At 41.6% G+C, this 208,009-nt stretch overlaps 11 protein-coding genes across 14 annotated transcripts in view; 4 read left to right on the top strand and 7 right to left on the bottom strand.

The window, feature by feature from the left end:
• Positions 1-5,221: 5,221 nt before the first annotated feature.
• On the bottom strand, positions 5,222-11,051 carry LOC140998113 (heme transporter hrg1-A-like). The gene is made up of 3 exons (XM_073468266.1): positions 10,626-11,051; positions 7,831-7,998; positions 5,222-6,393 (listed from the first exon to the last, which is right to left on the bottom strand). The coding sequence occupies exons 1-3, from the start codon at positions 10,753-10,755 to the stop codon at positions 6,257-6,259; spliced, it is 435 nt and encodes a 144-aa protein (XP_073324367.1). The 5' UTR covers positions 10,756-11,051; the 3' UTR covers positions 5,222-6,256.
• A 1,438-nt stretch (positions 11,052-12,489) lies between these two features.
• Positions 12,490-15,365, bottom strand: LOC140997955 (uncharacterized). The gene is made up of 4 exons (XM_073468053.1): positions 15,188-15,365; positions 14,347-14,747; positions 13,536-13,606; positions 12,490-13,453 (listed from the first exon to the last, which is right to left on the bottom strand). The coding sequence occupies exons 1-4, from the start codon at positions 15,363-15,365 to the stop codon at positions 12,490-12,492; spliced, it is 1,614 nt and encodes a 537-aa protein (XP_073324154.1).
• A 763-nt stretch (positions 15,366-16,128) lies between these two features.
• On the bottom strand, positions 16,129-19,441 carry LOC140998265 (uncharacterized). Its single transcript, XM_073468486.1, has 3 exons — positions 19,210-19,441; positions 18,528-18,946; positions 16,129-17,640 (listed from the first exon to the last, which is right to left on the bottom strand). The coding sequence occupies exons 1-3, from the start codon at positions 19,385-19,387 to the stop codon at positions 17,056-17,058; spliced, it is 1,182 nt and encodes a 393-aa protein (XP_073324587.1). The 5' UTR covers positions 19,388-19,441; the 3' UTR covers positions 16,129-17,055.
• Positions 19,442-19,572: 131 nt separating this feature from the next.
• On the top strand, positions 19,573-25,837 carry phf13 (PHD finger protein 13). The gene is made up of 5 exons (XM_073468693.1): positions 19,573-20,020; positions 20,902-21,003; positions 22,671-22,850; positions 22,940-23,360; positions 23,449-25,837. Exons 1-5 carry the CDS (start codon positions 19,976-19,978, stop codon positions 23,679-23,681), a joined length of 981 nt encoding a protein of 326 aa, XP_073324794.1. The 5' UTR covers positions 19,573-19,975; the 3' UTR covers positions 23,682-25,837.
• Positions 25,838-27,021: 1,184 nt separating this feature from the next.
• LOC140998409 (dnaJ homolog subfamily C member 11-like) lies at positions 27,022-35,891 on the bottom strand. Its single transcript, XM_073468692.1, has 16 exons — positions 35,817-35,891; positions 34,915-35,044; positions 34,663-34,736; positions 34,441-34,542; positions 34,085-34,213; positions 33,866-33,988; positions 33,586-33,659; positions 32,963-33,152; positions 32,777-32,862; positions 31,357-31,473; positions 31,099-31,254; positions 30,795-30,864; positions 30,533-30,590; positions 29,544-29,686; positions 28,571-28,700; positions 27,022-28,476 (listed from the first exon to the last, which is right to left on the bottom strand). The coding sequence occupies exons 1-16, from the start codon at positions 35,889-35,891 to the stop codon at positions 28,451-28,453; spliced, it is 1,683 nt and encodes a 560-aa protein (XP_073324793.1). The 3' UTR covers positions 27,022-28,450.
• Positions 35,892-39,559: 3,668 nt separating this feature from the next.
• LOC140998439 (calmodulin-binding transcription activator 1-like) lies at positions 39,560-93,247 on the top strand. The gene is made up of 21 exons (XM_073468730.1): positions 39,560-39,584; positions 41,730-41,825; positions 47,895-47,998; positions 65,528-65,595; positions 68,463-68,598; positions 71,406-71,477; positions 74,577-74,730; positions 76,223-78,105; positions 79,680-79,806; positions 80,786-80,920; positions 85,982-86,130; positions 87,110-87,294; positions 87,374-87,452; positions 87,545-87,812; positions 88,586-89,118; positions 90,295-90,443; positions 90,547-90,793; positions 90,933-91,001; positions 91,867-92,012; positions 92,309-92,380; positions 93,172-93,247. The coding sequence occupies exons 1-21, from the start codon at positions 39,560-39,562 to the stop codon at positions 93,245-93,247; spliced, it is 4,773 nt and encodes a 1,590-aa protein (XP_073324831.1).
• Positions 93,248-99,450: 6,203 nt separating this feature from the next.
• On the top strand, positions 99,451-114,775 carry hipk1b (homeodomain interacting protein kinase 1b). 4 transcript variants are annotated; one of them, XM_073467992.1, is made up of 18 exons: positions 99,451-99,751; positions 101,519-102,249; positions 103,303-103,494; positions 103,606-103,787; positions 105,508-105,631; positions 105,932-106,051; positions 106,251-106,337; positions 106,524-106,708; positions 106,801-106,951; positions 107,268-107,454; positions 107,682-107,800; positions 109,106-109,240; positions 110,239-110,390; positions 110,541-110,612; positions 111,291-111,461; positions 111,722-111,936; positions 112,044-112,156; positions 112,735-114,775. In XM_073467992.1, exons 2-18 carry the CDS (start codon positions 101,521-101,523, stop codon positions 113,194-113,196), a joined length of 3,396 nt encoding a protein of 1,131 aa, XP_073324093.1. In that variant the 5' UTR covers positions 99,451-99,751; positions 101,519-101,520; the 3' UTR covers positions 113,197-114,775. The 4 variants fall into 4 exon arrangements, with proteins under 4 accessions (XP_073324093.1, XP_073324091.1, XP_073324095.1 ...); XM_073467990.1 differs by having other exon boundaries at positions 110,236-110,390; XM_073467994.1 differs by lacking the exon at positions 109,106-109,240.
• Positions 114,776-115,943: 1,168 nt separating this feature from the next.
• Positions 115,944-125,032, bottom strand: ube2j2 (ubiquitin-conjugating enzyme E2, J2 (UBC6 homolog, yeast)). Its single transcript, XM_073468614.1, has 9 exons — positions 124,902-125,032; positions 122,776-122,906; positions 120,530-120,570; positions 120,273-120,375; positions 120,029-120,167; positions 119,854-119,934; positions 117,287-119,763; positions 116,789-117,160; positions 115,944-116,669 (listed from the first exon to the last, which is right to left on the bottom strand). Exons 2-7 carry the CDS (start codon positions 122,904-122,906, stop codon positions 119,473-119,475), a joined length of 786 nt encoding a protein of 261 aa, XP_073324715.1. The 5' UTR covers positions 124,902-125,032; the 3' UTR covers positions 115,944-116,669; positions 116,789-117,160; positions 117,287-119,472.
• A 4,160-nt stretch (positions 125,033-129,192) lies between these two features.
• Positions 129,193-190,777, bottom strand: LOC140997832 (arf-GAP with coiled-coil, ANK repeat and PH domain-containing protein 3-like). The gene is made up of 24 exons (XM_073467870.1): positions 190,648-190,777; positions 161,077-161,134; positions 155,908-156,027; positions 155,295-155,348; positions 150,346-150,404; positions 149,800-149,983; positions 149,569-149,613; positions 149,348-149,443; positions 148,491-148,565; positions 147,046-147,057; positions 139,570-139,682; positions 139,065-139,116; positions 138,727-138,827; positions 138,404-138,515; positions 138,092-138,324; positions 136,616-136,685; positions 136,350-136,444; positions 136,007-136,227; positions 135,773-135,865; positions 135,508-135,600; positions 133,703-133,926; positions 133,327-133,436; positions 132,735-132,845; positions 129,193-131,943 (listed from the first exon to the last, which is right to left on the bottom strand). Exons 1-24 carry the CDS (start codon positions 190,692-190,694, stop codon positions 131,796-131,798), a joined length of 2,526 nt encoding a protein of 841 aa, XP_073323971.1. The 5' UTR covers positions 190,695-190,777; the 3' UTR covers positions 129,193-131,795.
• Positions 190,778-191,733: 956 nt separating this feature from the next.
• On the top strand, positions 191,734-207,315 carry pusl1 (pseudouridine synthase like 1). Its single transcript, XM_073468093.1, has 8 exons — positions 191,734-192,425; positions 192,509-192,569; positions 194,179-194,366; positions 199,937-200,086; positions 202,694-202,864; positions 205,810-205,864; positions 206,035-206,197; positions 207,073-207,315. Exons 1-8 carry the CDS (start codon positions 192,370-192,372, stop codon positions 207,129-207,131), a joined length of 903 nt encoding a protein of 300 aa, XP_073324194.1. The 5' UTR covers positions 191,734-192,369; the 3' UTR covers positions 207,132-207,315.
• Positions 207,310-208,009, bottom strand: part of LOC140997994 (ATP-dependent RNA helicase DDX19A) — an 8,254-nt gene continuing 7,554 nt past the window's right edge. Inside the window, exon 12 of the mRNA XM_073468092.1 lies at positions 207,310-208,009. This exon is cut by the window's right edge and continues 1,517 nt beyond it. The gene's annotated coding sequence lies outside the window, so the exon portion shown is untranslated.

Below are 208,009 nucleotides of genomic sequence, written 5' to 3'. Positions count from 1 at the left end.
AATCCAATAAAAGGCCTTTGATATGAGAGAAATCCAAACCATCATGAGGTGAAATGAGGATCAGATCTTCGCCTTGCGCACATTTTCCTTTGTTTTGATCCAAAAATGTTCTCTCTGCTGCCTTAAATCTAACTATCTTATTATATTAAAGGGAATGAAACACCTTTAGGACTCTCTCCAAACATGTCGCCTCGTTAGAAAAACCTAAACCAAAAATCAAGCTGAACATAATTTCCACAGATAAGGAGCCTGTCAGGGAGTCTAATGCTGCTGTCTCAAATCTCACACTTCAAATACCGGTTCCTGGAAAGAGTGTCAACCTGGGCTCTCCAGGATTAGGCACTATCACGCATCCACTCCTGTCAAACGTACAGTGAAGCACTGTCTGCGAAGGTAGAGAGGAATGCTGCGTTTCTACAACAGAGCTATTGCATTAGAAACATCAACTTCAAAGGGGTACGCCTTCACATTGAATCAATCCCCACTTCCATTAGATTAGATGAATTTTACCAAAGTAACATTGCGTTAACGTTTCTTTATGGTTTCTCAAATCCCTCGCTCTGGTTCTGGTTCCCCCTGTGAAGCCACTTCAAACAGCCTCTGCCATGGCATATCCCTTTGTGCTCTAAAACAGCAAATATGTGTCTCTCTAAAATGTTTCAGATGCGAGCTTGCAGTGGTCCCAGAGGCACAGACTGCATCGCACACAGAAACACAAGAGTCAGAGGAGGGGGGGAAACAATGGCTGAGTGTAAAGGTAGGGGCATTTACAGGCAGGTCTGGAGGGAGAGTTTGACTGACTGATGGGAGAAGATGATAAAGACGGATAAATCCAGAGAGAAAGGGGGAAAGAGTGGAAAGGAAAAGGCTAAGATAGTGTGGGAGAAATGCTGCAGCTGTAAATCAGCGTGGTAATAAGGAGAGACGGGAAGGGAGGGGGTCTGCAAAGGTCTAGAAACATATGTTTCAGTTTGTAAATAAAACAGTAAATTGCTATGGATATTGCTTAAATATCTGTGGGCTTTGTACCACACTTTGCGGAAGTTCCTCGGAAATCATTCTGGGACTGCCTTCTTAAAATGCCAAAGCGGCTTCTTAATGTCAAAGAGGCCATCTGGTTCTCGACCAATTCAAGATGTTTGCTTTTCATTTAAGGTTTTTTTTTGTTCCTCCTGATGATTCTTTTTTTAGATCAAATGTTTCACTTTTTGTATTATTGATACCGATGTTCGTATGTGACAGTGGAACTTTTAGCCGGCACGCATCACGGTCGCAGCTGTGAATCCCAGTTCACCTTTTCTTAGTAACAAAGTACTTTTACTTAAGAACCATTTTGAGGTTGAGAGTATTTCCATTTCTGTGCTGCTTCATATTTCAGACCCTGCTACACCTCAGAGGTGAAATATTAAACCTTTTACGCCACCACATCAGTGGATTAATGTAACTATGTATATTTACTCAAGTACTGTACTTGAGGTACTTGTATATTTCCATTTTCTGCTCCTTCATACTTCCACCACATTTTGGAGGAACATGTTGCACATTAACTCCACTGCATTTATTTGATAACTTCTGTAACCAGTAACTTGATTTATTTATTGGAAATCAGATTTAAAAACACTGATTCCAATAATCAGTAAAATGCTGAGTACTGGATCCAATAATCAACCAGGCCGACTCATAGTATAAAACGTGTACATGTGAATTACTTACTTACTTGTTCCTTTGATACTTAAGTACATCTATTTCCACAAAATTACTTTTGAAACTGAGTCCATTCAATTTCAGACACTTTAAAGGTGCACTTCGCAATTTTTTCTGGCCTAAAACAGCGACAGAGGCCTTGATACAGGAGTATCAGTTTGCAAGACCTGAGAACATGAGTTTTAAATCTACTTTAAAGTCTCATGTTTGTAAACAACAGAGCAAAACAGGCTTGTATTTTGATGTCAGGCGGGCTGAGAACAAAAAGGGCATATTACCGATCAGGATGCTACTAGAGCTGCTACTAAAAAAGCTACATATTGTACCTTTCAGACTTTTACTCAAGTACTTTCTGTATGGGTTATAACTTTTATCAAAGTTATGTTTTAACATTATAACTTTACTTTTACTCAAGTATGACTTTTGGGTTCTTTTCACAACGCTGCACTACATTCATTTGATGGATGAAGATCGACATTTTATATCGAAAACGTGATCAACCTACTGAATATGAGTAGTTTAAATTAGATCCACATTAACCAATATTAAAGTACATATTTCAGTAATAATAATGATAATAATCCTATCATGTAAACAATCCACTCTGCTGCCTAACAAGTGCTTTTCCTTTTGATACATTTAATACATTTTAATGCACTTTCACTGAAGTAAAATTATGAAAGCTGGACTTTTACTTTTAATCAAGATTTCTATAATGTAATCTGGCTACTTTTACTTAAAGTTGCACTATGCAACTTTTTACAGGCCTGTAAATAAACAAAGACGGAGCTCTCAACGCGTGGATTAGCAGTTTTCTGTGTACTTTAAAGACATCTGTTTACATTTATATTTGTATATATTTAAGTAAAAGCGACTTGTATTTTGAGTTATGGTGGGGTGAGAAAATAACTAAAAAATCTTTAAAAAGTTACGAGAGATCTCAGTGTTTCTTTCACCTCCGTCTTTGACAGATCAACAGAAAATCTGCAGACAACACAGAGAACATTGACAACAGGGGTCGAAGAAGTATTCAAAGTAATGACCAAAGTGAATGTAGCAATACTCGGCATATCAATCAATACACAGTTATTAGCAGTAAACGCACAGAGTCAGTGTTGGAATACTATATTATTGGACGATGATTATTTACAATATAACGGCACGCAGTACTTTAATGCCGCAGTCGGTCGAGACAGAGCTGATTTTAACTACTTATATAACAGTGCATCATATCTGGAAAACCAACAATATGTTTTGTGTGCAAAATACTTGTCAGAAAGTGCATTTCCCTCTGACAGGTAGTGGAGTAGAGGTAGAGTAAAGTATCATAAACAGAAATGCCTCAGTGAAGTAAATGTACCTTAAAACTGCACTAGAGTGAAGTACTTTCTTAAACTGGCTGACAAATTAATTTAACTTTACTAAATGATGAAAATCTGCTGCGAGAACACACAAACAGGTCTGACAGCAGATTGTGTTTGTGTCCTTGAAGGCTGACATCATCTGCTGAGAAGGTGTGCATGTGTGTCATGCAAGAAAGATTCATTTCCCCGCTGTAGGTTGTTTGTTATAGATCTTGATTCGGGCCGCTGTTGCTCTTTAGCATCTAATTGTTCAGGATGTTTAGGATGGTCGTGTTATTTGAATGTATAAACTGTTGTTTCCAGTCTCACCGCACTCTGCCAGACTGCCAGTCAACACTTGAGACAACTTCCTTCCTTGATTTGGGTAGAAAGGAGTCCCATAATTGAATAAAACCAGACCCCTCCCTCTCTTTACATACCGCACACACACACACACACACACACACACACACACACACACACACACAAACGCACACACACAGTTTTACAGGCTGGTGTATAAACTTAATAGGACGCATTTGGTTCCAAAGCCCCCAGCTTGCTCAGTGGAAAGTGAGCCGGATTGTTTTTCAGTTTCTTAATGTCGAAGTTTATAACGGCCAGATAAAAAATGTTGCCATGGTGATTTAACCACAACATCGCAATTACCTTGATGCAACGAGACTCTGGGGGCTTACAAACAAACCAGTGTAATGCAATTAAGATATAAGTACCACCAAAAAAATGTCCTTAAAACTCAGAGGACGGATGCAGGAATGCAACGAGGAGGGTGAAATAATGATAGTGGCTTCTTAAGGATCAAAGTCACTGATACGTCTAGTAAATAATCAAACGCTTTGCCACATTCACTTTCTTTTATTCTTCCCAGAGCAGGAGTTTTTCCCTTAACAGCTGCAGGACGGACACATTTTTCCACCAGATATCGTCCCATTAATGAATAACCTAATGACTTAAAATACACCAAACACTAATAGCATGGTAATAATTCAGTCACATATTTTTCACATCAACTTCAAAGTCTCTCTATCAGGCGGCTGCTTTAACAAAATCATACACCAAAAATTCTCTGAGCCCACCCCCAACCTTCCCTTTGAGGGACAAAATAAAAACGTGGATGGGAGGCATAATTGCCAGACTTCAAAGTGCTGGTTATTGACCTGCGTTTACTGTTGCGATCGTGAATGCTGTGGGGTGTTTTTTTCTTCATAAATGTGGACCGGGGTGGGTGGGAAAGGTGATTCATTCCTCTCATGGCGCAAAGCCCACTCTAATGCCCAACACTGACCCCTTCTGACCCGGGCTTACTAGCAAGGAGAACATGCAGCACCTTCAATCTGCCTCTGTGGCACTTTCTCATGTTACACGAAAGTCACAAACTTATGAAGAAAATAATAAAAAGTTGTTGTTTTTTGCTGCTGTAATGCCTTTGCAATGGATTATTTTAAAGCTTCAGAGGAACAGAAACTGTAAAAGAAACATATTCCTTCTTAAAAACAGGAACAGCCAGCCGCTGACATGTTTATTTCCAGATGTGGTTGCGAAAACAAGTGTTGTAAAAAGTACCTAAACGCCATACAAGAAAAAAAGTAAAAATATTGTGTCAAAATATGACTTTGCTAAAAGTAAAGGTCACCTATACAAATAGTACTGAAGTAAAAATACTACCATTCATTAAATGTACTTGAGTATTACAAGTCATTTTCTGGCAATAAATGTACTTAACAATCAAAAGTACAAGTAAAAGTTAATTCAACATACTATTTATTTACATGCATGTATACACTGTGTACTTGGCGTTATGGAAGCGACCAATTATTGAATCGGATATTCAGCATTTTTCTGATTATCAGAATCAGTGTTTTTTTATATACATATATATTTGATTACAGATTACAATGGATTTATTTTAAAATGTGCTGCTTTGGCTCTGATGCAGCCTGTTATCTGCGAAGTAACTAGTAACTAAAGTATTCAAGTAAATGCAGCGAGTAGAAAGTACAACATCTGCCTCCAAAATGTAGTGTAAGTATAAAGTGGCAGAAAATTGAAATACTCAAGCATATTACCTCAAAGATGTACTTAAGTACAGTACTTGAGTAAATGTACTTAGTTACATTCCATCACTGGCAAAACACACACCAATGCACAAAGGATGTCAAAAACATATTTTATTGATATGACTCTCAGACACTCCTATACAAACACACACTCCTTCATTCAGTCAAGTGACACACGTGGATACACAACACCATTCTTCACGTCTGTAATGTTCAGATTAACATTTAAAAGACAGCAAAATAATCTCAGGAAGCAACAATGTAAATGTCATAAATGGTTCCCATCAGGACGATATAACATAAAGCAACATGCATGCACATTAGTGGTGTCACTGCTATTGTGAATTAATGCCATAGCTGAGGTTTTCACACTCGCACACTTGCTTTCTTTTGTTTTTGTCACGCTGATAAAAATAATACAAAAATCATTCTTTACATTAAAAAGGCCCCTTGTGGTCCAGAGATATACTGAACCAGGACATGTGGTGCTTATCTGGAATTGCACATAAAAGCCTTCATGTTGATGCTGCAGGATTGTGAGACCCTGATGTGCATCAACTTTAAAGCACACAGGATCAGTTCCTTGCCATATACATACTTCATTACCTGACCACTGCATGTTTAACTTGTGGTGGGAAACAACTCTTCATTGTTCAATTAAGAGGAAAAAATCAAATACAATTCATTGATTAAAGTTGTCAAGGACACATGCTGTACATTGTGTTTAATTGTTGGGAGGGTGACACCCTCTAGTGGCTACAGCGTAAAACTGCAGCTACTAATTACGAAGGGGGGGGGGTGTTAAAAGGCAGCATTTCCTTCTACTGAGTCACGGTTAAAAATGAACATATTTTGGTTTTATTGTGTCAGGAGGACGCATGACTAAGCAGGATGCGAAGGAAGTGAAAATGTCATAGAAAACAGAGCTGGATTTGTGTGTAACAACAAATCCTGCACATAATAAAAAAAAGAGAGTAGGCAAGGATCAGGTTGCTCATACACAACTCAAAGTATTTCAACCTCTCCTCTGATACCTCTTAAAACGTCCTCCATCATGTTCGGACTGCGGGACACTGTGCAGTGAGTGTTCTCCAAAATCTGCGTAGTCACGGCGGGATGTTTCACGTAACCTTAGAAGTCACTGAGGATGCTGATATCGGCGAACTCTTTGCGGTAGCGGTGAGCAGACAAGGCGAGCAGGAAGGACCACTTGAGGCTCATGAAGCTCCACACACAGGATAGGTAGAGACTGCTAGGGTCACTCAGGGCTGTGGGAGGGAGGGACAGATTAGCATTCAGAGCTCTGCAGACAGGAGTCATGTTGTTCATATTCACACGTGTCTGGCCAAACACACAGTAACTGGCATCACAAAGATTTTCGCAGCATCCCTAAAGAGTATGGTCAATAGTATGTGGACACCCAAACAGTGATGTTGAGCCCATATTTATTAAGTTTTTTAGGAATGGCACTTACAAATGCTCTAAAGATGCAACTTAGAACTAAAAATGTTTTTTCAATGAAAGTGAAAAAAACCAAGACGTTTATTAAGCGACTTATTCCTACTTGCAGCAACACGAGTAACCTTTGAGTGCTGCCGTCAAGTGATCTCATGATTGATCACATGCTCTCAGCACGAGATAAGGATTTACCCTACATCCGTCAAGGGAACATACGCAGCTCGTAACTCACTAAAGAAATAAAGTTTATTATTATTAAATAAGTCTTTAAAAAACAGTGATACAGTTTAAAATCCTGCAAATACAGGCGTATGTGCCATTTAATTTCACTAAAGTCAATTCATTCACATATTATGTAGTTTTTCTATACAGTTAAGAACATTAAATCTGTCAGCATTTGCTTAGATAACTATCATTTGGCAAAAGTCTGCCAATCTACAACTTGCACGCTGCTTAACTGTTCTGTTGCTTGACCTAAATTAGTGTTGTTGTTGCTGGTTCAAGGAGATTACTTAGAGGATGTGTGGTCAGGTCTGTTTCTTACTTTGCATTATTTCACTTTACCTTGTGTGTTTTGGACTTTTTACTTAAAAAAAATATAAAAAATATTTATAGAATATATAGAAATATAAAATATATCATAATTAAAACAACAGACAGGAGTGAGACACAGTATACACAGATAGAAACATATTTGTTCAGAGGTTCCAGGCCAAAAAGCTTCATAATGTTTGACAAGCTTATTACTTTTTTGTTGTTTTTGGTGATTTAAGGGGAGAATCAGATTCTGAGTCAGTTCTTGGGTAGTGAATTAGAAATAAAAAAAACATCACATGAAAAATGAAACTAATCATATATTAAAGAGCGCTATCCTCTTGATTATCATTGTTTCTTAAAAAGGTGTCAGGCATCCCCTGGTAACCTGTGGTATGTGTTTAACATTACAACACTATTATAAGCTGTGGATCATTCCGTCAGGCAAAGTCTGCAGAAATGCAGATTTACAGAAAGCGTCCATAAAGGGTTCAAAATGTCTCAGATAAGTGCCCTCATTCGCTTGATGATTTGACAGTGGGACAGCCCTAAACCCTCGCAGACATACCTGGAACGTGCCCCAAAGTCTTAAATTACTTAGTGAAATGTAATTCTGTGTTCAGTGTGACGACAAACAGTAAGTACACACATTTGGTGAACAGTGTGCGTACACCACGTCGTGTGAAACAGGAAGGTGATGAAGAACAACTTACACTCCTTTTTGTTGATGGCAACAGACAGGAAAGTGATGAAGGCCACGACTGCCAGCAGAGAGAAGAAAACCCCGCTGAAGAAGAAGAACTTGAGTCCCTTGAGCCAAGTCCTCCAGTAGTCCTGCAGGTACATGACGTGAGTGATCAGGGTCCAAAGTGCGAGCACACCTGAGGACGAAGACAATCTACAGGTTAGCTTTCAGCAGAGTAGATCACTGGTGGTGGTTTTACAGACATTGTTTCCACATTACTTCAATACTGTTTTCTTTCTGTTAAAGCCACATTAGTGTTGCATTGTAATCTAGTTACATAAGAGCTTAAAAGTTCTGCATACTCACAATACTATATTAAAAAGCTACTCCATTATATTAAAACAAACCTTGAAGACAAATAAGGAGGTAACAACAACGTGTAGTTTTCAGCAACTGACTTTCTACGCCTTGATGTTGTAGTTTCATTGAATGCACCTTCCAAGGAAACCTTTCAAAAACACTCTCTGTTCAAGAAGGTTAAACAATAAATCTCAAGCAAACATTCAAATCAGTGGAAGTTTAGGAAACTAACTAGAAATCTGCCAAAATGGAATAAAGTATACAAGAAGAACTGCATTTACTGCGTCACAGCTGATATTAGCTGTTCATATGTAACAGTCGTCCTGAGTTTGGATAGTCATAAAGGGTGACACAGCATGTTACCAATTGCTGAGTCAGTAAATCACACTTCTTTCTTGATGTTCCCCTTTTTTTCCCGACCGCAGTGATGTGAATCAGTAACAACACTGAGTCAGAAACTCTAACAGAAGGAACTGAACTGTGGTGATCTGACAGCAGCAAAAATCTTAGGTGCACACTGTTGAATGCTGGAGACTGAACACTGCAGTGCCGGACAGTCTCATGCAGCATGTGTTGTTTTTGTTGGGGAAAAAATATCATTAGTTATTTTTATTTGAACAGGCAGCAGAAGCCTGTGAATTTTGGAAAATGAAAACGCAGACTCGGGGAGCGTGTCCATGTCTCAGATAACAGTAATATTTCATACAATTGCCTAGTTGTCAGGGAAGGAGGTAACTTCACGCATGCAGGTCACAAAACTAGCTGTGTGAAAGTACGATGACTGAATAACTTACACTGTGAATCATTTTGGACTGTTTCTACTTAAAAATGTAAGATCCACTGCTGCTTCAAATATCTGAGTTAATAAAATTTAGGTTGAATTATCACTTCAAAGTCTTAGACCAAATTTTAAATTAACTGAACAAGTTCAATAACCATAAGATATTAAGTTGAGCCAACAACTATTCAGTCACCTATTATAATATTAGAGGTAGAAAGAAAATGTTACCAGTGGATTTTTGTGTTGAGTGTTGAAGTTTGAGGGGGTGAAGTCTGAATTCAATACCAACCTTTATCGTGGTTAGCAATGTTTTCATTATTGTGAAAACAAACAAACACCCCAGACTTTACGAAGCTCTTGTTTAGGAAGTTGCCACCACATTGCCACTTTTTGTAAACTATAAAAAAGTAAGGTCTCAGGAGAGTTTTACATCTCAAACAATGCATGCTGGGACATCTGCTCATATGGTGATCTTTATGTTTCTTTAGAAACTTATTCTAATGAGTTAATTGAATTAGTTAGAGTTAGAAGAACTCGTGTTTATACGTTCTAAAGTTGTCTGAAACTAAAAACAAAAAAAAACATTTTTAAGTTTAATCAACTTGAAATAAATAAAATTTGGATATTAACATTAAGTTAGACCCACTTTAATTTAAAAAAAAAAAAAAAGTCCAGTCAGTTTGATCTGTGGTAATATGTAAGTTTAAAAGAACACTATAAGTGATGGCAACACATCCTGTGAGTGAATGACTGCAGAGGTTAGATATGGACTGGATATGAACTTATAAACTTATCAATGGCTCAAAGGTCAGATGGAAACAACACTGAACATCAGCCCATTGCATAATTGTGCTTACAGCCAATCAGTCTAGCTGATCTTTTTCGCTCGACTGAAAGGGGTCGAACTTTGCAAACCATTTTCACACTAACAGTGTTAAAATCAGAATCACACTGAAATCGTCTGTGACGCTTTATCATAGAGTGAATTATAGTTAAACAAACTTTAGTCAATAGTTATTTAAACATTAAAATGCTTTATAAGCCATTTAATAAAGCATTTTTATTGTAGGGTTGCAACTGATGTTTATTACTTACTGTGTAGTTCATCTGTACTTATCATTTGGATGGGTGGCCTTTACCCTCCACTGCTTACCTTTATTGTACCTTTGTTTAATAGATGGTTTATAAAGCATGTCATTGTTTGTTAAAAGCCAAATATCTTTTAAGAAAAGCTACTATAAATTTGCCATACCAAAAGTCTCACCATTATAATTTCTATTTTTTTAACATTTAAAGCCAAGGGAAATACAACAGAAGAATATCCCACGTTATAATAGTTATAAGTAGCTCCTATAAAAGTGAATTTATCATTATTTTTAGAGTGGACCCTTGCACACATGACAAGCTGAAAGCTGTCAGCTAAGAATGAAACATGTTGTTCAATAATAAAAACACAATAACTCGACTTGATAGTATGACAACTGTCGATCAGCTGACATGTCTGCCCTTCAACAACACTTTGAGCGTTTGTCTCTGTCGAGCTCTGGGCTCATTTTGTAACAGCTTTAGTAGCAGCTGGGGCACCTTCAGCCTGAGGGGGTGACATGACAGGTTTACTGAGGAAAACGTGTTGTAGCAGACAGATACACACACAAACAAACACACACAGTTGTTTACTTTACCTGACAGTCCTCCCATGGCTGCAGTCCACGGCTGGTTGTACGCGATGTTCCACACCAGGAAAGCAGAGAAGCCCATGAGCATACCGAAGGAGGCATAGCCGATACTGATGTATGTTTTATTAACAGCCATTATCACTAAAAACAGAGGCGGTCGAGACACACACAGCACGACAGGACGAGGACCGAGTGTGCGTGAGGGAGACGGACAGACGGTGAGACAGACAGACAGACAGACAGACAGAGAAAACAGAGCTGATGGTTTCAAAACAACATCCGGTTGGTTAATCTTTAAACGAGGACAAAAAGTGAGGAGCCGTGTGTGTCCTGCTGACTAATGGTTGTCACACACACACACACAAGGGCAGAGTGTGAAACATGACAAAGCGTTTTTAATGATTGTTACTGTGCAGCTGCTAAAAAAACACACACAACACGCTCGGCTCTACGTCACCGCGTTGACCAACGAGGTCCCGCTGAGCGCCGCACGTGAGTGACCACAGCGCCCTCTACAGGAGCAGAGGAGGAACTACACCTCAACTGTACTTTTTCTTCTTCCATGTTTGTTTGTAAAGTGATTCATTTATTGTAGTTACAGGTCTAAAGATATGTATTAGATTGTTCTTGTTGTTTCTTTTCTTTTTTCATGTCAGCTTTATTCAAACAGATGTACAGCAGTTAAACGCCATCTCCTCTATATCAGTGTACAATCACAAACACACCAGGGGGTTGACGTTAAGGAAAGAGAACAAGAAATTAAAATTTTCAAAAAAAAGGATTAAAATAATTATCTTTTAAAGCCTATAAATATCACATTAGAACAGCTTTTTTTTTGTTCAGTGGGATATAGAAAAAAATACTGTTTGACACAAGCAGCCATCTCCAAAAAGCTCAGCTTTTTGTTTATGAACTTAGATCTGTGAATATCAGAATACCTTCGGCAAAGAAAAAGATCTACAAGGGCTCGTTTATACCAAATGCAATTCATGTAGTCAACCAATTACAGTAAACTTAAATATGAGAGAGTGAGCTGAACACTATGGGCATGAATGTACTGACAGTTGTAAAGTTGAGAGATCTTTGTTTTATTGATATGAATCTTGTATTTGGACGTGTTTGTGTTTGCATTTTCCTGCTCCGGCTCTGCTTTGGTTGTCCATTGAAATTTCACATTTGTACCAATATTTGAAACTTCATGGCTTATGGTGATTAAAGACTTGACTGAACATTATAAAGATTAAAATGAACACACAAGAGCAGGTACAACTAGAAGAGGCAACATTTTCTGAAGAACGCTTATGTGCCTGCTGGTTAAATGTTTGCAGATGCAACTAAAATATTCAAAAATGTAAAATAGTCCCTTGTTCCAGCTTCTCAAATGTGCATAATTACTAGTTTTCTTATTCTTGTATGGTAGTAAAGTGAACACCTTCAGACATCAATGTGAGCTCCGGCTCTCAGAAATTGAGGGAGACATGTTTCAATATTTTCTGACATTTCCTAGACTAAATTATTAAAAGCATAAATGATGAGGAGACAAATCAATAACAAAACTCAACTTTACAGAAGGTGCATCTTCACCACAGGGCACCTTTGAGACTGCTAGACAGGTAAACGTTGCAAATAAAAAGTCAAATAAAATTTTGAATTGCCTGCAGGATCTGTCTCAACAGTCTTTTCAAAATGAAAGAAAATTGTATCAATGCAATAAAAAACAACTTTAATGAGAAAAATCACATGACAAAAAACCCAACTTCCTCTTACTCGTTTATAAGGTGTTAAAACTCAACCAACCACCTGAGGGGAGCAGCGTGAAGTGTATGTCAGCAGTGTGATCTGCCACAAGCACTCAAGGTGGGACTTCAGGTTATACCAGACTTGGCAGGTAGTAATAGAAAAAGAAATCATCCAACTTCTTCTTCATGCTCGTGATGAGAGCCTTGTCTCTGTAGATGCGTTGTACCAGCATGTCTTCACTGCATAACACCAACAGATCGCACCACAACGTGCCCGTTACCATCATCTCTGCTTGGATTTGCCAATAGTACGGGTGGGCCCTCCTTATTTGCAAGACCCCGTCCTGGCAGACCAGGAACTTGCACTCGATGAAGTTCTGGAACCTGCTGCATTTGACATGCACCAGCCCGAAAGTGAACTTCTCGTTGATGTCGTACACCAACCCGTCGGGCAACGCCCCCAGCCATGGAGCATTCGGGTGGACAACCAAACCGCACGGGTACCAGTTGACGCACAATTTCCGACAGTATTCCCAAAGTGCTTCCCTCTTCATTACCTCTTCTATCTGTTCCGTCTTGGGTCTGACACGTCCTTTCTGTATCTTGAATATCAGGTGCTCCGCATGGCTCCGTCCTGGCTTGAGTTGGCAGATCTCCTTGAAACGGCTGGTCAGGTGCAGCCTCCGCAGCTCCTCTACTGACTCCTTTTCTCTACGTGTGGACTGCTCCAGATTGTGTGCTTCCGCCCAGGTGAGCTGCATTTCGTTTACTTGTTCCTGCTCCCTGACACTGAGCTTAGGAAGATCCCTGGGTGGCTCCAGCCTGTAATTAGACATGGGAAGCGCAAGCCGAGGGGGAGCATCTTCATTAGTCTTGTAATCCTGACTTGAAGGCACAGAGTACTGGCAGGACAGGGGGCTACCTTTAGGGGCTTTACCAAAAGCAGTGTCAACTAGTTCTACATCTGCTGTGAGGCCCATTTTGGTTATCAGAGGCTTCTTGTCATCGGGGAAATCCTTGTAGGCTTCAGTGAGCCTTGCCAAAAAGGACAGGCAGTCAGCTGGGGCAGCATTGAAGGATTTGCAGGGCCTCATCCTGCATGAAACAGGTTAATATAATTTATAAGCAAACAGGCAGACCTGCATCAAAATGTAATCATTTACAGTCTCACTCATACCTCGGAAATTCTAGCATGGTTTTCTGCAGGGAGCGCTTTGGCTTTTCTTTCTCCATCCTCCTCTTCTTCACCTATTTTGGTCCATCCAAGAGAAGGAAAACAAATTATTTTGTCCTCCAAATGTTCAAAACAAACTTAATTCCACTGTATTTATTTAAGAATTGTCCAGAATATTTGTCTACATCTTTTTGTGGCACTCATATTTGATCTGAGTTTAATCCTATAATATTTATAATATTTAATATTTACTCTTTAATATTACCTGTTATTAAATAAAAAATTAAATTAAATTTCAGGTGCCGGCTGCTCCAGGAGGAACACTGGACAAAATGTAATGCAGCAACCTGGAAAACCTTTTATTGTTCATGTAGTAACCCGCTCTTAAATTTGCATGTTAAAAACTGGGGCTGCAGGATATGATTAAAAAAAAAAAAAAATCATTTTTGGTTAATCTGTCAGATATTATGACTTATGAATTTTCTTTTTCACTGAACAAAATTTTAAAATCATGACCATGTAACATTTGTTGGGGTCTGTTTGAAACGAATTGGAGGCCAGAGCATCTCTGCAGCCCTACAGTGCTTCTATATAGTGCTGTTTTGTATTGTGTTTTAACTTTATCACAAAATTGTTATTATAAACCTATATGGCACAACTAACTTTTCTGTAGAACATCTGCCCTATTATGTAGTTTTCTCCCTAATACCTCGCTTTGTGTTGCCGTGTTACTACATTACAAAGCCTCTCCAGCCCGATTTAGTCACCAAATGCTTTTGATCTATGGGATTCGAAGGCATTTAAACAAGCTTACCTTTTTCCTTGACTTTCTGATTGCGCCCTCTCTGCTCCTAGATTTTGGATCTCCATCTGATGGATGTTCTTCATTCGCTTCATCAGCGGAGACAGTGGACGAGGTGTCAGGGCTCCACTCCACCACGTCCACTTGGAATGAGTCAGCGATGCAGGAAATGTTTGTGTCTTCTTCGACTTCTTCTTCTGGGTCATTTTTCACACAATCTGGAGTCATGAAGAGATCAGTTTCACCCAGCCCTTGTTGTTCTTCACATTGTTGCTCTAATCCATTATTTATGTCATAGTCAACTTGTTCTTCTTTAAGTTTTTTAGGCAAGGGCTCTGATATTTGCAGGTCCACCTTGTTGCTCAGCTCTCTCACATTAGTGGTTGCTCCAGTTTGTCGACCAAGGGCTTCATCTGCCGTGGGGGAAAAAAGTAAAAACACAAATATTTACAGACTAAACATCTCTTGCTTCACGTTGAGCTTAAAAAGTCTACAGCCACTGTACTGAGCAGCATTTTAATGTTGTGGCAGATTAAGGCAAGGCTCACATTTTATACTGTGGGGTAGTTTCATGAATTTTGTAAGCAAAATCTTCATTGATCAGTCAATTTAAAGAAAAAGTATCTCTATTTTGATCACCAATTAATCTTTTCAGCCATTTTGCAAGGCAAAAATGTCATATTTTCTGTTCCCAGGTTATGAAATGTAATGATTTGCTGCTTTTCTTTGTTATTTATGACAGTAAATGAAGAGACTTTGGGTTTGGGACTGTTTGGGACAAAAGAAACTATTTCAAGAGGTCACTCTCAGCGTTAGTCAGGTAAGATTAGTAAGTTAGCAGGAAGTGACCAACCTATCCTGGGTATCTTTATCTCGGGGTTGAGCACCATGTGAAGTACGCTCCGCAGATGTTTGTTTTCCTCGTAATAAGTCTCCACAATATGTTCAACTTCTTCAAATATCTCCACAGCCGCGGCAGTAAACCTCTCTGTGAGGAAGCTGCGGAAGTTCTGGTGCCTGGTTTTCGACATTTTGAACACTAATGTCACTTCATCCAAAACACGTTCAAGAGTTTGTCTTCTTCTCCTCGACTGGAGCAAACTGCGCGCGCCGAATATCCTCAAAAAATTCCAAGCGGAAGATGCTAAAAAGACACTTCCGGTTTGAAAATTCTTCTTCTGTACTTTACATGTCACATTAGCGCCCCCTACATTAGCGTCGGCAATTAACATCCATGTGGATTTACACCTAATATGACTAAAATCAATTAGATATCAATCAATAGATGCCTAAAAGCATTTTTGTGACTCCTCGTTGTAGTCCTACATGACATATAACCACATCATGTATTGATGCTGCTACTTATTACGGAAGCCCTGAGGGGCAAGTGTGAAATATGTATTTTCTGGTGCTCCATTTTCTAAGTAAAAAAAATAAAATAAAAAGAGATTTCATGTGTGTGACTGAAAAAAATATTTATTTATTTTTCATGTATGAAAGTGCAAAAAAATATTATAACAGAATTACTGACAGCGTGTTATTTTATCCAGAGCACATGTTTTATGCTTAATTATTTGGTGTCACCGATTAAAGAGATAAGGTCTTTGAAAGTGACTGCAGTGTCAATATCATCTCAAAATGGGTCATTCAAAGTTTGATTTTAAAACTCTATATACTTTAATTTAGCGTTTCAAATGTCTGTACTGGTTGCAATCTTTTTACAGATACCAGCACATGTGGGAGTGAAACAGCATGAATTAGTGAACAAATAATCAAAAGAGGCCACACAAATAATTGTTGCCGTGAATGTTTATTGTAGCAAGACTGAAAAGAATGATTTTATCAGGCACGGATTGAAAGACAAGAGAACGGCCCAGTGGTACGGCTGAGTTAACCTCCAATGACCCCTACATCCCTTTCCTCTCTGTGCAGTATTGACATATTGAAATATGTCCAGAAAGGTTGCACTCTGGGTAATGTAGGCACCAGGTATGAAAATTAGTCCACAGGTCTAACATTGCACTCCTATAACACTGTTGGACTCATTATAGACAGTTTAAAAACAAATGATCAAAAGCATTATTCCACACTCTTCTTCCATTTTAAAACCTGGCGCCTACATTTCCCATGATGCAACTTAGCCACTGACTGACATCACTGGAGGCAGTGATGCCGTACATTGCGTGTCTTTAATTAGCAGTAGTGTGCACAAACAAAGCTCTCCACAATCACCAACCAACTTTCATGTATTTGTACTTTTATAGTATTCTACATCTACAACATTATCTACTGAGATTTCCTTACAAATACAGCTATTAATGTGACTCAGGCAAGTTTGATACATGTTAGATAAATGTCTGAATCTTACAATAATGTTGTTCAGGCATCACTGAATGTATGGATTTCACAAAAACATCAGTACCGATGTTCTGTTTGTTGCCCGCAGCTGGCTGCAGCATCACAAGGCAGCTGAAACTATACGTGCGTCTCCAAACTGAGAAAGAGGCTGATATGTGCCTTTACGCACGGTGCTGAGGTAGCTTCACTAACAGGATCTGCAGCATTTGATGATAATTAATGTTCTGTGTTCTACTTTACATCTATACAGGTCAGCTGTTACACACTGTTTCCAGGTTTATACAGTTCAATTATTTCTAGACAGACCTTATGGATCAATTCTGAGCCCCATCCCATCTGTTATTTTAAAATCTGAAATACATGTTAGTCCACAATCCTACTTGATCCCAAAGCCTTGGAGGTTGTGTAGATGCGCAGCATTCGTAGTTGAGTCTGCTCGTACAGCTGGCCCACTGTGACTTCAGGGGATATTGCATTGCGACTGTAATCACGGATATCAAACTCGAAGTCTTCCACCGGTCCTTTGGTTGAATGTCCATTTGGAAAAAACAAGCCTTTGCTCATCTCCAGCAGTTCACCCATAGTTACTGATTTCTGGACCGACAGGTGCCGTGTTCCACCTCCATTTCTTGTTTTGATCTGGTGATAAGTGCCGTTATCAAAGTGGAGCCATCCCATTTCAACCCGCCGGGTGACTTTGACTGCATGTTTATTGCCAACCATACTGGGACCTTCTGTGTCTCTGCTGGCAGGAGTTTTCCGTTGTTCCCCAAGCTTGTCTCTTACTTTCTGCATGAGAGCAGACTTCACTGTCTCCACTCCTCCTGACTTTTCGTTTGTCACTGTTCTTTGATGACAAAATGCTCTGAGTGCAAGTCGGTCCCCATATCTTACGATATACTGTCCTAACTCCTCATCTGTCATAACACCTATGACGTTGATGTCGATCTGTAAGAAGCAAAGCAAACGTCAGAAACGTTTGAAAAATAACATTAACATACCAGGTAGAGAAAGCTAGCAACATTAGGCTATACATGTATTGCTTACTTTATGTTACTAAAGTTAACATTTATCTTCACCGTATCATCTTTTAGTTGGTTGATGACGCTGTCAGGTATATTTCGTGTTTTCAGGAAAGAGAATAAATCCACTTCTGCTGCCATTCTTTGAGGTTAATGATCTTAATGAGCCTGGAGGCTTAAGCACAGGAAGCACAACTACTGTTAATTACCTATGGTTTCTCGTGCTCACCAGAAAGTCTCCCGTGCACACGAGAAACGTTTACGTCCCCCGCCCATGTCCCTTTACGGGCTCAGTACTAAAGGAACACTGGACAAAATGTAATGCAGCAACCTGGAAAACCTTTTATTGTTCATGTAGTAGCCCGCTATTAAATTTGCATGTTAAAAACTGGGGCTGCAGGATATGATAAAAAAAAAAAAAATCATATTGTGATTAATCTGTTAGATATTATGTTTGTTATATGACTCCCAAATGGTGGGAATGATTGTTTTTGCATCACAATTTTCTTTTTCACTGAACAAAATTTTAAAATCATGACCATGTAACATTTGTTGGGGTCTGTTTGAAACGAATTGGAGGCCAGAGCATCTCTGCAGCCCTACAGTGCTTCTATATAGTGCTGTTTTGTAACACATTTTAACTTTATCACAAAATTGTTATTAAAAACCTATATGGCACAATTAACTTTTCTGTAGAACATCTGCCCTATTATGTATTTAAAAAAAAAAAAAAAAGTTTTCAACACAAAGTACACTTACTACACTGTCTGCAAGAGGTTGATATGGGATTTGAAGGCATTTAAACAAGCTTACCTTTTTCCTTGACTTTCTGATTGTGCCCTCTCTGCTCCTAGATTTTGGATCTCCATCCGAGTCCAACAACAAACAGTTCTTACGTTCTTCATTCGCTTCATCAGTGGAGACAGTGGACGAGGTGTCAGGGCTCCACTCCACCACGTCCACTTGGAATGAGTCAGCGATGCAGGAAATGTTTGTGTCTTCTTCGACTTCTTCTTCTGGGTCATTTTTCACACAATCTGGAGTCATGAAGAGATCAGTTTCACCCAGCCCTTGTTGTTCTTCACATTGTTGCTCTGATCCATTATTTATGTCATAGTCAACTTGTTCTTCTTTAAGTTTTTTAGGCAAGGGCTCTGATATTTGCAGGTCCACCTGGTTGCTCAGCTCTCTCACATTAGTGGTTGCTCCAGTTTGTCGACCAAGGGCTTCATCTGCCGTGGGGGAAAAAAGTAAAAACACAAATATTTACAGACTAAACATCTCTTGCTTCCCAGGTTATGAAATGTAATGATTTCCTGCTTTTCTTTGTTATTTATGACAGTAAATGAAGAGACTTTGGGTTTGGGACTGTTTGGGACAAAAGAAACTATTTCAAGAGGTCACTCTGGGCTCTGGGAAACAACAACAACTTAAGTTAAGTTTAGTAATCAGTGTTAGTCAGGTAAGATTAGTAAGTTAGCAGGAAGTGACCAACCTATCCTGGGTATCTTCATCTCGGGGGTGAGCACCATGTGAAGTACGCGCCGCAGATGTTTGTTTTCCTCGTAATAAGTCTCCACAATATGTTCAACTTCTTCAAATATCTCCACAGCCGCGGCAGTAAACCTCTCTGTGAGGAAGCTGCGGAAGTTCTGGTGCCTGGTTTTCGACATTTTGAGCAGACTGCTATCCTGAATATCCTCAAAAAATCCCAACCGGGAGATGCAAAAAAGACACTTCCGGTTTGAAAATTCTTCTGCTGTAACATTGGTGGAGGTACACGCGCCTCACGCCTACAGGGGGCGGTAATGCGCCATTTCGTCCCCCGACTGTCACAGCTATGAGGGACATGAAGTAGAAGAGTGGGCAGGCAGCTGGTGACAGCCAACGTGAACCGCTCCCCCCAGCAGTCAGTAAACTGGATCAAACGAAGACATTACCGGACAGCTCGGTGGAAATACAGTAGTCACGTTTGCTAACGTTTGCTGTTCGCGGGAGGCACGTTTTACAACTTTGATCCGACCACATAGTCGGTCGGTTCCCGGCGGTAGTAGCGTTATCTTTGCTGATAATGGCAAAGTGAGTGAACACTGTTGCTTCGAGTTGTAGCATAAGTAACGTTGACGTTAGCCATAACGTTAGGCAGCTATCTAGCAAGCAAAGGCTAGGTAAGCTCCGTGTTTACGGTCGGATCGGGTAGCCCGTTGCTTCACCCTGTCAAGTTATCGACTAAACGCCAGGTTGTGTCGGACTAAGTAAGGATGGGTGACATAAACCCATCGACATCGCATGCATTTCAGTCGGAGGTAAGTTTTTCTGCAACTGTTTTACAGTGAGTAGTTTGCAGTGATGGCTAACGACGTTAGCAAACGTCAACTTGTTCGAGGCTGTCACTACACGATGTAGCAGCTGCTGATTAGTTAGCGTTAGCTTGCTGTGCTAATGTTGACATAATGTAGCTGCTGGTGCAGAAATTGAATAAGTTACACACGCCAAGCGTTCAGACGAGCTTAGTTCCACTTGTCAACTTTCCCTACTTAAAATAAACACTGTGTGCGAGAATGAGTAATTGACTTTTCACCGGGTTGTATTGATGTCGTTAAAGCTAGCTTAACGTTTCATCGAAAAGAAAACATTCCATCATCGTAGCGGAGTATGCTAACACAAATTTGGCTAACTAAACATCGTATGCATGTAATCTGCCTTTCTCGTCAGGTAACAGCTGGATAACACTGATGTTTTTATGACTCCCTGTGACTCTTTGATAGTCATTAATGCAAATTCGTGCATTGCTTCATAGTTTTGTTTGCTCGTTAAACTCCACCGACACTAGCCAACAGCTAGCTGTATTGCATTAGTTGCTCAACCGCTATTTGCTGTCTGTCGCTAGCCGATCCAGCTAGCATTAGCTGTCGTTTTTAGTTGGGCTTATCGGTGGGGGTTGGTAGGAAGCTTCACTGACGAGTTCAGAAAGTCATTTCTCATACGACTTATTAAACTTTGTCTTATGTTAGTCATCATGTCAGTGTTAGTTTCGCTCAGTTGTGTCACGTCGTATCGACTCAGCCAGCGCTGATGGCAGGTTGCACAGTTGCGTTGTGTGCCGATCAGCTCGCTCATGTCATCGCCATGTCGGGATGTGTATGTTGGATGCAGCTAATGTTTCAATGACGTGCCTGTGTTTCAGGGGTTCAGTCCGCCATACAGGAGGAGGAGGACAGTGGAGGATTTTAACAAGTTTTGCACTTTTGTCTTGGCCTATGCCGGTTACATCCCATACCCCCAAGAGGTGAGTAGATGAGGCGGTCGGTGCCTGTACACACATCTTCACCTAAGCACCTGCATTGTTTTTAAATGTTTAAAATACAGTCGAATGAAAATAGAGTTGCAGTGGATAGCACAATAACAGGATTGTAAAATTCACAAAAGAGGGAAAACACTTAAAGAGCCACTATGTGTTAATGAAAACCAAATGTTTATGGTAAATTAATGAAGACAATACAGTTGCAAAGAATCCGAATAAACTGTTGTGCAACCTGAGAAAATTGTTGGATGGATTTAAAAGAAAGCACTTGTTTTAAAGTTAAAGTTGAAGCAGATTTTTATTAACCAAGAAAACAATCCTGCACATCTGTTGTGATTGACATCAGTGATCTAGACTTGCTTTTGGTGGGAAGTCTGAAAGGTTGTGTGCAGCAGTAGCTTTTTTTGGTTTGTGTTTATTTTAGTTTCAGCACGCTCTCTGTTAATAACTAACCGCAGCCTTTTCTCACCATTCACATGGCGAGAATACTTTTTTGTATACCAGATTTCAGTTGTGTCTGTAACAAATGGCTTCTTGGCCTCCTGTTTAGTTTGCTGAATCGCTCTGACTGATTACATTTAGAGCCTCCCTCACTTTGACTATTGTTTGTATTCGCCTCAGCTGAACCCTCTGTTGTATGGCAAGTAATCCCATCCACACTGTCCAGCCTTTCCCACCCGTGTTCTTCCCCGCAACACATTTGTAAACATTTATCATGGCTGAAAGCATAGTGATAAAAAATATGCACTAGACAATCATTGCCCTGTCCCGTTATCAAGGGAGGACACTTTCTGTTGTCACACACAACCAAGATTTTCTCCTCCAAACTCCAACAGGTAAGACCTTCTCAGGGTTAAATCTGGTCAAGTTTTCATGGCCTCTGTAGCTTCATCAATAATTGGGCTGATACGCTCCTGTACTGCAAGTGTGGAACACACTGCATGGAAATTACAAGCTCCTTGGTACTGTCATTTTGTTTGAAACCAGAGGCAAAGTTTGACACCCTGTTTTCAGTATGAGCACAGTTTCTTTTGTCAGAGCTGATGTTGGACAAATTTACTTCCTCTTCCTCACCACTGGCAGCAGAGACTCAAGATTCTGACTCATTTCTTCCCAGTTGTGGTTGTTCCTTCGAAGGTTTTTCTTTCATCCGTCATTCTGCCGTTTCTCTCGCACACGTGCTAGGTTTGTTTTCATATCCCGCCCCCCTCTGCCTGTGTACATCTTGTCACGTGGTGCAAGGCTCTCTTGTCATTTGTTGATAAACAGTGACGGGTTTCACGCACCTGATCCAGGGGATGCCCTGGACACAGTATCTTTAACTCCAACTAACTAATAACCTGTTTCTGTCATTTTGACTGACTTAAAATTTTGATGAAGAGGAAGAAAAGTGATCCTACATTTTCACATTAGTTTATTAGTATTGGGAAATTGGCCTTGAATTTAATTAAACAGTGGCTTTAATGATCAATGTAGACTCCCTGTAATGCCAACTAATTATAACCACAGACAGCCAAATTGTCTGAAGCTGCACCTTACTCACACACAGACCTCTAAACTAGTGCATTACATCATGCCAGTCCTTGGCACTTGATAATATTGCATGATATTTTGAATCTTTTAATTACCAGCCTCTCTATTTATTGTTACAGGACTCTCCGCTGCGCAGTAGTTCCAGCCCTCCAAACAGTACAGGCAGCACAGCTGACAGTGATGGCTGGACCCCTGGACCCCCAACCTCCTGTGCCCAGCGGCCTCCCAAGGTCCCCCAGGACAGGAGCAGGAAACGTCCACAGCCCGGAGCCCCACTGTCAAGTCACACCAAGAAAGATGTGAGTTGAGTTGATGTCACATAAGAACCCTTTTTATGTTTAACCTTCATCTCTTCTGACACACATGCCCCTTTTTTCCTCCTCTGCAGCACACAATCGCCACCCTGCACCCGGATGACCGCAGGAAAGCCGACAAGCTGAAGAAGAAGAAAAGGAGAAAGGAGAGGGAGCATTCGGCCGGGGAGGAGAGCGAGGTTCAGCAGGCCCGCTCGACAGTCCCAGGGCTACAGTATCCCGTCTCCTTTGGTGGCCAAACGATCAAAGAGGAGCCTGAGGATGATATCAGCATTCCCCTCCACCCCCAGCATATGCCTAGCCCAGCTACCTGCAAGGAGGAGCCCAAGGAGGAGCGTCGACCCTGGGATGGCCAAGAAATTGAAGAAGGGGTGGTAAAGGTACAGAAGGTGGAGGGCTTTGCAGGGAACAGAACGGTGTTCCGCCAGGGGAAACAGGTGGTGTTCAGAGACGAGGATGGGTCAGGAGAGGATGAAGACATCATGGTAGACTCAGGTAAGGTTATTCTAAAAACTATATATATTACATTGTTACAGGTTTGACAAAGTGACCAAGCTGAACATGCTCTCTCCTGTCTTGTCAGATGACGACTCGTGGGACCTGGTGACGTGTTTCTGCAGTAAGCCTTTCGCAGGCCGAGCCATGATCGAGTGTAACCAGTGTCACACCTGGATCCACCTGTCGTGCGCCAAGATCCGCAAGAGCCACGTGCCAGAGACATATGTGTGCCAGACCTGCCGAGAGTCACATGGAACCCCGGACACCCGCCGCTCCCACCGCTCACGGGTAGCCCCCAGCAAACATCTGCTAGACTGATGACCCCCCCCCCCAACCGTGAACTCTGACCCCTTTGACTCCTGCTTCCCCTCCACCTGCTGGACTGACCCTTCCTCAGATTCAGGTCTCGCAGCCTTCATCGTATGTCCTTCACGTTCAGCTGAGAACCCACATTTTCTACAAACACTTTGATGGACCTATCCCAACCCCTTATCCCATTTGAAAACAGTCTGAGTGCTATTTTAGATTTACTAAGGTTTGTCCCTGCTTCCCTACAGACTCTGTGCGTAAGGCAATCACTGAAAGGATGTCTGTCTGTAGATGACGTTAGCATAGCAGCAAACCGCTACTGTTGAGATTTCTCGAGAACACTGGAACCGTTTGAACTGCCATATAAAGAGAAACACCCTCACAACTGCCACCCACTATGGTGCATGCTGGGATATGTGGGAAAGACAGTTTGCACTTTTCTCACTTTTTTTTGTTTTTCAAAATCCATCTGACCTTTCTGTCACATGGAAGGTTTGTCTTTCAGATTAAACTGGATTTGATTTCTCTTAGATGCCTCTGTTAATGTTACACAGTTAACTGTTAAAAATGAGAAAGCAAGCTAAGCCTTGTGTTAATTGCTTCAGATGGTGCTATAGTACTAAGGTATAATCCAGTAGAACAAAGATGTAGAATAAGAGACTACAGTCTGCATCTGCTTCATCTCTTTGTTGTTCTGTTTCGTTATTTAAGACGTTGTGAACGATCATCATTGAGGCTTTAAGCCCATACAGCTACACCAAGCTCTTGTTCCTCTTCCTTCTACTTCACAAACTGTCTTCCAGGCTCTGAATCAAGACGTTAACTCGGCCACACGTGGAGCTTTTACACACTTTGCTTTTCAGAAATGTTCAAACAGTGTTCTTATTTCACCAGAATTCTGTTCCTGAGGAGGTTTTCATAATAAATAACTTTATAAGCCAGATAACTGACAAGATTCAGATAACATGACAGTTGTATTCAGTTAAAGGTGTTTTCTGTTGCCTCTGGTCAGTGTCTTTACTGCATTTAATGACAGGCGTGAACAGTGGTATTGTTCATGAATATGTTAATTTTCCAAACGTTATTGAAATGTACATTTTTTTAGTTGTCAACTGTTTCATGCTCATGACAAAAAAGTTTTCAGAGACGAGTATATTTATAGAAGGGAACTCCTATGGCCGTCCTGTTTAAGTAAAAAAAAGCTATCTTGACTGGAATGGTGTTTAGAAAGATTCTCTCAAGAGTCCAGTTGAAATTATGCATGTGAGTGTGTGTACGTGTGTGTATGTGTTTTGAATGGTAAACTGTGTGTGTGTGTGTGTGTGTTGGCAATGCATGTGCTGCTAAGAGTTGTCTCAGCTAAGCTCCGTGGTTTTTGGTCTTTTGTATGACGGTGAAATGGATATCTTCAAAAGGGCCATGGGCAGGGTTGGGTTATTTCTGTCTCTGAAGGGTCAGATCAGAAGAGCAGATCTCAGTCTCTTATCACCTCTCACTAACGTTTTCACAGCAGTATTCAGTTGCTTCCATAAGCAAAAATGTTTTTTTTAGGGCTTTTTTTCCCTAAAACTTGCAATTTGGATGAAAGATTTTAAGCTTATTCATGTGCCATCTGCTGTTGTTTCTGATTATATAAAAGCCATACTGTAGAGTGACAGATTTTTAGATTCAGTACCTTGGATATTAGTCCAGGATGGGTTTTTTACAATGCAGAATCAATGACTCGACCAGGGAACGACTAACACACACACAAAATGAATGTTTGGTTTGTAAAGAACACAAGACTTTCCGAGAGTTTAAAGTGGTTAAGCTCATCTCTGCACTCTTGTCTTCTGGTATTTACAAATGTTGGCTAACTGGTTCGTACCCAGCAATCGCCCAGGTGGTGATGGTTTTCAAGATGCTTCGAGACCTAAATTTGCCTTTTCTCAGGACGTTTATGTCTTGAAGAGAGCCTGAAGGCACAAATCTTCATGCCCAAATTTCAGTCTTCGTCTTTAAGACATCAGTGTAATTAAAGTTAACGATGCTCATTGTGATACAGCTCGTTTTATTCTGATCCTGGGTTGTCCTATCCCCTTTGAGAAAGCGTTGTCTGTACTGTGGTGCAAACCGTTTCTGTGAAACTATTGTAAACTATTGTAAATAAAGAGTTACCATTTTAATTGGTTGCTTTTTTCCTGTTTTTTTGTTTTTTTTAGCTGGCTTGTGAAATCAAACAACAATGTGATCAGTTCATATTTATTGTAGTCTTACAGGACAGAGAACACAGGCTCCTCAACCATACAGAACATTTACATACTAATGTGAGTCAGTTCGGATGACGGACTGGAGTGGAACAGCAGGGAGCAGTCGTTTTGCTGGCATCATGGTGGCACTAGAGCAGAGGTGAACAGCTGACCTGTCAGAATACTTTACAGCACACTTCTTAAAACAAAAGAGAGAAGACGAACTACAAACAGAAACAGTGCAAAATGGCTGCTGTGATAGTGACCCAAACATGAGCATCTCGCTAAAGATACAGTCAGAGACTTGCATCCTGCCGACTAAGAACCAAAATGAATCCATCTTAGCACTTTCATCTACTTATTTTACAGATCAATCACAGCAATGGCAAATGAATCAAAGGAGGACACCATAAAAAGTCAACTAAGTGTACAGCTTCAAGTAGAGGCTTCAGCACTATGACAACTAACCTCTTGTATTTGTTTGAAATACTGTACAGTTTGTGCAAAATATTACCTTTGTATTCAATAAAATACCATTTGTATCCTACATTAGTGGTCTGAATAGTGTTTTCAGGGATTCCCTGTAGCCCATGACAGGATCCCCCAATAAAACGAGGAATAATTTAACTCTCACTCCTTCGCGTTTCCCTTTGTAGTTACAATGTCAATCCACCTTTACAAATACTGACACATAAACAGATTACAATGAGGAATAAAGACTGATTAAATTGGAGTTGACAGTCATAATGTGCATTTGATGTTAATAACACCTACCTACAGTATATCTGAACAGAAAGTGCATCACAGGATATTAGATTTCCCCATGTCAACCTCACCACTCTGATATGAAAATAGCTACAGAAGAGGTCAGTTAGTGTGTGGATTTTCGCTTAATGTCCCGCCTGACAGAAGGGCTGCAACTAATGATTCTTTTCCCAATTAATTAATTCGTTTTTTAGTTGGTAAAATGGTGATAAATGTTGATTGTTGTCTTCCAAAGTCCGAGATGTCACCCTCAAATGTCTTGTTTTTTCACAACCAAAAGTTATTTAGTTCACTGTCATTTAAAGGAGTAAAGAAACCAGAAAATATTCACATTTTATAAGCTGGAAGCAGAGAATTTAAACTTACTTCCTTCTTAAAAAGTGATTCAAACCGATGAATTAATTATCAAAATAGTCGGCGATTAATCTAATAGCTGACAACTCATCGAGTTATCGTTGCAGCCCGAGCTGACCAGTACGGTTTTAGTGTCATATACATCATTATGTTTAAGTGACATGACATTAGCAATGTTTAAATTTTCAAAAAGGGCCAGAGAACATCAGATTAAAACATATGGCACAGGATTGGTGTAAAAAATGGAAACAATGTCAAACAAATAAATGTTCCTGTGCAAATGTGCCATAATCAGTAAATAAAATGGTTTCAGTGTGGCTCAGGTCAGCTCCAGTAACAAGTTATTGCCTGTCAGCAGCAAACACAGCCTTCATGAGGGAAAGTGTTCCAACTACGCCCTCTACTGGTCGCACCCCAACCATGAACTAGGGATTGTGCTAGAAGTGAAATACAAAGGATAACCTCCACTGCATTAAAAATCATACATTAAAATCAGTTCTGGCTGCAACTGCACAGAGATAATCATTAAGCTCAGACTCAAATCTCAATGTGGAATTTCTGCCGTTGACTTGCTGTCTAGCCTGAAATATTAAAAAATCTGTATGAGGAATTCAGTTGGATCGCGACCACCAAAGGGCGTCTCCACCACTTTCCCTCCATGTACAACCCCTTCCGTATCTCAACCCCCGTCACAGATATAGGTTTAGAGCACCAGTTTACACCTTCTGACTGACGGGTACCCCCATGAGCAGCAGACATGTCACTAAAAGGCATAATAAATTAGGATGAGACGTTTCTACAAGTAAACGAAAACACGAGTTACACAATCGGTCCTCAGTCCTGATCAGCCTCAGGGTCACTGAGACATGATCCTGCATAGTGTTACTCTTACTCTTGCATGAGTTAGTGAAATAACAGTATTAGATTCAAACCTACCTGGGTGATACACATACAGGACAAAGACTACAATGATATGGGATAAAACTACAGCTCGCTTGTATATACCTGACATAACAACTGTCAAGACACATCTTTAAATATATCACTTTTAGCTCATCATTGTTGGAATTGGACAACACGTCCGCAGTGACTGTCAGTCCCTCTGTGTAGTGCATATATAAAACTATGTTCAGGGCTGATCTCCTGCAGCAGGCAGATATTTGAGCAGCCCTGTCAGGTGGAGCAGACTGGAGACACAAAGGCTTGTAGAAACTCTGAGCTGACTCCTGTATTCTGCTGAACCTCAGAGACGGCCCACAGGAAAGGGAGGAGTGGAGGAACTCGATAAACAGATTCACTAATACCATGACAGAAGAGGACCAGAGGTGAGAAACAGACTCGGCGTTTCTCCTGCTTTCTTGAGTTCTTCTGTTTACACAAAGTCTCTTTTCAGCTGCATTTGCCCTCTGGTGCTCCAACAGTGGTGGGCTCCTAGGGCTCGGACTCAATTCTGTGAGCTGAAAAGACAAAAATGTATGTGATCTTAACTTGTAGTAATGTTACAAAACATTATATTAATACTGGGTTTAGGAAAAGTGGCTGCATACTGACATTGCTTGGGTATCCGTAGCGGATCAGTGTCTGCAGAGATGACTTGGTGCATGACACCTCTGAACTGGTACAGTAATTTAAGACTCTTCTCTTCTCCGACACAAGGGTCATAGAAGCCCGGCAATCCAGCCTGCACACAGAGAAACAGTTTGTATGCATGCATATGGATGGTATGAAAAGCAGATGAGGACATTATTCACCTCCTTACACCTGTTGTTTGATCTTTTATCTAGTTAATACACACAACTGTTAATAAATTGTTAATATAGTTTTATATCTTCAGCTGGTGCCGGCAGAGTGCCTGCTAGGACCCTTGCTGCTGACAGCTGTTATTCCTTGGTGTGTGTATTTAAACAACGTCCTGTAAGGCGACTATGTCAGTGAGCATGTTTACGCACATGTGCCAAGTGTAAGAAAATAAGTTGTTTAATTGATTTTTTTAAAATTTTTAATAAACAGACACACGCCAGTGTTGTAGACCCTAACCCTATGACAAAGAAACGAGGTCCAAAAGTCCCCTTTTGTACTCACTCATAGATACCAGCCACCTAAATAAACCTGAACAAAAATGTTGAAAAATGCCCTATCTCGCAATGTTAAGTAAGTGAGAAAGATCCTTCCCTTTATTCAGATAGACATCAAAAGTTAATGGGGTCTATTCTGGGCTGAGACCATCCTATATCAAAGTTTAGTCAAAATGTGTTAAGTAGTTTTTGGGTGAAAACATAACCTCCCAGGCAGATCATTCCTCGGGCACCCTCTGCACATGTGAACGCGCGTAAAGCAGTGTTCTCAAACTCGACTTCCATTTGCAACGGCACATTTATAAACGGCTGGTGATTTAAAACTAAAAATAACAGACCTATAAAACATCAAACAGCAGGGAAAAGGAAATAGATTATAATGACCTCACTGGCTTTCCAAAGAACTTGTAGCTAATCAAATGGACGCACCGACATGTAGCGACACAAACCTTAGAGGACTCGGTGAGGATGAGTTTGGAGTCCTTGACCAGGCACTGCAGAGGCACAGTGACGTCGATGACCTTTGCTTTCTCCTGCTTCTGGCTCGTGTCTGACACGAACTTTCCATACCAGGCATTCAGGATGATCAGACCTAGACAGCAATGAGCAGTGGAAGTGTTTAGTCTTTGTGTGTAACTTAGGGTGCAAATATGCAGATGCTCAGTTTAACAGAGAGAGCAGTGAAGACAGACTGGAAAACACAGAGAAAACCAGTGGCGCGTAATGTATGACAGCCACGAGGAGTGGACAATCAGAAGCATTATTGTGTGAATACCTCCTACAGCTGTACAAACACAGAAGCTATAAACAAATCCATAGGCATCCAAAGGCAGGTGCTGGACCAATAGTAGATGAAAAAAGGAAGAGCATGAAAGAAGGTCACTGTAGCTCCCTTAAGAACATTAGCTCAAAACGGCAACATAAAAACAACACGGAAACAACGTTTCTGCTACTCTTTAAGCCATTTCTTCCTAACAGAGCATCTAGGAGGTGTTGTGAACACTTCCCATAGAGTGATTGACACATGCTGATAATCACATGCACCCTCTATACAAATATAACAGGAAATCTATTAGCACACTGAAATCATACTTTTGATTTAAGCCAGTGTACAATCTGGTGTTCTTTGCACAGACTTGCAAGCTTAACCTATGTAAACACTGCAACATGGAGACGTGCTACTTCATCATCACTTGCTTCACAGCCGTAGGTGTTGGAAGTCAGACTTATAAAAACAGGATCCTGGAGCTACAGTGCTGTATATTACCCAGTTAACAGCAACCAGGAGATATGTGTCTGAATTACACACTTGGATTTCTACCAAGTTTTGACTGCTGTCTGCAAACTAAAAAAAAGTTCTCAGTGTCTCACCCTGTTGTAGTGTCTGTGTGTGTGTGTGTATGTGTATGTGTATGTGTGTGTGTGTCTGTTCCCTCACCCATCTTGGCTTCTTCCGCTTCTATGATTCTCCTCACAGACTCCTGCATCAGCAGAACCTGCAGAGGAGCCAAGGGAGAAAGATGGAGGAGGGGGAGGAAGAGGAGGAGGAGGAGGAGGAGGAGTGGTGTAGAGCAAAATAGAATAGGATAGAAGGGAAGTTTTCAGACGAGATGAGAAGAGCTGAATCTAGAAACAATGATCAATGATCCCCCACACACAATGAATAAAATGTGTGGTTGCATGTGAGCGCGAGTACTCACGGCAGACTCTGCCTCCTGCTTCTTCTTGGCGATGTCTGCAGAGGAGCTCTTCCTCTGCAGCTCCAGCTCTCTGAGAAGCACAGAGACAAAAAAAGCAGACATCAACAATCACCCACTGGGATTCAGTGTGGAGCCTCTCAATAATGACAGTGTGAGTAAAACTGAAAAGAACCCTGATTGTATTAGCGACAACCAAAACCAAAATACTGGATTTCTGCCCAACTCATACATCAAAAAGTTAAAAATGAGTGTGAATGCTAATTGAGTGTCAAATTAAAATGAGGTAATGAGGAGGTGCACTGACTGCTCTTTCTGTGCTTGTGTATATGGGATGACGATCAGTCTGTGGATGGCCATGTAGACCAGCAGGGGTCCCACGGTGGCGTAGAAGACAGCACTGGGCAGCAGCTGATCTGTCAGGTGGACTGGAAACAGGTACGTCTGACTGGCACGTGCCAACCTGTACAGAGACACCAGCACAAAGGTACACACACATTAGAAAATGATGCAGCGAGATAAGGACCCAAAGGAGAATGAGATCTGATTTTGGGTTGGCCAGTACTTGATCTTGAGTGTGACTCCCTGAGGGACCCCGATGCTGACAGTGGCTGACAGGACACTGTGTCGGCTGATCTTCCTCTCTGCTCCATATTCCACCACAGTGCCAAACCAGCCCGTCCTGTAACGGGAGGAACACAAAATGAACGGAGAGTGTCAGACAGCTACAGTGGGACGATACATTATAAATACATTATGAAGCCAGGAGATTGAAGTGTTTTGGAACCAAATATGTGTTGCTAATGGCTTTCTGCTTCTTGTTTTGTTACATTTACTTTTACACTAATGTCTATATTTATGAATCTTTTATTGCTCTTATTATTTATGCCTTTTATATTTTCCCAGAATGCTGTATAATTGTGTACATCTTTTTATCTCCTGCAGTGATTTTAATGTCTCATTTGTCCTGTCATTGTCTTTTATTGTGCTAACTCTGGAAAGCACTTTGTGTTTCTTTCTTGAAAATGTGCTCTATAAATATACAATTATAATAATTATCATCTGAAATATGAAAAGAAATGGTAAGTTAAAATGTTTTTTGTGCAGCCCAAACTGTATGTAATATGTGATTTGCAGGTTGCATTATTAAATGGTTTATATAAGATGTCTGATTTGTAGATCTCATGTTTTGTTCAGTTTTTATCACGAAACAGTTATTTTTGTGCCTCGGCGCTGGAGACCGCCATGGCCAGAGGCATTATGTTTTCGGGTTGTCCATCCGTCCATCCCATTCTTATGAACGTGATATCTTAAGAACGCCTTGTGGGAATTTCTTCAAATTTGGTGCAAATAACCACTTGGACTAAGGGATAAACTGATTAGAATTTGGTGGCCAAAGGTCAGAGGTCAAGGTCACTGTGACCTTCGCAAAACACACTTTTCGCCATAACTCAAGTATTCATACGATAATTAACATTTTACAGAAATTTCTAGCAGGACAAAATGATGAAGTCATGACATCTGATATCCAACAGGTCAAAGGTTAAATGCACTGTGACACTATAATATTCTACTAAAAATGTTCTTCCTATTATTCATCACCATAGCTCAGGAACGGCAACTTGAATGGTGCGCGGACGCATACAACGGCGAGGTGCTAATTCTAGTTTTATCTTGACATAACAAGGACTTGAAAAAACAATCCACTTTCTTGTAATTATGAAACATTTTTCATGATGCCAGGAAAAAAACCTTATGATGTAAAAATAATGTCACAAGTTTCTTGCAATTACAATAAAATTTGATTAAAAACCACTTTAAATCCTTCCAGTCACTTAAAGAATAACTTAATACCAGGCAGAAAAGCAGTGTTTTCAGCTGGTGTTAAGTTGCTCTTAAAAGTACTTTGACAAGGAAATTCCATCAGCTAATCAACAGGACAATTCATCAGTTGATCAAAAAACAGGATGAGCAGACAGACGTACTTAACAGAGCCTTTCACTTTGGTCTGGTCCTCATCCTGGAACTTGTACTGGTAGCTCATCATCAGGTAGGAGTGAGGCACACCCAGCTGAAATGGGTGGACGACAGAAATAGAAAAGTGATAAAATAGCAATTCTAATTACGTCACCTTCAGTGGATATGCATTTGTGTTTGTGCTTTGTGTGTACCTGCAGAGCCAAAGTGAAGTGGCTGCTTTTCGTGTCTCGGACCAGGCTGGTGGTCATGGCACTGTTGGGCCCCCAGCGCCACTGCAGGTAACCCATGGTGTTCTGGTCCAGGTGGCGCGCTGTCATCAGAGAACAGCTTGGACGCAAACCTCGAGGAGAGAACTGCAAACCACACTGGGCTGTCAAGAAACTGGACAGAGAAATGACAGAGCGTTCATGTTTTAATACTAGGTTTGCAATGGTATGAGATTGGTACGATAACCATCTCAGAACATATTACAGTTTCACAGTATGCTGTATTACACAATTATCATTATGGTTATTATAATCAATTACAATGACCTTTAAGGAAATGAAGAGTTTTTTTCTGGATAAAATAATGCTTTATCTTAATTTCCCAAAACATTATGTCCCGACAGACGTGAAGCTTAATATAAGCTTGAAATATATATTTATCTTTATAACGCTAATATGGTAGAATACTGCTCGCTAGATAAGCAAATTTACACAGTATGACAACCGTCAATTTTCATACCAATGTACACCTTGAGACCAGTATACCCCTGCAACCCCAGTTAATACAGTGTGCATTGTAGTCCCCTACTTCAAACAGCTGGCCTTACCAACGTGGAGTAACATTGCGAAACACCTTTAACCCAATGAGAGGTCCAAGTATGTCTCCTGCACCAAACTCCACCTATACAGCAAACGCACAGAGACAATCGATTGCAGACGGGCAAGAAAATTACTAAGAAAAAAAATTATTTCACCCTAACATCTAACACAAAGCATACTGAAAATGCCTTTTCAACAAATGCTGCTATAGACTGTATTTAACATTTGTGCTTTTTATATGACATGAATATTGTAGTTTGTGTTCATGTGTTGTATATATTTGCATACCTCTCCCCAGCCCTTGGCTGACGTAACTCTTCGTACGGTCATGTTAATGTTGCCCCCTCCATTCCCATTGTGCGTAGAGAGTGAACCAGACAGCACTGCTGTGTCAGAGTTTGTCAAAGGAGCCTGAAGAAAGACAAGAAAGAATACTACAGTGGCTCCGGCCCAGGTAAGTCTCCATGTGGAAGATAAATGTTAAGTGAGTGTTTGTTTTGGTTGTACCTCTATGGACTGAGAAATGTGCATCTTGTTAATTTCAATATGAGGAAACCCGCCTCCTGGCATCTCTTCAAAGTCCTCATCATAGCGGTCAAACAGGTCTGTTGCATCCACACCCACGCTGATTGTGCCCTGAATAATGAGGGAGTGAAGGGGGGAGATTGACAGAATTAATTAGGAAAGAAGGAAAAGGGTGAGGCACATAATGAAATGAATGTGGGAATCATTCACAGTCAACACTGAGCTGTGTTACACAATGTATTTAATAATGTCTGCACAAATGTGGAGGCCTACACAAGAAATACAGTGAAAGTAGTAAAGTTGACGGAGGATTGTGGTGTAGCTGTGACTGAAAAAACCTTGGGGTTAGTTCTTTGCTGCAGTCTCCTCTCTTCTCTTTCTCTCTGCAGCCTTTCGTACTCTTCTCGAATTTCTGCTGGAGTTCTCTTCCGCTCCACCACCTACACAGCATCATCACCATCATATATTGAGAGTGAAGATATGTTAATACTGTATGTATAATGTTGGAGCTAAACTCCTCAACTTTAAGACATTACGGTTAAATCAGACGGAGTACATACCTCCCAGCCTTCCACCTCCAGCCCTTTCTTCCCAAAGATGTCATAGATGGCTCTGGAGTGCTCATCGCTCAGCACTGAGGGGAAAGAGGGAAACAACTGTTCAGTTTATGTAGACCTGTTGTGTTTTGTGTGGAGTTTTGTCTGTTTTCATGCCCTGGTCCTGTAGAAACAATGTTTAATTTCATCTATATTTTTTCAATGTGGACTACATGGTTTAAATTCCAGTTGGTGTACATCAGCAAGTGGCCTTACCTTCATACGCCTGGTGCACCTGGTTGAAAAGCTGTTCAGCCTGGCTTTTCAGCTCGGGGTCTCGATGTTTGTCAGGATGGTAGAGCATACACAGCCTGCGATATGACGCCTTTAGCTCCTCTAATGTAGCCTGTGAGAGAGAGGACAGGTAGGTCTCACTCATGAGGATGGCTGCAAATTGTACTTATTTTCAAGTGACAGAAAAGGTCTTCAAATTGTCCAAAAAACAGTTAAGCTCAATTTGCTATTATGTTGGATAAATTAAAGCAGGATCTGTTTACATTTTTAGAGGGAACCAGCAATTTCTTGCACTTTTGTTTGAAAACAACTCATTAAACAAACTATCGCAGACTAATTTCCACTTTAAATGGACCAATAGTCAACTGATCCTTTCAGATCCTCTCCTAAACACAATTCAACATTAAAGCCTCATGTTTTTAAAGAAACTGAAACAGCTGCCAGTCCATTGACATCAAGCACTGGATTAGAAGTGTGATACTGTACTTATGGCGTCACTAACAACCTAATGTCACCTAACTAAGCTAACGCTTACAGATGAACGACCAAGTGTACGTCTATTCAGGCCTCTCAGTCTCCCTGTTTGAATGAGAACTATTGTGAAGGTGCTCATCGATGCGGACATACATTTTTGCAGACACACTTCAAAGACAACACTGCCTGTATTCAACTAAAGCAGGTGCTGAAATGTGCTGTCTGTTCATGCCCATGCAGCATTAGCCGGTCTCAACCTCTACGGATGTTGGTGCTGATGAAGAAGACCGTCATTCAACTGAAGGATGGTGCACCGACTGCAGACCACCTCCTCAGTGGAAAACTACCAGATAGTCACAGCGAAATGTCCGTCACCATTCGGCGCCACAGCAAAACAGAACAAACCATACCTCTTTTCTGACGTTGAGTAGAGAGTAGTAGTCCTGATTATTAAACTCAAAATCATCATCTAAGGACGCCGCCATGTTTGCGTTTGGTCCGGTCCCGCCCACCCCTCCGGTTCTCTGGAAGCTCATTGGCCAGGAGGAGAGACTGATGGAGGAGCGGAAGTAGTTCTGTCGCTCTCTGCTGGCTGTGTTTGAGCTCAGCAGCGCGAAAGAGATTTGACACCTTGATACACGAAGAAAAACGATTGTGAGGGGCGTTTTTTTCTTTTCAGAAGGTAAAGTATTTGTCAGTGTATAAAATACCCGTCACTGCCTCTTTACTTTCCATTCTTTCTCACTGAAAACACCCGGTAGTCCTGTCGTCCTGCCTGACGGCTAACGCTGACTCTCAATGCTGATTGGCTGAACGACCAACGCTCAATAACAAGGCTGATGTGTTTGCATCAGGATAGCATAGCTTAGGTGGGAAAATTGCTTTGAACTACAATGGTTTAATTATTAACAATATTACATTTCTGTTGTATGTAAAGCAATTTACACAGTAATGGGGCAAAAATTAGCTGCTGGGCCTCTTTTAATGCCTGTTTCTGCCCCTCTCTGTCCATTTAGCAGATAACCTAAGGTAAATAACCAGGTTAGCTATGTGGCAGTTTGATGAAACTAATTTGAAATTAATTTAGGAATATGGAACATGTAAACCTATCAGATGAAAAAGTGACGTTCTTTAAACTAGATTTTGACACAGGGCCCCTCTTGAGGACATGTCCTCATTAAGAGGTAATAAAGCAGGCCCACCTAAGGTACCTACCATGCTGGTTGATAATGTGCTTTAATATTGTCACTGCTCAGTGACAATGTGAACCTGGGGCTTTTGGGGGCTGTTGACCTTGTTTCCTGACTTCAATCTCAAGTGCTCTGCTATCATTACATTTTCCCCTCACTTATTTCAATTGTTGCAGCAATGGAAAGCCTCTGTATCTAAAATAAAATCTTTATCTAAATAAAAATAGTAATGCCACTATGAAAAAGATACTCCATTAGCCTTAAAGTGTCAGCTAAATGAAATCTAAAATAACAGCACTCTAGCACTTTACTTTAAGGGTTTTATATATTAAAGTGCGTTTACAGGTGAAGTCTTTTGTGGCTCTTGAGAAAGGTGCATGTAGTCTGATCACTACAGCAGGACCAGAGATATCACTTATTTTAATCCACACTTTCTTCTTCCTTTTCAAAACCTGGTTCCTATATTACCCACAATGCAATTTAGCCACAGAGTGACATCACTGGAGGCAATTTATCAGATTACATGCCACTTCTTCTGGAGCATCAAAAAGCGTTATACTGATTTTCCCACATAGGTGGTAGTACTCTCAAAACCTGTAAACACACGTTAATGTGTGAAATCTTTTGAGTAACCCTTTAAGCACAGTACTCTAGTAAAATTTTGAGGTAGTTGAACTTGACTTAAGTATTTGCATACTTAATACTCCACCATATTTGTACTGATTGTACCGCTACATTTATTTGACAGCTTAAGTTATTTTGTAGATGAAGATTTTATAAACTAAACATTTCAGTTTCTAGAATAGTATGCATTGATATGTGTTGAACTACCATACATAACTTGATTGAAATTCACTTCCACACAACCAGATATAAAACACTTAAATGCTGCTTACATCTTAAAGCGTCAGTAAAAATAATGCAGACACATGGACAGGAGCAATACAGCAGATAATGATGATGTAAGTACATTTTGCTGATGATTAATTAATAAGTAACATTTTGAATGCACAATGCACTTGTAATAAAGGATGCTATATTTAGTACTTAAATATTTAGTAAACGATCTGATTAGTTCTCTCCCTCCCTTTATGTCAAACTATTGGATTATTAATGATGCATCAAGATATAAGCAACATTTTAATGTTGCTGCTTGTCATAATAGATCTTGAATAAAAAATACTGTAAGTGGCTTAATCTATAAGAATGCATTTTATTTTAGAAGTCTGAGTATAGCTGTCAGATAAATGAAGTGGAGTAAAAGGTACAGCATTTGGGTTGTTCCTGAAGACTCAGTTTTACATCAGCTTCAGAGGTATAATGACAAACAGGAGGAGTTTTGCTGTAGACATTAGTTATGAGAAGATTCTGCATTGATCATTTGCATAAGTTGGAAACACCATGCCTCAAAATTGAGTAAATGTACTTATTTCCACTGACACTACTCAAAATATAGTATAGTGTATAGAGTATTATGAATTTGTTTGTTCATACATGTTAAAGTTATAAAGTTGTACAAGTCAGTGCTGCACGTTAATTGTAGGCTACGGTTATTCGTGTGAAATGACACGTTTCTGTATGCAGCATCACTCCTTCCATCGGACAAGGGCACACGATTTCAAAGGGTTAATTTAACTCGATTTATTTTTGGCTACATATCTTATACATGTTCCTCATTGTCATTCATCCTGCTTGCACTCTGTCGATGCCAAGAACCGTGTGTGCCTCTGCACTCAGAGGCTATACGCAAAGCATACGTAGGGGAAGATAAACCAATTCAAAACCTCAGATATCCGCGAAGCGTGTCTACGGAGACGATTGTCTCTGTCAAACAAAAAGGCTTTGGTGCAAAGGCGATATTCTACCCCGAGGCACGAGGTGACAGTGTGGGTTTGAAACAGATCATAATGGTCCCAGTAAAGCTCCGCCATTTAGAAGGGATTGCCTAGTATAAAAACGGCGCCATCAGTGAAAATATTGTGCAAAAAACTCGTTGTAAACTTAACTTCCCGTAGGAATATTACAGCAAGGATTCAACGATTTCCTGCTGGAACTAAAATAGGCAACAACAAGAGGAGACGAGGGTCATGTTTTTCATTTCACCCTATAAGTTTTCGCCTGACCTATCATCACTCCAATTCAATAACACGGCTCAAAGAAAGCAGGTAGTGAGTGCGCACCGGTGCGCACAGACTGTGTGGGCGCGTGCGGAGCTGTCCTTTCAGCACCGCGAGCTTCAGCACCACAGCGAATGACAGCACCCGCGAGCCCATCTGAAAACCCCCAAAAACCGCACGTCTGAGAAGTCTCTTTCATGCGGTTCTTTTCATTTAAGATTCAAGAGGGGGGGTTCATCGTTTGTGGCGCGTCGCGACCTTACATCGCATCTTCTCAACAGTCCACTGCATGTGAAGAAATGAGCGCGCGCGTTTGTATTTGTGTGTAATGCATAGCCTACGCGTGTGTAGGCCTACGTTGTGTGTGTGTGTGTGTGTGAGAGAGAGAGAGAGAGAGAGAGAGAGAGAGAGAGAGAAGACGATGATGAGCATGATGATGATGCTGTGGGAGGCTGTCAAGGTGTCCTCGAATACAGACGTCGTTCAGTGACGTGAAAGGAGAGAGAGAGAGAGAGAGGGGGGAGCGAGGAATAGTGCGCGTGTACGTCAGGAGGCGGGGCCAGCGGGAATAAACGGAGGGATGGAGAATTCCGCGAGTCACCATCACGGATCCCCGCTGTCAATCCTCGCAGCCTGGTCCAATGGCGTCTCTGAACGCGGCAGGCTCGCCCCGCCACCCCTTCCTCTGAGCCCCGCCCCCCTCCTTGAGCTGTCCTCTCTGTGCACGCGCGTGGTCCCCCCCCTCCCCCTCCCCACCACCACCTCCACCACCACTAGGTCGAGTCGAGGAGGAGGAGGAGGAGGAAGAGGAGGAGGAGGAGGGATGAGGCGCGCGGCGGAGGGGAAATGGCTGCCGAAAACAAGCCGGAAGGTAAGAGAGAAATAACGTTTTTTATTTGAGGTGGCAGAGTCCCGCGGTTCGGGGTTCGGACGAGGCGATGAAGGGACGGAGGCATAGAGGGGGAGCGAGATAACGGCAGGGCTTTCCCTTTCTTCTAGTCCGTCCCGAAAACACGGACGCTGGTGCTGAAACAGCGACTGTGTGGAGCACGGTTAACCGACAGCAAATAAATAACGGAAGGAGAGTTGTCCTGTCGGTCGGCTCTGAGTGAGTCGGGATGGGGGCAGTTTTTCACCGTCCGATGCTTGCCAGCGTTTCCCCTGAGTAGCTGGTTTATGAGTGCTTTTGAAACGTTTAGCATAAAAGGGATGGGGATGAGAGAGGATGAGAGTGGTTCACGCTGAAGGAATTCAGATGCTCTGTGTGTATGTCTGTGTGTGTCTGTGTGTGTCTGTGCGTGCGTGCTTGTGTGTGCGCGCGTGTGTGTTTATCTGCCTCTGTATCTCTCTATAAACATAAAATAGACCCTCGAATCATAGATTGCCTTTCCGGACTGGCATGAAACCTCTCAGACCAGCTGTGCATTTATTCAGTCACAATCCAACGTTGGTGTGTGTGTGTGTGTGTGTGCGCGCGCGCGTGTATGTATGCGTGTGCGTGTTTATGTTTGTGTTCATTTAGTGTTGATGTGTGCTAATGGTTGCTAAGGCAGTGAAGGTGAGAATCGGACTGCATTTGGGAGGGGGGTGGGGGGGTGGAGGCGTGTATGTGTGTCAGTTTTAGGTCATATTATGTATAAATCCAGGATACATTTTTACTTCCTCAGCGAAACTATTAGGGTCATTACTGTCACACACACACACACAGACAGACACACACACACACACACACACACACTGTTCAGACTGTTATCCATTCATTCATGAATTATTTAAGGTATGATCAAAATCACCATGGCAATATCATCTCCATCTCAAGTCATCGGCTAATGAAATCCTTATCCCTTACTCAGTGTGTTTGACATTTGTTTATAAACACCCCCTTATTGTTAGTCCGCTCTAAGAATCACTTTCTTTTCTTGCCTGTTCAACGCACTGATATTACACATCCATAAACCGATAAACGCAGCAGCTGAATGTGTTGTTATAAATGACACGCAGTTCCTCAGCAACTTAAGAGCTAAAACGACATGCCGTAGACGACAGTTTTATTATTTCTTTAATTTACTCTTCTGATTGTTTCCATAGCACAGTGATTCTGAAAATGGCAGGAGTCTTTAATCCTCTCTCCACTAGGGTGGGCTGCTGAGCAATATTTCTGTTACGCGTAATTTTTGAAAAACTTGAACCACACAAGTAGTATCAAACATTGTGGAGCTCAGGCGTACTGAAAGTTATACACACACATAAACGAGCGTGCATGCAAGCATGCGGAGTGTAGCCAGAGGCAAAGGGAAGGCCGTGGGTTGAGAGTCCCGTTGCGTGAAAAGACTAGAACTGAAGATGAGACAGATGGCCCATTGGCTGATCAGCAGGCACTGTACCACATAAATATAAAACCATCCCCCGGCCCTGACTGAACTGTACCTACACACACACGCAAACAGACTTACGCAGTCACAGCATGAAGGGTTTTCGTCCATTGCCCCCTCAGTGTTAGGTGTAGACAGGACGCAATAATTCACGGGCCTCAACCAAACTGAATGAAAGCCAAATGAATCACAGGGGCGACGGAGGCAGGAGACAGCCATCCACTCACTCCACTCCCTGGCAGATGTGCGTGAGTACACTAGTGGGCATGAGAACAACATCCACCATATAGCATGGAAGACCATCTCCCTCTGCGCTGGTTGGTCTACTTTGTATCATAGCAACAGTGGTCAGGGAAACAGAGAAATGATGAGAGAGAAGAGAAACTAAAGCCGGGCACAAGTTAGTCACACACATGGAGGCAGTGTATCTACTGTGGCCAATCGATCAGGGGACACAATGGATGCAAGTTAGTGGATCAGAAAATGGATCAGCCAACATGCATATCAGTTGGACTTTTGTTTCTGGGCTTTAGAGGAGGAAGAATAAGGTGAGGTGTGTGACTGCCAAGGAAACCAAAGTCTGGAGTGTCTCCTAAATATGTCTTTGTCTCTTCTTTCTCGCTCTTTTTTTCCTTCGTTTGTAGGACTGAAGAAGATAAGAAATCCAGAGCGAATGGTCAGGATTGCTGTCGGTTACACAGGACACGCCCCTCCCAAGAGTGACGACACTGACGCCAACAGTAAGAGACACACAAACACTCTCTTCACACTGTTTGTGCATGCGTGCGTGTGCACGCACATTTGTCTGTAGCACAGGGTGACTCTGGGAGCAAGTATAAAAGCCTTCTGGCAGAATGATGTGATGCGGGAACTGAGGGCTCCTTCTCATCTGCTGTGTAACAGATCACACTTACATACACACACTCGCAGTCACACACTAAACAAACACACACTCTCTGCTGAGACGTCATTCCTATTCAGTTCTGTTACACATCATGTTTATTCATGCATGCCAGTACAGTATTAGTGGGCACACACACACACATACACACACATAGCCATAGAGAAGGCAGAGCTTACTTTGGCTATCAGTAGTTTATTGTCATACCTAATCTGTACACATGGCATTATGTATCTATAATCCTCAATGGGCCTGGTTAAACTAGAAGTGAGATGGAGTGTGTAATCTGGGGTCGCCGCATGGTCGTGTTTGAATGCGAGTGTGTCCCTGGCATGTGTGTGATTGCCATGGTGTGTGTCAGAGGGACTATAAAGGCAATGATTGCTTTGATTGGTTATTGATTTTAGAGGACATGACGCAGATGAATGTCTCTGCCTCTGTGTAGTATATGTGTGTCTGTGTGTGTGTTGGTTAGGGGGGACAAATCGGAGGAAAATAAACAGATGTGAGGAGGAGCAGACAGACATGCTGCTTAGTGTGGGTGGTGGTGCAGGTGGGGGTTATGGGTATAGTGGGGGAAGGTATGTCAAAAGACACACACACACACACACAAACACACCAACCCCTTTTTCATTTCAAAAGGAGCAGATGGCTTCATACCTGCACCAGACCCGTTTATTTAGTTAAGAGAGACAAGAGAAAACGAGACTGTCACAAAATAACAAATAAGGAATTAAAAGAAAATCTGAAAAAACAATAGAAAAGAATAGCATTGAATAGAATAGAATTGAATAGAACAGAGAGTTCTGTTTGGGATGGCTGTTTAATATGAGCTGAGACTTCCCGAGCCGATCCCTGTCTCCTATCTGTTCTCACGTCCCAGCTGGAGGATTACTGGAGGAAAAGTTTATCAGCAGAATGATAAAATTAGCATGCATGCCCATCTCCCTACCCCCCACCCCTCCGCCCCCCTGCTCTCTCCCTCTTTCTCTCGCCTCTCCCTCCCTCTTCCTGCACTCTCGTTCATCCCATGCTATGCTCCCCCCTTTCTTCTTCTCCCTGCCCTGGCTCTCCCTCCCTCCTGCCCTCCCTCCCTCCCATCTCTCTCTATCTAGCTGCTGTGCAATGAGCCTTTCTTTCTGTCACATTAATTTCATCCCGAAAAAGGGGGAAAATGTGAAAATTTCCCCTGACGCCTCCTAATATCAGTGGGGGGAGAGTTAAGAGTTGCATTTGGAGCATTTTTCTCTCTCTTTACTGAGGAGAGTTTTATAATTAACTGACAGCCATCTCACAAGGGCATTGGCTTGTTTCTGTGTTAAATATGGAGATGACAGTTTTATGAGGTAAAATATTCATCAGTCGGAGGCCGCTCTCTTCTGTGTGATTCCAGTCTAAATTATGGCATTTGATAGGCTACCAAAGCAATGTTTCACTTTGGTCGAACATTTTCACTTTTTAGCACGTACAGTATACCTCAATATGACTTAATGAGCCAGTACTTCCACATTAACATTCAGGCTTTGTCACTCTTTTAGACTTTTTTTTTTTTTTTTTTGCTAGATTAGCAAGTGAGTGAGTGATCTATGTTTTTGAGGCTTACTGCTGAGGGACGCGCATGAAGCAGTGCAGGTATTGAAACTGTTTTATTGTTTCAGATACAAATATAAATGTGAACAGCACTGGATTTCCATATTTAGATGTCCTTTCCCAGTGTCCCAGGATGGTTCTTTTTCCTGGGTAGATGGAAACAAAAAATAAGTTTTTGCCCCGTGTCACACCGTAGTACAGCTCCACTGAGAGCCATTTGGAACAGATGGAAAAGACGATTGCCACAGTACCCAGGTTGAATTTTTTAAAACAGGGACGCATTCTCTGGTTCGAGATTGTTAGAAATACAAGATACAACCCTTTGGGGTGTAAAAAGCTCATCAGCATTCAACAAATCTGCAAAGTTGGTCTTCCATTCCTCGTCAGCAGGGAGAGTAAATGTGAGGACGGGTTAAGATGACGGTCGTGTCCGTGAAGGTGTGCTTTGAAAGGGATTTCGGGACCAAGGTCACCGGCGAAAAAACGCCACTCTGGGACAAATACTGTGATGTGTGTTCTTTGATCGGCAGGCGCTGCGTGTGTATGTCTGTTTGCATGTATGAGCGTGTATGAGCGTGCATGTGCGTGTGTGCGGGTGTTTGTGTGTGTGCCTACGCATGTGCAATAGGCTTGTTTGATGTGGTGGTTCTGGTACATTTCAAAGGCGAGGCTCTGATGAGAATTCTTCAGAACAGCAGGGGGAGGGGAGGGGGTTATAGCCAGGAGGGGTGGGGTTTAAACGCTGATTGGCATTCATAGCAGAGAGGCTGGAGTGCTGCTAAAAAAGAAATTAGGCTTTAACTAAGCTGCACCATTCAGCTGTTTAACTAAGCCGCTGCACCGTTCAGCTGTTTGAAATTTTGTCTTCTCAGGCCTTCTATTAATAAATGCATAATTGATTAGGGGGAGCATACGTGCCTGAACACTCTTCCCACTGACACACACATGCTCAGACACCTACATACTCACATGAGCACACACACATAGACCCCACTCAGGTCCTGCTACACTACTTGTCTCTCTTTGTGTCTTTGTGTTACTTTGTTCCATCTCTTGTCCTTGTAAATTTCTTACTTTCTAAACCTTCTCTCTTTCTCTCCCCCTAAATTTTTTTTTTCTTCATTAACTGTCTCTCTCTGGCTCATTGTCTCCCTGCGTCTCTCTGTCTCCCGCGCTGACCCTCCCACCCCACCTATCTCTGTTTTTCTCTCGCTCTGTCGTCTGCCCTCAGGTAGAGTATAATTCCCATCTTCCCAGGGGAGTCATGAATGGACGCCCTCTACTCAAATGCTTATCAATAACCTTTGAGTGCTTGCTCTCTTTGACTTCTAAGCGGCACACCCGTTGGGCACACACTCACAAACAGGAACACACACACACCAGGGGCTCTATCTCTGTGTGGACGCTATGCGCTGGTGAAATGGTATTTTCCTGAGGCACAGTGGGGTTTTTCCTCACCCGCACCTGTTCGGTTTTTTGGTGGTTTGCCGCACACAGCAGCGGGAGGAGAGAAGCAGTAGGGACAGTGTCACTGGTTATCCAGCAGCACCATATAGTTTTGGTGGTGGTACACTCTTATAGCGCTCTTAAAACAACACAAACCCCTGGTAGTCATGTCTTTCTTGCCTGTTTTGTGAGACATTCTTCCACCAGTGGTGACGTCATAGTACGCTGAAAAATAATTAGGCTGGCAATATTTTCGTCATTAGAGTTAGGACCGATCAATATCTGGTGCTGATTGTTGCTGCAACTAGCCATTATTTCCATTGTTGATTAGTCTTTTCACAATTTTCCTTGATTAATCAATTAGTTGTTGGTCTATGAAATGTCAGAAAATGGGGAAAAATAAAAAATAAATGTTGATCAATGTTTCCCAAAGCCCAAGACTACATCTTCAAATGTCTTGTTTTGTCCACAACACAAAGATATTAGTTTACTTTCATAGAGGTGTAAAGAATTTAAGAAGCTTGAATCAGAGAATTTTGCCTTTTTTTCTTCGAGAATAACTAAAACCGATTTGATTATCAGAATAGTTGTCTATTAATTTAATAGTTATGGATTCATTGTTGCAGTTTCAGTGCCGATACTGATATCTTCCACTCAACTGATATCAGACTGAGGTCATTGATCCATGTACTGATTGAGATTCTATAGTCTGATTGCTTTTTTGTCAATATCTCATTGCACACACTGAAACTTTCTAATTAATTTTGAAGTCATGTATAGACATCTGGTCACCAGTAGTTTATAAGTCTTTGCTGTGCACTTCATTTGTTCAGGTATTTCAAAACATTAAAGGAGTTGCTGTAGCAATTTGCCCTCCTACACCTGTTTGTATGTGAAGCCTACTTAACCTGCAGTTCGATTGGATTACTTTGGAATACATTTAAATGTAACCTTAAACATAATACCAACAACAAAAATAATAATGATGATGATGATGATAATGATGATTTTCAACAAAAAGTAGCTCTGGAATTGATATCAGAATTGGTTTCGGCAGATACTCAATTTCAGGTAAATTGCAATGAGATCCGACCTTGAAAAAAAAGTTGACTGGTGCATCTCCGTCAGTTGGATGGATGCTTGGGTTTCCTCCGGGTACTCTAGTTTCCCCACCATAAAAAAATGTGCATTAGGTTAAGGCACTGACCAAGACACTGGCTTAGAATCTGGAGTGCTGTACGTTGGCTGCCCGCTGCTCCCACAGGATGGGTTAAATACAGAGAACCTCTTTCACTACCTTGTACATTATATGATTTATGTGATTAATAAAGATTATTCTTGTTCTTGTTCTTTTTCTTCTTCTTCTACTACTTCTTCTTCTTCTTCTTGTTCTTTTTTTTCTTCTTCTTCTTCTTCTCTGTATGTCATCGTCAGCAAATGAATGAAAAGACCAAAACCAACACTGTGTTAGTCCGTCTCTCAATGCTTCAGTTCTTCACTGTATTAAATCTTGAAACATGGGTCACAAAAATGCTAAACTTTTCCCAAAACAGCAGAGCACAGTAGTTTTTATCAAATGTTATGTAAACAGGACTAAATAGTGCATTTATTGGGGACTATTTTGAGCCATGGATTTGGTGTTCTTTACGGCAGCAGGACGGTGTATGTGGGACTCACTCAAAATAAACTCCTACTCATGTTCATGTCACGTAATAAAGGATGTGTCACCCAGTGTAACGGTGTGGCTCACTGATGTGCAAAACTAATTTGGAGGTTTTGGACAACAATAGTCCATGGCAGAGAGGAATAAGCTGTATTAGGCTGTGGATACACAGACAGCAGTTGTTAGTGGGATCAATTCATTGACGATTTGAGTCTTTTTTGTGGGATTTGTTGGGAATCAGAAAAAATAGAACATCCCCAGAAACATGGAGCTCCCAGGACTTTCACTATATCCAGAAACATAACTGAAACTTCAAACTAAACATCACCTTCCTGGAGAAACATTTGGGCTGCTGTATATTTGCACTTGCGTCTCTCCACCTCCTGTACAAGAATATTAGTTTCCTCTCAGGAGGAGCTTGTTGGAGTCTCTGCTCCATTACCAAACTGTCTGAATAACACATTGGGGAGCGCATTGCTTTTACAGGGGATAAGAGATGCCCATGTGATTGGCCATGACTGTTACCAGCCCCAAATGCACTGATAATGTATGATAATGGATTCTTCTTAATCCAAATCTGTTTCCGGGTGGGCCCCAGGTGCGCTGTGCACCTCCACCTGATGTCCAAGAATAAGTGCACTGCCACTCCCTCTGCGCACTGCACACTTAACTATTGTTTGTATCCTGGACCTTCAATGACTAGATTATCAACCTTACTTGTCTACATCACCCGTGAATCACCCGTGAGTGTATATGATTTAATGAGACACTTGCATAAAGATGACATGGAAATGGCAAACATAGTGGGTGTGCACTTTGCTGACTTTTTCCTGTTTTATTGATCAGGAACAGCATACAAAGTATCAAGCTGATGAATCAGAAATCCCAGAAAGTTGTCACAGATCTAATACAGAATTTATCACAATTTCTTTTAAGAAAATTAATTAAGCTTATGTCTGTCATAGGCCTGAGCAAATCTTTGTGCAAATTCACTTGCTTAAGGCCACATCAAGCCATTTGAAATGCAGCACAGTACGAGTTTGTTATGATTTTATTCATCCAGATCCCAGAGATGCTGCGTTTTGGTATTCTCCTCTCACAATGTGTCTGTGTCTGATGAGAAATTTCTCTCCTCTTCCTACTCATCCCTCATTTATCTTCCTTTATCTTCACCCCCCTCCTCCTCCCCCAACTCCCCTTCCGCTTCAGATGAGCCAGGCCAGTTGAAGATCTACCTTCCTAAGAAGCTGCTAGAGTGTCTGCCGAAATGTTCCTCCCTGCCCAAGGAGCGCCATCGCTGGAACACCAACGAGGTGAGAATGAGACACACGCAAGAGGGAAATATCCGTGACAGTGAGAGGAACTCAGTGTTTTTCGCTGGTGACTCATCTCTAGCTAATGTCACATTGAGAGATGAAGGGGAGGTAAACAAACACAATGGCAGCTTTTCATTATGGGACCCTAAAAACTATGACACCAAGAAATAAAAAAGGAAACAGCAACGTGAGCTCACAGCTAAGAAATCCCACGGACTGTACTTTCCATTTGGGGTGCTGCTGTCTATTTCGTTTTGTAATCCAAACAACTCTGGGTTAAAGCGTCTGAATCAGGGGCTCCTGGGTCTAAAACTATATAGGGCTTACAGGCTATGAAACAAGAAATGAGGCTACAGATTGAATGTTTCCATTGCTGATTGTTACTGGGTTCAAAAGCCCTGCGGTCAGTCGGATCAAGATTGTTATCTGAACCTAACATTGTTGCTATGCAACCATAGAAAGCTGTTAAATGCGTGGCACGTTTCTGCTCATAGGTGCTTTTCTCTGCTTTGTGGTATGTGTGAAAATTATGCTCTAGTTACGTTTTCTAATGTTGTCCTCCAAAACAAAAAAATAGAGGAAAAAATGAAAAGCTGTCTGTGAGGTATAAACAACAAAAGCAGTGATCATGCACCCAGAGGATTTGATCATAAAAGCGAGTTAAGTCAAAGTAACTTAAGGGCTTTTTGCACTTTCCTCAATGTTAACCGCATTGTAGAACTTTGTAGTAGGCTTCGACTGTTGAAGGTTTCACATGAACTCGTGGCTACCACTCATTAATATAAGGCTGAGTTTGCCCTGCTCTGGGCCAAAATTAGCATCATATTTAGCAGCATGAACAATAGATAACTTAAATAGCGCTGCTGGCCAAGTGGTACAATGTAAAATGAGGCCAAATTAGGTTGGGACAAGTCTTTACTCAGGGCCAAAGATAACCCTGAGCTAAACATGTGGGGTGTGAAAAGCTTTTCAGAGTTGCATGTTGTTCCAGACTTAAGCTGTTAGCTTAGGGAAGTGTTTGATGGGTGAAAATGGATGCAGGCATTTATCGTCAACAGCTCCTTGTTTATGCATTGCACAGCTCTCCACTGGTGGTTTGCTCCATCCATTGTGATGTGGTTGGCCTCTGCTGAGACATTTTCTCCATGTGCAGGCTGTGCACTCCATTATGGATGTGTGTTTGTGTGTTTGTGTTATTGATTACCGAGTCCAGCATTATTATGCAATGCAAAGCTGATTTGGCCTGTGGTTTTTCTCTCAGGAAAGTCATTACATTTTTCATGCAATCCATCTCAATGAAGGTCATACTGGGAGTTAAGCACGGCGCCTACTGAACAGTGCGCTCATATGAATAGGCAGTGTGTGTGTGTGTGTGTGTGTGTGTGTGTGTGTGTGTGTGTGTGTGTGTGTGTGTGTGTGTGTGTGTGTGTGTGTACGGTTTAGAACAACGTGACCACTGCTGGTTAGGGACTTCCACACATCTGTCGAACCAAGAGCAATTGTGCACCAGGCGCAGGGACCAGACCAAAGCACCTTGTTGCTGCCCCCTCTCCTGCCCTGTCTCCCTCTTTCTCTCCATCAGTCTCCCTTCCAACTCACGATCGAGTACTCTCTATCTTTATCTTTCATCCCCCCCTTCTCTCTCTCTCTTTCTCTCTCTCCATGGCTCTCTCTCTCTGATGAGGAGGTACAGGCTCAGTTCAGGGGGAGGTTGGGTGTCCCTCAGCGAATTCCTTCAAAGCTCCTCTTCCACCCAGGCATAAAGTTTCCTGCATACTTAAACACTCCATTGTGTCTGCTGTTCCTCTCGCTCACTCGCTGCTTTCATAGGGGGAGCTATGTGTATGCTGTAGCGCATGTATGTATTTCAGTCTGTGTATGTGTTTCTGCCTTCTGCCTACGTGTGCGAGTGTGCCTGTTAGGGACGTGCCCAGCTCCAGATTATTGCAGTCGATTATTTTGTAGCTGCAGCAACAAAAGAATTGATTTTTTCTGTGTTTGTTGATTTCTATCTGTCCGTATTATAGACATTGCAAGAAGTTTAGTTTCATAAGCAGCGGATTGAGAATTTAAATCATTACTGGTCATGAAATATTACATGTGGGATCTGTATGTCCAGCATATATTGTAGCGTAATATAGTTTTATACGTTGGATTTCCAGACCAATCGGCTGTCAAATTTGAAGCTTTCTGTTTATTTATTCAGTCGCATCCCCTCAGTTTGTGTGCCTGTGTGTGTTTAAATACAGTTCTGGTCTAGATGTTGCTTGCGATGTGTTATCGACAAATGGTTAAAAATGCCCAGTAATTATTCAGTGTGCGGCGCTTCTGTGTACGTGTGTGCTTTTGCGGGTATCCATAGAATTCTTCATTTCCATACGCTTACGCAGAAGGAAACCAGGAATTGGTTTTATGTTTCGTCATCCTCGCTGTTTGGGTGCTGGGTTTCTACATGCTGTTTTTACACGTCTGCATGTAGAATTAGGATTATCCTTAGTGTGTGTGTGTGTGTGTGTGTGTGTGTGTGTGTGTGTGTGTGTGTATGTGTGTGTGTGTGAATGGGAGAGAGAGAGAGAGTGATAGATAAAGAGATTACCATTCTGTGTTTGGATAAGGAAGCCTCTGATTAAGTCCGACCCAATCTTTACAAGTCTTCATCTGATATGTCCTTATTCTCACCTTTTTCTTGGCATGCGTATGTCTGTGCAAGTGTGTGTGGCTATCTGTGTGTGTGTGTGTGTGTGTGTGTTTGTTTTCATGCATGTGTGTGTGTGCGATTGCATATGATCCTCTGATCTCTGTTTTGTTACGCATGGCTCCCCCCGACACCTTGGCCTCCCACGAGCACTGAGCTGTGACCCCATACATTTTTACCCCGTGCACTCCTCGTCCTCCTTCTCCTCCTCTTCTCTGTCCTTTCCTCTCCTCCTTCCCTCTATTCCTCCCTCTCTCTCTCTCTTTTGTGTATCTACTGATGTGTGAAATTATTCTGGGATGGAGGGATGGATTCCTCCCTGAAGGGCTGAGCGGAGGCGTGAGCCTTTTGTTCAATAATAGATTGGGGGTGTATGTGTATCTGTCCATGGTAATAGACTATAGACTAGTTTTAGATAACAAACCACACTCAGGTGGACAGACTGATGGTAGAGTCTGTTTTATCCACCCATCAGGAATGACTTGTTGTTTCAACAAATTCTACAGAGCACTGAAATAAGGAGGTTATCAAACTTTTTCTTATGTAGACAAAGACAAACTTCAGAGTCTGATCCTGGGACTCCAGCTCATGAAAAGATATAATTACTCATGTGGGTACCCTTGACATATGACTCATATTTTAAAAAGCCATACTGAGATAAAAACAGTAAAATTCCCTTTCAAAAGCTCAAATTAAAACAATGAAACATGCGCTCACACACTGCGAATGTGCACATCGTTGCATGATCTAATGTGCATTTTAAAGGCTTGTACTTCAGAGCAACCCCCCCACTATGATTCAAATGATGCAACTGTCAAACGGGTCGGTGCAGACTTCAGTACATCACACAGACGACAGCTGTCTGTGCCACAATGCTTCTACATGTGAGTCGGCTCCCCATGTCGCTCAACTGTACGGCTGCAAAAAGTGTTAGAGGATTGCATTATTTTGGTATTAATGACATGAAATAATATTATACGAAACATGCAGTGTTTTATTGCAGAACTCCGCTGTCGTCATGCGGTGATATATTGGTCGCTGTATGGTGTTAAGGCAGCTAGTTGACAGTTCACACACGCTCATGTCTGGCTGTGCCGCTGCATGACACTAACATGATTGCTTGAATGAGAAGCAGATCAAAACGCAGCATATACATTTTAGACCACTGGCCCATCTGCCTCCTCTGTACGCGTGTTCGTGCATCAAGGGTAAGTGTTGCCATGGTAACAGATTGCGTGTGCGCGCATGTGCATATGCATATTCCTGCTAATGGTATGATCGATGCATGTGCGACACAAACGCTGTTCGTGATTGTTCAGTACATCAAAGGTGATAAAAGAGACGTGACATAGTCTGCTTGCGATGCCAAACATGTACGACGGACACAAAAAAAGAAAATAATCGGTGAAGGACAAAAGCTCTAAATCTCAGGTAAAAATGTCAGGAACCCACTCACACTCACCTGTGTGTGCTGTCGCTTCAGTTTCTAGTCCAAACAAAGCTCTCTGCGTGTGTGTCTCTGTCTATGAGTGTGTGCGTGTTTAATTTATTATTCATGCCATTATTGTTGTTTGTGAGCCATTAAATAGATACATTGAATTAAATATGCATGCATTGTATTCCAACATTTCTTCGTAGAGATGCTTCCCTTTTTTTTTATTATTCCTATAGGTAAAATATAAGGCAGGAGAATTGTCTGGAAAATGGGTTACACAGGAGGGATGATGTTAAATGTCAACTACCAGGCTACGTGAAAAAACACTATGGATCCATTCTGAAAACCCAGAGCAATACAGTTAGCAGACAGCCAGCAGCAGGCCTCAATGTTCCATTTATACGGTGGTGAAGGGTGCCCTTGATTTATGAATTTGATGTGTGAATTGCTAATGTCCAGCTCACACTGGCACAGGGCCAGCAGTGGCTGACACTCTCCATTTTGTCTGCTACGTTAGAACAAAGACAAAAGTAACACGCCTTTAGAAACTTACTGAAAGTTTCATTTTAAATTGAAATGGGTATGCCGTTCATGCATTTGTTCACTAACGCGTTCGTGAGAGACTTGGTGTATCATTGCCAGTGTGTGTGTGTGTGTGTCCCAGAGCCTGCCTATGGCTGTAACCTCTCCAGTTGACATTGAGCTCTGTGCTGTTGCCGTTTACCAGAGTAAAGCATAGTTTAATGAGGGGGCAAAGAAGCCAACACACACTCGAACGTGCACACACATGCTTGCACACATGCATACGCACACAGACATGCACACTCACAATACCAGAGGGGTGTTTCACAGCTCCTTATATTTGATTCCTATTCTTTTATCTTTAATCATTCCTCTGTCTTTTGGGTTGAGAGATATTTTATGTTTGGAGAGCGCCAAGTTATAATCACTAATTAGTCCTCCAGGCTCTCTCTCCCTCCTTCTCTCCTTTTCTCCTCCTCTTTGTCTATCTCTCCATCTCTCTGTGAGCCAAGCGTAGCCCAATTAACACCCGACGTCATTTTGTGACTGTTGTGACTTCCATTTCCGCTCCAGACATCCATACTGTCCTGATGACCGAACCGTCAATTTGTACCAAATGTGCAGCAATGCAAAGAATTAATTAGATTCATTCTACTCATGAATGTAATTTCCTTGTTGATACATGTAAGTACCCGGCCAGCTTTTCATTGGCAAATGAGCACGCACATGATAAATTGGACATGTGCATGCATAGATGCCTCATAGATTGTCGGTATTTCAGTGGAGATATTTCACCACACACAAGTTCACTGAAGGGCTGAGATTAACCAGCTTTTACAAGTCTAGTCAGGGAAAGCCAGGTGTCTGAGGTAGGAATTGTTTCCTAGTAGTGTTTCCTCTCCTCTCCTCTCCTCTCCTCTCTTCTCCTCTCCTCTCCTCTCCAGCCCCACATTTTCCTCCTGTTCTATTTTCTCTGTGTCGCACAGACCCACTATTTATCTTGCCCACTATAATTTGACACAAAATATTGTTAACTGGAGACACAGAAATATATTAAACAGTGGGAATGTGTGACTGTGAGTGTGGGGGTGTTGTGTACGTGCCTGAGTTCGTTTATGTGTGCCTGTGTGTGTGTATGTGTATTTGAGTGTGTCTTTGTGTTTTAACTTCCTGTTAGATTCCAAGCCCGACCAAAAAGAACTGAATGACCAGCAGTGTCTGCTGTAATAAGAATCCAGGCTGTGCAGTAGAGACAATACTTTTTGTATCCTTAAATGTCCCCACATAGAACCTCTGTAATATCGGAGTCCTGTGTAAATTAGATTTAATTCATTGGAGACAGATAAAGCATTAAAATGTGTATTTGTGTGCATGTGCACGCACACACAAATAGTCCTTGTACTTCTTCTTTGAGTGCTTGTATTGCAAGTGTAGAGCTTTGTCTAGATAACTTTATAACTTTATTTAACTTGGATAACTTTCCCCCACTCAGACTTAGGAGTCAAAGATATTTTACCGCAGCGCAAAGCAATTTTGCATGTTTACATCCCCAAATAACAGTTAGATGTCAACAAAACATCACACCATAAATCAAGCACCACAGGTGCTGGAACCCTATTGATTTTGACTGAAGTTTTTCTTTAGCGTTTTCTGACTTAATCATAACTGTTGGAGCTGAGAGACTTATGAAGGAATATGCCTAGTTCAGGATTTCTGAAGTCAATACATATTTCATGCTCTCTGCTCATGTTTTACGAAGGTAGGTTTCAGTAAAACACCTTTTTTTCGACTTGTCCTCTTGAGTTTGATGCAAATATAGATGCAGAAATACTTAACAAGAAAAATATCAAAATATCTGGGAGTCATTCTCACAAGTCTTGGTATGTATTTCTATGGTCTGCAGGTGTAAAACACACAGGCAGCACTACCCTGATGGCCACAGTTTTACTCAAGCTCATGTGCTGATGCTTGCTCAATAATTTACCAATACTTGACTGTAAATTCATAGAATCAGTATGCACTGAGCATATCTGTGGACACCTGAGACGGCATGAGTGCTGCATGAATCGTTTGAGAGGTTTTTACAGATGATTGATACAGCGTCATTGTTGTGTAAGAGTTATGGAGTTGTCCACCAGCAACAGTGGGCGGGAGCTGCTCCGACAGCTCTTCCTTTATATTACATGTTTTGTGGATATATTTAAAATCCTTCAGACCACTCAGCCAAGCCTTTCTGAAAACATATCAGCCAAACAATTTCCCTATACCATAAATCCTAACTTAATAATCAGTAAATTGTGAGCCCTCAGACTCCTTTGCTAAACATAAATTCAAAGCGCATTTCAATGGTTTCAGTTCTGCATTGACAGCATTTATCTATTTTTTGTGTTTATGTTTTTGTTTGTTTTTGCTGTTGCTGGCATAATGTTGATTCAGTCTCCAAAGAATTTTCCACACTGCTTATTTGGACAAATTATAGTTATGGCTCTCTGATTTTTATTGCAACATAATATTTATATGCTTGTTAGAAAAACCACAATTTATACAAACATTGGATGTTCTCCAATGAGTGCACACTTGTTTTTTCCATGCAGAGTTGCCCCTGTGCAGTTTACACACAGCATTATTAACTGCCTACCTCATGGCTAATCCAGACGCTTAAGACATGTAATTATTTGTACAGGGCACAAAAATGAAGAATTTGTGCAAAACAAAATATTTAGTACTAAGGCAATCAAACTTCACAGACCTGATTGCAAAGGGGCTGAAAAGTGTATCAGACCAAATGTGTTTGTGCTCTATAAAGTTGCTGTGAGGTCAGTTTTGTTGATGTGATATGGATCTGAGTGTGTTGGCCTCACAGGCTTCAACCCACTAATGGCCATTTCCAGGCTGCAGCTTTATTTTTAATTAAAATTGGTAAGATTACGTGATCCTTTAATTGCAAAATCAATGTTGTTTTATTGCTGTACAAAAATACAATATAATTATAAGAAATGTCAAAACACTTTAATTTATTTTTATTCATTAATAATTTACAGTTTGTACTTTTGATTTGTTAACGGATGTGTATTTGGGGACGCAAACATGAAAATCAACCACAGAGATAGTTAATGTTGAACATTCACTGGTGGCATTTCTCAAGGTAAATATGTTGATGTCTGTTTTTCCCTGTTAATGAGTTGAGAAGTCATATTATCACAGAGCTCTCCTGCCGTGTTTACTGCACACTGTGAGCAGTGTTCATCAACTGGATTTTGGCCTCATGGAGTTTTGTTTCACAATTAGAGGCTTTAATTTTGAGGCAGCATTGCTCCTATCCACATGTTTTTATACCTGGATGTAAGTGCATTTGATGTTTCTCAAAGATTTTATAGGACATAAACTGAAAAAATACAATGACCATATGATAAAGTAAATCTCATATGCCCTTCAAATGTAAAGAGGGATATACGTGTCATAAAATTGCCTCAGTTCATTCAGGTCAAATGTACCAGATATACATTCAGGCATTATTCTGATGTTATAATGTTACTCAATTCGATCTCCTGAGTCTTACAGATCTCAGTTTATTGCAGAAGCCGGGCCAAAGGAGTAAATTGGCCTTCTACTACATAATATCCACAACAAAATACATAGTGTGAGAACAGTGAATCTCATGGTGCTGTGACTAGCATTTTCCACTAACATTATCCTGGAAATGTACACATTCACAAGATTTACCCTGGGAGATGTATACATTTACTGGTAAATATATACCATTCCTCACATTTACCGTAATAGACACAGGGCAGGACACGGTGGGCATTCAGTATATGTGTGTGTGTGTGTTGCATTCTACTCAGGAGACCACAGTATGTATCCAGTGTTTCTCGTCTCAAACTGCAGTTCTACCCACCATCACGTACCTCTCCGTCTCCCTGTCTCTACCCTCTTCTTCCTCCTGCTCCCTCCTCCCTCCTGCTGATGTATGGAATGTCTACTCTCATATGGAGTGTGTTTGTAAAAGTCACGGTAATCAAATTTCACTGATTCCTGGGGGATTAAACAAGGTGGCATTTGTGTGTGTGTGTATGTGAGTGTGTGTTCTGTCTCAATATTAGTGGCGTACGGAGTTGTGTATTGTAATGCAGCTGTGTCATTAGTCTAAGACCAGCTCAGCTGTAATATATCATCCATCATCTTGTACTCTAAGGAGGCAACTATATAAGGGATACTGATGCCATATTTGCATACTGACAGTGCATATATTTAAGTGTTTGAATGAACAGTGTAAAGCAGTCCGTGGGGAGATGATAAACACTTAAAATGGAAGGCAGAGCGTCTCACTTGTTTTTTGGTCAAGTGATAGAGATTGAGAATGGTGTTCATTCATGTCTTTGGGCGTTTGACGGGAAAGTTTTGCTAACAATATCGCTGTCTCCTCTGTGATACTTGAAACAAAACCACTCTGTCCCAAAAATGTGATTGTTATCCAGTGAAAGTGTTCACTCATACTCCAGCAAACGGGAAAAAACATGGCAACAGCAAGATTTCCCAGCCCAAAAATAGGTATTACCCAGTGTTAAGCCTAACTGCATGATTGCCTCTTGTTGGCAGCATATACGCTCTGGCAGTATGTTTGTATAGCTTGCCAGCTCGCAAATCTTAACATTGTCCAGCACATGACATCAGCATCTGCGTCTTAGCGAGGCTTTAAGCTCCAGTCTCTGTCTGCTCAGAGGTGTCATTGCATGTTGAACGAGAAAGTCACAGTCCATTACAGTTCATATGAGGTGGAAAGTTAGCAGGACAGCCCGGCAGGCAATGACTGATGTCTGTCTCCTCCTCAATCTCTAAAAGTGCATTAAATTAGAGCAATTATTAAATGGCAATTGCTAGAACTATATGCATTTAATGGAGGAAAACAACCAGATTGAAACAAACATAATGTCTCCCAGAGGTCATGATAGCTTCCGTAGACAACAACAAAACAATTGGAAATGGCTCATGTGAAAACAGTTGGTTATATTTCTCACCCCAACTGTTATTTATTTATATACATGCATCTTCCATTATATAGAAGTTTAAAGATAGCTAACATACTTTTGCGCCCACTGCATGACTCACAGTGCTTGAAGAGAGGGTGATGACTCTGGGCTCTACCTTGAACGGTGCATCATCACTGTAAATATACTGTAGCCTCAGTGAAGAGGAGCCCCTTTGGATCTATTGATAAACTATACCGTACACTATTAACTATTAATGGCATAGCATATGTTCATCAGATATTATCACTTACACGGCTCATGTATGTTGTTAGCTATGGATGAGCACAGCCTGTCCTTCATGCAGTGAGAGTCATGGTGGTATTTCAAGATGGATCGGTCTGGATCAAGCTGAATTCAAAATGTAACAAATCCATACTTTTTAACCACAAAATGCAATAAAGAAGTTCCAGACACTGCCCAAATTCTGCTGACTCCTGATTTGTGGTTAGGACTGTTCAAGTCAACAAGAAAATGAAAAAAATGAATTCTGTGGGGAAGGGCTTACATTAGATTGTGCATATTTTTCTGTTGCATGTACTATTGTTTAATTGTCAGTAATCGATGGCAGCGGGCCAAGTAAAAGTGCACCGTTTTGTTAGCTTTTAAAAAATATTATTTTTGAGCAAGAGGTGGATTTTGCTCATTCGCTCCTTCAAGCACAAGCTGGCAATCATCAGAATTGGGAATGCATTTGGGACTCCTTTATTAAACCATGTGAAAGGTATATCACATTTTGCAATACCCTGAAAGAGTGAGTACAAGGCCAAGAGTAACAGTCTATTCAGGTCTACAGCCCAGGGCTTCGTCCTAGGCAGAGACAGATCAAACAGTGGAAGCCAGTCACCGGAGCATGGTTGATAACCTTTAATGTTTACTTTTGCTTATGATTGTTTTTAACTCCACCTGCCCGTCTCCCAGTATGAAGCCTCTAGGTCTGATGTCGACGGAAAAGATAAACCTGAGATTGCAGACAATTTGTTCATCTTTAAATTGATGCTTGTCTTTGGCAGTTTGTTTTTGAGGCTTGAGGAGAGTTAAATATGCATGACTTCAACATGGGTGGCTCCAAGTTCTTTTTCCAAAACAACAAATAAATGACATGAAATCTTTATTTGGTGGAGAGAAAACAGAATTCTGAATTGATTTTTTTAGAGAGACGACTCCACGTTAGCTCCTGCAGTTAACTAGATTTGTTTGTTTCTTCTGAAAAGGAGCTACAGTGATATTTACTGAGGCACACACACTCTGAACAGGTGCGTAACCTCGCACACAAACATACACACACACACATATGCTCCCATCTTGAGTTGGTTGAGGAGGAGACAAACCTAAAGATCGCCACAGAGACCCATCTTTCAAATTTATTCATTAAACTCCCAAATGCTCCCCTTAACGAATGTAATTAGAATATGGTAATGAGAGAGGGCTGAACCAGGGAGTGTTGTAATACGCTTAGCAGCACAGAGGGAGAGAGGAAGAGAGAGAGAGACAGAGACAGAGAGGGAAAGAGAGTACGGGAGTTAAAGGAGAGAGAAATAGAGAGACTGACTGACAGGGTGCCAATTTATGTCTTGTTGTAAACAAGTATTTATGCCAATGAGAGGTGGCACATACTATTTCTTCCTCTCTCTCTCTCTCTCTCTCTCTCTCTCTCTCTCCCACTACATCTCTCCCTTCCTTTCTGTCTCTCTCTCTTTTTAGCATACCAAACCTCCTCAATAACAATAACATCAACAATAGCAGAGCAGAGACAAGCCTCGGAGGGCAGAATGACTCACAGTCAGATGAGGCATCAGGGGTTAACACAACCACTGGAGACTCCTTCATTGAGACCCCCCTCCACCACCCCCAACACCCTCTCCCTCACCCTCTCAGTGTCTTCTTCCGCCTCCCACTGGCAAACACACATTCGTCATTAGAGATTTCAGATATTCGTGTGTGTGTGTGTGTGTGTGCGTGTGTGTGTGTGTGTCTGCACCCTCTCCCGGTTAACTTTGTGGGAGTTTTTGAGGACTCTGACAGGCTTTATCCAAGACACCCTAGCGCAACAGGGGTCCTGGCATTGTGTTTGACACCACACACCTGTTGCCGTCTTTGATGTGTTCTCCCCCCCGCTGAGAGAGAGGGGGCCGTCTCCTCAAATGCAAATACGAGGCAAGGGGAAGAGGACAGGTAAAGTGCGCAAGAGGGAGGAAGTCTTAGAAAAATATGATTGATGTTCCCTCAGTGGATTGGGGCTGACTCTTCCTAGCTCTCAGGTCTCTGCTAAAAAAGTTTGTGCTACTTTCCATACTGTGAGTGTGTATATATGTGTGTGTGTGTGTGTGTGTGTGTGTATAGCCGCTCTCACTATTTGGGCTTCTGTACATTAGCAAAAGGGAGATGAGAGGGAAATGAGACAGAAAAAAGAAGGAAGTGGGTGAGCAGGAGGGAGGAGAGAGGGGGGAGAAAGTAAAGAGGTCAAATCAAAAGGAGAGGGAACGAGGGAGTGAAGGAGAGGGGAGAGTGACTATTTCATTATAAAGCCGTCACTCACATGGGCAGCAGCCACCACACAGACTCTTCTGAGACCAAGCCTCTCTGGGTCTGCGTGTGTATGTGTCTGCATACACTCATTGTTGCCTGTGCATCCATGCATTCGTTTAGACACGGGAGGTATTTTTGTATCCATGTATGTCCGAGTGTGTGTGTATGTGTGTGTGTGTGTGTGTGTGTGTGTGTGTGTGAAGGCTGTGAGAGTTGCAGCGTGACAGAGATGGATGTAACACGCATGTCTCTCTCCCAACCAGGTGACAGGGGTGGGCCCCCTCTGAAGGTCAGACCTTGTCCTCCAATGATAGGCCAGCACTAAATGTGTGTGTGCGTGCGTGCACCATGTCCGTGCAGCGTGTGTCGCTGAGAGAGAAAGCCAGGACAAGTTTTGTTTTTATTTATTTATTTCCTCACACAAGCGACAAGCCTTGTGTATTAATAGACGGCCCATTTGTATGCATGTGTGTACAAGTCTTTTATGTCCACGGACGTGCATGTGTGTGTTGCCCAGTGTGTGATGAGGTGTTTATATGATAAACACAAGGCAAGCTTGAGAGGAATTCTGATCAGGGGCTTTGCAACAGTTGTTATGGAAACAGCATTAAGCAGTTGTATTAGCCAGTGGAAGTAATATAAAGGCTGTTGAAAGTAACACACAGTGGGGAGCGAGGCAGTTTGGGAATATAATACAAACTACACATTATTGCTCTGGTTTACAATAGGCTTGATGACATTTTATTGTGTGGCTAGAACAGAACAAAATTATCCTTGTCGTAACTCGTTGTCAGCGTCTCTTTCTGGTGTGAGCTACACATTTTAATTAGCCAACTTAGAGGAACATGGTGCAAACAAGACATTAATGGTCTGGTTTTCAGCACAGACAGTATAATAAGTGGAGGGAGATTCCGGGTCTGAAAACTGAAGCTAATGTCAAAGTGCTTTAAACCTGCCTTTGGGAGATTCCACTGGTTGCCAAAAGAAGTCTGATTGTATATAAGCGTATGACAAAATGAGCCTACTTCTTGCTTAATTTATTATTTCAGTAAACAGTTTCTAATCAGTTTATGGTCTCACTTGCTAGTTTCAAGTCTTCTTCAACGCAGCATGATGTTCATTTTGTGATTGACAAGTTGTTACCATGGTGTGTCCTCTGGTTCTCAGTCAGACCCAAACAGGATATCCTCCTCAGCTCCACCCTCCCATCCAAGTGTGGTCACTTCTGGGTCCAAAAAAACAGGATGTGGACGGCCTTAAAGGAGTATTTCACCACTGGAAAGATTGCCCTTGCGTAAAACTGGGCTAACTATAAAGTAGAGAGACACAATGTTTTTGAAATTTGTGACACATGACCAGAAAAAACAGAGAAAAGGGGCTGTGGTATTCCCTTTTGCTCAGAAGGTAGAAAACCTACAACAACCAGAATATACTGCGTCACACCAGACCAGTAAACACTGCCACTATTAGGTGACGTTCTGCATGTTGGAAGGTGCTTGGTTTTTTACATCTTTACATCTATGCAGTACACTAAAATATGAATTCCCATGAAGTCCTAGAATCTGCCAGATGACACGTTTTGAACAAAGTGGACTGCTCTGGGTGCAGGCAAAATGGAGAGAAGTCTGACATTGTTCATTTGCTTTTACTACCAAAATTGTAGTGATACAAAGCTGGCAAAGTTCTTATTAAATGTCAACTCAAGGCGTCCACACACCAATGGGTGTCACAGTCACTCTGTCCACTATTTATTATACAGTCTATATTCTACAACAAGGGTCACATTATTATGTCAGCTTTCTCATTGCAACATAATCTTAAGTTTGGAGTCTTCACAAAAACAGCATTCACTCCATGACATTGGTGATTTTAGAGGTCACTCAGGACTGTTCAAACATTACAGGCTGGATTCTAAGAGATTTGCCCCCGTCACATTTCTGTCAACAACCGTGGTTAATGACATGCCCACAGGCACCTCACAGTTCTAATGGATTATTGATTATTACTGTTCAAATCAGATTGTGTAGGTTTAGCATAAAATTGTCGTTGTTATGCTTAATCTACATGATGAGCCTTTGATGGAGGCATGTTTAAAAATAGGCCACGATCAATAAAATGTGGGTTGAACAAATGGCTGAGATAGTGCTCTAGATCAAAATAAAAATGACAGAGAAGCCTGTAGTCTGCGAGAAAAAAAAATAAAAACAGGAGGCAATTTTGGATAGAGTGTCTGTCAACGTCAGACACTGACAGGGTTGTTCTGGGGAAGAGAGAAGCCGTGGAGGTGCTCGGGAACAAATTACAGCATCAGCAGACCTCCCCTGGTAATGCTAATGCTGTTCTTTTCCTCATATATGTATACAAGACTTACTGCGCTCAAAGAAAAAGGCAGAAATGGATTCTGTAGTTGAAAAAGGACGCTTCAGTTCTCTACTATGTAACACCGCCAAAATAAACTGCTCAATGCCAAATGATTTCTGTGGTGAGAACCAGAGGCAGCCTTCATTTCAGGCTCTGCGAATGGATGTGACAGTTCCAGTTTACAGACAACTCTGTTTCCCCCAGATCTCTGTCGGGGTGATGCTCATCATTAGACTTCAAACGTGCACGCACACACGCACTCTCTCTCACACACACACACGCGCACACACACACACACACACACACACACACTAGCCTGTGGCTAGACCCTATAACGGAATCTCCCTGGGGAAAGCTCCTGGATAAGTCTGTTGCAGTGTAGGCGACCCCCCACCCTCCTCTCCTCCTCTCCCCTCCCTCCTCTGGAAATCTCCCTGAGGCCTGTGTGTGTATGTGAATGTGTGTGTGTGTGTGCATATGTATGTGTCTGTCTGTCTGCTTTTCTGTACATGCCACCAGTTTCTTGGAGGGAGATGGTCTCAGTGATGCGTGAGTGGGAGGCTGATTTCCCCAACTGCACCGCTCGCTCCAATCTAACTTCCCACTCATGCGCTCTGCTTTGTTAGATATTTCTTAAGTAACTCTCTCTTTCTCACATTCTCTCACACACAGACAGTCAGGAATAGGTGTGCGTGTGTCGGGAAAAGTGTCTGCGTGTGTGTGTGTGTGTGTGTCTGTGTGTGTGCATTCAGCCGGGCCCGTCGTAATGTATTATTACGTAGACTCACACAGACATGCAGAATGTCTGGGTTTCTAGAGTAGATCCCTGGAGAAAGATACTTGTCCCTGTCCCTGTGTCTGGCACGGCTAACACACACACACGCTCACACACACACACTCACAGTATTCCTGAAGGGTCAGTGTGTCGCCAGGCATGCTCAAAGCGCTCCATCACTGGTTTCCACTGGGACAATAACTGTGACTTCCTGAGGATCGACCTTCACCATCTCACTTCTGTCACTCTTCACATGGGTGTGTGTGTGTCTGTCTGTGAGGGAGTGAGCAGCAGTGTGTGTCTGCAGTGAGAGTGTGTGTGTATATGTGTGTGTGGGTGTGTTTTAGAGTGTGTGTCAGGCTGCCGTTTCAGCTGACTCTTCTGTTTCTGGCTTTTTAATGGCTCTTATGGGGCAGGCCTTTAATTGCAAGTCTCTCTCCCTCCTCCTTAATCCTCCCATCCTTCTGTCTCTCCCAGCCCCTCGTCTCCTCTCTTCTTCTCCTCTCTCCTCCCGCCTCCCACTGGCTGACAGTCACTAGGGGAGCCCGAGTGCCTGGCTGGGGCTATGGAGGCCGTATAGGATATTGACTTGCTGCGGAGTGGTTTGGGAGGAGGAGAGGTGGCTGCCTGTCACAGCTAATGAATAGATGCATAAGTGAATGAGGCACTCCTTGTGTGTGTGTGTGTGTGTGTGTGTGTGTGTGTGTGTGTGTGTGTGTGTGTGTGTGTGTGAGCGTGTTTGTGCCTAGCTTTGGCTAAAAAGTTTTATGTGCCTCAGACAGACATTAACGGTGGCCAGCTTGATAGTGAGAATTATTTAGGGGAATGATGACAGCTCCTTCCTCCCACACACACACACACTCTCCCTCTCTCTCTCTCACACACACACACACAATTACACATATATGTAAACACACATACAAATGCAGGATGAGGCAGTGGGGGGTTGGGACATGACGATCGAATGGAGGATACTAAAAAAACAATCCAGTTAAGTGCCAGCACCCTCCAGCTGCTCTCTCTTTTCGTCTCTCCCTGCCTTTCTTCCCCTCTCCCTCTTTTGTCCCTCTATCCCGTCTGATCGGTGCGGAGCTGGAGTGCTCTCATGCCAAACTGGGACAAATACCTAAAAACGCACACATGCGCACACAGAAAGAGATAGAGAGGGAGAGGAGGTCTGGAGAGGAGGCTGTTGATCTGAAGGGGCAGATGAAGGAGTGCCTGAGTGTTGATGTCTTCTTCACTATTGCTTTGTGCCACATTTCAAACACTGATTGCCTTAAGAGGACAATTTACATTTCATAGTCGTTCACAACAAGTGGGTGAGATGGGAGTCAGAGATGGGGAGAGGGAGAGAAAGAGAGAGAGAGAATGATGTTTCAAGGAGGAAGCCAGGGGTGAGGGAGTTCACCCAGCAAAGGGAAAAGGCGGCTTTGCATGAGCAACTAAAAAGCAGGAGGTATAAACAAAAGTTTCTTTTGGTTGCGTCTGTCTGTGTGTGTGTGTGTGTGTGTGTGTGTGTGTGTGTGTGTGTGTGTGTGTGTGTGTGTGTGTGTGTGTGTGTGGACGTTTTGTTTTCCTGTGCTCTCGGTAGAATGCACCTGTATGATTTGAACTTTCTTTTTTTTCCTTATTGGATTCATGTGAGTGTGGAAGAAGAATAGAAATAGTGTGGAGTGGAGAGCTGAGGAGATGAAAAGAGAGCCGCAGGAATTAAGAATCAAGTTAGGAGCTGGCTTTATCTGACGGGAAACTGTGAAACTGCAAAGTACAAGAAAACTTTTCCTATCAGCGCACTCTCTCAGCTAGTGTATGGGTCTGCACCCCCAGTGTGTGTGTGTGTCTGTGTGTTTATGTGGCATGTGTGTGTGTATTTAGGAGATAGCTTTTCCTCCCCAGTGGAGGGAGACATCAGTGTGTCGGTGAGTGTGATTGGTTGTTGGCCCTTAGGGTCTGTACTCTATATCTGTCTCCTGACTGGCTGCTCTGTGACCAATCAGGCGCCCAGACCTCACCGTGGCAATCAGATAGTGACACACTCTCTGTGGGCATCGGCAGGTCATCTGGAAATACCTGTTATGTTTTATCTTCCCGTGACACACACACACGCGCACACACACGCGCACACACTCATGCGCACACACTCAGATATAACCTTTCTGTCTTGTCTTTGTCTCTCTAGGAGATTGCTGCATATCTCATCACTTTTGAGAAACATGATGAGTGGCTGACGACATCGCCAAAAACCAGGTGAGGAGAGCGCAGACACACGCACACACACACACACACACACACACACAAACGTACAAGCACAGCATCACTCAATCATCCACGTTGGTTTAATCCCAATGACTGAGTGCCTGTGTTTGATTAAAACATTAGTGATGTACGTCGACTGTCTCCGAAGGGTCCTGCTGACGGCCTACTCTACATGTAGAGAACGCTCCAGAACATGGCCGGACTGTAAAGCACCTAGTCAGCTGGAAATGGAGTATTAATGAATGTAAATGTATTAGGATAAGTGATGTATAATTCAGACATAGGACGGAAGGGGGAGTATGTGTATATAAGCTGGGGTGTGAACAGGGATTCACATGCCAGAACTGAATATTCATTGATCTGAATGAACCATAGGTAGCTCTTTTCCTAGAGCAGGGAGAGGTTATAGTCAGGAAGGAAGATAGGAATGAGGGAAAGAGAAAACTGAAGAGAAAGAGCAACTTGAATTATTGATAAATTGACATTTACTTTAGTTAATACAGATGTAGGTTTGTTAAAAGAAAAAGAAAGAAGAGAGTGAAAGACAAGAAAAGAAATAATAAGTAAAGTAAGTGAAGAGGTCACCTCATGGCCCCATTTCTGATTACTGACACCGCTGAAAGCCTGAGGTGATGCCTCTGCGCTCCTATTGTGTGAGCTGAAGGACTCTTCTCAGGAGCAGCCTGAGGCCAGCAGCACAGTTTATGTTGTGGATGGATTTCTCATTGATTGGTTGTGCTGCCGTACAGCCTCAGCCTCCCAGCTTCAGCAGCAGCGGCAGCAGCAGTCATATTGGTGTTATTGAGCAGCAGTTAGATATAATCCCATTTACACATGACACGAGGCACGATTAGAACAGATTACACCTAATCCCATCAGATGGAAAGGAGCTCAGCTAACGGAGCCAGTGACATTTATGTATGTGCGTGTGTGGCTGTGCGACTATGTGTGTGTGTGTTTATCCATATGTGCGCATGCGTTTGCACACTTGTGGGGGGTAATATTAAGATAACAATCAATGACCTTCAATTCTCCTCCTCAGTGAAATACCTCATCAGTTCAAAGTAATGACTATTACCTCCTCTCTCCATCTCCTCTCACTTTTCTCATCTACTCCTCCTCCTCTCCTCCCTTTACCGGACTCACTCACTCGCCCACTCCGTCTCTTTATCTTGCCGTCTCTTTTTTTTTTTCTCCTCTCCTCCCCTTGCCTTCTCTGTTTTCGCTCTGCTACACTGTGGAACGGTGGAAAAGCTTTTTATATCCCACACATCACAGCCCAGTTACAATCAATAGCATTTATGTCTGCTTGAATCGGAGGGTTTGCGAGGAACATGGGCATCGTCCACGTGAACGCACCTCCACGCACGCCTATGAACATGCACGTATTTCCCACCCACACACACATATACACACACACACTGGCACACATCTGATCTCATCCATCTTCTCCATAACATAATTAGAATCAGCAGCTCCGAGATGACTCACACTGCTCGAGACAGAGACTAAACTCGGCTTTGATCGGAAGGTGGGGGTCTCCACTCCGCTAAGAAACTGGCAGGCTCACCCCAAAACAGAACAGATTTAAGGTGTCAAAGAAAATCAGCTCAAAGTAAATTCAATTTCACTACACACAGTGTTCTGAGTAAATTGCAATCATCTCAGTCCATATAGATGTGTCTACATCACATTCTAGTAGAGAGGAGGGGAGAGGAGACAGACAATAAAAGAAACAGAGGTTAGCAAAGAAGTGGAAACACCGAGAAGATGAGAGGATGAGAATAGGCGTAAAGGAGTGGAGAATAGAGGGACTGGAGAAGCAGTAAAGTGAAAATGAAGAGATTCTGCGATAAGAGGGATAAAGACTGGAGGTTGATCGAGAAGAGGAGGGCAGGGAAAGGAGAGAGGAGGTGTGTAAATGTGTATGTGGTTGTGTGCATGCGTGTGAGAGCGAGAGAGGGAGAGCACTTGTGAGTATGTGTTAGTTTATTGATTGTTAACGGGCCTGTTCTCTTTCTGTTGTCATGAGATAAGGCAGAGAAGCATTTTTCCTCCACCTACACACACAGAGAAACACGCGCACACACCTGTCCTTAACGTTTTAGAAGTGTAATGATTGATTGCTGAGCAGCAGGTTTGACATTGAGCCCAAAGAACACACTGCAGTAGGTCCTGCCATGTCTCATATCACCATAGCATCTCTGTCTTTCTACATGTATGGCTCCCAGCGCGCGTGCCTGTGTGTGTTTGTGTGCACGCATGTTCATCCCACCAGGTGTATATGGAATGGGAGCTTAGAGGCCAATGTACTTGCTGTGCTGATAAATCACCCTACTAAAATATTAACACTCAGGAATGCAGGTCTACGTATACGAGGGGAGGGGGTGGCCTGAGACCAGCTAACTTGACTGTGGGAGGGCAACATTGACGTCAGAGTGTAGACCAAGAGCATGTTTTTACTTGTGTCTGTCAGCAATGCAGGAGAATTTTAATACAGTTTGAAATGACTGGATGAAAATTGGAGCTGCAAGGATTAATCGATTTGTCTTAGAATATTAAATTAGTTGGCAACTATTTGGGTAATTGATTGAAAGTGTAAATTCTCTGATTGTAGCTTCTTAAATGTGAATATTTTCTGGAGTGAAAACTGAATATCTGACATTTGAGGATGTCACCTTGGGCTTTGGGAGACACTAATAGACATTTTACAGCATTTAAAATGTTATAGACCAAACAACTTAAAAATAATTGACAGATTTCCTTGGAGCTAAATTGCTGTCAGTTTTAAAGAGGTTACTGCAACATTTCTTCTGTGTAATAAACATAATGCAATTCTTTATCCTGTCCTCCATCAGGCCTCAGAATGGCTCTATGATCCTCTACAACCGCAAGAAGGTGAAGTACAGGAAAGATGGCTACTGCTGGAAGAAAAGGAAAGACGGGAAGACCACCCGAGAGGATCATATGAAGCTCAAAGTCCAGGGAGTAGAGGTGAGAGGCTGTGATGGGAAAAACAAGTCGATGATCGTACTTGGTGCCGAGCACGGTTTCACTGCCAATATGGTCCTTAACTTACTCTCCTTCACTCCGAGGAGGAGACTCGCACATGTATCACAAATGTACACACAAACACACACGCTGAAGCTACCGGCCAACGTGTTACCTGAGAGCGAGTGGTGCCCCTCGTTCTTTACCTCCCTCCCTGCTCGTGCCCCTGTCTCCCTTCCTCTCTCTGTCTCCCTCTCGCTCTCTCTCTCTCTCTCTTTCTGAAGGATAAGAGTGTGTTTGGCCCGAGGCCAGGAATGATGTCAATGCCTCCTTCAGCAGAACAGAGAGGGGTATCGATCCAGTCTCAAGGCAGCGTCTGTGCGTGAGTGAGAGTGTGTGTGCCTGTGTGTGTGTGTGTGTGTGTGTGTTCGAGTCACATCAGCCAGCTCAAAAATTGATTATTCAGCAGGAATATACCAAGAGGTGAGAGGAGTGAGCATGCATGTGTCAGAAGCAGAAAGAATGAGGTAGAAGGGAGAGCGAAGGAGGCACATGGATGTTTGCTGAGGGCTCAGTGGTTTTGCATTAAAGGTGAGCCGTAGACAGGCGAAAGAGACACAGAGGTAGAGGGAATAATTGAGATCAAGTATTCCCATCTGCACCTCTATTATTTACAACCCCACACTCACATTGACATTCATCTCAGATTCATTTTTCTGCAATCGTGCAGGAATACATACTCACACACACACACACACACACACACACACATATATATATATATATATATGTACAAAGGCAAGTGTTTCTCTCCCTGGTAGTTGCTCAGTAATTGTTTGTGTCACGTCTTCCCAGGACCCCCCAAGCAAGCAAGCAAGCAAGCAGTGTGTAGAGCAAGGGGACGGGAATGAGCAGAGCAACGAGATGAGCAGAGGGAGAGAAGGAGGATGGGGAGAGGCAGGAAGCAGGGGAGAAAAACATAACCCTGGATGGAGAGCCTCCTCATATCGAATGGAAATATATGGAAATGCACTCTGCCTTTGGCAAAGCACACTTTAGATAGAGGGCGGGCTACTTCTGAGAAGAGGCAAAATGGCGAGAAAATATAAGTGCGCGCGAGTGTGTATGAGAAAGAAAACAGGACAAGTTGTAAGTGTTGATTATATACGGGTTGATTGCGAAGTATCTGTGCGTGTGTTTGAGCAATTTTGTCTTTAACCACAACCAATTTATCACCGCGTGTTTGGTGAGTTTGTGTGTGTGAAATGTGTCTGAAAAAGTGGCAGCGATGACCTTGATAGAAAGCTTCTCTGTCATCATTTCATCCTCCCTCTGTCAAACACCACACACACACACACACACACACACACACACACACACACACACACACACACACACACACTATGGCTGGATATTGAACCTTTGTACTTTCTGAGTATTGACCAAAATGTTTCCATAGCAATATCAAAAACAGTCAAGAAACTAGAATGTGGACTTCGTCAATCAGACATTTACTTATTAACTAAGAGTTTAGTTCATTTTGGAGTTAAATTCTTAAACAGTTGCCTTGAGTTGAAATGAAGAAACGGTTTTATAGCAAAACATTTTATCGTTCTTAAAAAGAACCCCTATAGTTTTGGTATAATTGGTGTTTGGAAATTAGGTTCTTTATTTCATCATGCAGCATGAAAGATTTATCACTGCACCCAACGCTTCACAACACACAAAACATTGTCTACACTCAGAGGTCGTTGTTAATCTGTAAATCAGACCTACTTGATTTGCAGCCCGTGGGCCAGATGCGGCCCTTTAACAACCTCAGCTCGGCCTTTTGATCATTTTATTAGTAGGCTAATGAGCCCATTCATTAGTTATGTCTGTTGTTAAGCGAAGAAACACCCTTATTTCATTAAAAAGTTTTAATCCAGGCTGCATAAGCAGAGGGAATTTAGGAGAGTCAAACTGAATAAAAGAGGTTGTTAAATGGAACATTGTGTTTTAAGATTAGACTGTTTTTTCCTGTTCTTTCGTTTACATTATGAAGCTTATAAACAAGGTGGAGGAAAATAAAAAAGGTTCATTGTTTAACACCTTTCAGACATCGGAAATGTAGATTGATACTATTTTTCAAATCCGGGCCGTCTAAAGAAGTAATTGAATAGGCCTGCTGTAAATCAACCTCTGCAATAAGACATCTGGTCAGTTTTCACACTCACACTCATGTATACACTGTTTTGTATGTATGCAAGTGTCCTCTCCTTTCCTGGATTGAGTCCATACTGAACTTCCTCTTCATCTTGTCCACCTCGACACTCCACTCTCACTCTGTACTTTCCTCGCTGTCTCCTCCTCTTCTTTGTCCTCCTCACCATTACTGATCTCTCTTGCAGTGTCTGTAAGCTGACAAGATTGTTACTTTTTGTGAATTCCAAGTGGGTTATGTCTAGTCTTGCTGAGGCAGTAAATTTCACAGTCTCTTGTGCTGTAATTGTCAACATCAGATTTATGGTATTTCAGAAAAGACATTAGGGGAAAAAAACGCATACAGCATGTTTGCAATTTAGTTTTAGCACCGCAATCAATACAACCTAAGTGGGTATAACCTAAGTTCTCCTCTCCTGTTCTCTCATTTACTGTCCTCTCATCCTCTTCTCCTTTTTCACTTTTTGTCTTGCTTCCTCCCTTTTTTCTTTCCCCGTTTACCCCTGCAATCTCCTCTCCTCTCCTCTCCTCTCCTCTCCTCTCCTCTCCTCTCCTCTCCTCTCCTCTCCTCTCCTCTCCTCTCCTCTCCTCTCCTCTCCTCTCTCTAGTGTCTGTATGGCTGCTACGTCCACTCCTCAATCATCCCCACCTTCCATCGTAGATGCTATTGGCTGCTGCAGGTAAGCCCGCCCCCCTTCCCGACCTTGCCTTTTCTCACACATTTAGACACATACAAAACACTATTTTGACAACATCTACAGTGTGGCCATATTTTGTTATTAGTTGTCATTTATAGCTGCATAGATTTGTACTTACAGGTCTTTCAGCCTCACATTATGACCTTATGGTAACGTTTATTCCAGCTATGATAAGGCTTTACTTACGATTCCACACAAAACTGGACAACCAGAAAATAAAGTGTACATTATCAGTTTTACACTAAGTTTCCTCTGTAAAACTGTCCATTATACTTTCAAAACAGAAACACTAAACCATAAACCAGCAATAAACATCCTCCTCCTCTAAATTAATGAGGCAGCCTACAGTAAAAATACTATCACAATGCTGGGGTCATAATAAAACTGGATGTTGTTTGGCTGAGTGGAGTCTCCCACACACACTCACACACACTCACTCACACACACACACACTCAGAGTTTTGATCTGATTCCGATACCTGAATTTGGAATCTGCCAACTGATTTTGATTCAAGCTCTCTTTTTCTTGAATATCATTATTATTTTGATTATTTAATCATTATAATTGTTGTTGGTGGTAATATTATGTGTAAGGTTATATTAAGGATAAGTTCAGCCAAAAATGACAATTCAGTCAATATCTACTACCCCCAGGTCGATAGAAGGTCAGGTGAAGTTTTGTAAACAGAACATTTCCGGAGCTTCATTGCAAAACAGTGTTGTAGCTTTCTCCTCAACAACTGAAGTAGATGGGACCTTGTTTTAAAACTTTTTAAAGAACAACTGAAAAAAACAAAACATAAAATGGTTCAACACAGCTTGTTTGTAGTCTCTGGAAGCCCCAAGATGCCAAATTGATTTAAAAAAAAAAAGAAGACATTATTTACACCGTTTCCACACGATTGAGCTCGTACACCCACTTGACAGGGTGCATGCTAACACTTTTAGCTTAGCAGCTACGGTGAAGATTTCAGCTTTCAAAAGGGTTTAAAAAACATCTAATTTTGGGGGCATCTCTGGGTTTCCAGATGTCAGATGAGCTGTATGGAGCCATTTTCAGTTTTTTTCTGCTCAAGTCCCCATCTATTAGTTGCTTAGCAGAATGCTGCAACGCTGTTTTGCTGTGAAGCACTGGAAATGTTTTGTGGTGTATAAAACTTCAACCAACTTTTCATCAGCATGGGATTGAGTAGCTAATGACTGGAATGTGTTTGCTGGGGTGATCTTATCCTTTAAGCTGTAATTATCCATGTTGCACTTCTTATTAAAAAGCAAAAAATAAACAAAAATGCATGAAATTTAAATGTATTCCCAAGCAATGTATTTGTATTGTAGGTTAAGTAGGCTTCACATATGAACAGGTGTTGGAGAGCAAATTACTATGAGAACAAATCAAGCGCAAGTGTATACTTCTATACAAGTTCAAAAGTAATAAGAGAATTCAGAGTGCAATGGGAAATTATCAATGAATTCATCATGCTATGGAATCTGGATCAGTACATGGACGGACCAGTGGTGTCAATCCAACACTCTATAGAAGAATTATGTCAGTATCGGCAACCACTGCGATACTGGATTGGATTGATCCCAACTCTACCTGGAATATGTCTATAGGTCTTGTATAAAGCCACTGTAGAGTGTAGAGTTATAAAAACATTTTTCTTGCCAGAAGTTGACTTCCTGAGCACAGTGTGCCATCCAACCCTGACTTTCAATACTTATAGTGTTCATCAAGGACTCAGGCGCTACACTCTATGTGGTCCTCTCCAAGAAAACACCCTGGAGCTACAAACAACACACGCACAACACGCTCACACCAACACACACATGTACAGGTGTTCCTTGTGTGTAAAAGCATGTTGTTTTTCATAGAGATGTTGGACTCACTCTGTTACTCATGTGAAAGACAACAGAGAGCAGCAGTCTCTCTCTCAATCACACACACACACACACACACACACATACGTGTCTCTGACTCTATTGGCCATGCAGGAGATGGTCACCAGGACATCATCATCTTCAGACGACCGGTTACATGATGAATCTTAAACACGGCTGAATACATTTACACTGCCCCTCTCTTCATCTCTCTCTATTAATTTCAAAGAAAATATTGAATACCCAGCGATGTTCATTTAAAATATGGAAATGCATACATATTTATGTATTCTCCGCCAGTATTTCCTGCATAATTTGTCACATGAAATTTACAAGGACATTCCAGCCACCGGCCGTAAATTGAATATGCCCTAACCCAATATATTTTCTTTTTCCAGCATGCCTATAGTTAGATCCCTGCAGTCGGAAATTATGAAGGGAAATTCAACTTGCTTTATCTGTAAAGTGGCCATTTTCTGCTCTTTTGCACAGGTATCAAAACACATCAGTGAATATGATCATAAATCAGTCTGTGAATGCTGTTGCATTGCACAGTGTGGTGCTATAGCAGCCCACTGTGCCATCCTCTTTTGGAGAGAAAAGTGTTCCACCTCAGCAGGTCCTCCCCCTCACCTGAGTCTGTCTACTGAATCTTTCATCAAGAGGAGCCTCTCGCTCTCTCTCTCTCGCTTCTCACACACACACATACACACACACACACACACGCATAGATGCATGTGAACGCACCTGTTGAATCATTCATGGGGTAGAAAGAAATTCCATAGGTCTGCAGGTGGCCTACAGTATAGTGAGAACTACTCTCTCTCACAGTGTTTTCTCCCATTCTTTCTCTACACACAGTATATCTCTCTCACACACACACACAAACAAACGTGTAGACACTTCCACAGGCTCTGCAGGGTCAGAGAGAGTGATGAGTGGGCTTGAGCTGTTAAATCTTTTATGGGCAGGTGAGAGAATCTTATCTGACACGCTATGTCCGACCTCCTCCCTGACCTCCACGCACTCTCCCGCTTTCCTTCTCCATTCCCCCTCCTTTCCACTCCCTCTGTAAATACACTATCTATCATTTTATTCTCTCCCTCCCATAATTCCACTAAGAACATGACAATGAATTGATAAATAAAAGCCATGTTAAACTAACGCCACATGTGTGCATGTCTCTGTGTGTCTGCACTGTAGAACCCAGACATCGTGCTGGTGCACTACCTGAATGTACCGGCGGTGGATGATAGCGGGAAACCATGTGGTCCCGTCCTCTGCTCCATCAACACAGACAGGAAGGAGTGGGCCAAGTGGAGCAAGGAGGAGCTCATTGGACAACTCAAACCCATGTGTGAGTTTGCTTTACCATCACTTCAGCGCTCACCTCCGTCCTTCTCTCAGGCTCTCATGTTTAAGCCCTCACACTTCTCCTAAACCTTGGGCTATATGATTCACATTCGGTCGATAACAATACCGCTCGCCATGGAACGGTGATGAAGTACCCTGACAATAATATGTGGGAAACCAGTGTAGTAAATCTAAAACAAAGATAATGTGGTTCACTTGCTCACTTGTAGGTTTTGTAAACAACTTGGCAGCCAAATGGGGCACAGTCTGGAGCCGTGCCATTGCTTATCAGATGAGACAACAGGTGATTTCAGCAGTGCAGTGGAGATGATATGAAAATTTCTCTCTTGCATCAAGGAAAAATAATCTTGGCAGTGGTGATAATTCGGCACCAACATCTTATTGATGTGTTGCTGAAGGTAAAGATGAATCAATAAGCCAAAAAAGTGACAGCAGGACTCGCCAAAAGGTGTGTTCATATATTAACAGTGGATTTTTTTGTATTTAAATTTTGATGAATGAAGATTTGGAACATCGTGTCCCCTCTGTAAACAGAATAACAACACTTTACAAAGAAGTGCTATATTTAAAGACTACATTGTCCTTGGAAAAGCCATCTTATGAAGAGACATCTATACATCCTATTCAGCCAGGCTTCATACAGATTTAGATTTTGTTTTTGATGTTTTCATGGTTTCAGTTGACGCCATGCTGCCACCTAGAGGCAGATACACACCCCTGAAAGGGAGGGATACAGGGAAACAAGACAGAGGTGCCCGAAATATCCAACATGTATTATTCATAAATGAGCATCAGGGAGTAGATAACTCCAGTACACACACTAATACACATACACACACACACTTACCTCATCTCACCCAGCTTTTGATCTGGTTTGGAAGGGCAAATAGGGACAGCTGCCCAAAACTAAGTGGCTTGTTGACTTAAGTAGCACCTCACTTCTCACTCTCCCCACTGAATCATATTCCCTCTTGCTCTTCTACCTGCCCTCATTTGCTCAAGCAAAACAGATTTATGCTTCTTCCTTACCTAGTGCTTCTCTCTGATTACTGACTTGATCCCTGTGTGGTCATAGATGTTTTTATTGGCATTAGGTCTCTGACACTTAAACTGTTTCATATTTCTTATTCAGCTCTGAAAATGAATCAGCTAAATCTCTAGGGTAAGACATCTAATTTAGAAAGTGGAAATACACTCAGATTTTAGAACTGAAATGTCTTGCAAAAGAAACATAATTTTGACATATGTATTTAAAGTTTTTGAACATTCAAGCATCTCAAGCAGTGTTATCAGAGCATTCATGAGCACATATTTTGGTGTACATTCTGAACACTGGAGGGCGCCATTACACACTGTCAATTATGAGAGATAAGGTTACATGTCTACAAAGATTGACCTGAAAAAGAGAAAGGACAGAAAATGAAGACAGTTTGCGTTGTCTTAAATTTAATTTGTTTTAATGTCTCTTCTGACAGGTGCTGGAAGCAGCCTGCATCAGAAATGTTCCAGCGTCAAGCAGCGCATCATCTCATCCAAGCAGGAGTCTGGGGCAGCCGCAGGAGGTGGAGCTGCCGTGGGTACCGGCGTAGCGGCAGGCCAGAGAGCGGAGGAAGCAGATGGCACAGAGGTCCAGAACAGCGATGTGTCAGAAGGCCAGACGGAGCCTAGTGCTGGAGGAGGCCGGAGCAGAGCGGGCGGAGCAGAGAGGAGGAATGGCAGGATAACCAAACCCTCCCTGCTCCCGCAGAGCAGCATGGAAGTGTCCTCATCTACCTCCACCAACCAGGTGGAGGTCCCTGACACCACCCAGAGCTCCCCACTGTCAATCACCAGCGATATGGCTGACAGCCCCGCTCTCGCCATTGGGGCTGGCTTGTCACAGAGCACAGCTGTGTTCATGTCAGAGGTCACTACGCTGACTGGGGATTCGGTTTACTCTGCTGGCCACACCCACCTGCTGGCATCCACCCATGACAGCCCCACCGCTGGCATCCTGTTGGCTGTTGCCCCTGAAAACCAGAGGTTTGCATCGTTTCCTGGTGGCGTGGGCTTGGGAGAGGGAGGAGAGTTGGTGCTATCCAGCTCTCTGGACTCTGGTGGAGGAGTCAGCCTTCCTGAAACCACCATGACCTTTGACCCTGATTGCTTCCTCAACAACCCCAAGCAGGGCCAGACGTACGGAGGAGGTGGAGGAAAGACTGAGGGGTGTAACGGTGATGATGGAGGACTCCACTGTCCCTCTAACGGCTTTGTCTACAACCCAGCTCTTGTCAACAACATTAAGACGGAAACTACACCCCTGGAGCAGCCGCTGGCCGCTCAGAGTAGCTATGTGGGAGAAGGGACAGGCCTCAGCCCCAGCACCACCCTGGAGCAGATGGACTTCAGCGCTGTCATGTCATCAGCCTGTGTCCCGAGTCTGACACAGCCTGCACACCACCCCTCTCCCAGCCTCTTCCTCCAAACCTCTCCCCAGACAAACCAGCCCTCCCAACTGCAGACCAACGGCACTGAGGCGACCCAGGAATCAGGCGAGGCCCAGGCTTACATAGGCCTGCCCACGGTGCCAACAGACTCTCCGGTCACCAATGGAGACCCACATACACACCTCCACCAAGCCAGCCCAGACCAGCAGGGCCTATGTGGGAGGAACGGACAAGGAGCAGCAGTGGGCTCTTTTCCTTTAACACCACAGGACACGACTGGTGACCAGTCAGGTGGCAGGAGACATCGAGAGTTAGACAAGGCTTCAGAGAACAGAGGGGAGTTACTCCTCAAGCCTGGGGATCCTCATGAGGCCTACACGAGTGTTGAGGCCGAGCACTACCTACAACCCACAGATGACAATGGAGGAGGAGAGGAGGGCGGGGGAGGTGGTGGTGGTGGAGGAGGAGGAGGGGGAGGAGGAGGAGGAGGGGAAAACGAGATTCTCTGTAATGGTGTAAGCTTATCAGGGGCCAGCAATTCAGTGGTGGCTAGTCCCCAGTCTATAGCTGCTGGTGCAAGCATCGAGGGGGCGCTCTACAGCTCCCCTCTCCCTCAGCAGGGTGGAGGGGTGTCAGCTACAACAGCTGGGGCAGGAGCAGCCATCAGTCTGGAAGGCTTTGAGGCTTCATTTGGGAGCCAGTTCTCTGATCTCATCAATGATTTCATCTCAGTTGAGGGGTCTGGAGGTGGGGTGGGGGCAGCTGTCACTGGGGTTCTCATGCCCCAGGAGGGGGCAGCAGGAGAGGAGCAGGGCACAGGACCAGGCCACCTGCAGGGCTCGGAGGTGGAGCAGGGAGCTCTGGGACTGCTGCAGGAGACTGGGAGGCTGTTTGGTGTGACAGACTACTCCCCAGAGTGGTCTTATCCTGAGGTTAGTAAACTCAACATGATTATCGTTCATTATTTATTCATCATTGTTCCCTGCAGGAAAATCAGTCCCTCCACCACATGATTGACGATATACGGCTCGTACTGACGTTAAACACTGAAATCACTCTCAGCAAGATTTGTGCTAAGACCACCAGCCTGGCTGTGTGGTCATTAAGGAGTCAGAATATCTTAGACTCAGCTGATTGGATTTTGATGAAATTTCAATATTACACTGATCCCCCTGGGTGGCTTCATTAATTTACGCATGTACCGCTTATAATTTCTCAGACACCAGTGTCATTGAGTTATGATGAAACCTGTGGAAACATAGCAACTTACCACCATGGTTTTCAGAAACACAGTTACTTGCCATTGCTGCTTAATACAATTAGTGGAAAGAAATGTCAAACTGAAGTTTATTAACCATCCAAATATTCAACATGTGCACATACTTTGCTAATATTTTTCTGCAACTTTCTTCCAGCATCATCAGTGTTACACCATAGTGATTACTCCACACTTTTGTGTTTGTTGAGAGAACAACATAGTCTTCTTCCCAATGCTCCAAGGGGTGATGGTATAAGAATTAGCATTAATTAAAAGGAGCACTGCACATGCCAAAAAGAAAGTCCAACCAAATGCTGGTAAACAGCTTTAGAAATCATACATTTTTTATTGTTGTATACTCTAATTTTAGGACTCCATTTCTAGAGGACAATATGTTGTTTATGTGTTATTTTTAGCTACACTAGAGAAAACACATGGCAGTGTTGTCAGATGGTTCCAACTACTTTGTTCCAGTTGGATGTAAGGAGCAGCTCAGCCTCTAGGGGCTGCTACCAGGCCTCTCAGACTCATAGATTTGCCATTAACAAAATAATAACCACTTTGTAAATGAGGCAAGTTATAAATCAGTTTAGAGTCATACAGTAGAAAACAAAAAATTAGGCAGCTGTGACTCTGAGGCTTGTGACTGATGGAAACACCAGGGTTCCTATGGGTCCTTAAAATCATTGGAAGTTTGTAAAATTGGGGGAATCAATGCCTTGAAAGTTTTCTGAAAAGACAAAAAATGGACATGGTTCATTAAAAGTGTACATAGGCTACGTTCCACTGTCTGCATGTGTGTGTTTCCCTCACTTCACTGCAACACAACAGCACAGTTGAAAAATCAAGCCTCTCTTTTTAATTGTTGTCTGTGAGCCTCTGTAAAGCCTTCTAGGTCTCATAAAACGTTTCGGTGTTGTAGCAGTAATTAAACTTTATATGTGTCACACACTATGCCACTGGGCCCGGATAGTCCTTGAAAAGTCATTGAATTTGATGTTTAAGAGGGAAAGTTTAAGAAAGTGTGGGAACTCTGAAACACATTTACAGGACAGTTACTTAATGCTTACACATGCTAGCACACTGACACAATGAAATTGTAGCAGGACTTTGTAGCATACATGCAGTGACGTGTCTTGTTCTCACAGAGTCTCTTGTTATCTTTGGTAACTGTGTTAAAACCTACACTCAGAGGCTAAGCAGCCACACTATGTGATATAACACTGATACGTATGTTGTGTGCCTCAGGGTGGAGTGAAGGTGCTGATCACAGGTCCATGGTTGGAGTCGAGCAGTGAGTACAGCTGTCTCTTTGACCACATCAGTGTCCCTGCTGCCCTCATCCAGCCTGGGGTGCTGCGCTGCTACTGCCCAGGTAACACACCTGTGTTAACCCACACTTTCACACAACACACACTCCTTATCACTGTCTCATACATGGAAAAACACCTTCCTTATTTGGAGATTGAAACCGTACCCCAACTGCCAGCTGACTAATCCCTATAATTAGCAGTTTCCAACAAAAATGTTTCTCTTCAGCACACAAAGAAAGAGCATAATGATGGTGGCTGTAGCCCTTTATCAAGAGATGCAGTGTCTTCTATATAAGAAGATCAGATGAATTAGAAAAAAGAACAGATGAGGAGGGAAACTGTCTGGTAAAAGTAGCAGTAAAAGTGGTATATAGTACATCAAGCGAAGTCATTTTTATTCATATAGGCCAAAATGACAAATCACAATTTTTCATAGAGCTTTACAACCTCTTCAGTGTATGACATCCTCTGTCCTGAGACCCCTGATTTGAGTACTGAGCCACAGAGGAGGTATCCTCTTCCAGGATGGGCACACATGGTCAGAAGAGACCAATAAAATCTCACAATATACAGATTACTATGACAAAAGTTCTGATATAAGTAGAGTATATGTGAAGGATGAGGATCCAGGAGGACTTTTTTCAGGAACTTGAGGTGTTGCCAAGTGGCAGCTATGTCACACGACCTCCTCTCCACCATAGTGACTGAGAGAGGACAGGCCACACACAGAGTATAAACAGAATGTATACAAATTATGAGGACAGTAATACAGATATATGTCAATTCTAAAACATAAGTGAGCAATAATCCATACAGAGGCCTCAGGGGGGTGACAATCCAGATCTAACATCTGCCTAAATAAGTGATACATGACTCGCATTCTGCTACACTAAGTGTGATCAGGGGAAAACTGAAAGGCAAATCATTTCTTGCTGGCACAGAGGGGCAAAAACAATACCAGACGCTGACAGTATGTTAACATTAGATCAATCTCTGCACACAGTCCAGCTCACTCATTCCTTACCTGATGTCTGTTTCCAGCTCATGACACAGGACTGGTGATGCTGCAGGTAGCTATGGGTGGTGAGGTCATCTCTTCCTCTGTGGTGTTTGAATACAAGGCACGTGACCTTCCTGCCCTGCCATCTTCTCAGCATGACTGGCTGTCCCTGGACGGTGAGAGCAGTAACACTTTCATTGTCTGGTGTTATTTACTCAATAAAGAGCATAAACCATAGACAAATTGCGACAACATCTTTATTTTACACATTTCAGTGTGTTTGTGTGTGTGTGTGTGTGTGTGTGTGTGTGTGTGTGTGTGTGTGTGTGTGTGTGTGTGTGCACGCCTGCATTGGGTTGTCATGCCTTGTCGTGCTATGAGATGTTTTGTCTACAGCTACAGATGTACTAACCAGTATGATGTCGTGCCTGCACAATATTTTGAATTGTGTTCTTCTGAGCCTTGGTGCAGCTGTTTTCTTTTTTTAATCAACTGATGCTCTCAGCCTACATGCTGATTAATTCAAGAGGCTGTGGCTCAGGTTGTGGAGCGGTCGTCCACTAATCAAAAGGTCGCTGGTTGGATGCGGTCTACAAGGCGAAGTGTCCTTGGGCAAGATCCCAAACCCTAAATTTCTCCCTGCGGCTGTTACATTGGTGTGTGTGTGTGAATGGTTATCTCCTGGTGAGCAGGTGACTTCTGCCATCAGTGTATGAATGTATGTGTGTGAATGCATCAACTTGTGTTGTAAAGCACAACTCTGATGATGAGTGTAGCGTCGAAACGTTAGTCATTTAATGAAGTTTGCTGCCTTAATCCGTGTGCTCCAGTATACTTCGGACTGTATTCCTGAAGTTTTTCCTGATTGTGTTGTAAAGTGCTTTAGTCGGTAAGACCAGAAACGCGCTACAAAAAAGGCTGTCTATTTACCATTTAAAAATTTAAAGGATAAGTTCACCAAAAAAAAGGGTCCCCATCTATCAAAGTTGTTCAGGAGAAAACTGCAACGCTGAAACTTCACCAAAGTTTCCATCTGCATGAAGCTGGGCAGATAATGACCGAATTTTCATATTTAGGTGAACTTAGCCTTTAAGATTGGCAGAAGTGCAGTCCAGTGGGACCTGGGGATCAAAGGGGGGCTGCTTCAAGTCAAGCATGGACATGGAGCATGTACTTGTAGCTGGAGAGGTGCCAGTTCACCTCCAGGTCACTGCTGAGGAGTGCGGCGCCTCACCCCTCACTGCTTGGGGGCTGCGCTATGCGGCAGACCCATCGCTCTGACATCTCTCCCCATGAATTTTAAGTGTAGGTTTCTGTGTTTGCTCAGACCTGAGTGTTTGTGTGTGTTTAAAATTACAAGCAGAGACAAAATAGTTTCCTGAAGGGGACAGATAAAGTTATTCTAAAAAAAGTTTTGACACCTGTTCTGTGAAAGGTGAGTGTATACCTCCACTTCACCTTCAGTCACAGAGGCTTCAGTCTTTGTCTTGTTGGACTTCTTTAAGGCACAATCAGTTGTTATGGAACCGACTGTGAGTGTTTGCTTGTTGCAGAGAAATCTATTTCATCTGTAGCATTATTTTTTGCCAGAGCTGTGAATGTTAATCAGATTAAAACATACTTTAAGCTGTTAGAAGACTATTAAATGTTCTTCGAGTTAGCTCTGGGGGCTGGTTGCAGATATCCGCAAAGCACCAGGGGGGTTATCGTCTGTGTGTAAATAAATCTCCTGATGCAATTGCAGCTGGGAAACACGCGGGTCTCCTCAGCGAGGCATGTCCTGGGTTACTCTGTGTTCGCCCCCGTCTCTGCTGCGTTGCGCAATGCGGCAATGCGGCTCTCTACAGTCACAGCAGGCTGGCTGTTCGCGCTTGGAGTGAAGGGCAAGGACATCACTGGCACAATCGCGGTCCACTTGACAGTCAAAATGTTGGGCACCGCTGGCAGTGTGCTGTGCAGCCTCACAGGCGCTATATATAGGCTCTGGCTTTGACTTTCAGCGATGATACCGAGACCTGGATCTGCGCTCGGTTATTTTTCGCTCAAGTCCTTTGTTTGGCTTCAAACGCGCAGCAAAGCCTCACGGCCTGGCAGAAATAGACAGAGATAAATATGCGTCAGCACACGACTTTGTCACATGTCATTGTTCCAATTGAGCTTGTGTGCAGTCTATTATTGTACCGATGACGACCGAGCCTCCCGCAGCTCCGAGTCTGGCGGGCCGATTTGAAGCGTGTCTGCTCCGCCAGACACAACTTGGAGACGCCTCTCTCTCTCTCTCTCTCTCTCTCTCTCTCTCTCTCTCTCCCTCCCTCCCTTTCTCTCTCTCCCCCTCCCCCCTGCACTTAGTTGTGTTTTGCTCGCTCGGAGTAGCGATGTGTGAGCCGCACACTTCAAACTAACGTGGTTGAGCAGAAGCGGGAACAAAGAGAGCAGCAGATAGAGAGAGGCGCAGTTTGGGTTCGTAGCTGATTTGATTTTAAACCGATGATAACTTCACAACGCGCTCGTTTGTTGGCGTTCACGTGTGTGTGTTGTTGTTGCGTTTATGTGTCATGTTGCTGCAGATGGACATAAATGTGTCTGTTGTCTAAAATGTAAAGCTCGTAGCTGTTAAAGCCTAAACAGCATCTCCCGTCTGAATGTTTGTGGGAAGTGTGGCAGTTCAGCATCTCTTGATTTCAGACAAAGGGTTGTGAAGAAATGCCACAAGTCCTCACGTTGTTTGCACGCTAGTTGTTGATGCCGCTCGCTTCATGCTGCAGACCTGACTCTAATAAGAAGCTTGTTTAGGCTTATTGGTCGACCTGATCCGTTTTCAGCACCAGCACGAGTGGACAGCGCCACTGAACTCTACATAACAACAAATGCTAATGTGGCTCCTGTAGAGGCCCAGGTAATAACAGGCCTGTAGGCACAGACATGTGGGCTTGTTGTTGATCAAGACTTAATTAATTTATTCTCCATCTTTACATTGTTCATGTGTACTGCTGAAAGTTTCTCAATGTGGACCCTGTGCTTGTTTGTCTGATAAATCATTTTTCTATTAACTTTGACTAAACCTTGTGAGTCAAACACATTTAAAATGATTTTGAATATATGGAGAGTAATTGATGTGCATGTAACAAGTGGAATTTTTTTTAAAAGAATGTGAAAATGTAAAGTAGAAAAATCAACATTAGGAACCTAAACGCTGATTTGATTTAAAGGTTAACTCCACCTATTTTACACATTACAGCGTGTTTACAGGTCTTGGCGAGTACTGCTGCATATGTGAAAAAAGTAGTATAAAGCCTTTTGTGGCTCCCAAGAAAGCTACATGTAATCAGATAAGTTTTCTCCAGTGAGGTCATTAGGTGGATAAGTTGCATTGTGGGTAATGTAGGCACACAGTTTTGAAAAGAAGTCCACTGCTATAACATTGTTGGACTCACTGTGGACAGACAAATGTTCGATACATTAGAAGCAGAGATGTTGCCTTTTTTTATTCCACACAGTCTTGCTTTTTAACCCTGGCACCTACATTACCCACAATGCAACTCAGCTGCTGAGTGACATCACTGGAGGAAATTTGTCAGATCACTGGCAGCTTTCTCTGGAGCCAAACAAGGTTTTATACTTATATTTTCACAAATGCAGCTGTACTCCCCAAGACCTGTAAACACAGCTTAATATGTACATTTTTTACATAAATAAATGTAATGCAACTCCATTATTTATTGTAACCTTTACAAACAAAAGCTTGACATACTTTTCTGCTTTTTAAGCAGTAATGTGTATTGGTCAATGGTCGGAACATGTGCAGAGCCTAATTTATTGGATGATAATCCATTGAAACAAAGCATTATTGGGGGAAAACCCTTCTACAGAACAGAAAAAGTGTCAATACAAAGCTGGTCAGTCTGGTACCCAGCTCACAACCATAAGTAATCATGAAACAAACTTTTAAAAGCACTTAAATTTGCATTCAAGAGTAGTGATCTGTACAACAAGGAAGCCACAGAGTTTGCTGCCAGAATAATTATATATTTTATTTATATATTTATATTAAGTGTTTTCTTGGTCGATAATAATCCATTTACTTCATTAATACACTGTTTCTAAAATAATGTATCACATTTGCATTTAAATTGTTTGGGTAAAAAACTATTAGCAAAGATATAATAGCCAGTTAATGACGATGAATGCATTCATTTTTTAAAAATTAATTAAAGAAGGATTTTCCAGTGGCTTGTCTTGTATTCCTCTTCATCCTTCGTGACATGAGCCTTGCAGCATCTAGACTCATGTAGCATGTGTTGCAGGTAGATAAATGAATTTTGAAAGCCTGTTTGAAAGTCATTTTACGAACACATTTCAAATTCAATTAATTCACTTGTCAGTTAAGGAGGGTAATTACATGACCGTTTCATCCCTGTTTAATTTCCTAATTGCAATGAATGTTTGTCAGTTTATAACGATAATTAAATACATCAATTAGTTAAGTTATTATAATTAACCAGAAAAAAAATCCCCATAGCAGATGTCAATCCTCACGGTCTTCTGAGTCAGCCTTTTCTATTTTCAAAATGTTGCATGTTTGTAAGCATCACATGTTTGTTTTGTGACCACAAATCTACTGTATTTTGCAGTAAAGATGGGTGAGGACAGCTATTTCTAACGTGTTTAGCAGCTCTAACAGTGGAGTGTTTTGCTTTATATTAAAAGAAGCTGCGTTTCTGCTCTCCTTCTGATTGGCGGAGTGAAGAGGGAGGAGCCTGAACCCTTGTGTCGCTCTCATGGCTCCACCCTTTCAGCTCAGTTTGTGTGCTGCAGGCAGCAGAAAGAAAAATAGGAGTGAAATGAGAGGAGAGAAAAACAGAGAGACTGAGTGAGAGAGCAGCAGGTGGGATGACATAATGTGCACTGCAGCAGAACTGCAGCAGCAATGAAACAAAGGGTCACATTCACACACAGCCATGAAACACACAAAACCTATATTTGTTGTGAGAGATGTACTCTTTCACATTGACACAAATACACACAGTTTATTTGGTTTCCAAATACCCATTGTTGGTGGGGGGATTTATTGGATTTGAGTCCTGATTTATTCTCCAGTATTGAGCCCCACAGAGAAGAGCCTCTCTCTCTAAGCCTCTCTAAGTAGGATTTACTGAAACATAATATTGATTTTCTTAAATGCAACAAACAACTAGCAAATGCTTACAGCTCCATGTGTCCAACCTTCATTTTGGTAGATACCCAGTTTAGGATGTCCATCTTGGAGCGTCTGGAGCAGATGGAACAGAGGATGGCTGAGATAACCAATCAGAACCCCAGCTCAGAAACCATGGCAACCAAGGGCGGTGGAGTGGAAGGAGGAGGAGCCACTGATCAGCAGTCTCAAGTAAGGCAGAAAGAATTGATTGAATGTAGGTAAATCTGAAAGTGAGCAGTGCAGGTTAACAACATGAAACAAAACAGAAACAGAAACATCTTTCGTTATAACTAAATCAAAGGAAGTCTTTAAAACCGTGTTGATTCATTTAGATTAAATTTGAAGACTGCTTGATGATGGTCTAATGGTTTAAAATGGTTTAAGGCTTTTCCAGAATGTTTGGAACTCTCTAAACTTCACATCAGTTTATTCAATAATAGCAAAATATGTGCAACATAATCCAATCAGGAACAAAATAGCTACTTACTTTAGATTCAGAGAATTGTTGTATTATTCTGACACAGTCTTGGTAAAAAATGTAACCAATATATAGTAGGCCTCACATAGACTTTTGTTGCTGGGCATCACGATTCTCTTTTGAAAGATTATGTCTCGAAGACGGACAGAAAATTCTATAATCGGAAAATGGATAACCAATTCTTGACATTATGACTGCTTGTTAAATTTTTGTAAAACCTGGCTGAACATTCCTTACGGCTGAACAGATCGGATGGTGAAACGTAACAAATAAATTCATCTGTTTACTTTAAATATGGATCAGTACAGATATACTATGGTTTTACATTGTGGAAAAATAAATCATGTATAGGAATCAAATATGTTGATGCATCAAGATGCATTGATAATCATTTTATAATCGCATCGTAGCCCTCTGAATCTGAATCAAATCCTGAGATGCTTAGAAATGTCCCACCCATATATTGAAATGGATTTCATTATCTTGCAAAGGTGTTTCTTTTATTAGGTCATCCCCCCAAAAGTGTTAATTCTATAACAGCCTAAGACTCTCAAGGAGTCAGAGGCTCTGTGAAGTGTTGAACAGTACACTTCTTCTTAGTAAAACAATCTTTGTGACCTTGAAAAAAATGTTCAACCTCCTCTAACTCAAAGAGTCACTCTGCTCCTTTATGTCTCCCCAATCCTCCAGATTTCTCCCGATCAGGGTTCATTCGAGGGCCGTGTGGTGGTGGTGTGTGAGAAGATGATGTCTCAGCCATGCTGGGCTTCATCTAATCAGCTCGTCCACAGTAAGAACTCCAGAGGAATGACCTTACTGCATCTGGCTGCAGCTCAGGGCTATGCAGGCCTCATTCAGACACTCATTCGCTGGCGGTGAGTAACACACAAACGTGACACACCATTGTGCACACGCAGACTGTGTCAGTTAATTTCACTTTTGCTGTCTCTACAGCACAAAGCACGCCGACAGTATTGACCTCGAGCTTGAGGTGGATCCACTCAACGTAGACCACTTCTCCTGCACTCCACTGGTGAGTGATCAATAATTCTCAATGTTGTCTGACTGTATGTGTCTTTCTTTCCGTGCCTATGTGTGATCTGTGATTTCCTCTGGCCACCACAGATGTGGGCATGTGCTCTGGGCCATACTGAGGCAGCATTGGTGCTTTACCAGTGGGACCCAAGAGCTCTGGCTATTCCTGACTCGCTGGGACGCTTGCCACTCAACATCGCCCGATCCCGGGGACACACTCGATTGGCTGAGCTCTTAGAGCAGCTGCAACAGACTCCTCAAGCTCAGGGCCAACCTGCTGACACTTGGATGGACCGGTGGAGAGGGGAATCACAGACCAGCGGAATAAGCAACAGCCCTACCCCAAACCCTAACTCAGGTGGGAAAGCCCACTATTCCTGTGGTGTATAACCCCCAGGGAAAGATTCATCTCATGTTAAAGAATCAGTTCATATAAAATACATCTCCCACTCCCAGAGGTTTTAAAAACATCTGCAGCTGATTAGTTTAGCTCAGCATAAAGACTGGAAATAGCTGCCCTGACTCTGTCCAAAAATAACATAATCTGCCTTCCAAAGCTCACCAAATAATACATTATACTTTGTTTGTTTAAAGCAACGTTTAAAAACAACAGTTTGCAGTTTTCAGGGGTTATGTGCCGGACAATTTCTAAGCTGGGAGCAGTAACTTCCTGGAGTCTTAGGTGGTTGGTCCCAGCCAAGATATCATCTGGCACAAAACCCTAATAAAACAGCAACCCGATGTTTTAAAATTTGGGTTCTACACATATTAAGATATAAAGTGTCAAATAGTGAGCTTTAGAGGTGCTGGTAGGTGGATTGTGTCAGTTTAACGGCCTTTAACTACATTATTACAAGACATATATGAGAGTGGCATCAATCCTCTATTCTAAGTTTGGGCAAGAAAGCAAATAAGTGTATTTCCCAAAATGCGAACTTGAAAAATTATATTTGAAAAACTCCACACACACGTCTCAGTGGACAGTCTGAAATTGATCACCATTGCTAGCTATTTCTAGGTGTCAGTGGGTATTATATTATTTTTTTGCTTGGGGAAAACTCATCCTTTAATGAGTTAGCATGGTAGTAATCAAGGTTGTCAACCCATGTTCCACTGTCTTTGTTTCAACAGAGCTGAGGAGAACCAGGGCAGAGAACCAACCAGACCACCAGAACCAGAGCTGGAGTCAAACAGGACACGGAGCCCAACAGAGAACCCAGGGAGAACAGGGAGGCCCGCCCCCAGCCAAGAGACTCAAACCCAACCCAGACACCCAGCAACAGCTAGCTAACCCCACCCCTGCCACCAACACCCTCAACTCCCTCCTCAACTCGTCCCCCAGCCCTAACCCTCAACGCTCTCTCCCCCCAAACACCCTACAAACTCAACCCTCCAACCTCAGCTGTCCAAACGCACCTCCTGCCAGCTCCAGCCCCAACCGGCCTCAGCTCCCCAGCGCTCCATTCTCCCACCTGCAGGCCAGGATAGGGAGGTCTGGAGGGGGCGCTAGGTGGAGTCTGAGACAGACTCTGGGGCAGCGTAGCTTAGCCAGGAGGATTCTAGGAAAAGAACGACTGGCCATTCACCTGCGCCAAAGAGTGCTGTCTGACAGGGGAGAGGAGACAGAGCTGCTGACCTATCAGGATAACACAGAGGACTTGCAGGTAGGGTGGGCAGGTTGTTAGGGGCAGTTTTTATTTTGTTCATGAGCCAAAACTGAAGATTTTGTACTGTATGTGAATGACAGTGTACAGCTTGTTTGCATGTGTGCCATGTTTGTGATAAAATACATGAAACAAGTCATTAAAAATATACGAAAACAACTCTCCTCAAACTTTTCCCATCAGTGTGAATAAGGGAAAACTCCCATGAAAACCTATTTAGGTTAAAAATAAGGAGGACACCTGGTGCAGGGGCAGCACTGCTATCAGTTACTCCCACGTAAGCAGACACACCACAATGAATGATCGAGTGCACTTACATGGAAGAGTAAAAAGGGCACACTGTCTCACTGGCAAGAACAAGAACCTAGTACCAAGTGGTCAAACCTTACAGTGAAGTAATAAGTTCACTCTGGGACCACTGAGATTGGCCAAATGATGATTAAGATCAAATTTTTAGTTTTGATTTAGAACTAAAGTCAGTATACCAGAATTTAGAAAAACAATTCTCGGTACCTCTTTCAATACCACAGCAAAAAGATATATCTGTGCATCCTTGGGGTGAAAATCTGATTGTAGATCTGATTTTTATAGCCTTGGTACTTTGGATACAATCAAATGCAGATATTGTATCATTTGTTTTAAACGCATAGTGTTGAAAAAATATCAAAGTATCGATATTTTTGACAACCTTTAAGACGTTTAGGCGATAATTAGCCACCACGGCAAGACATGTGGCTGTATTCTCTGTGATGCAAGTAAATCGGATAAAGAGGCCCAACTTACTGTTAGAAATATGTCACATCAGGCATAACAGTTGACCACATGACGAGAGGATAAAAGATGTATTACATGATTAAAGTTTGTTGTTGTGGTCTAGACTGGCCAAACAGTCCCATGAGCTAAACAGAATAATGTGATCGTTCAGGGCAAACCACAGAACATAAACTTACAAAAACAAAGTGATAATCATAATGGACAGACTTGGGTTATGTGCAGGAATTTAAGAGAAACATTAACTTTTTCCCTTTCCCTCCTAGAAGTTACCCGTTTAGTACATAGAGTTGAGTGTCATCAGTATAAGCATGAAAACAAGTGCCAAAATAAAAGGATTATTGTTAATTTTAAGGTTAACAGGTGTTATAAATTTGTAAGTAACCTGCACTGCATGTCTTGTAGATGGACATTACGATGCTAGCTGATCACATCATGGAGGCTTCCACTGGTAGGCTCAAGCAGGAGGCTATGGAGACTGAAACAGAGCCCAGGAGGTTGGGGATCAGCAGTGATGTCAGATTACTGTCTGGTTACCTCGGCGAGGTGGAGAGGTGAGTCAAAGAATTTCCTGAATTCAACGCATTTAGTTCACTCATCAAATATTTTATACTTTTTATGCAATAAAACTACTTTTTGCTCTCTGCTTTTCTCCAGGTTTCTGAACTCCAAGCCCCAGACCTCTAGCCCCAAACCAAACTCTCTCTCAGGGCCTGAGGATCAGCAGAGTCCTCAGGCTAAGCAAGCCCTGTCCTCCCCCTTTGACTGGAGCTCCTTCCTCTGTGCAGCTATGAAGGAGGAGAGGTTGAAAACTGACTCGTCCTGTCTAGCCATGACTGAGGCAGAACAGGGAGAGCTGTATGAGACCATCAGGCATGCTCTGCACTCCCTCAGAAAACACAAGGTATGCATGGCCTCTGCTCGCACAAAAAATAATTCAAAGTTTGCCCCAGAGATTGTAAAATAATTATCTTCCTCTGTATTTCTATAATTAATCACAAAGGCTTGAAAAAAATTTAAGAAAAACTTGTCTCCATCCTCAGGGTCCCATTCAGGAACAACGCAAAGAGATTGCAGCAGTGATTCAGCGCTGCTATAAGAGATACAAGCAGGTAAGAGTTAACAACCAGCTGCATGCTATTATGTCGAGCCGACACACAGTCAATCACTGAATTAGATATTCAGAAGTAATAGCATCAATAGATTTGCTCCCTTACTTTTTCTCTGATTTGTGCCAAATTCTTCTTGTGAATTAGAAGTTAGTTGTGTTGCTTATTTCCTTTAATGATATGAACTTTTTTTTTTATCTCTCCAATAGCTCTAATGTATTAATCCATAATGGAGCCATAATGCTTAATTATGTCAATTTACTATGTGCCTCCATATTGAAGTTGTTCACTTCATTAATTTTGTTTGTGGTAGACAATTTTATTCACACTCCAGTAAGTTTTATCACATCATCTTTGTTGTTGGTGCTTCAAACAGCTTAACTTGATATAGTATGGTCATCTATTAACAAAAACAAGTACAAGTTCTTATGGTGTGATCAGTCATGATTTGAGGATGCAGAGTGAAACATTTATATTTTCGTGTCACTTTAAAATGTGCTTCTACAGGTTTCCCAAGCTGGTCTAGCAGATTCTGAGCACTTGAGAGCATGATAGTTTTGCAAACATTATGTATAAGGACACGCACATATCTGATTTGGGGTAGGATTGTATACTCCGTTGCGTACTGGAAATTCACAGGAGAAAAGCTAAAATATTTATGCTTTGCATTTATGTGTTTGGCTGCATTTTCAGTGTAATATTGAGTTTATCTCCTAAATTTATCTCACTTTGTCTTAGTAATTTGTTTTTATCTGTAGCAATCCGGTGTAGTCATGATGCAACATTACAAAACCTACAGTATATCATATGTACGGGTGTTGTTATGGTTATAGAGGGCTTTACAACATGCTGCTGTCTTCTCTCTCAGTATGCACTTTATAAGAGGATGACCCTGGCAGCCATCCTGATCCAGAGTCGTTTTCGGAGTTTCCATGAGCAGAGGAAGTTCCAACAAAGTCGTAGAGCAGCGGTCCTCATCCAGCAATACTACCGCTCCTATAGACACTCCCTCAGGTAGTTTACTCACACACACACACAAACACACACACACTGCTACACTTGTGAGGACCCTTGTTGACATTAACCTCATCCTTTCAACCAAGTCTTTCAAACAGCCAATGTCAACTTTCAAACAGCCCTTTGAAATTGTGTAGAACGGCCAAAATGTCCTCACTTCTCCACAGTGTCCTCACTCTGCTGGTTAAAAAAGTACAACTACACACACACACACACACACACACACACACACACACACACAAAGAGCATAATTATGTACATGTTTTTTCTTATTCCTGTGTCTTCGCCTACAGCAGCCTCCTAACGAAAAAACAGAACCAGGCTGCTCGCAAGATCCTTAGGTTCCTGCTCAGATGCCGCCACAGGTGAGTCATAAAAACTCTTCACACACCCCTACACACACAACCAAGGTCACACAACCATACACATTAGCCACACACACTTAGAGCCCACTGCCACACATGCCATCACAACACTGGTGCTAATAGTTGGTGTTGTTTTACTGTTCCTGTGAAGCCCCTTGATGGACCATAGGCCTCTGAAACGGGTGAGTCGTCTCTCTCTCTTCTCTCTCACCCTCTCTCCCGGTGGCTGATGCCTGTTTGCATGTCAGCGGAGGGAGGGGGAGAGGAGATCCTGGATTATCACCCTTCCCTCTCTCTCTTCTCGCTCTTCTTCCCTCCCTAGCTCCCTGTCTCTCTCGCTCTCTCTGTCTCTCTGCGAGGACTGCTGAATGATGTCGGTACTCGTGCATGATTGACAGATAGATAGAGGAGCGGTTCTTGCATATGGTCTTCATGGGGGCATGTTCTGACTGACATTAGTAGGGGACGTTAAGTGTCTTGCTTGGCCTGCCAGTCTCTTTTTTTATTTGTGACTTGATGGGTGGGGAGGATAACAGGATGGAGTGTGTGTGTGTGTGTGTGTGTGTGTGTGTGTGTGTGTGTGTGTGTGTGTGTGTGTGCGTGCGCGTGTGTGTGTGTGTGCTGGTCGGGAATTTCAAAGGGTTTGATGAATAAGTTTTGGTTTTGCTCTGAGTATGGCCTTTGGATATGAAAGTGGAAAAAGACATGCACAGCCACACACACACACACACACACACATAATAAAACCCCTCTCTGAGTGTGTCTCTAATGTGTGTGTGTTTTTTCCCCAGGGCCAGAGAGCAGAGAAAGGCCAGGGGTCCTGAGAGCCCACCGCCAGGCCCCACACACAGCCCCCTCAGCCTGTGAGCAATCGATAAACCCTCCCCTCCTCCATCTCCTCCTTTTTCCTTTCATCCATCCTCCCAAAACTCCTTGCCTTTCCCATTCCCCAACCTCTTTTCCTGCCCTTTTCTTTTCCCTTCTCCCTCCTTCTCTGTCACCCTCTCTCCCCTCTTATCCCGAGAGGGGAACAAAAAAAACTCTTCCCAGACAGACTGAGGACAGGATAGGTGTCCATCATGGCAGCTCAGACAGACAGACTGCTGGGTAGAGCCCAGGGACCTGGCTCTGCCCACAGCACTGATCCTCCTCCACAGTTTCACTGGGAGGCCATCACATTAACCTCATGGCATTCTTTGCACTCTTCATGGGTATGTTTCTTTGCAAGAGCGAGTCGACGAGTCAGACAAGAGGACGCGAGGAAGGACGCTGACATCCAGCAGCGACTGGATGTGCAGAAAGGTTCCTGAGATGAACAGCTGGCTCCAGATGAAGGCTACATTGACATACAGAAAAATATACGAAACTTTTTTTGCGTTTTGTATCCAAACAGCGATCCATGAAAGAATAAGAAAACATAAACCAAAAAACTCACTTCTATGTTGCATTTGCATGCAAGATTTTTTCGCTTATTCCTCCTCTCCATCATCCCGAAGAGCTATAGTGGCAAGTCATTCAGCTGATATCACAAAACCACCAACCACTCTGACTCACAGGCTTACAAACCTATTAATCAGTCACCCGATCAAAAGGGGAGGAACTGCACTTGAATGTAAGAGGGGCATTGTTAGATAAGGGTTGGGGTCTGAATAACGATGTCTTAATTTGTTACATGGACTTTGTATGGAGTCGTTCTCAGAGGCAGCACTTTGCTCGCCTGACGTGGTGTGTCCGTGTTTGTTCAATTCAATGCATGTGTTTGAGCTACGAGCTCCTGCATGCTTGCCAAACTGCTTTAGTGTTGTTTCTTTTGTATTTCTATGTGTAGTTGTGTCTCACTTACGTCCTCATCAACTTATCCTTGCCCTGTGTAATGTGAACTGTGTAAGGACAAATGACTTATTTTGGGTGCTTTTTTTTTTACTATTTATTTAAGGGTCTAATTATTTATTTAATTGGCTCAAGAGTGGTTCAGCTTGAGACTGGTTTTTCCCCCCTTGTGTGGTAAAATATGACATGTTCCAATGGTTAAATGTCTCTGTTAGTTTGTTCTTTGCGTGAACCTCTAAATCCTAACTGTGGTTTTGAGGAGAGAGTCACATACCATTGCCTTGACTTCTTCTTGACTCTGAGAGGTCTCTATGCTTGCTCTGTACAGGACATGGGTCCTATACCTGCCCCTATCCAGGGCACTGGTCCCCATATTAGCCCATATGGGCGATCAAATCCATATTTTGGACTATTGCATATTCCTGTATATAAACTGACGAGGTAAGGGGATACGGGGACCCTGAAACTTTTTCATAAGAGGACTGTATTTAAGATTATAAATTATTTTACTCCCATAATGAGAACTTAAGACAGAGACCTGGGTACACAGGATGGCTGTATTGCTTGTAAATAATGTAGATATTACAAACGGAGTAATGTGCATGAGATTTAAGACAAAGAAACAGCAAAAAGAACATGTTAGTGGCTATGGACTGTGAGAGGATTTTAACTGCTTCACTTTAAGAGTATCCAGTATAAGTGTTACTGAAAAGAACATTTTGTTAAAGCATGCAACTGAAAAATCTAATGTTAGAATTATAAGTGGGAAAAACAAAGTTAGCTGAAACAATGATCTTTCAGACAAAACATTTACACTTTGTGCTTTTGTTTCTTGGCTAGCAAAAATTAAACCCTTTTTGCCAGTAGTGCCAATTATTATGAATGCTATTTTTGCCTAACAATATGTTACGTTGGGGGAAACCAACACCCTAAAGATATCAGTTAGATCCACAGAGGCAACACACACAGACAATAAACAGTAGAAGAGATCTAGTTCTAGCTCAACCGTAGACCTACAAGTTCTGAGGTTTGTCTAAGGCAGACTTACGTGTAGATGATGACGATGATGGTGATGATGCAAGTATGAAAATGACACTAATGGTGATGAAGATGATGACGCTCGTTTTAATATGAATGCAATGAATGATGATCCAAAAAAAAAAAAAGGGAAGAGGGCGCTACATTCTTTACAATGTGGTTGTGCTTCAGCAACATAACTAGCTTTTATTAAGACCATTAATCACACCTACAGCGGATCCAGCCTGGCCTCCAGTCAAAGCTCTCCATCTTCAAACAGAATGTCTCCTCCCTACCTTTTTTTACATATCATTTGATTAATTTCTCTCTTGTCCTCATTGTCACTGCCATTAATTGTACGACGTGTACTTTAGACTTCTGGAAAGCTCTGTTTAGAAAGTGCCTGCTCAATAACAGAAAAGTGCAAGCTAATATCAGGAAATATCTATTGTATGTCCTCCAAAACAGTTACCTGTTTATTTTTCCTAAATTGTGTGTTAAAAATGACAGTGTTGAACATGATCCGAGTCTAAGTTAAAAGCTCTAATTTGTCAGTGGTATGAATGGATGCTCATGGCCTGATTGATGCTGCGTGTTGCTCTATGAGACATACCAGTAATTACAGTATCACTTTATGCCCCCACTTGTGTGTCAGTTTTGCAGTATTAGAAGAAGAAAAACCATAGAATTCAGCGCCTGTGTATGAAAGGCACTGTCAACGAGTCTATTCGACGTCCTGGTGCCGCTGCTGGGAGGAAGATGTGTTTTTCTCACTTTGTCTGTCTTTCCTCAAAAAATGTTCATGCAGCATTTAAACGAAGGCAAAAAATTTCCAGAGGACAAAATAGCTGTCATACACACTTTCTTTCTTTCTATCTTTCTTTCTTTCTTTCTTTCTTTCTTTCTTTCTTTCTTTCTTTCTTTGTCTTTCTCTTTCACTCACTCTCTCACACACGTAAACACATACATGCACAAATGTACACATTCAGTTAACACAAAAAAAGCCACACTCTTTCTCTCTGTGCTTATGTCTTTGGGAACAATTAAATCTCTCCCTTAGATTTTACTCAGGGTTGAAGAACAGGGAGATGGTATGTGGAGTGTGGAGTATGTGACGAGTGTAATGATGTACCACTACTGCTGACTGTGTACATTTATGTGTGCATATGTACGTGCACATATTTGTGTATGTTAGGGATACTCCAGTTGTTCATGCACTTATCCTAAAACTAAACCTTCTGATTATTCCAGTCTCATGTTGTGAAGCAACAAACGTGATCTTCATCCAAGCATCACTTTTTCTACAAGAAAAAAAAAATCTCCAGATCCCGTATTTTATAGGATTTTGTTTGAATATAAACTAAATTCAAAGCGAGTAAGAATTTCTATTTATACACTTGCTCTTGTCTTAAACGCACAAGATTCTTGATACAAATGATTCTTAAATAATGCAAAAATAGGTAGCGGCCATGTGTCGGCTCAATTTTCGTAATTAAAAAAAGCTGTAAGAGATAGTATATTATAAGATTTACAATTGGAAGATCTCTATTATGTGTGTTTCACGTCTTTTCTGAATTTTCATCACACTGAGAGACAGCCACGGTCAGGACAGCGCTGTCAGGAGCATTCATGCTACGGTATCACCTGAACCTCCTCTTAAACTGCCCCTCCTCTCACATCAGCACAACTGAAGTCACAAGGAACACTGCTCTGGACTCTCTGGACTTTATATATTGTACGCACACACAGACAAATATCCACACACTCCAACAGCCAAATGCTTGCGCTTATGAAAACACACACACAGCGTACACACACCAAACTAGACACACAGATTGCAGAAAATCCATCAATATGTTCATGTATTTTGGAGAGGATGGTGACTGTAAAAAAAAAAGTATGTAGATTAGAAGAAGAAGTAAAAAAATAAAGAAATATTGCCATAGTAGACAGCTGGTAGACATGCACAGAGATGGCCTCTGTTCTCATAAGTCCGCCTAGAAATGAATGGTATAACCTTTCAGGCCTTGTTTTGAGAGGGCGTGGCCAAACACCACATTGCATGCTAGAATGGTAGACCCTTATAGATAATCTATGGCTAGACCTCTCCTTGCCTTCCTCTTCTTTCACCCCGTCTTCCCTCTCTCTTTCTCTCTCTCTCTCTCTCTCATTTCCTGCTGTATTCCCACCCTGCCTGCTGTTGTGTTCTCCATCCTCTATCTCAGTCCTTCATTCCTCTTTTTTTTTTGTAGCCTAGTTTTTACTTTGTTTGTTTTACAAACGTGCATGCACAGGCATCACTAAATTGTTGATGTTTTTAAAAAGAATATTTTGTTGCTGAGGCCATGCAAAGTGTTTTGAATATTGCCCTTATATGTGGAAAATGTCTTCTGAATGCTTTACATAATTTCTGCTGTAAAATGAAATCAGAATAAAAAGAAAATTTGCACTTTAACTTATTTTTTTTGCCTGATATTTATTTCTGCAAGAGAAATGTTCAGTCTTGTGAAGCATGCTGACTGTGTAGGCTGCAGGGCGAAATCTCTACAATCATATGACCCAAAAACAAAAACAGAAAATAAACTGTCTGGTACAGTGACTTGCTCTTATTCTAACTTCTTATATTTCTGGATTAAAATGTTCCACTTACAGGACGACTGGCATTTTGAGATTTGAGTGCAGAAGTGAAAATGAACCTGGATGAGGTGATTAAGGTAGATAACTTTCAAAGTTGTAGCGTGACAGGATTGTTAATTTTTAATGTACTCAAACAAAAATATTAATTCAGGTAAGTTCTTGCAACCACGACAGTGTGAAGTTTGTGGACAATTGATAAAACAGACAGGCAAGAACTGAGAAGACGCGCTCAATCTAAACCCTGATCAAAAAACAGATTAAGTCATACTGTTAATGCCAACATTATGAATATGTATTTGCACCATAAGTACACTTGTGTACCTATGAGTTTAAGGGGTTGTCCATGGAAGTAGATTACAAGCTTTTAATATATTCTTATTTATGAATAATTGAGTCGGCAACAGTCATGAAAAAGATTTCCCTTTAAGCGTAAATTCACATATAAACCTCACTTTAAACCCTGATCGAAAGAGAGATTACGCCTTATTGTTTATGCCAACAGTATGAATATGTATTTGCACCATAAGTACACTTTTGTGCTTATGGGTTTGAGGGTTGTCCATGGAAGTAGATTACAAGTTTTTAATATATTCTTATTTATAAATTATTGTGTCAGCAACATTCAAGAAAAAGCCTAAATTCATCTGTAAACCTCACTTATATGAATCATTTGATAAATCTAACTGTTTTGCTCTAACCTCTATGTATTATGATATTTTACACGTTTTATGTTGCTATAATGTTTGTGGTGTACAAAACAATACAAACATGGGAACCAGGGTTTCTAGCAGAGAAATATATGTATGTTATAAACTACAGTTCATGTTGTTTTATTTTTATGAGGGAAAAATGAGTCAGTCAGTGTTGCACTTAGTGCAGGAAGTCAGTCATTTAAGGGAAACTTGGCACCCCAGTACAATTTTTCATCTTAATATACAATATAATGTTTTTTTGTAAGATAGCGTTTTCACAGTCAAGAATGTCTCTGCTTGTTTGACAATAATTTCTCCTTCTTTCTGTTTTGTCTTTGATCGGTATGATTTATTACAAAACCAAATCAGTTTATCCACACTTAGTGCTGTTAGTTTGCTCGTTGTGTCTTACTTGTCTTAGCGTTTATGCTCCTTCCTAACTATCAAACAAACTAAAACATCTGTGCAAGACAGTAGAAACAAATCGTATGACTTTATATAAAGATATACAGTATGTGTGTATATGTCTCTACGTACAGTCTGTTTTAGGTTTGTCCCAAGTTTAGTGGAACATGTTAGTCCTGCCGGAAAATTACTGGCACATTACGTCACGTCAGTTACTTTTACCGTAAAAATGCTGTTTACCCATTTCCTAGCTGTTAAAAACGATGCCAGAAGTGACTCCACCAAATCTTTCGATAATGGAGTCATCTTATAACAACTGTGAGTTACACTTGTAGCTATACGAAGTCCTCATTTTTCTTTAAATCATTCAAATATGGGCTCATGTCTTTGCGCATCGCGGTAATTACGGTAGTAACCGGAAATGCCGTCAGACTCGCAGCTGATATAAGGACGTGGTTGTTCCGGTGAAAAGAGGATAGAGCTGCTTGAAGACAGGCGGTTTTACAATAGGATTTATTATGTTTTAATCAACAAATGTACATATTTTTTAGGACTAGGTGATATAACTTAATAATACAATGAGACATTTGTGTCTTTCTTCTTGAAACTCGGCACTGTGACGCCTTCTACTGCTGCCTAGCTCTCCATCGACTGAAGAAACAATGCAGGCCTAGCTAGCATCTAACGTTAGCTAGCGGAAGCTAATCGGATAACGCTGGTCCAGCAGACTGCAGTGGGATTTAAACCTTGGAGCAAGACGCTTTTCGACGCTGTAATAACATCCAAACCGGTATGTTACAACGGTTTCTGTATTTTATGTTGCTTTACTTGCGGGCTATGTCATTTAACGTAACTTTGTTTGGAGAGATAAGCCGCTTATTATGTAACGCCATATTTTCCACAAAGTTAACGCGTTAGCTTGTTAGCATTAGCGAGTTTACTAGTGTTACCTTGTTGATTCGATCTGAAAAGTCTGCCGATGTCAGCAGGGCAGAGATGTCTTTGGCCAACAAAATGACGGCCAAACGTATAACTTCATTTTCTGTCATTTAGCTATATGTCCATTTGAAAACAGTGGCGATTGACTTCACCCAGTGGTCCATCACAGCAGTCCCCCTGTCAGCACCTAGCTACGGTTATCTTTTACACAACACACTGGCATTTGTGTTGCGGCGCAGTGTCGAAATATGTTGACTTTTCTCCTTGCTGAAAATTGTAATGCAAGAGTTCTGATTTCTGATAAACGTCCACTTTAACGTTGCATGTAGATCCAAGCCTGCCATTGCATGGATACACACTTGTTTTAGGTTTGATTTTTCTGTGACTTGCATCATTAACTTTCAAGTTGAGCATCAGTTCTATGTAGTATTTCCACAGGACTTACCCATATTTCCTGCCCCACCTCGCCCAGACAAAGGAGAGGTGTCCACCCAGATACAAAAAATCAGCTGCCTTAGCAATAAAGAGAGAGAGAAAAAAGGAACGATATAATCCTTGTAAAATAAATAATACATTACACACTTTAGGCAATACTTTCTGTCCTGTCATGCATCCTATATGACATCCTTTCTTATGCAGCAACCTTTCCTGGCACTCAATCCTGAAAACGAGGCTCTCGAGGTATCCTCCAGTTTATATTGTATTTAACTGCACAAGTCACAAATCACATGCAACAATTGAAAAGTAAAAACAATAACTCGAGAGAAATTTGCTGGAAGATAGTATATTGCAGTCTCTCTCTTTAAATATAAAGTTTCAGACAGACTACAAACTTGTGAAGTTTACACTATACTGTGAGAGTGTTTGTAGCATTTCCAGGTGTAAATTGCTCAAGGTTTTTGTTGATATCACTGTCATTGGATTTCACACTTGGGCGTACGTCTATTATGGACACCTACCTAACCTATGGCTTTTTGCTGTACATTTTCACTGAAAAGAATAAATAAAAAATAATGATAATGTTACTTTTGAGACAAATATGACAATGAAGTGTAGTTTGACCAGCTGAATCCAGATATCGGTTGATATTTTTGCTTGGAAAAACAAACAGTTGATTCTAAATATTGTTGCTGATTGTCTGTCATTGTAATAATCAGTTAATCTGTTGATCATTCAGATTTAGTCCAGTTTGTTTCCAATTTTTTGAAAGTGCTTTACAGAGGTGTTCAACTAAGCAGTCTATAGTTTGAAGTGTTGTTGAAGTGTATAGCAGCTCTCAGTGTGAGAGATGTTTGTAACATAGTCTACCGTGTGGAAGGAGAGGTTGGTTGTGTGCACAGCACGTTAGGTGCAAGGCTATCAGGCAATCGCGAGAATGAAGACAAGGTAACGCGGCAAACCTACTCCATGTCACAGAAGTTTAATAAAGACGTTTCAACCCTGCATGTAGTCTGCCCTAACAGATAGGGTGGACTGTTGCATTAGGCCTCACCAAACAAGCAGAGCATGTGTAGCAGTGTAGCACATATGTAATACAGATGTACATATGGTTTTTCATAATTATGTCATTCAGGTTCTGTATTGCACTCCCATCTAATTCTCATCAATTTCTTTTCAGCTATGAGCTCTCAGCTGCAGGTCTTCTCTCCTCCTTCCATCTCCTCCAGTGCCTTTTGTCGTGTGAAGAAGCTGAAGGTGGAGAGCAATGTTTGGGATGTGTCTACCACTGAAGCGTACAGCTCCATAGCAGGCCAATCAGCATACACCTTTGCACCAGCCATGGCTGTGCCACCCTTTGCACCATCCCTGGTCTTCCCCCCTGCAGCACCTGGCTCCAGAGGTCAAGTGGTGGTGCGGGCAGCTGATAGCACTGGTAGTCTTCCCCGGGGATCCAGCCGGCGTGTAACGGAGCAGGCAACATCTTCCTCTTATGCTCATGCTGAGGCGTCTTCTGAAACGAGGGGGCACAGGCACGGGCAGAAGAGGAAGATTGAAGAAGCCAATGAAGGCAGTGGGAGTGGATGTGGCAGTGTCCAAATATTGGAGGAGCTCTCTGCTCCTGCAGCAACTTACTCCACCCGTACAGGTGGTGGAGGAGGGGGAACAGGCCAGTCTATACCCCACTCAGCTCCAACCACCAAAAGCAGCAGCTCCAATGGTGAAGGGGATTATCAGCTAGTGCAGCATGAGATCCTCTGCTCTGTGTCCTGCAGCTATGAAGTGCTGGAGTTTTTGGGAAGAGGCACATTTGGGCAAGTGGCAAAGTGCTGGAAGAGGGGCACCAATGAGATTGTGGCCATCAAGATCCTGAAAAACCATCCGTCATATGCTCGTCAGGGCCAAATCGAGGTAATCAAACATAATTTTGTTGATAAATCATTTTTGTATTCTGCTTTGATAAGAAACCTACGTGTACAGTGGTTACTGGTTTTATTTGATAACTGTGGCTTGAGAGAGGTTCTCATCTCACAGCAGTAATACTGCAACACTATTAAAGTGTGTATTTGGCTGTGATGGAATTTTTTTTGTTTTTTTTAATTATTTTTTTTTTATGTCGGCCTGGCCAATTTATCAGCCTAGCTCAAGAAATGTACCATTGAACAGTCAGTGCTGAACATTTGGCAAATCTGTTCAGTCTGAATGTTTTGGATGATATCTCGACATAACAGATTTAATCAGATGCTCTTTAACAGTTTGCACTTTGTTAATGTGAAATAGTTTCTTTTAAAAGTTATTTATGACTACAAAATGATCCGAACATAACAGTCAATTTAAGCCAAATATATTGTGGTTGACTGACTCAAGATTTATCTTTTACAGAAAAAAATGAAGACTAACTAACAGTGCTAACAGTCAAAATCAAGTGTTTAAAAGTTTTTAGCTGTTCTGAACAGCCACAGTTGAATGCAGAGTGACAAATTGGCTGTCACAGACAAGGAGACATTTTCAGACTCTCTCTCCTGGAAGGCATTCGTTATGTTTGTCATCATTCACTCAGTTATTCACATGAAAAGTGACAGAAATAGTTGTCAAGAATGAAAAAAGAATCTACTTGTAGCTCAATATCAAATCAAATGTAACAACACTGTGTTCCCCCCTGTCATTGGCTCCTTTTGTATTAGAAAAGGTCAGTTACACAATCAAACTAGGATCGTGGTATTGTGTTTACTTGACTTTCACCTTTTCTGCAAATGCCTGGCAGATTTACGAGGTTGTTGTTGGTTAGGGCCGTTTGAAGTGCAACTGATGTGAAGTCACTCCATGACAGCTGTAGTATCAATCATTATTATCAGCAGACAACAATGCCATAAACTAAAGCATTGTTGTGTACGTCATTTTATTGTCTTGTTATAAAATATCAGCGAAGCAGCAGTTACATAGTTATTTGGTTCTCTTTAATAGGTGGGCATCCTGAACCGGCTGAGTGCAGAGAACGCGGATGAGTACAACTTTGTGCGTTCATACGAATGCTTCCAACACAAGGGTCACACCTGCCTGGTGTTTGAGATGCTCGAGCAAAACCTGTACGACTTTCTCAAGCACAGCAAGTTCAGCCCACTCCCTCTACGGCACATCAGACCCATCCTACAGCAGGTTGGTAAAAGCTTGATTCATGAAACCGTTTGAAATCTTGAACCAGAATCATAGATCTGTTTTCATTTTAGTATTACTGCTGGATAAATGTTTGTGTGTTTCTGTCTTTAGGTGGCTACAGCGCTGATGAAACTGAAAAGCCTGGGTCTGATTCATGCAGACCTGAAGCCTGAGAACATCATGCTGGTCGACCCCCTCAGACAGCCCTACAGGGTGAAGGTCATTGACTTTGGCTCAGCGAGTCATGTGTCCAAAGCTGTCTGCTCAACCTACTTACAGTCTCGTTACTACAGGTTGGTGTGTTTTGTAAAATCCAAATTCATTAGGGCCCGAGCAGTGAAACTGCGAGGACCCTATTGTAATTGTAATGATTATTATTATTATTATTATTATTATTATTATTATTATTATTATTATTATTATTTTCCTTTGTCCGTAATGATCGCATTTTTCACTGCCTGAACATACCCCAAAAGTCACCAAACTTGGAATATAGATCAGACCTGGCGAAAAATTTTATAATCTGTTGTCGTTCAGAATTTTCACCACTAGGTGGCGCTATTATTAAGGAAAGTGCGTTTTGGCTAATAACTCCCACATACTTTGTCGCACATTCAAAAACCTTAAATCCACGCGTTCAGTGAATTATGCTGAATCTCCTGATATAGGCCACGCCCATTTCTGCCTAGCGTTTTTTTTCGCTAGCTCGCGAAATGTCGAAAACGTACTTTTTCGAACTCCTCCCAGGCAATTTCACCGATTTGCACGAAACTTTGCACGCAGCATCTGTGGCCCCTTCTGACAAAAAGTTATTAAAAGAATTTTGATAAGCCAAACAATACTCAAGTTATTAAATAACAACTTCCTGCAGATTTCGTTCCAAACAGGAAGTGTTGCATATCTCCACATTGGTTTGTCCAAATGATGTCAACCTCAGGATCCTACTTCCTAATGAGGCCCTAAGGCTCTTTGCTAAATTTTGGCCGATGACCACTAGGTGGCGCTCTTTTAATTGAAGTATTTTATATCTCGACATCGGTTGGTCGGATTAACACAAAACTTCGTACACTGATTGCCAATGGCCTCTTGAGGACAGCTGACAAAGGGGTTACCGATATGACACTAGGTGGCGCTCTGGTGGCAGTTTCATTTTAGATTTGCCACTGTGCCCACACCATAACACTTATGGATATGAAATTCATAGGGGTGGTATAGACCGGCCCCTGTAACTCACACACCAAAAATGACCAGCAGGTGGCGCTATTATCAAGAAAAAATGTTTTTTGCTAATTACTCCCACATAATATGGTGCACATTGTTAAACATTATATCTACGTGTTCCCTGAATACAGCCGAACAGTGTGATGTAGGCCACGCCCACGTTCGCACTGAATTTCCATTTGCAAATTCGCCAAATGTAGCAAACCTACTTTTTCTAACTGCTCCCAGGCAATTTTTCCAATTTGCACCAAACTTTGCACGCAGCATCTCTGGACCCTCCTGACAAAAAGTTATTAAAAGAAATGTGCTAGTCCACAGAACGCCCAAAATATAAAACAACAATTTCCTGCGCATTGTGGTCAAACAGACATTCTTGTGTATCTTGATGAAATACAGTCCGATGAACACAAAACTTTTGGCAATTGTGTTCCATGGCACGATGAGCATTTCTACAAAATTTCGTGCAAATCGACCAATAGGTGGCGCTTTTATTGCTAAATGACGAAATGACAGCTTCACTGCCTTCACTTTCATTTCCTCAATGGAAGTTGTTGCAAGTACAAGCCCCGACAGCAGCATGTCACGACAGCAGCATGTAACGACGGCAGCATGTAATGACGGCAGCATGTAACGACGGCAGCATGCCGCGACGGCAGCACGCCCCGACCCGCGTGGACTGCGAGGGCCCGTTCATCGCTGCTTGCAGCTTTAATTTTCCTTAAAATTTCATTAGAATGGACCTCAGTTCTGTTTTTTCTGTACTAGTCCTTTAATCTTCTCTTTGCTGTCCAGGGCTCCAGAAATCATTTTGGGTCTGCCGTTTTGTGAAGCCATTGACATGTGGTCTTTGGGCTGTGTGATTGCTGAGCTGTTTCTGGGTTGGCCTCTCTACCCTGGAGCCTCTGAGTATGACCAGGTCAGTATTAACATTAGTGTGTTATGCCTCATCTCTCCGAATGAAAAGTTGCTTAAATGCTTGGGAAAGGCTACACTATGAGAGAGAATAGGGGCTGTTAGCAGGTCATGGAAGTACTGTAGGTGCTCTGTAGAAACACTGAATGCTGCTAGTAATGCCAAAAGCCTGAGATAACAAAGTGCTTCAGAAGAACAAACACAACTACAAGCTGTGAGGGTCATTTTAGTCAAAGCCATGGCACTTGCCAGTTTGTCTCACTGTGATTCTTAACTTAAATGTTTTTTTTTGTTTTGTTTCCAGATCCGTTACATTTCTCAGACTCAAGGCTTGCCTGCAGAGTACTTACTGAGCGCTGGCACTAAGACCGTTCGCTTCTTCAATCGAGGCCCTGATTCTAGCTATCCACTCTGGAGGCTCAAGGTTAATATAACCTCATACTAATCCTACTGAGTTTCAGCCCATTAACTAGCCTGTAAATGATAATTGAAATATAGTTAAAATATAAAGAAGACTAAATGCTCCCTCTGATTTAATTATTTGATTTGAATTGTATCACCTAATGTCTATAAGAAATAGCTTTGGCACATAATGTGAAACAGAATTGGTTTCCATTTTTCAGACCCCATCAGAGCATGAAATGGAGATGGGCATCAAGTCCAAGGAGGCCAGGAAGTATATTTTCAACTGCCTGGATGACATGATGCAGGTAGATGGCAATTTCTTGCATAACATCTAATGTAGTGCATGTTTTTCCACGTTGCACACAGATTTTACTCTGTACACACACACACACACACACACAAAAACACACACACACAAAAACAAGATATCACGTTACCTGTACCTCGTAATGTATTTTTAACCTGTTTGGTTGTTATTTTGTCTATTCCAGGTCAACTTGTCTTCTCATTTGGAGGGGACGGACATGTTGGCTGAGAAAGCTGATAGACGAGAGTTTATAGACCTCTTGAAGAGGATGCTCCGTCTGGATGCCGACAAAAGAATCACACCAACAAAAACTCTGGGTCACCCCTTTGTCACAATGAGCCACCTCGTGGATTATCCCCACAGCTCTCAGTAAGTGTATCATATGAAGATGTTCTTTTAGGCACTGTTGCACGTATATGTATAGTAAAATATTTCATGCTAAAACTGTGAACTCTCTATAGTGTGAAGTCCTGCTTCCAGAACATGGAGATCTGCAAGCGCCGGAGCTCCTACGATAGTAGCAAATCCCTGTACTCCACCAATGCAGTCCCCAGTGCTGCAGCAGGCAACCTCACTGTTACCTTCAGTAGCCAACTCAACCAGCATAACCAGGTATGACCCCGGTCCTTACCATAAAATCTTGTCTACAAGTTCACAAGGGTCTGAAAGTGCCCAGATAATGCTTTTAGATGAGTAATCCAGAGCAACAAACTGTTGGAAATAACATGATTATTTTGTTGAATTTATTAAAGTGGTCAAAATGTAAACTATACTAAACTGATATGCACAATATATGACATGTGGAATGAGTCCTCATGAAAGTAGTATAAACAGAACTACCATGTGTCCATGGTGTCTACAGCTGTCTGTGTATGCATCAGTTTGGGAGTATAATCCAGGCTTTAATCAGTCATTCGTGTTCTACCAGGTGCCTTCTGCGGGGGGAGCGGTGCCTTTGCTGAACTACCAGCCAGCTCTGTACCAGCAGGCGACTATCAACATTCCCGGGCTGGCTCAACAGAGTGTCCCGATTCCAACACGTCCCGCTGGGCTGTGTAGCCAGACAGAACCCTTCCAGCAGACTCTCATTGTCTGCCCTCCCTCCACTATTCAAGGTAAAAGGTTGCATTCAGACTGAAAAAAGGCTAAACAACACAAGGTGGATGGCCTATTAAATGCTAAGAAACCTTACTGTGATTATAAGTAAGGATGTTCTCAGCCACTGCCACTTCTGCAATATCCCATTTTGTTATTTCTGGAACAAGAGATATTTTTTTAAAAATCTAATCATCAGCATATTATTGTTACTCATTGATCTGCTTGTTGGGATTTCTTTTTCCAGGGCTTCAGCCATCCAGTAAGAGTTCCAGTTTCCCTGTGAGAATGGAGAACTCTGTACCCATAGTACCTCAGAACCAGTCTGCGCAGTCGTTGCAGATCCAGCCAAGTATGCTCACACAGGTAAGCGTTTGTAAAGTCTGTAAATGTGTCGTCATATTATTAAAAAGGGAAAAGAAAATTCCCTCTATTTTCGCGTCAGGTGATCCTGTCTCCGGCACTTTCTTTGACGATTGACAAAGGTGGACAAAGAAACCATTCAGACTATGACCAAATCAGAGGGTGTTTCCATATGGACAGATGAACGTGCAACTCATACTTAACTATTATTTGGTAATTTTGCAGTGTTCTGTGTAATTATCTGGTTCATTGTAGTATAAGGGACTATGCTTCAGACTGGAGCGTTGGCGAACAGTGAGAAGCAGAGTGACCACTGTCTTATCTGAATGAGTCCAAAGTGGGTCGAACATACATTGAGAAGACCTGCATCACATACACATCTCTTGTAGAAAAGGGGTGTTCGGTTAGGTCAGGTTAATTTGTGGAATTTGTGAATTTTTAGATTTGTAGCATTAGGTAGGCCAATTTACAGCATTATACACTTGCATATAGATATACAGCTCGTAATAATATATATATATATTAGCTCAGAGATTTACCTTAGTGAATACTGATATGACTTCAATTTAGCGCTTCACACAGATTTCCATGGCACAGAGTAAACAAGCGCATGTTTCTGTCATTCAGAAACCTAAATGTCAATGACTGATATCATGTTGTTGGCACCGAGCTGAGAGCAGTGGTTTCCAGGATTGCTTATTCGTGGGTGCACTGAGTGCATCCTAGAAGTCTCCCTATTGGGGTCCTTCTTTCAAGCCCCCCTCTCTGTTTGCTCCCAGCAGAGCAAGCCAGCGTTTAGTGGGGACCAGGTTGAGATATTTTCTTTAATAAAGAGGTTTGCCTTCAGTGGAGATGCTGCTGTATTTAAATCAGTTTATACCATTGACCTGTGAAATAACAGTCCATGCTGTTTTTATCGTTTGTGTCTGTGTTGATTGCGTCTCGACTTGGATTTCCTCCCAGGACTGATTTGGACTGCCATTCAGCGCCAGGCCTCCTTCATTCCCACTCTCCTATCTGGGATGGAGGCCAGATGTTTAATGCAGGGGACTCATCTGGCTCAAAAAAACTAGTTAATTGCTGTTTGCCAAAATTAGGAATAATTGCTGCACACAGCAGAGGTCAGGTTCCCAGATGGCCACTGGTACGTGTGTGTGTGCGTGCGTGTGTGTGTGTGCGCGCGCGTGCGTGTGTGTGTGTCTCCTGTGCAGCTGGTTTTATCCGCTCTGTCCCCTTTTTTTGTCTGAATCAGATACAGCCTTGAAGTGCCCTAACCCTTCCCTCCCCTATCCTCCCTCCCTCCTCCAGGGTTCCTGCACACCCCTGATGGTGGCCACCCTGCACCCACCCTCAGCAGGCATAGCCCCCCAGTATTCCCTGCCCCTCGGGCTGGGCGCCGGGGTGGGTCGGCCCACCCTCCTGGAGCACACAGCCACAGTGCTGGTAAAGCAATGATGACATCCCTGAAGACAGACATGCACATGCACACTCCCTCTACCACTAACAGTGCCATTTCTCTCCTGCCCCACTCTTCCTCTTCCTTTCATTGGTTTGCAACTTTCCCTCTCCCTCTGTGCCACACATTGTATGGGGCCAGTCTTTATTTTATGCATCTCCTGCATTATGCCTTTTTACATCCAGAGTTGTCATGGTTGTCAGAATCATGGTTGGTGGGCGCTTACTTTTCGGTCTGGTATCATCATTATTGTTTTGTATTTTTTTTCTTAAATTCCTTTAAAACCAAATTGACAAAATTTGCAATCTTTTTCCAAAGGACACCCCCTCCCCACAGCATTCACACACTCTCTCATTCCCTCCCCACACAGTCTCTCCCCCATAGGTGTGCTGAAGGCATGGAGCGCATGTGTTGCTGCGTTGGCCTGCGCTTTGCTTGAAGCTTCTCTTGTCCTGTCCTTCCTTGGTTTCAGCAAAGGAGATTGCAGCTACAAAGCCCACTAAAACCCCAGCTCAACAACCCGACTCTCTGACACACATTTTTTTGTTTCAGCCCCAGAACATGTGGCATGCTTTTCCCCAAGACAGCTTATCAACAGACTGTTTGGCATCAGCGAACTAAACTAATTTTCTTCCCTCGGTGTTTCTTCTTTAACAGACTCCATGGTTCTGTGTATACTTGTCTTTATACCTGATCTGACCATTTACAGTGCTTCATTGTTTGTGCTTTGCATGATTTCATCTTGTGCATTTGTTGCAGGGCAATGCTATAATAAGGGAATGGCTTGGGAAAGATTTGCTCGCTTATCTGGCTTTGTGCTTTTTGCCTGTAGAAGAGATGGCCAGTTGGTTATCTGTGTTTCTCAGCATGGCTCAGTTTGTCTGGCCCATTCCAGCACTGAAATAATTTGTGTTGATTCAGTAAAATATTATCCTTGGTATACCGTGTACTGAAGTGTGAGTGTCTTGTTTTTCTTTCTCAGCAGGCCTGGCCCACTGGCACCCAACAGATCCTCATACCATCATCATGGCAGCAGGTCCCAGGTGTAGCCATCCACAGCTCTGCACACCAGTCAAATGTGGCTGAATCACCCCTGGAAACGCACGATGCTTCCACAGCACAGGGACACAGCTGGAGGTGGGTCACCTAATGGCAAAAAACAAAAATGTAGTACGATCGTCACAGATGCAGCGGTGATGAGTTAAACAAAATGGCTTTCTTGTGTGTCATGTTCTCATTTTACCTGTTGCGTCCACCACTAACTTGTCTGATCTTTGACCCTAACAGGAGCACAACCCAAGCCAGGACGCAGCAGGAGAGGAAGAAGGTGAAAGCCCGACGTGGAGAGAACAGGAACAGGTTTGTAGAGTCCTGCAGTTTTTATCTCTGATTTTATGAATTGATTTTTGCGCTGTCATCAGGGTTTGAGCTGTCACGCCAAATGACAGATGGCTAAAAAGAACTGATATCAAACTAAAAGCACAACCAGCAACTGCTTATCACTTAATTTGTGATGAGCAGTGGTAGATTGTAGAGTTATATTTTTCAAGAGGATAATTCTAGTTCCAAATATCTATTTGTGTTGCAAATAATAATTCATTTTCAACAAGTTTAAGTTTACAAAGCGAATCCATAATTAACGAACATAATCTGAAAATGTATCCCAACCACCCCCATCCCCACTAACTTCTTATACAAGCTGTAGTACCATAAATTTACAGGTCCTCGATCGTAGTAGTAGTAGTAGTAGTAGTAGTAGTAGTAGTAGTAGTAGTAGTAGTAGTAGTAGTAGTAGTAGTAGTAGTAGTAGTAGTAGTAGTAGTGAGCTGAAAGGGTTCAATATAAAAAGAAGGAAGAGTGACACCTGTGAAAAAGAAGGGGGGTTATACACTGACTGAAATCAGCAGACACCTGTCTAGTAGCTTTAGAAAGAATTTTCCAAGCGACTTTGTACTACGGTTTTGTGTGTTATCACAGCTGAAATCACATTTGCTTTGGAGCTCAAATCTCAAAATTTGCTTTTGTTTCTCTGTCCAGGGGTATATCCACTGCATCGTTGCTCAGCAGCAGTGGCGTGACCCCACCTAGCGCCAGCGTCACATTGTCCCAGCCAATCATCATCTCAGACACACCCAGCCCAGCGGTCAGCATCATCACTATTCATAGTGACACAGACACAGAGGACGAGCGCAAGTTCCATCCGGCCAGGTGAGGATAAGATACTCCTCTGAACTTCCGTTTTTCTAGGATTGATAATGCTCCAGCTACTTTGAACATGTAATATATGCAACATAGCCACTTCAATATTGGTAGATCAAAAACTATCTGACACTACCTCAGCTAGCTGTGACATTTTTTCTGTTAGAGTACAGATCAGAAACGGACATTGTTTATTCATTTAGATTAGATTACTCTGATATACCAGCCTCATTTATTCATGAAATAATCCTGTTTCTCTGTTTGTACAGTGTTGGTCTGAGCCAGCGCACGAACGTCATCAGCTGTGTGACAGTGCACGACTCGGACTCCTCTACAGCCAGTCCTCTGACTCCTCTGCCTCGGTTACTGAACCCAGCTAGCACCGTGTCATCACGCCAGGCAAAGTCTCTGGCAGTGGTGGCACCTTCAGTCAAAACCCAGGGCTCTGAGAAAGGGGCAACTTCACGCGCACGCTTAGAGACTGGTGAGCGTGACTGATAAACCCGCCAACTGTGTGTAATATGTAATTAAATTTTATTTTAGGTGTGTAAGCAGTAATGCGTATTAATAATTACCACCTTAAATTGACAGTGAACTACATGAAGCCGAAGAGATCATCTAACCGACAGCCCTGCAGTTCAGGGGACAGCATGGAGCGTCATGGACTGGTGCCAAGTCAGTCACATCCCTTAAACCTCAGCCAGGTGAGGATTCTTTTAACGTGTGGTGGTCTAGATGACGCTTTAATTAACTTTTATGTGCCTCTTCCAGTGAACTGTTTTCATTGTACTGACATTTTAATGACAGTGATTTCGTTTACTTGCCAGACACTGCAGATAGAAAATATTATATAACCACTTGATGGGAAAGGCAGTTGAGTAACTGGTGACGAATACTGCTGTCAAACTGAGTCAGTAATTGATCGATTGGAATGTTTGTCAGCATACAAACATAAAGTCATATGACACTGACTATAAACAATGACTTTTTATTGACGCTTCAACACGCAAACACTTTCACTGAGGATTCTTTAACTCTGGTTATCAAGGAGTTTCTGAGTGTCAGATATATTTACTGTTGATTGAGTCCAAAGTGCTCTCTGCTGGACAAACAATGTAATGGCAGTTGAGTTTGTGAATGACCTAAAGCAAACTTTTAGTGTTTATGTACTATGGATCTTTTGCACAGATTTTAATAATCATCTAAACAAAACAAACTGGGCGGCATACTGTACAAGTGATTTTCTCATTGTTGTGTGTATACTAATGATGTTTAATTTCAGGTTCAGCCTGTGGTTTCTTCATCTCAGGAGCGTTCCCATAGTGACTCATCTTTGCGCCGCCAGCAGACGTTCCCTCCAGCCGTCTCAGCCTCTCACTACAGCTTCTCCGAGGTGTCCGCCCTGGCCTCTGCCTCGGCGCCCGGCCCCAGCCTGTACACATACCCAGCCTCCACCGCCCTCTCCACAGCGTCTCAGGCCATGGAGCAGCTGCTGGGCCGCGGTCACGGCAGCCACGGGCACTCCCCCTCCGCCTATGCAGCAACGTACACCTCATCCTCCTCCTCCAGGAGGGACTCGGCCAGTCGTAAGGATTCTGTCAGTAGTCTGCTGCACGGCCTCCCCGCAGCCTACCAGCATCAGTTTGCCACTGGTTCTCCCTACGTTAGTGTGACGCCCCGGGCCGAGGCTTACAGTGCCTACCAGCTAAGCCCCAGGCGCCTCACTCAGTACCCCTACCTATAGGGAGCTGCACACACTTGGAACAAAGGATCTACTTCCCCACATGCTATCACAAAGGGACATTTAAACTGTGTTTCCAGTAGAATAACTGTTGGTCTCTTATTTGTTTGCTGCTAAGGCAGCACTTCACCTCCAACTCATTCACATGCTCTTTTGGACTGTTTTTAGTGTTTTTGAAATGTCCTTTGGTATTGTTTGATATTGTATCATTTTATCTTCCCTTAAAACTATTGTTTATAGCCCTTATTTTATCCCCATTTAATCCAGATGTATAATTAAGGCAATGTGGTAAATGTATTTTACTCCTGTTTATCTTGAGGTTTTGTGTGGAGAGAGATTATCCTCCTGTCACAAACTGCGATGACACTTTAGGCGAGCTATTCGGCGCCTGACTCACAAGGCTGGTGAAGGGCTAGCCGACAAAGAGAGTTACGAGTTGTTAGCTTTTCACGAGCCTTGTTATGAAAGTTTTCACACTAATCCAATGAGGCCCTGTGTTTTAGCTAAAATGATAATGACTGTACCTTAATCATGTCTCTTTATTCACAAATATGTCATTTTAATATGTTTAAATTATGTTTTTGTCAGCGAGAGGTAGGAAGAGGAAGGTCCATGAAGATGTCGAATAAGAGGACAGTGTGGTGGAAACTGTGATGGATAAATGTTTAATTTAAGTGCACATGTGATAGTCTGTTAATGTAGTGACAGTGTTTAGGCAGAATTAATCTCATTCCTTATGCAATAGAAACTTTCTTTTTTTCCCCAAACTGCATCAACTGAGTGCTGAATGTATTTATGAAGTACAGACAAGTGGGATCACCATCCTGAGGAATGACGTGAAAAGCTTTTGTTTGAAATTGTTTTAAAAAAAATGTAACCTTCTTTCCTCCTTTCTCTCCTTATTAAATATAGAAAGAAAAAAAATTCTGTATCTGTGAATCCTGACTGTGTAGGACCTGCTCATCATGAAAACAGAGTTATGGCCAGTTTTTACTGTTTTTATATTTTTTAACGAAGCAGAATTTTTGTCCTGTTTTCACTTGCTCACTAGGAAGTTGTACCAAACCACCCACACTGCTGTACGATGACTGATGAAATTAAGAATGCAGTCTGTTATGAAATAGGCCGTCTGGTCAGTTACTTAGTCTGATGAGAAGCTACTTTAGCCAGTCAGTCAAGGTGGTGCTGTTGACTAAACGTGCATCTTTTTTCTCCCCACAAAAATGTGCAAATGTGGCCATTTTGGCTTCAATCATGTCTAAATATAATATGTATTTGTTTTTCACATATGGATTACTATGGTTATTGTCTGAATTCAGAGAGCTGTCTCCTGCCACCGTCTTTACTTTAAGGAGGTACATCTCGGGATAGTTTCTGTGAGTCATGAGAGCTTTTTTAGTAAATCCTTCCCTGTTGTGTTTGCATCGATTTTGTGTTGTAATGTCTGAATATTTAACTGTATTTCATCTTAACATAGTATAGTTAAAGAGGCTATTTGGTAGAACTAATTCAGGGAAAAAAAAGGTGTCATCCCAAATAATCCACTGTCACTGTTTTCAATAAAATAACCACAAATTCACAACGGATTGTTTTCATTATTCCTCACCACCTGGTCCAACATTTAGTGATTTTTACTTCCCCCCATATTCTACATTGAAACTGCTGATAAAGACTGATTTAGTAGTGTTGTACGATCTTTGAACCGTCCGTACAGTAGCTGGCATGAGAACACACGATAAAACCTGAGATAAGGGCCTTTCCAGATAACATTAACAGAATACAATTTTATTGTGTACGCTAACAAAAAACTTTGAAACACTCGCAACAAAAACAAATTGCCGAAAACACCGCTTGGGAGGGTTTGTCTTTATAATGTTTATATCTTTTAATTGCTTCATATTAAGGAAGTCATTCAATGCTGGTAAATGTTGAAAAGTTTTTCAACAGATTTTTCATAGATAAGACACACTGTCTTATCTATGAAAATGACGTAAAAAGCAGTTATTGGATATATGTACATGTAAAACAACATTTAAGTGGTTATTACAGCAAACCAGATTTAACTTTAAACTTTAAATGTATTTAAGTCACAAATGATCTAAAAGTGACACTGATCCAGATTAATTCAGCCGGGCATTGCTGCTTTATTGGCATAGTTTATACATAATTATAATTACAGTATACAGCAGGAGTATTTAACTACTTTTTAGAAGGGCAGGGGAAGAAGTCTGTGGGTTTGAAAAAAAAAATATTTAAGGAAACTTTAAACAGATCATTGCATGAAACTAAAATATATTTTGTAAGATTTTCTAAAATTCATACATTGCTCTGCGTTTTATTTTATTCATCACATTTACAGTAAAAAAAATGTAAATGTAATTGCTATATTATGTTTTTTTTTTTTAAAAAAAGGTAGTATAATCAAAAATATTGTATATTCAAGTTTCTTTTAATCTGTTTTGTTGAGGCAGCACTTATCAGTTGTGTGACGAAGTTAAGCCACACTACTTCTCAAAAAAAGTAGAACTTGACAAAGCAACTTCAAACAGCATGAGGGAGCCTGCATTTGGCTTGGAGGCCTTTTAGTTTGTTATTCATGTTCAACTTTTGTAAAACAAATACCATGACTGTACACGCGTACATTCATGATTTCCACCTGACCCCGCCACACTGAAGAGGGGAGGAAAAAAACATTTCAATACCAATGACTTTGAGCCACCAGGACAAAACACTGGACGCTGGACAAGAGACACTTTTGAACAACTTTTTTATTAAAACGTTGCCCGTCTTTGGTCATTGGGGTGTACAGTAACACTTCACAGATCATGTTTCTTAGCTGATTTAACATTGAAATATGCACAAATGCCTGAGTGCGAAGAACAATCTGCTATGCTGCTGTTACGCCTTTATTTATGTTAAATAAATAAAGCTGAGAGAAGGGTGTTTCAGAGTTCACAAGAACCCTTGAATGTCAACGACTCCACACGTTTTCACACATGCACCAAAACACAGATTGATGCACATAAATAAAATCAAAATAATTTACAATATTTACATAATACACAAACACTGCATCCCCTTATACCACAGAAATATGTGCTTTAAATAAAAAAAGACAGCTTCATTCTTAAATTGTAGATATTTCGCAGTTACTCCTATTGTGGTAAAAATCAAAACAGTATTTAATTCACAGCTCAAATCACGTATTAACTTCCAGTAGGTGCAGTTCTGATGTGACACAAAAACAGCTTGAAAAATTCACACGAAGCTGTTCAGGCCGTCTCTCCTTGAGAGACACAAACTATGAACCGCTGCACCTCAGACCTGCTGCCACACTCCTCAGGTCCGTTGAGGGAGAACACGGTGGAAAAAGGCCTCCTGTAAACCGTCAGCAGCGCATCTCGTGTCCCTGCAGCAGCACACAGCTGAACAGCTTTTGGAGCGTGGACATGAAGCCGGGAGATCTCGAACAAGGCCTACAGAGGGTCAGAGAGGGAGAAGCGCCTTTAGTCTTGCATCAAACTGAAATCACACGGCTGTAAGTTGCTGACAGAAATATAATCGCAGTAAAAAAAAACAGAGGTTTTATGCTCACATTGCTGACGTTATGAGTTGTTTCTTTGGGTCTTTCAAATCCTCCACTGATCCGTCCCTCCTCTGCTGCAGCTCCTCCTCTGTAATCTGGTCCCAGATGTCCGTGTTGACCCACAGGGCCCCGGGCAGGGTCAGGCTGGCCCGGGTGCAGGTAATCCAGCGACACAGAGGGCAGGAGACACTGCAGATGACGCCTTCGATTTTGCACATTTTCTCCAGGCAGGGAGCGCAGAAGGTGTGGTTGCAGTGGAGGACCCGTGGGATCCGCTCGCTGCGTGAGTACTCGTAGCAGCAGACCACACACTCGAGCGCTTCGTTTATCATCATGGTGACTGAGTGATGCAGACTGGAGTGTATCCTTTCACTGGACAACCTGTGGCAAAGATGTCAAAAACAAACACAAAAAATCAGTAAAGAACACTCAATATAAGAAAATGATATGAAATAATCCAAGAGCTCCGTGATCTGAATCCAGCAGCCTTTTGAGACGAGTACTTACTTTGAGAGTTGAAAGATTGCTCTGCTTACTGCTGAAGGTATCGCTGGATCGAGCGCGCTCTCTCGCTCTGACACATTGTGTGGCTCGTGTGGCGACTGCGCGCTTTAAGACTTCACCGCAGACATGACGGATCTTGTCACGTGTGGCTTCCGACACTTCCAAAGAAGTGCTGCCTTCAGGTAAACAATGTTCTGTGGAATTCCACTGGGACAATCAGGTGGGCGAACACTACCATGCAGGACTTCCATAACCGGTTTCACTGTCTGTAAAATGACTATAGCTTATGTAAAGCATTTTCAATTGAATAGAAATGGCGGTTTTATTCGGAAAAAGATAAAACTCATTAAATATGTATGGACATTTTAAGGTGTGATTTGTCACAGAGCAAATGAAAAGGTTTTCTAAAATGTCCTGCCAAGCAGGGTAATTTATTTGCATTTACTATGAAAACATACAATGTCACACAAGATTAACTGAAGCATGGAAATGTGGGCATTTGCTGTATAATCACACAAACCCACTCCCATCACCAGCAGTTTGTCTTTTTTAAAGATGGTGCCAAGAAAAGAGCGATAGAAAGGCGAATCTTCTGCGTTCAGACCATTTTTCTGTTGAAACATGAGATACACAGTAGAACCATCTTTACTAAATGCAATGCACAACAGTAAAATTATCAGCAATTATGTGAGCCTGGGCCACGGTCTGTCTGTGTGTTTGCCTGCCCTGCTTAGCAAACACCAGACGCTTCTTATGAACCATGATGAGACAAGCCGAGGCCGTTTCTATAAATAAAGAGAACGAAACACAAAGAAAAAAAAAAATTATCAAAAAGAAAATATACAGAAACAAAATGTCGGTTGTCTTCATGTGTCTCCTTACTTGGGCCTACATAGAGTGGTGCTATATTGGTCAGCTAAGCCAATTTGATAAAGGTACAGGTCTCTATTTACTTCTGTGCAGACACTGGGTTCACTGCGTGGCTCATGGGTTGACAGGAGAGAACATCTGGACTTTTAGGATTTTTCCTCTAGATATAAACACACTCTCTATACTCTGTTGTAGAAAGACTACTTTCTTCACCTTTTGCCCAGCCTGGGATGCATCAGGTGAAGAAAATAAACCCTACTGATGAGATAGAGAGGTGCTGACGAATCAATGAGGTTTTACTTGTATCACATTTTTTTCGTACTGTTTTTTTAAGCATGTTTTACTTTGTTTTTCTTTCTTTACAAGTGTGACATTTGTCGCTGGTGGCTAAAGTCCTCACTAGCCTTTCACAGATCACGAACTGGGTCATTTAAGCCTTCCTGCTACCCTCCCCCGTTGCACAACTTGAACCACAAAGCAAAGATCCATTTATGCAAAAAAATCCGCAGACATATTCTTGGCACATGTAACACCTCAGATGTATCCCTAGGAGAACTGAACCTGTGATGTAGTGACAATGAAGGCAGAAAAACCGGTTCTTGAACTGCAGCTGAATGTTAATGAAACCTGATGCCTTGATGCTATGAAAAAAGAAGAGTGCCAATAACTAAGTTGACCTTCTTCAAATGCACAACATTACTTAGGAGAGCAGCACACCTGATCTGTGTAGCACTCCTTTTCTCTTTAACGTTAAAAACATTTGCATTAAGTCACACCCTGAGGAGTCTCTTTGATCTGATGATGGAAACACTGCAGAGAGGAATACTTTTGTAAAAGTGATGAGCAGGCAGACACAACAAGCCTTTATCAGTAATGTTCATGATGGTGCTCATTAAAGCATATCTGTGTTGCTGTGACCAGCCTCTGGCATGGTGCAGCAAAATGTCACCTGCATGTCCTACGTTCTATCTCTTCCACAACCCATGAGCCAAGCTTGATCCTACTGCTGACATTAACCACTGAAGCACAGAGTGGATCACAACCGTTTTAATGAGCCCCTCCAATCCCCCGGCCCTACTGCCACTCCCGCCCCACTCCCCCACCTCCTCTTCCCCCTCCTCTCAATCCTTCCTGGGTGGGTCGGCTTTGAGTTTCCATCTTCCAAAGTCCATGGTGGTGGTGGTTGTGGTGGTGGTGGTTGTGGAGGGGTTTAACCCAGGACTGAACATCCCTCCCCCACGTAGTGTGTTTGTAGAATGTGGAGTCCACTAGCTGGCTCGCCTGCAGGGGGGAGCATTGCCCGGCGACACCGGCTCCTCTTACTCCTGGGCTATGCTCCTCAGCACGTATTTGACCGTGTAGGCAAACGCCGCGAAGCCTACGATCACGAACAGGTTGGCTAGCGCCCCGCCTAGAAGTCCATGGTTGCGGTTGGCCTGCTGGAGGCCGGGGGCGGGGTTGGCGGCTCCGAGTGGGACGGGACCTCCGTTGAGGGCTGGGAGGCCGTAGTGGGCATGCTGAGGGTCACCGTCGGGCACCACGTCGGGTAAGGGGAGGGGCTGGGTGCGGGCGCTTAACTCCTCCTGGGCCTTCTGTTTCTGCTTCATCTCCTGATGGACGGGAGGAGAGAAATGAGAGAACGGTCAAAAAAGCAGAAAAGAGGAAAAAATAAAAGAACTTAGAGATCTGCTCATACGTACATCGACTACATCAGGAAACAGCTCACAAAACACTTTATCCTTGAGGTTGAAGGCCAGGCTTTGGGCTGACAGCTGTCTTTTCTGGAAAATAAAAAAAAATGTGCATCAAACATCTGCGACACCACAGGTCGTTTGTCACCTTGTTCTGCATTCATGGTCATTTGTTTGGACTCACTGTGTAGTCGGAGGTCTCGATGCTGCCGAGGGTGGGGCCTTTCTCCACCATGAAGCTGAGCAGACCTGTGAGGATGGTGGAGACGGACCACGCAGGGTTCCACGTGTCTGGATGGAAGTCTGTGATGGACAAACATAACCTGTGGGGGAAACACGCACAGTTACAATAAAGGAGCTTAGTGGTTCTGAAGCTCTTATAATCCTGAATTATCATTCACTTCAAAAATAAGACACTCCATTCTCACCTTGTATTACACTTAAATCTCCCATTTGGTGTTATCATATAGATACTGGGTGGCTTAAAGGGAAATTCCCGTGGAAATATGAGTTTTCCATGATAATATCCTCCTACACAAAACACATTATAAAAAATTAGATTATGACCTTGCATGGTAGGAATGTAAAAAGACAGACTGGAAGAAGAAAATGTTACTCAGCCACAGGCAATTGAGATCAGCATGAATCAACTCGTCAAGATTAATAAACTGTCAGCAGGTTTTACCTTCATACGGAGTTTTCTCAGGACCTCTCACTACGTAGTGCCTAGAGGAGACAGAAAGAATTCTGTGAGTGACAGAAAGAAACATGACAAAGACTTAAATTTCCATCCCCGTGGTGAGTATTAATGTGTTATCAATGACATACAATCAAACACCGCTGAGTGTGTTATTTTAGATGCATGTCATACAAGTACAACTTTCAAAGGCCCTTGATATGTTTTCAGATCACAAGAAGTATATCTGCATGGAAAGAGATTACAGATACTTTCTGCTCTAGCCTCTTAAAGAAACAGAGGTTAGCACACACATCACAGGTTGGAGATGTGCAAGGCTTTTGGAAAACAGCACAATGACACCCGCACGCCACAAAATCCAATAGCTATACTTCAAATGCTTTTTCAGTTGGGATTTTTTTTTTTAAGTTTGGACCTCGGACCTCAATTTCAGCTGTTGTGTGTACTATAAGACCACCAACTGCTTATTTTTTCCCCACTAAATTGGAATTGTACCAAACATCCAAGAAACTCTCACAATAATTTGCATGTATCCCTGTAAATAGTTAGTGCAGAAAGTTTTACATTAATCTAAATAATAATAAATATTTATTTTTACCCAAATGATGGATCTTTAATTATTACAATTGTATCTCTCCACTAGTTTTCACTATCTTGCAAACAAATTTTGATTGGGTGTTGTATTAATACAGTTCTATCACATATGGAAGTTATTTGGTTCTGCTTTGGTTCTGGAGCTGAAACACTCACTTTTAAAAAGATATTATGACTGTATTTTTTCCCAAGAAAGATTTTAATCTTTTATGGTAGAGGTAATATTCATTTAGTATACATATTAAAAAAAAGTAATATGTTATTATTCTCCATTACTCAAAATACCTAATTTTTTGTAATATGTAATATTACATTCAATGGTTTTATTTAATAGGTAGACATCTGACGTCAAGGCTTCTCTGTCTTTGTTTGATATATTTTGAGACTGTCTTTCAACAGGTTCAGCAACTTTGCAAGTTACAGCTTGTAATGGCTTGAACTATTGCATACTAGATGATGTCATCTTGTTAACTGTGTCTAAATCTTGACAAAGTATTAATCAGAGTTGTTTATCGGGAAACACACATTATTTCACAATTTCAAACTTTTCCCCCATAATATTTTTTTATTGTCAACAGCTCTGTCACGAGAAAACGTGAGAAAAAATGAAATAAAACAAATGATCTAAATATATTAACATTTAATGTAATATACAGTATATAAAGAAAAACAATTCTAACTGTGTACACAGGCAATGAATAAAACAATAATGATTTGCCTTCTTATTTCTCAAGTCTGGTAAGGCCATTACACTAACTCCAAAACATCCATTCACAGTACAAGGAGTGAAAATACCTGAAAATGACTGAACACTGCTGAAATATGGATTAAGAATTAGATGCTTGAGATGTAATATTAATTTAAATATCACAACAGAAACTAGGTCACATTTTCAGCCCTGAAAAACAAATGCCATGACTTAGGAGTTATGTCATGTTGATCGGAAACACTGGCATTTTAAACTGCTGAAGTTATAAATCATGACCGTGATGTGTGATGATGCGTATAATAATAGCTGTTTCACAGGAATAAAAACAGAAAACCTGGAAGAGATCCAAACAATGAATGATGGCAGCAACACCTGAGATCTTTTACAGGTAAACATGTATAAAAGTTTTCCCTGGAAGAGGAAATATTGAAATAAGGCTGCCACTTAACTGATTATATGTTTGACCTTGTCTTACCTATATTACATCATCAGGATTTTACAAGCCACAATTTTTTTTAAACAGATTTTTATATAGTATCTAGATGATATTTTTTCCCAACAAACTCCAGAAGTATCTGGTCATGCAGTTTTGGTTTTATTCATCCAGGTTTTTAAGAAATCCATCTGTGAGATTTGTGCCTCCACCTCAAAATGTCAACACCAATGTGTGCCTTTCCTGTCCCATTCCACAGAACACCCAATCACAGCTTATCTTTGAAGTGCTAGCAAAGAAATACTCCAGATACACAATTGGGAGTGTGTTCTGTCAACACTAGACATGTCACTGTTTTTTTTTGTATGTCACTGTTCAGTGCTGTTGGCTCACAGCTCACAGTCTCACACAGACACACATCGAAATGAGCACTGAAATGCCAGATATTGCCTTGGTTATGCTTTCCAGCTGTGGGCCTTGCCAGGATGGAGACCTTACCATTCTAGGATGTTGGAGGGGAGAGGTTCTGCACAGATGTAAGGCACAGGGTCTTTCTTTATCCTGAGGTAATCCTGCTTAAGTCGCTGTGTGGCTGTGGTTGGAGCTCTCTTATTCCCGTTGTTGTTCATCTGAGGATTTAGAAGAGATGCAAAAGGGACAAACTGAAATTTATCTGGATATGATTTCAGCTTACTGATACACAATGGGACCAATATTACGATATATTTACTTGCAGTACCGGGTCAAAGTGGGCCCTAACTTTAATGTTGACATTTGTCTTTTTTTTTTGGTTCCGTATTTGACTGATGGCATAGTATTCATGATGCTGCAAGTGTCTTAAACAGGCTCAGACTTTATGAACACTGCCTAATGTAAGTTGTCAATAAAATTAAGGGAAACTTCAAAAGTCACAGAATAACAACAGCACACAGTATGACTGATTACTGATTTTTGAAAAATGATACTTTGGTTTTAGAGATAATTTCTTCTACAGTTTCACAGATATCATGATGTGTAAACAGCCCTTGTTGTGTAAAACCTATCTTGATAGTAACGAGGATTACCTAGATTGTCTTGATAATCCACTTAAAATGTAATTCTGAAGACTGGTCCCTTTTGTAGCGAGATTTCCTTTTTATTTTTATGCTAGATTGCAACAAATGACTGATTAATGATGAATTACCTTTTAACTGATCAATGAATTGTTTAGTCTGTAAATGGCCAATAAACAGTTGCAAGCTGTTGCTGACCGAAAGTCAAACGTCACAAAAGCAGTCAATTAACAATGACACAAAACAAAGACAAGCAGCAAAATCTCACAAAATCAGTAATTCAGACAATTGTTTGAGCTAGTTGTAGAATCAGGTGACAGTTACTTTAAATAGATTACCGATAGCTAATTCAAACTACAGCGATGTTTCACGTACACTAGTCAAGCCAAGACAAGGCAAGTTTCTTTCTAGAGCACATTTAAAAACAACAAATGTTGACCAAAGTGCTTTACAAGGAGATTACATAAAACACAGGAACATTATAGGAGCTTGTCTACTGTTTTGCTTGGAACTTTAGACCAATAATCTGCAAAGTTGTCAATTAAATACAACTAGTAAGAAGCCCCAAATTAATTTGTATTTGTGGCCATTTAATGATGTCTTGTCTACTTTATTCCATTTTGGTTAAATTTTTATCTCACACTTTATTATATTCTTTGTAAAAGCCCATTTAAATATGCCAATTCAAAATTTCCTCATATTGCTTTATGGTGTTGTCTGAAATTCTTCATATGTCTCATGTAAGTCACTTTGACTTGCCTTGCTGTTGAATGGTGCTGTACAAATACACTTGTCCTGCATAGTCAAGTAAAAAAGTACATTATTTTAATTTAAAACATGGTGGAGTTCAAGTTTTGACACTTAAAATGAAATACGTGGACTACTTATAATTTGGGACTGTAATTTGTTACATACAATATGTGATTTAAATGTATTTTTAACCTCTGCCCATTGAAATCAATGAAACTTCAATATCAGCTAGCTGCACCACTGCCTGCTGACATACTGTCATGTGGCTCACAGCTGACAATAAAATGCCAATGAGCTGTGCGTGAACTGTAGCAGCTAACGTTAATGTTGCAATGATGTCAGTGTCACTTCCTTATAAATAACAGGCTAATTGGCGTTAATGCAACTTCTGGTAGCGGAGGCTAATCCGCTACTTTGTACGCTACGTTACTGTTAAATCTGTAGCTAACTGAACTCATCGATAAGTTAGCTCGATATCCGACAGTTACTCAACTTCCGCCTGTAAACAAACAGTGCCGACCAACTTCAAACGGCACATTTACATTAAATGTGACCGGAGACTTTTACATTAATTAAATCGTATCAATACAGTCCTCCCACACAGGCTAACTTCCACGGCGATGTAGATAACGCTAGCAGGTACAGTTGATGAGAAGTCCTGTCGGTGTGTACTGTGTTAGCCACCAGCTGCTAACGTAAGCTAACGTAGGCCACAGCAATGTTTAGCTACCTAGCGTTAGCACGGACAGTTCTGTTGTTAACGAGGGCTGACAGCCACATCTCCCGCTTTTACTAACTGGAGAGAGTATAGTACAGACATACCTCTCCAGAGACCCCAGTGGAAATAGGTATTCGTGGCTGGACACGAAATACGGCTGTTGTTTCTGTTGCCAAACCCCAAACCGATAAGACGATGACACCGACGTAGCTTTAGCTATCGCCAGCAGGAGGAAAACAGACGCTTCCGGTTTTCTTCTTCGTTTGTTTTTTTAGCGGTTGGAAAATGACTTAGAAAATGCATAACTGACACCAGCCTGACTGGCATATCACACCTGCTTATAATCTTTGAAAAACAGTCCAACAATGTTTAATAAATACTGGCAACTTAGAATTAAATTATTTATAATGATAATATACTTACTTTTATAGTCTATTAATCACCAAGGCACATTACAAAGTCGTCTGTGTCTGTTCTGACGACCATTTCTGTAACTTCTCAGCAACCAGATTAGACGTCTTCCTGCTGATGCTTTGTGCTGTTGCGTAAAGTTTCTTGTTGCCATTAGTCAAAGTTTGAAAGAGAACATATATTGAATAATACACAGAACACACACTAAGGCCTTTATGTTAGGTTTATTTCATTTTATCTATTTTATTTCTGCCACCAGTTGCATTACAGTTTTAAAAAAACATTTCATAAGAGATTGACAAAGTAAAATGATACAAAACATTATAGAGGCACTTTACTGATAAACATCAAGTTAAGTTAACTCATCATAGAGAGTACAATTAAGTTTTTGGAAACATTTGCATGTTTTCTGTAGCTCTGGAGGAAGCTTTCACATGGCTAAAATATAATAATAAAATGACCCAGATGATGTCATCAGGGTTATTTAGCCTCGGAGGGGCATTAAACGTGAAAGACAAGGACATTTACCGTACAGGGAGGATCTAACAAAATATGCTATCATGTAACATTATAGCTAGTTAGAGTCAGTGTTTTGGGGGCTTGATCCATGCCTCAGAAAAAGACTTGTTTTATTTAATACATCTCATGATTCCACCAACTTTATTGAAGTACAAGAATTGTTGGAGTGCTTCTTCAAAAGCAACTATGGTACTTCTGCAGATCTTCTGACAATGCTACAACTCAGCTGCTAATTCATTGTCATTACCAAAGCTCGTGTCATGTCAGTTAAAAAAAACACCTGTGCAAAGGAACAGTTTCCACTATTTAACATTTTGACACAACCAAGGTCTTTTATCTTTGCCTTGTCCAACCATATTTACAAGAGCAATTGAGAACAATTACAACAATTTTATAAAATAGCTTAAACATCTGCCTGCAGGTTGTGGTCATTTGTTAACGCCTGCAGCTCTCATCAAAATGTCCATTTTAATTGCATGTGGCTGCCTCCATGTTGATCCTGAAGTGACTGAAGTGTGGTCAGTGGTCACTCTGGCTTCTTGCAGTGGCTGAACTGTATGCTCCTTCTCCTCAACTTCTCGGGCTGGAGAGACGCGATGAGAGAAAACTCGCGAAAGACATCAGCACAGGAGATATCACCTGTAACAGGGGATACTGAAGTCAGGGGGAGAGGGGGTTGTCCCGCTGCAAGGCACCGTGGAGGATGCAGTGACCAATCTGCTGGTTTTTGCTGACCTTTAACATCACTGAGTTACAGACCAAACCTTTTTAATGACATGACATAAAGGCAATAACCCAGCAAATACTGCAACCTCCAATAACCCACATTTCACCTTTAAGGAAGAAAGACAGTGCAGATAAACCTCTGCATGAAAGAGCAAAGCCCCCAAAGCATCGGGATATAGTGAAGCTGCTCAGTGTAGCTCAGTGGTATATAAAGGCTTTTTTCTCACTGTATCCTCTGCAAGAGTTGACCCTGGGATAACTTATACCTTTGTACATCCAAGGCTAACCTGAGCCCCACTTCTCTTAGCCTGAGGTAAAATGTCTCTTGGAACAATGATGATGTGTGGCTACTCTGTTTACTTTAGTCCTGTTTCACACGGGCACATCTTAGCACCGTGTATAGCAGATTCTCAATTGATAACCCTGCAAACTTGGGGCTAAGCCTGCTCCAGAGCAGGACCAGCTATAGACCAAGGCTAAAGTTGGCGTAGTCCACATTGGAGTGTGACAGGTATTGTGCCAGTGTGGAAGTTTTCTTAGTCTGGTGCTTAGAAGGTACTATGAATGATTTTAACCCTGGGCGAAGTGCAGTGTGAAAAGCCCGGATGCCTATTAATTTAGGCTATAATACAGGGATTCCTCTTATATTTCTTATTTTAGCACAGTTTCTAAAATCACCGTTCTTGTAAATGGTTAGTTTGCGGAAAAGAAAGTCAGAAACTTGCAGGGAAAGAGTGGTGAACATCCTGTCCATTTCATCATGGGATCCATTTTCCTTTCTTCTATATACCATGTGATGATAGGCTACCTGGATTAAAGAGCTTGTTATTCTATAAGTGTGTTGTATGTACTTACCCATTGTATTTGACCTAGTCCCTACTATATGAACGCTGCATTATTGCTGGGTCTGCAGACATCTTCTTCAGAGGACACAATACTCTCTTCCTGTGTACGTCTGATTGCCTCATTTCTTCCCAAGAGAAAAAAAGACTCCCAACTTTAATGGAACACCAGATATTTTCCCCAAGTGTGTGTGTGCAAGAGAGAGGGCCCCAGAGCAAGACACCTTAAAGATCACAACCACCAGAGCAGAGAGAATCACAGTATCAGATTTGATTCCCTATAAGACGGCCCAGGATGCTTCACTCACTCTATCCCGACCATCCTTTGGTCTAACTCTCCTGCTGCCCGTGGCAACCCCTGTGGTAACAGAAGCAATGATATGTCAGTCATGGTTTATTTCCTCAAGTGGACATATGTTGTTTGCCTTAAAGGTCCCATATTAAGTTAACTTAAAATGTACTTGAAATGTTGTTAATATTCAAAAACACAATATTTTTCTCATACTGTCCATTGCTGCAACACCTCAATTCACCCTCTGTCTGAACGCTCTGTTTCAGGTCCCGACTCTTTTAAGCCCCCCACCTGAAAAGCCCAGTCTGCTCTGATTGGTCAGCTCTCACAGGCCTGAGCAGGCACCAATGTTTCAGCATCAGCTCTGTGCAGAGGGTGGTGACTGTGTAGTTGTGCCAAGAGAACCAGAACCAGAAGTCCTTGTGGCTTATTTAAAGGCACAGTTTCTGAATGCAGGCTGTGAGCATTTCTTCGAGTGTTTCAGTACTTTCACAGTATTTATGTAGCACTTATGAGTAAAGAGACAAGGAAATCTGGCTTTCTATCATATGGGACCTTTAAGTATAAAGCAAGGAATTAGACATTTCTGGCATGTGAGAACATTTTCAGTGATGGTGTAACAATGCATGTGAGATCACATAACTGTTTTACAAACTGGAAACACTGAATTATTCAAGGCACAGTGTTGCTGCTGCAGGCTAGAAACTAAGGCACTATTTGAAACACACAAGGCCCTAAAGACTGAAGTTATCTTTATAAGTCCAGTGTGTTGGATTTAGTTGCATCTAGCGAGTGTGGTTGCAGATTGCAACCAAGTGAACACCCCTCGTCTCACCTTTCCCTACGGTGGCCACAATAAACATGGCAGTAAAACATGGCAGAATCTATGAAATGGACAAGCCCCGCAAGGGCCAAGAGCGCTGGTCTTTGAAGCCAGTTTTAGACAGTGGCCAAACTGTGTGATTATGTCATGTGATGCACAGAAAGGTGAACTTTTCTGGCTTCATGTGCCACTGAGTAACTTTCATAGGAATGAAGGGGGCCCCGCCTCCAACGCTCTATCCAGCTCTCATGATGCATCCATGGGAAGAGGGCCTGCTCCTTCTTTAGATATGAGATGCTAATTCTAAGGTAACAAAACAATGACGGTTCTAATTTTCAGGTGATTACACACTAATGATGATAATGACGTATAATTATGAATTTTGTATTCCAGTTTTGCCCCTAAATCCTACACACTGGACCTTTCAATGGTGAGTTGAAGTTGACCTGTAAGTCTAGAGACGTCCAAGTGTACACCTCCTTTAAAGTTGTAATCATGAAAGACCCCATTCAATTGCTTTGAATAAGCCAAGTGCTACCCAAAAGTTTGTTACAGACCAAAAGACACACCAGACCGGATTGTAAAAAAAAATAGCATTCTCCCAACATCTGACAATGTTTCAACACAGCTATATTTGTTCAAATTAGCATTTTATCAATTGATCATATACAGCAATGACATTCTGTCAATCATTTCAAATATATTGCTGCGATGTTGAGAGAATGTTATGCACCAGAGATGAGACAGGAAACAGAAATGAGAGCAACAAGCAGGAAGCAGGGTTAGTTCATCAATATTTTCTCAGTTTTATTGTATGCATTTTGTTTTCTTTTTTTTCCCCTCAGTGCTTCTAAAGACAAAGAAGAAAGTATTCCAAAGATATCCAAATGTCAGTGAACAGAAGAACGCCTCTGAGTAGCGCAGAGCCGTGTTACAGCTCCACCTGACAGGTTGTGTTTTTTTTTTGGAAGAGAATAAAAAGACAAACATAAAACAGATCAGACAGTCAGGATCCGTGATTGAATGCTGAGAGGCAGGCAGTTGGCGTCGAGTTAAAATACACAAGTGTACTATTTACAGCATGTTTGCTTTGAACAGCACCTTTAACCACTCCTATGTCAATACACACAATGGACACAACATTTAATAACTTCCGCTAGGGCGAGGGCCCCTAACAGTTTGGTCACAGTAGCATCACATCACCCCCTAGACTGGTTCTACTTGCAGTACATTGAACTATTGCAGAATATCACCTGCCATATCAAAAATCTCTCAGCTCTGTCACATTTCTGTAACCTCTTTTGAACATGTGAGTACACCAACAGTGTTTCTACCACTCTGTCACTTCACAAAGCATGGTAAGACTATGCTGTATCTACTCTGAACAGTTTCATTAAAAAAAAGAAAAAAAGAAAAGAAAAACGGTGATATCATACAACATTGTCAGACACTTTCCCTTTAAAAAGTCTTTGGCAGAGGAAAATAAACCACAACATTAAAAAAATAATAATAAAACTACTGTTTGTAAGCTTTTATGGAAACCAAAAATAGACAGGAATGAGAAAGTCACCACAGATTTGGTCCGTGCATGGATGATTGGCACAGAGGTGCAAAACGTAAGAAACACCAGAGGGGTCATCATGGTGGTACATGCTTATTCCACAGGACTGCACTGCACGATGTGATCAAACCATAGAAAGATATTTTATCATGCTCAGAATGCAAACGATGTTGAACCTCCCATAAAATAACTCTGGCAAAGCATGCAGAGAATACTGCCAGCATTGGCCAGTGAGGGAAGCCAGATATAAACGTCCTTTGACCCCAACAAGTGTGTAAACTGTCCTTAAGAAATGTGCTCCTTTATCTCACCACAGGTATTGTAACATGGATGAGTATTTACAACAAGATGGAGGTGTCATGAGTCACGGTTGTTCAGTAGTGAACAGAAGAATTATTCAAGGGTGAGATCCAGTTTCATACACTCCCTCGCTACACTGCAAGACTCACTGCTCCTGTTTGTCCTGGCTTTAGCTTCACAACTTGGCAAGTTGTCATCCTCCGAGTAAAAAAACACAGAATGACTGCAATTGATTGAGAAATGATGCACTAAAATTTCCATCGTAAAATCTCTTTCAGTGGTGTGGTTTAACACTTATAATCCGACTGAAGCAATGTAAGGCCATTAACAAAGAGAAAATGAAAGCAAAATGATGCGCTATTCCATGACGTAAATGAAGTTAACTGCCATTAATTCCATGTAGTGCTTTCAGATTAAAATGACAATCATTGAGAGAAATGCAGAAGTAAACTGCATCTGAGAATGCATTGCACTGGTCCTCTGGGGAGATAAATAAAATAGACAATAGATAGATGGACAAAAACTAGACAAGAACAATGTAAAAACTAACTGAATGAAAATAAAATTATAATACTGTAGATGGGAAAAGTGCACAGTTTCTTTTTTTTTTCCTTTACATAATATCATATGATTTAACTCTGTCTCTCAGTATTCTTTGACACATGCACTCATTTACTCACTCACGCACTCATCATGTCACAAAGTATCTTACAAAGCAGGCGAGGGCCTCTTCTCCACGAGCCCTTCAGTATTTTTGTCACAGTTTTACATTAAATTTCCCTTCCTGACTCCTCTTTATACACAGTAAACACCCCTGCCCACCTCTACTGCAGCTCGTCAAGTTACTCTTTTTCTTTTAGTAAAGGAACAAATACCATTTTTTTTTCACCTCATGCCACAGCACATAGTTTAAAGATTACCCATATAGCTTCTAAATACGTATATTTACATCTCCGATTGAGAAGAGATGGGTAAGTTGGGTGTCACACAGATGGTCTGGATAGATAGAAAGTGTAGGGGGTTAAAATGCAGCAAGATTCTTCAGAGGTAAGAGCTGTTAGGCACACCCTCGCACAAGAGGTTACAGCCGGTTATGAGAAGTTAAATGATAACCCCATTAGCAAAAAGCAGATGTTATTTTACTGTGTGTGTCATGTAGCTAGCGTAGCATGGGTGGTGCCGAGTAATGGCAAGCAGAAACATAGTGCTGATGCAGAAAAAAATGGAGTGTCAGTAGAGTTAAAAAGGTCCATCAGGGGTCTCAACGCTGCCCTATAATGAGCAAGTGGCACGCTCCTCTCTCCTCAGACAACCCCAAGAAGTTGCCCGTAAGCGTCGATCTAACAAGTAACAGACCCGACATCAACGTCTGGGGGCAACTTCGTCAACATTACTTCCCATTCAGGAGGAATATATATTTGTATATATGTATAAAGATAGATAGATAGATAGATAGATAGATAGAGAGAGAGAGAGAGAGAGAGAGAGAGAGAGAGCACAAGCTCCTGGATACAGAAGTGACCACTAGCATTCCTCTATTGTGAGACAGATGAACTCCTGGATGCACTTCCTATACTGCTGCTCAGTGGGGCTGCTGCTGTGGTATTGACCTGGTTGACCCAAGGGAGGCTCCGCTTCTCGCATCTCCTCGTTCATCCGCGCTAGACGCAATCTGGACAGGGAGAGAGAAGAGTGACAGAAGAGAGGGGACACACACGGGAGCAGAAATGAGCAGCGGGACAGTGACAGGACGAAAGGCAGGTGATTACAAATAATTGAGATGTTGAGACCGTGAGAATGGAAATGTGGTAAACCCCAGTGGAGAGAAGAGGATGAGAGGAGGTAGGAGGGGAGGGAGAGAGAGGATAAAGACAACCATGAGGGATACGATTCAGACACCAACAATTCACCTTCTGCTTTCATTATAAAAGAATAATTCAGTCTTATTAAACAACAGCACGAAGACAGTAGTTTGACAAAAAAAAAAGTCATAGAATTAAAGGCAGAACTACTGACGAGGCGTTTCAGTGTTTTGTGTGGGAGAGAGGAGCTTCTATTGGTGCAGACTTTGACATTTTTAACTTTCAAGATCTTTTACATGCGTGCACAAAACAACAAACAGAAAGAAATCATAACAGGTCTCCTTTAAACATTTATGATATTTAATTCTTAATATATAATTTATATTCAATATTTGAATATTAGAATATCAGATTTCTTATTTAAAAACATGGTATAAATCCTCCACGTGGCACTCAGCTACATTGATCATAAATCACTGAATTAAAATAATTGGTTGCATTATATTGGCTGGCGGTCTGGCAGCTCGAAACTTGTTGAAGGAAGTGAGTAACTGCTTTTGATGAGTCAGATTAACCAACAGTTCCCAAACACGAATAGTGTGTTTACGGGTAACTTGGCAGAAAAAGTATCTTCCGTTTCAGAAGAATGAGGTTCACTCACAGGGTGACGATGTCTGCGTTGGCAGCCTGGACAGCGATACTTAGGGGGTCATGACCCTGCTCATCCACCTCCGTCTGAGATGCTCCTCTCTTCAGGAACAGACACACTTGACTGCACAAAACAAGACGCAGACACAGAGACAAGAGGTGCATACAAGAGTTAGTGGCACCGTCGGGTACACAGTGAGAGTGCAGCCTGAAAGATATTGTATAGTAAGAATAAATGCATGTGGAATAAATAGCAGAAAAAGATCTGATAAATGATGCTTGTGCAATTCATTTATTTGTCTATGCAGTGACCTTTAATCCACCTCATGCTTTAGTCAGGTATGATTTAATGGTTTGCTTGGTTTGTACCAAGGCCAACATGACAAGAATGTTTAACAATGAAAATGAATGTCAAAATAAAAGAGCATTCAGAAATTGGGCAGGAACTAGTTTCAGTTAGCATTACAGAGAAACATGAACCTAAAGAAACAGCTGTGGAAATTTGGTTTTATAAGATTCATGCAGCAACATGACCCACACGTCACAAATGAAGTGGAAGCAAACGATGTGTAATGACTTCCTCTCACTAAACATGAATTTCTTACCCAGTGTGACCCAGATAGGTGGCGTGGTGCAGCGGGCCTCTGCCTCTCATGTCCCTCTGGTTCACATCGGCTCCGTTCTGCAGCAGGAACTCACAAGCTATCAGAGAACCCTGATGGAGAATGACAGAAAGCGTTATTTATATTAGTTTATTTGCGCTGAGAAATCTAATTATTGTAATTTTAACATTATTGAGGCCAATGTTTTGGTTGTTTTTTTGTTTTTTTAAACAACTTTTACGACTGCAGATGTTTACGGCTGTGTTTATGGCACCTTCAGTGGATTATCTGTTTTGAATGTCTAACCCAGACTGTCTCCATTATGATGTAACAACAGAATGACATTTAAAAACCAAATAAAAGGTTCAGTAAAACTCACCCCGATCACGGCCTGAATGAGCGGCGTTTTCCCCTCCTCCTCCTCAGTTGCAGCGTGTACGTCAGCACCGTGTGCCAACGCCTCCGCCATCAGCGGCAGGTTGTGTAGACGTGAGGATCGGTGGAGGAGCGCCCCGGGATGGAGCTCCCTCGGGTCTTCGGGGTCTGAAGGTACTTCTTGTTCAATCTCCACCTCGCCACTGGAAGACTCCTCTGACTCCTCCTCTGAGGGTAGGTAATGCATGGTTTGATTTAGGGGATGATGCTGTAGTTCTTTATATTAAGGATGGTTAGGCTGCACCTGTGCTTTACATGATCGCTGTCAATACACAGTGGCAATTTTATACAATTTCAGAGACTAATTGTTACATCTTGACAACCCATAACAACAAAAATTAAGGCTTTGCTGATTTATCCTAATTTTACTGTCCTTAAGGTGATTGTGTCAGTGGACCCGAGAATATTTCAAACTGTTTGAATGGATCGTTGACTGATTGGATAAGACATCACATCCATGTTTTCTTCTTCAAGCCAACTTTTTAGTGGTTAGTTTTAAGTTTTGACATTAAAGATGCAGTATGTAAGAATTGACCACCTGTTGAATTGATGCTCAAAACAAATATGGGGCAGCATATGACCACAGTAACTGCTAACGGCTGCTAACTATAGCAGCCAACAGCTAGTTAGCTCAGTTGACAGGACAGCTACAGCAGTCCAGACTGTGAACTCGGGACACCTGGGGAGTGTTTGCGTTTACACGGCTAGCAAGGGAGCTTTGGACCGGGATGGTCTGGGGCAAAGCTGGTTAGCATGCTAATTTCCATATATACTGTATCCTCGCAACACAGTGCATAGACATCACATATCAAAACTGTTGTTTCTTCACATCCTGTTTATAATTCTAGTTCATCTTTTAATGTTCAACTAGAACTCTTACAAATTGCACCTTTAAATGGGCACTTTGTAGTTACACTTGTAGTTTTGGAGAAGAAATTCAATCTCAGAATTTTAATATTTAAAATATTAATGAGGCAACAATACAAACTAACTGAATAAAAAAGAATTGAATAAACAAGCTGTTCTCAGAGGAAACAAACAAAGTATAAAACAGTATGAAATTGTGTTGTCCTTTAAGGTCAGTTTGTTTATTCAGTCATGAAAAGGAAGGCAGTTTGTTTATTTAGTTTGTTTAGCCATTAAAACTCATTTTTCTCTACTGATTAAAATTTCTTCCCCAAAACTACATAGTGCTCAAAACAATAGATGAAATACATAATATAGCACAGATAAATGTTATATCGATATCATATTAATGTTGTGACTATATTGTCTTACATTTTGGATATCATAATATTGTGATATCTTATTATTGTTTAGTTAGTATTAGTTTTAGTAAGCTAGTATTGTGTTTTTGTGTGTTGTCTTTTCCTGGTTTTACAGGCTGCATTACAGTAAAGTAATGTCATTTTCTGAACTTACCAGACTGTTCTACTTCCTAATACCTGCCTTTGCCCACTCAGTCATTATATCCACATTACTGATGATTATCTATTTGGTATTTGGTCAAAAAATATTGTAATAATAGATTTTCTTGCCCAGTCAAGGAATTTTTGTCCTTTTCAACATATCGAGATAGATATCGTGTACCGTGATATGGCCTAAAAATATCTAAATAAAACTTTAGGCTATATCGCCGAGCCCTAACATCCAGTTGTATATTGGTTATACTCTTATTGACACTGGTATTCTCCTTCACCTCCTCAACATGATGTTATTCTGGCCTTAACACACACCAAACACACATACCTTCCTCTGTGACACTGTCCACCACTGAACCAAAAACCAGGATGTCTGTGCTGCCGTCAGTACTTCCTCCCAGGCCGCTGTCGCTGCTAAGACCTGCGGGGCCAAGCATCGCCAAGCCACGGACACGTTAATGATTACACAGCACATACTGTAAGACTCACACAGACACCACCTCCATCACTGATACAATTAAAAGTGAGAGTTCTTATAGCTGAAAATCTACTATAATCTTTTAAGAGCACGAGGTTCTCTGTAGTGGACTTACTGCGAGGACCAGAGCCAGTGTCAAAGTAGGAAAATAGTGAATCCAGCTCATCTGGACAGAACAGGGAGTCCCGGCGAAACTTTGCTGCAGCTGCTGCCGAGGGACAAAAATAATAAAACAAGATTTCAGTCAGAGTGTATTGGTATAATCTAAATATACATATATCTTTCCACTCTTGGGTTAATAAGCCACATGCTAACGTTTATGACAGAGCAGTTAATTCTCCGCACTGACCTGCTGAGAGGTTTGCAGGTGAAGCGCTACCCGGCTCGTAGCGATGGTATTTCCGGCGAGCCCTGTTGGGGGCCCGAACAGAGCTGTTGTTTCGCTGGCACTTCTTCACAGTCCAGGGCCGTGACTTCCTTTCACCCTCCACCAATGCCTCGCTCCCACTCATCTTCTTCAGGAAGCGTTTCTCCACGTATTTAGACTTGATCCAGGCCTCTTTCTCCTGTCTGGAAGTAGATGATCACAAACCGAAAGAAAGTTGCAAATAAGTCAGAAGACAACTTTTTGAAAATGGTGCAATGATGCTCCTTTTCCTCGCCAAATACTCCTCCAGGAGTAAAGGACTGACCTCGAACTGGACGGTCCAGGTTTTTTCACCCCCAGCTCCTCGCAGGCTCCCTCATAAATTTGATTGATCACAGTGTTCCCCAGTTCACACATCAGCTAAACATGAGAGAAGGAAGGAAGGAAGACAAAGATGGGAGACAGGGACAGAGAGGGGAACCATTAAAAAAAAAAAAAAACTTCTGAAGGAATTATAAATGCAGCTCTGGTGGGGGGAAAAGCAATGCATAGAAAGGAGAAGCTGTAGGCGAATGTGTTGGGGAGACACACCTTCAGTAATTCCGGCTCCCATGAGTCTAACGTCAGTGAACGCACTTTAGAGCAGTGGACGCCTAAACTCCTGAAAAAAACAAGAAGAAAAAAAGATTATAGAAAAAAGTGTAAGAGAGTTATTTTTGCACATTTTTGCTGTTGACAATTTTACTGCCTGAGATGGCAAACTTTTTTTTTTGTTTCTCTACATTTAAAAGCTAAAAACAGCCCTGTCTCATCTTACTAACTGCATCTGTTGGTACCTTGATAAAGGTCGCTGAATCTTGTTTTCTTTGATTGATGAGCTGATGTCATGGAAAGTGGAATCAGAGCATATCAGAGGAAACACCACAATGTTTTATCTGATTGAAATGTGATGTTTGTTCACTTGAGTTGTATAAATAAAACAAGCTAAAACATGACAAATGTCACAGAGGCATATGTAATGAGCAATGGGGAAGTTTTGTAAAGGTTAGTGTGTTGTTCGGCTTATTTCAACCTAACAGAACTAGTTCATAAGTCAAAGCTACTACAAGGAACATTCATTTTTTGTTGATTCTTGCAGCCCCTTTTGGACAAAAGATGACGATGGTGAATCAAAGTAAACTTTGTTTTAGTGTCGTACTGTAACACCAGACAACAGAGCAACTTCTTTCCTCAAGCTGCGAGACGCCTGAGTTCATCCTGAGCACTCTGCCATAAAAATAGTCTTAATTTTGTATATGTAATACAGAATATAGTCAATCCTCTTGCTGAGGGTCTTGTTTGCTTATGTCGGTCATATAAGGACATGAGTATTACAATTTTTCTTCATTGCATACACATAAAAACTGGAACTATGAAAACAATTCTGAAAACTCAGAGCACATGTATCAAAAATGACTCCAGACTGCCAAACTCTCTCAGCACAATTCAACAGTTTCTGCTTAAACTGTGAACTGTGACGGATAATTCATTTACACTTAATATACAGTTTATGCATACATGTAAATATATCTATAATTGACTATTACTTGTACTTTGAATACTACTTTGGTACATTAAATATCTGGTACTTTGGGACCTTAACTCAAGTACTACTTGTATGGCTGACTTTAACATTTACCACAGTTATATTTTAACACAATATCTTTACTTTTACTCAAGTTTGGCTTTTGGGTACTTTTTAAAAACCTGGTGGTCTGTAAGAGATATTCATATGAAAGCTGTGTGTATCATTTTGGTGGAAAGAATCAGTTTTGATGAGAGAGAATGTGGTTTTGAGTGCAGTGTTTCATTTTGCAAGAGATGTGTGGAGACTTGACAAAGTGGTTAACTGTTTTCAGCTTTGGGTGTAGAGAAACTGAGCTATAGTTTCAAGTGTTTATTGGGAAAAACACTAAATGTAAATCCATTAAAAATTCCATGTAGGGTGTTTAAAAAATGTGCTAAAGCTACATCCTGCTGTTCTTTCCTCCTCTGAACAAACATCTGGTATCATTAAGCGTAGTTCACCTGTGGATCCCTGAGCACTCGATGCAGAGCAGCACTCCCAGGTTGATGGAGGCCCAGCAAGGAGCTGCTTGTCCGCAGTCACAGCACAGCTCGTTACCCGGCAGGCTCTGCACCCTCTGGAGGAGGCTCTCCCCACCTCCCCTGACTCCCCTTTCTGCCCTCTCCCCTCTCTCTCTGGGCTCGCTGGCAGAGTCGATGCTGCTGGTGGAGGGAGAGGCTGTCCGGTCCAGACGCTGCAGAGACAGTTCGACGGGTCAGGTATAGTGAAGCTGCACAGTGAAGATGTGACTATTGCTGAGTGTGTGTTCGTACCTCGATGTAATAATTGTCAGTGATGTCTTTGTAAGCAGAGGCGATGCTTGCTTGGACGGCCTGGATCCAAGCCTGCCGCAGCTTCTCAGACTCAGCCTGCAGCATACAGCTCCTAAGAGATTCGTAGATGCCAGTTTTAATACCTGCTTATCACTGTCTGATGCTGTGTTTACTAAATTCCAAACATAGATACAGTCAATAATTTGACAACTAATAAGTGAGGTGAAAATCTGAAGAAACAACATAACAGCAAACATTTTTAAAGAAGTTTAGTTTGGATGAAACTTGATCTTGCAGGGATCAACACACACATACACACTTACTTAGTAGGTGAAACCACCTCAAAGCAGAACCTCCTCTCATTATCTTCACACGGTTTGACAGAGCACAGCCTCAGGTCCTCCACCACCACCGTTAAAGAGTCCTGTCAGTAGCAGAGATCGTGATCACAACAAACAATGCCCCATTTACCGCGAGCTACACAAAGTATGTTATATTAATCATATGGAAACTGGCATGGAGGAAGGACAAGTCTGCACACGAGCTCATTCTTCTGCACCAATATGCAAATTACTAATAATAAGGGCCATCCCTCCACACTGTCAAACATTGCTTTGCAGTATGTTTTATTGAAAAAAAAAAAGAAAAGAACAATCTTTACCTTGAGTTTCTTTTGGTAGACCAGCTGGCTGTTCTGTATAGAAAACCACCGCCTTGAGCAAGAGACAAGGTATTAAGTTAGACAGATTCTGGGAGAGAGCCACATTAAATATGTGTACATTGAAATTGACCAACCTTTCCTTACAAGACACCTCTCTTTTTTAGTATCATGTTATCATATTTTTAAGTGTTTGTATGTGTCCTGGTCATTTCATGAGCTTTAATTAGTCATTTGTCTAACACATTTTTATTAAAGACAAGATGTAGGACATGAGAATGTAGTTAACATTTTCATAGCGGGCGAATACAAAAAAATGGCATCCAATAATGTATATCTAAACATATACACACAAAGAGAAAAACACTCTCAAGACACTGAATCTCCCTTGAAGTAAATTAATAAAGGTTACGATGGGAAAAAGTAAGAATGGACAGTCAATTACACGAAGAGCGTCCACTTTGGGTTTGGAACTGTATGTTGACTCCCTCCTCATTTCTCTTTTTACCTGTTCCAGGTCTTGAATGCATTGCTGGCCCTCTTGAAGAGGTAGCCCTCCATGACCACGCCATTGGGTGCATCCACGTTGAATTCCAACTTGGGGTCATCATAAGAAAAGTCCTGCAGGGAAACACGTAGATCAACATTAGGGTCGGGCTTTCTATTCCCTTTCTATTCACATGATTAAAACCGCCCAGAACATCACTGGTACCCTGTTCCTGAGCATCAGTGATATCGTTGAAGTGAGATGTTTGCACAGAGCCCAAAGGATACCAAAAGACTAAAGACTAAAAGTTCACAATGCTGCCGTCTGACAAAAGAAACAGAAGTATCTGCTGCCGTACCACTAGACTACAGAGCAGCTTCTTTCCTCAGGCTGTGAGACTCTTGAACTCACCCTCTGCTCTCCACTGGATAAAATTGTTTGTTTTGTTTCTCTTATTTAACATACAGGGACTAATGCTCATTTTGCAACCCTGGTGTTGTGAAATGACAAATAAATGAACCTTTACTCTCTATGCTTCATGAATGCCTTTCGAACGAGTGCCAAACCAACCGCCTAAAACCAATGCGCTGCCAAGTTTTCATTATTTAGCTTGTTCTTGTGGATACAGTCTTTGCTCAAGCTTTTCACAAAACAACACTAGTGACATCATCAAAAACAACATTCTTTCATGTCATTCTCTCAACGCCATGAACCATGGCACCGAAGTGCTTCCAGTGTAAGTGATGGCATTGTACTGTGCAACAATGCATTCAGGTCATTGGTCAGGACATTGTGAGGCCACAGTTGTTCACCTTAACACTTCAAAGCGAAAGTGAGATAGCACCTTATCAGCACCACATACAGTAGCTGTGTTGACACAATGCTACTGTGAATCAATTCCTCTTTTATGTCACATTTTCTTTCTGAAATCTGTCTCCACAAAAATCAGCATCTATCCTCTCCATATTGGCCGTCTGTTCATTAGTTTACCTCAGGTCAAATCTGCACCTCTCCACTTGTCAGCTAAGAATGCCTCTGTTTTCTTATCTGTTTTGCCCACACTGAGTTAGAGTTCCCAAGAAAGGCATTTAGAGCCAGATGTCACCTGCTCAGCGAGGTGAAAAAGACAAGGATACGGACATAAATGAGCCATGGCTGAGGTTAGGTTTCACTATTGTGAAAGTGGCCTTTGGTTTAGGGCAAGGTAATACCGGCCATATGGCAGGCTGTGCACACAGGCAGACACACACACATTCACACACATGATCCGTCTCACTTTCTCTTCCCTTGAAAAGATCATTGAATAATTCCTTGTCTTTTCTTAAAAAAAACATTCAGCATAATTGCACCCTGATGTCGTCATGTACTTTCTGTGCCCTGATTATCAACATGAGTATTTGCTAGAAAGTTGAACTCGAATTGATCATCTCGGCTGCTCTGTGTGGACAAGTGCGAACAGCTCGGAGTCATACAGAGAAGAGCAACATGTGACTTATAGGAGAATATAACTGCTAGTTTTTATTTTTAGCAACAGCTTGAATAAATTATGGGTTTGTGTGAAAACATTCAGGCCGCGTGGAGCGAAAAACATGGTGGGATGTGACACAGCAGTCTGTCTCCCTGCTGGCTGCGGAGGCATTCAGAGCTCAGAGGTGTTTTCTCAGAAGAAATGACACACACACACACACACACACACACACACACACACACACACACAAACAGGACATGTGCAACAGACCACAGATAGATTTAAAAGGAACACGTGCAAAAGATAAATTTCCGCATTTTTGCTTTCACGTTTGTTTATCAAGCACTTGGTTCTGTTTTTTCTTGCCCTGTCAGAATTCAGTATATAGATTTCTTAATGTTGTTTTGTTACGGTCATGCCAATAAAGCTATCTGAATTTGAATTAGCTAGAGAGAGTACTTTCCATCAGGAAATGACAGACAGGGAAGACTACATATTCCAGTGACTTCTTAAACTATGAATGGTTACTGCCATTGTCACAACACTGTTTAAATAATAGTCCTGTTTTTTGCATTGAATGTGGCCTAATGATCAATGTAAAAAAACAACAAGAAAAAACTAACTGGTTAACTTGTATGTTAATGATTAACTTCCTAACTAAATAACTGAGTGGGGTCAGTGGCCCTCATGTAAACTGAACCTGAGTGAACAGAAACAAATAGCGCCTCTCACCAGGGTAAAGTCCAGCCTGCCAAATATCTTCATCTTAACCACACTGGCATCCAACAGCGTCTCAAGCTCAGTAAAAAACAAGTAAGAAAAAATGTAATTCAAACTTAAATAAATAAATAAAAAGATAAATAAACAGATGTTCGTCAGAGAGTAACGAGCATCTCCAGATAACTGATCCCGCGGGTTATTCACGTGCAGCAGCGGACGAACCAGAGAAACACACGCGCATCCCCTCACGCGTCCAGATGAGACTGTCGGCCAACCGCAGCGCGCTCGTGGCGTTCCTTCACCCGCCACCTGCACACTGTCCCGGCCGCGTGGATCTGGCGCGAGCCCTCATTATCATACAGCTGTCACGGTGTCCTCGTGCCCCGCTGACCCCGCCGCGGCTGCCGCAGATCAAACATGTCATCTTGGAGAGAGAGAAGGGGGGGGCACGCCGCCATTTCAGATCCCCTCCAGCTATTCTGACGCCCCGGGTTTCACCCACAGTTTTGGAGGAGTCAGCTTTCCATCTGTCTGCGGCTCCCAGCACTGTTCCTGCCTAATCAAGCCGATATTATTGCTCCCCAAACACCAGCCCGGAGCCCCCTCTTCCCACCTTAAATCAGCGGGGCTGTGGAGGATCGCAGCGCGCCAGTGTCCGGAGGAACAGGCGGCTACAAAACGTCCTTTCAAAAACAAGCACCCAAAAGATGGGGGATATTTATATGGCAGAATTCATATTTTTAAAAAAAAAAGTGTATGTAGAGATTAATTGAAAATGTTTGTTAAAGGAAAAGTTCACCCAAAACTTTAAATTCTGTTGGATTACGCCAGACGAGCTGTGTGTAGCCATTCAATGCTCAGATTTTGGTTGGTTTTCTTGCATCTTAAAACAAGTCCCCATCTACTTCAGTTGTTTAGGAGAGTGCTGCAACATGTATGTACATGTAATCAGGAATATGTACTTAAAGTGTTAAAAGTCGGCTAAAAGTACAGATGTCCCCTGCAGCTGTTTTTTTAATGAAATTTCTTCATTAAATCGACTGATTGTTTGTTTTGTGCTTACATTCCACCACTGTTTGTGAACCTGTGTCAGAGATGTTTATTCATAGATATGGAAATCTTTGTAGTCCCTTAGATTTGTTTATAGCCAACACATCATAGATTTGCATATAATGCGCGCTTGCTACTTGTCTGGGTTAACCGCATACCAGACACTCCTCTTTGATCACACGACTCAACACAGCATTGGCACAATGCATTGCCTGCCAAATGACCTGAGTAACATAATTCACAGGTGGCAAGTTTCTGAATCTGTCTGGGATACCGTTTGGAAACACGTGCCATATTTTTGCTGGTCTGATTTGCATTTTTGACTTCTTTCCAGACAAAACGTGCCGAGATACTCACGAACACAGCATGCAACAATGGTTACAGCTGTTCAAACACATGCACCATAACCCATTTACTGTGAATAAACAGATTAAGCTATAGTTAGTTAAATAATTTGAACTGACACAAGCTGATAAAATGTTCTCTGCTTTGTAACACATTATAAAATGTTTCCTCTCCCCCTCACTGCAGTTTTCTTTATGTCTTTGCCGCTCTCTGTTAATGTCTCTCTGACTTAAAAAGCTGCACAGCCAAGTGTTGTAACAATAGAGGAGGAGAGAGCCGAGGCAACAATCCCCCAGGGAGCCACAATGAAGTCCTGCACACATAAAAGACTGCTGTGAGAGAAAAGAGAGAGGAGAAAGAGGGAGCATGTGATCTGTGGAGGGAGGTATGAAGAAGGGGAGGAGGGTGAGGTGAGGTGAAGATCAACACCAAAAATAAATAAATAGAGGAAATGACAGAGAAGTGACAGATTGTGAAATTACAGAGAAGGAATGACGGAAATAATTGCTTGCTGCTGATAAGATCATTGTTTTGGCTTCATGTGCATGAGAATGTCACAAAGGTCAAGTTGAGACTTGTTCTCGACTTGAGACTTGATCTGCACTGATCATTTTCTTTTATAATTTTTTACAGCTAACACTTTCTAACACTATCGAGTTTATCACGCACCTCTTCATTGCTCTGCTATCCATCTTCCTCGCACTGAAAAACAACTCGCCCTAAGTTACATCCAATTTAGCCCGAACTACATTCATAATGAAGCTATCTTATTCTCCTCTGAGGCTGACTGCTGCACTTACTTAATGGCCTATTAATAAAGGATGTATACCATCTATAATTCACAACCTCTCTCTCTGTCTTGTGGCTTTGCTTCCTGCACCACCACATTTGCATATGGCAGGGGCAGTTTCTTTTTTTTTTACAAAATCTGAAAATTAATCATGGCAACATTTTCTCCTGAAATGCTGCCTGCCTTGTTTCCCTTTGTTCAGTAAGATAAAGGGAGATGGAAAACTATCTTCCCATCTGACTGGGTGCAGCAGTCCAGTGCATTATAGACAGCGACTGTCTTTGATCAGAGAGTATAATGACTCAGTGGAAAATGCTTGTTCCCGCGTGTCCAGCGTTGAGTCAGTGTAGTGTGTAATATGAAAAGGTAAAGACTATGTTGGACCTGTGACATTATGAAGATGCAGTGAAAGAAGCTAAAGTGAATTTTGTTTTCTAAATGAAAATTTAACCGCATTTAAGTCGCAAACGTGCGATTAATCAAAAATTCCATTCTGCTCAGGTCATTTTGAGAAAATCACAAATACGAAACTGAACAGGCATAATAAAGATAATAAATGTCGGCATTTTTATCTGTCCTCTCCTAGTTGTCCGTCTCTTTCAACCTACTACTGCCATCGTAACACCATCTGTTGACTCTGGTTGAGCTGGCAGTAGACAGAGGATGAAATGGGCTGAGGCTGCAGATCTGACGCCGTCAAGCACAGTCAGATCTCTCCAGTCTCTGGTGATATAGCTGACCTCGCCAGTAGTCTAACAGTAGAGGACAATAGAGCCAGCTGTGCTCAGGCCATCTTACTGCTGCTTATGCTTATTTCACTGGGTTTAAAGATGAATTCCTTTCTTATACTGACTGAAATAAGGACTGTTAAATGAAAAAGCTATTGGAGGCATTATGGTTATTTCTCAATATTTCTAATGTCTGATATTAATATAAAGCTGGAGCTGCTTACTTATTTTATTCCTCACTCATAAGGGTACTGTTGTTTTAATTGTTGCTGCTGCTGTTTTTAATTTCTGTAAAGCACTTTGCGCTACATTACCATGTATGAAAAGCGCTCTACAAATAAAGTTTGATTGATTGATTGATTGACTTTGTCAGGAGAAAAGATGGTGATTAATTGTGGAATGTAACCCTGCAGGTAAACAGACAGAAAGAGGAGGAAAGAAAAATGTCAACAATCACAAGACAAAGTTTTAATTGTATTTGTGGTTTTTGCGTACATTAATTTGCCAACATTTATTCTGGTGATGGGCTTTAATTTAAAATACTACTGATTTATAAGTTGGCTGATATTATTGCCTGATATTGGCCTATCACAGATAACTATCAGTACATGTTGTCTGATAAGAAAACTTCTAAAAGATGTTTAGGTTAATTTATAGTTATTAAATTCTAAGTGAAGTTTCTTGTTTCAGTGCACTGATGTAATTTTAAACAATAAAGTTAATTATTAAAATGTAAAATATCCTGCCTTTGTTACATATCTTTGTCACAGGTGCTTGATAACCACATTTGAGGGATCAGTGCAAAAGATGTGTGCATATCGGTCGATATCGATTTATTCTCCTTAATATCGACATGAGCCCCAAAAATCAAACATTAGTCGGGCTCTATCATACAATTAAAGATACGCTAAAATCGAGTCAACTTCGGTAAGAAAAGAACAACATAATAATGGAAAGCACGAAACAAGACATCAAAGTGAGGAAACTATTTTAAGCTCCTACTTTGACAACTCTATCTTCTTAACTGGCTTGCTGACATGTTGACAAATCCTTTGGGTGACATTTTCAGATGAAACACACCGAGCAGAACCAAATAACAGGAGGGTGTTTGGGAGAGCTGTTTTCTTCAAAGAGAGGTGTGTGTGCATTAATGAGAAACAAGGCGTGCAGTTGCCTCCATACATGGGTGCATGTGAAGGACGGAGAAAAGCAAAGAAATAAAGGAATAGCAGAGAGATCTAGGACAAGAGACACCATCAAATGAGACAAAAATAACCTCAGGGTTTGTACAATGAAAGTCCCTTAAATGAGTATCACGTCAAAATAATCTAACCCCCACGCACACAGTGGAAGTTCAGTGGAAGACACACAATGCCACTAAACAGCATTAACGGACAATGTTTTGTCTGCTGTATCCTGTGTGATTCCAGACAAACACATTCCTCCCACATTCATTCTTTAAAAGATGGAGGGATCAGTCCGCACACACACAAACACACACACAGCCTATTGATTCCTACAACAGGAGCCAGCATGTGACGACCATAAAACTGCTCTCCGTACATCAATCACTCAATCTGCTCTAAACAACTTCCACACACACATCTGCTGGTCCGCATTTTTAGAGCTTCTATTATGAGTGCAAGTTGAAGTTGGGAGCTCGTTGTAAACACATGAGCCTTTACACCAGGAAATGTGTGGAGCAATAAATCTCAGGCGGGTTTAAGCTTTAAGACGGGCTTACGTGGAAAAAGATTTTTTGTTTATAGATACCGTGATCAAGGCTGACAACAGAACTCATTGAATTTCAAGGACAGCATCTGAAAAGCTAAGCCTCTTAAAATAAATCCAAAACACGTTGCAGCACTCCTCTCCTCTTTTCAAACCTCTAAAAATGTAAAAAAAATATGAATGTTTTACACTGCAGTACAGGTGGTGTAATTACTTCACATGGAAAAAAGCTGAACGAGAGCAAATGACTAATTATGACTAATTGATACCTAATATACAATATATTCAAGCTTCCCTTTCATTTTACAGCCCAAAGTTGTTTGTAGTTATAAGCAGTTTATCATTCTGGAGTAAATACTGATTGCTCAGTGTGGCTTTAGAAAAAATATACAAATAATGTGTAGATTCCAAATAAACATTGCTTTCACTGTGCTTTCAGTCTGCCTCCGGGCTGGGTTTTTCCATTTTTCAAAATTAAAGGTCGGACTAGGGCACAAAGGAAGCGAGTCTGCCGTTGTGCAAAAAACAAAAAACAGGAAGAAGCATTGCAAAATGTACTTAAACTAGTTAAATTATATGTAGTTCACTACTCCCCAACACTGAGTAATGTGCAGCTTGTGGATACATTTTAGGGCTTGGATGGAAATGAGAAAATGTAAACTCACCTGCATTAGAGTCTGGGGAAGAACATTGTCAGGTGAGGAGCAGATGAGGAGAGAGAAAGAAAGATACAAGTGTTAATACAAGATCAGCACTAATTGAATATCACTACATGAAGCCAAATATGTTAATGAGAGACAACATGTCCAAGAGGGTCCAGAAGGTCTTTTCACAAAGACGTTTAATAGCTTTGTCTCATTAGAAATCCCTCTGACTTTCTAGCGAGAGCACATTACATATGAGGTGTGTTCAACTAGATGTTTAAGTATCAAACTATCATATCAATAATAAAATCAAGTAGCATCGCTCAGTCAGAGCGAGGCCGTCTGATTAAGGAGGAAGGGTTGCTGAAAGGCCATTAGGTTAGACACAGAGCTGCGTGCTGTGTCTGGCAGGACGCCTGCACTTGGCAACTAAATCAATCAGAGGGAAGGGCAGAAGTCGTTCTGGCATCTCTTCAGGTAGCAGATGGATGAGTTTTGTGTATCTGTGTGTGAGCGTGACTGTTGAGCAGGGTGAGGGTTTGATAGAATTGTTTTTATTCAGCTGAGTGACCCATAAAATAAATACATCAAACTGTCTCTGTGGGGACTGCTTTTCTACTTTAAACTGTGCGTCTAAAAAGAAAAACTGCACCTTAACACTCAATAAACTCGTTCTCATTATTTCAGAAACTTTTTTTTTTTTTTTTTTTGTGCTGCGGTGAATTTACAAAACAAACGAACAGACGGAGCTCGAGTCACGAAACAGACGATGTAAAAATAATCCAAGGCTTCTGTGGAAAGCTTTTTTTCAGAGTATTTTGATGATAACTTAAGATAAGTTTTTGTGATGCAAGATCATATTTTAGATTCCAGGAAGACAGACTGACAGTCAGTCAGTCTTTTAGTGAGCTTGTTCCACTGAATTATGAGGAACCCGTCACGCTAAGTGAGAGGGAGAAATGTTGATGTGACTTTTGTGTCGGGACAAAAATCTAGTTCAGTAGCATTTCAGGAAACCTGTCTGACAGAGCCTTTAATAGAATAATGTTTGATTAAAGGCAAGCGTATGATTGTGGCCTCAGTCTCAAAAGGCTCTACACTTCACCTGATTTTGAAAAGAATAAATGCAAAAGAAAAACTGTCTTAGTGAAAAAACATAATGACTAATGACTGCTTGCACACACTTGTAATATGTTTATCAAAATTGCCAAAAATGCCAAAAATAGAATCACTTCAATGTAAAATAAAACAATTATTAGTATTTTCTACATTTTAAGTGAATTCTTCAGTATTTCTTTGCCTAGTTTCTCCCATATATTGATCCTGTTGCGCAGCAAAAGTCCCTGGAAGTGATTCAGTTGTATGTGCGCTGACATGTTGGTGACAGAGGAGGAAAGAGGAGGAGGAGAAAAATGAAGTGGTCAGACAGTGAGGGAGTGAAGTTCAGAGTTATGCTGCTGTCTCACTCTCTGCTGGATGAGGGCATGTTTGTGCTCCAGCTCCCTCTTCTCCACGGCCGAGTCGATGACCAGCTGATCCAGCTGCAGAGAGCAAAGAGACGGCAGACGTGATGAGACATGTGAACGAAAACTATGAAACACAAACACACTGACAGACAGAGGCAAAAACTAATGTTTTATACTGATTGAACTGTTCAGCAGGCCAGTATATCATCTCACAAACACTTTATTGTAGTCAACACAAGAGAAATATATCTGCTGTACGTCTGTTTGCAAAAGACGTAAATGACGTAAAAGCTATATCAAGACTATCCTAACAAATCACAACATATCACAATTTCCCAAATGTTTGACATTTTTGACTGAAAAAGGATTGAACATTTATTATATATTGCACAAGTTATGTACACACAAGGACCGTTACTGTATATAGTATGTTTATCTTTACTCTTACTAATAGTTTTTATTATATTTTTATTCAAATTGTTATTCTATTCTTTCCAATATCTCCTTATTATTGTCTCTATTTTTTGAGACTTGCTACTTATTTCCCTCTGTACTGCTGTGTTACCTGTGAATTTCTCCCAAAGGGGATCAATAAAAGAACATCTTATCTTATCTTATCTTATTTTACAACCTGATACTTTACAATCAACTATCTTTCTCTGGAATTGTTTACTTCACCTTTGAATGATGTGTTTAAAACAGCAGCTGACAAATCCTGCACAGTATGCCTTAACCTTTTGTTTTAGTTTTAAATCTCCAACAACCACAGACAAGACTCCAATATTTGGTTAAAGTTAATGAAGGTGACAGTGAAATGAGACCCTGTGTGTGACTTTGGTTTGTTAGTTTCGTCTCACCTGCGCAGCCAGCTTTTTCATGTAGGGATCAATCTCATCCAGGATGTTAAAGCCCTGCTGGAACAGAGTGTACTGGGCACGCATGAAGGACAGCATCTGCAGGAGACACAGGGACACAAGGATGGTTGAAGTACACCACAGGGACTCTACATATACATGCCAGACACAGATATAAATAAAGAAAACCATAATATTGTTGTACAAGGATCTGGGCTACTCACTGCATCCAGGATTTCAAACTTCTTCTTGGCCTGAAGCACATTAATCTGCCAAAAACAAAGAGGAAGAGCAAAATGTATGCATGTTTGAGAATAACCAGAAGATTTTAAAACAACAGGTTCAAGTGATTCCTTTCCTGCATTTAGGAGTATGGGAGTTTTTAGCAGCTGTTGGGTGTCAGCGCCACCTACTGGACGACACTGGTAATATAATCTGGAGTTTGTGTGTTTCACCTGTAGTACGTAGTCGAGGGCCAGGTGCCTGAAGGCTTTGCGGCTGAGGATGAGAGCCTGTGTTGCCTCTTCGGCCTCGTGCACCTTGTTCCTGGGCGCCTGGGCGTTCTTCACCTGGGCCAGCTCCATGTCCTCGCGCACCCGGTCAAACTGCTTCTTGGTGTCCTTGAATTTACGCACGTCCCTGAGGAAAAGATCACAAGAGCATGTAGGTTTTTCAGTTTAAAATGCATGATTTGTTTTATTACTGGACATTTTCTGCATGTGGTTATAAAAACCTATAATAACCAGACCAGAAAATTAAAAATCTAACATCTCTAAATGTGAAGATTACATATGAGCATTTACATTTACATTTTAGACATTTATGTCTCACAGCGTTGATTTAGTGGTTTAATACATTGCTTAAGTCCACTTTGACACATCAGCTGTCTCTAGTATGGATCAAAATAGTCACATGTCACCCTAAAATGTCAACTTAAACATGCAATACATCTTTCTTTGTAGCAGCAGGAGAGATATATTCAATCATGATTAGATACTCACTCTTTAATGAAGGTGTGAAGCTGCTGCTTGATGGACCTCTGAGCCTGGTCGAACAGAATCTGTGCACAGAGAAGGTGACCGAGGTAAAAAACACGAGGATTTCATCTCATAAGTGCACACACAAGTATGTTAAAGAAATAACTGTGATTAAATCTGCAACTCTGTAGTTGCTACATCTCAACACAAGATGGCAGTATGACCCCTTTCATCAGTTTATGCCACAGGCAGAGGAGGGGGAAGGAAAGAGCGATGAGGACACATGCACACATGTGTACTCACTCAGCTGCTGCCTCGACACATTTTTAGCCTTGCAGGATCCCAGATTTCTCTTCGTGTTAACTGTGGGATTCTCACTCCTCCTCCTCTTCCTCATCTCACACTCCTGTCCTTCACCTCTCCTCCACTTCCTTCACTATGTTTTTTCCCTCCATTTTTTGTGCACGGCTCACTCCATCTAGATGAGCATTTCTCATCCATTTTTGTATTTCTGACCACACTCCAAAATAAAATGAGCACAGAATGGCTGCTGTTGAACAGAACGTCCATCTTTATTAGGGAAATATGTACGTCTCACTGATTTATCCATGCGTATGGACAACAGAAGACCTCAGTGAATGCGTCAATGCACGCACAAAACATACACACACGGGCGCGTGCACACACACAGAAATGCACTTGGATTAGATTGTGATTGTTTCACCACATACACACACAAACAATGTATACAGCAATCACTGTTGACAGCCTGTGGATTAAACTTTCTATAGCAATCCCAAGTTAATAAACATACACACTGAGGATTACAGGCTTAGTCTCTGTGTGTGTGTCTGTGTGTGCCTTCATCCATATGATGTGTTGATCTGATGACTTCACATTTTGTTTTCTCTGGTTTCTTGCTGTAGATGACGGTTTACACTGATGAAGTCTGCACTCACTGGGGGAGAATAAATGACCTGCTGCTCCTCTTTGACTGCAGCGTTTATAAATGGCTGCAAAAGTGTGGAGGAGCTCCGAGTGGTCAGTCAGGCATCAGACACTCAGCTCCTTTTACGTCTGTGCACCTGCAGTCCCTTTCTACAAATCTATTCTTTGCTGTGTAATATATTTTAAATGGAAGAGGGCAAAAGTTACAATATATTCATACATTTTAGGGATGCATGATATGGATTTTTTCAGCCGATACCAGAATTACCTGCTTCTCATGGCTGATACCGATAAGATAAGCAATAACTTCACATTTTTGTATTTTATAAAGAAGTTATCAACCTGGGGTACCTGATGATAATTAAATTCCCACTAAGTTTACTGTTTCTGATGCCATTTTAGACAATAAAGTTTATTGTTAAACTATAAAATATCCTGCTTCTGTTACATATCTTTGTTTGATTACCATGATTGAAGGATCTATATGTGTATATATATGTATATATATATGATATATATGTATCTCTCTCTCTCTCTCTCCCTCTCTAAGCCAATATTTACTTGGTTTAAATCAAGCAGTACTTTCAAGAAAGTGTCACTTTTTTTTTTTTTATCTATGTTTAATTACTTTGAAAACACCCAGAGAATTTTCTTCTGTGATCACACTTATGAAAGAGGGCCTACAGTGATGGACACTCCCTGCTCTTTAACAAGCTGCTCGTTGATTATACTTAATATAACTACTCAACATGCGTCAGAAGACTGTAGTCAATGTATGCAGTACAAAGTGAAGGTTTGGTACTTTCCAGGAGTGGTATAAATATGTCTGCCAGTTGCACAGGAAACAATTAAATCCCAGAAAGAAAAGTTTAAATCAGTTCCATCAGATAGACTTTGACCCACATGTAACTAATCCAAATGTTCCACCCAAACCTGTTCTAGATTATGGTGCCCCGGGTATGACCTAACACAACCTACAGCATGTCTACACTCAATTCTCCTGCACTCTTTTCCCCAAAGATCATGCGTAGCTACTAAGGACTTCAATGTACCTTCAGTCACCTCTCCCGTATCTATTCTGCATGAGAGAGGAAAACCAACATGTGAATTTTGCAGGACTAAAACCACCAAAGCAGAGAAAGTTAATTGAGCACATTATAATCTCACAAAAAAATCTGTTAAAATCCACAGTGATATCACTCTCAATCTGATAAAATAAGGAGTAGGAATCCTGTATGTTTAAAAGTACACACATTTGCTCCTCAAGTGATTTTCTCTGAGATTCATTTTCCTGTTTGAATGGCTTCTTTTGTGTCTGCTGAGAGCTGAGAATGTGCAGGAAAAGGCATCACCGGGTGGTGGAACAAAGACTGATTTGCTTTCACTCCCCTCCCTCCATCCCTTCATTCATACTGTCTGCCAGACAAGCTATTAGTGTAATTCCTGGGTGTTAGGGTGGAGGAGCGGGCTGGCGGTGGTGAAGGGTAAGTAGAGAAGAGAGGACAAGGAGGATGGGTGGATGAGCAGAGGCAAAAGAATACAGGTGGTGACAAAGAATAAACAACAATACAGAATTGTTAACGGTGGTACATTATGTGAGAAGGCTGGAAGCTCATGTAACTGAAATCTTGCAAACATGTCGCAAACATGTGCAAAGAGAGACAAAGAGAGACATAGAGGGAAAGAGAGGAGAAGATTCTCCTGGATGGATGCAGCTGATGGATGCTATCTAGTGTGCAGCCCTTTGATTTGATTTAAAAAGGGATTTAAGGTTAAACAGGCTTGACCTTGATGGAGTGAAACAGTCAGTGAAGGAAGGAAAAAAAATATATGGGGAAAAGAACAAGACAGATTAGTGAAGAATATGGGAGGATCAAGGTTTTTTATTTTTATTATTCGATTCATTGTTGTACTTGTGACTTACTGCTCTATTGATCCATCTGGTACGTCTTGACCCAGAAAACAGTGCTTGAATGTCCTTTAGCTACTTAAATAAAGTACTGTACAATATATTGTATATTTGTTTCGGCAAAATGACAAAATAAGGCCGGGCTGTGAAGCAGGGCTGTGTAAATTATAAAAGCAGAAGGAGAACGTAAGAGGCTGTTTCTACCTGGCATTAACATCTCAGGTGATCCAAACACAGGTGGACAGCTTTAAATACAAGTGTAAACAGCCACCAAGACGCATTGTGATCAGATCACTCAAACCACTTGTCGAGACACATTTGACCACATGTGTAATGCGACCTGATGGGTCCACGACAAGGGCGTCATCAATGCAGGACGCGATGGTTGTTATAGTGACGGGACGCCCAAACTGACGTCCTCTGTGAAGCAAGAAGAAGAAGCCATGACAACAGGCAGAATAGATTACTCACTGCCTGATTTCCATTTGCTTCACTGTAAGGCAAATTAAATGTCTTGGCTCTCTTTCCTGCCACTGTCAACTGCAGATGTTTGTGAACAGACTGCCTGTTTCAGCTGATTTCATTATTTAACTAGTGATATCACCAGAGTCCCTAAAAAATCGCACAATTTTATGAAAGTTGTTGAGAGAGGAGAAACTTCTTTGTGACACAGCTACTGCAAATTCTAAATCTTTCATGCCTTCTTGTATTAAAAGCATTAAAAGCAATACATGAAGTTGCTTCCTTCCTTGTAAAAAGTGTTGGTTTGGTTTGTTGTGTTTTTCATGTGTGAAGAGTGTGCCTTACCTGCCAACATATAGCAGCTGTTTTAACCCGAAGTTGTGAACTGATTCCACCATTTACACTATATTTAAGACACCATTTTATTAATGGCAAACACGTTTGTGAGTTATTGAGTTCAGAGAAGCTTTATAAACATTGTGAAATGCTGTCTACAACAAATTCTTAAATATTTGGACCTTAGTGTAAATTCGGCATTTGTTATACATGAAATTATTTCATCATCATGTCAGTTTGTCCCAATAATGGACATTTATATTTGCGGAAATGAGATCACGTGGACACTTGAAACGAAAGTTAAGATGGGCTGAAATGCCAGGTGTGAACTTACAGAGTTAGAGCTGTCAACTTGTGATTGGATCACTCAGGACGGATGTTAATGCAAGGTATAAATATACTCTAAGAGTCTCTAACGAGGTCAAACCACAATGCAGATGTGAAAAAGGGAAAATAAGAGATGCTGATAAGCATATTTTAAACACTCACAGAGAGTAGAAGTACCGCACCAACCAACAAAAAGGTCCCAACCAGCATACCTGGTACCATACGAGTCCCATATAATCTCATCTGTCACGAGACCAGTGATGCTCTACAACTAAAAATGGTTGAAATCATGTAAAAATGTTCTTAACTTCACTTCCTTTCTGCTCGTTCCTTCCTCTCCTTTTCCTCCTGCAGCCCTCTCTTTTCTCCAGCTCACTTTCCTTCTCTCCCTCATGTTTCGCTGTTACTAATTTCAACTTTGTGTTCGACAATTTTATTCACACAATGAGTGAACACCTCAAAACACCACACACGCTTACATATTAACACGTCATTAATGTCATAAAGTGTGGTGAAACACACTTCAAAATGTCATCATGCCTCTTTTAATCTAGAATTGTCTTCAGGCTTTTCCAAAAACTTTAGCAGATTCCCAGAAAAGGGAAATTCATCACACTTAGTCATGAGGAGAGAGTCATATGAATACAACCTACGTGTACGTGTTTGTTTGTGTGTGTTTGTGCATTGTAGCTGCTGTACACATCTGGTGAAGCATGTGGTTTGAATCAGACATGTGCATGTGGACCAGCATGTGTGGACACATTTCACCGTCGCAGTGAGGTCACAGTTAAATTGTGTGTAAGTGTGTGTGTGTGTGTGTGTGTGTGTGTGTGTGTGTGTGTGTACGTGTGTGTGTGTGTGAGTTGCGCAACACTGGACTCAGGAGGGACTGGATGTCTGAAAGACGTTAACATGCCAAGAGGACCTGGGCGTGTCGGAACAACACTCTACCTAACCTCTCGCCTGTGGCTAAAGCTGATGTGTGTCTCACCATGTGGTAGTTGACGATCTCCTGGAGGCTTTCTCCACACTTCTCAAGGCATTCCTGCAATGTTGATGACACACACACACATAATGTAAGCACACAAGTTTCCATACAAATATAAACTTCTTTTTCACATAATAAATAACAAAAACATGTTTCCAAACTGTCCCTGTGTATACTGTAGTGTCCAGAGAACTTAATCAGGATAAAATACGCTCTACACTGAACGGTTACTGACTGGAAGACAATTATGTCTCCACGGTTTCACCCCAAAGCTACCAGGGCGACACTCGTACTGACAGGAAATCTAGTCCAAATGTTTTCCTAAGAGAAAACCATAAAGCAGGTTTCAGATCTCTCTGCTTCCAGCCATGTAAACTATCAAGCATAAACATCTCCTGTCTGCATGTGGCCACATCTGTCATGTTTAAAAACAGCTGGATGACTCGGTGTCTGGACAATACTGTTTATACTGCTCTGCTGTTATTATTCATGTGGGGAATCACAGGAATGTCCCCGCAAAGATAGATGAGTGGTCATTTGTTGAGAAGTTAACCCCTCAAACATCTCTCAGCGAAGAACATACAGATCTGAGGTCAGTTTTGAACTCCTTGCTCACCGATATCATCTCCTCTTTCTTGCATTGCTGGGACAGGTCCTTGATGCCATTGACAAAGAGCTTGTTGGCGCTGACGTAGGCCCTGCCGGCCTCGATCATCCCACTGCACAGCTTCACCAGCTAGCAGGGGGGAGAAAATAAAAATAATCACTTTAAATACACAACAAAAACACCGTCTATTTAAAGAGTCACGTGTTTTACACAGTGTGATGCTGGGATATTATTAGTTACAGTGGTGTCGTGAATCAAAAAGGAAAGCTTAAAAGAGTCGTTAGTCACATTTAGAAGCTCAAATTTAGAATAATCCTCACATCAGTTTCTAGGACAGTGTTGGCATAACTGAGGTGAGTGTGGATTTATAGGAGTGAGCATTTAAAAAAGGCAAATGATTAAGATGATCAGGGGAACATGGGTTTATAATCTCTGTCTGTCTTCCATCAATCTGACAGTAGACCTACAGTAGAGCTTTGACTACAGCTGAACTTTTCCTTTACTCACTCACAACTCCCAACAGAAAAAAAAAACTCTCAGTAGTTTACTCAAAGCTGAGCAGTAAATTGAGATTTAAAACACCTATCAATACTCACACCATCACTGATTGGTGCATGGTCACATAACTGTCATTGTTTGGGTCTTTGGGTTTGTTATTTTTTGTTTTATTTTGTGGTTATGTTCTCATATGTGTTGTGACTTTCCACTTCCTGTCTTTGTCTTTTTCCTGCTCCTTTTCTTTGTGATTCCTTTGTTAATCATTCTCGTGTATTTACGCCCGTGTTTTCCCCTCATTCTTCGTTGGAATCGGATGCGTTTCTCGTCTGTTCCCTGCCTCCTGTCTTCCTGTTGTGTTTTACGTTTGCTGCCCGTCTCCTCATGTTATACTGGTTTGTACTTAGTTTAGGTTTTGCTCTTGGATTTCTCCTGTTTTGTTGCCAGCCTTTTGGCCTGCCTTATGTTGCTTGGATTTTGTATCATCAGTTTTTATTCAAGCTTGCTTTCAGTTTTTTAACCTGCCAGGTTTTGTGTTCTGCATTTGGGTCCTCCTTTGACAACCTTACCAATAACTGGGATGTTTAAAAAAAGTATTAAGCATATCGTTGTTCCACTGTGAGCATTTTTGCATGACTTTGCTGTATATTGGTGGCTCTCGATGTGGATGCCAAAGCATCCTGGGTTGCTTTAACGATGAGCCAAAGATGTGTTTTATGTTAGAACAGAAGAAACAAGCAATAAATACTGAAATCAATGTGTTTAAAACCCTTTTAAATATTTGAGAATGTTCATCTACAGGCTTTCAGATCCACCACTGCCACTAAAAGCGGGAACAGACAACTTTCCCTCCTAGCGTATCCGAGTTGTACTATTGTTGGCGCCGCTTTCACAAATCAACTTGATCGCTCTTTGTATTTCTCAGAGTAGCAACAACCAACAACACAGGGCAAAACATGAATTCATTAAGTCTACAAATGAGACGTGAAAGCAGATAGAAATGGTGCCAGGGTGCCAGCCTGCCTGGTCACCAGCCAGCCTTTATTTTCCAAGAAGATTTCATTCCTGGTGGCAGACAAAATAGTATAGTAAAAGCAAGGTTTAAGCAAGGGAACCAATCCAAATGCCAGCGGTGTCATTATTCTATAACTCTATTACATTGTGCAATCAACACTTACTTAATAATGATACGTTATAAGGCAAAGAAATTGCCTGCTTAAAGAAACCAGGAGAGCTTAATGAAAAACAGAATTAATTCATGATGTCATACGTGCATGTTTCTGTGCACGTTTTGGTCTGTGAAAATCAAATATGTAAGATGATATTTAGCAAACTTATTGTTTATCCATTGGTTATTTTAAGGTCAGTATCATCTGCAAATCTGCGCACAGACTGCACATTACCTGATGATAGCTCCGGATGATTAGTTAAACAGTCAAAAAAGTTATCACATGTCGTCCTGAGGGGACCATGAATGTCTGGACAGAATTTCACCATCCAGTATTCGTAGAAACATTTAAAACCACATATGTCACCCTCATGGTGGAGCTAGAGGAAAATCAATTAGATTTTCCATGTGGGCACCAGGGATATATATCCTGAATTTCAAGGCAATCCATTTAATTATTGTTGAGAAACTGTATTGAAACCACAAAAGGTGGCGCCAGTGGGAAAGTCGGGGGATCAAGGTCAGTGTAATCCTCTGGGGGCCATGAATGTCACTTTCAAGAGAATCCATCTTAATAGTTGAAATATTTTAGTCTGGACCAAACTGTCGACAAACTGACATTGGAATCCTCAGTGCCATGACTATAAAAACACTACGAATAAAGGCAGTCAGAAAAATGGCTAAGAGTAATATAGTGCACATATTGTGTAGTTGGTAGCAAACAGAGTGTGAGTCTAGCCATATGAGAGAAGAAGCCTAATTGTAAACATGTTATATTACCAGGTGCAGACAGTTCACAGCCATGGTATGTTCTCACCACATTAACTGGCAACCGCTACACTTTCCCACTTTACGGGTTATATGATAAGCTACAGAGCGGCACACCGTCATTAGCGCTGCACTGACTCAGCTGGCAGTGTGTACTACAGAATGAGAACATATGTGTGTGTGTTGGTGAGGGGCGGGGTGGAAGAGGGTATGCAGAAGAGAGAGTTGAGTAAACCTTTAATTATCTCATTTGGTGCAGGAGTTCCCAAGGTTGTCGCTATGTGAGTGTGGTTTACTGGGTGGCTGACAGTCAGTTTACTCTGCACGGTTCAGAGATGAGAACCAACAACTGCAGAATCTATAACATGATGAGTGTGTGAGCATTGCTGAAATGAGCAGGCGACGTTGATTTGCAAAAATAAAGTGCACACTGTATGTATAGATGTTGTTATCTGATGTGCATCATACAGTATACGTGTTTATAGTCACGTGTACATGACTGACACTGTTATTGATCCACGCAAAAGACAAGGCAGCATGATTCCTGCCCTACTGCTGCTCCCAGGCCGGTCTGACAACATATCTGTCAACAAATTGGCCGATATGGGGAAAACTGATCTCATGGTGTGCTGTGCTGAGCCCCCAGGGTCTGAATACAGCCATTACAGGGACAGTATATGTGTCAGGATTTGTTGATAAATGGGCTGGAAGAACAACAGGGGGTCCACTTGGAGACAAATGCCACATCTGGTACCACATGACAGACCTCGCCCTGTTAATTGACTGTAACAGTTACAGTCTAAGGCAGACGTCCTGCTGGTCAATGAGGTGTGGGATGTGCATTATTTGGGGGCAATTTATGATCAGTGTATAGTTGGACTGGGCAATATGGCCTTAAAATAATATTACAGTATTTTTAGGCTATATTGTGATATACAACATATATCTTCATATTTTGAAATCGCCTCAAAATCACTTCATAAATGCGAGTTTGTGGATTAAAAAGCAAACAATCCCCCTAATAAGCTGCAAAGTCGAGCTAGCCAGGATTGAACCCATTACAATCTGCATCAGTGAATGTTTTCACAGTGGTCATGAGGGTCAGCATCACTGCAGGCAGGTTCACTGCGGGCAGGTTCAGCTGTCATCTATCTCATAAATGTTCTCCTTGAAGAGAGTGTCCTCAGGCAGCTTCACAGTGAGGACCCCTGCTGAACAGAACAAATCACCCTGATGGAAACCTCTCCCCCCGAACCTCGTCATCTGACAATAGTGTTCAAAAGGAGCTCAAAGTTCAATGAGAGGGTCCTGACCTGTTGGGGGCAGAAATAATCTGTGCGTGTGTGTGTGCTTTTATGTGTGACGGGACGTAACAGTAACAAGAAAAGGAAATTAATCTGTTTTATTATCTACTGGCTGCACGAGATGGACTGTACGCTTCTAAGTGAGCTCAATTTAAACATATTATTGATGTGAAGAAGCAGACTGAATCAAACGAAGAAGAAAGAAGGTGCGGCCACCATTTAACAACATTAACTCTATCTCATCCTCTAAAGTCTATTAGTTTATCTGTGAAGGCATCACATTAGCTCATAGACTCCCTTGAGATAGTTAGTCATCAATTCCTGTGGTCTTCTATCAGAGCCAGAGTTGTAAGTAATGAGATCTGACAATGATGCAACGAAGAAATTCATTCCTATTGTCTAATTTGCCATTAACTCTTATCACCTCCACCAAGCAGGTAATGTTTTCACCCATATCCGTTTGTTGGTTGATTAGTTTGTCAGGAGGATTACACAAAAACTACTGAATGTATTTCCACAATGCAGATGGTGCAGATCCGAAGGACAGATCCAGGATTTTTTTCTCCCTTTCTTTAACATTGCCAGATAGGGCATTTTCGACATTTGTCAGGGAATAATGCATGGATCTTGATGAAGATCTATGAGTGAGTACACTTTGTTGCGGTCCTAGATCTGGTGAGCTTAAATTATGGTTAAGCAGTTATGTCGCGTTTGAAGTCATACAGGTCTATTGAGTTTGGCTATTAGGCTTGATTGAATTAAAGGGGACTATTTTATATCATCTTATGAAAATAAACATGTAATATATGTATCAATAAATGAGATTCTCATCTTTTTGGTCATTGTGGTCCTTAAAAAAACACCTGCAGAGAAACCTTTTAAAATATGGTGTCCCCACAGCCGCGGATGTTAATAAACACTAATGATCAATGATGAGCTGTTGTTGTGTTGCATGTAGCATTTTCTTCGAGCAAGCAGGTCAGACAAGGCATCACATGCTCAGATAACAGAGGACTGCTCCGTGATGCTGTCACACTGCAGAATATAAAACTGCCTCTGTGACATTAATCAGTGTTTGCTCAGTGTGCACCAGCACCAATATATGAGCGTGCGTGTGTGTGTGTGTGTCTCGCAGCTATTAAATATAATAACTCACGTCTGCAGTGTTTCCTGGTTTAAATAGCCTTGACATTTAGATAAGAGAGTGGGAGACAGACAGAGGTGCAGAGGGCTTTCTGATCATTGTCACAGTATCTAAGGAAAATACTGTTTATAGAAAAGTCCCTCTTTTAGTGTTTTAATAATGTTTACATACTACACCAGCTTGTGAGTGATTTTCATGATGGAGGAAGAAACATGTAAAGGAACATATACATGCAGCATATCAGTCGAATTTGCTATTTTAATGAGAATCACAGAAAAACATATTAGCGTGGTTCATACCTTGTCAAGCTTCGCCTCAATCTCCACCACGTCTGTCTCCACATCATCAATTCCAGCCCTGTAGAGAAGATACAAAGTCACACAGTTAATCAGACAGTAATGCCCGACCCTGTACAAACCAGAAAAACTGTCTTTCTGAGAAGAGGAACCACACATTAATCCGAAAATTGTTACACAGTCAGAGCAAGAGTCAAACTCTTGGATTAGTGACAAACCATAACGTCGAGGTGACTAATACCAATGTCAGACCTTGTAACATTCAAGTTTGAAATGTGTTTGTGACATTTTAAAAAGCTGAAAAATGACGCAGAGGGAACAAAAGGCTTGGAGAGATGATGGTATGATGAAAGGATGACAGGAAAGACACCAAACTGATGCAATAAGAAGTATATTGTTCTGTGTATTCAAAGGCGAGCCTCCCACCATCTTAGCATTTACATTATCTGAATTTCCCCCCCACTGAAAATTAAGCAGCAATCAGGCTCCATGCATCACAGTCTCGTGGACTTGATCATTAATCCTGATGACCGGATCGACAAAGGCATCACTCTGGAAGATTAGTGGCCACGGCTGAGCTGCAAAATCAATGAATGACATCATGCAGAGTCGTAGACTGACACTTCAGTATCCATGAGGTGAGGAAGAGGCAGCGGCGGCACAAAAGGTTTTATAAATCGGGCACAAGCAGAAGAGAAAAGAAAGAATAAAATGCAATCCAGATTTAGGTGACATTTTAAATACACACTAAATATGAAGATAACCGGACTTGAGGGCCCTGACTAGAGTGTTTGAGTGTTTGTGTGTGTGTCAGGTGGTTTGGGTGGGCGAGAAACCTTTACCATCCTACCCCTAGGGGTCTTCTTCCATTAACGTGCAAGCACGCACACACTCATTCACATTTACAGGGTCAGTTGTTATGGCAACTCCTTGTATGTGGGCCACAGAGGCTGTACTTGAGGTCCCGCTATGTCAAATTGTTTTTCTTATTCCTCTGACACACAAACCTACATACACCGAAAAAGGTTCAAAATTAATCCCGTGAGAGAAAAGCACAGAATGACTCATTAGGTGAATACACATGAACTCCTCGGGATCAGCTGGAGCTTATTGGTCGAGATGCCAAGCATCTGCGTCACACCCCGCATGTGCTGCAACATGTTGACCATAACACAAAAAGCTCTAGCAGAGATGATGAGCTCATCAAGCAGCTTCAACTCCACCCTCTTGTACAACGCTTTAGTGGAGGAGTTGGATGAAGAAAATGAAAACACTTAAGCAACAACACCTGCTCAGCTAGTTTATTCTACAAAGGTCGTGACTCGGCCTGTTTCTGCTTCAGAGGGGATGTGCACGGCGAAGGAGCGGAGGGGGGCTGAGATGTCAGTCCGCAGCTTTAGCACCTGCTCCATAGAACAACATTCACAGAATTCCTTTCTGCTCCTGAGCTTTTTCACAATGCTCGGAGATGTTCGGCTCATTCTTCACTTGTGTCTGTCTTCTTCTTCTTCTCTCATCCAGAACACACACACTGTTTATACAGACTGCACCACAACACGACACTCACACAGCAGGGAGACATGTGTGTGTGGTCTGCACAGAAGGCTGATTTATATTGTTTCACAGAGCTGGAAAACAGAGCTGATGAGACCTTTCATTAAGCAGTCTGAGTAATTTGCTGCACTTAAGTATTGTTGTTGCAAAATGTCTGGCGTGCAGTGTAATCCATCAAACTGGCTCACAGTTTCTCACATCATGAAGGGACCACGTTCAATGTCAGACAGCTGTTCAATCTAGAGGATAAGCTCATTACAAGCGTGCCGTGTCTCGGGCAGCTCACACTGCCAATAAACAGTTAGTGACGCGTAGACAACATTTAATACAGGAGCAGCCCATACACTATTGATCCAAGTTCTCAAGTTCATCACACAGGAAAGTAGGATCACTGTGGTGCTTGTGCTTTGCAGGTTGGATGCATGTAGTGTTGACATGCAAGTTTTATCTGATATCACCATGTTGGTGTTCTTCCTCCAACAGTGTTTCTCAATCTTGGTCCTGGTGGCCTCCAGCCCTGCGTGTTTTTAATGATTCCCTGATTCAAATGAATGGGTTGTTATCAGGCTTCATCAGAGCAAAATGTGTGTGTAATGAAACAGCAACGTCCAAAAAGCAAAAGTTCACATCTTGAGCAAGCTGTTGTGGCTGAGTGGTTTAAGGCTGCATTCATGTGCTCCTCGGATGGTCCCACTTCCAGAGTTCGGAAGTCATTCTTCAAGTCATACATTTCAGTACCAATGATGCTTCTGAAGCAACATTAATCATGATGTTGTAGGAACAACACCAACACGTTTGTGCGTGTATGTCAAAGTGTGTTGGGAATTATGCAGAGCTTTGAAAATCAATACACTAAGAAGGCTGTCAACTCGGGCAAGGTTAAATATTAAAAACAACAACAACAAAAAAAACACTACAGAGGCAAATGTGTGTGTTTGAGCATGTGTGTAAGCTCATTTTTTGTCCTTATTTGTCCCCTACAGTGAAGAGTATCAGCTATTAATGCATTTCCTTAACTAAGTGCACCAGAGAGTTATGGGATTATTAGATTATGGGTAAGGCTGCAAGACACGATTGTTGCAGGCAGATAAAAAGGCAGCGAGGAAGAAGATGATACACACGTGCTTTAAGATTTGGTCTCAATGACACTTGCTTCCTTTGTGTGTTTAGTGTGTGTGTGTTTGAAAAACTGGAGGAACACCCCAGAGCTGCTCCACTCATGATGATGACGGTGATGCAGCTCAGTCCGGAGGGGGGATGGGCTCATCCTCGCCGCCAGTTGTTGCATACTGTACGCGGTCTGACATCACCAGTAAGGGGGGGAGGGGAACCTCACATGCACAAGCTCCACATGCACTTCTATCAGCCCCAACAACCATCCACATTAGTCTATTCTTGTCCCCCACGCTGCGTGTGTACTCTAGCATGAAGCTCGCGTGGCTATCCTCTCGCATCTCTTCACACGAGAGCCGACACACACACACACACACACACATGTCCAGCCCAGAGACATATCTGAGCCCCCCATGTCTTCCAGACTCGATGTGTCACATGGCATCACATCCACATCAGCATCACTTCAAGGACCAGAGGGACAATGGCAGAGAGACCAACAAGTCCTCTGATACCAGACGAGCCTGGACCAAATGGCTGAAATAGTCGCGTGCAACAAGACATTAGCAAAGATATTCAGTGGAAATGACATGATACACGTCTGTTAGACATGATGTGCCTTGAGTAAAACAAACACTGGACTATGTAGAGTCAGATGAGAGAGAGAATAAGTTAACATCATTATCTACTCACCACCAAAGTCGTTCAAGTTTTGATTATGAAAAAAACAACGTTGTAGCACTCTCCTAAACAACTGATTTAGATGGGGACTTAACATAACATAATAACATAAATGGCTCCATACAGCTCGTACATTTTTTTAATTTAAAATACTTACATATATATTTACACCCCCTTTTAAACCTAAATCTTCACTGTAGCTGATAAGCTAAAAGCTTTAGCGTACACCCTGGCTGAAGTGGGTTCATGAGCTCGATGTTGCGTTGAGGGTAAATAAATTATTTTTATATCAATTTGGGATCTCTGGGCGTCCAGAGTCCAGAGAGCACAACAAACTGAATGGAGCTATTTTATGTAATTTCTGTCGGTTGTTTTTTATGTTTTAAATAAGTCCCCATCTACTTCAGTTGTTTAGGAAAATGCTGCAACATTGGTTTGCTGTGAAGCTCCAGAAATGTTTTGTAGACTACAAACCCGATTTTCTATCGGCATGACGGCGAGTAGATAATGACTGAATTTTCATTTTTGGGTGAACTTATCATTTAACAGGGAACTGGCTTTAACTGAACAATATCTGCATTAAAACTGAAACCTAATAATGCAGCTTCTAATCAAATGTAATCATCATCATGTAAGCATCATTGCAAGGTGTGTGCATGCATATGCATCCACGCTCAACCTCCTCTGTGGTGCTTCCTAATCTGAGCCACTGACCTAAAATGCATCCTTATGAGTGTATTTGTGTGGCAGATGTGCAATGTGTTTATTGTGCACAAGCATACTGAACTTATTATTAATATATTGCAAAAACAGTTTACTGTATCATCAACAGTTATTTTGTTTAATTCCTTCATCTTTTATTCTGCATTATCTGCGAGCTGACTCAGCAAGTCTGGCAGTGAGGGGCACTGACCTCATTTTCTACTAACATCAGGTGGATGGAAAGCAAATCCGCGGTCTACACACACACACACACACACACACACACACACACACACACACACACACACACACACACACACACACACACAACTATACATACACATGGACGCACATAAAGAGACAGAGAAACAGAAATAAATAAATGAATCAGATGGAGAATATGACAGACGACCCACACCCACACACACATACACACACACGTACACACACACACACACACACACAGACATTGACCCAGAAACCTACTAAATACACGGTTTCATCAAAAAACTCTCGGCCTACTAGGACACAAGCCAAAACTACGCTCCACCCAAATGCACAGGTAGCTACATGTAACTTTCTGCTAAACAAAGAGGATGAAAAAGTCCTGAAGTCTTTGCTGCTGTGTGGTGTTTGCTGACAGCTGGATCGTTTATGTAAAACAACATGTTCATTCACATCAAACAACTATCTCTGTATTCTTTTTGGATTTTGATGATTAAAGGCAGTTAGAAATTTAAATAGGAGGCTGACTCATGACTGATGTTAGCATGCATCAGGGCTAGGCAGTATATCTATATTATATTACTGTATTATCGTGATTTGAGACTATATATGGACCTCAAATTTTGGATGTCGTTATATTATGATATGGTATAAGTGTTGTCTTGTCCTGCTTTAAAGGCTGCATTACAGTAAGGTGATGTCATTTTTCTGGTTGATTTTGTCGCTCAGTCCAAGAATTTATGAAGTACTTCTGAGGAGATTTCAAAACACTCAGATAATATATATGTTAATTTACCATATTTTATCATTCTTTTTATTTCAAAAAGACTAGAGAAGGGTCTTTGGTAACAGTCTCAATGTTGTTATTAAACTGGCTGTACTGTGCTTTACTGTACACACACACACACACACACACACACACAGATTCAAACTATACAGTCTTATTTATAATGTATATACGCTTTCATCATCCTCCACCCGCAAGTTCAGACCACACACACACACACACATGCGCGCCAAAACATCCCCTTCCCAGAATTCCAAGTAGCGAGCTCCATGGCAACCATTCATTGACCCCAATCACCATGGCAACAGGCATCAGCATTACTCACGCTTTTTTTACTGACCAATTTCCTCTTTGTGTCTGATGTGTCTGTCCCTGTATCTCCCTCTTCGACTCACCAGCTCCCTGATTTTCCACTGATACGTTCTTTTTCCTGGGATGACGTCAGCCAAAAGTCAACAACCTGCTGATACAATCTTTGTCACGGACAGGCAGGTGTGTAACAGTGGTGAGCAGGTGGCTGTAGTGCGGCCTGTGGTGCATCTGCAGTGCCCGCTGCAACAGGCAAAGTGCCCTTGAGTAGCATACTTAGCATACTGATCCCCTAAGAGCTACAAAGGCTCTGCGGTCAGTCCTGCTCACTGCAGAATCATCGTCATAACATGTCAGTCAGTCATATTGATACTACTTAGCTGCACTGATTCCCCATGTTTCTACATGCCATCACTTGTTGCAAAAACAAAGATAAAATCACTTGCTTTGTTTTTGGAGAAGTAAAACCATTAATAGATCACATGTCCTGAAAGAGTAGATCATTCTGCTCTGTCTGAGGTTGGTTTTTGGGGTGGGGACAGTAACTGCAGCCCGTCCTTCAGTTCTTTGTTCTTACATCCTAAACCACACTCACCCAGCCTCTATATTAAAATCAATTTTGGTCACTTCAAACAAACATTTGCAGCTTTTACATTGATTCCTTGCACAGTCAAATGTCAAAAAGTCCTTGTCATCATATTCTGAAATCATCTCCGTTCTTTGCTCTAATTTTTCTCCATGGCAGCCGTTTCCCCCCAGAAATCATCTATTCCCCCATCGCTCTTTGTTTCATTTGTGCACGCCTCCGTCTGTCCGTCTGACAATCTCTGTCTGCCTGCTGTCTGTCTGTAACGCTCCTTCATTAGCTGCTGGCATGAAGCTCGGGATAATGTGGTTTTGTTTTTGTGTGTGTTTAGACAGAGAGAGAGAAAGGAGGAGAGACAAAGAGAGACAACTACAGTAATAATAACTCCAAATTTCAAAAAGCTCAGTTTGTGTTGTTCCGTCACGTGTTGATGCACAAAATGCAACTTGATTCAAGTCGCCGTGCACGTGTGCAGACTCAATTAAAAGAGCCTCCAGTAAATGATCCACTCACAAAAACACACACACACTTGCCTTAACAGACCGCCTTTTCACACCAACAACAAGCCAAGTCAAACACTAGTATCTTATGTGTGGCTAACAAAGAAGCCTTCACTGCTTCCCCTTAAACCCCCCCTCCCGACACACAACAAACATCACACTCATTCCCTGAAAAAACATTTGACTGTGCCAATGGCCGACGAGACAAAGAGACCAAACATGATGCTGACAAACAGGACAACCGTCGTCTGTGTCCTCCTCGCGTCTCAGTTCGATGGTATTACACGAAACGGAGCTGACTGAGACAAAGTAATGTGCTGATCCACTGCTCGTCTGCAAAATGAGCCATTCAGGCATATCCTTTAATCTCAAATCATAAAGGAATAGTTCCACATTTTGATTTATACGCCTTTTTGCAGAGATTTAGATGAAAAAATGTATACCACTTTCATATTTGTATGCTTATTACAGTCAGTTAGCTTAGCTTAGCATAAAGACTTGAAACAGGTGGAGACAGCAAGCCTGGCTCTGTCCTAAGGTAACAAAATCCACTTACCGACACCTCTAAAGCTCTCTCATTATCCAGGAGGCCAGAGGAAACTCCAGGAAGTTACTGCACCCCACCAAGAAATAGTCCCTCACATTACCCCCATAAAACAACAAAGTCTTGTTTTCATACTATGGGTCTGTGTATAGATTAAACAAACATACTGTATGTCTTAATTAGTGAGCTTTGCATGTGCTGGTAGAGGTGTTACTGTTGGAGAGAGCCAGGCTAGTTTTCCCCCTTGTTTCCTGTCTTTATACTAAGCTAGAATAACCTGCTGCTGGCTGCAGCTTCATACTGAACAGACAGGTGTGAAATGATACTTCTCAGGGGAAAAACTTTCTTTTCTTTTACATTCTGGGCAAAGATCAGAGAGAAATCAAATGTCACAGGGGTTGCAACTAACAATTATTAGCAATTAATCTGTCAAAAACACTTTGATTATTTGTTGTTGATGAAGTTTCTATTGATTGTGGAGCAAAGACCAAAGTCCAACTATGGAAACCTTCAGGTTTAAACAGTGATCTAGTATATTACTCTTGCTAGAGCTGCAATGATTAGTCGATTAATCGGTTTGTTGATTCAAAGAAAATTAATTGCAGATTATTTTGATAATCGATTTATCATTTCAATCCATTTGCTGGTTTCAGCTATTAAATATAAGGATTTGCTGCTTTTCTTTGAAACTAATGATTGTAAATGAATGAATGAGTCTTTGAGTTTTGGACTTAGTTACGCGATTAACCGATTCATTCTGAAAATAATCATTAGTTGGAGCCTGAATTCCTGGAAATAAAAAGTCTATTTTGATGTTTAAACAGAGCATGTCTGGTGGGTTCCTGCCTCAAACTGGCTGCTGCATCGGTCAAGGATACTGGAGAACAGTGGCTACACATTTGTTTGAACAGCTACATAATTCAACACAGCATCACCACAAACACACCATTAGAGAGGAGATACAGTTTCTCTTCTTCCCATCAGCTGTCAGACCACCTGCCTGCTGGCCTCACCAAAGCAGAAACCTACGCCCGAATGCGATGTCTTTGTTATCATTACTAACAAGCAGCCGCTCTGTCCACCGCTCTCTCCATAAACACGATGCATTTATAAATATTTCTGGCCGAGGAGTCTGGGATGTGGGAACATCATTATATCATTCCAGAGTACATTCCAGCAACAGGCCAACAGGAAGTGTGCTGGAAGCTTCAGAGTGCGAGGCAGACAGAAATGATTTCTCTCTAATGTATTGTAACCGCAGCTCAAGCCAGGTGGAACTGCTTTTTCTTGGAAAGTACAACATTTTCTCTCCTGTGTTGCCAAGAGAGCGGGGCTGAGAGCGAAACAGGGAAAACTCTGACAGTTTTCCACAGGAAGCCACTCTGCTGACTTTGAGAAAATGCAACGTGAGTTACATCACCATTAAGAGACCGTAATTGTTCTGTTGCAAGTCTGTGTGAGTGACAGAAACATGACCTTACTATAGCTGTCAAAATACACACATATATAGACAAACCCACAGCTGTCTCCTTCCCTCCTGCTGTGCATTAAAGTACGAGAACATTTGAGCACATTTCTAGCTTTAATCATTCTGATTAACACAACAAAAAATCCCTCTAAAGTTCTTTATGGTGTGATGTGTCCTCACAGCAGGAGGCACCACGCTGATCTCCAATATTAGATTTGGCCATATTCTCTCCTTTAATGTTTGCAGATCATTTTTAAACACTGCAAAAGAAAGGATGGAAGATACAACCACAAGTTGATGACCTCTAACCTCTGACACGTCCTCCAGGTAAGCTACCTGTCATACGGAAACACATATCCTTGGTTGGGTGGGACCACGCAGCCTTGTGCCCTGAGTCCCAGGGGCAGAGAGCTGTGGCCTGGGTGGAGTTTTGGTGTTTTAGGACTCGAGGGCACATGTGATCATGCTCCACTCACACTCTGAGGAATGCACACTCACAGACCCACTGTAGAGCAAATGACGGGCCTCATCTTCCCAAATTAGGGGGTTAAAGAAGTAGTTGGAAGAGGCAGAGGAGAGCAGAGGAGAGAGCACAGGAATGTCAAGCTCGTTAACATGACAGCAACCCCCCTTGTGCATTAACAACAGTCTTTTTTCAAGCGAATATGCCATGACCCAACCAAAAAAAGACAGTTGCAAACTGAGTTGAGGAACTGTGATGGCACAGCTCAGCAAAACTGAGCTCCCACCACAGACTGAAAGCAGCGGGAAGCCAAAAAGGACAGCCTGAAAGTGGGACCGTGAGCTCATCCCAAACTCCAACCTCTTTAACCTCCACTGACCTCCCCGCGGGTAATAAGCAGCAGCCGACATGCACACACACGCAGCCTGCTTGAGAAATGCAGGGGAGGAAGAGGACCCCCTGTGGTTTATAAGCACTTTGTTCCCAGGACTCTTTTGCTTCTGTCCTATTTGCATCCAGCCTACCAGCAGCCAGCTGATTGTGAGGGACAACAGAGGAGTGGTGGAGTGTAGAGATGGAGTCACACTGGAAGACATTATAATTGTTCAGTGGATATTGGCTGCAAGAGTGAAAGGGAAAGACAGCATAGACCTGTATAGTATCTTGGGTCATGTACTACTACATCTAAATATTTACACCACATGTGTACATCTGTGTATTCGTCTGGGAGGGAATGAATGCAGGCAAAGTGTGATAAATATAAGGATGTCTCAGTGAGACAGAAACAAGAAGCTATATGTAGTGGATACAGTAGCTCCCCAGTGGCTATTGTACACACAGAAGAAGAGCAGTTCAGCTGGGCTGATGACCTACAAAGGATCAGTATCAGTCTGCAGTTGTACAGTATGTCTCTGGCTCAAGTTAAAGCTGAGCCATGAATTGAAGTCACTGTGTCTTTTGAATTTGTATCCAGCTGCCTCTTCACATCGGACGAAACAATTCTTCCATTTATGAGAGCTATCGTACACAGGAACACGTCCAGACAAATGCATCCGTTACAAAAATGTCATGTCACATTTTACATTTCCAGTTTTCACATGCGAAGTGAACATTTCCACAAGGGATTTCAACATTAGCTAGCAAATGTTCACGTTGCTAAAGGTAGCTAATGTTAATATTGATAATGCTAGCTAGCTAACATTAGGGCAGTATATTATGCTGGCTGCATTCTTTAGAAGTCAGTCATTTTCCCACAAACTGGCAACTACCAAGACTGTGTGCTGACGAGACACAGATACCACATGAACTGATGCGTTATACTATTGGCTTACAGACCTTTGTAGAAGATGAAACCAACCATCAGAATTCTTACACAGAGACAAACAATCATTTTGGACCTGAAAACATTGTAAAATTATGAATTCTCATAATAACGTTTTTAAGTAAAATAAATACTTTTAATCAGCACCTTTCTACAACCTCTGTAGATGTATTATTTTTTTTAAAAAGATTTGTCTGCATAAAAATGTTATTAGTCATTATTATGACCTTTGGGGCGCCCCAGTAGTATGTACAGAGGCCCCACCCTCAATGCAGCAGCTCAGGGTTCAAGTCCGACCTGCAGCCCTTTGCTGCGTGTCATCCCCCCTCCCTCTCTCATCCCACCTCCTGCCATCTCTCCCATGGATAAAGCCAAAAGGCCCAAAACATTTTTTAATAATAATAATAACCTTTAATATATGATTAGCTTTTTGCACATGAGTGCAAAGAAAATGTCACGTGAACTGGTGATTGGCTTTTTCACATGTGAATAAAACATTTCCACATAAGAGATTTACATAACCACATGTGAATAACAGATGTTTTTCACATGTGTAATCAATCCAAACAGGAAAGGGATGATTGCCACTGTCATTATTAGCGTTCTGTTGCAAATATTCAAATAATATCTCCACAGAGTAAAACACACTTGATGTTCTCACCACAAACTGATGACTCTACACTGCAAGAGCTCAAGAGATATTATGATGCTGTGATGCCCATGACTAACCCAGCTATGTATCACAACCCCCACACGCCTGCAGCCGAAAGCCAAAGAGAGAAACTAAAATCAGAATGAAAGTGCATGTTATCCTCTAGGATATTCCAGCTCTTTCCTTCCATCAAAACAGGCTTTCGATGACAAAGTACATGAAAATGGCAGCGAGAGATAGTCTTCACTGAAAACCACAGTAGTCAGCTGCAATCGTGACTAGTGACGATCAGAATATACAAACATTTTGATTCAAGCCACCGCTGCAAAACACCTGTTTAAACTTGTGTTTACAGGAAGTAGAAACCTCCTCATACACCTGCCAAAATAAACTCGAGAGTCACCCCCACTCCTTCACAACTGGTTTTGTAATATGTCGACACATGACAGAACATAATACAGATATTACCGGAGTGATAGCTTTACAGGTACGCTGAATCAGAGTTTCTCTGCATTTGCACAAGGAGACGCTGTTCTTATGAATTGACGACAGAACATGACCGCTTTCTTCAAGAATGTCTGGCACAGATAAGGCCTGCCTTTTGTTTCAGCCCTGAAACACACACACACACACACACACACACACAATATATATATATATCAGCTAATGCAAACACATTTATACTGAGTGAGAAATTTCATCCTATGTGGTGACTGCAGGACATCTCATATGTTAAGCAGAGGTCTGTTTAAATGTCCTTTTTGTAAGATAGTCGATTTTTGAGTCTCATTCCCAACTCGTCAAGTACTCACGCTGTGGGTTGGTAGGTCAGATCGATCAACAACCCTGAGCGTTTGATGAGTTCGGGATGAGACTCATAAATCAACTACCTTACAAACAGGACCTTCAACTTCAAGAATTATTTCACGGCTGGAAAGATGGCCCTGCATAACACTGGGCTGTCTATGCAGTAGAAACATTGTTGAAATTGGTGCAAAAGAATTGAGAGAAGTTTACTATTGTTCGTATGCATGTGCTACATACATTGTAGCGATACAAAGCTGGTTGAAAATCAGCAAAGTTGCTGTTTAAATGTTTAGAAGTTGTTTACAACAGAGCTGTCATGTAGGGGCAGTGCAATATCTTCAAATAATGTTTAGCATCTCTAATTTCATTCTCAATAATTCTAGTATTGAGTTAATGTGTTGGTAAGATGTGACGTACGCCAGGAACAAGATACAATCGTACAAAGATATGAGCTAATATACTCAATAACAAACAAAAAATTCGGGGGGGATATTCTTCGAGTGAAACACAAAGATGTTGGATTCAATGAGATTTTAATCATTTGAACTTTCACTATAGGATTTAAAATATGTGATGTCGAGTTTATGCTTGATTAATTGCACACGTTTATTGTTTTGACGCCCTTTTGATCTGACGTTTGTGAGCTCACAGTAAATTTATTGCAGTTAGTAGACCCTGCCTGATTTGGACGATGAGATTACTGTATGATTTTATGATTTTGCTTGATTTTTCTGTCTGTTGTTTGTTCTCTGACAGGACATTCTCATTCATCATTTGGGACACACATATCATCCAGGAAGCCTTCCAAACAAGAGGTTTATGTTGGTCACACCGAACAGGTCACGGCTGAATATAGAAGCAGGCGAAGCAGTGTGACAGTACGTGTTAATATTTGATTACATCCCTCTTCCCACACTAACCTACAGTAGCAGGACTAAAAATATATGTTCTAGGCTGAGGTGTGTATTTATGGCTCTGTGTTTGCATGTGAGAGAGGAGAGATGCCGCTTTGATCCAGCTGTGTACCAGAAGAAAGAAGCCTCCATCTTTCCTGTTATCTTTGGCAGCGATGACTGAACACCAGCGGAATAAACCTCCTGCTGACACCACAGTCATAACTGCCAAAGAGGAAACAACCAGTGATTTACACTTTTATCCATCTGAGAATGATACATCAGTGCCAAAGACTCAGGAAGGGGCACATTCTGGCTGTCTGGTTGGCATTAAATAATTACCTGATCACTGACATCTCACTCATGCTATTTGACCAGATCGTGGCCACAAAGTAACCTGAGGTCTGGTTTTGGTTTTCTGGGTTTAGCTGCAGTACTGATATGCTGTTTGGGTTATTTGATCTCTCAATGCAGTTTTAGGTTTATGTGTTGTATGGTTACTGAAAAGGGAATTCAGTTTTTTGAACCTGAGCCATGTGTTTGCATATTTTGATGTGTAAATGACTTATAGTTACCAGAAGTTAACTTTCAGCAGCTCAGATTGATATTCTAAATGTCGACAACATTACAGAAAGGATCCCTGCAGAGATAGGAAGTTTTGTTAAAGAGTAAAATCCTTTTTGTTTAACCAGAAACAGCCGCTGTGATGCTCTCGCCAAATCCACCAGTCCATTTGCAGAAACAGTCATTTTTTCATCATAAAACACACTTCAGTCAAGCTCAACAGGAACAAAATAAAACTAAAAAAATACTTAAATGCGGGATCGAGGTTTAAAAATAGTGGAATTCCCCTTTATTGAGAATAAAAAAAAACAAACTTGATACTGTTCCTTTAACTTTGGGTTTCATCATCCATCCATCTGTACGCAGCATTATAGAACAAATAGTGGAAAGCATTGCTTACTAATGTAAGCGTACATCGCTGGCTGCAATGATATCTAATCATAATAGTCAACCAGTTTGAACTGTGAAACTTGTATCAGGCTGTTCTCCTCTTTGCACACTGAGTGTTATCAATGTGACACTTCCAAATGTCAAAACATCTAAATTACTGTCAACACACACACACACACACACACACACACACACACACACAGAGAGAGAGAGAGAGAGAGAGAGACACACAGACAGATCCACGGATTTTGTCAGCAAAATAAACACAGGCCATAAACTCAAAATCCTTATTGACCTGTCAGCACATTTTTAAAGGTCGCACGGACCCGAACACTTTCAATGAATGTCTGTTCAATAAAACACTCACAAACACACACAAATGGTCCCTTATCTTCGAGTGCATGTGCGTGATGTAAGAAAGGAGAAGGAATCTGCTGAAGAGGCTGTGTAGACAAACTGGGAATCACAGGACACAGAGCTCACAGACAAAATCAGTGTGGGATAACATAAAATAAAATCTAATGAGCTCTACGACCATACAGCAAGTCCCAATACTTTTAAATGTGAAATTCCAGTTCCTCTTGAAAACTTGCTGGAAGGATATGACGGCTATTGAGGATACATGTTACGATATACAATATGACAGTGTATTAACCAATGACAACATGGATGTGTTGTATTGAGGCTGGTAGAAAGTATAGGGAAGGGTTCAGGGGTTGAGAAAGAATGAAGAGACAGGTTTACATTAACACAAGGGGTGGTCTTACGCAAGACCTCCTGCTCACTGAGACAGCTAGAGAAACAAAGCATGCAGGACAGAGAGCCGGTCTGGACCAAGAGAGGTCTGGAACATGTATGCAGTTATAGACAAAGTGCTCCTGTGTATACAAATCGTCAGATCATGCTTCAACTTAGACAGTAAAATGTCTACAATCTTAATAACTAGAAAGCTAATTCAACAAATTTTACATTTTTGAATGCTAGCAGACCTAATGTGCACTCAAAAACAAAACCTCTTTAATACATTAGACATTAATTGGAATAAATTGCTTGGACTTTCCTACAATCAGACTACAGATTATCAAATTTCACAATCCTTTCCATAAAATTTCCTTTGAATTTACAGTTGCATCAGTTTTCTTCTAGGAAACTGTTAGAAAACTAGAGTTTTAGCTAGCATTAGAGACATTTTAAATGCGCCTAGTGCCCTACAGCTTATTTGATATCAACGTGTTGGTGTTGGACCATTGCTGCAACTGAATCATGCAAAAGATGGCCATGCAGCTGTTCTACTTTTAACTACAAGGGGATGACAAACCTGCAAGAAAAAGGTGTACATGCAACGCTGGTCAAGGGTAAAACTCATTGTCTGTGTCCAAACTTAGCTTTTCAGAGACATGTTAGACTACAAACTATAATATATTGATTTTGGCATTTTGGTCACACGATGGAAATCCTTTCGAAGGAGCACTGACTCAATTCATGCGTCACAAAAAAGTACAATGCAAAAATACACTTTTTGCACTCTTGTACCATTTTTACAAGAGTTATGAAGTTTAAATTAATTCTGCCTTACAAATGATGCTCATTGTTTCACACAGTGTGTAAATGTATTTTTGTTCTGATGTTATTTCTCTCTTTACAAACAAAACCACAAGTCACTGTGAAACTTTCAGTAATGCTCGTCTCATATACAGTTGAGCCTTAATCTCCCTCCTCTCCGGCCAGAATTTCTCTTACAGAACCTCCCTGTTCAGCCAGCTACATCTGTCTGCTTCAGATATGTACACACACACACACTGTATTTCCCACCATGATTCTACACCCACATACCAGAGCAATGGTATATTGAGCATGGTCATGCTTCCTTCCTGCTGCAAGACATATTGTCCATTATAGACCGGTGACTTTTGCTTCAGCTGTTCTGATTTCTCTACTTGTACGTGATGGGCAATCCATCCAACAAATGGAAGGAAGCACTCCCCGTGTGAAAGAGTGCATGTGTGCGTGTGTGACTTTGTGGGGGCGGGAATGATGGATCCCAAGAAAGTGCGGGACTGCTGACACGGCAGATGGGAATGTTTTCATTGGGTTACAAGGAATTCCACAGAGATCTGAGGCTGAGGATGCAGGCTGAATAATGAAAGGACGGGGAACGTGAAGAGGGAATCCATCCGTTTAAGAGCACAACCAGTGTTCCTGTCTCTCTGCGTGTCTCTGTAGGAGATTGGATTGTCAATCACACTTGTGGTTCCAGCACTGCAGGAGTGTTTGGATTCAGTGAGGATCAGGGCTGGTGGGCTGCCAAACGCGCAGTGAGTCTGTAACAACAACCTGCGAGGGAACAATCGATGATAAATGTCTCAACACACTGAAGCTGAGATAGCGATGGGACAACTGAGGAGATGGAACAAATTTAAAAAAAGCTTAAACAAATGAATGTTGACTAAAGGCACCGGAAGTTAAAGTCAGTGGTCCAAAATTCTGACGCAGTCCAGTTTAGTTTCCTCCTCACAGCGTCACACACTGCCCAGGGCGACAGGGACGTGGGCGGAGGAGAAGGAGAGACTGAAAGAGTCGAAGAAGGCTCAGGAGTAAACAGGAAGTAAGAAACAACTCGGCGAAAATAATAATAGGATTGAAAGGAAAACTAAGTGAGCAGGAATAAAACAAAGGCAGAGAAAGTCGGGGGAAATCAGAACCAGCTGTTGACTGGATCCCAGATGTGAGAGTCAACACACACACACACACACACACACAGAAACACACTCACACCATCTCTCCAGCTAGTTTGCATGAGAAGGCGATAAGCCAGAGTGTACCGCATGACTATTTCATTTGTCACCTCAGGGAAGCAGAGCAGTGCTGCCACTTGACAGGACAGCTGTCCGCTTCCTCCACTGGACTCGGCCCTCTTTCTCTTTGTGGTAATTTGCTGGAAGTGTTACCAGCAACGTGTGTGTTTTTTCATTCATGCTTTGCTGCCAGGATGCGTGTCCAAAATGCAATTTGTGACGCACTCATGGTGTGAAATATCAGGCAGGATACCAGGCACTATAGCAACGATGAACTACTGTTATTCATTTTTCACTCTCTGTCTTCCATCCTCAGTCTTTGTGTCCATCCATCTGTCCCTCCATCAATTATCTTCCCTCTCCTGTCAGCCATTTATCATCACCTCCAGTCATACCAGTTCCTCCTCCTGTATCCTTCTCACTACCACTAGTTAGAAAACAGACAGACAGACCCAGGTAATCTACTGAAACCCAATCCGCCTCGCTGCTGCAGCCCTGACATTGATTCATATCCATCCCACATCCGCATTACCAATAATGGGCGGAAGGAGAAAAGAGAGGGGAGGAGGAGGAGGAGGAGGTAAAGGGTGAAAACAGGACAGCGTACCTGTAGGGTAGATGTCAAGAGAAAGAGAAAGGAAGACAAATGCGTCAACTTCCGCCGTGAAACAAAGAATAACTGAGTAAGCATAAGAGGGATGACAGATGTTGACAAAAGACCTCTCACTCTTCATCTTTTGCTGTCTGCCAGTTGGTTAAACCAGTCGGGTCATTTTGAAGGCAGGCAGGGCACGGCGACACCACTAAATTACCACATTGTTCGCAGATGACAAACATCCACTTGTGGCTAAATGTCTCTTTTTACAGGAACACAATTGTTAGTCACACCAATGTCAGAGGAAGGGATTTTCTTTGACCAACGATCGACCTGACTGGTAAACAGATACACAACTGAAGAATGCATGCGTGTGTTCGTGTGATGGATAGACAGTCTCGTGGAACTGGCTTGTCCCGATACATTTCAAGTTTTGGCGTGAGTCACAAGATGTAAACATTGAGGACTGCAGTTGATATTCAGTTTAGTTTTAAATGGTTTCCACTGACCGAGAAATGCTTCGGGATGAGGACTTATTTACCGATCCTTCAGCTGTACTGTATAAAGAACTGAGAAATTGTGTATGACAAATCCAAAACAAACAAAAAGCCACCATGAAGTTAAAAGTTCTGTTTCTGTAGACAAAGACCTCACTGGCTTTGGAGACACCATGTTCTCCTCTTGGACCTTCAGATCCTGCACTGTGAGAAACCATTTACTGGTTGACCCTTTGACCCTGCAGAATACGATTGTATAACGGTTATGTCACACTATAAAACCATAATATGTGTACTGTATGTGCAAACACATACATCCTGCTATATGTTTAACAGATTTTATGCATGTGTGCATGCATGTACACGTCTTGAGAGGGTTAATCCTTGCATGCCTAAATGTGTCGCCATCAGCACTGAAGTCTGGCCACATTCCACATATTATACGCCGGCTGGTTCTGCTTGTTTCCCCCAGTGCGACTTAACGACTTCCTGGGGAGTGAACTCTCCGCGGCAAGTTTTGGGGTTCACGGTTCAAACGTGGCTTCCATTTTGAGTGCTTGAACGCCTAAACAAAAAGTCAGTCTGCTTGTTTGCAAGTCAGTCATTATGACAGAATATTAAGCCTTGAAATCTGCAGTGGAGTGAAGACAAAAGAAGTGTTTAAACCGGGCAAGACACCCAAGGATAGGCAAACGTTTCTCACTGAGAAAATACTGTGTCATGCCAAGATGAAGAAAGCAGCCCAGGAACAAGATGCAGGCAATTTACTTAATAGTTTTGATTCTAGTTTCAACAGGCCTTGGCAGGATTTTAACAATCTCCCCAACAAATCCTGACCTCAGTGGGGATAAAAGATTGCAGTGAGAGCTGTGAGAAGGTTCAATTTGAACATTTTTCACTCCTGTAACTCACGACAGGAGTCAAAACTTGTCCGAGCCTCAGTTGTTAGTTAGGACGGCTTCATCGGCCACACACCTACCTGACCTGAGTAGAGTAGTTTTCACATTTCCCAAAATCCTTTTCACTTTGTCTGCTGTGCCTGATTTAAGCTAGAATGACTGGTCAGCAAAAAGGCACAAGTAGTGAAGTGCATGCCGCTGCTGATGGTAATGTCTTTATTGAAGAAGTTATTACTTTAATTGTGAGGTCTTAATTAATTGCCTATTATCCTTTACATCAATCATTGCTCTATAATTGGAAAAGTGATTGCAGAGTCAGAAGCTGTGATCGTTAAATGACCGCTCGCTATACCTCTTCCCTGAAACGCAACTGTTCAATCATAGCTTAGCCACCCGTGGTTCAGCACGCTAGATGCTGAAATACTGGGTAGAAAGTTTGGAGGGTGGTGTCTTTTTTTAGCCTTTACTAAACCAAAAACATAACAGCAAAGGAAAGTGTAAGAAATGAATTAAACCATGCATTTTCTGCTCAATCATAAGGTGCAAATGTTAGCATGCAGGTTAACTGGCTTAACCCAGGCTACTTCCAAAGCCAGAAAGCATCTCATTAGCAAACTATATTGTATTGTACAAAACATGTAAGTAGAATACAGAGTTTTCTCCTGCAATAAACCACAATCCAGTTCAAAAATCCCATACAGGATTTTTGTCGAGGGAACCAGTTCGATGCGGTTAGCCTACAAAAATATGTCATCCCTGCAGTAATCTATAGAGTAATGTAGCCAGCTGGACGGATATGCTGATTGGACGAATTACTTTTCCTCGTTCTTTATGTGACGTATTGAATTGATACAGCGTGAGTTATAGTTAGCAATATGGTGCATGGGGAGCTTGAGCCAAAAAAGAACTATCTTTGATCCAATGTAGTGTTTTAATGGTGGAAAAGGAAACATTCAAAGGCTATTTCAGATCCAGCTACAGTCTATCGGGCATTTCAAAATCATAATTTAGAATGTGGATCATGATTGCAATTAAATAGATTGTCGTATTATTTTTTGACCAGATCGACCACCCCTAGCTTTGAATACACATTTGTACATACACTGCGTACATATTAAATCCATGTCAAACAACCTTGTGGTCTTTGTTTTAAATCTTGAAAAAACAGAGCAAATTCTAACCTGCTTTAATGTCCATCATCCTCCTGTAAAGCCTGACATCCACCACAAGGACAGGTCTTAAAATAACCGAGACAGGTTAAAGGTCAGATTGATGTTATAGATTAAGCCGTAAAGCCATGGCGAATGGCACCTGAGTTGAGAAAATATTAATAATCCAAACAAGCACAGAAATCCTGTGCAACAAATCGAAGGCTCACAAGTCCTTTGAACTGCAATGAGACATAAACTGTGTCAAACCAATTTCTGCAATTCTACATTATCCCGCACTATACGGCTGAAAAGGAAGGGAAATTGCATTGAGGTTCTCAGGGTAAGAGGCCGCTAGTGTGTGAGCTTTAATAGGGTGTGTAGGCTATCCAGTTGATTTAATCAGAGTGTGTGGTTACTGATAATCCTATTTCATATATGGGTCCCACACTAAGTCCCCGCGCCAACACGTGCAGCAGAGCGGCAGAAAATCTGCTGCGCCGCGGATTCAGTGGAAGTGTCCACGTGCTGGACTGATGTTCTCTCGTGAACCTCATCAACCTACTGTATGCCTGACAAGCTGGCAGGCAGAGGCAGGAATATGAAAATATGATTAGCCTGCATGCTAGCCAGCAGGAACACACATGTATGCATGCACGTGTGACACAAATGCAAGACCAGAAAAAGGAAACACATATAGGCTCCCATTAGCACTCAGATTTGGTCAGCGCATTTGAATGTTAAAATGTATTTTGACAGAGAATCAGTGCTGCATTAAGTGATGTGAAACCTTTTCACTGCGTAAAGGGCTCCAAATTGTACATTTTTCATTTTCTTATACAAGCAAGGGCCAGGAAAGGTTACTTTAAAAGGTGCAATATGTGAGATTCCTAGTTCAAAACATTCAAAATTAAGAGTGTGAAGAAATAACAGTGTTGATGTTATATCAAAGACGTCAATGTACTGTGTTGAAGAGAGCCCCGAGCCTGAAAACCTCTCTCTCAGCTGTCTAACGCTCCTATGTTAGCAGTGTAAACACTAACACTCCCCTGGTAGTCTGGCTGGCTACATGGCTAACAAGCTAACAGTAGTAACACTCATGGATGTATAAAAAGAATACAGTTAGCAGCAGTTAGCAGTTATTGTGGTGATATGCTGCCCCTGTTTGTTGAGAGTAGTAGTTTAACTATTACACCTTTAATTACAAATCAATTTTTCGTTTAGTCTATAAAATCAAATGAAAAATGCTTATTACAATATTTTCAGAGTCCAAAGTCGAATCTCCAAATCACTTCTTTTGTTCAACCAACAACCCAAAACCTGAAGACTCTTCATCTACTGTCATATGTGACAAAGAAAAGCAGCAAATCCAAAAACCAGAAACACTGGTAACAAAAATAGCCTCGACTTTTTAAAAGCACAGTTGTTGAAAACCGGTAGTGGGCTCTGTTGAAACAGAAGTCCCTGTTAAGCCTCTTTGATGTGTTGTAGACCTAATTCAATCAATCATCAGTGACAGGAGGACCGCAGTGACACACCTGCTCTCGCGTGATGCTTTAGATTCAGGCAGAGCTCGAAGATTTCCGCTTAAGTCTAAATGTGGGTTATTTTTATCCTTCTGATATGTGAATTGGGCTTCTGTATGAATGATGACTCTGGTTTAAGCCATCAGATCCTGTTTACTGGTAAATACTTAATCTAATGCAGGAAACGGAGCAGGAATTCCAGATTTGTAAGCAGAGAAGCAGTTGTGATGCACTGCACACCATGAGTCCAAGCGAACAGTGACCACATAAACTGCTGTGTGGGCAGATATGCAGCTTGCGAGCTTTGGGGCTGTCGAAAAATCTCAACTACTTCCTGGAAAATATTATTAGCTCGACATCTGCAGCTACTGTGTTGAGCCTTCTTTCTGCCTTTTCTCATTTGAACCTCTTTAGGTCATTTGTGATGCCACATGGCTCTAATTTCCTGAAGCAACGTGCTCATTTTTATCTGACATCATCTACAGACATCAATCTGACGCACACATACTTGGAAAACAGCAAAGGGTGGGGCTGCCCTCTTTGTCCAACTGGTCTTCTGTCTTTCAACAGTGAATCTCCTTTGTTGAACAGAAGAGCACCACAGATTTTAGTCAACACATACATGCTGGCGTGCCAACAGGACCAAATCCAATAACCTCTATTCTCCTGCCCTCTAACACTACATCGCCGCTGTCACGACTACTTTGAAGTAACCTCAATTTTTCATGCTTCTGACATGAAAGACGTGTTTCCTGCAGTTCACAGTCGGAGCGTTCCACCAAGCCCTCCACCTTCACACACAGTGGGAACTCAAATATTTATGTGAACTGATGGGGGGATGTCAGATATCTTTATGAGCCCTGACGCTCTGCATTGTCTTCCTGTGACACATGTAGGTTACGAGAGTTTAAAAGGTCAATTGGTGGTTAAATGGTTGCTTCCTCAGGGAGGAGGAAGTAACTGGGCTCATCACCAACATCACAGGAGTTTACTAAAACCTGTCCTCTGTATCACTGTCTAACATTTCAGCACATTGGCAACAGGAGAGGGTGTTCATAGACAGCCTTGAAGCAATTTAAAAGTTAAACACAAGGGAGGATCTTTACAGCTGTTTTTAACGTATGAATATGAAGCTCTATGTTACTTTTAAGGTTACCAGAATTTTTAACATCAACACAATACTAGTCTAAAAAACAATACGCAATACTTTTTCAATACCATGGCAAAGAGAAAAAAGTCATAGGAAGACAATACAGAATAATTTCTTCCTTTGCACTGAGCTGTTAGACCTGAGAAAAGGTCACTGAACACATACCAACACATTCTAATAATGTGAAAAGAGACATATTGTGCTCATTTTCAGGTTCATTATGTTATGTCATCAGTTTTCTCATACTGTCTTCCCCCTCTGTCTGAAATGCTCTGTTTTAGCTTCTGTCCCCTTAGGGCCGCCCCCTCCTGAATACCTCAGTCTGCTCTGATTGGTCAGCTCTGACATACCTGAGCCAGCACCGCTAACAACAACAGAGCAGCTGTGCTCAATCAATTATTACATGTCAAACTAGCCACTAGGCATAAATAATACAAATGTGTGACATGGTGACGTAGTGTGATGTCACAAAGTCACAGAGTTAAAGGCGGGACTACTGAAGAGGCGTTTCAGGAGCATTGTTTTCTGTGGGAGAGAGGAGCTTCTGATATTTACATGCACAATAACACTGACGGAAAGGGAAAAAGACCAAAAAGGCATAATATTTTACTTTGAAGACCATTTGTCTGAACTTATGTGGTTTGAATTCCCCTTCAAAATTTTCAGTAGTCAATTTCAAGATTAGATCAGATTTTTCCATTCAAAATTCATATTAAAATTTCTAAAAATGTAATAGTCAGAACCACACTCTGAAATGTGTCCTGTTATGGACATTATTTTATAATATCTACACTGTGTACGTATGCATCTCAAAATGTCGGCTGATGAGAATTTTCTCTACATCATTTTGCCATTTCGTTCAGATTAAAAAAGACCTTAAACATAAACCCCTGCTGATGTATAAGACCCACCGCAGAGATGTAAAACCTGCATACGTAAATACTGGGACAAAGGCGAGCATGAATAAATTGGTTGACCTTCCTATAGCTTCAAAGGAAACCTTTTGCTCTGAGGGGAAAATCCCTCAAGATGAGGGTCAAATGCAAGAGATTTGCTCGTCGTTTTCTGGTGTAAACACTGATGGAGGTTCTGGGACTGAGCGGTTTAGCAAAAACACAGAATTCTCGAGCGGAGCAATTTGGTTAAAGTCGTTTTTAGCATAACAAAGAACAGGAGCGATAAAAGCTTTAAACTAGATGGAGGAACTCCATATATGGAGGGTAAAAGGATAGGGATTCTGGGCCAGCGCGGGTTTTTTATTTTCTGTCAGAGCACATCTCCTGCATACGTGGATGCATTAGGGAGAGTGGTTGGGAATGAGTGTCTTGACATTAGCAACTTAATGTGAGTGGTCTGGAATCTTTCTAAACGTTTTGCCAAGGACTTGACGTTTCGAGAGCGGATCTATTTCTGGTGAAGTTCAGAGGGTCACGGTGGCTCTGAAAGAGGTTTTTTCCTCCAAAATGAATTAAAGACAAGCAGACAAGGACGTTGTGTGTATCAATGACACCTGGCACGTCATTCTTTTGGTCCGTGACACTTTCCAGGCATCACTGCATTAGCAAACACGCTGTACATCAATGTCAGCCCACTTTGGCAACAGGTAATCTTATTCAGCACTTTAAAGCATTTTCTTTCCTACTGTAAAATCATCTGTCCTGTTTCAAGGTCAACATGTACCGTTCATTTTACTCTGTAACTCGACTGGGCTCTCTCGGCTGGCACACACTGAGAACAGCTGTGTGTGTGTTTCTGTGTTGAAAGTGACAAATACGAGCCTCTCCGCACATCCTTGACCGAGGCAGAGGGAAGAGGAAGAGGGAGAGGTTGTTACCATGGCCGCCAAAGCGACCGGTCACCCTTGGCAGCAGCAGCACTAATTTCCCTCCTCAGGCTAGAGGAGGCAGCGTGGTGCATATTTACATATTTCACAGGTTGCTGACCAATAGGAATTTATTATCTCAGACAGGCAAAGTGATGATGTATGTAAAAGGAGGATTATAGGCGATGATGATGCAGGTAGGGAATGCAAATCGGAGCAGGTGAGAGAAACCAGGGCACCAGATAAATATCTAGAGCATCAAAAAGTGCTTTAAAGGTGCACTGTGTAGTTTTGGTTTACTTTGTTTATATTTGGCGGACCCTGCCACCTTTCTAGCTTTTACATTTTTTTTTTATTACCTAATTAATATTGTAAATATTAACATTTTGATTTTGAATTTCTTCTCCAAAACTATATAGTGCTCCCTCAATCTGCTAATAAATAGAGACATGGTTTTAAAATAATATCACATATAAGAGGGGGAGAAAGCCTTTTTTTTTTTTTAACATTGTGCTTTGAAACATTTTACCAAATCAGTTATATACACTTACCATGTTCCTTTATCTAACAATATAGAAAAATGAGACTGTCTTTCTCTAGATTTCCAAATTTCATGGCCTGATGACTCCAATTCTTCAAGGCTACATGTACGGGCTACATCCCCAACTGGGACTGGAAAAGCAGCACAAGCGATAGGTCCATGGAGAGAAGGTCTCGAGGAAGGGAATGAAAAAATAATCACTTCAGTTCAGTCAACATAATGAGACCTAGTTTGTTTACCTTTCCCACATGATGTGGGGTTTTAAAAGCTGCTGATATCAAACAACAGGCTGTGACCTTTCATATGTTATCCATGTGAGTAGCCATAGCAACCACAGGTAGGCTCAAACCTGACAGGAGCTAAATAAGTATGGTGGATATCAGACGAAGATATGAAAAGCCACCATCAAAATTAACTTCTGAACAGCCGACAATGCTGCCAAGATGACTAAAGGATTCATATGTTTGTGATTTCCAAAGAATGAAAGGGGACTTTTCCTGGTTGCTCTGTGTGACATGCAGCAACCTGAAGCTGACAAGATTATCTGAACATGAGGTAAACTAGCTCACAGGTTTGACAACTTTGACGTGATATGAAGGCGGCGAGTGTAACACAATCCTATCCAGTCCTGTGGGAAATCATTCTCCACTGATGATTACTGATCAGTCTACATGGCCAGAACATTATCATTTAAGTTATTCCTGTGCAGTTTTGTACTATAAAACATCTCTCACGATTCAAGTTTTTCCATTTCATGATCTAATGTCACCAGTTTATTCAAAACCTGTTGTATTTTGGTAGGAGTATAAGATTGTTTTTCGTTGTGTGACACATTTGCAAATGTACTCTTTGTCCACCCTGCTGTCTCCTCTCACTTTCTGAGTGTCGTTGACTCACTCATTCAACCTGTCGGGACAGCCTGATGCTGTATATACTGTCTGAAGGTGGGATAAAGCGATGGAGACAAACGATATAAAGGCAGACAGGTGCGGCTAGTCCTACCTATCTGTGAACGATTTTCATTTTGTTATTAGTTCACATATGACACAGATGGATTTCTTGCATTGGAGACACGCCTGCAGTAAGCTGAGATATCATCCCAAGCTGAGGGTTTCAACATGAGAATCTGGCACCTTACCAACCCTGCCAAGAACCACCTTTACTCACAATAATTTACTACCAATGAAATGTATGAAAACAGAAAGTAGAAGGATGGACAGAAAACAAAACCTTGTCACGATGAAACATGCCTCTGTGTGGGAAATTAAAAGTAATGACGGTGTCTTTTCAAAGCACCCACTCTCCTCTTCCATTCTTACAATTTCTGCCCTCTTTTCTCCCAGCTCTCATTTGTCTCACTTACAGCAGCTGTTGCTAGGCAACAGCTCACACCCACATGTGCATACTTATATCATAAGAATATAGTCAATGAAAGGACTAAATATAAGTTGTAAAAGGATCATGTAATACGTTCCTACTTGGTCATACACTATAAGGTGATTTTAAAAAACATAGATACCAATCTGTTAAACAATCAGAGGAACGTGCGTGTGTATTGTGCAATGCATGACGCCCAGCACTGCTTATATATCACGTTCAAGTCAATTAGATTTAGTTTTGTAATGAGGACCTTGTTGAAAACTTGTCATGCCAGCAAAATGAACCCACAAGCCCGATAACATCTATGAACCTTCAGTGTAGACAAGCCAAAAACTGCCCGGGTTTCAAAGTGCCTCCAGGGAATCAGATTACAGCCGTTCAGTCTACCAACAACTACTGTACGGCAGGTGCACAGGCTTCATCTCAGCTTTTGTTATAGAGTGAATATAAAAGGCAGGGCAGAGAAGAATAAGATAGTTTAGAGTACGGTAAGACTGAACAAAAGGACGTGTGTTAAAGATACTCTCGGGCATACTTTACAAATTCTTTCATCCTCACCCAATCATGCATACACACATGCAGGGCTGGTACAAGTTAAGACCTGCAGTGAGAGGGTGTGTGTGAGCTGTTTTAGCACCATGTGTGGGAAGACAGACACGACCGGCTCTCTGCTGTTTCTCCAGAATGACACAACAAGGAGGAGAAAGAAAACTGCCATTTGTTTATACGTGACAGATTATGTGGCTGGTAAACTTTGAAAATTGTGCTTTGAAACTTGCTACAGTCACGTAGCCGCAATTATGATGGTACACAGTGTCCTCATAATTATTCTCACTGTCTTTACTGTCACATCATTTTCCTCTTTCTCTTATCAGTGGTTGTGTCACATGAATCTGCTCTTTGGACGACACCTTCCATATTTATTCGTAGTTCAGGTATTAAGAATAGCTCCCGGATATTTGTATCTTTATACAATGAGCTAAAACTGTGCTCTGGTTTTGAACTATCACTGTCTATTTATTTTTTCTTTAAACAATGTGTGTGTTGATATATTCCCTGGGCCTTGTCCAGCAGAGTGTCAAGGCAATCAGAAACCAAACCAAAGATGTGCATGTACAGACTAATGATCATAAACCTGGACATTATCATGTAGAGCTGCACTGGTTAATCAATCAGAAGAAAATTAGTTTGCAAATATTTTGATAATTGATTAATCGTTTTAGTCATTTTTCAACCCAAAACTTAAAAAAATAGCTGTTTCCAGCTTCTTAGATGTAAGGATTTGCAGCTTTTCTTGACCATTTATGAAATTAAATTAGATGTCACTTTAGGCTCTGGGACATTGTGGTGAGCATTTTTCACAGTTCTTTGACATTTTACAGACTCAATCCATCAATCGTGAAAAAAATCTACTGATTAATTGAAAATGAAAATAATCGTTAGGTAATACTATCATGTATACATGTATTATAATCCTAATGTGACTCCAGAGACTCCAGACTGAAAACAAGTGTGCATGTTAATGTTCTCAGTTGCAAAATATTGATGAATATTCATTGTTTCAAAGGAGCAATATGTAAGAATTTTGATTTAAAACATTGAAAAATTCACTTAATTTTGTCAACAGAATGAGAAGAAATAGCACGTTTGACATTATGATGTAAACATACTGTGTTGCAGAGCTATCTGCTGAAGTTAGCATGCTAACCAGTTAGCCCCTGGCCCATCCAAATCAAAACTACCAGTGTAAACACTAACACTCAACGGGTCCCCAAGCTCTCAGTCCCAACTGCTAGCTGCACGGCTAACGGAGCTAACTAGCTAATGGCAAATACAGTTAGCAGCAGTTAGTGGTTACTCTGGTGATCTGCTGCCCCCTATTTGTTTTGAGTATGAATTTGACAGGTGGCCAGTTCTTACATACTGTACCTTTAAGGGCAGTTTTACAAATTGAAAGCATCACAGCTATATGTCTGAAAAATAATGTCAGATAATGGTGAAAATGTCGATCTGTGTTTCCCAAAGCCAAATATAACCTCAGGTGTCACGTTTTGTCCACAACCCAAAGATATTCAGTCTACCGTCACAGAGGAATAAAGAAAACAGAAAATATTCACATTCAAGAAGCTGGGATCAGAGAATGTTGACTTTTTTTTTCTTAGATAATCCAAAATACTCAGGGATTACTGTAATAGTTGGCAACTAAGCAGTCAATCAATTAATCATTGCAGCTCTAATCACCATCATTACGATCATGGTAATGGCAACATAAGATTTTCCTCCTGCTTGTAAACTCGGAAAGGAAGGAAACATCAGCTTCCTTTGTCAGTGGTGGAATTTTCCAAATAGCAGTCTCCATAAGACCATGGGAAAGTGAACCAGGCAGAAAAAAGGGGAAGCGTCCCTGTGACCTTCCATCTCTGCCATCCATCACTGAGGTGGGATTTGAGCGCCAAATTGAATGCCTGTCTCCCTCAGTCTCCTCCTCTCTTTTACTCCGCTGCCTGCTTGCAAGCTCAAATCAGGACCTATCCGTTAGTCACAAAATGTTCCACAAACAAGATAAGTTGTGTGGCGAGAGAAGAGGAAGCAACAAAATGACAAACGCAGAGAAAGAGAGAGCAAACAGGCAACAGACGCTGACATGGAGAAACAGAAGAGGAGACACAGAAAGAAAAGCTGGCCTACAAACAGAATCACATTCTGCTCCTTCTCAATGAAACTGTGAATAAATGTCACTAGTACCAGCCCATCCCCTTAGCATAAGTAACAGGGGATCCCTGGCCTACATGCTGTTAGAAACTCCTCTGCTAGTTTCCCACCGGCCTCTACAGGAGTGCAGCCAGACTGGCACGTGGACTGAGTGTGGCTACAACCCTCCAGCGGCCGTGCAAGGGGCCGAACAGCTGGATCTGTGCCCAGGGATACGAGCTCCATCCCTGCAAAGAGAGGGTGAACTCCTCTCCCTGCTGCATCTTTGCCAGCCATGCAAGGCTGCTGCTGCTGCTGCAAGGGCATCTCCTCTCCAGTCTCCTACCACAGACCCACAGTGGGTGACTGCAGGACCGCCTCTATGAGCAAATGGAAAGGCTGCACCCAACCTGTATGCCATGCTGCAACACTCACTCACACACACAGCAGGTTGCCCTGATACACTCTCATTGGGTATAGTGCCACATTAAAGGAGCACTCCTTTCTCCATCAGAGAATATGAAAGGTTGATGAAGGCATGACACCAGGACTGAAAATTACTCAATCTTTACACTCAAGCAAAATGGACCCTCACTGTGCATGGCTATGAGTGTCCCTCCTCTCATATGCACTGAGCTAACGTCACAACCCACATTCAAAAATGAGACAATCACATCACATGTCCTCCAACAAATTTAGCACAGTGCAAATGAATGGCAAACCAGATGTGACATTTAAAAAAAAGAAAAAAACGAGGAATGTGATCAAAATGCAAGGAAATGAAAGAAAAACGCCATCCTGTTGATGAACACATGAGCGGATCAGACATCATTCACCCTGTTGATGCCAACACAAATCCTGCATGAGCGGAAACATTCAGTCCAAGTGTAGAAAAAAAAAATCATGCGTAAAAGAAGGTGTGCCATTTTTGCGCACCGCTGTGATGTGCCTGCGAGGAGCAGCCTTCTTACCTGAATCGGGGTGAATCTTTTATACATTCTTCAAAGTCCACCGTCATTTTTGCGTTTTCTCGTGTATTCCCACTTCAGTCTGCCAATGTCATTGCCCGCGGCGGGATGTCGCTACTTGAACCGTGCGGATGGTGACTGGTATCCCCTGACGCGCAGCAGTCTGTCGCCCCTCTCCCGGTGGCACCGTGACACAAAATGCGAGCTCAGTGCGCGGCAGGCTGATTACTACTACACACTGCTGCCGCTGCTGCCGAGACAGGCGAGAGGCGTAGCTGCACCGTGGAGACTCACAGAGGAGAGGAGAGGAGAGCGCCGACCAGACACAACCCGCCGCAACACCCCCGGAGAACAGGGGGATCATGGGAGGAGGAAAGTGACTCGTGAAAGTGACATCAGTAGAATAAGAAGTGTTGCTGGAGTTTTGACCTCTTTTTGACTGTTTACCTTCCCCATGCACCTCGGAAGTAGGTGAAATTGGGCCAAAAACAGATAATATACCATAAAACCAACAACATCCCCCAAATCTTACAGTAACACGATGTTTATGTCTGTTTTACTCAAGAAATAGGCCACAATTTATAGCTAATGATCACAACAATGGAAATATGAGTCATCTTTTAGAATTACGTTTTAATATTTACAGAAATTATTCGGCATAAACAGGATAAAAGCTCATTGGTTAAATTCTGTCACCTCAAAATGTGGGCTACTTCCTCAATAATGTTACTATAAAGTATAAGCCGAGTAAACACACATATTCTGCGGTTTCAGTAAAGTCAAATATCTGCCCAAAGTGTTTAAGCCTTTGGAACTTTATAAAAAATGTGGATTTTTTTATTTTAATCTTATATTTCTGATCGTATTTTAGGCAATAATTAACTGAAAAAAATGAGAAATTAATAATTATCAAGGATTTATGTCAGAAGTCTGTTTTCTTCCTCTTGTCCTAAGCCTCCTCCTGTGGTTCACTGTCTTTACCTCGCTTACAGCTGACACATCTCCTCTGCATCATACAGTCTCTGGCCTCAATGATTTCAAGGCAGACTGCTCTGCGGCTCGACGACGACACACACACACCCCCTCTGTGGATCATGACGCCATCAAAAAGCGACCGACGGGACTACAGCCTGAAACGAGTGTTTGCTCGCAGACATCACGAGGAAAACGTTGTACATGAAGCTATACGTTCATGTTTGCATGCGTAGTTAATTTGATGTCACATATATCAGTCTGGACGTACAGAAAGCATGTTGAACCGGCGGCGCGTGCTCAAACATGCTGCCAAAGATGGCTAAAGGCGGGATGTCCGTATGTGGTTTAGCTTGTGTGTCATGCTAACGTTACATTTAAGTGTGTCGGTTCTTTTATTAAGTAAATATTAAGAGCAGCATGCCGATATAAGAGTGATACGTAGTACACATTAGAGTTACACACTAACCCGCTCTCTTAATGACTCGAGGAGCTTGAACTAACTCCTCTAACCTTCTTCCGGACTACAAATCATACTGCTTCCGTGCTGTCTCTACTGTAGTCTCTCAAGTCCTTGAGCACATGAGTGCTTCACGAGGGGTTTGTGAAAGTCCTCCTTCACTGACTCCTCATCTCAAATAAAAAAACAACCGAAGCAGCGGTGTTATTGTCAGAGTTGTCTTTTGTGAATAAACGGCTCCCTCTTGCTAACACGAACACTATGATCACTGAGTGTCACAGACATCAGACATCATGCGCAACTGGGCACGTTATCTCATCTTTTTTCAATACATTGGAACAAAATACAGGTAGGTGATAGTGCTGATGACTGCTGACTGTCACTGATAACTGGTGTTATTGATTCATCCACTGATTAGCATTGTTTCTGCAGTGGTGCGGTCAAAGTGCCTCCACATCAGCTGTGTAAGAAAGGGGTCCAGGATCACTTGGAGGTAAGTTTTACTACTGAAAATGATCCTACTGTCTTATCCTCCAGTACATATGTCCTCCTGCAAAGCAGGAAACAAGCTCACAGGTATAATTTTCCTTTTAGTTTCTGGAATGTGAGCAGATCTTATTATTAGTCTGGTTTATGATGAATTCCTGATGACCATTTATCATATGGATAACAACACATCATTTAAGGTTTTACAGTAGCATCCATGTCAAATGCTATGAAAATCCACTTTATTAGATAGTCTTATACAGCAATCCTGCTATAATTTCTACCTTCATGAGTGTATTATTGTTCAGTTTCTCTGTTTTTTAGTTTGTGTCGCTGTTGAATTAAATTGTGTTTTACTGACAGGTTTCTATTAAGGATGTTACTGATTAATCACTGATTTAGTCGCTGTTGATTTAGTTACAAGTTAACTGATTTGAAATGTATTAACTGACAATCACAGTTGGGCATAAGTAGATCAGAAAAGTGTCTTGTTATTATTTTTCAGATATGTCAAAATAAAATACAACATACTGGTACGAGATATTGTATTTAATTAAAATACAAGTAACTGGTCAAAAATACAAAAAGACGAGACATTCAAACTGATTTTATGCCATTTAAGCCATTTAATAGCCTCAAAATGGATTGGATTTTGTTGGGCCAGTTGTTGAATGGTGACAAATGTGCTCCACAATTAGAATGAAGTCATTATTTGTTGTTATTGAGTTTATCATTCAAGTAACTTGGTGTTTACTTTATGTGTTCATGTAACTCCTAAAGTGGCCTACTCTGATTTTACGTTGAACATGAATCAAGCCAGTGGTTAAAATGAAAAATGTCAAACATATTTCATATATTATTAATGATTAACTGATAATCGTTTTTTAAGTCAGGTGACCATTATTTAAAGAAGTTGCAACCCTAGTTTCTATAATTGTGTTCACCCCATTAATAGCAGAAAGGGTAGACTAATAACAGAAGCACCTCTCTGTGTAATGCAATTATATTCATTATTCTACAAATATGTTTGAAAACATGTATACTTCAACAAAAACATCCATCAGCGCCACAGACGGTGTCAACGTTACAACTCAAACAAAAGCCTGAGTGTTCACATGGTTATATCAACAATGACAGGGATTTAATTACCCATCGGTGGTTACAGCAGATAATTAATCTCAGCAGTCTGAATATTAGTGATCCTGTGACATGAAGGACCGTAAAGAGGTAAACCTGCCTTGAACTGGATCCTCGTCATTCCTCATCACTTTCTCCCCTTGTTTCCTGTCAGCTCTGTTTATCTAGTACTGCGTTTCTAGTAAAAGTCATAAAATGCCCCAAAATATATTATAGATATATAGAAAAAAGTACACACACACACACACACACACACTCACACACACAGGAAAGAAGAAAAAAGATCAGACTTTCCTGTCACATTGTGCTGCAGTTCACAGCTCTATTTGATATCCCTTTATTCTGCGTGTTGATGCAACTCATCTGTCTGACTATTTGTGACTTCAAAAGTAATTCTTTGAAAAGTTTTTTTTTTGCAATACAAAAACCCACATTTTAAAAATCTGTTTGATGTCTCTGATCTCTCTGTCTGTGTGCAGGATGCTATAAGGGGGCTGAAGCCGATCAACCAGGTGTCTCTGTCAATCTCCAGCAGGACAGACACAGGCGTCCATGCCCTCTCTAACTCCGCCCACTTTGACCTCCAACGTAGGAACGATAAGCCGCCTTTCACCGAAGACGTTCTTGTTGACGCCCTGAATTTCTACCTGAAGTCGGAGCAGATCAAGTGAGTAAGGGCTCCTCAGATGAGTGTGAAATTTAAAAAGTGCTGCCATAAAATTTCAGTGTTCAGCTCTATATGTGATATCAGCTATTTGGTTGTCGTATGCATGTTTCTCATGATCAGTTTTTGAAATGTTCTTATTTCTTAAAGCTGCTACAATGGGTATAAATTAATATCACCGCCAGGGTCAAACCAACAGGTGGCTCTTAAGAATGGATCAAAGTGTGATACCAGGAGAGGAAAAGTAAAGAGATTCATCATTCATCAGAAGGGACAATGATCTTTACAACTTACTGATCTGTAGACTTGGACATGTGGTCAGAACTGAACTTTACTAATAGATAGTTGGTCACATAGGACTTAGGACACTGTTGTGTTTAAAACATCAACATCATACATATACTGTATGTAGATTTATGAAGCTCAGCACCTGGCAAATAACTTTACACTAAACAAATCCTGAGGCATCTTCTTAGGGCAACATCCACCCTATCTCCATCTGGTAATAAAATGTGATCTGTGTCCAGATGTTATCCATATACCAAATGTTCAAATCTTGCCTTTGCGTTTACACCTGGCATTTTTAAAGCATTCTTCTTATGCTCAATGAAATGAGATCTCTGTCCTCCAGTGCAAGAACCTGCACGTGGGTAACCTGAGTTGGCTGCAATTCAGCCCCAGACTCCCTTAAAAAACCATGGAGTTTTGTGAGTTGTTGAATCAGGGGGACTTTCTAAACTTTGTGAAACGCTGCCTACGATAAATTCTTAATTATTTGTCTCATCTTGTAAATTCAGCAAATGTAATACATTAAGTTATTCCTTTCTTTGTATAAAAACAATTGTTATTGTCAAACTATTGTCAGATTGTCCCAGTGTGTTGCAGTGCCAACGTGTAGGCCACTCTATGACTAGATAATATGCCTTGTTATCAGCAGGTCAGCACACGCCATCACACACAGTCATTTTTTACCATATCTCATTCACTTCCCACCCGTATTACTTTCATTATTATGCAGTTCTGTTTTGGCACTTGTATAGCACAGAAAAGACGTATGAACAGTACTAAGTGGCGTGTAACATTCAACCTTCTCACATGCACATTCCCCAAATTTGAACAAAAGCGTATATTTTATCTTAGTTAAAACAGAATATCTTTATTAATGTTATGTTGTGTACAAATGCCAGCAAGTTGTATGGATTGAGTTTACACCTGCCTAAGATCTGAACACAATGTGAGCTAGACGACTTCCAGAGTCATAAAATGACTAAATATTTGCTTTAGAGGAACCTGGGGCATGTTGTTTAAAACCTTAAAGCACACAAAAACAAAAACACCCATACATCTATTCTTATATTTATGCAACCCTGCGAGCACTGCCTGAGGACATGTCTCCTTAACAGTAGATCTTTTTGGATTTAAACACTCCAACAGTTCACATATAGATAGTTGAGTTCACCTGTTGAGCATTTAAAGGCAGAGCAGCATGAGTTGTGTGTAAGTATTCCAAATCCTTGTTGGTCGTGTCCCATCTTCTCATTCCCCCCCCTTTGCTTTTCTTCACCTAATCTTTTAATCCCTTTATTACACCTCAATGCATTATTCAATGCCATAGTCACTCTGTTATGAATACTTTGCTTTAGACTGCTGTGATCGTACTTTTGTCTGAGACACAAACCGAGAATGTCTAAGGAGACAGATAGAGGCGAGGGGTAAAGGAGAGTCGGCGAGAGAGGGTGAGGAGAGACAAAGTTAGAGCGCCAAACAGATATTGACACAGTGTGGATTCAGACGGAGGAGTGAGAGTGTGAAACAGAAACGAGCCATTTGGGAGACAGAGAGAAGAGAAAGGAGAGGAGGGAGGAAAGGGAAGCTCCCAGCATCCCGCTAATCCCTAAACCTGCAGAGAGAAGGTTAGAAAGGATTATCCCTGCTCTGCTTTTTGGTCTATAGCATCCATTAGTACACACACACACACACACACACACACACACACACACACATGGATACACTAGCTAAATGGAAATTACCGTCTTGATTAGTATGTGAAACCTGCAGAGAAATATACAGCACAAACACACTTTTTGTTCTCAGCGGCGTTATACATTATGAGGACGCTTTATAAAACAGAATTATTAATGGGCTCTGAACTTCCTTATATACACTGTGCCAAAAATACGCAACCACCAGTAATGTTCACACACACTCCCTCTGCTCAGATTGGATAGAAGATTTCATTCTTGATCTGATGATGAAAACACACTGTCAGATCTGGCGCCCCGAACCATCTTTTCACAGGAACCAAAAGGAGTTTTTTGTTGCAGCAACAATCAGACTGTGGCTCCTGGCTCGTCGCTTTGGTCTGCCGCCTCCTGAGAGAGAGTGCCACATCAAGATTTAAACGTAGACTGCACACTGTAAAAAATATCCCACCAGTCGTGGGGTTCACTTGCCGTGAAATAGGGGCCTCAGTTAGCCTAAAATGAACAGCCTGTCTCCCATAAGGGGACACTGCTGAGTAGTAAAATGGTGCCATGCCAAACAATGCCCCAGTTCCCAAATGTGTGAGGCCACGCTTTGTATGCTGCTTATGAAAATTTTATGTGTGTGTATGTGTGTGTGTGGTTTAGGGGCCAGGCAAAGGTTGTCACTTCACATTGCAGCAGGCGCTAAAGGCAGACGCAAGGGTTTCCTCTGCCACGTGTCACACTCAATCTCCTCCCCTGGAAACGTAACCTAGTTTCTCTGACTGTGCGCTGGCACACACAAACACACACACAGACTGTACATGCAGAAAATGAGACACATGTGCACATACATGGGACGTGTTGACTAGCTAATCATTGTTAAGTTCTATATGCTCGTACATGCTAACAAGCCCCTTTGTCACCTCCTGCTTTCTCTAACATACAACACACACGCTTGAATGAATGCACACTCTTTGTTTAGTTCTGTGTGTGTTGGTGCAAACACAATCACACGGGCACAGCTGGCTGCAGCTCTTTGTTCTGTCAGTTTACACATGTAAGCATTTAAGATTCCCCACTCGTCACTGTGTCGTCACTGTACTACACTGTACATCTCTGCCTTATTGAAGAGAGACTTTACTGAGAGATTTTAGTGACAGCAGGTTTGTGTTGTGTTGCTGTTACCAAAGTTATCATTTGGACTATTTGCATAGAAAATTTTGCCGCAGCGAGAACTGAAAACCCTCTCTCTGTCCTGGAAGCTCAAAGATTATGGAGCTTTTTATATTTACATTTAAGCCATAGATATGGTTGTGTTGTTAAGATTCACTCTTTACTAAACCTTGTGTTGTTGTCACAATACAGGAATTTCTAACTTCGATACATTAAGTTGAAAAATATCCATATTTGATACCATGCCAGGAAAACATTGACACACCATTGAGAACAAGTCTTGGGTACTGTGATAGTAGTTAGTAGATAGCAAATAGTTCAAATTCCCTTAAAGTGGACACAGGCAGCTCTCAAATTCCCCCTCCTAGTGTTTCCCTGTGGTATTACTTATAAGAATCTCTATTTAACTTAGAAACCCCTGATCTCAGTGCTATGGAAAAGCACTGTAAAACACCTGGTTGTATTAATAAGTAGGCAGGTACCTACTAATCTTGTAGAAGGAATGATGGCTTTAAACCTTCTCATGTCTCGTTGGTAAGAGGAAACAACAGGGAAACATGACATAACACCGGAGCGCTCTCCATCGAGTGAACGCCCGTCTGTTGTTTTACCTCGGTTTCTATCACTCTCCCTCTTCACCTTCTTTGGCTCCTCCATCAATGGGGTCCCTTTCTACTGCAGTGTAGAGTTTCCACGGTTCTTCCAGTTGTTCCTCCATTACTTGTGGTTAGCGAACCAGGGAAAAAATGCCCTCTTCTTGTTTTGCAAGCATAATGGCTCTGTGCCGTAATGGGACCTTCAGCTTTGCAGGAAGAATTGAGCCTGGTGGGCAGGCCGGATAGCGTAATGAAAGTGAGGTTTATAGGGAACCAATCTATACGTGTATGGTGTAATTTGTTTTTACAGCCGTTACACTGTGCAATCGATGATTACTTCAGTTGTTAAAGCACAAAGGTTTAATGTTTGAGTAAAAACATTGTGGATTGTTGTGTGGGGACTGAGTTACCATTTAACTTACCAAAAGTAGTAGATTTCCATCCAAGCTGCCAGTGAATGATTTAACACTTAAGTTTTACAACGTTGATGTTATTTGCTGTAGCACCAGCCATGAACACAGCTGGAATTCTCATTCAGTCACTTACAATTATCATGAAAGCTTGAACAGTTTTGAAAAGTTCGTTAACCACACAGCCCAATATATTCAAATCTTTTCTTCGTCAAATTCTTTGTAAAGCTTTGATGTTTTAATACCCAGCACTGTTTGGTTCATCATCTCAGCAGCCACACTTTTCACAAAGAAGCTTCGGTTACATGTGTCGGACTTTGATCAGATGCCAGTTTTGTCACTCTCACTCATTAATAGATCCACGCTGGTTGATTCAATCGACAGAGGAAATTGTGTCTGACTGCATTAGAGTTATTACATGATCCATCCCTGCCTGTGTGCACAGATACACAGGAAGTGTCTCGTGTTAGCCCTGATGGAGTCACATCAGAGAGCTCCAGCCTCTTGAGTGTGTTGTGATGCTGACTGTGTGAGCATGAGCGCTTGGCTCTTTCGGCTTCTTGGCAGCACTTTAAGGACTCTGACAACGGGCGTGCTTTTGTGTTAAAAGCTGCAACGTTGGCATTTTGGACAATGACTTGTGCACTGTTTTTCTTGTTGGCAGTACAGAATGAGAGTGTTAACACCATCTGTGTCTGGGGACGGCTTCAGTCTGAGGGAGAAATGATGCACTTCTCAAAACAATTGTGTCTGGTTGTCTAATGCTTGTGTAAACATTCACCAGAATTAAAATGTTTAATATTATTTTCTGTGATTTTTGAAGAGATTACTACTACAATATCAATTAAAGGTGCCATATGTAGTCATTTTAGTTTCAAGCTGTATTAATAACTCATCATAAAACGCATTTTAGAAAAAATATCAACATATTATTAACAAATAAGCATTCTGACATTATTTTAAAGACGTCCATGTATTGTGTTTCAGATATCTACTATTGAAATTAGCAGCTAGCAGCTAGCCCTGGCCCGTCCTTTTTCAAAATACCACTCCGAGCTCCCAGTTTGGACCACTAGCTGCATGGCTAACCGAGCCAACTAGCTAATGGCAGCTACAGTTAGCAGCAGTTAGTGGTACTCTGGTGATTTGCTGCCTCCTACTGGCCAATTCTTAAATATTGCACCTTTTAAGGTATTTGGTCAAAGACATTGTGATATTTGATTTTGACGGCCAGGCCCAGCATTTATGAAGTGCTTTTGAGGATATTTCAAAATATCTAAATATATATTGTGTCGCAGTATTACCTAAAAATTCGGAATATTATTTAAAGCCAGATAGCTCAGCCCTAGCAGAGCTCAAATTTCCAGCTTTTCAGGCCTGAATAGACGTCAGCTTTTAAACTAGCTGCTCTTTTGTCACTCTGCCAGAGTCAACCGTGTCCACCGTGTGCCTGATAATTTCCATGCCCGTTACCGTGCCCAGTCTCGGACATACGTCTACCGGATAGCCCTGGGCACCAGCCACCACTCTCTGCTTCCCCTCACAGAAAGCAATCTCTGCTGGACCCTCCGCAACACGTGAGTTATCCCGCTTCATACACTGTCCCTCCCTCCCTTCATTCACTCATTGTCTTTCCATCCCTGCCTTTGTGTACATGATGATTTCCCATAAGAAATGAAAATCAGGCCCAGACTCAAGCTCAATCTAACAAGTAGGTCCAGACACACAGACACACAGACACACGGACACACCCTCAGTAAGCTCCCGCCAAGCCTTGCAGAAACAATGGCACGTTAAACACATGAATAATCCACACGTGCCACGCCGGAACTGCAAATTAGGGCCAGTCAAACAAAGTGTTTTATCTGAGCTGACATCTCAAAAACAAACAAAGGAGATGTAGGGAGAGGATGGAGATGGGGATAGGGATGGACAGGGTGCAGAAAGAGAGAAAGAAACAGATGAAACGGCGAGCGCTTCACAGCTTAGACGATGTTCTTTTAGCTGTGATTGGAAGGAGGGAGCGTGAAGAAACACATTTCAGAGAGCGCACGTATGAGCGTATGTCTGCGCTTCACTTTTTTGGAGGGAAAGTAGGGCAAGATAAGCTGCGGGCTTATATACATGCAGAACAACACCCACGCACATTACTCTGACTGTGTGTTTATTTTACTCTCTCTCTTTCTCCCTCCCATCCTTCTCCTTCTCTCCACTACATTTTGTCCTCTTTTTGTCTTTCTCCATCCCTCCCTTGTTCCTCTCTCTCTGACTCTCTGCTTCGTTATCCCTTCGCTCATTTTCAGCATCCATCTCGTCCGTCCAGCCCTGAGCGTCTCTGCCTCAGCAGCCTCTCTCTCTCTCTCTCTCTCTCCTCTCTTTGATCTGCCTCTCCCTCATCATCATCCCCATCTCTCCCACTGCAAAAAATATTTGTCACCGCTCAGCTTCATTTCAGTGTTGAATTTAGTTGCGAAATCTTGCATTTGATGGAACAAGTGTAGTCCTTTTTTCATCTCTTTACTTTTTCAAGAATGGTTTGAAATCCAGTGATCATATTGCGGCAGAGTTTTTAAATCATTTATTGTATTAAAGCGTGTAAGCAAACTTTCTCTTCTTCCTCAGAATTTGTATACGTAATCTCAACTCAGCTCAACTTTATATATGTGGCGCTCGCCATACAAACAGCCAGCCCAAAGTGACTCGTAAAGCACAACTGAAAAAACAAAGACTAAAAACAAACCATCAATAGTCAGCCAGACTAAAAATTGCCAAAATAAAGCTGAATTCAATTGAATAAAACAAAATTAACTTAATTTTTAAACCCGAATGGCACTCAGTAGTGCACATACCTCTGCCGAGGCCCAACAGTCCCCTTTAATTCAATCAATCCTAATCCAATGTCAAATAAGTCATTTTAATCTTCTAGATCTGGATTTTTATTTGGATCTGCCTCAAATTGTACTCACTCATACATACCAGCCAGCTAAATACTTTTTTTAATCAAGATCCATGCATTATTCCCTGAGGAATTTACATAAATGTCCAATAACACCACGCCAACAACCACGACTTTGTCTCAACAAGGGCTGCAATGAACAATTATTTACTTACAGTATTTTCAATTAATTGTTTGGTCTAAAAAACATGAGAAAATACTAACATTTTATTGAAGCCCAAGGCAACCAGATTGCTTGTGTTGTCTGACCATCACTCGAAAAACCCCGAGATATTAAAGTGATAAAACAAAGCGTTTAAAGAAGCTTGAATCAGAGAATATTTGGCATTTTATTTTGATAATTTGCAGATTAATTTTCTGTTGAATGACTGATCAATTAATCGGTCGTTTCAGCTCTGATCCCACAACAACACTACGACCCGCACCAGCAGCTCTGTGAGACTGTTACAGTGGTGCTTTGAGCTGTGCTAACAACAACACTAACAATGCAAACACATGCTGATGTCGACCGTGTTCAGCGTGTTAGTTTAGTGTGGCAGCATGATAACATTTGCTAATTGGCACTATACTCTTGATGTGATTTCTTCCCTTTCAAATTTTCCCCTTGAACATTTTAATACCAAGTCATGAAGGTGTCGACACACTTGATCTGGGAAGGTTCAAGCATCTCTTAAAAAAAAGTTAACACTTAAGGCAAGAATCAATCAGCTGTTAAGACTGTCATTTCAGTGCTCTGTCACATCTTCATTCATGACTCTCATGCTCAAGATTTTAATTAGTGAGTCACTCAGCACACTCCTCCGTTTCCCTGCTCGCTGTATCTCTCTCGCTCTCCCTCGCTCTCTGTCAGATCATATTTAAGCAGAGACAGAGACTGTAGAGAATCTGAGCACCGGGCCCACTCCCACTCTCTGCCTCAAATGAGCCGGTCGCCGACATGCTCCGCTCTCTCACGTGGCACTGTGCATCAGAAAACTTCATATTATATAAGTCAGCCAATAAATTATTCTACTTTGAGAGCAGGAACACGGAGGCCTGAAAACCCGCCGGGCCTAATGTGTGCACCACGCCGCTGCTGCGTGACCCTGCTGTTCAGGCAGGTTAGCTCTTGGGTCATGTTGCAATATCACAATGAGTCTGCAGAAGTTAACCTCAGCTGCCTGTTATTAACACTTATATACAATGTATTGTTTTTCATTTTGCCTTTTAAAATTATGCCTGTCACCAGGGAGCTGGATGTGGGAGCCATGCGCGAGGCTGCCGCCCTGCTGGTCGGGGTTCACGACTTCAGCAGCTTCAGGGCAGTCAACTCTGACATGCCTTTTAAAAGCCCTGTGAAGACGCTGGATGTGGCCAGCATACGGCCAGGAGGCTCTTTCGCACAGTCACACTTCCACAGGTAGGCTAGTTGCACTAATCACATTGGCTCCCAGCATTCATTCTGGTGCCACTTGGGTGTGGTTGACAGTGCAACAAGCTGTCAACCAACCATTAGCACCTGATAATGATCCCATTGTGAACAGTTGGCAAACGGATGCTTGCAGACAATGTTAGCATTCAATTAGCATTCTAGCCATCTGATATCCACTCGTCTTTTAGTTTTATTTTGGTCTCCACCAACGACTGAGGAAAACATCTGATGTATCACATGGACATTTTGGGTATGCCACCCTTCTTCAACTTGTATTGTAGCCATTTCAAGACTTGGATGAGAGAAACAACATCACTAATGTCTGTACTCTGAATATGGAACTGGTGCCAGGAGCCAGCTAGCGTAGCTTTACATACTGAATGAAAACAGGGTGCAAACAGCTAGCCTGGTTCTGTCGATGCTAACAAAATCCACCTACAAGTCCCTCTTAAGCTCACTCATTAATATGTTTCATAGCTGTTTCTTAACTCCCAGTCTTAATGTTTAACTAACCTTACTGTCTGCTTGATTTTTTTAGCTTCATATCTATTCCTTCTATAAAGGTCAAACTAGTCCTTCAAAATAAGGTGATACGGAGGCAGCAATACTTCCAGCTTGTTTGTGTGTTTTAACGTACACATTTGTCTGAGTCTGCAGGGAAGAAACCTTGAAGGATTGACCTTTTTGAACTGCTTCTGCCACTTCTTTTCATCTGCCAACAATGAGCTTTACTGGTTGGACTTGGTGCCAACAGGGACAGAAACCTAGGATGCTAGCATGAACCTCTGAACCCACTGTGCCCTCCAGCAAAGCTTATCGTTGGCAGGTGAAAAGAAGTGGCAGGCTGTCACAGAGATAGCACATGGCTCTCTGCAGCGTCCCCAGGCCAACAGTGGAGTTAGCAGTAAGACAGTGAGCAGGAAATTGACTATTCAAAATTGGAGAAATAAGCCATGAAAATAAAGAAATTATGCATGTGCTTCTCCACTCCCATAAAGATCAATCTTGTGTTTCTCAATCTTGCGTCAACTGATGCTCAAGAAGTTGGGCAAAGTTTTGAATCATTTACAGTCGCTCCACTCAGGGAACTGGGCATGTACAGCCCTTTCAAGCTTCAGTCAGACTCAGCGGTGTGTCCCATGTGATCAAACTCACAGGTCAACTAGACACAAAATGTATCTTTTCCAAATGAAAAGGCTAAAAAAAACTTCTATGTGAGAACAGCCTGTCCAAGGTTCACTAAAATGATAAATATCACTCAAAATATGTTTTTTATAATCACAGTAATTAAAGAGAGAGAGAGAAAGAGAGAGAGGGCCATGTGGGCTTTGGGAGATTACACATCCAGGGGGGTCACTCTGCATGCCAAATACCACTTTCATTGGCATGAATTATATTCCCTGAAAATATGGCGCACAATATGGACATGAGCAGCCTGTTAGCAGTTCAATGTCACATAGTCCCTTTAACCCCCAACACACGCGGTGCATTAACAAGCTGTGAGCATCAGGGTTACAGATCTGGATTTGAAGTGTCATGGTTTAATCTTTGTGTTGTGAATGGTACCAAAAGAATCACTCTAGTCCTGTTTTAGTTTAGTGTAGCTGTTAGCATAGCTCAAAGCACCGCTGAAGAGCAGCCTCACATAGTCAATCACATATTTTGCTTTTTTTTAATTGACTACCTGTATATCAAAATTTTGATCTCATAATTATTCATTTTTCTATGTATTTGTCAGCATTGTCACTGTGAGCATGTTAGCATGTTGATGTAAGCATTAGCTCAAAGCACAGTTGTACAGTCCCACAGTGCTGCTAGCATGACTGCAGCCTTTTGGTCATGTTGTTCGAGACTTGAACAATTAAACAATTGTCAAAATGGCTACAAATGTATTTTGTGTCAATTAAATAATTGATTAATCAATTAATAAGGTTAGCTTAATGTCAGGCTGCTAATTGCATGTATTTGTGTCTCATTCTGTCATTACCATATTAAGAAATTCATCAGAGAAGACACACACACAGATGCAACATGAGACACAGCCTTTGTCTGCTCTTGAACATATACTGTCCCTCTCCAGAGTTCATGAGCCAACAGCCCTGCTATATACATCTGTCACTGCACTCCTTATATGTCAAACATAATCAGACAGCAAGCGTCGAGTCAAATTTGCATTTGACCCAATTCTTACCATGTGCCTGTTTGCTCCCCAAAATAAAAAGTCAATCAGTCTTGGAGGGGGAAGCCACCATGACTTTAAAGTTGAAACTAGAATCCTGAAAAATTGAATGTCAAATAAAAAAAAAGAAAGAAAACGGCATCATATTTTTATGGTATTACATATAATCCTGTTGGGCCTAAGCTGCAGTGTCGTATTCAGCATGTGACATTTAAACAAATCTGTGCACGAGGAGGGTCCCCGGCTCTATCTGATGTCTGGCATGAGCATGAATGTCACATCAGCCTCCAACTCTGTCCACCCAGTGGGGGGAGAGCATTGAAGTAGACAACAAAAGAGAGATGAAGCAAAGACGTGTTTTACCATATAACAGACAATAGAGGCAGGAGCCTTTATCAGCTGGAATGAATAATTCACTCTCAGAAGATGGATCGGTCTTAAGAAATACATTTTTATAGAAATATTTATAATTTGTAGGCGTCATTGTGATCCAACTTGCTATATTACATCTGACATTCAAGATTATTGTTTTTCTTCTGAAATGATATTTGAACCCTGGAGGGAATATTTGAACCATTCTTTAGATACCTGTGATACCAGGTACTGTCAGGCTTTCAGGACTTCATATTTTCTTTGTAATGTGTCATGAGAAGTTTAGAGAATATGTTTTAAAGCCCTGTTTGTACCTTCTGCACCAGACAAAGCAAAGAAAAAAACATGTGTGACATTTGTGTTGTTTTTGTCTTCTTTCCAGAGAGATGCCACTCTGGGAGCTGACTTTTACAAGCAGATCTTTTCTCTATAAGCAGGTTTGTTCCTCTTATTGTCATCAATGATTTAAAATCTAAGTGGCACCATCTGCTGGTGATGACTGAAAAATATGCATCCTAAATAAGAGTCATCCAACATAAAGGAAAACATATAGTTTGATATTTTTTAGTAATGGATTAAAACGTATTGCTTTGGCCCTGTGCTCCAGGTGCGGAGGATGGCAGGGGCCCTGGTGGGAGTCGGCCAGGGGCGGCTCTCTGTGCCTCAGCTGAAGGAGGTACTGGAGGCTCGGGACTCTCTGGCCTACCCACAGGGCCTGGCTGCTCCGGCACATGGCCTCTTCCTCACCAGGGTGGACTACAAAGAGACGGGTGAGGAGGCAGATCCTTAATGTCTAAAGTCAACTTTTATATATATTAGGACTTAAAGGTCATTCAGTTGTCTTAACTTGAATTTGTGAGGTCTTAATTGCCCCCAAATTGTATCTAATCTAAATTTGATCTAAACTAATTGTTAGTGTTTTTTTGAGTCGAGCTCCTCTGTGTGAAAGTTTCTGATGTTACACAATTTTAAACCATGACAATTTAGGCATCTATTATTTATACTGAAAAATTGCTGCATACTGCAAACAAGGATAAATACGGCAGTGGAATGATAAGTTTTACCACTACGTTTTCAAGGAACAGAACACTTGCAAACACCTGCTGGGATGTATAGTGTCAGTTGCCAGCTATTCTCTGCACGAGCCCTGTCATAAATACCATGCTTATAAATAGGTCTGTACTAGGCACTGTTTTCATTTTCAATTAATATGTTGATAAATTCAATGATTGTTTGGTCTATGAAATATCAAAAATTGTAAAGGATCAGTTTATTTGACCCAGGGTGATATCTTCAAACAACATGTTTTTTTCCAACCAACAATCCAAACCTCAAAGATATTCACGTTTTCATATTCTGATCATATAAAACCAAGAACAAGCAGCATGTCCTCACTTTTGAGAAGCTGGAAACGGCTAATGTTTGCTGAAAAGAAAAAAATTAGACACAATCAATTATCAAAAAAGTTAAATAGTTTTGTTTCAATCAACAAATCTTTTCATCTTAACTTACAAAGTTAGCACCATCAGTAAGGTGTTGATTGAATTCAGACGTCTCTTTTAGGTTTCATTATTTCAGAGTGAAAAGTAAATCTTTCCCTCTCAGGACATTTTACAGATTTATTACGTCTTCTTGTCCCCCTCAGACCTGCAGCTCTCACCACAGACATCAGAGGAATCATCGAGTGGAAACTCAGAGGATTGATCCCACTTCACTCGGTCACATGGACACACTGTATTTCCACTCTGCTGTATTCAATGATTGTATTAAAGTTTTATATTTATATGCATATTTCTTCGTATGGCAGCTTTACTCTGAGTCAGTGGCTCTTGCTTTGAACATACCTTTTCCACACACAAATAAACAATCGAGCACATACAGATGAACATCTACATGTTCTTTTATTTCAACATATTAAGAATACATAACTGTGTCCATGAATGCAGCTCAGCTACAGAATACCACACACCTTGAACCTATCAATGTCTACACATGACCTTCAGGTTACAACAGACAACTTGCTTCAAGCCTAGTTAGGCAGTATTACTCCTATGTATACATGTATGAACTGGGTTTTGGTAGGCTCTGACATTTATCAAACAAGGTATACAACAGGTGGAGAAGAGTGTTACGTTCTATAGCCAAAACTGCTGTGTGTGTGTGTCCATGGCTCTCGTACAGTGGTATTACATTATGGATCAACAAAGTGCACACACTCTCACTGATGATGTATACATCCAAATGTCCAAATAAAACTGCATACGCCGCTTCTTCACAGACCATTCTCGTGGATTTTCCGCACACTCGTACTTGCTTTTAATTTGGCTGCATCTGCTCATTGAGTTGAGTGATTTTCAGCAAGTTGTCTGTAAACAGTCTGTTACAACAGGACTACCACCAGCAGTCTTCTCAGTGCTGGTGGCAGCCAGATGAGGTTTGCACAAGGTTCAGACTGACCAATCACTGCCCTTAAATGTTCCAGCGCATTCATTAAATGCACCAGACGTCGCACCGTTTCCATAAATTTCACACAGTCACCCACTGATGCAAGGTTAACTGATTTAGGCTCACCGTGATCAAAG

The sequence above is a fragment of the Pagrus major genome, chromosome 6, assembly GCF_040436345.1.
Source record: "Pagrus major chromosome 6, Pma_NU_1.0".
NCBI lineage: Eukaryota > Metazoa > Chordata > Actinopteri > Spariformes > Sparidae > Pagrus > Pagrus major.
The sequence above is the reverse complement of the archived record's forward strand: the minus strand, read 5'-3'. Positions and strand labels throughout refer to the sequence as shown.

Excerpts from the sequence above, each read along its gene's own strand:
- LOC140998113 (XM_073468266.1), bottom strand. The coding sequence starts at position 10,755 with ATGGCTGTTAATAAAACATACATCAGTATCGGCTATGCCTCCTTCGGT. Across the intron at positions 7,999-10,625 it reads AGCCATGGGAGGACTGTCAG|GTGTGCTCGCACTTTGGACC; the intron begins GTAAAGTAAACA and ends CTTCGTCCTCAG. Across the intron at positions 6,394-7,830 it reads TGCCATCAACAAAAAGGAGT|CCCTGAGTGACCCTAGCAGT; the intron begins GTAAGTTGTTCT and ends TCCCTCCCACAG.
- LOC140997955 (XM_073468053.1), bottom strand. The coding sequence starts at position 15,365 with ATGTCGAAAACCAGGCACCAGAACTTCCGCAGCTTCCTCACAGAGAGG. Across the intron at positions 13,607-14,346 it reads TCAGAAAGTCAAGGAAAAAG|GTGAAGAAGAGGAGGATGGA; the intron begins GTAAGCTTGTTT and ends GGACCAAAATAG. Across the intron at positions 13,454-13,535 it reads ACCATGCTAGAATTTCCGAG|GATGAGGCCCTGCAAATCCT; the intron begins GTATGAGTGAGA and ends TGTTTCATGCAG.
- LOC140998265 (XM_073468486.1), bottom strand. The coding sequence starts at position 19,387 with ATGTCGAAAACCAGGCACCAGAACTTCCGCAGCTTCCTCACAGAGAGG. Across the intron at positions 18,947-19,209 it reads GATGAAGATACCCAGGATAG|ATGAAGCCCTTGGTCGACAA; the intron begins GTTGGTCACTTC and ends CCCCCACGGCAG. Across the intron at positions 17,641-18,527 it reads TCAGAAAGTCAAGGAAAAAG|ATCGACATCAACGTCATAGG; the intron begins GTAAGCTTGTTT and ends TGCTTCTTACAG.
- phf13 (XM_073468693.1), top strand. The coding sequence starts at position 19,976 with ATGGGTGACATAAACCCATCGACATCGCATGCATTTCAGTCGGAG. Across the intron at positions 22,851-22,939 it reads CAAGTCACACCAAGAAAGAT|CACACAATCGCCACCCTGCA; the intron begins GTGAGTTGAGTT and ends CCTCCTCTGCAG. Across the intron at positions 23,361-23,448 it reads AGACATCATGGTAGACTCAG|ATGACGACTCGTGGGACCTG; the intron begins GTAAGGTTATTC and ends CTGTCTTGTCAG.
- LOC140998409 (XM_073468692.1), bottom strand. The coding sequence starts at position 35,891 with ATGGCGGCGTCCTTAGATGATGATTTTGAGTTTAATAATCAGGACTAC. Across the intron at positions 31,255-31,356 it reads GGAGTCACACTCAAGATCAA|GTTGGCACGTGCCAGTCAGA; the intron begins GTACTGGCCAAC and ends GTCTCTGTACAG. Across the intron at positions 28,477-28,570 it reads GCTACGGATACCCAAGCAAT|CTCACAGAATTGAGTCCGAG; the intron begins GTCAGTATGCAG and ends TTGTCTTTTCAG.
- LOC140998439 (XM_073468730.1), top strand. The coding sequence starts at position 39,560 with ATGGCTGCCGAAAACAAGCCGGAAG. Across the intron at positions 41,826-47,894 it reads TGACGACACTGACGCCAACA|ATGAGCCAGGCCAGTTGAAG; the intron begins GTAAGAGACACA and ends CTTCCGCTTCAG. Across the intron at positions 87,453-87,544 it reads ACTTCTCCTGCACTCCACTG|ATGTGGGCATGTGCTCTGGG; the intron begins GTGAGTGATCAA and ends TGGCCACCACAG.
- hipk1b (XM_073467990.1), top strand. The coding sequence starts at position 101,521 with ATGAGCTCTCAGCTGCAGGTCTTCTCTCCTCCTTCCATCTCCTCCAGT. Across the intron at positions 105,632-105,931 it reads GAGCCTCTGAGTATGACCAG|ATCCGTTACATTTCTCAGAC; the intron begins GTCAGTATTAAC and ends TTTTGTTTCCAG. Across the intron at positions 109,241-110,235 it reads AGCACACAGCCACAGTGCTG|CAGGCCTGGCCCACTGGCAC; the intron begins GTAAAGCAATGA and ends TTTCTTTCTCAG.
- ube2j2 (XM_073468614.1), bottom strand. The coding sequence starts at position 122,906 with ATGAACAACAACGGGAATAAGAGAGCTCCAACCACAGCCACACAGCGA. Across the intron at positions 120,376-120,529 it reads TGAGAAAACTCCGTATGAAG|GAGGATATTATCATGGAAAA; the intron begins GTAAAACCTGCT and ends TGTTTTGTGTAG. Across the intron at positions 119,935-120,028 it reads TCGAGACCTCCGACTACACA|AAAAGACAGCTGTCAGCCCA; the intron begins GTGAGTCCAAAC and ends TTTATTTTCCAG.
- LOC140997832 (XM_073467870.1), bottom strand. The coding sequence starts at position 190,694 with ATGACGGTGGACTTTGAAGAATGTATAAAAGATTCACCCCGATTCAG. Across the intron at positions 138,516-138,726 it reads GAGGTGGTTTCACCTACTAA|GAGCTGTATGCTGCAGGCTG; the intron begins GTAAGTGTGTAT and ends CGAATCTCTTAG. Across the intron at positions 132,846-133,326 it reads ACCTATCTGGGTCACACTGG|TCAAGTGTGTCTGTTCCTGA; the intron begins GTAAGAAATTCA and ends TGTTTTGTGCAG.
- pusl1 (XM_073468093.1), top strand. The coding sequence starts at position 192,370 with ATGCGCAACTGGGCACGTTATCTCATCTTTTTTCAATACATTGGAACA. Across the intron at positions 200,087-202,693 it reads TGCTGGACCCTCCGCAACAC|GGAGCTGGATGTGGGAGCCA; the intron begins GTGAGTTATCCC and ends GCCTGTCACCAG. Across the intron at positions 202,865-205,809 it reads GCACAGTCACACTTCCACAG|AGAGATGCCACTCTGGGAGC; the intron begins GTAGGCTAGTTG and ends TCTTCTTTCCAG.